The sequence below is a fragment of the Copadichromis virginalis genome, linkage group LG15, assembly GCF_057382275.1.
Source record: "Copadichromis virginalis isolate Kocher_CV1m ecotype Utaka linkage group LG15, C_Virginalis_male_GT1.1, whole genome shotgun sequence".
Classification (NCBI taxonomy): Eukaryota; Metazoa; Chordata; class Actinopteri; order Cichliformes; family Cichlidae; genus Copadichromis; species Copadichromis virginalis.
The window spans coordinates 37,765,569-38,028,295 of NC_140632.1; the positions used below are offsets into that span (position 1 = coordinate 37,765,569).

Consider the following 262,727-nt stretch of genomic DNA (forward strand, 5'->3'; position numbering starts at 1 on the left):
GTGTTCACAGGAACAAACCCCATCATTTTTTCAAATGCATCGGTAGTGAATGCAGGCATACATTTTAAAGCCCATTTCTATCGGGTTCACAATGTACCTGCACGCCCTATTGCTGGTAGCGCCATTTTTACAGACTTAAAATGTGCCACAACACTATGTGAGCGCCAATGTCACACAGTGAAAGAACTTATATCTCACTTAAAACAGCATAGAGTGGAGGGGTGACCTGTGGCATGTCCAGTAACTGGTTGTAAAAGTATGTTCTCTGTGAAATCGTCATTTACTGCTCATATGTCCAGAAAATATAGAGAATGCTCTGTTGAAAGCATAAACGACATGTATAGGGGGACACTTCCTCAGTCTTCTACTGTATTTGAAAAAAATAATAAAATAAAAATAATATGTACATTTGATGACAATATGTACTTCTCTCGGCACACAGACTCATTGAGGTGTGTAAGGTCGACACATATGCGTACATCTTCTGTCTTCTTCAGTACCACCACCACCAGAAATCAGTGTCAATTAAGCCCGAAGCTCCTCGGAAGGTGCGGATGCCGCTGGGTCCATGTTTGGTCGGCTCGTACTATCACGGCAGCCGAGGCAAGCCGCGTGGTGTTGGAGGAAAAGGACCCAAAATGCAGGCAGTTGACTGATAATGCAAGTGATGTTTATTTACAAGTAATGGGGTGACGGAACTGGCAGTGACAAATGACTAAAGAAACCTAAACTGGGAAAACCAAATAACAAACCTGAGAACATAAGAAACGGGGTGCGGGGCAGAGAGACGCAGAGAGGGGAACGAAACACCATGGAACACAGACAAGCCCACGACGAGCACAGACCGACACCCACCATCGAAGGCGTTTGGAAAGGGGGGGATGGGTGTGTGCATATCAGTGTATATGTATGTGTGTGCGTGTCCAGAGTTCAGCTGAGACAGTGTCCTTCGCCCTGCAAGGCTAAGTAAACAGTCTTCCAGCCAACCCAGGTGGCCTTGCATGGAATGGGAAGGAACAGTCTAAACACAGTTGTTATCAGGGTGTTTTTGTTCGGCTCCAGCCTTGGGACCGCAGCTGGCGCCGAAAGGGTATCCACATGAGGTGTTGGTGCTTTTTACTTTAGTGCGAACAGCTCATATGAATTTCAAAGCTGTTCTAACAGCCCAACACTGGTAGGTAGATATCTTCAGCACTCAGGCTCACCCAAGCCCAAACTTCTCGTTGAGAAAGGGGTGTCAATTGCATTTAGGGACCAGTTGATCAAATCCATAATTCCTCTTTTAGGTTTTAGAGAACAGACTGTGAGAGAGTGTTCCAGGGAAAAGTAATACAAAAAACATGAGACTAGACAAGGACATAAGAGGCAGGGAAGCTAAGGGAGAGGAGGAGAGGAGAAAAGTGCGACCGCCTTCGTCAAGAGCAAGAGGTGATGAATAGGTTGCTGAGCTGAGGGCGACTGAAGTAAAGGTTGAGATGATAACGGTGGTGAAGTTGGAGTAGGTGGTGGAGTAGATGACTGCACTAGCGGGGAAACAGGAGACTGAGCTAGTGAAAGAAACGATGACTGGGCTTGTGGCTGGGCAGCTATCTGAGCTTGTGGTTGGGCAGAAAACTGAGCTTGTGGCTGGGCAGCAAACTGAGCTTGTGGCTGGGCAGCAAACTGAGCTTCTGGCTGGGCAGCCAAGTGAGCTTCTGGCTGTGCAGCCAAGTGAGCTTCTGGCTGTGCAGCCAAGTGAGCTTCTGGCTGGGCAGCTGACTCAAAAAACACAGCCCCGGAATAAACAGTCACAAAGTCTGGCAAAACAGAAAAAGTGTCTTTTCCACTCACCACAGCCGGCAGTTCTGAAGTCCCAACATCCGGCTGTGGGGTGATGGGCCGACGGCGCGAACGTCGCTTCCTTCTCGGAGACGGCTCCGATGGGCCGGGTAATTCCATATCCGGCGGGCCGGGCCACAGATTCCCTGGCGGGCCGTGCAAAACATTCACCGCCGGGCTGGGTAGGGAAGCGGTAGCAGCTGGAGGGTGAAGGTGAAGCTCGTGGAGGATAAAATCCTGTGCGAGCAGGTGAAGAGAGTCCAGTAGCCTGGGGTGAGCAGAGATTAATTGCTGTAGCCTGTAGGGGTGGGGGGAAAAAATCGATACTGTGTAGTATCGTGATATTTAGTTTGCTAGTAATGTATCGATACAGGGACAGCAGAAATCGATATTTTGTTACAAAAAAGGTTTTTGTGCTCTGACTTCAGAGCATGTTGATCCTTTTTCTGAGCAAGAATCCTGACATTCCTTCACTGTCCAAATGTGTTTAACTTTTTTTTGGCAGCAATAAACATGACAGTTTACTTATTTTAATTTAAGACATGTTTTATTTTAATTAAGTTTAAAACTTTTTTATTTAATGTAAAATTATATTTTGTTTTAATTTACTTTCAAATTCTTCAGTTGCTGAAGGGGCTGCATAGTTTTCATAAATTGCATAGTTTAGAATAGCTATAATTGTACCAGATGGTTGCATTCAGTTAAGTTGGACTAGACTGTAATACAAACCGTTCAGTTTGTCAACAATAAAACTGACTGAAATGAGAGAAAGACTGAGTGTGAGACTTTGATATTAGATAAAGTGAATATTGATAAAGTTTACCTTTATGTACAGAATCTGAATATCGCAAAATATAAAAAAAAATTGCAATAATATCGTATCGTGCATTAAGTATTGTGATAATATCGTATCGTAGGATGTATGGTGATTCCCACCTCTAGTAGCCTGGCTTCCACAGTGCGGTGAAATCCTTCTCCCTCAGGTTCGAGCCACAGGTTAACCAACCTCGAAACAGAGTCAATTTAAGCCCGAAGCTCCTCGGAAGGTGCGGATGCCGCTGGGTCCATGTTTGGTCGGCTCGTACTGTCACAGCTGCCGAGGCAAGCCGCGTGGTGTTGGAGGAAAAGGACCCAAAATGCAGGCAGTTGACTGATAATGCAAGTGATGTTTATTTACAAGTAATGGGGTGACGGAACTGGCAGTGATAAATGACAAATGACTAAAGAAACCTAAACTGGGAAAACCAAATAACAAACCTGAGAACATAAGAAACGGGGTGCGGGGCAGAGAGAGGAACGAAACACCATGGAACACAGACAAGCCGACAATGAGCACAGGCCAACACCCACTATATATACACACAAACGAGGAGACCAGGAAATGACATACAGGTGGGAGCACAGACGACCTGAGGATACAAACTGAACACAGTGACAACAAACACAGACCTTCAAAATAAAACAGGAAATCCACAACACGAACAGGGCACAAGGGGAGGACACAGAATACCAACATCAGAATAAACTAGAACCGAAGACAATAATAATATGAAACACAAAACGCTGGGTCAACGACCCAGCACCATGACACACCTTAAGGGGTAGGACTGTCACATCAGCGCCCAATTTTAATTGACACGTTCTTGTTGTTTATGCTTAAGCCGACAGTCCACGGCTCACCCTCACACTTAACAAATGCCTAGGAACAAACCACGTTCATCCTCTTCAACCTCATGCACGGTTTTGGGTGCCCTGCATATGCTCCTGTAATGTCCTTTTTCCCCACATGCATGGCATTTCCCTTCATTCGCTGGACAATCCTGCTTTGAATGGGATGGAGCGCCACCACATTTCTGACAGGTTGGCCCTTTTTTGCCGTCTTCTCGGAATCCACGTGTTTTAGCTTGACGACTATCAGCCTGGAGAGGTTCGGTTCTAACAGGCTTACGACTGATTTTGTGCACTCTATCTACAGACTTAGCATCGCTAGCCACAGCTCTAGAGTCAGCTCGTAAGGAGGATTGTTGTCGCTTTACCTCTTCACTTTGCCTCGCCATGTTGATAGCCTTCTGCAAAGTCAAATCTGGGTCAAGCTGCATGCATTCTGACAGCCGTTTGTCCGTGAGACCAAAATGAGCCTGTCACATATCAGCTCATCATGTAGCACTCCATAGTTGCAATGTTCTGCTAGCATATACAGTGCAGTCACAAAAGCATCCACTGTCTCATTTACGCTCGTAGATCACATTCTTCTTCACAATGAAAAAAGCCTGGAAACCATCATGTACCCCCTCATATGTTGTCCTTTGCTCAGCTGTTAAACTCAGACCGCAAAGCACATCGTCCTCCTCGTCTCCCATGCAGTAAATCAACGTGTTGACTTGGTTCTCCTCCGAACTGACGTTCAAATTACTGGTGAGATGGAATCTCTCGAACCTCCGTATCTCTCGAACTACACTTACCGGCTGCATTAACATCTACTGTACAATGCAATTACACCACAATAACAGGCACCACACCCGCAGTAGATGTGCTCGGTGTGAGGTCTTTCAGCAAGCTATCAAACATGGTGCAAAGGGGCGATCGTGGCTCAAGAGTTGGGAGTTCGCCTTGTAATCGGAAGGTTGCCGGTTCGAGCCCCGGCTTGGACAGTCTTGGTCGTTGTGTCCTTGGGCAAGACACTTCACCCGTTGCCTACTGGTGGTGGTCAGAGGGCCCGGTGGCGCCAGTGTCCGGCAGCCTCCCCTCTGTCAGTGCGCCCCTGGGTGGCTGTGGCTACAATGTAGCTTGCCTTCACCAGTGTGTGAATGGGTGGATGACTGGTTGTTTAAAGTGCTTTGGGGTCCTTAGGGACTAGTAAAGCGCTATACAAATACAGGCCATTTACCATTTCTTGGCTTTTAAAAAAACACACCAGGTGTTTCATCAGATTCGAGGTGTTACATCCTTTGCATAGTATCACCTTAAAGCACTTCTTGCAGGCTGCTGAGTTTGCATCTTTTGTTGTGAAGTACAGCCACACTTTTGACCGCTTGGCCTTGGGCGTTTTTAATCTGTAGCTCTGCTCTAAAAGAACGTACGTACCTGGGCCCGCCTACTATCCTTGGAAAGGTAAAATGATTGGCTAGAATCCAAAGTGTATGACATCTCAAGAAAAAAATGCACAGAAATAAAGCACCGAAATGTGCGCTGCTTTTCAGTCTGGTTACTACCGTTTATGTCAGAACCGGTGCCACACCGGTATCCATCACTAATCATAATGAAGCAGTTTATTTCAAGTTGTAGATTCAAGCTGTTATTTATATTTTTGGCCACCAGATGTCAGCCAAGAGGACTGTGTTGAAAAATTTTGCATAATGAACCCTTTGTCAACATAAACTTCAGTAAAAGTATTGGCCACAAACAAGAATATCAAGAACAGGTGTGTGATTACACCAGGTGGGTGGAAACAGAAGACAGGAACCAGAGGAAGGCCCCACTTTTGCACCAAAACCAATTCATGGTTTAAAACTTTAAAAACAATTATGATGAGTAAACATTTATGGTATCTAGCAATGAGTTTTTCACATCACTGCAGAAGAATTGTGGGAGGTTTTGCCTGGAATATTTCATTTTTTCTGGACTGAGCTGTAATTGGAAATAAAAATTCATTAAATTCCAAATTATTTCTAAGAAGTACGAGATTGTTGAAATTGTTTTATTGTGAAACTCATATTGCAAACCAGATGCTGCAACATAGTTTGACTCAGTATTATTGTACTGTCTCATCAGCACTTTGCATTGCTTGCAAGGCGAACTGCTGTAAGCCAAACGAGCCCACCCTGGTTGGTTTGGCCACAAGTGCCAAAATGAATTCAATAAATACATCATTAGACCATTAATTACATTTGTGATTAATAAATTAAAATAGACAAAAATAAATATATAAATAGTTAACTAAAAATCAGGCAATTTCATTTAAAACATTTATGAAATGATTCATTTATTTCCCAATTTAATTAATTCATTAATGACACATTTAATTAGTTATTCAGTTATTTATTTAATTATTTATTTTCAGCTTACATAAACACTGACTGCCACCAGACACAATTCACTTATATCTGTTGGGTTAAGTTTATTTCGCTGTTTTATTTGTTCCTGAGCAAATTAATATTAAGAAGTATGCATGCATTGTTATTGTATATAACTTAAACCAAGTCTGAAAAAATAGTAGACAAAAAAACTTTTTCAATAAACATGTTATATAAAATGATAAATAGCTTGGCTAGTAGAAGGTTTTGAAACCAAACACCACCTGTTTCTCACAGGTTACTCTTATTTGCTTGTGATCAGCCGGTGTGATACTGACGTTGCTGTGGTCAGTCTTCACCATTTTTTGAGTCACACACTGAGGTACATTACATTACCTGTGGTTTATCTGCACTTTGTTTCAAAACACATACAGCCAAAGCAGTCGCTCTGCCTTTAGTTTACCCTGCTCCACATCATTTGCCCGTGGTTTGTCCTCATCGCGCTTTGTTTAATGAGAATATGTATATCTTGGCCATGAAGGCTGGAAATTTGGAGCTGGTTTCCCAGAAAAGCTGCAGACTCTGAAGTCATGAAAAGGAATCTTCTGGTCTTTATGTTATGAAGTGTAACTAATAGGTAATGTACATAATAACTAATAGCAATAGTGCATCTGTTACTTTAATGCAATGTTTTACTGCTAGCTATTATTAATAAAACATCTTGATTATACTTCCTTTTAATTATACGGGGTCCTTCCATCATCAAGCCAACCATGATCGTTATATATATATATAAATTTCTGTTTAACCAGTTGGTGAAAATTCAATTCAATACTTTATTTTCTCACAAGCTATTAAATTCCAAGACTTGGTGAAGCTTAAAACAGCGCAAATAATGTATAAAGTAAGAAATAAATTGCTTCCCAAAGAAATCTGTAAATTGTTCATAGAAAGAGAAGGTGGGTATAACTTAAGAGGGAAATGGAATTTAAAAATACAAAGTGCTAGAACAACTTTAAGAACTATGTCTATCTCAATTGCAGGAGTTAAATTATGGAACAGTCTAACAGAAGAAATAAAAGACAGTCAAAACATAAAACAGTTTAAAGTAAAATATAAAAACCTAATTTTAAATAAGTATAAGAATGAAGAAAACGGGGTTAACCCAGGACGGTAATGTTGCTGGTAATGGTGTTGCGGTTCTTTTTTGTTTTTTTGTTTTGTTTTGGTTTGTTGTTTTTCCATAACTTGTGTATCTGCAAATATACACATTCTGTATTTTTCATATGAAAGAAACTATACTGTGGTGGGGCTTGCTAATTTCTTGTTTTTGATTTATGTATGTTATGTTTTGTTTTACTTCATATGTTTCATATGTTGTTTGTTTAATTTAAGACAAAAAAAAATTAAATGAATGAGAGGTAAAACTTGAGGGGGTAGGGACAAATAAGTAAATACTTCAGCCTACTCCTTTTCAAACAAATAATGGAATGATATTTTGTAATGATTGTGAAGGCACATGTTTGAAATGTTTGAAATAAAAATGAACTGAACTGAACTGAACTGAACAAGGAGAAATTAGTTTAGCAGCATGGACAAAAAAAGACAACATGCATGGGAACATAATTAGACTCAATATTATTGTTCAACTGTTTCATCAGTTCTGTGCAGTCCTTACATGGTGAACTGTTCTGTGCCAAACCAACCTGCACTGCTGGACTGTCTGTCTCCAGTCTTTGAAGTAAGTGACATATGCCCCATGTCGGCCCTTTCCTCATGCTGTGTGGGATTCTAGGAGTGGTATGTTCACCTCTTTGAAGATGAGCTTGATATATAATTTAATGAGAGTATATACAGGCCGCAACATTTTCCAGAACTGCTTTCTAAAACTCTTCAAGTGTAGACAAATTACTGAGAGAAAAGCTTCATGATTTTATAAATAAATATTACATATGTTCGCAAACATGGCCAAAGCCTTGAATGTGAGTGTGAATGGTTTTCTGTCTTTATGTGTGAAATGTGTGTTCTTTGAATTTGAATGTTATGTTCTAAATAGACTTTAAAACACACATTGTTATTGTTTTCCTGGAGTTGATCTCAGGTGTGGTGCTTGCATTTCCATGGTCAAGAGAAACCCCTCCACAATAGCCAACTGTGAGATATCCAAGTCTACCTTAAGACTGCATGAAAGTACTGGAAGTATTGGACTTTGAACATTTTTTGAACATCTAAAAAAGGCCAGCAAGCTTCTGGGATAAAAATCTTTGGACAGATGAAACCAAGATCAACCTCTACCAGAATTATGGCAAGAAAAAAGTACGGAGAAGCCGTGGAACAGCTCATGATGCAAAGCACATCATCACCACATCATCTGTAAAATACAGCGGAGGCAGTGTGATGGCACTAGCGTGCATGGCTGCCAGTGGCGCTGGGACACTAGTGTTTACTGATGATGTGACACAGGACAGAAACTGCCAAATGAATTATGAGGTGTTCAGAGACATAATGTCTGCTCGATTTTGGCTTAATGCATTCAAACCGATTGGGCGGTGTTTCATAGTACAGATGGACAATGACCCAAAACATGCAGCCTAAGAAACCCAGAAGTTTATTAAAGCAAAGAAGTGGAATATTTTTGAATGTCCAAGTCAGTCACCTGATCTTAACCCAAGTGAGCATTTCACCTGTTAAAGACAGGCCCACAAAAAAAAAACAGTAACTGAAAGCCTAATGGCCTGACAGAGCATTAAAAAGGAGGAAGCCCTGGTGATATTCATGAGTTCAACACTTCAGACCGTCATTGCCAGCAACGGGTTTTCAACCAAGTATTGGAAATGAATGTTTTATGTTCAGTTATTTAATTTGTCCAATGACTTTTGAGGCCCTGAAATGAAGAGATTATGTTTAAAAATTCTTAGTTCAGTTCCACTGAATTAAAGCTGAAAAACTGCACTTCACATGCATCTGAGTTGTTTCATTTTAAATTCATTGTGGTAATGTCCAGAACCAAAATCTACCCAAATACTTATTTAGCTACGATATGTAAAGTAGTATGATAGTCCTATAAGTCCCATAAAGTGATTTAAGGGTTTAGATTTATATTTTGTAAATGTGATGACTACTCAGACCTGCTCTTTGTGCTGACACCAATTTTATTATTTTAGTCCTGGATGAAAGAGTTCATCAGTTGGGACAAAGTTCAGTTTGGTACTGACCTCCTGCATCTCCCCAGAACCAAATTCTGGCTTCCAGATATTGTAATCACTGAGTTGTAAGTATCATCATACAAAAGCTCATCAAACTGCACAAGTATTTTCCAAAGAACAGGAGAAATGTTGAGATAACCTCTAAATAAATAAATAGTTTGTTTAATTGTTTATTAATTCTTTGAATAGGGATATAATTTATTAAAACTACTGTACACTAGGTTTTGGTAAACAATTGTGCAGAATTATGCACGAGTATTTTGAGTCTTCAGAAAACTTTTCTTTAAAAGGAGAGATGTGGAGATAACCTGTGTTTTCCTTACTGTCAACTATTATCATAAAAATCTTTCCAGTATTTAGACCTGTTAAGTTTAGGTTAATAGGTAAATGAATAAATATAATTGTATACTTTAAATCTTTGGGTGCCATTCTCTCACTTCACACATTTGATCTGGTCTCGCAGTATGGAGGAAAACAAAACACCACCTACTCCCTACCTGCATAGCAACAGTAAAGTGGATGATGCTCAGCCTGTCAAAGTTGTCAGTTCCTGTAACCTTGATATCTACACCTTCCCCTGTGACATACAGACTCTACCATCGGTGAATGGGAGCTACTGGATATCACCTTGGATAAAAAAAACAGAGAATGATACTGGCAGTGATGGTTTGTGTGTTAATGAGCTTGAATTTTATGTAAGTTGATTGTAACTATAAACTACTATAAATAGTCAGAGTCAAAAGTAAGCAAATTTATATTGGAAATTTATTTTCATTTTTAAAAAGTTTTTCTTGTATAAATCAAACACACCTAAAAATATGAATTCAATTAAAACCAGAATTATACAGTTATATAGTGAAGATACATGTACAGGTAATGACAAGACAGCTTAAGGACGCCTCTCATCTCTTCTTTTCATTCCTTCCACAGCTCAGATTGAAGCGCCGGGCCATTATGTATATGGTAAACCTCTTGCACCCAAGGTTTCTCATCGCAGTTGACCTCTTTAGCTTCCTGCTGCCTCCACAGACCGTGAACAGGTATGCTTTCAAGATGACCCTCAGCCTCGGCTACACTGTCTTCCCGCTCATCATGAATGACCTGCTGCCAGTCACTGGAAACACCACACCCCTCATAAGTCAGTGACACTCAACAAAAAGTCTACAGTGATTTCTTAAAATTACATTCTTACAAGAGTGTCTAAAAAAATTGAGTGTAGATAAAAAATAGAAACCTTGCTTGTAACGTCTACACTTAATGCCTACAGCATGTATTGCTCTTCCTTCATGAGCATGTAGGACAATTAATGTGGCTCAAGGGCAAAATTACTAAAAGTGTTTATTGTAGTTTACATATATTTAGTCGATTAGACTGTGAAATTGTAAACCTTTGTTTCTGGGTCTCAACACAGACCGTTGTCTCTCTGTAGCCGTGTTCTTCTCCATCTGCCTGGCTCTGATGGTGGCCAGTCTGCTGGAAATAAACCTCATCGCCAACCTGCTGTGTGGGTCTGCTGACTTCTCTCTTGTCCCTCGCTGGAGCTGAGTCCTCGTTCTGCAGTTTCTGGGTTTTCTTGTCTGTACAGCTCGATTGAATAAGAGATCAGGAGCTTCAGGTATGTAGTTTATATTTTAACAAAAACAACTGAATTCACGGAGTAGTTGAAACTCATTTATTTTGTCATGAAAAGTTGTAAAAGAAGAGAATCACACTGAAAAACTAAAGCTAAAAAATATTTTTCCTGAATTAACTTAGAAGTAGACCTTAAGACCACAACTGCCATCTGAATAATGAAGCCTCAAGAAACAATGGGGCCAGCAGTGAAGGACAGGGCTGTGCGGGAACTAAAGAAAGTGGGCAAGGACCTCCAGGACATCCACCTGCAGGTCAAGCAGCAGCAGAAAGAGAACCAAGGCTCGGAGGAGTGGATCCAGCTGAATCCCGCAGAAAGTCAAGCCTTCGAAGCTTCTATTCATCTTCATCTCGCTGCTCATGCATGGTAACTAAAGTTCGTATAACATGCTAATACACATTTATTTATGTTTCTTATATTATTAATTCAAAATTGCAAAATCGATGTCAAAGAGCCAGATTATAACACCTATCAAAGGATAGTGTGACATTTTTGGATTTTGACAGTTAACTGGACTTAAGATAAGATAAAATACCTTTATTAGTCCCACAAGGGGAAATTTCATGTTAAGGCTGCCAACCTATTGCACGCAATGGCGGCGCCATCTTACCTTTCCTTTGCAGCTCAGTACAGCTCAACTACATCTTCAATGCTGGAGACACTTAAGCCATACTTTTACATACTGTACAAGATAAAGAGCATAAAATTAATCTTTTCTTTCAGGATAAGAAAGCCCAACTTCTAAAAACATTTCTCTGGCAAGATATTTTTAAGTACCTCATAGTAAATTCTGAATCAATAATGTTGATTTCTATCCATGCTATCCATAAAAATGTTTTTATAGATCAGAGTGTAAGTTTTGTCATTAAAAGAAATTCTGTACAGCAGAAGGTCAAACCCATTAGTTACTTTCAGTTAAATTCAATTCAATTCAGTTTTATATATATAGCCCCAAATCACAACAATTGTTGCCTCAAGTTGTAAGGTAAAGACCGTACAATAACACATTAAAATGATGAAAGACGGTGCCAGGCTCTTTAGTCTCTGGAGTTTCTTTTCATATGAAAACATCTGAGGTTTGAAATGGTAACTGTCTGGTTCATTTTATGAGACAGAAGACAAATATGCTCAAAGTATATTTTGTTAAATTTATTAAGGGTTAAAGGTTTAAGTTAAAAACAGTGCTATGTCTCTTACAGGAGACTGAAATGAACAAAGAGCACCACACCCAGGTTGCATACGCTTTTACTGTGTGTCATAAAAACACAATGTTAATGTGATTGGTTGAAACAGTTGAGGGTGTACCACGGTTTTAGACTTGGTCCTCCCTTTGGCTTGGGTCCATCCCTCAGGTCATCTTCCACCCTGTATGGAGCAAACATCTCTTGTCCTCTGGCTAGGCTAGCAGAGGTAGATTTAGACCATGATTTATACAGTTGTTTTCTTTTAGGTTTCACAACCCACACCCAAATCCTCAAGAGGGGTCTTCTGTCTTGTGTCTGTTAGCATCACAGTCCAACAGTCTAAATCCAAATCAGATTTGAATGTGTGATGTCAGATAAAGCATAAATGTGTGATCGAAATTATGAGCTAATTGTGAAATATAAAATAATGGGGTTAATAATGATTAAAGATAAAAAAATAAATAAATTCTAACATAACCAACAGGTTTCATGTTTTCTGCATAATTTCTGTTGTAGGAATGGGGAAACGAATTTACCAAGTGGGACCCAGAACAGTGCGGCTGTAGTCGGATTTAAGTTCCACGAACAAATCTCTGGGTACCAGACATTGTAATCAATGAATTGTAAGTCCCATCAGCAACTATTCAAAGATTACAATCCGTGTATATTTTATGTTTTTGTAAGATCTTGAGAACTAGAACTGAAGCATTATTAGCTCATAAAGACCTAAGTAGCAAAAAAAATTAAAAAATGTAAAAAATGCAAGTGAGAGTTTTTTCATGAGAGAAGACAAATATGCTCAGATTATACGTTTTCACAATTTATTATCAAACGGTTAGAATTTCAGATTAGTTTTACATGGCGCAATGGACCTCTGTCTCTCTGACTCAGAGACAACCAGCCACACACAGGCAGCAAACACTTGTATTGGTGGGCTCACAGAAACACAACGTGAACATGATTAGTAGAATCAGTTGAGGGTGGTCTGATATCGGCTCATGTTTCTTCTTCTGCACCTCTCTGGACATTTCCTTACATGGAGATGACCCTATTCCAGGCATCACTACCATTACCATGGCAACCCCTTCTTGTCCTCTGGTCAGGCATGTACAGTTAGAGAAGAGGAGAGAGTCAATTCCATTTCCTAACACCAGATATTACAGCCCTGTTTTGGTGTAGGAGAGTCAGCCAGTTTTGTACCTTCTGGTGCCATCAAGAGTCCAGGCAGACCATCCCCCACAAATTCCTCAGAGAAGAAGTCCTCTCTCTGTTTATATCTGTTATTAGTGTAACAATCTAAATCTCAAATATTCTACAATACATATCTGTGTGTAGTAAATGATAAAACAAATGTGTAATGCTAATTATGAGGTAATTGTGTAAGATACAGTAATGGGGGGACATAAGCCTTAAAAATAAAAAATAAATAAATTCCAACAGTACCTGAATGCTGTTGTCAGAAAATATTTGGGATGGGACTACAGCTACTTGCACTGAAAATAAAACAATGATAAAAGGGTGGATGGGATAATTTAGTGGCTTGTTGTTAATACTCCTATTAATATTTGAATGTTTTTGTCATCCAAAATGTATTTAGTCATGAAAATAAATTGAAAATAATTTGTGAATATTTTAGATACATCGAATAGGCAAATATTCCGCAAATAATTTGGAGTGAATCTCCATGAATCTGCGAATGCTGCACTGCAAATAGGCAGGGGTCGACTGTAGACGTAATTTTAATGATGTAGATTGGTTTTATTTAAAATCCATACTGCAATAAGGTCAAAACTGTGAAGCACTTCAGAATGTGTTTTAAAAGCAGCTGTACAAATAAAGTTATTATTACTATTAACAGGAAAACAATGTAAACTATCACACAGAGGATTTTATGTTCTCACAAAACTGGTGAATTTTAATTACCGTGTTATAAAAAATGACAACGCTTCACTGGTAGGAGGTTTTGAAACCACCACCTTTCTCAACGGTTACTCTCATTTGCTTGTGAGCAAAGCAGGTGTGGCACTGACGTCACACACTGACTTGAAAACCACATTAACCGTGGTTTATCTACACTTTGTCTCAAAACACATACAGCCAAAGCAGCTGCCCTGCCATGCCTAGTTTTTCCTGCTCCACATCATTTGCCCGTGGTTTCTCCAAATCCGCCAAATCAATCTTTGTTTAGTGACAATATGTATATCTTGGCCATGAAGGCTGACTTTGAGAGGGGCAAGAGTTAGTTTCCCAGGCAAGCTACAGACATACTTTTGCACTGTAGCTGCTCACTAATGCATCTGACAGCAAAATGTTTTGAATGTGACAATTCTTTAAAGAAGATAAATATTCTGTAGTAGTTTGAAGACAAACTTCTCAGAACGGAAAGAATACAATTTCACTTGGAACATCATGGTAAGAAATATTCTTGTCTTTATGTTACTAATAAGTAAAAACTGCCTTTTGTTTGGCCTCTGCGTTCTGTTTGTCTCAATCAGCTTCTTTGCTCGGTTACATACTGTTAGTAGCCGGCTGCTATGTTTTAGAGGTCCCAATTTATGCTAGTGACATGAATGTTTACTTAATTTTGAGTAATATCCTTAGAGCGTTTGAAAATGGGTACATAGATAAGAATTGATATTCAAATATTTTTAGCATTTTTGGGTGCATATACAATCATAAAGCATGCTCATCACTCAAAAATAGGAAAAGAAAAGGCTTTAGCAGAAGAGTGTTAACAAGCGTAAAATGACTTTTATGCAGTAAACGCTTGTTTGATGAATGCGGAAAAAAACAACATGAAGTATGGTTGCTGAATCTTATGGTAGTTCAAATTTCTTGAATAGTCAAGTTTTTTATGAGACTGAAAACATTTATAATGTTGTGATATCCTGAAAACCCCTAAGCATATTTCTGTATTTTCCTGATACTATCAGTAATATGTTTACAAAATGTTACCAGTTAACGAAGGTAATTTTGCAGTTTTCCTGCAACTTAAGAATATCATTGATATAATGTCATGTTACAGTGCAGCACTTAACCCAAGTAATCTAAAACATGAATATATAGTTGTAACAGCTCTTATACATATAAAAAACACTGAGTCAATGACCCAGGTACCCTAACATGAGTCAGCAAAGTAAAAGTAATCTCTGTGTCCCTTGAGCTCTCGCACTCTCTCCTGCCTCTGTTGCCTGGGTTTCATCTATCTCTGTCTCTGTGTGTTTCCCATACTTCCTGTTTTACTAAGTTAGTCTCCTGTCCTGTGTGCATCATGTTCAGATTTGCTTCTCCCTGTCTTGTTATTTGGATCACACTCAGCTGTGTTCCCTCCTGTGGTGTGTTCCCTCGTTTGCCCATGCCCTGGTTCAGTTTGAATGGTTTTTGAATTAATTGTGATGATTTTCTTAAAACAATAAAGGCAGTGTTACATTAAAAGTGAAAAACATTATTTTCTGTTTTGTCTTAAATAAAAATATTTATTTCATATCTTGAAATATCTGATTCTACTGTTGGGGATAAGTATCAGATTTTTGAAACAGACGAAGAAAAAGAAGAGATGTAATCATTAAAAAACACTTAAAATGCCACTAAGAATCTTTACAGGCATTCCTCACCACTTGCACACCACTGAAACTGACAACCTGTTTTGATGTAATTTTAATGTTTTTAGTGCTGCCTGCTGAAAGTAAGACCTTCTAAGCTTCTATTCATCTTCATATCTCTGCTTGTGAATGGTAAGTACAGCTGCTAAAATGTATAAAATGAATCAACTTGATTTGTCTTAAAAATGTATACACATCTTTTATGTGATTCCTTGATTTACATTTTTAATCAATTTTTGAGTGTTGATTTTCTTACAGTTTTCATTCAAGTCAGTTATCCAAAATACTAAAAAATATGCAAATGATTGTATGCATGGTAATGGTTCAGCATTAGAACTTTTTATTTTGTCTGTTAATCCAGGGTCATGACTTGTTTATTTTGTTAGCATAACTCACAATGACAGTTTAGCCAAAACATGTCCAAATCACACATTTAGTCAGAATGTGTGTTCGTGTCCACATTTTAAAGATTTTCTATGGCTGGATTAAAAACAAAATATTCAAAATCTTCGGAAATCTGACCACTGAATAAAATCACGTTTAGATTTAGACACATTTAGACTGATCATGCCTCGTTTGTGTTTTTAAAAATGAGGCATGATATTTAGATATTAAGAAAACTTGCAATAAATTGAGTGGGACTTTTACTGTAATGTTAATCAATGTTTACTCTGTACTCTGTTTTCACCTAAATGTAGGGTTGAAAAACATTTTGATGAAAAAATTCAAAATTGCACAAAACATTACCAGTCGTAATTGTTCATCCAAACCGAACCACTGTATGCATTGAGGTTCAGGGTTATGGTTCTTCATTTCACACAAATGTTTATGTGGGTTTCTGATGCTTTGCTAGGGCCATTTATTCATTTGGGGCAAAAAAACATATCTGCTCCTAGATAGTGAAGCAAATGTCAATGTATATAAATCATAAGGGCACATTTCTTCTATCCTTTGTAGCTCAGTACAGCTCCACCTTGCTGAACTGCTCTAACCCTGATTCACCTTCAATGCTGGAGGCCCTTAAGCCAGTCTTCAACCTGAACGCCATTCGACCTGTGGTGAACATAACAACCGTCACTAACATTGGCATTTCTATAACTGTGTTTGGCATTTTGGGAGTGGTAAATAACACCTTTATTAACTTAAAATCAATTCAGTAATGGTCGCATGTGCTTTTCTGCATACTGTACAAGATAAAGAGCATAAAATGGTCAAAAGAAACTTCTCATGAGAGGCTTTTTTAAAAATGTTGTCTCCCTCTCATTCCACATATTTTTAATTTGAGTTTTAAATCAAAATGAATAAGTATAATACATCTGAACATCAATAATTAAGACAAATGAATGATTCAGTTCAGTATGTGCTCTACAGACATTAAGGTTCAGTAAAACTATCCAGTTATGGATAAAAATCTTCTTTTTCAGAATGAGAAAGCTCAACTCCTCAAAACATTTCTCTGGCAAGATTTTGTAAGTAGTTTCTTCATAGTAAGTTTTCAAGCAATAATGCTGATTTCTATCCATGAAAACGTTTTTAGGGATCACAGTGTAAGTTTTGTCCCAAAATAGCAGTAGAAGGTCAAATCCACTAGTGACTTTCAGTTTAGTACAGTTTTATTTATATAGCCCCAAATCACAACAATAGTTGCCTCAGTTTCTTTACATTGTAAGGTAAAGACCGTAAAATAATACAGAGAGAAAGTTAAAAAGAAGAAGGACGGTGTCAGACTCTTGGGTTTCTTTGTTGCAGAAATGGCAAAATGAATTTACCAAATGGGACCCAGAAGAGTGCGGAACTAGTCAGATGTCTGTTCCAAGAACAAATCTCTGGCTACCAGATATAATAATCAATGAATTGTAAGTCCTATCTTCAACAATTCACAGATTACAATCAGTTTCTTTTTTATGTATTTTTATGATCTTGAGAACTAGCCCTGAAGCATCATTAGCCAATAAAGAGCTAACTCTGCTAAGTAGGAAAGAAAAAATGGAGAAAGTGCATACAAGTGAAACTACAAAGGTACAGTTTATGTGTAGAATTTTGTCAGAAAACATGGGGCTTGTGACTCCAGTTGGTTTCATTGTACAAAAAAAAAAATCATAATGGCATGCACAGGACAATAGCGCAGCTTGGTAATCAGAATCAGAATCAGAATCAGAATACTTTATTGATCCCTGGGGGAAATTATTTTTTGTTACAGTAACACTGCTATCCGCTATATAAAGGTATAATCCTTATCATCTGCCTCCTATAATATTTAGCAGACAGAAAGAAGCAGATAATTTAACATTAATAAGTCACTTATTATTAGGCTGCACGTTTCTCAAGTCTTTGATCTATTATCATACCTGGTTATCACTTCTGGTGAAAATCAATATAGGCTACAGTCCAGTTTAAGCTATTTCTCCATACATTTTCCATTTCTTCCATGTAGATATCTGACTTCAATTAATGTCTTTTATCTTCCTGCAGCATGGATGAAAACACAGCTCCAAAGGTGCCATATGCCTACCTGCTTTCTGATGGTACTGTAAGTGATTCACAGCCTATCAAAGCCATCACCTCCTGCAAGCTTGACATCTACTTGTTTCCATTTGACATTCAGAACTGCACTTTATCATTCAACTCATACACACTCAAGAGTAAGTATAACCACGAGGATGTATCACAAGCAATCCTGGTGAATTGAGTGGATTAGTCTTTAAAGCTGTTTTTTTATTTATATGTATATGGTTTTATCTGACTTTGACTGTTTTCCATGCAGGTAATGCTTTGCAGCTTTACCTGAAAGAGACTCCAGAGAGGATGACTGAATACTCTAAATCTAGGATGGCAACTATGGGTGAATGGGAATTAATTGGAATTGCAGCAAAGAAATACACACTACCATCTACAGCATCGGGCTCTTACGATGAAATTCGCTTCTATGTAAGAAACTGCATTGCACTGTAAAAATGTAATGTTATTGTATGATTTACTTATTCATACTATAAGAAAACAGAAGACAAGTTCTTTCAGGAAGTAGAAGAGTTTTCTCTTCATTACCATTTGACTCTATTGTTTGTATATTTGATAGGAACCTAGGATATATTGCTTCATGTATATAAAGAATTTGGGTGTATAGTTGCAGTTTCCCATATGGAAAAGATATATATAAATCTTATAAAGTTTGTATCTGTTTTGTGTGAAACTTGTATGAAAAGCATACAAGAGTGAAAACAGATATAAGGTCCCTTGAAAAATTATATAATGAAACTTGTATGTTTTGGATACTTACTAAAACAATATATGAAAGTAATGAGAAAGTGGCCACTTTCATGAGTAAATCATATAAGCCTTACATGATTCACTATATGAAGCAAGCCAAATCTGATGCATGTCTTTTATAAGTTTTTTCTATTTATTTTCCATATGGATTAATTGCAGTTCAATTGTTTAGTTACTAATGAAAAGAAACTTCATTACCTGCTGCCACAAGTATTCTGATCATAACTAGTTCTCTACCACAGTAAACAGATTGAAAGGCTTTGTTTTACACACTTAAGATGGGGAAACCATTTCACAATTAAGTTATATCTGCAAATTTATGGGCCTTGTCATTTAACTATTGTATATGTATGAGGTACTGTATAATCAAAGCACAAAGAGCTATGTGAGATTAGTTAAGTTCTCACTTTGCTGCAGATCTCATTGCGGCGCCAGGCCATGCTGTATGTAGCGAACCTCCTGCTCCCCAGCTGCTTCCTCATCACTGTGGACCTCTTCAGCTTCATCTTACCTCCCAATGATGCTGACCGGTCTTCATTCAAGATGACACTGATCCTAGGCTACACCGTCTTCCTGCTCATGATGAATGACCTGCTGCCTGCCACTGGAAATGCCATACCTCTCATAAGTAAGTTTAAATTGTCTTGATTGGTATACACTTATTCCCAATGTGACTCTTTGGCCCAAATACAAAAGGGTATACAAATACAAAGTGGATGGATGACTTGTTTGGAACGTTTGTGAGGATAAAGAGGATAAAGTTCTCTCCAAACAATAAATCATCCAGCCATTTTCTTTAACTTATCTAAAGTCAGGTCAAATGGAGAGCAGCCTAACCAAGGAAACCCCAAACTCCCTCTCACCAGCTGCCTTCTGCTTATTAGTGATGTGTGGATCGATCCTGAAATATCGATTCCTCCAATACCAATCATGTATGTTCTAGAATCGATTCTCACATTAAAATATCGATATTTTAGTAATTTAGGGTAAATATGTAGTTTATCATTAACAGGAACACAGTGGAAAGAAACTATATCATTCAGATCGTTTACATTCAAAGGAACTACTTCCTCTTCCGCCTTTCATAGTCATGTGCGAAATACGGCTGTATAAATGTCTCGCAGTCCCTTGGCGGGCGCACTCACAGCAATGGCTGAGCGTAATTGTGCGGACGTATTTTACCTCCACAAACAGCTGAGACGTGGTTTGCGATACATGTGGCAAAAAAGTGAGGTGTTGTGGCCATACTTGCCAACCTTGAGACCTCAGAATTAGGGAGACGTTCAAAAGGGCTGTTTTGGGGTGATAAATACATTTTACAGTGTTTATTTATCGGATAAAATACGTTAAATGTCACCGTTATTATTGGCTGGCCTGGAAACAGCGGGGGTGTCCAAATTCAGAGGCTGCTTCCACCTGAGGACCCGGCCTTCGTGGTCTAAAGAAAGCCAGGTAGTACATCACGAGTTCCCTTGGTGGAGTGAAACTCTGCCGTCTGCTCCTTGCTATCTAAAATATAACAGGGCGCTGACGTAAACTCTCGACCGTCTCACACTTTGTTTAATTAGTTTTCTGTTTAACGTTTATTCAGCTGTGTGAAAACCCCGGAGGAACCCTCCCGAGGGATTAATAAAGTAAAATTTAATTGAATCTAATCTAATAACTTTAATCTCAGCCAAACCGATTTACTCACGAACAAATAAAACACTGAAAAAGCCAAACAGTAACATTTTTAAGTTATCAAAGTGACTTATATATCATGTTTAACCCGAGTAGTGAAAGACCGCGGGGGTTTGAAAACGATGTGTCGATCGGCTCAGATATTTGAAGTTTACACAGCTACATTCTCACCTGAAAATATGTTTAAAAAAAATTTGCGACCCAGAAAGGGAAATAAGAGTAATATTAAAACTAAGTAGCTGCCATTATTGTTGGAAACTGGAATTGGCTATGGATTCTGCAATATGGTTTTCACTTTTGTTGCCTGGGTGGAAAATCGGGAGAAATTCGGGAGAATGGTGGCTCCGGGAGATTTTCGGGAGGGGCACTGAAATTCAGGAGGGTTGGCATGTATGGTTGTGGCAACATCACTAACCGTGTCAAACACCTCAGAGTAAATCATATCACAGAATATGACGAGCGTATGTTGAGACGAACTGAAGAGGAGGAGAGGGACAGGTGCTGCTAGGGCGAGACAGACGTCTCTCACGGAGTCCTTTAGTGCTGCAGGCAGGCAAGGTGTTCAAATAGCGCACAACTTCAGTTTTTTATTTCTATATGATGAACCCTGCATTATTAAGTGATAAGAACAAGTAATCTGATGTCCTGTAATCATTATGACGCTATAATTTGAGATACAATAAATAAAACAAGCTTTTGTACAAAGTATCGGATCAGTATCATCGATACCACCCTGAATATTACTTGGTATCAGATCGGAAAGGAAATCAGTGGTATCGCACATCACTACTGCTTATCCATGGAAAGATTGAGGTATTCCCAGGCCAGTCACGAGATTAAATCGCTCCAGTGTGTCCTGGGTATTCCGGGGGCTTTCTCCTGGTAGGAGATGCCCAGCTGGAACAGTTTACCCAGGAGGCAACTGCCTCAACTAGCAACCTTTCAATATGGAGGAGTAGCGGCTCTATTTTGAGCCCCTACCAATTGACTGAGTGAGAGGCCATCAACCCACTGAGAGCTAATTTCTGCCATTTGTATTCACAATCATTTGCTTTTAAAATATTTCACAATAATAGTGGTAACAAGATCAGGCCTAGATTAAAAACCTTGTTGACGTTTCTCAACAACAACATAACATTTTGGACACAACAATTTACCGACATTAGGCATCAATTAAAATGTTAATAATGAGATTAAACAACAAGTATGTCTGGTATCAATTAGTGATAATACTGAAAATGAATTGTCTAATCAAATAGTTGCACACATCCCTACAGTTAAACATTATTAGTTATGCAACACTCTTTACAGTGAACTGAAGGAATGTATCTCTCTCTGTCTTCCTCCATCTCCATGTCCTTTTTTTAGTTTTAAATGTTTTTGTCTGGATTTAACTTGTATTTGTCTGTAAAATATTGGCATTAATTATTTCTCTACTATTATTATTATTGTTATTAGATGTTTTCCTTTCTATGTGCCTGGCTATGATGGTGGCTAGTCTACTGGAAACTATCGTCATTACAAACTTCCTCTGCGGTTCCTCTAACTATTCTCGAGCTCCTCGCTGGATCAGAGTGCTTTTTCTTAAAATCCTGGGTCTACTAGTATGCCTTCCTCCAAAGCCCAGAGATCGGAACGACACAGTGATCCAAAATCCAGTCACACAGGGTAGGAAACAAGATCAGGATATGCAAATAATTAACAAATGTTAAAGCTGACATAATCTTCTGACTTGTCTCCGCTCAATAGAAATGCCAATCTATTAGATAGAATGTCGGGATGAGCAAGTTCTTAAAAAATGACAAAGCTGACATAATTTTCTCTGTTGTTTTCTCTGCAATACAAAATGCCAGTCTCCTCTCCAGTGACAGAGGAATCCAAGACTCTGGAGCAGAAGGGGCCACTGGGTGAGGACAAAACCCTGCAAGAGCTGAGGAGCCTGGGCAGAGGCCTCCAGGCCGTCCGCCTTCAGGTGGAGCAGCATCTGAGCAAAAGCCTGAGCACAGAGGAATGGATCCAGATAGGTTTAATCATAGACCGCCTGCTGTTCATCCTTTACATCATCTTCATAACAGTCAGCTTCATTACCATCATCATTATCTGGGTGGTTTCATACAATGCGGCCTAATTTAACTTTTTAGCTTGTCTGTTCTTTAAACTTTAAACTTTAAACTTTTTGCATTAACTTTTAGTTTTCAAATAATATTTAACATCACGCCCACAATGAGACAGGGAAAGCAAAACTGAACATAACACAGATGGGACAAGATGCTTTCAAAATAAATTAGGAAGTAACAAACACTGAGACCAGGACTAAGACAAATGAACTTGGAGGCTTGGGAGGCAGAAAGGTAGACAAACATGGATTCAAAACTGACTTCCAAAAGAAACGCTGAGGACCAGACACAGACGAGACTGGGAAGAGAACTAACATAATTTCATAAAGAACTAATTATTGGAAACACAGGAAATAACACCAGAAACAAAACACCATAAAAATAACACCATCTCTCAAAATCAAAAGTAACAAAAGGTCCAAAATGAAAAGCTGAAAATACTGGGTCAAAGATCCAGGTCCATGACATATGTCAGTTACAAAGGGTAGAAAGACCGAAGCTGGCATACATTAAGCTGCTAATATATACGGCGTGACTTACAAACAGCTAAATATCGTTTGACAAAAATTAATATTTTATGTGTTAAGTATCAATTACTTGTTGCCTTTACCTTTATTCTATTACTTACTATTAAGAATTTCTGATCTTGTGTAACTAGTATGATCTTTTGTTTTGTATCTGTGTGAAAATATTAAAGGTCTTTCTCACATTTTCTTTGCTGTTTGTTATTTTGTGTTTAATTCAAAAGTTAGTGGTAAATTTCTGTCTTGTTTAATCTTAGAATTAAAAAGACCTTGACTTTAAAAGTATGGCATTACTAGCATGTCATTATATTATTATGAATTATTATAATAAAAAAAGCTGTCACTCTTGGTCAGTTAGTTGTCAGTTTTGCAGTTTACAATTAATTTTAACAAGCAACTGAGATGGAAAAAGTGCAATACTTGCTCAGATTGTTGTTGTTTTCTTTTGTTTGGTTGAGTTATGGAAGTGCATGGAAGCCTGTCTTCTCATCTCTGTTTAAAATACATGAATGGATGGTGTAATTGATTAAACAGCATTTAAAATTCCACTACTGGTGTCCCACTGATTAATATCCTTTGGAATTATAAAGAAATTCAATTTAAATACAAAAAGTAAAAATACAATGCCATTTGGAAAAGTTAACTGCAGTTCACTCAGTACATTATATTTAGCAACATGAAGACAGACAGCTTCTCATTAACAGATCTGCAGAGTATGCGCATCTAGAGAAACCCTCACACCCATCCAACCACACCTGGGGGACAGCGTGTTGAAGGAACTGGGTTGGTCGTTGACCATCTATTAGTCATGAATCTTGTCTTCTGTCTGCTTTATAACCACTGTGTTTGGCTTCAGATGAAATCAACAGATCAGTCACCTACAGAGTTCATCTGGTTAAAAAAAAGGATTATAATATGCTGAATTTATTGATTTAGCAAGTGTTTACAATATTCAAAATGTTACTTTTCTGTGTTTCATTTCACACTTGCCTGACTAGTAGCTCCAAGTTTAATATATAATTTCATTATGAACCTGATTATCGGGGTAATTTGAGCCTTCCAAGAGTTCTACATCATACATCTTTAATGACTTTTAAAAACAACAAGTTAGAATTCCATCCATCCATCCATCTTCATCCGCTTATCCGAGGTCGGGTCGCGGGGGTAGCAGCCTAAGCAAAGAGGTCCAGACCTCCCTCTCCCCAGCCACCTCCTCCAGCTTGTCCGGGGGAATACCAAGGCGTTCCCAGGCCAGCCGAGAGATATAATCTCTCCAGCGTGTCCTGGGTCTGCCCCGGGGCCTCCTCCCGGTGGGACATGCCTGGAACACCTCGCCCAGGAGGCGCCCAGGGGGCATCCTTGCCAGATGCCCGAACCACCTCAGCTGGCTCCTTTCGATGTGGAGCAGCAGCTGCTCTACTCTAAGCCCCTCCCGGATGGCCGAACTTCTCACCCTATCTCTAAGGGAGAGGCCAGCCACCCTTCGGAGGAAGCTCATTTCCGCCGCTTGTATCCGCGATCTCGTTCTTTCGGTCACTACCCACAGCTCGTGGCCATAGGTGAGGGTAGGGACGTAGATCGACCGGTAAATTGAGAGCTTCGCTTTTACACTCAGCTCCCTCTTCACCACGACTGACCGGTGCAGCGTCCGCATTACTGCAGCCGCAGCCCCAATCCGTCTGTCGATCTCCAGCTCCCTTCTCCCATCACTCGCGAACAAGACCCCGAGATACTTGAACTCCTCCACTTGGGGCAGGAACTCATCCCCGACCCGGAGTGGGCACTCCACCCTTTTCCGGCTGAGAACCATGGCCTCAGATTTGGAGGTGCTGATCCTCATTCCCGCTGCGTTACACTCGGCTGCGAACCGCTCCAGTGCGAGCTGGAGGCCCTCACCCGATGAAGCCAACAGAACCACATCATCCGCAAAAATCAGAGATGAGATTCTGAGGCCACCAAAGCGAAAGCCCTCCGCCACTTGGCTGCGCCTAGAAATCCTGTCCATAAAAATTATGAACAGAACCGGAGACAAAGGGCAGCCCTGGCGGAGCCCATCACCCACCGGGAACGAGTCCGACTTATTGCCGGCAATGCGAACCAAGCTCTTGCAACGGTTGTATAGGGATTGAATGGCCCGTAGCAATGGGCCAGACACCCCATACTCGCGCAACACCTCCCACAGGACGCCCCGAGGGACACGGTCGAATGCCTTCTCCAGGTCCACAAAACACATGTAGACTGGTTGGGCAAACTCCCATGCACCCTCAAGTATCCTCGAGAGGACAAAGAGCTGGTCCAGTGTTCCGCGACCAGGACGAAAACCGCATTGTTCCTCCTGTATCCGAGGTTCGACTAGCGGACGAACCCTCCTCTCCAGCACCCTGGCATAGACTTTCCCGGGGAGGCTGAGGAGTGTGATCCCCCTGTAGTTGGAACACACCCTCCGGTCCCCCTTCTTGAAGATGGGGACCACCACCCCGGTCTGCCAGTCCACAGGTACTGCCCCTGATCTCCACGCAACATTGCAGAGACGTGTCAACCAAGACAGCCCTACAACGTCCAGAGCCTTCAGGAACTCGGGGCGGACCTCATCGACACCAGGGGCTCTGCCACCAAGGAGTTGTTTAACTGCCTCAGTGACCTCGCCCCCGGAAATTGGTGGGTCACACCCCTCATCCCCAGACTCTGCTTCCTCCCCGGAAGACGTGTCAGTGGGATTAAGGAGGTCCTCGAAGTATTCCTTCCACCGCCCGACAATTTTCTCAGTCGACGTCAACAGCGCTCCGCCAGCACTATACACAGTGCAGGTAGAGCACCGCTTTCCCCTCCTGAGACGCCTGACGGTTTGCCAGAATCTCTTCGAGGCAGTCCGAAAGTCTTTTTCCATGGCCTCTCCGAACTCCTCCCACACCCGAGTTTTTGCTTCAGCCACTGCCCGAGCCGCATTCCGCTTGGCCTGTCGATACCTGTCGGCTGCCTCCGGAGTCCCACAAGTTAGAATTATTTTGGATTTTCTCTAATCCACACAGGGTTAAGAGTATACACACACAGTCGAATATAAATAGCCACCCCCACTAATTTTTGGTTATATATCTTTTTGTGTGGTTTTGTGCAGCCATCAACAAGCCTTCCCATATGGAAAAGATATATATAAATCTTATAAAGTTTGTATCTGTCTTGTGTGAAACTTGTATGAAAAGCATACAAGAGTGAAAACAGATATAAGAACCCTAGAAAAATTATATAAATGAAACTTGTATGTTTTGGATACTTACTAAAACAATATATGAAAGTGGCCACTTTCATGAGTAAATCATATAAGTCTTATATGATTCACTATATGAAGTAGGCCACATCTGATGCAAGTCTTTTATAAGTTTTTTCTATTTCTTTTCCATATGGGTTGGGCATAATTCAAGATAATTGATTACTCTTTTTGGCAGATTTGATAGTGGTTAGTTTCCTGACTTGGATGGTGAAGCTTAATGTTAGTCTGCTTTATGCATTCCAAAACCAGTGTTGATGTGTGTTTGCTTTCATTATCCTTTGGGAACATTGAAATGTGTTGCAAACATCTAGCTGTTGATTTGTAGTAAAGTTAAATAATTTGAAGGTGGTCTTCCGTTTGAATATTCCGTCCATTTGTGTTATCTACAAGTACTACTGGTAGCATAACAGCACCAGAGTATTTTGCTACCACTATCATGGTTGACGGTTTAGTGTTCTTTGGTTTCAAAGTCTCACCTTTACTCCAAACACACCGCTTGTTATTGAGGCCAAATAGTTCAGTCTTTGTCTTGTCTGACCATAAAAATGTTCTCTAGAAAGCGTTTGGTTTGTCCACGTGGACAGATGCAAACTTCATTCAAGCTTGAAGGTGTGAGTTTTGAAGTAGGGGTGTCTTTCTTGATTGGCACCTTGGGTCCTTGTTCTTGTCTTTGTTTATGACAAAATGTACAATTTAAGAATCATACATTTTATTTTAAGCTATGTATCAGGGTCAGAGCCTGTCATAGGTTTTCAAAAAAGCATAAATCCAAAAATAATTGTGTGGATCATTAGCACAGTACACACCGAAAGGTATCGGAAAAGACTGCTGCTCCCACAGGTGGAGGTGCTGAAAAACAAAATGGGTGAACGGTTACTGTAGGTGTGAAAAACAAGTTCTGTGCTACCCTGTATGTGTTTGTGACGCATTGCATAGACCACAGTTTTCTATTTACTGCTATTTTTGTTGGTGATTTTTGGTTTGTGTGTTTGTTTTTTAATCTATTCACGAGGCCTCAGTGACCTCAAACAGACTGAAATAATCTGCCATTGTGACTGTTTGCATAATAAAACACGTTAAAGGTTTGGGACTGTAAAGTTATTCGCCAGTATTGGTCTCTAATCCATGATCATTTACAAAATGTTTTTTCATTTGTTTTTCCTTCAACTTTTGAGACCATATTTTTGTGCAATGCACCAGTGGATAAACTGAATTCCAATGACAGAAGACTCCTGTATATCCTTCTGGCCGCAAGTAAAAAGCCTCTTACGAGAAGATGGCTTAAGCCTGAACCACCAACGATAGAAGACTGGATACATTCTGTACAAGAGATCTATACGATGGAAAAAGTGTCATTTTCTCTTAAACTTCAGAGGGATACCTTCTATGGAATATGGTCTAAATGGACAGACTATGTTAAGCATATGAGGTGTGATTTTGTATATGATGTTACAACCCTGAGTACTACGTAAACCTACCTGCCCTGCTGCCTCCTAACCCTAGTTTTTTTTTTCTCTTCTTCTTTTCTTTTCTCTTCTTTTTCTGTCTTCTTTATTTTTCAATTACAAGTTAAAATGTGACAGCAAAGAAAGTGTAAAAAGGCAAACTACTGTTATGTTCAACAGCTGTCCCAATAAAAGAGATAATAACACAAAAAAACGTGTTAAAGGGTCCTGAAAGTTTGACAGGTATGCACAACAGAGTTCTAGCACATATATTGTTTTGTTTATTATTTTTGTTGTTCTTTTTTAGTGAAATCTGTTATTTGTGAGACTCTATTTATAAAATGTGTATAAAACATTGATGATTTAAACAATAGAGTGTTTATTAGTCTTAAGATTGCTGTTTTGTTCGGGGTAAGGCAGGTAGTGGCTGTGGTTAAGGAGGCACTAAATCTCCAGAGGTTCATCATTACAATATTTCTTTAAGAGACAAAAACAAGTATGTGTGTGTGTGTGTGTGTTATCAGGAGGAGCTTTTCACTGCACATTATTAAAAGGTGGTGGTGGAGAAAGTTTAGTCTATCAAAAGCTTTCAGCATGAGCCCGTCTCAGCAGAGAATCAACTTCATCACAGGATTACTCTTAATGTCAGGTAATGATAACACCTCTATTTCCTACTTAAGTGTTCATACTTTATTTTCTAAACCTAAGCAGGTTTTCATCTGCAACAAATGTTTTTAATAATAATGATAAGCATGACTGTTATAATTTTAATTATTACTAATGTAAAGGTTTTATCTGTCAGGTTCAGGTTAAAATCAGTCTTACTGTGCAAATATATTTGTTTCTTTTCCCTTTTGTACATTTAGTTTATGTCACTGTGGTATGCTAGAATCACACTTTCTAAGTATAAGTACTGCAAAGACGTTTGTTTTTTTTACTGCTATAAATATTTTTTGTTATTTCATCTTCTAGTTGGCAACTGTCGTTATTGTTTAATGGCTTTTAATGAATAACATTTGATTTGACATTTGATGAATAACATTTGATTACAGCAGATCTCTTTCTAAAAGTGCTATAAATAAGTTCAATCATCCCCCCCCCCCCCCCCCCCCTTTATCTTATGTGCAATACCACTGATTTCCTTTCTGATCTGATAATACAGTAAAATTCAGGCAGCAATACTGATCCAATACCGATACTTTGAGCAAAAACTTGATGTGTTTGGATTAAAAATGAGAGTATTTCAAACTATACGTTTATAATGAATACAGGACATTAGACTCTTGTTCTTATTGTTTAAATATGAAGAATTATCATACAGTGTTAGTACATACATTTTAAAATATTCAGTTAAGAATCAAAACAAATCTGGCTGATTGAAAATGATAGAACTAAGTAACATTTTGTACATACACATTATTATGTCTTATGTATGAAATACGCCTATAAAAATCCATCATAAAGTCTACAATCAGAAGTGCCTAGTGTAACTCATAAACACACACCTGAAAGCAGATAAGCTGTAAACTGGAGAGGAAAAGTCATCTCACTAATTTAGAAGACGCTTATTTAGTTTAAGAAAAAAGTTTGTTGCGCTTTAAAAACCAAAAATTAAAAACTCCTCGGTGAAGCTAGGGCACTTATTGTTCATTGCTGAAAAAAGAGAATAGAATCATAAGGTTTCTTTTCAACACTGTAACCAAGCTGACAAACAGTCAGAGCTGCTGAATCAAGTTTTTCTTTAATCGAAACAACTAATGACTAAATGAATATTTTCACAAAATACATTTAAACCATCAGAGAATAAATTAGTCATCGCCATCTCACAGCTAATATTATGTACAGCTACTTGCACTACTACTGATATTTGTTTAGTACAATTCTCTCCAATGACCTTTCTGAATCATATCTACTGTATTTTTCACACTATAAGCACACTTAAAATCCTTTAATTTTCTCAAAAAACGACAGTGCGCCGGTGTGCTTTATGTATGAATTCTGGTTGTGCTTACTGACCTGGAACCGATTTTATGTGGCACAGCGTTCAAAAAACTGTCAAAAATGTTTTAGTACGACTTTTGTAAGCTATGAAGCCGCACTGCTGATGGATTGTTGGAGCATTATGGCTACCGTAGTCAGGAGCCTCGCGGAGTAATCTGGGTCCAACAATCCATCCGCCTCGGGTCCCAAAGTCAAATCAACACTGCGGCATCAATGAGAGGTAAAAACTGTCTAAATTCTTTCATCTTTAATAAAATGATCAGCGTTGCTGCTTTACCAGATGTAACAATTACGTTTAACATCCAGGCATCCATGAAAATAGGATTTATTAAATTTAACAGAGATAGAAGTTAGCCGTAAGTTAGCTCGCTAGTTTCCACCTAAATATGATATAGCATGTTCTGACTGAGAGATTTCTGAAACAATTCAAACATACAGCTCTGCTATCACTTCCAACATAAATGAAGACAGAAAACTAAACAGCAGTGACGTTTGTAGGGTTACTGAAGTTGGGCTAGCTCATAGGTGTCAAACTCTGGCCCGCAGGCCAAATTTGGCCCGCAACCTAATTACATTTGGCCCGCGAAGCCATACCAAATTACTATTAGAGCTGGCCTACTGGTATTATACAGCTAATATATATATATTGTTTTGTGGAGGTAAACACAGACGACACGAGAGCTCTCGATAAACACTGCTCATTTATTACTCATCACCACAGAACTGAACACTTTCCCTCCAAAACACAGCAACAACACTTCCTGAGAACTGGGTGTGAGTGGAGCCCTCCAGTGGTCCACCACACATGCCCCCCCCCCCCCCCCCCCCCCCCGAACACCCAGTAGGGTCATCCCCTAGTCCAGAACCCTTGCTTTAATTAAACGTCCAGAACGGGGAGGTGGAGAGCTGGCGGAGGGGAAACGAGCCTGAGGGCCAGGCTGGCACGGACGGTCAGGAAAAACTGAAGATAGCTCGGGCCCCGCCAGGTGGGGGGCGCTCCCAGAGGAAGAAGCAGGGTTGTCCAGTCCAGTGGAAGGCGGGCGGCCACGGCGGGGGGCCTGAGCCGGCACCACTTGGTCATCCAGAAGCACATGTGCTGGTTTAAGTCTGTCAATAGAAACAGCCTCCTGCCGACCCCCAAAATCCAAAAGGAAATGCTTCCGGCCCGGTTGAATAACCCGAAAGGGGCCGTCATACAGTGGACGCAGCGGAGGCCTATGAGCGTCATGCCTGACAAAAACAAACTGCGAAGAGTCCAACGACCTCGGAACAAAGGTGTCAGGCACACAATGGTGCACTGGGCCAGGAAGAGAAAACGAGTCTCTTGGGGCACGGAGAGACAGCACAGAGGGAGCGAAGCACGGGGGTGGGCTCTCAGGCAAGAATTCCCCGGGGACCCGGAGGGGCTGACCAAGGACAAGTTCAGCCGGGGAAACCCCAAGGTCTTCTTTAACCGCGCAGCGCAACCCCAGTAAAACCCATGGAAGACGGTCAACCCAGTTGCCATCTGTGAGAGAAGCACGGAACGCGGCCTTAAGCGACCGGTGGAAACGTTCGCACATCCCGTTGGCCTGCGGGTGGTACTCAGTGGTGCGGTGGACCTTGACCCCCAGGCCGTCAGCCATGGCAGACCAAAGCTCGGAAACGAACTGGGGGCCCCTGTCTGAGGTAATGTCGGCGGGGGGACCGAAACGCGAAACCCACGTTGACAAAAATGCCCTGGCCACTGCTGCTGCTGTAGTGGAGGCCAGAGGCACTGCCTCAGGCCAGCGGGTTGTGCGGTCCACTACAGTCAAAAGGTGCGTGAAACCTTGTGACTGCGGCAGAGGACCAACCAGATCCACATGCACATGATCAAAACGCCTCCCTGGAACGCGGAAGGATTCGAGGGGCGCCTGTGTGTGCCTATGGATCTTAGTGCGTTGGCATGGGATACACGCGGCTGCCCAGTCTTTCACCGATTTACGAAGGCCCGGCCAAACGAACCTAGAGCTGACCAGCTTGACCGAGGCCCGGACGCCTGGATGAGAGAGGGCGTGTACGGAGTCGAAAACGCGACGACGCCACGAAAGGGGAACTACAGGGCGTGGACGGCTGGTGGAAACATCGCAAAGCAGGCTAGGCCCGCCGTTCCACACGGGTCTGTCCTCCAGTACAAGGCCCGTTTGCGCAGACCGAAGGGAAAGGACGTCCGGGTCGGCCTGTTGGTCAGCGGCCATAGCCTCAAAGTCTATGCCAACATAAACAGGAGAAACCAGCACGTGGGATAGACAGTCAGCCACGCAGTTGGACTTACCAGCCACGTGCTGAATGTCCGTTGTGAACTCGGAAATGGCTGCCAACTGGCGCTGCTGGCGCCCGCTCCATGGATCAGAGACCTTGGACATCGCGAATGTCAAAGGTTTATGATCGACGTACGCGGTGAAGCTCCGACCCTCGAGAAAAAAACGAAAATGCCGTGTGGCGAGGTGTAGGGCCAGCAACTCCCTGTCAAAAACGCTATATTTGCGCTCACTGTCTCTAAGCGTGCGACTAAAAAAAGCGAGCGGTTGCCAGACACCAGAGACCCGCTGTTCTAACACTGCGCCCACTGCCACGTCCGACGCGTCGGAGGTCAACGCAATCTCCACCGACGGAAACGGGTGGGCCAGCAGGGCGGCGTTTGCCAGTGCGGTCTTGGCCCCAGAAAATGCCTGGATGCGTTCAGGGAGCCAATCAATCGGGTCCTTAGCTGTTTTACCCTTCAAGGCAGCATAGAGAGGCTGCAGCAGGTGCGCAGCTCTGGGGAGAAAGCGGTTGTAGAAATTGACCATCCCCAAGAACTCCTGCAGCGCTTTAACTGACGCAGGACGCGGAAAAGCCGAAACGGCCCGGACCTTGTCTGGCAACGGAACCACACCGTCAGCGGAAATGCGGTGGCCCAAGAAATCCAGAACCGGCAAGCCGAACTGGCACTTGGAGGGGTTGACGATCAGGCCGTGTGCCGCCAAGCGCTGGAAAACCTGATGCAGATGGGACGCGTGCTGACTCTCAGAGCAGCTGGCCACCAATATATCGTCAAGGTACACGAAGACGAAAGGCAGCCCGCGCAAAACAGAGTCCATCAACCGCTGAAAAGTCTGGGCGGCGCCTTTCAGGCCGAACGGCATGCGCAAAAATTCAAACAGGCCGAAAGGGGTAATAACGGCAGTTCTGGGGACGTCTTCGGCGCGCACGGGAACCTGGTGATACCCCCGCACCAAGTCAATTTTAGAAAAAAATCGAGGTGCTGGCGAGGTGGGCGGAAAAATCCTGGATGTGGTGAATGGGGTAACGGTCATTCTCCGTGACATTATTCAAACGGCGAAAATCCCCACACGGCCGCCACCGACCGTCTGACTTGGGCACCATGTGTAGCGGAGAAGCCCAGGCACTATTCGAGCGCTGCACTATGCCGAGGCGCTCCATTGCGGCAAACTCTTCCCGAGCGACGGAGAGTTTCGCGGGGTCGAGGCGGCGCGCGCGTGCGAACACCGGGGAACCGACCGTCGGAATATAATGTTCAACCCCGTGCTTCGTTGCCGTGTTCGAGAAATTAGGAACAGTCAGTGAAGGGAACTCCAAGAGCAAACGCTGAAAAACATTCCCTGAAGTCACTAAATTAGCCCGATTCAGGGGCTCGATGGCGCGAGTGAAACAGGGTATTGAAGAAAAAGACAGTGCATCGATTAAGCGTCTGTTAGCGACATCGACCAGCAGTCCGTGGGCACAAAGAAAATCAGCGCCCAAAATAGGTACAGAGCTAGCGGCAACAACAAAGGTCCATTGGAAATCCCGACCATGAAAACAAACAGTCACGGACCTTTCCCCGAACGTTGCGATGGGAGAGCCATTAGCCGCAATAAGCTGCGGTCCGCAGCCTGCTGCTAAACTGTCGGCTCCGGACGGGGGAAGGAGGCTCTTCTGGGAGCCAGAGTCGACCAGGAAACGTCTCCCAGAGCGCGAGTCTTCTATGAAGAGCAGTTTTTCTTTGTCGCCAGCGGTCGCGGCCGCTACAGCGCGCTGGCGGGGTCCATGTCCCAGGGTCGGAAAAGCGCAAGGCGGCAGGCAGCGGCGCGCTCCGGCGCCAAAACGCTGATGGTAGAAACAGAGGTCCCGTCCGTGGTGTCGCTGTGCCGCGATCTTTGCCGTCAGCGAAGGATCGGGTACGTCGTGGCAGGTCAGCGGGGAAGTGGAAGGCGCCGCCGGCGAGGCTGGAACTAGGTCGTGATCGTGGAAAGTGCAGGTAGCCAGGAGAATACGATCCGCATCCTCAGCCAGGGAGCGATAATCCTTCGTGCCCAGAAGCGGAGAGTTGGCGAGGCCGGCTCTCACGGCCGCCGGCAGCTGTTGGAGGAAGATGTGGGCGAAGAGGAATCCCCCGTCGTCCGGTCCGAGAAAGGATAGCATGTGCTCCATCAGTTCGAGAGCCGTACCGCCACCTAGGCCTGAGAGGGAGAGGAGCTTCTCGGCTCGCTCTGCGTCGGTGAGGGCATAGCGCCGAAGAAGCAGCTCCTTAAGGGCAGCGTACTTCCCTCGGGTGGGTGGGTCCCGGAGGAGAGTCAACGCACGACGGGTGGCTAGCGGGTCGAGAGAAGCCACCACATGGTGATATTTCGTGTCGTCAGCCGAGATGCCACGAAGGGCAAACTGAGCCTCCACGTGCACGAACCACGACGGGGGATCGTGAAGCCAAAAGTCCGGCAGCTCGAGCGCCACAGCAAACGTAGCTGCAGCCGGAGGCAGAGAGCTGGCGGCTGCTGATGCATCCAGAGCGGAGTCGGCGCCACCATCGGACTGCAGCATGTTCGAGTCAGGGGTCACCAATGTGGAGGTAAACACAGACAACACGAGAGCTCTCGATAAACACTGCTCGTTTATTACTCATCACCACAGAACTGAACACTTTCCCTCCAAAACACAGCAACAACACTTCCTGAGAACTGGGTGTGAGTGGAGCCCTCCAGTGGTCCACCACAGTTTAGTATTAAGCTTTGCTTGTTCCATATTCAGTTTTTCAGCAAAACGTTTTTGAGTCCATAAGAAAAGATTCATTCTTATATCTGGAGGAATAAATATATTTCAATAAATATTAACGTTAGCCTGCGACTTTGTTCCAGTTTTGAATTTTGGCCCACTGTGTATTTGAGTTTGACACCCCTGGGCTAGCTGGTATATAATGATGTGCTCCGTGATCGCTAGCAGCACAGCTATATTAGCATAGCATAGCATAAACAGTGAAGCTGGAGGATGAATGCTAATGCTTGTTTTGCTTAACAAGCGCCTTATAATTCGGTGCGCCTTATGTATAAAAACACAGACCCGTTCATCGACAGTGCGCCTTATAATCCGTGTGCCTTATGGTCAGAAAAATACAGTAATTAATAGATTTCAATTTATTGTGCTTGCTCCAAGGGGGTCATTATTTTAGGGGTTTTATCTTACAATATAAAGTGCCTTGAGGTGACCCTCTTGGTCACCCCATCTAAACTGACACTATAGGTAAAAATCCATAAAGGCAAAAACTCAAAAGCAAAGTTTATTCTTTGTGTTTTGTTGTTTTTATGAAATACATTTTCTCTGTGGTCAGTGTCTGTATGTTACAGTATACTGTCTTGTAAAAATGGCCACAGTGGCCCAACACACGAGTCCTTGCAGGCTGTCTTTGACCTCCAACCCTTCAGGCCAGCCATGAACCTCAGCAATCCCACCATAGCCAACATCTCCTTCACTTTGTATGCTGTCCTCGGTGTGGTGAGTTTCCTTATTACCACTTTAAGAAATGCACCAAGACTTCTTAAGGAATTTCTCTAAAACCCCATATTATTATCATACCTATTCTTATTTAATGCTGTTTTAACTCGAATTGAGTGGTACCAGTCAACAACAGGTTTACTCATATTCACTGTATTTCAGAATGAGAAAACTCAGATGCTCACTACTTTCTTGTGGCTGAGACTGGTAAGTACTCAATAAATGTCAAACTTATAGTAAGTATAACCATGGACACTGTAAAAAGCTGCTCACATATTTAAATGTTACACTGGAGGTTTAAAATGAATGCATTACTTCTGTGGCAGTACTGGCACAATGAGTTCCTGGTCTGGGACCCCAAGGAGTGTGATGGTGTCACGAAGATTTCTCTACCTGTGAAGGAGCTCTGGTCTCCGGACATCATTGTTTATGAGTTGTAAGCACTTCAAATAAAACATTTTTTTAAATAATAACATTTATACATTTAATCAGCTCAGCAAAATGAACCTTTAAGCACAAAACCACACATGCATAGTTGCCATAAGTACAGAGTGATAAGCATGAAATGCTGATACAGATCTGAAAAAGATATTTTTGTGAACAGGCTTGGAATCAGCCAAAGATCCTGAAGTCCAGTTACAAAATACAAACCATGTCGATATTCTAAGATGTCATCTGCAGGTACATTATCGACCTTTTCATGCAGACATTTTAGCTTGTCACAGTGGAGGAACCACAGGTGTAATAAGGATGGATACAGACCTCTTATGGTCCTAGTATTGTGTGTACTTGATTACTGTAATTACTTACAGGGGCACTTATAAAACTATGGAGTTATAAATAATGACTGTACTTGTATTTAGTTCTATTTTTACTTTACACTGTCTCATACATATGTATCCACAGTGGGACTGATACAAATACGATCTCTCTTTTCTGTCATTGTTTTTGTTCAATATTATACTATTTCCTAATTTCCCCACCTCCCCCTGCCAGTGTGGATGACGACGTCTCCCAGGCATGTCCTTACGTCTACGTTAACCACACGGGTCACATCCGCTGGGACAGGATGCTGCGGCTCGTCTCATCCTGCAATCTGGAGATCTTCAGTTTTCCTTTTGATGTGCAGAACTGCACATTTACATTTGGCTCTTACATGCACACCAGTAAGAATGGGCTGCTTTCAGCTTTAATTCAGAGGGTTTAACAAAAAAATTGCATCAGCCGTTTTAGGAATTACAGCCAATTTTACACATAGTTCACATCTTCAGTGGCTAAATAATATTAATGGAACAAAGTAACATAATTTTAAACATAATAATTGTTTTTAATACTGGGATACAAATTCTCTGACTGCCTGAAGTGCAGAAGCCATCTAACCAAATACTGTTTCCTCCCTTTCCTCCCTGCTAGGGTTTTACTGAAGCCACCTTCAGTTGCTGTTTGTTTTTGGGTCTTTTTGGGTTGTAATAAATAAATAAAAAACATGTTTGTTTGGGTTGAGATTAGGTAACTGCTATGAGACTGACTCCAATTAATTTGAAGGACTATGTTTGAAAATGTCTGTATTTCCTAAAGGGTTAATTGAATACCTTTATTAAACCGCTTAAATGAAAGCCAAACATCTTCATTTCAATCACACAACTATCATACATTGTGTGCAAATTACAAAATTACTTTTGTATGTATACCTAACAGTGTATTGTGTTGCTGTGGTTGTCTTACATAGTACGGGATGTGAGGGTCAGTCCAGCTCTGCCTTTTAAGGAGATGTCTCTAAACTCAAAACGATACCTGGAAGCAAGTGGAGAGTGGGAGCTGGTGGACATACTGGGAAAGACCTCCATACTTAAATTTGGAATCGACGAATGGGACATCATCACCTTCTGGGTCAGAGAGCCACACTTTCACTGAATTTCCTACTTTTAAATAAAACAAATATAACAGACTGAAACTAATTTGGGCATCAGAGACTCCACAGCACAGCAACAATGGGACTGATGCTTACTTATTAATGCTATTTACCACTAGTGTCTGTATGGCAAATATACAATGTAAGCCAGCAGGTATAGTTTAGCTCAACACAGAGTGTGACATGTAGCTGAGTCTCTTATTATTAAGGTCAGAAGTTGTTTTTAAAACCATCCAAAAGGCTTTACTGCTTGACCACAGATTATCTGCAAGCCACTGCATCACTGTAGACCTTTAAAGTGATTTTTAGCTAACTGTTTCCTTTCTTACTTCTCCTATACAAACTTTTTGAACTGCAACAGGCAGATGGTTTTGTACATTCTCATCCCCAAACAGGAGTCGGTGAACAGATTTTAGAATTTAGCATTTACTAATTCAGTATCTATCAGTTTATAGAAACTAAAAAAGAACCAACAGAAAGTGAATGCAAAATTAAAAACTCACTTTTCTGAATACAGAAGTCACACCCTGTGAAGATGCATCTAAACTGCATGTGCTTTCTTGTTCACTAGGTGGTCGTAAAGCGGAGCCCAGTGCTCTACGTGGTCAACCTTCTGATCCCAAGCTCTTTCCTCATGCTCATTGACATCCTGTCCTTCTACCTGCCTCCCCATAGCGTCGACCGTGCCTCCTTCAAAATGACCCTCATCCTGGGCTACACAGTCTTCCTGCTCATCATGAACGACCTGCTGCCAAGTACAGCAAATGGCACTCCCATCATAGGTGCATACTGTTATAAACCACCTTATAGATAAGTAGAAGAAAATGGTTGGAAGGCTTATAGGCCCCAAATTTAGCTGCCTGTTAAAAGTGCTGATAAACAACTCGGCCAACATCTTAAAAGTTAAATGTATGACTACTTTAATGTTTGTCCTTTGATTCTTCAATCTAGGTATCTATTTCTCAGTGTGTCTTGCCCTCATGGTTATCAGTCTACTGGAAACAGTCATCATTACAAATGTCCTCCACCATAACTCCTTGAAATATCGGGAGGTTCCAAAGTGGGTTAGGATTGTTGTGCTCAAACATATAGCAAACCTCATCTGCTACCGCTGGCCAGAAGATATCCAGCCGCCTTCTACACCACAGAAGGATAAACCTGGAAACTCCAATGGCAGTTCTGGTCCTTGGATCATTCAACCAGCCAGCCGGGCACCTGACCAGCACCCAGTTAGTAACGGTAGCCAACCTACATAATACTCTGTCATTACTGCCATTGGCCAATTGGTGCTGAAAAATCTTGTGACCTTAAAAGTATTTGAGAAAACATACTGGCAGGCATCACTTGGTTCACTCAGATACAAAAAGGTTACATGGGCAAATGTTCTATTCTGTATTAAATTAAAAGATATCTGTGGTGTTAAATATATTATGGAGTGCTCTTTATTTGACTTTTTAATCTCCACTTTTCTGCCAGGTACATCTGCTCTGCCTGAACTGCAACAGATCTGTCAGTACCTTGCTGAACTTCATGCCCACCTCGTCTCTCTGCAGAAGGAAAGCCAGCTGTTGGACCAGTGGTGCCATGTAGGATATGTCCTTGACTTCCTGCTGTTTCGTATCTATCTACTGATCATCAGCTGCTATGCTATGGTTATTGTCACAATGTGGTGCATTTGGATCACTCAAACCTAAATGAATATTGATATGATCCAGGATGGGTGTCTTGTATAAACAATTAGAAAACGTGAATGCATGACAAGGACTGTATTTTTTTTCTCTAACATAAAGTATAATTTACTTGTAATTTTGAAACAGGCCAACTGATAAATACAGTGCAGTGGTTTTAGGACAGGGGCTGGTCATCATCACCATCATCTGCCACAGTAATAAATGAGTTAATCTTCCCTCAGAGCAACAAGGTCCTTTCTCTCACAGTCCAAACACATGCATGTTAGGTTAACGGGTGATTGTAAACTGGCTGTGCATTTGGGGATAGATCATATTGCTTAAAGTGGATGAATGTATGATTCGATGTGGTTTGAGCTTTGCATGATCAGTAAGATTTTCAAAGTGCTAATATATATATAGTATGCCTTTAGATTTATTGCTTGCTTTTTACCATTAATCATGTACAACAGTAGCTTCTTTTATTAACCCTACCAGTTACAAATTTTTTAAAATTAACCCAAGATCTGATGACAGAAAACAGTAACATAATAACTGAAGTGAACTATAACAATGCAGTTTTCTTGTCTCTATGTGTGAAATCAGCTGAAGAAGAGTCGTGTGGTAATAAATTCTCAGACGCATTACATTTTTAATCCATTTTAAACACACACACATATTTATTATTATTTTTATTTTGTCAAAGAAAGAAATTTTAATGAAAATAAAATCTTAATTAGTAATTCTGAAAATAAAAACAGTGATGCTTACCATTATTTTTTAAATCAAAGACACAAGTCACAGAGGAAAATCTACTTTAGAAAAAGTATGAACAATAAAGTAGGAAATGAAAATTTGTTGTTGTTACCTGATATTAACAATAAGCCAGCAATAAAGTTGATCCTGGGCTGAGATGGACTGACCCACAAAGCTTTTGATGGACTATTTATTCGCCATCACCACCTTTTAATAATATGCAGGATTTAAAAAAACGCCAAGGGGCTGCGAGACATTTATACAGCCGTATTTCGCACATGACTATGAAAGGCGGAAGAGGAAGTAGTTCCTTTGAATGTAAACGATCCGAATGATATAGTTTCTTTCCACTGTTCCTGTTAATGATGAACTACATATTTACCCTAAATTACTAAAATATTGATATTTTATATGAGAATCAATTCTAGAACATAAATGACTGGTATCGGAGGAATCGATATTTCAGGATCGATCCGCACATCACCACTCACAACAATGGCTGAGTGTAATTGGAGTCATGTGCGGACTTATTTTACCTCCACAAACAGCTGAGACGTGGTTTGCGATAAAAGTGGCAAAAAAGTGCTCCAAGAGTGAGGTGTTGTGGCCATACTAGGGAGACATTCAAAAGGGCTGTTGAGGGGGGATGAATGCATTTTACAGGGTTTATTTATCGGATAAAATACGTTAAATGTCACCGTTATTATTGGCCGGCCCGGAAACAGCGGGGGTGTCCAAATTCAGAGGCTGCTTCCACCTGAGGACCCGGCCTTCGTGGTCTAAAGAAAGCCGGGTAGTACATCACGAGCTCCCTCGGTGGAGTGAAACTCTGCCGTCTGCTCCTTGCTATCTAAAATATAACCGGGCACTGACGTAAACTCTCGACCGTCTCACACTTTGTTTAATTAGTTTTTTGTTTAACGTTTATTCAGCTGTGTGAAAACCCCGGAGGAACCCTCCCGAGGGATTAATAAAGTTAAATTTAATTTAATCTAATCTAATAACTTTAATCTCAGCCAAACCGATTTACTCACGAACAAATAAAACACTGAAAAAGCCAAACAATAACATTTTTAAGTTATCAAAGTGACTTATATATCATGTTTAACCCGAGTAGTGAAAGGCCGCGGGGGTTTGAAGACGATGTGTCGGTCGGCTCAGATATTTGAAGTTTACACAGCTACATGCTCACCTGAAAATATGTTAAAAGTTTTTTTGCGACCCAGAAAGAGAAAAAAGAGTAATATTAAAACTAAGTAGCTGCCGTCATTGTTGGAAACTGGAATTGGCTGGGCCGCGCTATGAATTCTGCGATATGGTTTTTCAATTCTGTTGCCCGGGTGGAAAATCGGGAGAAATTCGGGAGAATGGTGGCTCCGGGAGATTTTCGGGAGGGGGACTGAAATTCGGGATTCTCCTGGAAAAATCGGGAGGGTTGGCATGTATGGTTGTGGCAACATCACTAACCGTGTCAAACACCTCAGAGTAAATCATATCACAGAATATGACGAGCGTATGTTGAGGCGAACTGAAGAGTGGGAGAGGGACAGGTGCTGCTAGGGCGAGACAGACGTCTCTCACGGAGTCCTTTAGTGCTGCAGGCAGGCAAGGTGTTCAAATAGCGCACAACTTCAGTTTTTTATTTCTATATGATGAACCCTGCATTATTAAGTGATAAGAACAAGTAATCTGATGTCCTGTAATCATTATGACGCTATTATTATTATACAATAAATAAAATAAGTTTTATACAAAGTATCGGATCAGTATCGTCGATACCACCCTGAATATTACTTGTTATCGGATCGGAAAGGAAATCAGTGGTATCGCACATCACTACCGGAAAGGGTTACAAAGGCATTTCTTTGTGACTTTGGGACTTGAACTGACCGACCTACTAAAATTACTCCAAGGCTACGTCCACACGTACACGGGTATTTTTGAAAACGGAATTGTTTTAAAAAGAAAATCCTGTTGAGCCGTGCAGTTTTGAAAAAATATCTCCGTCCACATGTAAACGCTATAAACTAAATGGTGAGCAATCACAAGTCTAGAAAGACCCAAACGCATAGAAAAATATGCATTTGGGTGCAAAATACCCGTGCACGTGTGGACGTAGCCCATCGACGTTTCATCCAGGGGGTCACAAAAGAACTGGAAATAAAAACCTAAAGGCTTCACTTGTCTCAATTAATGCTCCCTGAAGCCTTTAGGTTTACCAGGGCAATTGTTCCACAGACGATGCCATCTCTCATCTCCTCCACACATCACTCACTCACTTGGACACTAGAAGGGGGAATTATGTTAAAATGCTCTTCATAGACTACAGCTCTGCATTTAACACCATAATTCCCTCCACACTCACCACCAAGCTGGAGCATCTGGGACTCAGCTCATCTATGTGTCAGTGGATCTCCAACTTCCTAACTGGCAGACCACAGGCAGTAAGGATGGGCGGACATGTCTCAGCCTCCACCACTCTCAGCACTGGAGCCCCCCAGGGGTGTGTTCTGAGCCCCCTGCTGTACTCTTTGTACACATATGACTGTGTGGCCACTACCAGCTCCACCACCATCATCAAGTTTGCTGACGACACCGTCGTGGTGGGCCTGATCTCTGATAACAACGAGACGGCCTACCTGAAGGAGATTAGGAATCTGGAGAACTGGTGCCAGAGGAACAACCTCCTTCTAAACGTCAGTAAGACAAAGGAGCTCATAGTGGACTTCAGCACTAAGCAGGAGAGGAACTACCAGACCCCCGTCATCAACGAGTGCCCAGTGGAGAGAGTGGACAGCTTCAAATACCTCGGAGTTCACATCACGCAGGACCTGTCATGGTCCTGTCACATCAACACCGTGGTGAAAAAGGCCCGTCAGCGTCTCTACCACCTCAGACGCTTGAGAGACTTCCAACTGCCCTCCAAGGTGCTCAGGAACTTTTACTCGTGCACCATAGAGAGCATCCTGGCGGGAAACATCTTAACCTGGTTCAGGAACAGCACCATGCAGGACAGACGAGCTCTACAGAGGGTTGTGCGGTCAGCTGAGCGCACCATCCGCTCCGAGCTCCCTGACCTGCACTCAATCTACAGCAGGCGGTGCTGGACCAAGGCCAGGAAGATCGTGAAGGACCTCAGCCATCCCAACAACAGACTGTTCTCTCTGTTGAGGTCAGGAAAGCGATTCCGCTCCCTGAAGACCAACACAGAGAGACTGAGGAGGAGCTTCTTCCCGCAGGTGATACGGTCTCTCAATCACACCACCACACAGTACTGACCCACACATATGGTTCTTACACACACTGGACATTCTGGACATTGTTTTCACTTCATCACTTAAATCACTTTAAGCATATTTGCACTGCACAAGACATAATGTGGATTGCACAACACTGGTCACTATATTCTTCATTTCCGGTTAATACTTGTACAGCTGCTGTTATTGTGTATATATTTATTTATATTTATATTTCTTCATACATTCTTATATAGTTCTATATTGTGTATTTTGTTGTACAGTTATTTTATTTTCAACTTTAATTTATATATTTTATCTTATTCTTTCCCAGTTAAATTTACCATCCATCCATCCATCCATCCATCATCCGCTTTGTCCGGGGCCGGGTCGCGGGGGCAGCAGCCTAAGCAAAGAGGCCCAGACCTCCCTCTCCCCAGCCACCTCCTCCAGCTTATCCGGGGGAATACCAAGGCGTTCCCAGGCCAGCCGAGAGATATAATCTCTCCAGCGTGTCCTGGGTCTGCCCCGGGGCCTCCTCCCGGTGGGACATGCCTGGAACACCTCACCCAGGAGGCGCCCAGGGGGCATCCTTGTCAGATGCCCGAACCACCTCAGCTGGCTCCTTTCGATGTGGAGCTGCAGCGGCTCTACTCTGAGCCCCTCCCGGATGGCCGAACTTCTCACCCTATCTCTAAGGGAGAGGCCAGCCACCCTTCGGAGGAAGCTCATTTCTGCCGCTTGTATCCGCGATCTCGTTCTTTCGGTCACTACCCACAGCTCGTGGCCATAGGTGAGGGTAGGGACGTAGATCGACCGGTAAATTGAGAGCTTCGCTTTTACACTCAGCTCCCTCTTCACCACGACGGACCGGTGCAGCGTCCGCATTACTGCAGCTGCAGCCCCAATCCGTCTGTCGATCTCCGGCTCCCTTCTCCCATCACTCGCGAACAAGACCCCGAGATACTTGAACTCCTCCACTTGGGGCAGGAACTCATCCCCGACCCGGAGTGGGCACTCCACCCTTTTCCGGCTGAGAACCATGGCCTCAGATTTGGAGGTGCTGATCCTCATTCCCGCTGCTTCACACTCGGCTGCGAACCGTTCCAGTGCGAGCTGGAGGCCCTCACCCGATGAAGCCAACAGAACCACATCATCTGCAAAAATCAGAGATGAGATTCTGAGGCCACCAAAGCGAAAGCCCTCCGCCACTTGGCTGCGCCTAGAAATCCTGTCCATAAAAATTATGAACAGAACCGGAGACAAAGGGCAGCCCTGGCGGAGCCCATCACCCACCAGGAATGAGTCCGACTTATTGCCGGCAATGCGAATCAAGCTCTTGCAACGGTTGTATAGGGATCGAATGGCCCGTAGCAATGGGCCAGACACCCCATATTCCCGCAACACCTCCCACAGGACACCCCGAGGGACACGGTCGAATGCCTTCTCCAAGTCCACAAAACACATGTAGACTGGTTGGGCAAACTCCCATGCACCCTCAAGTATCCTGGAGAGGATAAAGAGCTCGTCCAGTGTTCCGCGACCAGGACGAAAACCGCATTGTTCCTCCTGTATCCGAGGTTCGACTAACGGACGAACTCTCCTTTCCAGCACCCTGGCATAGACTTTCCCAGGGAGGCTGAGGAGTGTGATCCCCCTGTAGTTGGAACACACCCTCCGGTCCCCTTTCTTAAAGATGGGGACCACCACCCCGGTCTGCCAGTCCACAGGTACTGCCCCTGATCTCCACGCAACATTGCAGAGGCGTGTCAACCAGGACAGCCCTACAACGTCCAGAGCCTTCAGGAACTCGGGGCGGACCTCATCAACACCAGGGGCTCTGCCACCAAGGAGTTGTTTAACTGCCTCAGTGACCTCGTCCCCGGAAATTGGCGGGTCATTCCCCTCATCCCCAAACTCTGCTTCCTCCTTGGAAGACGTGTCAGTGGGATTAAGGAGGTCCTCGAAGTATTCCTTCCACCGCCTGACAATTTTCTCAGTCGACGTCAGCAGCGCTCCGCCAGCACTATTCACAGTGCAGGTAGAGCACCGCTTTCCCCTCCTGAGACGTCTGACGGTTTGCCAGAATCTCTTCGAGGCAGTCCGAAAGTCTTTTTCCATGGCCTCTCCGAACTCCTCCCACACCCGAGTTTTTGCTTCAGCCACTGCCCGAGCCGCATTCCGCTTGGCCTGTCGATACCTGTCGGCTGCCTCCGGAGTCCCACAGGCTAACCAAGCCCGATAGTTCTCCTTCTTCAGCCTGGTGGCTCCCTTCACCTCTGGTGTCCACCATTTGGTTCGGGGATTACCACCACGGCAGGCACCAACCACCTTGCGGCCGCAGCTCAGTGCAGCAGCTTCGGCAATGGAGACGCTGAACATGGTCCATTCGGACTCAATGTCTCCAGTCTCCCTCGGAATGCTGTTGAAGCTCTGCCGGAGGTGTGTGTTGAAGATCTCGCGGACTGGGGCCTCTGCTAGACGTTCCCAGCACACCCTCACTACGCGTTTAGGTGCACCAGGTCTGTCCAGCGTCCTCCCCCGCCACCTGATCCAACTCACCACCAGGTGGTGATCAGTTGACAGCTCAGCCCCTCTCTTTACCCGAGTGTCCAGAACATATGGTCGCAGGTCTGCTGATACGATTACAAAATCAATCATCGACCTACGGCCTAGAGTGTCCTGGTGCCACGTGCACTTATGGACACTCTTATGTTCGAACAGGGTGTTCGTTATGGCCAAACTGTGATTAGCACAGAAGTCCAATAACAGAGCACCGCTCGGGTTCAGATCAGGGAGGCCGTTCCTCCCAATCACGCCCCTCCAGGTCTCGCTGTCGTTACCCACGTGAGCATTGAAGTCTCCCAGCAGGACAACAGAGTCTCCAGGTGGAGCACCCTCCAGCACCCCCCCCAGGGACTCTAAGAAGGCGGGGTACTCTGAACTGCCACTCGGCGCATAAGCGCAGATGACAGTCAGGACCCGTTCCCCGACCCTAAGGCGCAGGGAGCAAACCCTCTCGTCCACCGGGAAAAACCCCAACGCACCGGCAGCAAGCCGAGGGGATATTAGGATACCCACCCCAGCCCGCCGCCTCTCACCAGGGGCAACTCCAGACTGAGACAGAGTCCAGCCCCTCTCCAGGAGACTGGTTCCAGAGCCCAAGCCATGTGTAGAGGTGAGCCCGACTATATCTAGCCGGTACCTCTCAACCTCACGCACTAACTCAGGCTCCTTCCCCACCAGAGAGGTGACATTCCATGTCCCTATTGCCAGTCTTGGCAGCCGGGGGTCAGTCCGCCAGGGCCTCCGCTCCTGGCCGCCACCCGGCACACAATGCACCCGACCCCTATGGCGCCTCCTGCGGGTGGTGGGCCTGCGGGAGGATGGGCCCATGTCTCCTCTTCGGGATGTGCCCGGCCGGGCCCCATGGACTAAGGCCCGGCCACCAGACGCTCGCCCTCGGGCACCCTCCCCGGGCCTGCCTCCTATCCCGGGCAGGGTAAACTGTTCCCTCGGTTTCCTTTTCATAAGGGTCTTATGAATCGCTCTTTGTCTGGTCCCTCACCCAGGGCCAATTTGCCATGGGAGACCCTACCAGGGGGCAAAAGCCCCCAGACAACATAGCCCCTGGGATCCCTGTGACACACAAACCCCTCCACCACGATAAGGTAGCGATTCAAGGAGGGGAGTTAAATTTACCCTTCATTCTAATTTGTGTTGTACAGTTATTTCATTTTTAACCTTAATTTATATTTTATTCCCTCCTAGTTAAATTTACCCTTTTTAATTTTTCATATTTATTTCCTATCTTATTCATAGCCTTTTCTTTTTTTTTGTTTTCTTTAGGTCACGAGCAGTTGTCCAAGCATTTCACTACATATCGTATTGTGTATGACTGTGTACGTGACAAATAAGATTTGAATTTGAATTTGAATAATCCAAAACACGAAATCATCATTTTTAAAAAAACGAAACTTAATAAAACTTAAGAAGTCAGGAAGGGGCAAAAAAAGCTTTGTGCTCAAAAAAAGATTGGGAGCATAATATTTTTGCACTGCATTGTAAAATAAAGCAATAATGGATTTATTCACAGTTACAGAGTGGAAAGTGTGGTACTGTTTTACATAACACTTGTCATGGGCCAGGGTGGGGGTAGAGAAGATCATGAAAAAGGTTTGGGGTGAGAGAAAGGGGGAAGGAAGAAGAAACTATTGGTCCTCCTTTGTGGATCCATCATTCCCCTTAAACTCGATGTTGCTGGGACAGTTTTTCTTCTGCACTCTCCTGTCCTCGGCTTTCTTTTCTTTTGCCTTCAGCTCTTGTAAGGTTTTCTTTAGGTGCTGCTTGGCATCTTTAACTTTTTCTTTTTGCTGTTTGGCCAGTTTTACTGTTTCAGGAGCTCTTTAGCTTCTTTTTTGCGCATTTGTAGGTCTTTCAGTGCATTTTTACAGTCTTTCTTGGTCACTTCAGCGTCTGTCATCGCTTTGAGGAATCCCATCAACTCCATTTTCTCCTCTTCAACTTCATCTTGCACTTTCATCAGTTCCTTCTTGAGATTTTTACTTTCCTGCCTTGCGGGGTTCATACACCTTCTTCAGGGTTAAATTCAAGCCCTTTCTAAGCACTTTCAAGTCCATTTTCAAGCTTTTCCAGCACATTACCCCCCCCCCCCCCCCCCCCAAAAAAAATGCATGTTTCACTTCGCATAACCTGAGTAAGTATGTGAAAATAATAACATCATTTTTGGTTGACCTTTGTTCCCCTTTTATTAAAACACAGAAAAATGCACTACACAAAAATACTGCAAAAGGAAAACGTTGCCTTATATGCATAAAGTACATAAACTCAAAACGCATATTTCACTTAAAAATTAAGATGTGCAAATGTGAAAAAAACTTGTTAGAGATATTCACCTCCCATTGGGAAAAAAAAAACAATCCTACAAAACAAGAAAACTGCACCAAACACCACAAAATAACACACAGTAAGGCCAATATCCGATGAGTCTTCTCATCGGATATTGATGCTTCTTTTCCTATATGACACAAAAAAATAGGAGACTAGATTTTTTTTTAATTCATTCCTAATAAAACTGAATGTAAGATGTTTAACTACATTAGTAGTAATACGATGGCACCTGTCCAATATGGCGGCCGGTTTCGTGCGTGTGCGCATGCGCGTTCAGTAATTCGATGGCACTAGTCCAAGATGGCGGCCAACCAAACCGGTTTGAGAACCGGTTTGACCGGTTTCGTGCGTGTGCGCATGCGCGTTCAGTAATTCGATGGCACTAGTCCAAGATGGCGGCCAGCCAAACCGATTTGACCAGTTTCGTGTGTGTGTGTGCGCATGCGTGTTCAGGTGTGGAAATACCACAGGGTATCAGAGGGGTTATATGAGTTTATGTGTTTTTAACGGGGTTTTAATTTAATCAAACCATAGGGTTTTTAATTAAACTATTTTTTCACTTAGGTGTATCGCAACATTCAGTTATGCATGTGTTCTTAAAAGCAATTCTTTGTTTCTTGTTTCATTCTTGGTGGAGTGGAAGCTGTTTTGGTTCACAGTGCGCCTTAACAAAGAGGGTGTGCTCTAGTCAAAAGTGTTGGTAATAGTGTTTTAATCACACTAATTTTCTAAATCTGACAATGTCTCAGCTTGCAGTGAGGCATGCATTTTATTTTATAAATGGCACAAATGGGAATTTCTTCTGAATGGGTGATGTCAGCATGTTCACAAGCGTTTCATTTAATCAAACCCGTAGTTTTAATTTAACTAGTTTTTACACATCTACTGGGGTTTCTTTCCAGGGTTGATGCGATCATTTTATTTAAAAATCGGGATTTCGGAATGTTGAACTAAGAGTGAGACAAAGCCAGCCAGCTAGTTTTTAACACAGTAAATGTTACAAATAGCATTCAGTCCTTTAGAAAATAAATGCTATAAGCAGCCAGTATCGCTCTTTTCATCACCCCTTTAGAAAATAAACGCTACAGTGATACTTCTAAAACCAGTCGCCCAGACCCGCTCCAACTTTTCAACAGCTGGCTAATTGTTTGAATTTGTTCAGGATTGTAAAAGCCCACCGCGGGTATCACTTAGTTGTTGAGAGTACCATGCGAACAAGGGCCCAACCTATTGTTTAAAGTGGCCAGTATTGGCTCTTTTTGTAATTCCTCGACAAGGTAAATGGGGCAGTTGGTACCAGTCGGGTGGCGACCCCGCCTATTGTCTGAAGTATCGGCTCCTTTGTAATTCCTTGAGAAGACAAAAGCCCTGTAGGGTCTCATTTAAATTGATTGGAGACATACCTTTCTTTTTGGAAACCCCCACCCTATATAAAAAACACGCACAGAGCCCGATACCCTGAGCCATTTACGCCTCAAGATTCGCTGCAGAGCACACCATTTTCTTTGCGATCATCAACACTAACATCGTTCTTTATAACATGGACATCGTAAACGGTAAGTAAAACAAAACCTATTATTGGATTTTTAAAAAGTGTTATGTTAACATATTATAGGATATTCAAACTATCTTTTTTTCCTAAAACAAAAGCTTAATTTTTAGGAGTTCGGGAGAACGGCCCAGGACCCTTTTCTTCAGAAACGGGCGCTTTTACAGCTGGAACTAGTTCTCTAACAGGCACAAGGTGTGTACAGCATTACTGGATTTTTAAACGTATGTATGTTTTAAACTAGCGATTGTTTTAAATTATGTAATAACGTTTTTGTTTGTTCCAGGGTTAACAAACTGAGCAGGAAAACATTCAGACACCGCTACCACAGAGCCCTACCTTACATCAGGTGTGTATACAACGGGATGTATAGTTGTGTATTTTTTTTTAAAGGGGTTTAAACAATTACAAATGTTCTAAACTGACCGTTTTACACCTACAGAGCCACGCCAGAGAACCGGGTGTGTGGAGAAGCAGGACCATCCCGAATAACGCACACTACAAGGTAAGCATAGGCATATATAAATTAGATAAAAAGAGATAGAGAGGGAGACACGCTTATTCAGTTTGAAATGGGTACATGTATAATATGTTTTAACACATGTCTATCTATCTTCACAGACTGCAGAACAGCACCCCTCCTCATAATGATCAGGACACCATACGATTCCAGACGTTTTTGGAATGTTTAAGCAGTATCGACCTCCCAGAACAACAAAAACCTGGAGCTTTGTGCAACAGTGGAGAGTCAGAACCGATCTTCATCAGCGAACCTGCAACACCCCCGAGTGAGTGGCTACCTCGCGATTTCTCTGATGTTTTTGAGTACAGCATGTCAGATTTTGATCTAGTTCATATACCCACCACCCCAGAATGTGTCAGAAATAGCGTTGATTCACACATAGATTTCGAAGAAGACGGCATAACAGACTCTCAAATATCAGCGGCGTATGATGCTTACATAAAGCTTCCAGACGCTCAGCCTGCTGAACAAAGTCATATAGCTTCAATAGCTGATAAATTATGTTTGATTGAAGCTAGACTCAATCAATACCACCAAGAAGCACAGGTACAAAGGCAACAGTTTACCAAACTCATAAACAAAGTGTGTAGTACATTAGACAACATCTGCAGCAAAATTTCAAGTCCCTGACTTTTAAAATCCAGACCATGGACCCTCCAAATAAATTATTTAAACATAATAACGGAACCTCCACTCCTGTTAGATGTTTTGACTTAGAGACTTTTATGCAGTGGGCTGAAGAAACAGATAAAAAATTAGACGATATTATAGCTAGACTTAATAGGGTGCCTGCATCAGCCTCATCCGATACACATCCTTGTCAGACTGTTCCTACGTCTGCTATTGCTGATGGGGCTATTGTTGCTAATAATAGTGATAGTACAGCTGGTGTTGCTCGGGCCGTTGCTGTTACTGATGCTAACCATATAGCTTGTGCTGCTGGTGATTTTGCGTCTGATGCACAATCTAGCCGGGTCACCTCTGCTGCAGCTACTGCAGTTGTTATTGAGCCCGTTGTGCAGTCTGGGTCCGGCAGCCGCTCTCAGTCACACATTAGAGAGATACCTAATTTTAATGCTCGCGAATTGCGTGAACGCCTTGATTTTAGGGGTATAAGTCTCGATCATCCAGAACAAGTGCCGGCGCGAGTGCGCGAGTGCTTAGCCAATGTGATAGACAGAGCTGTGGCGGGATCCCAACAGGGCAGTGTTCTAAACGTGGTCCTGCGTGGCCCCTCGCTGGCTTCAGATGTTCAGGCTGTTTTAAACGCTGATGATCGGTATGATCCGGAGCTGTTTCTCGATCAAATTGCACAAGTTATGCAGAGTAATGATGAATCTATCGGTGATGATGAATTAGAGTTTATTGTCACGGTAGCTCAGAACAGTAGTGGCGGGTCTCGCTTAAGACTGGCGCACATACCTTATGATGAGATTCTCTCAAAGAAAGGCAGACATTTATACACACCAAACAACACAAACAACAATTTGTGCTTCTCCCTATGCATAGCACATTCATTAAACTCATCATCCTCTGAGCATGAAAAACTTGCTACAGCTAAACAGATGCATGCTGAAGTAGGTCTATGCGACACACAGCAAGTATCATTCTCTGATGTCGGTAAATTTGAGAAGCACTTCAACATTAAGATTGTAATCTATTACCACACAGAAGGGCGTAAACGCCTGGAATGTTTTTACACACATGAAGAGCCAAACCCTAACACGTTGATGATGTATCTCCATAATCAACATTACCACCTGATTTTAAACCCGACCGCTTTTTTGGGGGGATCCTATGTGTGTAATTTCTGTTACAGTATATATAATACACCATTACAGCACAGCTGTAAACATAGATGTAACACATGTTACACACTCTGTCAACATCACAGGGGACCCACAGTGAAATGCAGCGACTGTAACCGCATCTGCAAATCACAACACTGTTACCAACAACACAAATTACCTGAATTAAAACACAACATGATCCCCTGTGATAATATGAAACATTGCATGCACTGTGGCACCACATATAGAGAATCCAAGAAATTGCCACACAAATGTGCGCAGCCTAGATGCGAGCACTGCCGCGAACCTAAATTAGCAGGAGACTCCGACCATCAGTGTTTCATACAGCCTGTTGAAAAACAGAAGCCTAACGATAAATACATTTTATATGATTTTGAGACGCGGTACCACAACGGTAAACACGAGGCTAACTTTGTGTGTGCGTCTGATCTGAAGGGCAATAAGTTCACATTTAATACATTAAAGTGTGTGGAGGCGTTTGTGCAGCATTACAGACGCCCAAGGTTTCGTGGGTACACTTTCATAGCACATAATGCATCTGGTTTTGATAACTACATACTCCTCGAGTACTTTGTCAGACAGAGCATAACACCTAGTGTCATAATGAGCGGCAGCCGTGTGATTTTAATGCATGACAGGGACTATGACCAGCGGTGGATTGATTCGTTCAGCTTTTTGCCCATGGGCCTTGCCAAAATACCCTCTGCTTTAGGTTTTCAAGACCTGCAGAAGGGCCATTTCCCACACAGGTTTAATACGAGGGATAATGAGCGTTATGTGGGCCCGTACCCAGACCCCTCCTTCTACGGCTATGAGCACATGTCTGAAAGCGATAAGGTGCGATTCATGGAATGGTACCAGGTTGCCTCACAGAATCCCTTTGATTTTCAGGCTGAACTCAGGCGTTACTGTGTTAACGATGTTGATGTCCTGCGTAAAGCATGCATCATTTATCGTGACACGCTACTGGGTTGTACTCAAGTTGATCCATTCATGTATACCACCCTGGCTGCATTTAGTATGGGTGTGTATAAAACGCTGTTTCTGCCTAGAGACGCGCTCGCTCTCACGTATGAAGGGGCATACGTTGAGCAGAACAAGACGTTTTCTAACGTCTCTATTGAATGGCTTCAATATGTGTCCCACACCACCAACAAAGTGGTAAAACATGCTCTCAGAGGAGGCGAACAGAGGGTTGGACCGTATTTTGTGGACGGTTTTGACCCCACAAGTAATACAGCTTATGAATTTGCAGGATGTTTTCACCACGGTTGTGTTAAATGCTACCCCGAGAGTGAAGTTAATCCTGTCAGCAAAGCATCCTATGGACTGCTGCATCGCATGTTTTGTGACAAAGTTGATGCACTGAGATCACAACACAGTGTGAGCGTAATAGTGATGTGGGAGTGTGAATGGGCTGCCTTGAAGCAGACAGACCCTGCAGTTGTGGCTTTCATGCATACGTACAGAAAGCCAGAACGCCTGAATCCCCGAGACGCCCTTTTTGGCGGTCGCACAAATGCTCTAAAGCTGTACCACAAGACTGCTTGTGATGAAAAAATATTTTACTACGACTTCACCAGTCTCTATCCCACAGTGCAGTCTAAAAAAGACTATCCTGTAGGACACCCTCAAGTCATTTACACCAACTTTGACAAGCTAGAAAATTATTTCGGCTTTGTTAAATGCACAGTGCTCCCACCTAAGGGTCTTTTTCACCCCGTCCTACCCTACAGATGCCATGGAAAACTGATGTTTCCACTCTGCAGCATGTGTGCTGAAGACCAGAACCAGCATACTGCATGCGGGCACAGTGACAGTGAGCGGGTGTTGAAAGGCACATGGGTCTCATTTGAGCTTGAAAAAGCTGTTGAGAAGGGATACAGGGTTCTTGCTGTTGATGAGGTGTGGCATTTCCCCAATAAGACCGACACATTGTTTAAAGACTATGTGAAAGCCTTCCTAAAACTCAAACAGGAGGCCTCGGGGTATCCTGAACATGTGAACACACCTGACGAACAGCAGAAGTACATAGACGAGTATTATGAGAAGGAGGGAATAATGCTAGACCCATCCAAGATTTGTGTAAATAAAGCTGTTCGTAACTGTAACAAGCTGTTGTTAAACTCGTTATGGGGTCGTTTCAGCATGAGGTCAAACATGGCATCATCTGAGCTCATTACAGACCCTTCCAGATTTAGCCAGCTAATGTTTAGCGACCAGTACGACGTGCGTCAGTTTTGTTTCATCTCTGACGACGTCGCAATGGTGCAGTGGCGCCACGCTGATGGTAGAGCTTCCCGTGTGAAGGACGTTAATGTCTTTGTCGGGGCCATGACCACTGCACACGCCAGACTCATGCTGTATGATTTGCTAGACAACTTGCAGCAGCGCGTGCTGTATTGTGACACGGACAGTGTCATTTTCACGGCACGCCCTGGCGAGCGGATGCCTCCTCTAGGTCCGTTTCTGGGGGATCTCACAAGTGAATTAGATTGTGGAGAGGATGGTGTGGAGGATTACATAGCGGAATTTGTTTCCGGTGGGCCAAAATGTTATGCGTATCACACATCGCTGGGCAAGACCCAGGTCAAATGTAAAGGCGTCACACTGAATGCATTAAACTCGAAAGTTGTCACCCACGACTCCTTGAAAGGTTTAGTCCGCAAGTTTGTAGCCAATCAGACATCAGACGCACACCTAGTTGCCGTGTCTGATAGCATCAGACGCGATAAAAAGAAGCTTCATTTGAAGAATGAAACCATTGTGAAAAAAGTTAAAGTTGTTTACAATAAGCGCCGTGTGCTCCCAGACTTCACAACCCTTCCTTATGGATTTTAAATTAGAACAGGGGTTTGACGCCCGGTTGCAGCATCCGTTCAGCATGGTGGTCAGCGGTCCCAGTAACTGTGGCAAGACTTTTTTTGTTAAAAACATAATTGAAAACTCTTCCAGGATTATATCATGCAGCATTGATAACATTGTGTATATATACTCATGCTGGCAGACACTATATGACCAGCTTCTTAAGATAAGAAACATAAACTTTGTTAACGGTATACCCGAATCTCTTGCTGATGACACCCTTCTGCCTGCAGAAAAGAACAATTTGTTAATTATAGACGATGTGATGAACGATGCAGCTAACAATTTAGAAGTACAAAATGTGTTCACAAAGTATGTGCATCATAGGAATTTGAGTTGTATATATCTAGTTCAGAATTTGTTTATTCAGGGAAAATCCAGTAGAACCATTTCCTTGAACACTAATTACCTAATATTGTTTAAAAATCCGAGAGATAAATATCAGGTTATGCTTTTAGCCAGGCAAATGTTTCCGGGTAATACTAAATATTTTATAGAAGCGTTTAATGATGCCACATCGACAACATACGGGTATCTTTTAATAGACTATAAAGCTAAGACCCCGGACTATTTAAGACTCAGAACAAATTTACTGTCAGACCGTCCGGTTGTTTACATTCCAAAACAAAAATCAGCAAAGAGGTGAGAGGATGTCATCACGCATGCGGAGGAATCTGTCTCTGTTGGAGATGATATACAGGGCTCCTCCTACTCTACGCAGAGTTATTATTAGTAATTCAAACTTAGATTTTATCAATGCATTGTGTGAGATAGCCTTTAATGTATTGCATGGTAACATTCCACTGACCAATCAGCAGTACAAACAGCTAAAAAAGAAAAAAACAATAATCAGACTGATTGCAGACAAAAAAATAAAATCTTTGAAAAAGAGAAAGACAATCAACCAATCTGGAGGGTTTTTACTGCCGTTATTAGGGGCTGCAATCCCTTTCATAACCAGTCTGATAGCAAACAGGTGAAAATGGAACATGTGCAAAAGATGTTTTTGGTACCCCAACACCAGTTGGACTTAATAAAGCAACAGCAGCAGCAGCAGCAAACAGGCACCATCAGACAACAGTCTCAGAACGAGTTGGACAAGGAGATGTTACAAGTGTTACAAGATTCTGACATAGATGTGTATGAGAAGGCTAAAAAATACAGCGATATTCTCCAAAGATACCTCACCCTTGTGAGACAAGGTGCCCGTGAAAAGAATGTACTGTCTTTATCATTACCTGAACAATTTAACAGGGATGTGCAACCCCAGTCGGCGGACACATTGCCTGTTCATGGTGATGCCGGGGTGCGGGATCTTGTTGCGGAGAATGTTTTAACACACATACCTAAAAGGAGTAGGAGGAATGCAGAACTTATTCTATCAGCGGTGAACCGTTCGCCACACTTGATCTCTTACAATGACAAAGGCGAAATTGTTGTTGATAAACAAACCATCCCTGGTTCACACATTTATGATCTAATTAAACCCGTCACAACCACACACACACCTTCTGAGGGTTTGAGACCTATCGGTTGGACAGAGTTTTTAAAAGCTTTCTCAGATTTAAACATACCGTTATCAGCCATATCTAACACAGGCATACGTAAGACCGTCGCCTTGTATAAAACCGATCACACACTGTCTGAAGACCGTGGTTTTTTAAAACACACACCAAAAAAGAACACCCCCGGTGGACCGCTGCGACATAGTACACTAAAAAAAATAAAGAATAAAAAAAACAAAATAAAGGGGGGTCCTGTAGAGTGGTTGGATTTTTGAATTCAGGTTTTTTTTCTTATTGCAGAAATTGTTTTTCTGCTAAAAATATTTGCTGTTTGGTGTTTTTCTACTGTTGTGTTTTTTTTTCACTTATTGCTGCTAAATTGTTTTGTTTTATTTTCTTTTATTACTGTTAAATATTTTATGTCTTTTATTACTGGTTAATGTTTGATTTCTTTTATGTTTAAACAAAGTATGTTATGAATCTATATATATATATATATATATACGAGATTTGATAATAAATACCATTGACTCGATTAAATCATGCTCTCATGTTGTTTTTATTATTATTCTCATTAGTACATATCAGTATCCACATTGCACACACACATAATCACTGCATACAGCAACAGGTTGTATGTTGTTGACAAATCGACACACCATAGCATCATTACAAATTAAATCAGACCCATACATGTTAAGCAGGCGGGCATAAGATACACCATTTTGCATATGATATAAAAAAAATACACAATGTTGACCGCATGTGATGGAGAAGTCGTTCTGCACTTGTTTTCCTGAATATAAAACAGTGGAGCCGTTTTTTAGAAGAAACATCTTTATTGCTGGGGGAAAACTGTCTAACGAGTGACCAAAACTATCAAAAAAATAACCGCGTCTGTCTCTCGAAATATAAACAGCAAGCCAATGTTCCCCTGGCATCGTAGAAGGGTGGGTGTTTACAATACACATAGCAGGGAGTCTTTGAAGCCGTTCAGTGGTTAGTTGATCATAGGCTAACACGCCTAGGAAATGTGTGTTTTTATTGATAATGCCGCCGACCACGGCTGATAGTTCTATAGTGTTCATGACCGTTTTTGTCTCAATAGTAGTCCAAGAGCACCTGTCTCATGTTAGATATTTCAATGACTGAATCAAATACAGAATAACACAAGAGGTTCACTGTACGGGGTAGTGGATTTCTGAAACGGGTTTCCAATCTCACGTTCCCAGTTTTAATTAACGACACATTCCCTGAATGTCCTTCGTCAGCTTCCAGATTGAAACAGAATAAAGTGTAGCCGTTACCAAAGTCGTCACGTGTTATGGCCAACGATCTGTCCTTTAAATGTCTTCCTGTGGTTTGTATCAGCTGGTAAAATTCTCTGATATAGTGTTTTCTCTGGAAATTTGGCTGGAATGGTTTAGCAGGATAAGCCTGACTATCAGCATATAAAGACATAAATTCTATATCGCAGTTTTCAAAATGAAATGGATTACGCTGGTAGGAGCCTGTGTATGCTTCATTGTCTATGAATGCAATGATGACAAATTTAGGTATCCTACCCATAAATAAATTGTCATTTGTTGATATTCTAGCCCCTGCAGGTATGGAGAAGGTCTTTAAAGATACTCTGTCTACCGTGTATTTTGCGTTTGCATGGTGCAATGCCTTGCTGTGTGCAAGTCTGACGCTAGGTGATACACTAACTTTCTTGACAAAGAGACTGGCTGAGACAATTTTAACTCTGTATGCATTGGCATCCGCTGTCATGAGAGCAAATTCGTCTTTAGAGCGCACAAATTTCAGCGACAGGTCGATTCCATTAAGTAACAGTTTTTCTTGAAAAAACAGGTCTGCATGTACTGGTGCAATCAATTCAACAATACTACTATTTGCTGTGTAGCCACCTCTGGTCATCAGACCCTGGTTCTCTCCTTCTATAGATGTGTCATTCATGTGTGATGCTGTATCCTTACAGAATAACCCGGTGCTGAACTGTGTGTCTAAAGTGTCCTTATTATAATTGATAAGACATTCTATCACACCTCTGTATGGATATGTATTGGATGATTGACTAATGAGCCGGTCTCCCAAATTAATATCGACTTGACTAAATATGCTGCATCCAGGATAATTAATAAATCCTACATTAGCGTCCCTAGCCAGGTTTGAGCCATCAGCGTTTGTGATTCTCACCCGTGTGTAGATATATGAGTCATTTAGATCCAGGTAATCTTCACCCGACGATGAGATGTAAAACTCGATCGGCCCTCCATCAGTGATTGCAGATACAGGTGGGATTTCAATAAATGTACTTTTCTCAATGCTAGTCTGTGTGTATGGGACAGTAAAAAGATCGAGCTCTGTTTTTACACATTCTCCAGAATGACTGTGTAACAGTGCCATTTAGAATATGTCAAGCGCTGCAGTTTTTGAACGAGTGGTTCTGGGTCTCTTCACTCTGCGTGACGGTGTCCGTTTGGTGGCTCTCCTGCTAGGTTTTGTGGTTTTACGCTTTTTAGACAACGGCTGCCCTGGGGGTGGGGTCTTAGATGGTTTGGGCGTATACACATACAAGCCGTTACCGTCCTGCTTAGTGGTTGAGGGTCTGGTTATGTTGGTTATGACATCAGACACTATGCCCGATGCGGCTGTTTTTAGGTGTGGTTTGACTATGCTGACTCCTTTTTTAAACAGCGGTACTGCAAATCTAAACAAGCTACGGAACAACCCACCCAGACCTGTCCCATATTGTGTACTGGTCCCAACATACCCTCCGAGCTCTCCACCAGCCTGTGATAAGTAGTATTTTACATATTTTGAGTCATCAGAGTTGTAGACGGCCATCCTTTTTTTTTCAAAAATGCTGTGTTATCGGTCGGAAGTGTAACTTGACAAACACTTTGCCGTATAAAAAGGGTATGTGTTGATTTCGATCGTCTTTCAAATCAATTTCTATGTCGTCGATTAATGTCTTTGACACAGGTGTGTAGTGTGGGCTGTCAAATTGTAGAATAGGCAACCGGCGGTCATCGTCTGTAATATTTATAGCTCTTAATAGCCTCGCGTGGGCGTCACCCACAAGCTGGTAATCAACGATATCTGCATAAATAAAGATGTTATATTTTCCCCCGTATATGTCTGCGGGGTGCGGGGCATATGTGTTTTTATAATGAAGTGCAAACGGTTCTCCTGTTTTGAATCCTAGGATTTCCGCCAGTCTCCCTCTAAATGTGAGAATAGTCCCCCTAGGCCCCATAACACAGGCATGGTTACTAACGGCGTTGTACTGCATTTTAATGTCTCCAGTGGCTTGGTGCTGTTGACATTTAAAATTAAATTCTTTTATTATCTGTTCCACAGATGCATAATGGCCCACAGACAGTTCGATCATGGTTATGGCTATGGTTCCGTCTTTGACGGGGTCATGAATTTCCACTTCCGAATCTGATTGTGGAAAAGTCCGCCATATGCGTGGGTACTGTATCTCTATAACAGCGACCTCATATGGCTGATCCAAAACAATAGGTTTTGCTAGCTTTGTTCTAAAATTAGATATCTTATTACCCGGGTAAACATGTGATGAAGCATTCGAGAAGAGGCTTACATAGAAGCCTGCATTGTTGTTCTTTTTATTCATGCTTTCTCAGTCTATGCTCAGTGTTGAATGAATGTGTGTAGAGCTGCGTCATCTGAGTTAATTACGCCTCAACGATGTCTTTTTCTGGAATCCACGAATTAAAGCTGTTGGGCCATCCTAGCCATTTCACTAGCACCTGCTTTTTCCGACCCACTTTTTTTCTAGCCAATATGTTTTCAATTTTAAATGTTTTGTTTTCATCAACAACCACACGTTGTATCTCAGGCTCATAAAATGACCCTTTCAATACCTCTCCTGCTAGATCCACTAGTCTGTACACTGGGGGCTGTCTCCCTATACGTTCCTTGACTGTGAAAATCTCATCGGTGTAGGTCTGCTCGTATCCTTTTCGAAACTTTCCTCTCAGTTTTGATATTCGTACAGTGTCACCGATATTAAATTTAAAGCGCAGTTCCCTCTGAGGCCTCGTTTTGTACAGCGCGTTGAAGACCGACTTCTCATTATCCTTATTCACCTCTGCCGGAGCCATTTGGATAGATCTGTGATAAGCATTGTTATATGCTTGTGTGAGATCTGGTATGATATCTACATATCTCCGGGAGTTGGCTGATGTTAAGTACTTCCACATTCTACCCTTGAAGCTACGATTGAATCTCTCGACAATACTGCATTTAACCTCGCTAGCTGTTGAGAAATGCTTGATATTATATCGCTTCATTAGCTGTTTAAAGGTTGCATTATAAAACTCTTTGCCTTCATCTGTTTGTAGTTTCACAGGGATCCTACCCTCACTAAGTATATCCTCAAAAGCAGCTGATACAACAGACCCTGTCTTGTTTGTTAGGCATCTAACCCATGCGTATTTTGAGAATACATCTATACATGTTAGCAGATATCTCACATTATCATTATCTGTCACATATTCACACATGTCAACCAGATCGGCTTGAAACTGTTTGTCGACCCCTGTCACCAATACTCTATTTCTGGGGAAATGGATCCTCGCAGGTTTATGGAGTGTGTAGGTGTCGTCTTGTTCTAAATAATGTTTGACCTGAGATAGTGGAGGTGTTACACCTGATGCCTCCCCTGCTGCTATACGTAGCTTATTTAAACTGGCTAACCCCGCAGGATGGGCTGGATCATGATATATTTTATGCAATGTGCTTTCCATGATTTACAAACCACAAATGACTATGATGTTGATGTTAACAAGTCTTTTTATTTAATTTTCACAAAGACACAATCACAGACAATGGATACTTGGACACCCCACATTAAACCAGATGTAACCCAGCCCAGTAGTTTCCAATCATGCGGAGCATGGCTGGTTTAACACGGCGGGCGCAAGTACTTGCATCTAGCAGGTGCCCAATGTTGTCATTAATGGCGCATACTATATATCGCTCTGATCTCAGTTCACACATGATGTGTTCTGCAACTCTGCGGATTTGTGTTCCAGACCCATCTGCAGTGGATGAGCGTACAAACAGCCGGATGGCAGGGATGAATCGCTCAGTCTGGAGCCTTATCATCACATCATCATAGTAGGTGTCGAAGAAATACTCAGACAATTCCTGCAAGCAGCTGTGTTGCACCTGACTGGGGTGGCCTGTTTGGCATCCGTAACATGTCTCTTGTATAAACTCATTCAAAGCCAACATTAACAGGTGGAGAGTTGCGAGTTTGATGTCGATTACAGTTTCATCCCACAGGTCTGATATGAGGGGGTCCTGCGAGCATTGTGGTGAGGGTGGTGGAGTCTGGGGGGTCGGGATTAGCAGCTCTGTTGATGGTGACTCCAACAGGTCCCACGAGGGCGTGTCATTCTCTGTAAAATGAAAACCACAAGCTCTTAATTTGTCACATAGATACACACTCAACCCCACACACCCGCACATTAAACCTACCAGTTTATTGTTTAGCTGTCGGAAGGTCTTATGATTTTAGGTTTACACAGGGTACCAGGCAAACCAGTCTTCGGACAACTCGCCAGATCGTCAAAAACAAGGCGCTTTCTAATACTCTCGTACGCAGTGTTGAGTCTGTCCTTCTTGATCGCGTCATCAATCTGGCTAAACAGACGCGACAAACCTCTCCAGTCGCACCACTGTATAAAAAACAAGTCCTTAAACCATCTTGTGCGCTCTTCGAGGTTTAGAGGGTATGGATTTAACCTCCAGTTTTCAAGCCCTCTGGAAGCAATAAGACTATCCCTGTCATCACATACACTGAGAAAAATAAAGTCGTCGGGGTTGCGATTGAAACGATCAGCCTCAACCCTGTAAAGCTCAGGGCCTGATGCACTGTTCCACTGGGAAACATACAGCAGCTCTGGGAAACCCACATTGTCCAGGTCCGCACACACTACGGTGCGGAAGAGCTTCCAGTTTTTAGTAGACATGACTTGGGCTTCCCCCCAAAACAATCCCTCACCACAATCTACACTAAGCACAACTGTCCCTTCGGTATATTTAATGGCATACACATACCCTTCGACGCCTCGATATTCTAACTTGAATACAGTTCCATCTGCGTCATTTCCACAGCGTTGCTTTTTACGTTGAGGACCCCGACTGCATACTCCTGAAGACATACCTAGAGTGCCTATGGCATGGGTGATGTCCTGGCTGGGTGTCATTCCGAGCTCCATAGGTCGATGCGTCGGGGATCCTTAGCGAGCGCGATGTGTCGGTGCTCTAGGTCGATGCGTCGGGTATCCTTAGCGCAATGTGTCGGTGCTCTAGGTCGATGCGTCGGGGATCCTTAGCGCAATGTGTCGGTGCTCTAGGTCGATGCGTCGGGGATCCTTAGCGCAATGTGTCGGTGCTCTAGGTCGATGCGTCGGGGATCCTTAGCGCGATGTGTCGGTGCTCCTCAGACCGTGGCGGTGATGCTCTTAGAATGTGAAAGGATCGCTTTTATACCCATACAACCTAGCACATCCCACTAGGAGGAGTCGTTCCCGCCCAGAGGGTAAGAACACCTGAACACGCATGCGCACACACACACGAAACTGGTCAAATCGGTTTGGCTGGCCGCCATCTTGGACTAGTGCCATCGAATTACTGAACGCGCATGCGCACACGCACGAAACCGGTCAAACCGGTTCTCAAACCGGTTTGGTTGGCCGCCATCTTGGACTAGTGCCATCGAATTACTGAACGCGCATGCGCACACGCACGAAACCGGCCGCCATATTGGACAGGTGCCATCGTATTACTACTTACATTGCTGTCTGTATTATTGTTTAAGTCCTAAATGATCACCTTTAAAGTGTTTGTGTAACAACATCATGTACAGTAAGACAGGCATGGAGAACAGCACTGACTGGGAGGGTCTTTGAACAGATGACATCATACTTGCCAACCTTGAGACCTCAGAATTAGGGAGACATTTGTACATATACATATATATACAAAAAACTTGAATTTTACAGTGTTTATCGGATAAAATAAGTTAAATGTTATTATTGTACAGATATTCGGGAGGGGGACTGAAATTCGGGATTCTCCCGGAAAAATCGAGAGGGTTGGCATGTATGGATGACATACTTCAATAAGACTTTAAGAATGCACAAGCATCTACCTAAAATATATTTATTTAATCATCTGTGATATTACTAGCTACAATTATAATGTATTTTTCATCTCCCTTGAATGAACAGGCAGCCTTAAAGTACTTAAGCAAACTTGGTGCAGCAGTAAAAAAAAAAAAAAAGCATTTGAAACACCAATAAAATTAAAAGAACTGAGCCTGTGTCAAGGAGGGTGCAGTGGCAGGATGAAGGATCCAAAATGCAGGACTCGTACACAGACTGACAACTTAGAGCAGCCGCTTTTAATTTTGGGAAGACTTTCTATAGAAAAAAACTCAGAAAACTAGAGACGAAACTGGAAACACAAACTAGAAAACAAACCAGGAACTGAGAGCTAAAGCTTAGCCAAGAAACCGAAGGAAGAAACACAGCAAGGTGAGGGTGGAACAACGTGATACCATGTGAGTGAAGTTGGCCCCCCCACCTTCTTCAAATCCAACAAAAGTGGTATCAAACGTTTGTGCTACGTTTGTGCTGGTTTGTGCTGCTAAAATTGTCGTTTGTGCTGCCTCTGTTTTAAAGATATTAATGAAAATGCAAACGTCAAAAGGTCAACCAGCCCCCCACATCACCCAAATCAAACAGAAGTTGATGTCACAGGTTTGTGCTGCAAAAATTTTTGTTTGTGGTGCTATTATTTTAAAGATATTAATAAAATTCCATCCATCCATCCATTTGCTTATCCTTTTAAGGGTCGCAGGGGGTGCTGGAATCTATTCCAGCTGTCATAGGGCAAGAGGCAGGGTACATCCTGGACAGGTTGCCAGTCTGTCACAGGGCCAACACACAGGGACAGACAACCATTCACACTCACATTCACACCTATGGGCAATTCGGATTAACCAATTAACCTATCACCACAAGCTGCATGTCTTTGGAGAGAGCCCGGAGAGAACCCACGCAAACACGGGGAGAGAACATGCAAACTCCACACAGAAAGACCCTGGCTTGATGGTGGAATTGAACTCAGGACCTTCTTGCTGTGCGGCAACAGTGCTAACCACCGTGCTGCCGTAATAATAACATTAAATAACATTTATGAAGAAATTTAAAGGGGCATGCCAGTAGGTGCGTATCAGTTTATAATTAGATAAGGTGTTTTGAGCCAATAAGCTGGTTGTGGATCACTGGCTACCATGTTTCTTAACATTACCTTACTCCATCTAGTGTGCTACCAGCAGGGTATATGCTAAAATGCTAATGGTTGTTAAAACATTAACCTAATAATATGTGAACTGTAGCTTTTAAGTCAAATGCTAATATTAACAAAAGTGCTGTCATTTGTATGTGGGCTGTCATGAGCAAGTTGTATAAAATTAACATACACAGGAGTGCACTTCAGTGATTCAGCAAATCTGGACTCAAAGGCTCCAAACAGCCTGCAGAACTGTGAACCTTAGGTAACTGTCAATGTTACATGAAAGGGCCGACCTATATTTTTTGCAAGAGTCAAACTTCTGTAGCCATGGTCACAAAGGGCTATTAAATGAGTGGGCTATTAAACACGTGTGGGATTGACACAGACACAGATTTATCTCAACAGAGTCTGGATTTATCTACAAGTATTTTAATGATGAGCTTTGAACATTGACTAAATTCATTTTTATACTGATCAAATGAATTTTGAACTAGATCGTGGTAAGGATCAGTGTTGGGACTAACGCATTATTAAGTAACGCGTTAGAGTAACTACGTTATTATTGTGGTAACGAGCACGGTAACTAGTTATTATGTCAAAACCGGGAACGCGTTACTCGTTACTGGGATTTAAATAGGCTCGTTATTCGTTACTTCGTGTGGCGGCATCGCAGAGCTTCCACAGATTCAGTAACATTAGCAAGTGGTGGAGGCCAGCAGGTGGATGAAGGAAAAGGGAGGCAGGAGCAGAGACCCGAAGCAGCCGCTGGTCCGAGAGAGTCAGGTGAACTGAACTTCAGGTAAGAAGTTATGACCTGCAGTCCATCTGGGTCAGATATGAACCAAGTTTAGGTGGAGTTTATTTTCGTTGTGCTGACTTTTTCGTACTGCGTGCTAGCTAGCATGACGGAGTTTCTATACAGCTGGGTGGGTGCTATGTTACTGATGTTGAACTTTATTTTGTTCATAAGGTTAATTATTAGAGTTGCCAACCGTCCCATAAAAAACATAATCGTCTAGTATTCAGAGAAAATATTGCGCGTTTCTTATTGAGGTGAAAAGGAACATTTTGTCCTGGACTTCAGCTACAATGAGAAAGACACAAAGCTGGAGTTATTCTGTGTTTACGCTGCACAGCTGCCTCTTCTTCTCTCATTCTCCCCCTCCCTCACCCGTTTCTACTTCAATCATGAAACTGATCAATGATCAGCTGATCGGCTTTTCTCTCTTGTTTATTTATTGCTCACTTTGCGCCAGAAAGAGGAAACCAGCGGATGTCGCGGTAAACAACAGCAGCACGTTTGATCAGCTGTTGTTAGAATTTATTTAATATTACTTTCTACTATCAGCTGATGTTTGCTGGAGCCTCAGCTGTAAATGGTAAATGGCCTGCATTTGTATAGCGCTTTTTTAGTCCATAGGACCCCAAAGCGCTTTACACTACATTCAGTCATTCACCCATTCACACACTGGTGATAGCAAGCTACATTGTAGCCACAGCTGCCCTGGGGCGCACTGACAGAGGCGAGGCTGCCGGACACAGGCGCCACCGGACCCTCTGACCACCACCAGTAGGCAAACACGGGGTTAGTATCTTGCCCAAGGATATTTGGCATGCAGCCAGGATGCAGCCTGGGATCAAACCACTGACCTTCTGATTAGGGGCTGACCTGCTCTGCCACCTGAGCTACAGCTGCTGGTCATGATATGGTTTGGTTATCTGGTGAGAGGGAAACATGAAGATGAAACCAGGAGATGTCCTTACTGGATCATCAGAGCTGTGATGGAGAAACAGGTTTACCTTTTAGCTGACATGAATGAGTTGAAGGGAAGTTATGAACTGTTTCTGAGAGACAAATAACCCCAGGATCCTTTTCTAAGCAGCTGACAGCTGGTAACTGTGCAGGGGCAGGTCTAGCAAAGTGTTGCCAGGGGACAAGGTTGGGCATTAAAAGGGAGAGGGGGGCACAAAGAAACACTTTCTTATTCTCATTTAAAATGTCTCACTTTTAAAAAAATAATTATCTGAGTCTTGCAACAAACAATTGATAGATTGATGCATATATACCATCAGAACAGTGTACATCACTGCCACAACAGTGTTTATTTTCATTCAAAGGCTTTATGATTTTTCCTATAATGGCGGCCGGTCTCTAGTCAAAATGCCCGGGACGATTTTTTTGTCCCAGTCCAGCCCTGTAAGCAGCTCATCTGCAGTCTGGTGTTACCTGCATCTTCCTATTCAGAAGGCAGAATTTCCGAGTTCTGAGTACAATCGAAAGCACCACGACTGCAGTTTTTGTGTTGGATGTAAAAAGCAGGCTAGGATAGAATCAGGCGTGGGATTTCTCTCGTGGAAATGTGCACATTATTTTTTCCTTTCTATTGGTAGGTGGCACAGTGCACTTGTGGCAAGTAAGCAAGCTAGAAGACTGGCAAAGTTATGGAAGAAACACATTAACAAGAGAATTCTGAGTAAAACCAAAGTTATTTTCCCTAGTAACTAGTTACTTTGAAAGTAACGAGTAACTTGAAGTAACTGAGTTACTTTTGATAGAAGTAACTAGTAATGTAACTAAGTTACTAATTTAAAGTAACTTACCCAACACTGGTAAGGATAAACTGATAAACTCTGCCAAAAAAAACAAACATAGCGACCTGTGTTTGGTTTGTGATCACCAGGGGGTGCTATCATACACATTCTTCTGAGAGAAAAAAACAAGAGTTGAAGAAAACATGTGCTAGCTATCTTATTTGCATTTTTAAGCTAGATCCCATGAGCAACAGCAATCATCAACACTTCAATTTACTACGTCAAAACAGTGTATCAAAGTAAGTAATTTAAGATAAGATAAGATAAGATAAGATAAGATAGAACTTTATTAATCCCTCAGGTGGGTTCCTCTGGGAAATTCGATTTCCAAAAAAAGCACAGCACCGACAGAAGTTACAGTTACAGAATGTTATATATATATATATATATATATATATATATATATATATATATATATATATATATAACATAAATACAGAGACAAATATAAATAAAATATACAAAGGGGATAAATAGAATAAATAGGAATTAAAAATAAAAATACAAGTGAATTGCACATTTCAAGTATTGAGTCTATTTCACTGTTGACTATTTACAAAAAGTATTGCACAAGGTATTGCACAGTGAGGTGAAGAGGCACTACAGCTTAGTTGTTCACTTTTAATGTCCACTTAAAGATGTAGAATTAAAGTTATAACCAAATTATAGCACTAATATATCACATTTTTAATTTTTGCTTGACAGATGCCAAAGAAATCAGTGGTGGACAAAATTGCAGTATTTGAAGTCCTTCGTGCTTCTAAAGAAGCAGTCATAAAAAATGGAAAAGTTTCAACTCCAAGTGATGACATATGGCAAAATCTATGCAAACAACTTGGTGAAAAGATGACACCAAAAGCTCTTTACACTTTTGTTAAATTAAACAGACACAATGTATGGGCTGCTCTGGATTACAGTGATGAAGAGAGACTGACTGACACAGACAGCAGTGACAATGATAATGATTTTGAACAAAGCAGCTCTCCTTTTCAAAACAAAGACTGCAAGACTTTCAATGTGGAGCTCCCATTTGAACAGTGGATACATATGATTCCACATAAAGTCACATACAAAAAGAGTACTTTCAAGAAAAGGGAATACACAATTTTGAAGCCAGGTACATGGACTCATGTTGTAAACCAGGGAATCTGGAAAGAGGTTAAAAGTACATGCACCATTACTTTTAAACGAGCCAAGGTGTACCTCAGAACTGTATCTTGTTTTATTAAAATCAGAGGCTTTTGCAAAGAGTGTAGTGGCCAGCTGTACATTACATGTGAAAAGGAACCTGAAAATCACTGCCCAATGGTGCTGAAGTGTGTAATGGCAAACACGGATGAATCCATGCACACTGGCTTTTCTTTTTTTTCTTTTTTTTTTTTAAACTGCTTTTGGTTAATTTATTGCCTGTTTTATTTAGTCGTTTTTTGTTTTTGTTTTTTTCTTTGCCTGTCCCGTTTGGCTCTTTTGCCATCAGAATTATTGTCTAAAGGCAAAGAAAGATGCCCAACGGATTTACTTTACCAAACTGACCATCCCAGCCTTGCCGTAATGGTCCATTTGATTCACCTTTTATTGTTTATTTTATTTTCACTTGCTGAATACGGGACAGACTTGACTGGGGGAAAGAAAGAGGGAAAGAGAAACAGCTGAGAAGAGGGACGGGGGAGAAGGGCAAAAAACAAAAACCAACAGAACGGGCAGAGAAAAAAAGAAAAAGAAATGCATCTATCGATCACCTGGATCACCTGTTGAGAAAGAAAAAAGAAAACAAGCAGAAGAGAACAAGAGTAATAGAATAAACAACATCACAATGATATATGGGAATATGACAGTAAATACTAAATATTAAACATTATTGTGCAGCACATAAGATCAACAGAACACAGTGTGCTTTGAGGTAGGAGCCAAAAAGGGTGTAGTTTGTGGGTGTGATCACCCGTGTGTACACCTGTGAGCATGGACGCGCTTGTTTTTTTTAAAAGGTTCCTTCATGTAATGATCTGCTAGAGGGTGTGGGGGGGCCACAGCCCCGTCCTCCAGGGCATGAAGCAGGTATGGAGGAGATCAAAACTCCAGACATCCAGAGGCCCCCAGAACACAAGAGACCAAGGAAGACCAACAGAGGGGCAGCCGCGCCACTGTCCCAGAAAGAGCTGAGGAGAGTCCCAGATGAGGGCTCACCCAGCAGCCGCGGAGCAGAAGCCAGGGGGGGTTGCAGTGACGCACCTGTGAGCTCCGCCGGCAGCCAGCTGTGCCTGAGTGACCGAGCCCCAGGCCGAGAGGCCGGGGGCAACCCACCTCCGAAGTGGCCCGAGCAAGCCCCAGGCTCCAGGCCCCGATAAGCGGCCGCCAAGGAGTGAGCCGGTGTTTACCCGGACGCCCATCCCCGGACACAAAGAACCACCAACGCACCGATGTCTGAGGGAGTCCGCCACTGGCAGGGGAAGTGGTGGTCGGGGGAGATAGGCCTCCAAACCTTGGAGGGCCTGAGATGTCCCCAGAGAGGTGGCGCCTGACACCCAACCTGACATATAGACACAGACATACAGGCACACACAGATACAAACATCCATTCCCACCCTCATGCTCTCATATGCACTTACTCCACACTCAACCAACGTGGAGACAGACATAAAGAGACGCTGTACACACGATCACACTCCCCAAGCGTACTCTACGAACCGGGTCTAGGTACCCTTGCCCCTGGAGGGGGAAACTGAACCCAGACCCAGGTGGTGTTTCCCTTTTCCCTGCGGTGGGGAGAGGCAGACCGCCCCGACTCGGCAGCAGCAGGGAGGCCCCACACTCCAGACCGCAGTCGGACAGCCAACTCCTCCTCCCAGACCCCCCGCTCCAGCAGGCCGCAGAGAACGGGGGTGAGAGAAGACTCCAAACCTCCCTCCACCCGCTCATTGTAGTGTTGATGCATGTGTGTTCTAAGGTGCATTTAAAACCCAGGAGGGCATGGAGCTACCTGCCAGAGAGCAGCAGGTAAGCGCATAGTCCCTCCTGATAGCCCTCAATGTCTACGTGTATTTAAAATTGAGAGGTGGGCAACGACGCCAGGGGTGAGGTGTACACCCTGATGGTACTTTGGATACCGTGTAGCGTGCCCACCCCCAAGATCCTATATGTATGTGTAATGAGAGTGTGAGTAATGTGAATGTCTAAGTTGTGGGATAAAATTGAAGTACAGGCAGCCAGAAGGGGACAGAGGGGGAGATGCCTCCCCCGCACCCTGGTGACATACCTTTACCCCAAGGCCCTGCATGTGTGGGTGATTGTGGTGGAGTGGGAAGAGGGAGGCAGCTGGAGATGGGGAGGGAAGGAAGGGCGGGGCAAGTGACCCCTCCCTGGGGCCAGCCGCTGACCCCAGTAGGCACCCGCACACTCTGCAACCCACCAGCAAAAGGGGGCCCAGGCCCATCCGGACCGGGGCCCAGTTCAGCAGCGCCGCCTGGCCCTACAGAGCCCGGGACAGCCTACCCGACCCCACCACAGAGAAAACTGCACCCACCCCGTCATCCACTCATCTTCCAGACTACACAAGACAATAGACGCCCAGGCTGAGATCTTCCTCCACCTCTCCTAACTCCTAACTCTCCTAACACAAAGCCTAACTGAAACCAACATAATAAACTCCAATTCCCCCCCATGGTCCCGAGTTATGGAATGAACCAATTTGCAGTCTTCCTTTAAAGCTCGCTCCGCCCCTTTTCCACCTCTTGGCTCCTCAAACAAGAGACTGGAGCAGCTGCAACTAAGGTAACCCGGAAAACAAAAGATTAGTCATACATAACAGTGTAAACTAAAATGTGCGCACTTATTTTAGAATGCAGTGTTATGTGGAAATGTGAATTAATTCTGAACCAAATCAGTTATTTGTCCTGTAAATTAATTCTTATACTTAAAGACAAGTGTGAATGCAATGTTATGTAAAAGCCTCTACACTAATATGGTGATATTACCACTGTGTGGCTGTAAGGGCAGCCATCACATCAGCACATTTACTTTTCTTTAAGCAGGCGTGGTGGGGTCCTCCTAAGTAAGTTTGAACTTTTTACCAAATTATTTCATCAAAGCTTCTCCATCACTGAGATCATAACAGGGATTGTTTGGGTCTTTACAGTCATCTCCACGAAACCTGACAAAATGAGTCTCACTTTGCTCATATAATGCCAGGAGTGTCTCCATATTCCACAGAAGTCTATGCAAACATGTATCAGTATTCCATATTTATATATATTATTGATACTATAACAAAAGCTGTCACCAACACAATTGTCCTAAGGACTTTTTAACAGGATTTCCAACATAGAGGCAGGAATCAAGAGAGTTCAAAGACTCTGGAAAGAAAACTAGTGAGAGAGAGAATGTGTGTTTAAAGACTCCATAACAAATGCTAAGAGATGAGTGAATGATTTAGTCAAGTCAGGAACTGTGGTCTCAAAGAAGACAATCACTAGAACCCTGCACAGGAATGGACTGCAAGATTGCAAACCAAGAAAAACTCAACTTCTGCAAAAGAGACACCTTCACAGCAGACTGAAGTATACTAAGGACAACCTGAAGAAAGATTATGCACACTAGAAGTGCGTCCTTTAGTCAGACGAGACAAAACTAGAGCTCTCTGGCAATGGAGAGGCTGCTTGCTGCCCATTTATCTCCATCAAACCAGCTCAAATTGGTCTGTAAAAACTATTTGCCAGTTAAAATCTTCACTGACCTCCTAATATCACACCACAAATTATAATTGCGTACCTATGTCACATTATTGGAAATTGAAAGCAGCAGAGCCTGTTGCCAAAAAAAAGCTGTCACAACAGTCATCATGTGATTGACTCATACGGAACAAATCCAAGTGAAGATGATAAGTGATAAAAACCTGCTTTGAATCCAAACACTTGCAACAATGTGTGGATGGACGCGTGCATCAGGTACGTGTGTCACACTGCAAAGTCAATATTAGTTTCTGAAGGTGGTTACTGGTTTCACCTGCGCATCCTCACAGCTTTATCTGTATGTGACGGCACCCAAGCTGTTGTAATTTAGAGTATCAGCCACTTGTCATGTTAATAAGGGCTAAATAAAGCTGAGACAGAAAATGGCCGGTGTGAAAGCTGCTGAGCTGATCGTCATCTGTTTCATGTTGCTACAAGGTAAGGCAAGAAAACATTTTATCAACACATTTCACAACAAAGAAAGCGACAGCAATGTGTTGATTTACTTCCTGCACAGTCGTAACACCTTACACATATTTACTAATGTATGAAGGATTTATTAAAATTTAGCATTAAAACTTCCTGTAAGAAAAACAAACCTAACTTAGAGACTAAAGTTAAAGTATTGCCTTCATTTCTTTATACGTGATATACATGCAGATTAATACATAACAGAGAAGCTAAATGGTTAAATGTTTAAAAACTTTCCCATCACTATTATTTTTGTCATTAATTTTCAAACGAAGGAGGTCATTCAGTTACATCTATCTCAATAAAGGGCAGCACTGGATCTGCTTTTATTTTTCAGTGTTTTCAGTACAATTACATTTTCATTACAAACAAAAGAAACGAGTAAACACACTCGGCTCTCACGTGTTTACCCGCTGTAATAAAATAAGCATCTGCTGCACTAAAAAAAAAAATACAAATGGAAGAACTGAGCCTGCGTGTTTTCATGTTCAAGCATTTAACATAATGGTACGTTTAATTTGCTTGTTCTCTTCTTGATCTCAGGCTTTGTGGCGGCTTTGAACTGCACCAGCCCAACTCCTGCTGCCCTGTTTGATGAACTCACAAATCATTTGTTCCCTAACAAACTGCTGCGTCCTGTCGAAACCTTTGCAAAGCCAATAAACATATCCATCAGCATAACAGTGGCAGGAATTTTAGGAGTGGTGAGTCTACACAGCTTATACACAAAATATTAACATCATGTCATCTATGTGGAACTAATAATCCTTATGACTCTAATATACTTTCTAATGTTACTCATCTTTAGAATGAAAAATCCCAAACACTGTCTTCAGTCATATGGCAGGTCCTGGTATGTTTTGAACAGCTCTCAGAACTAATACAATAATGTCACATTTCTTATATGATTATACTGACATTTTGTAAATTATTTCTGTTGCAGCTATTTGTATTTTCAGCACAATGAACCAATCCAGAGCGATCATAAGAATGAATCAAAATGTTTGGCCACTGAATTAATACATAAAGAATACATTACTTGTTATTTTAGATTTCCTTAAGTCTGTAACAGTAATTTCAAATATTTATTATCACTTGGGAACTTTTTCTTACAGTCTAACATGACTTAATGCCAGATGTTGTGTTTCCCTGTTTCAGCAGTTAGCATGATAGCTGTAGTGCTGTGGAACAGTTTTGCTGTTGTTCTGTTTAATGTAGGAGTGGGATATCGAAGGACTGAACTGGGATGAGAAGGAATGTGCAGCTAAAAGAGTTTCGGTTCCTCGGGACAACCTTTGGGTCCCAGACATTCACTTAAAACAGCTGTAAGTTTAATGAATTTTCTAAATCAAGTCGAAGAAACTAACTTTTAATTAAAACACTAAAAATGTCAGAAATGACAAAGCAGTCATGAGAGACATCGCCGTCCACAACTGAGCTGGGAGACCAACACTTGCTCTGTAAACAGAAAGTGGAAGAGCAGGTTTTCTTTGCTAAGGAAGCTTACGTCCTGATGAGTGCAGTGTACTTTGCTGTGGTCTGCTGGGGGAGCAGGAGATAAATAAACTAATCAGGAACCCCGACCACCCTCTGCACCACCTACTGGACAGGCTGCGACATTTATTTTCAGTGTTGTTCAATTCAAATTTTATTTATACAGCGCCAAATCACACTTTATATTGTAAGGTAGACCCTACAATAATACATACAGAGAAAAACCCAACAATCATATGACCCCCTATGAGCAAGCACTTTGGCGACAGTGGGAAGGAAAAACTCCCTTTTAACTCATTCACTGCCAGCCATTTTCAACTCGGGTAACTCCCCACTGCCAGGGTTTTTGAGCATTTTTACTCATTTTTGAAGAGCCACAGAAAACTGTGTGTTATGATCATATAAACGCTGAACCTACCAAAATGAAGAACAGACTCTCTTCTTTCATCAAAAAAAAAAGCTTGTTTCTACCATTTTCCATTCTTTAGTAATCAGCTGTAGAAGAGAGGTGGGTTCCACCAAAAATGCCTGTTTTGACCAAAAAAAGGGAGAAAATGAGCTTTTTGTGAAAAATACATTTCAAGCAGAAAAGTGCCTTTGACACTAATATTTCTTGCTTTGTGACACCTCTAACATATAAAATAGTTTTTCACTTCTATAAAACAGAAATAACACTGAGAAAGGTTATGTTTTATCAAAACAATTTATTTACAAATATATGAAAAAATAAAATTCACTGACAAGCTGCCCGAGGTTGTATTCTGGCCCCTCCCATTGAAAAACGTAATTGACGTCTATAGACGTCAATGGCAGTGAATGAGTTAACAGGAAGAAACCTCCAGCAGAACCAGGCTCAGGGAGGGGCGGGGCCATCTGCTGTGACCTGTTGGGGTGAGAGAAGGAAGACAGGATAAAGACATGCTGTAGAAGAGAGACAGAGATTAATAACAGATATGATTCAATGCAGAGAGGTCTGTTAATACATAGTGAGTGAGAAAGGTGACTGAAAAGGAAAAACTCAATGCATCATGGGAATCCCCCGGCAGCCTACGTCTATTGCAGCATAACTAAGGGAGGATTCAGGGTCACCTGGTCCAGCCCTAACTATATGCTTTAGCAAAAAGGAAAGTTTTAAGCCTAATCTTGAAAGTAGAGATAGTGTCTGTCTCCTGAATCCAAACTGGAAGCTGGTTCCACAGAAGAGGGGCCTGAAAACTGAAGGCTCTGCCTCCCATTCTACTTTTAAATACTCTAGGAACAACAAGTAGGCCTGCAGAGCGAGAGCGAAGTGCTCTAATAGGGTGATATGGCACTACAAGGTCATTAAGATAAGATGGGGCCTGATTATTTAAGACCTTGTATGTGAGGAGCAGGATTTTGAATTCAATTCTGGATTTAACAGGAAGCCAATGAAGGGGGGGGGGGGCAGCACGGTGGCACGGTGGTTAGCACTGTTGCTGCACAGCAAGAAGGTCCTGAGTTCAATTCCACCATCAGGTCTTTCTGTGTGGAGTTTGCATGTTCTCCCCGTGTTTGCGTGGGTTCCCTCCGGGTACTCCGGCTTCCTCCCACCGTCCAAAGACATGCAGCTTGTGGGGATAGGTTAATTGGATAATCCAAATTGCCACTAGGTGTGAATGTGAGTGTGAATGGTTGTCTGTACCTATGTGTTAGCCCTGCGACAGACTGGCGACCTGTCCAGGGTGTACCCCGCCTTTCGCCCTATGACAGCTGGGATAGGCTCCAGCGCCCCCCGCGACCCTGAAAAGGATAAGCGGAAGCAAATGGATGGATGGATGGATGGCCAATGAAGGGAAGTCAAAACAGGAGAAATCTGCTCTCTCTTTCTAGTCCCTGTCAGGACTCTTGCTGCAGCATTTTGGATTAGCTGAAGACTTTTCATTTAGTTTTTAGGACATCCTGATAATAATGAATTATTGTTCTCTTACACTCATCACCTGATTTGAATATATTGTTTTTATATTTTTTCAGTGTTTTATTATTGTATTCTGTTCTATTCCAGCCTGGACGAAGCCAGCTCTACCAAAACTCCCTATGTCTACTTATATAATACAGGTCATGTATATGATGATAAGCCCATCACAGTGGTCACTTCTTGCCAATTGGGAATCTACACCTTTCCCTTTGATATCCAAAACTGCTCGTTGACCTTCGGATCATATATACACTTTGGTAAGGCTGCCTGAAAATTTAAAAAAATAATAATCTCAAAGAGTCTTAAAAATTATTTTTTAAACTCTAAAACATCCCTATAGAGCATCCATATTCTGATTTTAACACAAAACTATGTGCTAATATGCAAATAAGCAAAAGTCTTGAATGTCACTCTAGCTACGGATATTCAGATGATTCAAGGCGCCACAGCTGAAAAGGTCCTGAAAGAGTCCCAAGATGTGATAGTAACCAGTGGGGAGTGGGAGCTGACAGATATAAATATTGCCGATTCCAGCCTGCATTTAGACAGTGGAAGCTACTCTGAGATCACATACTATGTAAGCGTGTTTTTACTGACTTTTTCATCCTTCTGATAATTTATTTTGTACTGTTATAGCTGATCACACTTTGTTTAATAGTTCCTAATTATGGGAAGCCTTTATAAACCAGTCGCTATCATATTGAACATGTTTGTCGTGAGAATGAAAGTAAAGTAAAATCAGGTGCAGATGATGCATGAGTGAAACATAAAGAAACTGAACTGTGCTGTGGTGGCACAAGACAGCAGGGATTACGTCCAGCATTTTGGAAGTAGTTTCCGTTTTAAAAGCTTCATTTCTAATATTTGATGTAATGAGACATCTCATTTATTGACCAAAATTCTGAAGCAGTTGGTAAAAACTAAGTACATCCTATGATTCAGTGACTTTAGCAGCAACAACTTGATGTAATCATTTTCTGTCAGTCACATCGCTGTAAAGGAAAAAGATTGATTGATGCATACAATCTAACAAAATTCTTACAGGTTTAATACTTTTGTCTCTTCCCAAGATCGTGCTAAGACGGAGACCAATCGCCTATGTGGTCAACCTCCTGGTCCCCAGCTGTTTCCTAATCACAGTGGACCTCTTCAGTTTTGTGCTGCCCCCACAGAGCGTGGACAGATCCTCCTTCAAGATGACACTCATCCTGGGCTACACCGTCTTCCTGCTCATAATGAATGACCTGCTGCCTGTTACCGGGGAGAAAACACCGCTCATCAGTGAGTGTACATAAATGTAGTATCGGCTGCATAGTTCTTCTTTTGAAGAAATACACTGTGCTGTATTTATACACTTAAGGAGGTTAGAGACAGTGTTTCTGAAAGACAATACAGTGTCCTTTGGATTATGAAGGGTTGAATTCAAACATCTGTGGAACAGACGTCTCGAAATCAAATTTTCACCAAAACTGTCAGTTCCTAAAAAAACAAGTTTTCTAAACTGTGAAACTCTTCACCGAAGTACATTTTGCAAAACTGGATGATCCCGATCAGTGTCAACTTGCCAAAAGGCTCCACCTACTAAAGACACATTTATTCTTGGGGTGTGGGGGGTTTTTTTTAGCTCTAGTTGTCATGTCAATGACACACAGCAAGATAAGGCATCTATGGCTGTAATCCAGACATTTCTTAAACACGACGGTAACTAAGACTGAGAAAGAGAATATGAGCTCACATGTGAAAATGATTTAATGAAAACTGTTCTGAGTTCTTCCTGTCTTTGGTGCTGTTTCCTGCAGATGTTTTCTTCTCCATCAGTCTGGCGCTGATGGTTGCCAGCCTGTTGGAGACGCTGTTCATCACAAACATTCAGTACAAGCCCAGAGAGTACAGCGCAGTGCCTCACTGGCTCAGTGTCCTCGTGTTACGTTATCTAGCTGTTCTTGTTTGTATCCCTCCAAAGCAAAAGAGCAACCGAGTCACAGTCTCCCTCAATCCATCTCACAAAGGTACGTTATTATTTTTATAGTCCCGTTATTACTAGAAGATTTTGTTAAGAGCCCAAGCTGAAGAAACAGCTGTGGCCTGTATTGACTGTAGTGGACTATGTGTTAGGTTAAACAACATAATGCTGGCATTATGGCTGAGGATTGTGTGTTCCAGCTATAGGGAGATCACATTCCTGAGCCCCCCTGGGAAAGTCTATGCCAGGGTGCCGGAAAAGAGAGTCCGTTCGTTAGTCGAACCTCGGCTGCAGGAGGAACAATTTGGTTTATGTTTTGGTTGGACCAGCTGTTTACCCTCTCGAGGATACTCGAGGTGTATGGGAGTTTGCACAACCAGTCTACATGTGTTTTGTGGACTTGGAGAAGGCATTCACCCATGTCCCTGGTGAGATGTTCCGCAGAAGTATGGGGTGTCTAGCCCCGTTGATACAGGCCATTCAATCCTTATAAAAATGTTGCAGGAGCTTGGTCCGCATAGCCAGCAATAAGTCAAACATGTTTCTGGTGCGTTGGACGCCAACAGTGCTGCCCTTTGTCACTGAATCTGTTCATAATCTTTATGGACATAATATTTAGGCATAGCCAAGTGGCAGAAGGCTTCCACTTGGGTGGCCTCAGAATTTCATCTCTGCCTTTTGCAGATGATGTGGTTCTGTTGGCTTCATAAGGTGACGGCCTCCAGCTGGCACTGGAGTGGTTTGCAGCTGAGTGTGAAGAGGCAGGATTCAGAATCAGCACTTCCAAATCTGAGGCCATGGTCCTCAGCCAGAAAAAGGAGTGCCCACTGAGGGTCAGGGACGAGTTCCTGCACCAAATAAAGGAGTTTAAGTACACTCTAAAATGAAAGCATAGTACAAATAAGCAATTGGAGTTTTAAAAAACAGGATGGAATCAATTTCTTTTATGCGACGCGATGATGGCTGCATGTGTTTCTTTGCAGGTAACCAATGATTTCAAAAATGACCCTCCTTTTAACAAATCCAGTCCGCTATTTTAACTCAATAAATGAGTAATAATAATGATCTCCAGCCTTGTGCTCATCAACATTCTCATCTGAGTTAACAAGAAGATTGTGGAAATGATGTCAGCAGATCCTTTTATGGCAGCGATGAAATGCAGTGGAAATGCAGGTTTTTGGAATGACGTTTATTTTCATGTCAAAAAGGACTTTGCAATTCATCTGATCACTCTTCATAACCTTCTGAAGTATTCGCAAATTGCTATGATAAAAACTGAAGAAGCAAACTTTGTAAAAAATATTATTTGTGTCATTTTCAAAACTTTTGGCCACGACTGTATCTCGTGGTCTTGTTCACGAGTGAGAGGAGAGGGAAGCTGGAGATCTACAGACAGATTGGTACTGCGACTGTAGTGATGCGGAGGCTGTACATCATGTTGAAGAAAGAGCTGAGCGTAAAAGCGAAGCTTTCAGTTTATCCATCGGTGTACGTTCCCACCGAAAGAGCAAGATACAAGTGGCAGAAATGAGCTTTCTCCAAAGGGTGGCTGGCGTCTCCCTTAGGGATAGGGTGAGGAGTTCGGCCATCCGGGAGGGGCTCAGTGTAGAAACACTTCTCTTCCTCTTTGAAAGGAGCCAGTTGAGGTGGTTTGGGCATCTGACAAGGATGCCTCCTGGGTGAGGTGTTCCGGGCATGTCCGACTGGGAGGAGGCCCTGGGGCAGATCCAGGACACGCTGGAGAGATTATATCTGTCAACTGGCCTGGGAACGCTTTGCTGTTTCTCTGGACAACCTGGAGGAGGGGGCCGGGCAGAAGGAGGTCTGGGCTTCTCCGCTTAGGCTGCTGCCACCGTGACCCGGCCCCGGATGAGTTGAAAACCATGGATGGAGGGATGCAAGAAGAATAAACGAGTTGAAAGTTTCTCCTTCACTGAATTATATTAACTTGTACCAGAGAGCCAAACCACTGAGAGCTTCAAGAACCAATAGAAGGATTTTTAAGGCAAATCTGTGTGTGTGTCCTGGGAGCCAGTCAAGTGACATAAACGCTTGGGTAATGGTTATATTTGCCTATATGCAAGAACTCTGATGATGGTGTAGTCCTACAAACAGAGCGTTACAACAGTCTGACCCGTTCGATATGAACGCATGAATCATTTTCTCGCAGTCAGTTCGAGGTACCAATTTTTTTTAAAACTTGTAAACAATTTGATCCTGATGAATCTGGACACGTAAACTTTAGGTCACAACTCTCCACAGTCATGCCACGTATCTCCCAGCTGAAAAGTACGTTATGCTTATCCTTATTTAAGCCGGTAGTAATATAGTCAAGTCGATTTTAATCACCATCTACGACTTAAGAAAAAGTAACCACTTTTTGTGGTCTCAGGGTGTTTTGTTTGTGTTTCACAGCACCATCAGCGAACACCAGCGCCACAAACCTCTCCGACCATCAGAGCATCTCAGATGTTACACTTTCAGCTTCTCTGGACTCTCCGGACCCAGTTCTGGAACAACTGAGGATGTTAGGCAGAGAGCTCACAGCCATCCGAGTTCAGATGGACAAATACTGTCAAGAGACCAAAGCCACGCAGGAGTGGGAAATGATCGGGACAGTGATCGATCGTCTGCTGTTTGGCTTGTACATCATCTTCATTTTTGTGAGCTTTATCACAATAATAAGCATCTGGATATGGAATAATTCATTTGCTACATGATTAGATCAAAAACTGCATCACATGGATTAGTGCCATGGCAATCTTCACTTCACGCATGCACTTGACCCCGTGCTGATTCCTTATTTGTTTGCATATTTGTCACACGTACATGTTTCAGATCAAAGGAATTGATGACCTGAAACATTTTAGTGTGACAAATACACAAACCAAGAGCAAAGAGGGCATGAGTTAGATTTGCTGAGATCAGGAATTGCAGCATTATTTAGTATAATGAAAATAGCCCTGCTTCTGTTATCTGCATTTCATTCCTGTAATCAAAATAGCATCAGTTAATGAGCTGTAAGGTAGCTGGCCTTGGCAAACTCTGCATTTTACAGTCACAAACTGTGGTTTACTGTATCCTGACACTATTTACTGGAGCTTCCCCCCCCAAACATATCAGTAGCCAGAGAAAAATAATGAAAGAGGGACACATTCATAAACTTACAGGCCTCGGCTTACATCCAGTAACCACCATTTTCCTTGCAGACCAGAACCTTGAACACATTTAGACTCTAATGCCATTAATAGAAGTTGTACTTGTCTTTAAGATTCATTAGCAATTAAAACTATTACAACTATTATTGTATTGTTTTTCAATTTCATGGGTTGTGGTTTACCTGCATAATCATAAACAGCAATTTGTGACAAAGAAAATAAATACATGAGACATCAGCTTCTGTGACAATGAAATGTAAGCGATGGTTTCAGCTCTGCTACTTGAACAGCTTGGCATCGAAACTGAGTAACTAAAAATTACATTTTATGACAATTAAAGCTGCTTCAGTTTGAGGTTATACCGCCACCTCGAGCACTCCACATGTTGGGTTGGGCCAAGCCTGATTAGTACCTGTACGGAGACGACTGGGAGCAGGCTGTCCACCGATCAGGTTTGATTTGCAAACCACTTCAGTATTGAACCCCAAATTTGCTCCAAATGCATTCATCAGTGTGACCGGATATCACCTAAGGCAATCATTTCCAATCACCACACCAGCAGAAAATGAAGACTTTCAGCTGGGTTTTTATTTATTTTGATTTTCTGATGACTTGATTCTTCATTAACAGCTTCACTTTTGCAAATTAGGATTTTTTTTATTTTTTAAATTTATTTTAAATAGATCAAAAATGAAAGTAGCCCCCCCCCCAAAAAAAACAAACAAACAAAACAGCGATTAATTTTTACGGATTTATTCATTTTTAAAATAACTTGGCTTTATTTTATTAGTTCAGTTTCTTTTTCATGGAAGGACTCCAAAATTATCATAATCAGAGTTTTTAAACAGAAAAATCTATGAGATTTTGGAGCCACTTCCAATGAAGTTTTCCTATAGACTCTTATAGAAATCAAACCAAAATGATAATCGTTTGATTCACCGTATAAATAGGATTATGGCTTATTAAAGGTTCAGAAGTGCAACATTAAAAATTATACATTCTCTTTTATTTAAACTGCATACAAATTACATGTATGAAGGAAATGTTCAAAATGGGTTATTGTTAATGATCTCCTATAGTCGATCTGAAGTACCTTCATGGCCCACCAGGGGGCGCCAGCCTATTGTTTTGCAATCACACAAAAACAAAACAGGCAAAGAAAAACCTCCACCTCTGGGTCTTGGCAGCTGTGACTCTGATGTATTAAATACTAATTATGAACATACATAGCAGATGAACTTCCAAGACTTCAGTTTTATTTACCAAGAAAAGTTCAAGTGAAGAATGACACTTATTAACAGTCTAGCCAGTCATTTATTATTAACATGATTACAGAACCAAAGCAAATGAACACACAATATTAATCATAATAATTAACTTTTTTAATAGCATACATTTGGATCTGTAGTGCACTGTAAGGCTCCTTCGCTCGTCCATGTTAAAGGCAACAAAACCAATAGTAATAATCATCTAAATGGAGGTTTGTCAGTAGAGCTCAGCAGTCACTTTGTTCAGTGTTTCTTCTAAAAAGCATCTCAAAATTCAAAAATCAGTCTCTGGCAGTTTTAAATAAAGATATTTTATCCTTATGTGCCCAAAACCTCAACAACTCAAATCTACAGATGGGATACATACACTGGAGTTTTATCCAGTCTATCAAAGGACTTCAGGACTACAAATGTGATCAATTCAGCTCACAACAGAGCCAATAATCAGACATTTCTATTCCTCTGTGCAATACTGGGTTTGCAAAAAAAGTCATCAAAATAAAACGATCAGAGTTGTAAAGATATTTTTTGGTTCAACTACTGAAATTAATCATCTGCTACAGGTGATAACAGCACGCTCATACGTGGTCAGAACCTTACGGTCAGTTTAAACAGTTAAAGGAGACTCCAAGCTAGCAGTCCCATTGGAAAAATTGCTTTCGCACACAACTCCGTGTTCAAACAGTGACCCGTCGTGTTTACACTTTCAAACTGCTGGAAGAAAAAACTAAATTTAGCCCAAGAAGTGATAATGGTCTCTTCTACCTTGTGCATCTTCACAATGTTGAGAAACTCAACCGGCAGGAACTTTTAAGACCGTTCAAGATCAGGGTTCATGTTCCTGACACATCTAAAAACTCAAAGAGTGATGTCCCACCATCGGCCCCTCCAACAAAAACATGGGATCAGTGCAATTAACCAAACCTTCTCCAATATTCCAAAACCTACAACGAGCAGCCGTGTGCCAGTTGGGCTACACGCACAGCAGGTAGACGTGTGCGCAAATAAACACAAGCACCCACACTCACAACACACCTCTCTCCAGTAACCAAATGCACACAAAGCAGCAGCACAATTCTTTAAAAAAAAACAAAACAAAAAAAAAAACTCAATGCTGATTTGAAACACCTCCTCTAATGTCCAGTGTTTTTGAATGCAGCTTTGTCCAAGAGCCACACAAATGTGTGTAAAATAGCTAAAAACAGGACAGTAAGGAGCGAGGAAGAGAGCACTCCTGGGTTATTTAAATACACCGTCTTAACTGGGAAACTGATCAGCTCTTCAAATCTAACGTTTTGAAATCCCAATTTGAAGATTTAAAAGTGAAAAATGGGGACTTTCTGACAGGTCGAGAATCTTTGGCTGTTTTCACACATGAAACTACAACATAAGAGCATCAAACATCTGTGTAAGGCAGCACGTTTTCTCATTCACACACACGGAGCGATTTTATTAATTCAGGAATGATTCAGCACAGCTGAAGCAAGAAAGGTGCCCTGTTGTAAAACTCCCTTTGGAGCAACAGAAGCACTACCATACGGAGATGCTGGCAAGAATATTCAGTTCATATTTACAAGGAAATTTAAATAAAGTCATCAGCAAAGGACAGACAAATCTAATCCAATTGCCAAATCAGGGAGCTGATTTCTAAAAATCACTACCATTCTAGCAGGACGCATTCTTAGAGTAAAGTGCATGTCTAAAAGAGATTCATAGGAAAAAATCAACACCAGCCTTGGTGCTCTTTCTGAGTGATGCGGCTGCCCTGATGTAGTAAAACCTGCATGTGAGGCAATCAGCTGTTTGCAAAGGCCGTCTCGCCGGGTTACAAAGGCTGGAACAGAACGGGAGATGGTCAGCCACTACAATCATCGTCGTGTTGTGCTTCTCCTCCTCCTCTTTCTCTGAGGTTCCCCTGTTGCCAGCTTTAAGGCCCGCCTCCCTCATCTTCTTGCTCCTCCATGTTTTTGCGTGCCATCCTCTCTCTCCGGTCTGCCAGCCGCTGGCAGCGAGGACAGTCTTTACCTGTGCGGAAGCAGGTGCGGTGGTAACACGCGTGGCAGTCTGAAAAAAAGCGGAGAGAAAACATTTTTTTAAAAAGAAAGCCAGTTTAACTGAGCTTGTGTGTCATCTTAACAAGAAAGCAACACCTGCGCAGTGTAAACCAGTTTAACTAGTTTCATGTTTGGACTGCACAAACAGCAGCCAATCACAATTAGAGCTGAGGGACGATGGGTGGAGCGGGGAAGGTATAAAAGCCGCAGAAGAAAAAGGCAGAAAGCCACAAGGAGCAGGTATGTCAGGCAAGTCATATCCCGGGATAAGCTCAGCACAAGGAAACTTGTCCAGACATGTCCCGTTTCATTACTCAGCCTCATTCCCATACGATGCTCTAACGGGGATCTCTTTTTTTTCTGTTGATGATGGACTCATGAAAAAACAGGCAACTCAAATTCAAAAACAATGTTTATTTTATGAGGACATAAAATAAAAACCAGCTTAAATAATAGCAATCAGAAGCAGAAGCTACTAAAAAGCATAAATTACACATTCACATCCATGTCGTCACCTCCGCACGTTAAAGTAGTTCCTTCGACAAAAGCCTAAATACTAAAAGAAAAGGGTTTAAAAACACAGACAGGCGAGGCAGCGTAGCAACAACAACAGCAGAGTCCAGATTTACTTGACTCTTCTTCAGCCGACATCACACACGAACAAAGGGAATGAAATCACCAGCTCAGGTGGAACACGTGCGAGAAAACGACTCAGACAAACACAAACACCCACCGAAACGAAGCATGCAGAGATGTAAACGTTTCAGAGCGACGCACCACTGTAGTACAGTTGCCACCCGTTCCCAGAAAAGCTCTTAAGAAGAATAAAAGCAGCAACTACAAGGAGCAGCGTCTCTTTCACAGTGACACACACCAACAACACGGAAGCAGCTCAGAGCTCAGAGAGAACGATGGGAACGTAGAGCGCCAGCACCTCCACAACCTCAGCCGAAAGAGATCCACCGCAAAAAAACCCCGCCCAAAAACATCGCCCCTCCACCAGCACCGTAACTACAGAAACACACCAGACCTCAGTGACAAAAAACAACTGTAAAGGGAAAAAGATGGCTGAAATATGAAGGTACGACTACAACATCTAATAATAATTTAACACACAAGACATATTACAACACCTAAAGGGACAGTTCAGCATGTCCTGTGCAGTTAGAGAACACCACTCTTATGTCTGCAAAGTAAAGTTAAAACTACATATTTAACACTGGATGTAAACACGTGAGGCCCAACTCGTGCATCTGCAAAGTTTAGAGACGTTTATAGGCCGTTGTTTTACCTTTAACAGGCAAATATAAGAGTGGTATCAATATAATCATCATCATCATACTCTTGGCAATAAGGATTGTCCAACTTGGTTTCTGTAAGACTTTCTGGTTTTGGTAAACATTAATGCACAGCTACACAAGTGTTAACTGCCAAAAATGTGCGTTTGGGGTAGTAACATTTTAAATATCAAGACTGAACACTGTAAAAAAACATGTACCTCAAGGGTAGACAAAATTAAATCACTGTACAATAACTGCTCGATAGTCTTATTCAAAGGATAAATAACCGTGAGGCCTTTGGTTAACTGCAACCAGAAATCCATCGCTTGTTCTGGACAAACAGGAGCTAGTTTTAATCCAGCAAATGTATGAAATTAAACTGTTTGCTGTGAGCTGATTCCAGGTTTACTCAGGTTTCCTAATCCTTTGTGATCCCAGGACACAGCCCTCCTTACTCGTGTCCTCCACCTCCCCCTGCATCATGATCTATGTCGCGTCTCTTTGTGTTCTCCCCTCTTGTCTTATTTTTCCTCCATGCCTTCCCTCATCTTCCTGCCTCTGGTTATTTTCCTGCCTTTGCGAGTTTTATGATTTCTCCAGTTACTCCGCGTCACAATTCCTGATTCTTCTTGGCCTTCCTCCCCAGGGTTTCTTCCTCTTCCTCCATCACTTTCCCCACTTCCACTACTCTCCTCCTTCTCCTTGCTTCTCCCTCTGGAGACAACAGTTGTCAGCTGATGAGATTCTAGCCTCATAACGGGATGTTTGTCAGCCACAGATTCAGTTTTCCCCGTTCTCCCAGCTTGGGCCCCATCTTTCTTTTCGTCTGCCGTTCCCCGTGCTTCCTCTGAGGATCTTTTTTTAAACTCTTCATTTCTGTCTTCCTCTTTCACTTCTGGTTTCCGCTCATCCTCCACGTCTGTTTTTGAAGAACCTTTGACTCGACTTCCTAGCACTGATGCCTTGCCACCTCCCTTCCCCTCTTTTCCAATTTCATTTAAACTTTCCACGCTGCTGCCTATTTCTCTGTCGCTGTCCCTTTTGTCTGCTTTTAAGATGCTTTTCTTTAATCTGTCCATCTGAAAAACCTTCAAGAAGTTCATTTTTTCCTTTCTTGTATGTCTGTCCTCCTTTTCCTTGCTCTGTTCGCCCTCACTGCTCTCCACCCCACCGTGCTGACCAACGCTTCCGTTGTCATCATGCGCCATCTGTTCCTTCCTCCCCAAATCCCCCCCTCTTGTCATTACCTGCTCCTCCTCATTAAGCTTATTTCGGGAAAAAGCTTTAACCAGTTTTCCAGCAGTAAAACCTTGAAATAGTCCCCCTTTCTCATGTCTCACTTGTGCTGTGTCTCTTGATGCTTGTCGCACCTTTTGCTCTCCACTCCTCACCTCCTCATCTACTCCCATCCCTAAATCCTCCTCCCCACCCACCCCCTCTTTCATGCCCATCGCGAGGGCCTTTGCCAGGCTACGAGGCTTGGGGATCTTCCAATCTGGCCAGGTAAACTGAACGAAGAGGCGGGAGGAGGGCCTTGCACCACCCAGGCCTGCCACCAGCAGAGAGGGCTCACCTTCGCAACGCTGGCACTTGCTCAGGTGGAAAGGGAAGATGATGTCTTTGTCGTTCCCGCAGAACTCGCAAATAAAGCCTTTTGCTTGGCACAGCTGAGGATAAGATGAGGGGAAAGGAAATAAGGAAATTTTAGATTAACACGAAAAAAAACAAAAAGCATTGTATTTGTTGATGTTATTGTCCAAAAGCCCATTTTAATCTATAGAGGAACCTGACTCTCATCTTACCACACAGCCGGCTACGTGCATGGTACCAAGTTTCAGCAGCTCTTTCATTCGGGAACCCAGTTCCCCGTTGCGCACAGCAGTGAGGTCGTTGAGGGAGAAGAGGTGAAAGTCCTCTGTCAGGTGACCCGGCAGGCTGTCGAACTTGTCCAACAAGCTGAGGAGAGAGACACACACAACCTCGAATTAAGTTTGTTACCAAGCTTTGTGAAATGATCGTGGACTACGAGAAAGCAGAGATCTCTTACTCTTTAGCGAGGCGACACGTCTTGAAGAGATTTTTCATGTGAAAAAGCTGCATCCTCAAAACCTGAATACCACATTAGAAAATTATGTTTACTTCACTGTGCATGAGAAAAATAAACATGACTTGTAAGGCTGTGTTACTGTATGATGCAAAAGTCTCAAGTCAACCATCATCTCTTTATATTTTCCAGGAAAATCAGAAGTATGTGCAGTAATTCATTGAAGCACTTGCAAAAATAAATTCAAATACAGGATATAAGATAAAGACAGAGTGTGAATTATTTTCCAACACTCTTTCTTAATGATATTGCATGTTGGTGATGTTAGTCTGAACATGATAATGTCACTGCTGCCTCTGAACTCACTCGAACAGTCTCCAGAGATTTGTTTTTCTTGTACAGCTCGCTGTTGATATCGTTGAGGTTGAAAAGCGGATCTCCAGAAATCTTGCTCAGCAGGTCCCGGGCAAAGTTGCTGACATAGTATTTGCTGAAGTCCCACTTCCTCAGCACCCGGCCGGGAACCACAGCCTGAGAGTTTTCATGACAGCACTGGCAGAAGTACCGGCCGATGTATTCACAGTAACGTAGCCGCTTAATGTAGTCTGAGGCAGGGACAGGCAACAAAAACACAGGGAGGTAAGGTAAGGATGTGCACGCAGAACAATTCCTTTAGCTTTTATGTTGTTGCTGGTAGGGCTGGGCCATATTATACCGTTCACGGTAATACCGGTATAATGTTAGGCAACGATAGGAAAATGAAATATCGCGATAGAATATGAGTAAAACGCGCATGCGCAGTGCCTTTGTTTTCATACGCACATGGCCGATTGTTGAGTGAAACAGATGAACCAGAATTGGTTTGTAAAAATGGTGCAACTTCAGTGATGTGGAACTGGTTTGGTGTTTGTCCGTCAGATACACAACAAAGCACATTTTTTTGCAGAACATGCAAGCGGCCGTCGTTATTGTCGTATTTGTCGGACTAAGATGCTCTTAAATCTGGGAGTAATCTGGGTCCTAAACTCAGTACACTTCAGGTCAAACAAACACTGCAGCATCACTGAGAGTTAACTGTCTAAATTCTTTCATCTTTAATAAAACGATCAGCATTGCTGCTTTACCAGGTGTAACAATTCAGTTTAACTTCCAGGCATCCATGAAAACAAAATTTATTACATTTAACGGAGTTAGAAGTTAGCAGGAAGCTAGCGGAAGTTAGCTCGCTAGTTTCGCTAGTTACCTAAGCATGATATAGCATGTTCTGACTGAGAGATTTCTGAAAAAAAATCAAACGTACAGCTCTGCTATCACTTCCAACATAAATGAAGGCAGGAAACTAAACAGCAGTGACGTTTGTAGGGTTACTGAAGTTGGGCTAGCTGGTATATAATGATGTGCTACGTGATCGCTAGCGACACAGCTATGTTAGCATAACATAAACAGTGAAGCTGGAGGATGAACACTAAGGTTCCTCATGGTTAGAGACAAATGCAATCGCATGGCAGGATGCTGTAAACGGACCAAACGTCAGTCAGGAGAACAACTGAGATAATCCATCCACAATACAAGGCTAGTCATTAATATACTGCAACAACATGGGAATAGAGCAGCTGCCAGAGAATTCAACATCAATGAATCAATGGTACAGAAGTGGAGGAAGCAAGAAGAATGAGTTTAATAAAGTTTGATTTATCTAACTGCTTTGTTTAGCTCAATGTGCCTTATGGTCCAAAAAATACGTACTGCACACTACAGTTTAATGTTGCAAAGCACCTCTTTTTAACTTCAGTGGATATTATATATGGTTATGCTCAGGATATGTCAGCCCATTTCTACTGGAAATGCCTTTTGGTTAAACTTTCAGCAAGGAATTTGCATTTGCACTGTTACATTTTTATAAAGCTTTAATGTACATAAAAACCAGCTTCTTGTTTAAGTGAAAATTAATGGAAGGTTGTCTTTTTGCGCTAGTAATGTTGTGGAGTATTTTGTCTCGCATCAATTATATCGTCAGTTATATCGTTATCGCAAATTTTCAAATGTATATCGTGATAAATATTTTTGGCCATATCGCCCTGCTCTAGTTGCTGGTTATACCTGGGTCAATGCGGGTGCCACAGCCAGCACAGCGGTAGTTCTGTTTAGCCACAATTATCTTCCTCCTGAAAGACAACAATAAGTTAAAAAAAAAATGCAAACTGCAAACAGTTGTGTCTCTTACTTGATTACTGCATGTCTGAAATGATTAATAAATATAAGCATATCTTTAAATTTTCTGTGAAAGAGCCCACAGTCATCACTATTATTCCTGAAAAATATAAATTAAGTTCATTGGTGCTAACAGAACCCTAATTTAGACTCCTCTTCTCCACCTACTGTATCCACTTTAATCCCTGTAGTATGCTTTTATTTATTTTTCATACATACATTTATTTATTTTTTTTTAATTTATTTTCACAAAGATGAAGATGCATATGATGTGGACTCACTTGGGTGCAGGATGAATGTTGAAGATGATCTGTGGTCGCGGCGGCGCCCACTCGAGGTTACCTCTGACCCGAATCCTTAACTTGTAGATGTCTGCGTGCTCGCCGTCATCAGGAGAGATCGGCAGAGAGTCTGGGATAGGCAACAACTGGGAGACAGCATGATCAGTTGAGTACAATGTTCAGTGCCATGTTTGGAAAACTGCAAGCGGCAGGGATATGTACCTTCTGAGGGGCATCCTGTTCTGGGACCAGCCAGTCGAGCTCAGAAGCTGCAGGAAGCTGCATGCCCTCAAACTGCCTGAGTAAACCCATGGCTACTGACTCAGCTGAGTTAGACTGGAGGAAGGAGGGGGTGCTACACACAGGAAAGCAAGACATTTTTAAAAAAGGGACAGTAAAATCCACAACTTGATTCATTTTAATGTTCAAATTTGGAATTCAACTGATTGATTAAACTAACTAAATGAAGTCAATGGAGTGTAGGAAACCTAAAGCACGCTTTGTTTTGTTTTGTTTAAGTGACTTCAACTCTGGTCTTCAACTCCAAATAGGTCTTTGTGTATTATCAGTAAGTTATTAGTATGACAATAACAGTAAGAGCAATGGGGCATGGGCACGTAGAGGAAATACTTTTGGCCTATTTCACCTAGCACCTACTTGGCTCAACTTGACTTAGTTGTAATGAAAAAGTGACCTGAGTACCATCCAATGTACACGAGCTTGATACAGCAATCCAGCTGAAAGTCCAGTGACGTCATTTGCATGCGACATGAACACCACAACATTGAGGTGACGGTATACCTGCTACTCAGTGTACGGCACTTTGTCAGCCACGGGAACCATAGAGTTTTGTGGGTAGTCATTTCCCTCGTTGCCAGGTTTCTGTGGAGACGCTCATGACTCATCAAGTGACGCCACTGAGTGTCAAATTGGTGGCATGCAGTCTGTTGATGTCAAATTTTCCAATTGCTTTAGATTGTTTGGAACCCTGGCTCAGTAGGTAATAAAAAAGGTACCTGGTATCAGGTACTGCCACCTAACAGAAAACCTGAAAAACCGAGTCGAGTCGAGCTGAGCTGCCCCCAGTAAGTACTAGAGGAAAAGGGCTATTTGAAAATGCCTGTGGTTGGGCCAGTGGCTATTATAAAGGGGGTCAGGAGACCCTCTGTCCTTGCAGTGATTGGTCTGTCTAGAACGACGATGTGGTAGTGGAGCTTCCATGATTTGTCGAGCCAGAGGGCTGTTCCTTAGTGAGGTACTGAGCCAGTTTTTAAAGTAAAACTGACAAAATTATGATGTAAAGAGAAATGAGAAAAATTTACTTACAATGAATCTGAGCTGAGAAAAGATCTGCCGCTGGAGCTTACACTGTGCTTTATGTCTGCATCTAGAAGACACAGCAAAACGTTAAAGGAGATTTGGCCGAGTGAAAACAAACAGTAACAGGACTCATTTTTAAGAGAGGGCTTCCAAAGGCTTGCAAGCAACTGGCGAGTGGATGGTGTTTCTTTGGTTTGTTGCCACTATTTGCTACAGCAAAGCAGAGTTAAAAACAAATAGTAATAAAATTAATCAAAAGAGGTTGAAGATTAAAAAGTGAAACAAATCGAGAAAGATAAATTTGACAAAAAAAAAAAAAAAAAAAAAAACCCCACACCATCTCTTCTCTTCTAATTCAAGCTAATTTTAAATTCACTTAAGCAGAAAACATGCAGTGAAAGCTAAACAGTCTCAATATCATCACTAAAACGTGTTCTTAAAAAAAAGAAAGAAAAGAAACTAGCGAGCAAAGACAAAAGCAGCACAGGTTTGGCAGAACAGGAGACCGCCTGCATGGATTTACCAGTTTCTTTCAGGATCAACATTCCTGTTTGCTCATATGAGTGCAGGTTACAGCCAAAATTTCAGGATTGCAGGCAATTAAAGTTGGTGCAGAACAGATAAGATGGATTTTAAAAATCTTTTGATTATGTGTGTTATGAATAGCTTCTACTAAGCAAACTCAAGACCTACAGATACAAAGGTCTGAACGGTTGCATTTGTTCTGATTGCTCGAGATGATTAAAAATCATCGTGTGAATGTGCAATTTTCAATTAGTGGCACAACGTAAATCATGTGTGCATAGAAGCTCTGACAATTGATCTTTTTGATCAGTCTGTGTTCAGAGGAGTGAGTTGCAATTACAGCACAGTTAGAAAGCTGTTAGATTTGTTGGGATATTGTAGTCAGTGGTGTTAGCCAATTTCTTTGCCTTCCCTTTAAACGGTGCATTTTCAGGAAAATGCTACGAGAAAATTAAAGCTGTGATGTCTAAATGAAATCCCCTAAGAGATAACCGCTTCTTTGTTATTCCTCCTGAAGTGTACCTTATCAGGAATAATCCTAGCACCATTCTGGTTACTGAGCTAACTTCTTTAAATATGAACACGTGGCGGAAGGACGCATGTGTGACAACACCAGATGGTCATTGGACACATGTTGGAAGTAATGAATAATGACTGGGATGAATGAATGAATGGATGGATGGATGAATACGTGATAACCTCAAATGTACAACAGCCACATGATGCAACTGGTTAACTCCCTCGTCTCCTCCCGAGAGCCTCTTTAAACCCCGACAGGTACAGGCACATTCGTCTTCCTGCACCACCAAAACCCCGGAGCATTGAGCAACAAGCACTAACACAAAAAGGCAAGAGCACAGTTTCACTGAGGTGAGGAGGCAGGTGGCTCATCTCCAAACTGACAAGTTCTTGTAAAGAGATTAGATACTGGACACAAGGGAAATAAAATAACTGAGTGAGTATGAGACTGAGCCGATAGCATCTTAACTGTGTTTGGTTTTTAGTTATGGAAGGAAACTACATGTTGCCACTGCTAAGAGTGGTTATTCAGCACGCTATCATTTGCAATGCAAATTTCATAAACTCACATTTTATTCTTAATAGAACAAAACACACCAAGTGCTTAAACTGAGACATATTATACACATAAATATTAACTTGTTTTGATTTGATGGCAGCAACATCTCAAAAAAAGTTTGGACACAAGAAACAAAAGGCTGAAGCCTAAGTGTTTCTAACCTATTTTGTCCACATGAACAAACACAAGATGGAGACCATCCAGCGTGTTATCAGCACTCACTTCAAACAATGGTATGCGAGTACATTATTGCCTATGGAATTAGCAGCTTGTACATCAGCCATCAGACCTGAAAGGTATATACAGGTTTTAGAGCAGCACATGCTCCTATCAGGATGACATGTTTGTCAGAGAACACCTTGAATGTTGCAGACTCCATGTTCTGAACTGGCCTGTCTGCAGTCCAGATCTTGGAGCACAATGAAACAAATGAAAAACTAAATAAAAAGTACAACAAAGACAACTGAGGACTGGAGAGCAGCTATTGTGAAATAATGAAGGGATGCTATGCTCCAGTAAAATTTTAAATGAGCTTAAAATGTTACATAATGTCAGTTTAAACATTTGACATGTTGGCAAAGTTCTTTTGTAAATAAGACAAATCTGTACGTTCTCTTTAATATACATTTTACACAGATTCCAACTTTTTTGTAATTCGGTTGTAAATTAAACCCAGAAATGTATCATCAATTTTTAATGCCTTTGGTGCACAGCTTGCATAGCTCTCAATTAAATACTTAAAAACTATAAAAGCAGGTAAAGATAAGATATTGCAAAACCTTATATGCACAATAGTATAAAAATTAGTGGTGAGAGCTGAGTGAAATGGAAGTTGTTTTTTTTAAAAAAAAAAAAAAAAAAAAAAAAAAAGTATTACTATGAAACCAAAACACTAACTAGCACGGCAATTATGCAGGACCCACATCCAGCACAGTTAGAGCGATTAATGAAAGAAGGTTTTTCAGTTTGGAGTAGAACCACCAGCTTCCTCTCAGAGGAGCACAGCCACAGTAAACTGCCTGTAAGTAGCTGTGGAGCCACGCCCACCACTCCAGCCCGCAGATACCTGAGAAGAGGGAGGCGAGTGACAGGGAGAGGCCGTTCTGAGACATCGCCAACAGGGACTGACCCTCACAGCCATCTGAGAGACACAAACTGTCACCACATGCATACATTTTTACACTCCACAGAGTGTGTCAGTGCCACCCTGCGCTGCCGCATCCAGAGGAGCATGTATATGTGGAAGTCATGCAGGTACAAGGGTGAAAACACATGAAATGATTTTACTCCAATCTTCTCCTCTGACCTCTCGTATCAACAAGGCTTCTTAACCTGGAGAATAGCCACGCACTGGATATTTTCTCCTTTTTAGACCAGTTTCAGTAAACCCCACACATGGTTATGTGTAAAGATAACAAGTTAGCAGTTTCTCCTAAACACCTTTCTTCCCTTCTGATGCTTGGTTTGAACTTGAACACAGTATTACAACCAGCTTAATGTTTTAATTAATAAGTACTTTAACAGGTATATTGAATTAAATGGCTGTTGAGTTCATATACTGAGGAAACAGTAAAATATTTTAGTTCTAGGTAAGAATGTTACCAGTAACACCACACAATAAAAAACAACAACAAATAAAACTGCTGCTTCATTATTGCAAAAGCAGGAATACATCTGAATGTATTGCAACAACCAGTAAAGAGAGTCTGTAACAAGCACCAGTGCTAAAGGACTGAAGTAAAGACGAGTTGTAAATGATATCAGGTCGACAGATGAATGACTAAATATCAGCTTCACAGCATCTGTCCATGATTGTAACTTCCTGAGAACTTTTGGGTCAAAGTTTCTTTTTCCCCCTAACAACCAACCAAACCAATTATCCTCTGTTAACATTTAGTTAAATGTTACAGGACAGCCCTACTGTTAGCAGAAATCCCAAAGATGTTCATTTCCAAGTACAGTTAAATACATGTATATACATTCATACATAAAACCCACCAAGACACGAGAAAAACCACAACCCTTATTAGCAGAATCAAAGCAATTCATAGACTACGGTTGTTTGTAGCATGAGAAATATGACAGACCTCCTAGAATAGCTACGCCTTTCAAAATGAGTATGACTATACAAATACTTAGCGTGTGTGATCACATGACTTTAACAGCTATATATAAAAATGGCAACAGCAGAAATAGCTAGTATTATGTGAACTCTGCACTCAGACATTCATATTTAGGGTCTTCGGTGAAATGTGACATGCTTGGTGAGCAGACAGGCTGATGAAGAGGTTATGAATTATGACCAGAAAGTGAATTAATCGAATCAATGATGAATTATAAAATCTAGGAATAAAACTAATAATTATTCCAAAATATATATATTTGATTATTTAGCCCCCCACCCCACCCCAGTGTTCCCTCATTCCCTCTCTACCTCGCAGTTCACACTCCTCCACCTCCTCCGCTGAGCCCGAGTCAGACAGGCCCTGGTAGGAGTCCTGAGAGCTCCTCCTGGAGCCTCCACTGTCAGTGGAGTGAAAAGCTGCACAGAAGAAAGGACACAGAAATAAACAACACGTGCAATAAAAAAAATTTAAAAAAAAATCATAAATGGTTTCTCCAGTATTTCTGTGGTCCATCTGTATGTGTAAGTAAGTAAGTAAAGTTTATTTATATAGCACCTTTCACAGACATGTGTCACAAAGTGCTTTACAAAAACACAATACAGTCATAAATACATCATAAAAACCCTGGTCTAATTAAAAGCTTTTTGAAATAAAAATGTCTTTAGCTGCTTTTTGAAGGTCTCCACTGAGTCCAAACACCGTAGAAATAGGGGAAGTGCATTCCAGTCTGGGTGCAACAGCTTGGAAAGATCGGTCCCCTCGGGTTTTAAAACGAGTGTGGGAGACCACTAAAAGGTTTTGGTTTGATGACCTCAGGTTACGAGTGGAAGTATGCGTATGAATCTAATCAGCAATATGGGGGGGGGGGGGGTCCCTGTAATGCTCTTTAAAACAGGGGTCATATGAGCTCCCTTGTTCGAGCTGGTCAGTAGCCTCGCTGCAGAGTTTTGAACAACCTGTAGACGAGCTAGCCCTTTCTTGTTTAGACAAGTAAGTCAAGTCTAGTAGAGACAAGAGCATGTATGATCATCTCGAGTTCACTTGTTGACACGATGGATCTAAGTTTAGAAATGTTCCTCAAGTGAAAAAAGCAGGTTCTTACTGTCTGATTTAAATGTGAGGATCTATTAAAAGCTGATACTTGTTTTAAAGATCTGTGCATCAGTGAAAGCTACTTTAATTAAACAGACACATTGTTTTTGAAGATTGACAACTAAAAAGCTCTCTCTCTACTGAGAGACCTAGAATCACATGAAGGAAGTACTGTGTCTGTGTACAGATGACAAAAGGATTTCATGTAACTGATGTTTGCACACCGTGTTGGGAGTTTGCTGATGGCGGCAGACGGCTGCGTCTGATCTGCTGCCTTCGCAGGCGAATCTTCTGCTTCAGCTGCTGAATCTCGTTGTCACTGTCTCCTTCCTCCTCGCCCTCCTCTTGGCGCCGCATGTTGTACTTCATCAGCTCGATGGCAGCAATAAGCGACTCGGAGATGCTGAAATGGGCATTTTCCTGCAGCACACAGAGGTAATTAAAAAGGAGAATATAATAGAATAGAATAATAATTTAATTGTCCCACAAGGGGAAATTTGGTTGTAACTATCATCATATCTTCACCCATAATTTCTACATTTTTCTCCATTTCAATTATGTTTGCACTGAGATTCAATTTACATTTGCAATGAATTAAGCCCTGACCTTCTCAAGGTCTGCACAGCTGCCAAAGTCCTGCTCTGACAGGTAGCTGATGAGGCTCTGCCCCTCTGACGGCCTCCTGAACATCCCTTCTGAGGTACTGCTGGACTGGGACCCATCTGAAGTAAACAAAGCATACACAGAAACACAAAGCCATAAAAACAGACATTTACACACTGCACTGGAATTTTAGTGCCATAATGTTGCCTACAAATCAAAAGGTTCTGATTTTTGGCTGCCAGAAGAAACACTTTAATTGGGTGTTGGTCAAGACAGATTTACTTTTATCCATTTTACATAATATTGGACAATAGAGATCGAAAATGTGACGTCATTTCCGGGGTAAAACCGCAAAGGATTGTAGGTACAAGAGGCAGCACGCGCGAGCTATTACAAGACAACAGTCACACAGAGATAAACTGAGACACAAAGAATGGCAAGAAGCTGTTGTATTATTAACTGCCATAGGCGGTCACATGACAGTCACGGGAAGCCGACAGGTAAAGAGATCGTTTTTTATCGGATTCCTTCGCGGAAGAAAAATTGTTCAAGTCATGTTTCCGAAGTCACGAAGAGGCGACGGATGGCCTGGATTACAGCTATTCCAAGACCAAATCTAACGTTCCAGCTCACATGTTAGTCTGCTCCAAGCATTTCCACAAAGGTAAATCTTTTGTTGTAGTTAACACGTAATTTATCATAACATAATTGTTGATGTGGGTTACAAATAAGTCTTATATGGATTTGAACTGAATTCGTTGCGCTTTGCTGCTTTGTTCACTGTGGCTTTGCCTGCTAATGTTTGTTGTGTTTTGCAGGAAAACCAGCCTACAAAATGCTGCGGTCCAGACTGGGCACCCTCTATCGACCTGGGTCATACTGAGTTTAAAGCTGCTACCACAGCGAGATTTGATCGGTTAAGAGGGAGAGCGAGATCAAAACAGCCACGAAAAGTCCGACATATATGTGCCCAAGGGTTGTATTGAAGCAATCAAGTGATGAATAACTTTTCCAGTATGTTGTTTTGAAATGTTTTGTGGTTCTTTTGTTTTGTTTTTTTGCATTGTTGATTTGTTTTTCACCGAAGCAGCTAATAAAGCATAATGGATTTGCCTCTTTCTTGTAAGAATCTATAATAGAATGAAACAATAATGCCAGTTATAAATAAAGACAATAAATTGAATGAATTATGAAAAACTTATTTTATTTCTATTGGATCTGAAAATGTTGTGTAAAACTACAACCTGAAAAGACAAATAAATTGCGTTGGCCTGCACAGGAGAAAATGGAAAAATTTTAACGACAGCTGTAAAATGAAATAGTCCAAATCAGAAAATAGACACACCAAAATAAACTGGACCTGGGCTTGTTGCAGGGATCTGAAGTTACTAAACATTTCGTGAGTGTATGCACTCACACTTAGGACCATATAATTCTAAATATGAGTGTGATGAAAGTTGGGCAGCACGCCAACGTCTTTAGCGCACTCTGTATGCTTGTATGGTCTGACCCTTTCACTCCTTTGATTTTTTCCTCGTACTTTTTTTTTTTGCCTTTTCATCAAGTCTGTCTTTGTACGGACCTGCTGTGTTCGCCTTCGTTTTGTACGCAACTGTTTTGGGGGCAAATAAAATGCAAGCAGGGATTAAAACCGCAGAATGAACGATTACCGGTGCTGGAAATGCTAGCGCCTGATGCAGTGTTTTGATTTTGCTGCCATTCGTACCTACAATGCAATACGCGAAAGTCGCGTGGTCTGTCGATCTCTATTTAATGACCTAATTGCATTTTGAATAAACAAAACTCATCAAGACGTCAGCTGACATATGCGTGTCAGTATTCACACAGAAAACTCACAAGACTCCATGTAAAGAGAACTGGATGTGCTGGTATCACTGTGCTGAGGTGAGAACGGGCTGTAGTCTTTCATGCAGCAGTCCTCGCCTGCTGATTCTGAGAGACACACACACAAAAAAAGGATGTGTGTTAATACATCCTTCACCTCATTACAGTATTCTTTTAAGAGAAATGGATGCAAACATGCTTGAGTGCAGGAAAAGCAGCTGGTTAAATGCTTTGTGTTGGACAATGACGTCTAAGGCTATTGTGTAGTGTATGGCTACACTGAAACAAATGTGGCTTTGAGTGCCAACCAGCCTAACTGCAGAGTGAAACAGAGGTAGTCTATATCACTCAGTGACCCACTTTTACTTAAAGACCACAAACTTACAGTATTGTTTACATTGTCATTGCTTTGCAAATGTAAACAATACTGCATTAAAGTTATGTTTTGCATTGGGAATCTTCCTCTCTGTGAGCTCCAGAATTTATATTAAAACTTCAAAACATCAGAAGAAAAGACAAGACTACATGATTCTTTGAATACAATACTGACACGTAGTCTTAGGGAACCTTTATGGTCGCCGGTCACCCCCATCACACTTCAGTTAAAGGCAATGTTGCTTTTTGGGTTCTCAAATAGACGGGACACTCCCAGGTATTTAACCTCTAATGGGGCTGTAACACTGACAATTTTGAGAGTCATTGAGCCACCTCATTGTCATGCGAGTCGTAAGGGTCACATGAGCCAAGGTGTGAATTGTAATAGAGTCCCAGAACAAAAGAAAGCAAAGTGATAAAGTGACTTCTTCACACCAATCTGATTTGGTTTAAATAAACAAATAAGAAGAAAAATCCAAAACACAAATGATGGGCTGAAGACAAGAGTGGAAAATAAGAGGGATGGAGTTCTTCACCATGCACACAAAGAACTTTTTTTTTTTTTTTTTAAAAAGCGGAGGGGAGATGAGAAGTCATGTGATGGAGTACAGTGAAACTGCACCGCCAACCTGCTACCGGGTCCTCTATTATTATGGTGATTTTTCTGTGGCCCCCTCCTTTGTGCAAACAGTAGAAGGGAGAGATAAGACAAGGACAGAGCAGAAGAAGAGATGATTAATTCAAGCCAAGAAAGGGGAAACAGTCTGAGCAAACGGAGCCGATATTAACTGGGTGAAAGCTTTAAAACCTCAGACAGGAAGCGTGCGAGAACACGGCTTAACCGCATATCAGAGAGCTGTGAAAAAACACACATACTACGCAGGTAGAACTACAGCTTAACCTCACCCTTAACTGCATTAGTCAGGTACATTTCTGCTACTTACAGTAAAATTAGGGTTAGTTTAATTCTGAAAATGACCTAAACTCATGAGAAATTTACAAACTCGCTCCAGAGAAACACGCCAGACAATTACAAATAAATACCACAAGTACTACAGGCCACGTTGTGATCTATGAACATGCAACACAAAGTAACTAAGCAAGAAGTGAACTGGCTACCAGCTGAAGCTGAAGTTCACCGCTTTAGGAAGTATTACAATCAATTTTGAAGTACAAGTTTATCTTTAAATGTTTCTCATAGGAAAGAGAGGCTCCTTAATTAAACAGAAAATTGCTATACACTGTAATTTAAATAAATAAAACAATCCCTTCCAAACGGAAACTCTTGAAATCTCCTACTCACCATTCCTGAGTTTCTGATTGACCCCCGTGTCAGAGAATGATCGAGTGTGTCCTTTGAGCCCCCTCCCCGGCCCCTTCTGGCCCTCTGAAAAAGATGAACGCCTCTGCGGGGCCTGTGTAGTAGAACGCTGCAGGGATTGGTCCGTGTTCCCCCCCCGCTCGCTGCTGTGGGTGGAGCTTTGGGAATTGCGTCGATCGTTGCGTTGCCCGAGGTTACCGATGGCCAAATACTCTGGACCATCGTCAGAGTCACCGCCGCCACCGTACTCGTCAGCCTCGGGCTGAAGGAAGGAGTTTGTGTCCGTTAATGAGATTGAAGGGATGGACGCTGAGCCAGGTGGGGGTGTCGCACCTCGTGCGTTCTCCCCCGGACTGGTGACAACCACCCATTCAGATTCCAGGCTGCTGGTTTGAGAGGTAGTGTCTGCAAGACAAATGGGACAGATTAAGATTTGTACTCAGATTTTGCTTATGGGTTTTTGGTTTTTCACATATTCAAATTTTACTCCCAGAATTTTCTGCCCCACAAGGGCTTGCGTATGTAAGTATTTACATACATATAAGTATCGCGCATGTCTGTTTTTGTTTATACAAACCGACTGTCTAAAAATGGTGACACGCTGCAGAGATTTTAAATCCACTTAAGCTATTTTTTAACCACCCTTGTCCATTTCAGTGAGCACATTCAGCTCAGGACACTGACTTCGCCAACTGCATTAACACATTCTTCACCAATTGGCTTTGCCAACAAACAATCAGGCCTCTGTACGGTTAACTCAGCCTGCCTATTCACATACAAACTGTAGTGTATTCATAGCGCCTTGCCACAAATCCACCCGAGAGGGGACATTCCCCAACTCTCTGTGAATGATACTCATGGCCATTGATCAACGGTTCTTGATCAATGGTCATGAGAATTTGCATAATTATGATGAAGGAACTGACCTCCCAGCCCATTGTTCCTTCACTGGGCTGGTTTCAGTCATTATGCAAATGTACTGTTTATAAGATTGAAACCTGCAGTCAGCTGAGACTGAAGAAGTCACTTGGATGAGTGACGAAACGTTTCTCCCAATGAGAACGCGACGTCCAGATGAACAGAATCAACTTTTGGAGATTTACTTACCTGGATGATTGAGCATGCATCAAGACACTTTAAGTATAAGAAAAAATAAATCCACAACCCAGCCTCTTTTCTCACTTGTGCTGTTGCTGTTTGAGGATCCAGCTGCTGTAGTGCTTGCAGAGTTTTGGCTGGTGGCGACTGCTTCTCGCAGAGAGCAGTTGGAGGTGGTGAGTCTGCGGCTTAGAGATTCTCTACTGGGAGCCTTGTCGGCGTTTCTCCAAGCCCCACCAGATCCGGGCAAGACACACAGACTCTGGCTCTTCAGTAGTCCCAGGCAAGGTGGGCCCTTCAGAGGGGACAGCTGGGCAGCGGAAAGAAAGATTTTTAATAAAAGTAAAAGGAGTTTCTTTTCTTTGAAAAATTAAATCACTTTAACACCACTCATCAAAGATGGGTGATGGTTAAAAACTGAATGATGTGTTTACAGTCTGGTCAAACTTGAGTGAAACAGCGATGAAAAACATTTGCACAAGTGACCTTTTCATGAATAAACAGGTGATATGTGCAAAGATGTCAGAAAACCCACCCCAACAGTGTCTACTTGGGCGAGCAGTTTGGGATTATTCTGCTCCACAGCTTCCAGGCACTGGAACATGGCGGTCACATGAGGCTCGCTCAGCAGAAAAGCATCATCTGAAAGACGAGAGAGGGGGGAAAACAAAGTTAACACAACTTATACACCACAGCAATCTCTAATACAAGTATATCAACCTGGGCTGTTATTAACGTGGCTCACCATTGTAGTATTTACGCATGTGTCCCAGATGCTTGAGCAAAGGTCGGAGCTGCGATGACAGCATGTGAACCTGTAAGCTGTGAAGCAGCCAACGCTCAGCCTTGTAGCTTTCACCAGCACTCTTCATCCCAGTGCTTAGCACCGGCTCCAGGTGCCTGAACTGAGGATGGACAGAGAACAGCAGATGGGAAAGTGTTGACACAGGCTAAAACTTTTATATGTCTGTAAAAGCACATTTCCATCTCTAATTATGTGATCAAACTTGTAAACCAAAAAAATTCGGCTGATGAGGCCATAAACATTTCCTTAACTGGATTTTGTTTTTGTGACCATTCAGCAGGTGGTGCTGGCTTTGGCTTTGGAGTTCATCCTTGGCAGTTAATTGTTTCTAACACCTACCCAGATCTTCTTCTATATATTTCAAACTAGTTTCTATTGTTAAAAGAAACATTAAGCCAACACTGAGTCAACCTAACTGCTCCTCTTTTGAGTTTTCCTGCAAACATTCCCCATAAGTGTTTCCCACCAGTTGGTCTAAAGCTACGAAGAGGGTTTAGGAAGAAGAGACAGAAATAGACACCAGGCTTGAAAAGAGAGAAAAACAAGTGGAATGTCAGATGATAAAAAGCAGCACAAAACTAGAGGACGGCGGCTCAGATATGAACAACAATCATCACATGGTGATTGCATTATGCCCGAGTGAGCCCTGCTGGTCTGTAACACCAGGGGAATAATGAGGATAACTAGATTACTCCAAGTCCATTTGCTGTTATACAACTCCATTACCTCCTGACAGACAGGACTGGGGTTAAAGGCAGACCGTTTTCCACAACAAACTAGGAAGCAAAAAGTCAGCAATCTAAGCAAGTGTAGTGGCTCTACCCAGGCCATCAGATCATGTGAGTTTGGGGGGGATTTTTCAAGAAATTTATTATAAGGCCCGTGTTATTTTTCTCAAACACATTCTAACATCACTTTATGGGGATTTTCCACAAAAGGGAGGCAGTTCCAGCAAATCTAGCGCTTCAGGCTTGATGGGACAAGAGCACATTACAGGTTAAAAAAAAAAAAAAAAAAAAAAAGTAAACTATCATTTTTCCTCCAGAAAAGATAAATCCTCCAAATCCAACAGTGTCATTTTCTTAAATGCAACCTTCACACTAAAGATGTGTTTGGTTTGTAGTAAACAAATGCTTCTTCTGAGCCTAAATTATGTAATTGCTTACTCTTTGCTTTTGCAGCTCTCTCAGGAAACTTGCTATACTTTCAAAACTAAAACACACAGCAACAGCAACAACATAAAAGATATAAACATGCATGTGTGCATCCCTGGTAGCTGTGAACAAGGATTGGAGAACTGAAACATTAGCTCTTTTTACAGGTTTCACATTTACAGTAAACTAATAATAAAAAAATAAAAAAAACAACAACAACAACAACAACACCAGACAGTGTTTAAAGCTTTGAACAAGATGACTCAGAAGTAGGAAACGAAGCGAGAGAAACGAAGAAAGAAACTGATTTAGAAATGAAAACCGCATTAGCAACCAATGTAGCGTAAATAAACCACACTTAGCATTAAATCACAGTAGCATATTTTTCTCAAACACTGCTAAACAGCAACTATTAATTATTTAGTTAAGGAGAACCAGAGCCAAAAGAGTGTATACTGTATTTTGCCACATTATTTAGGGGGGAAAAAATGTAAATCACAATATAAAAACAAAAAACTTGCAGTGTTTGATTAAATAAAGATGCTTTTTAATTTTTTTTATTTTTGAACTGCTGTTCCAAATCTCTGTAAAGGCCAGCCAATCAGAAGAAAGCCGGCTTAAAGTGGGTGAGCGCTAAAGCAGCTTGTTTCAGCCAGAGGATGTATTAAGAGTCTGTATCACAGTTTCGAATAAGAAAGAAATTGAATCATGCACAGAAAGTCTAGTAGAAATATTTATGTGTCAGGAAAGATTAAGAAAAAAAAAGTTACATCCCAGCTTTAACATGGCTGGGCATACCTGTTCAACGTGGGAGGCGAGTTGTGGGCTGATGTAGCGAACACACCAAACAAACGGCCAATAGTTTCTCTGCTTGTAGTACACCTGCAACACAAGGCCAAAGGCGTGTATGACCCAGTTTCAAAAGTATCAGCTTCAACCAATACAGCAAGTCATTATGAAGAACGAGAGTTGTGTTTCATATCATATTTTCCTTAAATTTTAGAAGGGCAACTGAAAAAATATATATATTCATCCAGTTAGTTAAAAAGAAAGTTTTGGTGAATTGGTAGTTTACAGAATCGCCCTTAGTAACAATAAGTTATGATTTTCTGTTAAATTTATTAGTCTCTCACATTGCTGTGGAGCAGCTTCTCTACAACACCACTTCAGTTCATTTGCGGGCATTTGTTTATACACAGCTCTCACGGCTCCACCACAGCATTTCAATCAGGCTGAGATCTGGACTTTGACTGGGCGGCTGCACTACTGTGATTCTTTTTGTTTTCAGCCATTCTGTTGTGCTTGGGATTATTTTCATGCTGCATTATATAATTTTGACCAGGCTTTAACTGTCGGACCAACGGCTTCACATTTGACTCAAAAATACTTTGATATGCAGAAGAGTTTAACAACTGCAAGATGTCCCAATTTATGTGGCTGCAAAATAAGCCCAAATCATCACTTCTCAACTACAGTTCTTGACAGCTGGTATGAGGTGTTTGCACTGGTATACTGTGTTTGATTTTCACCAGACATGAGGCTGTGCACTATGGACAAAACTCTCCAAAGTGCTCTCATCTGTCCAAAGGACATTGTTCCAGAAGTCTTATGATTTGTTCAGATGTGGTTTTGCAAGCCTAAGCGCTGTTGCCATGTTCATTTTAGAGAGAAGAGTCTTCCCCTGGTAACGCTGTCAAACAAGCCAAACCTGTTCTGTTGTTTTTTTCCCCCCATTATACCATCATTTAGCACTTAACATGCTAACTGACGATCAAACCACCAAAACATTTGCTTCTACAGGAGGTCCTCACCCTTCCTGATGATCTGTTAATAAAATACATTTGCACTTTCCTGCGTCTTATCCTCCTAATTCACGGACGTAAGGGTGTATTTAGATTTCACAAGACTGCACAGTCCTGTGAAAACTTTTTTCCCCCACATGACTGTAAACCACCTGATAAAAATCACACGCTTCCATCCCGGCCAGATTTATTATGGTTTTATTTTTTTCCCGGTTTAGTTCACATTTGTGTTTCACTTTTGTTTTTAATTTAATATGAGGGCAGGTTGTTTCCAAAGCAGGTACTCCCATTACCATGATATGGAGAGTATCTGTCAGATCAGAACAGGTTTTTCAATACAAACACAGCACTTCTGTCAATATCACTCACATAAACATCCCAAGTCTCAATACATGCATGCACCAAAACCTCATCAGGCATGCTGTGTTGATACAGTTGATCAGGGTAAATGCACCTTCAGTGCAACACAAAGTGTTTTTGTCTTCATACCAGAATCAGATGGTACAGACACAGCACGGGAAATAAGATACAAAACACACAGGACGTATCTAGCAAAATCAGCATTCTTTATTTTCCCCCAAGCATGCGAATATGCTGGTGTTATTTTAGTAAATGCCATCCTTGTTCTGTTAAAACAAAAACAAAAAAAAAGGTTTGTTGTTGAGATCGATATGGGCTTCGTGTGCTGACCTGCTCATTCCTCAGTCCATGGCTGAGGATGTTGTTCATGTCCTTGTGCAGCCGCTGCAAGCCACCATACCGCGACCACACGTTAGGGTTGTTGGTGGACAAGAGGCCCTCCACTGTGGTCTTCAGGCTGGACAGCAGCTTCCAGTGCTCCTTTCTGGAAGGTAACAGGGAAGCAGGAAGACATTTAACAAAGAGGGAGGAGGTACAGAGGTTCTGGTGTTGGCAATGCAGCTGATTAATCCATTAATCATCTAGACCAAAATTCTTTTCTCAGAAACAATCAGAAATTCAATGACTTATTGGAAATGCTGAGGATTACTGAATGTGTGAGCAGTGTGATTACATCCCAACATGAACATGTTGACTTTTCCCGATAGCCAAGAGTCTGCCTATCAGGAAAGGTCAGTACGTTTGAACCCATTATTGATGTTCATGACGTTCTATCATGAACATCAATATTTTGTGTACAAATGTAAATAAAAGGCAGGTCTTGAACCTAGTGAGAGCCCACTTGAATTCTACAAGTACCTTCATGAAGTATACTGCAAAACAAATTCAGTCATTGACATGTACCCACTGAGTACTGAGTCAACCCTTATCTTTAGGATACAGTCAGCAGTGGAAGAAAGAAAAAAAAAAGTCAGATACTAGATATTAGACACTCCCCAAGAGCCATAAATTGCTGGCTCACAGGACTTCCTGATTCCCCCTCAGCTCAGCAAGTCAGACTTCACCAGCAGCACACAAATGAAAAAAATTAAACAAAGAAACCTTCACGTTAACAACTGAGGGTGAACTCCTTGATTATAGGAGAACTTAACTGGACATGTGCTCAATAAATCCAGTAGATAATATAAAAACACAACTGCAACAAAATAGAGAAGATTATGTGTTGTAAGGCTGTGAAACCAGACTAAAGAGTTCTTTGATCTAGGCTGACATGGCCAAAGACAAACACAACAATTTATTTTCCTAATAGATCAAAAACAGTATCTCAGGCAGAGACGGTGTGTGAAAGTAGAACGGCCAGCTAGAAAAGTCAATAAAACCTGGAAGAAGCACAACAGTGAGCACAAGGTCTTTTCTTAGGCATCAGCAGAATTTCTGAGCAGCAGCAGCATCACGAGTTAAGACACAGAGCCAACTAATCAAATCACATAATATGTGTAACACAGGAGTGTAAGGGGGACGAGGCCGGAGGTTAGCGAGCATTCTGCACATACTGCGGAGCGTGGTGCATCTGTGAGAGGGGTAAAGTTATGTAATTAGCCCCTCCACATCCAGGGGTAAAATTCCTCTAGACTCGGAGAGATTGAGGTTTTAAGGATTACCTTCCACTCTTATCTGTGCGTGTTCATGTACGAGAAACCCCGGGCTGTGCAAACTAAGAGGATCGGCAAACATGTATCCTTCTAATCTGCTAGGGAAAACACTTGGAAATCCTTGAACTTCCCAAAAGTCTTCCAGTACTTGCACTGTCAGTAATTCTGCTGATCTTCAGTAAACCTTCATAAAAATAACCACCTGCTTAGTTTGCTGATATAACCCATATTTTAATCTTATTAGACAACAGGTACTTTATGTGGTCAGTTTAGCTGTTAGCACCATCTCACTGTATGACAGCTAACAGCTCTAATAACGCTAACGAATACAAGCCTTTCCGTCATCTTCCAAATGTGCAGTCTAACAACGCCATATTTTTTTTACAACACAGTAAATAATAAACCAGGAGACCTTTGGGATAGAGCCATTAGCTCCAGCCTGTCAAACCTTGGCATGTCAGGTTAGCCTAGCCTAGCTTAACGGGTAATACTGGTATTAGTTCTTCACTAGTGTTCAAACCTACTTAGGCTCGCATTTTTTTACAGTTGACTCAGCTTAAATGCGTTCACTGCTGGTCATCTTTTTAAACAAAGATCACAGGTAACCAGTGACATAACTCTTTAGTTGCCTTGTTTATGAAACCATGGGTGTTAGCCGTATACCAACGCTGCCTAACCTGTCACTCACCTGCGCTCCTCAGATTCTCCCTCTGCCCTGATCTCCATGTCCTCAGGGAGGAACCGAGTGCCGTACAAAGCCGCCAGCTTCTCGGAGAATATCCCGTCCTGTTAGGTACAATAGAGATGTATCGCAGTAGCAGAGTTGCTTGAAAGAGTCACCCGGACTTAAAGTCTTCCGCCATCTCTACCCTGTCTGTCAAAGCCGCGGATCAAAACAGAGGAGGCCGCATGACCTGCTACAATCATCAGTGGGCGGTGGTGTTCTGCGTAGCTCTGCCCACTATTTAACGTAACAGTGCTTACTTTAAAATAACACCAGATAATACCGCCCTCAGTAACTTGCAAATAATTTGAAAATAAAAGGCTCAGTTGTGTTTTATAAATAAGTTTATAAAGAGTTATGGCTTTTAGGCGGCGGGTGAGGAAAGAGCTTTCTAGAAGACTAGATAGAAACCCGGTCCATGTCGCCACCTGTTGTTACAGAGTAGTACTGCAGGTCTGTATTTTCAAGCTGAAACTTTAAAATATTAGCAAAGATTAAACCCATAACCACAGCAAGGGAATTACCACTGACCGTTATAATTTTACACTGCAGTAGACTGAAACATTTACTCAAAAAAGAAATTATTATGATTACAAAGGACAGCCTGATATAATAAATGAGGGAATTAATCTGAAAATCTACTTGTAACTACAGTGGACTCTCTCTCTCTCTTTATACAAATAATAATAATTATTATTATTTGTATTTTTTCACGCTGTTTAAAGAGTCGTATCTATGCCTTCAATACATCTATCTATATCTATAGATAGATATATAGCGTGAAAAAATACAAATAATATTAATTATTATTATTACTTATCCCTGTGGCAGTGGTCCCACTTGACCAGTATGCACAATAATAAGAATAGAAGAATCTCTTCCGGTTTCAATTCTGTCCCATAGAAAGATCTTTTTACTTTAGTTAAAAATGTGTTCACAACGAGGCAAGAATAGAATAGAAAGAATAAATAGCAACCAGAAGAGTCAGTCGAAAGGATTATAGTGCAGAAATGACATTTTTTCACTTTCAGACCACTTTATTGGGTACTACCGGCTTGAACCCCCCATTTTCCCTTCAGAAATGGCACAGACCTTGGTTACAGCCAGCTGTTAACGGAGTTAAATATGAGTGTCGATGAGCGGTTGTGCAGGTGTACCTAATAAAGTGGCCGGCGAAGCTACTTTTCTGCCCTCCCCACATGATGGCGCCACAGTCTTACACTGTGTGTCTGCACGAGGCCGTAGGACTCTGCTGTGACGCCTGATGGCAGTGGAGAGTCAGCGGAGTACAGTGTTTCCCTGTAACAGCAAACTTTCATCCTCAGTAACTGCCAGGCGTGGTTACAAATGACTGAATGGTGAGTAATTGCCCTTGCATAACGCACATGGACATGTATAACGTGGACAGTCCCTCGCCATGTACAAATCACCCCTGTGATTAAATAAGACTTCCTTCCTCTGTGCTATTTGACAGTGCGTGTCTGTGTTATACAACGTTAGACATTCTTAGCTGAGTCAGACGTAAGGAACACTTTGACCGTAACAGAGACATCCGACCTTATTTCCGTACTCTCTGGAAATATCAACAATGTTCAGTTTCAAAGTAGAATGTACCTCCAGAAAAAAGTACCACTGTCAACATATTTATTGGATTTACTTTAACCAACTCGAAATAACAGTTTAATTTTGGTATTAGACGGGGTAAATGCTTTCATGTGATATTTTTGTGTAATCAAATGTTCTTTAAAGAATAAGGTGTCCTGCTTGGCTCATCAGAGCTAATCTGATTTATATGAAGCAGGAGAATGGAGTGATGTAACTTTGTACCAGCAGCTTTCCAACAGGGTTTAATAAACCATTAAGTTGCGCTCAACATATTTAATATGACCCATCTTGACCTTTGACACACATTTTACCTGTCACCTGACATGTTCATGAGTCAGAACATGTCAGGTGACAAGATCGAAGTCAAATCAAGGAGCGGAAATGTTGATTTTAGGGTTCTTCCTTCATTCATAGTGTTGCATTTGCTGAACTGTATTTGCTCACAGTGACGTTTGAAACACTCCCAGTTTTGAGCAAATACGGGGTGAACATGCTGCCGCATGACCGCATGTTATAATGTGTGGAAAGTATGTGGTTGGGAAGACCTGTCACGCTGACACAAAAACCTGGTCCATCCAGTTCTTTAGTTTTGTAGCAACGTGCAGTTTGCATCCTTTGTGTTGTAGCGTAGCCACAAATACATGCCCTTTAAATTTCAGCAGATAGAAGAAAAACTGAGAAAACTAAAGTATGAATTTTGCCATTTTGTGCAAAATGCAGATCATCTTTCATTATTCCTGGCAGAGCAATGAAAAAATTATGAATGCAATGACATAAAAACCAAAAACTTCAAATAAAGCTGTCTAAAAGTTAAGGGGTAAATAAAACAGGGCGAAATCTTCATTCTCTTTTTAATCTGACTTGAATTAACCTTGATGAGATTAGATGCAACTCTGTAAAGCTCAGACAAGGAAACTGGATCCACATGACGCCACCTGTAAACACAGAGAACGGCGTTCCAAGGAAGTCGCTGTTTTCTGCAGAAAAGTGCAAGTAAGGGCTGATCAATCAACCTGCTGTTTGACTCAGACAAGGCCAACTCCTGATACATGTTATTCCAGATTTTAGGTATAAATGTTGAAAGCATTCACAGTTTTCAAGAGAAAGAGGTTTGAAAGAAAGGGAAGCTTAAGAAAGACTCTTACAGCCCAGTGCAAACAGCATTAGCTGTATGTGTCGACTGATGTTTTGCAGTTCAAAGAGGCAAAAGGTGGCTGTGAAGAAGCTCACATGGGTTTAGAAAATTTCCCACTTTTTATAAGTAAATGTTAACTGAAGTGCAAACATGATTTCATGCTTATTCAGTTTCGTACAGAGCAGTTTCCTTAATTTATCCTCACATAATCACACCGACAGATATTTGCATGTAGCATATATTTCCAGAGAAGTCATAAATCACATATTTTGCTGATGGGGAAGGGCATTCGGTTTATTGCCTGTTCGGTCGTTGCCAAAAATCAAATTGAGCCAGTACCGAAGAGGTTATGACAGCCGAGGGTCCGTTTTAATAAATGAAAAGGATTTATTACATAAGAGTGTCCCAGAAAAACAACTTAGAGTTAAATTGGTTTACATGTGACCACAAACTCAGCTAACTGAGAGACTCAGGCCAGAGGGATACTTGGAAAAGAAAAGCACGGTATTCCGAATAAGCTGAATAAAGACCTTTCAGTTTCAGGTGTTGTAGCTGTGTTGGTTTGAAAATAACTACCTTTGTTCAAATTTATGCCTGAGATGTCAGGCAGGCGATGAGTGATGCCTTCATATGAGCTGGTGTCAGTTTCCGTCCTCCTTCAGGAGACGTTGAGGCAAGCAGGCAGAGTTACTTCCTCCTTGGAAAAACGAATTACTCAGAATGAGATATGTTTTTCCTCAGAGCTCTATCAGTCTGTGAGGAATTTTGGAAGAGGACAGATGATTGTTACGGTGATATAATGAGGTCATAGTGGGCTGCATGCTTCGTTACACATGTAAACAGCTATTTTTGGTCAGAGCTTTGTTTTCATTGTGAATTATTTTAATTACAATCATTCATCAGTCACTTTGCTAGTTAAGTCTTGCTAGACTCCCTTTTTCCTTCGAGATGGACTTAATTCTTCGTGGGTTAGATTCAAAGGTGGTGGAAGCAAAATATGTCAAGCACATATCCATTACACCAGCCTGAGCTAGTGGTATAAGGTGGGATGGATCCATGCTTTCATTGTGGCTGATGCCAAATTCTGGCCATACCATCCAAATGTTGCTGCAGAAATCATGACTTGTCACTTGCCAACTATTTTCAATCCACCATTGGAGGAGTCCATGCAAACTGTAGTCTGGCTTTCCTGTTCAAAGCTGACTGGAAGGCCACCCGGTGTGGTCTTCTGCTGCTGTGGCTCATCTGCTTCAAAGATGTGTGTTCTAAGCTGCTCCTCTGCATACCTTTGTTCCTACAAGTGGTTATCTCAGTTGCCGCTGCCTTCCTATCAGCTTGAAGCAGTCTGGTCATTTTCCCCTGACCTCAGGTAACAAGTCATTCTTACCCAGAGAGCTGCTGCTTACTTATTTTCAGTCTGTTTGTTTTTTTAATTCTGGTTGTGTGGGAAAACCCAGATTAGTTTCTGATGCATTCAAACTAACCTGTCAGTTCCCAACAACCATGCCACATCCAAAGTCATTTAAATCACCTTTCTTCCTCATTCTGTTACTCAGTTAGAGCTAAAGCAAGTCCTCTCAACCATGTCCTCATGATTAGACACCAACATGATAAGACACTGCTGACGAATTTGGCAGCGATGCTAAGTGGTGAGCGTGAGGCTCCTCATATCAGTCTGGGGAAAAGGGAGGGGAAGATAAAATAAGAATATTTGTAATAACAATATTGAATTAGGAAGAAAAAGAATAGTAAAATTAAGAAAGATATTGGTGAAGAATATATGGAATAACTAACAGTCCCCAAGTCAGCAGCACTGGAATGATGGAGAGCCGACTCACAGACTATACACAGAGGGTAGCTTTGCTGGAAGAGGTTACCCAGGTCAACAGCAATTCTGTTTTATGATTCATGGAGTGAAAATTCTCCTCTGTCTTACTGTCTTTCAATGGGACACGTCAATTTGGAGACAAGTTCGCTGATACAGAGCTGAGTCAACCCTAGACCTGACCCTCTTTAACAGTCCCGAAGACCCAGATGAGCCCATAAGCAGGCTGTCGATAATATTAAACTGAATTCTGTGTTGCTCACAGGAATGATGATGAAAGTGAGCTGGAGCCCCTCCAAAGCAGCCCGCTCTTCAAATTGACCAAGTCCTTGAACTCAAGCTCCAGCTACTGTGAACAGGGTGGAGAGTAAATAAGGTATTCAATTAATCAGTATCATTATAATACAGTATTATTAATTCATTACTAACACATAGATATAGATAATCCAGTAATGACAGGTTTTATACATACACAAGACCTTGGCAATAGTAGTGCAGAGAATTCTAGCAGTAGAGGTTTGTAATTGTATTGTTGATAAGTCTCCTAGGAGGCAAACCTCGGGGGGATGAAGGGATGTGGCATTCCAGTGTGCGTGGTGTTATATAACTGCAGCGTGGTGCCAGGTTAGCATGCAAGTACTTGTCAGTAGTAGTGCTTTGTGTGTATATCTGATTCTCCAGATCCCTTTTTCTTTTTGTGTTACTTTTCACCCATATAAAGTTTATTGTGAACAGGTGTACCTAATGAAGTGGCCAGTGAATGTAGTTTCTCATGTTTGTTATATTCATTTCACAGGAAAATTGAAGTCACGAATGTTTTCTGTGCCTCTTCAGACAAAACCACCTCACACACAATTACTAAACGTTAATGAGCCAACTCTCAGGTTGACCCCGTTTTTCTGCCATCATCGACTTCACTTCTGTATTTGTTCCCATGCAGGACCCCTGTAACCTACAGCAACTTTTTTATTTTACAGTATTGTTTATTTGCCTGTTTGACACTCTGGGAGACAAAAAGCCAGATTTAGGCAAAAGAAAAAAAAACAAAAAAAACAGTAAGTATATGATTTAAAGGTGAAATCACAGGATGTGACAAATTTTATTTTGTAATTTTGCTGCTTACAAGAAAATAAATCTTGGTAATGCTGGCAGGATGACACTTTACATATCCCCCGTGTGTTGCGAAAGGAAGAATAAAGACACATGAAGACATTCTCATAATAAAACAGTAATTTATTATCTTTTTTTTGTTGTTGTCATTGACTGAAAACTAGAATTGTCTGAACAGCACATTACAAGGGCATCGTTAAGATATTTTCTCCAAGGCTCAGTGATCACTTTCATACAGTACATTTGGCATGTACACGGTATCTCCTTCAAATGAAAGAACAGAAAAAAAGAGAAGCCCATTTGCCAAAAAAGAAAAGATGACTGATTGTACAATTACCAAGCAATTTGGTTCTAAGCCACAGAGAGAGATGCCGATGGCCTGCTGACAGCAAGCGTCGGCAGAGGAGGCACAAAAGATGCAATTGCAGACAGGACATCCCATAATATGCTCATACGCAGCTGACTGAGTTCCAGCTTGAAAGTGAGAAATGTTTAATAGTTTGGATTGTTTTGTTTTGAGTATTGCTGTTTAGTTTGTTTTTTCCACTGTAAGCAAACTGTTATTCATTACAATTAAATGGTGCATTCATCAAAATCTGCAATGTAACAAACCCTTCTCTATGCATATGAAATTTAACAGCATTTAGATGAAAACAAAGACTGCTCCTTTTCTCGCCTCATGCACAAGACTTTTCCTTCCATTCTTCTTCTTCTAACTCACACCATCAGCTACTTACTCCAACCTCCTATCAATTTTCTCTCTCGGAAACTTTCAGATTTTCATTCAACAGAAAAACAAGAGTTCTGGATAAAAACCATGAGGTACCGAAGTGGTTTGATAACAGATCACGCAGAATATGCAAAATGGCGACAAAGAAGCACAAGGAAGGAAAGAGTAGAAAAAATATATATAAGTGCGCGGTTTAAAATAAAAAAGGAAAAGAAAGACTTACACAGCTTTGTGTCTTTGGTTATAAAGTAGGTCAAACAATTTTCACAGCTTTTCATCACCCCAAAGCCAAACCCAGCAAATTCATTTCCGTTTTGACAAAGAAAGTCTAGAAAAAGTTAATCAACAGTTTTCTTTATCAAAACATCCCATCACATATATTTATCTTAAACAACAGGTGTTCTCCCGTACAAACTGCCCATGCTCTTAATACTTTACACTTTACAAAATATACATTCAACCTGGATTTCATCTAATGTAAGCGCAGCTTTAGTGTTAGCACTATTTCATGAAGAGGCCAAAAAAAAGTTTCTTTTTTGGAAACTTATTGCCTACCTGTTGAGAACTACGAGTTGCAAGAATCTATCACATTTAATACCCGACAGATTCTAAAATACCAAAAAGAAAAAAAAGAAGTTTCTTTTTTGTTTTTTAATAAGCATCTCCATGACATTGTTCATTTACATTATGAAAATAGCAGCCCTGAAATAAATAAACGCAAATACTAAAACTGAACTAATGAAAATTTATTATGATTCATGTCAAACGTATGGTGGCTCTGAGAACAACACAAGATTTTTCGATGCAGCATATAACAAGCCGAGGCTGTCGGCTCGATCCGCTCGAGCTGAGCCGCCTGCCGGCGGCGTCCTCTTGCGCTCAGGAAGGACGTATCCTCCAAACCACCTCTCCATCACCCTCTCTGCACTCTTGGCCTCTTCCAGCCCTGCAATGACGTTGGGTGCAGACACTGGGAGGTCAGCCCCTGCTGGATGTTTCCAAGGATCCACGTCACCCCTCCGGTCCCTCGCAGGTACACGCTGCTGTCTTCCCCCCATTTGTTGCCCCACAAATCCAGCTCTCTGTGCCCTCTGACCCCCGCCATCCCCTACACAACATCAACATGCAGTTGCTGGTTTTTGTTTTTTTTTTTTTTTTTTTTAAATGCACACTGGCTGCCCTGCTCCCCCTCACCCCCCACCCATTTGCCCCCCCATCTTCTCCTTTTTCAGCTCTGTTGCAGCCAAACATAAGGCCCGAATAAGACTTTGCACAGGATGGTAAATGTCTTAAACAATGTGAAGGCCTGATGACATCAGCACACGCTGACACAGCTCTTAGTGACAAACACAGATGTTGCTTTGTTGATTTGTCCTCAAGTGGAGCACTTTGAACACAGAGCCGAGTCCATTTGCTGTTTGGGGTTAAGGGGACGGTAGTAGTTAGTTGTTGCCTTTGCCAACAGACTCCTGTCCATGGGACGTGTGTTTCTGACAGTTTATAAAGAGGGAATCACGCTGAGGTGATGTCGGGCTGATGAGGGACGCTCTGGCTTCCCTCGTGGTGAACCAGAGAGGGGGTGCTGTTTGTGACGAGCGGGTGTTGCTGCTGCAGCGGCGGCGATCTGCTGCCATGGGTGAGCTGATTGGTCAGATGGCTGAGCTGCTCCGAGTTGGCCAGTGACTTCAGCACGGCGTTCTCGCGCTCCAGCATAGAGTTTCTCTCGTACAGCTCCTTGATGTGCTCCTTCAGCACCTCCACCTCCTCACGAACAGCGTACATCAGGTGACTCTTAACCAGATCCTGACAGGGAGGACAAACTAAAATTAGCACAGAAAAATAAATGTGGTCTTTGTACCGAGGCGTCACTGCTGCAGTTGCTTTTTAACAAATCCCCGGTCAATCAAAAGGGACCAGCAGCACAGAAACCAAATGTTTGGGCAGATTTGAGGCTAATTTTTCCTCTTTCCTTCTACAAGACGTTTCACGTTCATCCTCTTTCAAGCACTTATCTTAACATCAGCAAGGTAAAAGTTATTGTGAAATGTGTAATTGTACAGACTGGCAAGGAATCCATATCACAGGATTCATTCTGATATGACTTAAATATGCGGAAAAACTCACCATTGCCTGCTCAATCTTGTTATCGATGGCAACGACGCTGGCTCCCGAGGCACTGTGGACGGAAGAGGAGGAAGTTTAGATATCAATCTTGCTTATGCCCATCAGAGACCAGAAGCACGGGAAAGATTGAGGTGGAAGGTGAAGACATGTCTTGTTATACACACCAAACTCTGTTTCAGCAACAGCTTTATAACCCGGACTTGAAGCCTTTGCTCTACACGCCTGCATTAAGTGAAGTTGGCTTTCATCGCTCACACTATCTGTTCAGTATAAACAGCTGTCAGACTCTACTTTCAAATGTGCCACCAGTGAATCAGAGCATAGCAGCAACCCACAGAAACCAAGACAAAGTTCCACTTGTTATAACAGCTAAATCAAAATTCAACTATCTGCACATATATCCAGGTCAGACTGCATCTATGCATGGCAGACAGGGAGTCTGGTCAGTCTTGCAAAACGTGTTCGGTAATCAGATTACATCATCAGTGCACGCTCTCTTTTCTAAATTGTATCTGCATAAAATACCAAGCACCCACTTAGCTCCTCTCTGCCTCTTACATCGTTATAAAAACATCTTGATGTGGCCTCAGAGGAGCTCAACCCTGTAGTTTACATCTCACCATTTCTTCACCAGAAAGCGACGATTAAGCGTTTAATTAAAACACGACGATTAACTTACGAGTCCGTGCTACAAATCCTCATGAAACCAAACGACGCCGACTTTTCACCGTTTGCCCTTTAACCTCCTCCACAAAAAGCGCCTTTGTTTTCGAACGATCACCGCCCTGCTCCGCTGTGGAGCGAAAACAAAGGCAATCGATGTGTTCTGGAGCCGCTGGACGGCGCTCTGACTGGGAACTGGAGCAGCAGACGGAACACAATGTGCAGACTGCCTCTAATTATTGTTTTTAGAGCGTCCACGATGTTAAAAATTGGTTAACGTTATAAGAATGTGATAAAAGTAGATGTGAAACAGTTTCCTTTGAATTAAATACAGACGCAATTATTGTGTACCGAGGTTGGGGGTTGTAAGGAGCTTAAGTTAACGTAACAAATGTTTTTTTCTTATGTTTACATCTTTTTTAAACGTAATTAGATAGAAATTAAAATTAAAAAAAGAACGTGGAAATCGCACATTGCGCTAACATCAGCCTGGTACCAGTCTATCCATCATTTACACTCCGCGTGCTAGAGCGCACGTAGTGTACGGCTCCGTGGACATCTCGTGGGGGGACACGTGGTATAAACACAGATCAAACTGATGCCATATGTTCGGGAAGAGAGTGGTCAACACTCGGAACAGCTGCTGGCAAAACACCTCAAACTATGCGGGGGACAAAACGAGCGCAAATGGCCACCGAGCAACACTCAAAGCACGTGTAAAAACATTGACAAGGAGCCAAATGTCTGCAGTTCGTAAATAAGAGTTTATAAAAAAGGATGCAGGTATGTAAATGTTTTCAGTTAGTAACGCAAAGATGCCGTAAAAACTCCAAACGCGGTCTCCATATGCACGCGTAAAATAAGCCCACACGCGCGGACACAGAAACAGCTTTTAAAGGTGTTTACCTGACGCATCGCGCTCTGTAGGCCACCAAACGCCCTGAATGTGGCGGGGATGTTCCCGGCGAGCAGGGCAGGCTGTAGCTCATTTTGCAGCGCATGGTTCCTGAAGTTTTCTCGCGGCTACACGTTTCTTACTGAGTAACAAACACAAACAACTGTCCTGTTTGAGTGGAGGCTCACGGTTTCTTAAAACCACTGCTTGGTCACATGGTGAGGCGGAGTTCAGCCTTCGCCGCCTCCTCCCTCCCCTCACCATTCATTTACTCCGAGAAGCTTCTTTCACAAGTTACATTATTCAGAGCCGAAACGTACGTGCGGAACAGCCACTCCAGAGGCACACGGGAACATATTTAAAGGCTCAGCTTTAATTCAAGGAGAGGCACAGCTCTGTATGTACCCTATATCTTGAGTTAGTGCCTTAAACTCCATCTGCACCATTACAAGGCTTCTGCAGGCCTGTTTCTCCACGTTTATTGTCTTTCCTTGAAATTTTGAGTCAAACTTTGCGGAGTTTGGCATATAAATTGTGCATAAAACACAACAAGGAGCGGTAAACAACAGTTGTTTTAAAAAGAATTTGGTGGTTTTATTGATCACATTAAGACTGCATTAAAACATCACAGGAATAAATTCATGTCCTTTTCGGCTAATTATATTAGCAAAGCAGTCCCTTCCTCCTCTGTCATTTCCAGTAAAAACACCAAGATTAAAACATGAGATGACTTCAAACTGCCCGCTTATTTTTCCACTCACTCAGTGGTTTACCAAGCACCTAAAATGGTTTAACTAAACGTCTGAGATTAGTCTGCGATAAGAATGGCAGTCAGGGTGTACCCCCACATTCCGGCTCGTTTGACTGCTGGGAGAGGCTCAAGCGTCTCCACTGCCCGTAATCCTGAATTGGACAAGCGGAAGCAAAGGGATGGACGGACGTCAGAGATGTGTAATGACGGTGAGGTAAATGAGTTGCATTCCAGCACAAATCTCATTCAGATATGTGATTTTAAAAAGTCGATAGATGACGGCAGCAGCAACAGAACACATTCCACCCTTTGAACTGAGCACTTCCACATCTGGGACAGTGAAAGAGATATGTCCACGAGCTTTGGCTGGAATGTGTTGTTATCAATAGCAAAAGACAAGAGGCATGCAGGTTGAATTAAAAATACAAAAAAAAAAAAAAAAAGAGAAAAGTTTGGCTTTGCAATCTGTACTTGAAGAGTTAAAGAAAAAGCTAGAAAGGAAGAAACATGTTGTTGTCATTCCATGTTCAAGGAAAACAAAGCAAACTGTATATTTTATTCAAGGAAGAAGACATGTGGTGGTTTATGTAAGGACCACTGGCTGTGTTAACCTCAACACGGGCCTTCCCCGCAGACTGCAGCAGAGTACAAATGTACTCACCACCCCCCACCACCCCCAAACAAAGTCTCCGGGACCATAGGCAGCACATTCCAGTTCTGGCCACCTCCGGCCCCGAGGCCAATGCATTCAAACCCAGACATCTGTGTCACAGCCACCAGGGCTGGCTGCAGAGTTTCTACCACGCGTGCCTCCCTTTTGACACCGAGCCCATCTCCTCTTACACTGCACGGTGTACCCATCCTCCACCTGGATCCGTGTACATCACAGCAGACACGTGCAGGAGCCAAACAAACTCCCTAAATCATCACACACTGTTTTACAGCACCAGAACGCCAATGTGTTCTCCATTAGGGTCACAAATGCACCGGCACTCGTCCCCGTCCCAAAGCACATAAACACTCTCTGTGGGGGAAGGCAGCTGAATAAATGAAACCTTTGTCTTACAGTAATAACCCCCCTCAACGATCATATTTCAAAACAATAGCTGGAGGGTGGGGGCTGCAACAACAGATGAGTGTGCTCGCTGACAACTCACTGTGGCTCTTGTACCGATGCAAACGCTGGCTGCAGCCGGCCGCTTGTTTGAAAAGACAGGAGGGTGTAGTTCTGCCGCTGCGCCAGTTGGCGTCAGCAGATGCCCCCGATTAGCTGCGATTCAAAAGTTCAGCAGCTTCAGGAAGACAGCAGTTTAGCTATGACTTCATTATTATGGCACAAATCAGCTTGAAGTTTACGTTTAATCATGACGCAGCTGTAAAATTAATTTTAAAATAAAAAACAAAGAATGTTTTTGCTCCATCGGAGCTACAGGGGACCAATTCTCTTTTTATCTGTCTGAAAGGGGTCAAAAGTGCTGCGTGACCCAGCAAACAACCAAGCAGGCTCCACAACACTCTGCTCAACTAAACGATCACTCACTCTGAAAACAAAGAAACCAGTATTTTTGCAACAGGGCGTTCTCGGCAGCAGACCTGTGAGCCCCTCATGTTTACCCATCTGCTTAAATCAATTAGATCATATCCAGTTTTTCCACAGAAACAAGTACTAAAAACAGAAAAACAAAAAGAAGAGGAAACTTGGATTTCAGTCAATGCAATGTCTGCCGACATGAACAGATTTTTTTAGAAATATGTTATATTTAGATTTTCAGTTTCTGATCACATCAGCCTAATAAATCAATCAAATCCTCACATGTGAAGCTGAAGAAACAGTTTCAGATTATTTCCTGCCACACAAATAAAACTTTTTATTCACTAGCAAAACCGCAATTAGAAACTCGTTAGTCAAAATGTTCTATATTGAAATCAGTTATCAGGAAGGGCACAATTTACCTTCTAATGTGTGTGAAACATGTGAGTCAACACAGCCTCAATGCTTTTCATGAAAATAACCTGAAACTGGAATATTAAAAAGGGGAGAAACAGGTTACACATCCCACAGGGAATTCTTGTGGTTTACTGCAGTTTATGTTTCCTGCAAGCACATATATTTGCATACTGAACTAAAATAATCCCCCAAAGACAACAATCTCGACAAACTACTTCTGTCCTCCATGGGCAGCAAAGCTTCAAACAACTGTGACAATTGCAGGATGCGACAAGTATGTTAATACGAGTCTGTGAACGTGGCACATATTTGGATGCTGTATTGTTGGGAGCATGTCTATATAAGGGGTGGTCCATATTGACACAATGGAGTCTAAACAAAATAAGAGAGACCACGGGGAAGTTTTATTTCTCCAGCACTAAATCCAAGTCACAAGTGGGCGTGTCTGCTGCCACCGAGCTTCCTCGTAAACAGGCCGGAGGAGTTGCCCCACTGCAACCTCATCTGTTGCGCAATATCGCTACACTGCTGCACAAGCAGCTCCTCGTCTAACATACGCGATGTGACTGGAAGGGAACCGGCCCGTCCTTCCACCACATGGACAGCTCCAGCAGACATCTTGGTAAACAAAACCGGATGACCGGGGAGCATGAGAAGCAGTCAAGTCCCTCGGGGCTTATAAAGCGAGGATAAAATCTGAATTCTTCAGACGGCAGATGAACTTCGTCCATCACTGTTAATTTAAGCAGTCCACAGAAGGCCTTTTTTTTTTTTTTCATAGCACAGTCTTAGACGTGATGTCCATACCTACCAACAAGCATGAAAACATATCAAGAGACCAGTCGCGTACATGTAGGCCACAATTCAACTAGACAAAAGCTGCTGGTTTAGGGGACAAGCTCACCAAAGCAACATCTGCAATCTGTTCCCCATCTACAACTAACTACTGCTAGTGAAGCTGACGTTTTGTGTTGCTGCAGGAGAAGGGGCAGGCGGTAAGAAGCAAACGGACCAGCAGAAAAAAAAAAAAAGAAAAAAAAAATGTAACCAGCAACCCCGCTGGTTACATTTTTATTTTTTTTTTGTTAATGGCGACTGTACTCGACCTCGACAGCTCCTACAGAAATCCATCAAAACCCATATGCAAACAGTGAGAATGCAGCTCAAGGGTCCTCTGACCATAATTACCTAAACACAATGTGCTGCAAGATCAAATTACACTTTTTCAACGCCTGAGAGACTTGAGCTTCGCCACTTGTTTGTCTCAATCTGGATTAAGACCCCCGCTGGAATGTGCATACGTAATAGTTTTGTTCCTGAGGCTTTAATGGAAAAATCCCGGCACCTCAGCGTTAACGGGCCTCTGCATTCAGGGGAGCATTTATCACAGGATCAATGACTCAGCCTCATTTGGGTTTACTCTCTGAAGCAAAGGGTGTGGGTCAGACTAATGTCGTTAGGTAGTACAGTCTAATTACCCCTAATACACATGTCAGTGTCTTTATCAGTGGCACTTCAAGGGGACTTTTGGGAAACGCTGATGTTTAATGTTCTAAACATTGCATTTTAAAAGCAACCACAAGACAATCTGACTACTTAACACCAACTAAATTGCTGTGCTTTAAATAAATGATTAACACCAGCAAAGACAAAAATTAATCTCCTCCTCAAAAAACAGGATACTGGCTTTTAATTTGGTGACTTTGCAGATTTGGTCAGACAAAATAAAACAGCCATTTTTAGTGTTTTCTGACCAATAACTGCCAATGTCCATCGTCTACTGTAAATCATATATCAGTCTGACCTCATGGTGGTTCAGCTGGTAATTTAATGGTCAGTCAGTGGCTATAGGAGATACCCTGATATATAACTAAGTGTGAATGTCTTTAACTGTTCGAGCTCTAGGAGACACGATGTTGGAAAGGCCTGTGTGTGCTCAGCAAACCCTTTCTGGATAAAAACAGATCAAATGTCAGCAGCTTCCAAAGATAAAGTAGCCAGAATGAAAATGCTGCCACTAAAACAGTACAATCTTTGTGACAAGTGGTGTGTTATGCAAGCTTTAAGATCTTTCATGGATATGACTGCCATCCATCAAATTCTCCATGAATCTAAAAAAAAAAAAAAGGTGTCCCATATGAGATCAGTGCTCTGTGCACGTCCAGTCCTGTCCTGGCTCCCACACAGCTGTTGGGTAAACTTTAAATTTTTTAAAAATAACTGTACTTCCTTAACAGATAAGACACTGCAAATGTATTGGGATGGATCTGATGAGGATAAAACCCGCCCCCAGGCTTTCGGCAATTACAATCTGAAGTAAGTCCAAGAAATACAGCCCTACAGTAAAGTACACTTTTTTTTCCTTTCTAAATAACAAAGGTGCAATAAATGGTGACAGTTTATAAAAGTTATATTTCTCAGTTCTATTTTGAAGACAACTGCAGCTAAGTTGATGAAGAAGTTTACCATGACAGTGTTGTCCAATCAGCACATCAGAAGTGAAACGTCAGCATTCAAGAGTTAAACTTTAATCCTCTCCCCAACAATGACTGCTCGTTTCTGAGTCATAAACAGTGCTAACATATCTGATCTGGTTTAAATAAGTCCCCGCTGGCTGAGCCTTGGCTGGGCCTGAGGCCACCAATCAGGTGTTCTCTGACCAAATATAAATCTGTCTATTCTTTATTATCCATAATCATCGAGTTGATCTTTGTGGACAGAGGACTGTAAAAGGGTTGCTGCCTGTGGGTTACGTGGAACTAATCACAGCCTTATAATAAATCCATTCAACACAGACAACAGATTGCTTTCCTGCTATGTTTACAAAAGCAGAGTTCAAGTTGTAATCTTGTTAGGTTAAAAAAAATAAATGTGCAGAGTTTTTTTACAAGGGAAGACTAAAGCAGAGCTGTGGGGGATCAACTACAGACCAGTGAGACTTTGAGTTTGTGAAATGATGTCCAGAAACAACTCTGCATCCTGTGGTTATACTTCTTATTAGCAGTTAGAAAACTGAAAAAAATAACTAAATCACTGCATGGGAAACCTAAGACTGAATGTCTTAGATGACATGTATTAATAGACCTCTCTGCTGAATCACTTGTTATTAATCTCTGTCTCTCTTCCACAGCATGTCTTTATCCCGTCTTTCTTCTCTCACCCCAACTGCAGCAAATGGCCCCGCCCCTCCCTGAGCCTGGTTCTGCTGGAGGTTTCTTCCTGTTAAAAGGGAGTTTTTCCTTCCCACTGTCGCCAGAGTGCTTGCTCATAGGGTGGTAATATGATTGTTGGGTGTTTTTCTTTGTATGTATTATTGTAGGGTCTACATTAAAATATAAAGTCTGTGAGGCAACGTTGTGATATGGCGCTATACAAATAAAATTGAACTGAATTGAATGTCAAAGAGAAAAAAGTTACACATGAATGCACATTTTTAGTACAATTATACAAATATGAAGTACAAACTCACTGCCACTGTTTTTATGGGTGAATATTAAAAATTATGTTCAGTTTACCAAACAGTCCAAATTTAAATCTGTATCCTGATGTAAAAAAAAAAAGAAAAAAAAGAAAAAAAGAAAAAAGCTATAATGCGTGCCTTCGAGTGTTTTTTGAGTTTTGTGTTTTCAAAATTAAAATAACATTTGCGTGTTTTATTTTAGTCACAAGCAAAAATTTCTAATGCAGCATTTTTCCACACGTGTCCAAAAAGGCTTTCAGCAACCTGTGGTTTTAAAACTAATTTGGGTTGTAAAGCTACAAGCTCTGCATTGCTGATAGAGCAGCAGAAGATTTGGCACCAATATGTTTTGATCCCAAAAGCCAATCAGAAACTTGTCTAAAAATGAGAAGATGAGCGGGCACTGTGCTCAACTGAGGTTTTACATTTTTCCATAAACCCACTCATTTTGAGGAATGCTTTAAAGGGCCCTCAAAACTGTTTGTGTGCAATTCCCCTCTTCATTTCCAACAAGTCCGACCTTGCAGGAGAGCTGGCTCGGGACAAAGGGAGGTGGAATGAGGCGTCTCCTTCAGGTTTACCTGGGGTTAGTTGAAAAGTTCTGAATAAAGCTGCTCTGTTACTCTCAGAGCCCACAGGCAAAGCCAAGCTGGATGAGGAACAAACAGAAGCACAGAGTCTTTTGCCAGCTGTGACGACGCACTGTTGCTCAACTGCTACTGTTGTCAAGTAAACAAGGACCCTTATTTAGGTCATATGGACGATCTCGTGCTTAATGCAGTATTACGGGGCGATCGTGGCTCAAAGAGTTGGCAGTTCGGCTTGTAACCGGAAGGTTGCCAGTTCGAGCCCCGGCTCGGATAGTCTCGGTCGTTGTGTCCTTGGGCAAGACACTTCACCTGCCGCATACTGGTGATGGCCAGAAGGGCCGATGGCGCGATATGGCAGCCTCGCTTCTGTCAGTCTGCCCCAGGGCAGCTGTGGCTACAACTGTAGCTGCCTCCACCAGTGTGTGAATGTGAGAGTGACTGAATAGTGGAATTGTAAAGCGCTTTGAGGGCCCCGAAAAGCAATCCATTATTATTATTATTATTATTATTATTATTATTATATCACACACAATGTCTGATTGGTTGCTAATCCCTCCACCACTTACTGTCACTTGGCAACAGAGGTTTAAAGTCACAAGCATTGATAAACTACTCCAAAAGTCCACCAACCCTTGATGATATGTGCAATTTTAGTCAATATCCCCAAGAATGACATTTTGAAACAAGAATCGTTTAAAGCTCAATAATTGTAAACTCTACTTCTTATTTCATTCTGTCACATATATATCACAGGATAAATGTTAATATATGGCATTATTAAGTCATATTTATTTTCTTGCTTCTTCCCAAGACTCCCCAGAATTTTCTGCACGTCACTTCATGACATAACAAGTCAACCGCATGTTTAAGGACTTAAACGATAAATACACCTCAACTTCAAAGTTTGTTTGCCGGTATCTGTTGGCAGTTTCCATGAGAGCACATGGGAACAGAAACTGTTTATGGTAAATGCAAACCACGGATTCCCAAGTCAAAACAAGTGCCATTCATTTGTCTGCGTTATTGACAGGTACCTATGCAACGAAACAAATAGCTTATAAAAAAATAAATCATTAAGCACAGAAAATGAAGCCTAAACTCTAAATAAAGCAAGATTGTCAAATGCATTATACATACTAGCAAACACCAGGCTCGTGGCACTTTTTCAAATTCTTCATCCCGTATTTAGCCCCGAGTGAAACGGATTAAGTTAGCATCACATTAACAGGGAGGCGATGAAATGAACGTAATAGACATCCTGAAATCCAAGGATTGTTTTTTTAAAAACATAGATATTAATAATCGCTGTGTGTGTGACAGTGTTCGTGCAAAGTAAGCATACAGATATATACGTACAATATGATGATTACAGCATTTGTTGATTGATTTATTTCATTAGCAACTCAAAGCAAATCCATAGTTATGCAATTTCATAAAATTCAGCTTGGGAGTTTTACTGTAATCTTTGAGAAAGAGCACATACCTGTGCTTCAGCTCTTGTCTTGGTGGTGGAACAATGGGAATAATGAAGAAAAAAAATAAATGAATTAAATTATCACCGGTAGTATGCAAGTAAAAGCATTTAGAGGACTTAAACATTTAATAAAAGAATAAAATAAATGGATCTGGCCACACGCAAGAAATGTATACACAAATGTCTAACATAACTTTTAAGATATTAAAATAATTTAATGTTACAATTTTTTTGTTTGAGTCAATCTGGACAGCTACCTTTGTGTAGCCGTTTTTGAATGAAAGATATCGCCTCTTCTTTTATTAGACCTGTCAAAGTAATTTTTGACTACTGTCATCTTGTAGTCTATGAAAGGTAACAAGAAAAATCGAGCTCTCCCTGAAGAGACATTTGTTGGAGCTGGAACAGGGGATTTAATACTTTTTTTTTTTTTAATTTAAAAACTAAAAAACAGTTCTCAAATTTACACATAATCCCATCCATTATGGGTTAATATAAATCAGCTGAAAGCCAAGGCATGTTAGTAACAAGCACAATGCCACAGCTCTGACATGGACTCTTTTTTTTTTAAGGATGAGCTTTTAAAGGTTGAGAATTAAGCTTAAGCTTAAAAACACTTTTAAAAATCACCAACTTCTCATCTGATCATACCAATGACAGGCTTACAAAAACATTGGTCATGTTATTACATTTGGATCTGCAATACTCAGTACTAAACCTCTTCAGCACTTAGCTCCACACATCGCAGGGACAAGGGAAACCTGAGCCCCAGATCCTCGTGACTGGCAGACCACAGATACGCTGAGTGTCACAGAGATGTGAAACGCTGCCAGATCAGCTCTAGTGCTTCTTCCACTGCCATGCTTTCTGCGTGCTGTACACACTCACACCTGCTGAAATGTCCAGTTTGACCAGCCGTTTAAGTAATGAGTCCCAAAGTGATGTTTCTTTATTTCAATAAAGGAGAAAAGTCTAGACTTCTTTAATAATCTGGTAATCATTCGATACATTCAGTCTTTTCCTCTCAACGATAAAATCTGTACGACACATAAGGAGCCAATTATTCTTTGGTTTAATTCTGGCTGAAAAATTGCTGTTTAAATAATATAAGTATATATGGAAATAAATCCATAGATACATCTATCAGAAAAGGAAATAAAATCTTATCCAGAACAGGTCATCGTTTTCTACAATAAATTTAAAGTACAGCTGTAGTCACTTGTAAACTATATAAATCAGGGGTGGGGAACTCCAGGCCTCGAGGGCCGGTGTCCTGCAGGTTTTAGATCTCACCCTGGGTCAACACACCAGAATAAAATGATTAGTTCATTACCAGGCCTCTGGAGAAAGTCAAGCCATTTAAATCAGCTGTGTTGGATCAAGGACACATCTAGAACCAGCAGGACACCGGCCCTTGAGGCCTGGTGTTCCTCCACCCCTGACATAACAATCATCCTCCAATTGTTTCTGGAAATTTGTGACAGATGCTCACACTGAAATTAGTAAAATCAATTAATTACTTCAGGACTCCATAAATAGATTACAGGCTGCTGAAGATGGACATTTTCCTTTAGGGTGCACAAGGTGAAAGCGGTACAGGGTCCGGTTAAGCCAGCCAGCCAAGTCAAGGCCACACACAAGTTAAAACACCCGAGCTCAGCTCATACCTATCGTTGATGGGCTTTGACCCTCGTAATCGGCTAGGCCGGAAAGCCTGGTAGAAAGCAGTGGACGGGTTCCTGCATTTTAATTAGGAAGGGAAAAAAGAAAGTAGAAGCATGAGTGAAAAAACAGAAATGTGCATAGTGAGGAAGTAGAGCAAGAACTTGAACCACAATGAGGTAAAACTGAGGAGAGAAACATTTTGTCAGTCATCCAAGTGACTTCTTCAGTCTCAGCTGACTGCAGTTTCCAACTTAAAAACAGTAAATTTTCATAATGACCGAAACTAGAACCACTGATTAACAAAGGGCTGTGAGATCAGTTTCATGATCATTAATTTGCGAATTGCCATGACCATTGATTACCACGAGTACAATTCACAGAGAGTTGGGGAATGGCTGCAATCACATGATTGTAAGATGGTGAGAGATTAGGTTCCCTCCTCGATTCAGAGATGGTCTTTCCCTTTTTGGGTTTGAGCAGTGAGTCAAGGAGGCTAAAGGTAAGTCTGCAGGGTACTGAGGTGGAAAACAAGAATCATGTCATTTGTATGAACAGCCAACTTAAAGCTTTGACATGTCCACTCCAAACTTTGTGGCTCATTTCCCCAGACATGGATTAAGCATAGTCTTAGACTGAAACTTGTTTCCATTGGAGATCATTGAATGTTTTTGTAGTTGAGGACTTGCTTTAATCCATGTCTGAGAAACTGTCTTACTATAATCAGCACTATTTCTAAAAAAAAAAATTTTTTAAAAATATCCTGGACAGACGAGACTACAAATTGGGAGAAAAATAATTATTATAAGGTTCGTGCTGGTTAATATGCCACGTCTGCATCTTCAATATAAAACTTTCTATGGAGCCTCCTCCTACAGTGTCTGCAGGGGTGGTCGACCAAAATCACAAACTACGCAGGTTAAATATATACAACACCCTGGAGGACCTAAAAACAAAATCCGGCGTGGCTTAGGAATTCAGTTCCAAAACTAGAAGAGTGGGGTTAACCATCCACTACTGTATACTGTACTAGTGACTGTCGAGCCTGATCTACCACTGAGTTTTCATATGCGAACCCTTGATAGATTTATATGTGCCACTCCCAGCCAACAGCAGCTCAGTAAACCCAAGTTTTCTGCATCTCTGCTTCGGTATTTAGACACTGTCAGTTTATAGAGCTCCCAAACAACAGACTTCATGACAGCAGCTGTCACATCAACTCTGACAGAGCCAAAATACCTGGTTTTATTGGGATGGGGAAAATTTTGCATGCAAAATGAGGTCATTGTATGAAAGAAGAGGGCCGCCAGGTATGAAGAGAAGATGAGTGAAGGGGAGTCATTCAAAAATCAAGGAAGTAGAGAAAGAGGGGAAAAATAAGGGGGGGGGGAAAGCAGTTATAAGGAAATATGGAACCACCGTGTCACCACACACCTCTCAGCATTACCCTGAGCAAAAGGTTGGTTTTTCATACCACACACTATATTACAGTGCACAGGACTATAGAGACTTTGTTTGCCTTTGCACTCACTCTGTTTTAGATCTCATTTCAAGGAAATAAACAGACTTTGTTTTCTTTTAAAGTGGGCAGAAGGCTAGCAAGCTCCTTTAGGTCCTCTCTCAATAAAGCAGGTCTACTTTAGACTACTTGGCACTCGCCTTTGTGGGAGGAAGAGCAAGTAAAAGTGAAAGAAAATGTACACCAGTTACAAGGCTCCGCACTGTCAGCAACTGGTAAGAGATGGTGTGTGAACATAGCACTTCTGTTCCCCCCTAAAAAAGGAACAATAGTAAAGAAGCGCAGGTGAGGTAGATATGGTAGTCAGGAGCCTCACCCACAGGGAGAAGGTAATCCAGCTCAGAGATGAGACACCAAAGCAACAGGTTGTCATAATTTAAGTTTGTGACAGTTTAAAAGGAGCCTTTATCACAAAATAGAGGAAGCACCAAGCCTGAACACCACCAATGGCAACATGTGTATATACTGGTATATGAATCCACTCTGTCAAACATTTTATTTGTTTCTCTGGGATTTCTCCCTGATGCCGAAAACTAAAATAACAATTATTGTTCTCCTCCTTTTATTAAACTCAATTTAATTTCACATTTCAGGTTTAGTTAGATGTTGTGACAGCCACGTTACACCCTTCACTGACGCCTCACAGTGAAGCAGAGCATATTAAGAGCTTAAGAAACTGAAATATTGTAATTATTGGATAAGAATATAAAGCTGTCCATTTTTAAATTTGCCACAGTGCCTCCAGTAAAGTGTAAAATGTTTTTTTTTATTGTTTTACAAAAAGAATTTGCCATTTTATTTATTAGACATGCAGGTTTAGGTAGGGGTGGGCCGTATAAATGGTATACGGTAGAAACGATATGAATTTGGCCAGCGGTAGAGGTTTTGACTATACCGGGATAGCGCATAATGATGGTGTCATCAAGCTGCACCGGTTTTGGTCAAAAGCATTGCAGAGACTGCAAAAGGAGAAGTTTTGGACCCAGATTACTCTGCGAGGCTCCTGACTACGGCAGCCGTAATGCTCCAACAATCCAAAACCGCTTCAAGGTCAGTAAGCACAACCAGGATACATACATAAGGCGCACCGGATTATAAGGTTCACTCTCAATTTTTGAGAAAATTAAAGGATTTCAAGTGTGCCGTATTAGTGTGGAAAATACGTTATACAGAAGAAAAATTATATATTGCGATATATATCGTTACCGCACATGCTTCAAATTTTACCGCATTATGGATTTTAGGCTATATTGCCCAGCCCCAGTTGGAGGGATCGAATCATTACCTAGTTTTATATTTGTTGTTTCCTCTTAGTTTTGGTTTGCCGTTGTCGCCATCATGAATGGTTCAGTTTTCTTTCAGTCAGTTGTGCACCTCAATTTTTGCAGCCCGCTGACTAATACGGAGTATGGTGTTGGTTCGGGGCAGAGGTGACATCACAGTTTGTGTGTGACAATCAAAAAACAACCAAAGCGGTGATGCAGTCCACTGTTAACATCACAGCACTGCTGCAGAAGAAACGAAGACTGCTCGCAGCTTCATTCTCTTAACCTTAAAGAATCTTCTTGTGCTTGAAGTCACAGTCACACATGCAGAATGGATACATGTTGCTGTTGCTGAGCTGCATTTGACAAGTAAACTGAAAGTTAATGTGAGGAACTGAAGCCGTTATTAGTCATGTAAATGACCAAGGTAACAGTGAATCGTTCTGGTGTATCAAAAAAGAGTTCTCTATGAATAAGTCACTTTCGGCTTTACGAAACATAGTTCACAATTCAATTTATCTTTTGGCAATTTGCAGAATAATCAAAAATTAATGACGTTTTTGTACTTGACTTCAGCGGTCCCAACCCCCGGGCCTCGGACCGGTACGTGAGTCGTTTGGTACCGGGCCGCGAGAGTTGAGGCTCAGGTGTGAAATGTATAGTTTTCAGGAGTTTTATCGGTTTTCAGCATTATTTTGTTATCGTTTTTATCGTTAACTTGGTTTTCCTGGGTCTTTTCACGTGTATTATGAATAAATCTTCTTTTTTTTGGTACCGGTACTAGTTTTATTTTGTTGTATTTATCCGCGAAACCTTAAAGGCCGGTCCGTGAAAATATTGTCGGGCATAAAGCGGTCCGTGGTGCAAAAAAGGTTGGGGACCGCTGCTTTACTTCACCTGCTGCCACTTGCATTGCTGCTGAAGGTGAATATTAAAGAGCACTGAAAACAGCTTCTTGCCCATTTGCCCTTCAGCTGCTGGGGACTTTGGTTAGAAAACGCGAAAAGACTCTTGCGCAGCCTTAAGGCATCAATTTGGAAGTCACTTATCACAAGTGCACATGACTACACTTGATCTTATTCTGACTCTCTGTCAATCAGAGTTACAGTTTACTCATTGTTCCTGCATTAGCTGTTGTGAAAAGCCATAGAGTGCCTCCAGCTCGAGCAACTGCTTGCGTGACTCCTCAAAGAGTATCACAGGCCCTGAGATTTAAGGAGAGGTAATTTATGATCCATGCTGTCAAAGAACAGGTTGTCCTGGATTTATTTACCTGACTCAAAACAGTGAACAAAAATGACAAACTTAATCAGGTCACAGAAACACCAACTGACTGCTGCCAGTCGGGGAAAAAAAAACAAAAAAAAAAAACAAACAAAAAACATACACTTCACCTTTCCTTATTAACTTGTACATTTTACATAAACCTAGGCAAGCAGAAAAGAAAGAATGATGTATCCATTTTATAATACAATAAAAATGTAATTACTTTAGGTTTTTCTCACAACTTTTTGGAGCAGATACACCTTATGTCCCATTGTACACTCAGGTACACTGAACAAAAGCACCATCAACTGTCTACTGCAATAAAGAAAATAGAAAATACTCTACAAAAAGATTACCAAAAAAAAAAAAAAGATGCCTCCTGTTGGCTGTGCAGTCTGACATAAAGTCGCCATACTGTCACATCTGAGAGGCTGTTCCCTGGTCTCATGATGTATGCTTGACGAGGGATTTAACAGCCGGTGCTTTTGTCAATAAAGGAGGGTCGCTGTCACAGCCATTTATCACATGTGGAAAAAAGGACCTGCCAAATCAAACACGCAAGAACCATTTGGAGCAGTAACCACCATTTATGACTTTAGATACTTTGGTAATGATAACATTCTGAGAACAGTTTACATTACGTGTTCTGTTAACTTCAGTGACATAATCTCTGGTGTGACAGGAAAACATGAATGCCTCGCAATTTTTTATTTTAATAATGCATTTTTTTCTTAAATAACTTTAAAAAAAAAAAAAAATACAAATTTAGGGACAAAACCAGACTCTATAAACCTAACTTGGGATTGCAACCCGGTTTTGAAATGCTACTTATTTTTCTTTGAGCCCACCTCTGGAGCGCCATCTCCCCATTTATGGTCACCAAAAACTACATTTGTGTGGGTGTGACCTGATGGTGGGCCAAATATACTGGAAAGTGGACGGCGGACCGAGCAGTTGTATGAATTTTTCCTCATAACACGGTGAGCGCAAACGGCTCATCGGCCAACGGGGATGTAACCCTTTTCATGGGGTCGAGCCCGCGTCCGTAGCTGACAAAATCCCAGCAGTGACGGCACGACCCCGCCCACTCTCTTATGGGAGGCTACAGAAAGCAGGAAATAAAAGAGGTTTGTTGGGGCATCTGTGGCTCAACTTAGAAAAACCTCAATGAACAACATCACAGTTCAGGTTTTAGCAATGTTAAAACAGGCAGCAAAACACTTCAGCAAAGCAAACATGTAAAAGTCAGAGAAAACCTAGTGAAAATATGTCACGCTGATATGAGCATTCTCGTAAGCACTGGGTGTTAATTTCTGCTCGAGTTACACATAATTGTTACCATGAGCACCGATGAGTCAGTCTAATTCACAATCTGCGGTGGCTTATTCAGTTGGGTGGCAACCGATAGCTTCAGCCTGGAGCTACAAAGCCACCATTTCTGCTCAATTTCACTTTGCTGCGTTCGTGTTCACTGACTTTGCCGGTTAAATAAAGTGTAGAATCGGTTCCTGAAGCATGACACTGGCCTACTGAACTCTGCCACACTGGCCGTCAGCTCTGTTTCTGTCTTGACTCGTCAGCTGTTCTGTACCAACAGTGGCCTGTCACTCACACGTAACTCTGAGGTCAAGCAGGAAAGCAGGGCGACTCAGGGAGCACCGTTATCTGACAAGTGCTCCCTGAGTTTAGTTTAGTGACTATAAAAGCTGGGTTGGGAGCAGTTGATTCCCTTTATTGTTTCCGAAAATAAATAAAATAACTCACACGTAGCAACTTCCAATGCAAGTGCAGCTGCTTTGATTTAAGGCCTGTTCTTCAAGACCCTCCCAGCTGTCTATGCATTCATACCCTCATGCAGATGAAGCAGTAGCAGATTCCTGTGACAAATCACAGCCAACTCCTTTAAAATACCACACACTGGGTGTGTCTCGTGGGCATTTCACTTACTGCCCTGAGGTAAACTCAACCTGATATAGATCTTTATCTCCTACAGGGAGGGTACAATGCAAAGGTTCATTTTACTTCTTTGCAATGATGTCAAATATAGTGCAAAGTTATCATGTTTGTTAGTGAAAAGTCAGTTACATTAAAATGCACTTTTGCAATTCACAATGCCTGGAAAGCTGGATGAAAAAAAAAAAAAAAAAGACTTAATTGTTGCAGACTGCACTGCAACACAGAGAGCTTTCAGATCACCCCTGCCACTGTGCCAATGCTCATTATAAGCTACTTTTTCAGACTGCATACAGCAGGATCTATCAAACAACTACCCTTCAGTGCTTCTCGTGGTCTCTCGCAGCAACTAGTTCAGCGATAAAATCCCAACGCACTACCCTTCTTGGCCTTAACTGCTGCCTTGCTTCATGTGGTACACTCCACTGACAACACGGGAAGTGGTAGCTGAATATTTTCCATTGTTTGGTACTGAGTTTTTTTGGCTAACCTCGCTCTGAGCTAGAGCAAGGGGGGTGGCAAAGTGATGAATTGGATGAGTGGTGCACAGAAAACAACAGTGCTTTTTTAAGGATGATTAGCCCTTAAGTGCAGAAACTATAAATATGGATTCTTGAAGCGCAGCGCTGTGTCAGCTGTGTTCATGTTTCACAGCTCTGCAGCAGCTGATAAGAATGTGGGTGAAATATTTTAACATGTTAAACATAGAGGCTGACTCAGACGTAAAGTAGAAAGGCACGACGGTGTGAAAGCTCAGAAGGAACCAGTCATCCCATCTCACCACGGTGATGTCCGAGAGGTCAACTTGTCTCACACTGATTAATGTTTTTCAAAAAAAGAAAGAAAAACAACAAAGTATTAGTGCTCGCAATTAAAGAGTATAAAAGGGGGGGGGGGGGGGAAACAACATGGGCGTGATTAGTGCTTCTACAAATTTCTGCATTTTCCCCCCTGAAGAAATCAAGTCTGATTCATAAGGGGATGACACAACAGGTTCAACAAAGCGTTATGAAAAGAATAAATATTTCATTGAGCTACACCCGCAGATACTTGAAGATAATTAGAGGAAGTTATTTGTTAGAAGCTGGGATATAAATCTGCAAAGGCTCCCTAAGTAAAGACAACAAGTTTAGGCACTTATGACAAATCCATCCTGATGCAGTGATAAGCCAAGGTGCCATCTGTTCAGATGTTGGTTTGAATGAGCGACTGTATGGTTATCAGACTACCCAGCCACAATGACTCACGTCCGTTTCCTTGCAGAAGTCTGCTCATTGTAAGACATCAGAGAAGGTGTTTCGGTGTTGGGGGCAAACTTAAACTGCGGCATAGTGCAGACAAGAGGAGACACTCGAGACAAACTCAACTTCAGAAAAGGAAAAGGGGGAAGACGGCAGAGGAAGCGGGCCACTGAATATGAAAGTGTACATCAAAGTATGAAAGGAAACGGAAGTTCTTACAGAATTTGCACATTTCTCAGTTGATGACAGAAATGGATGCAAGATTCATCTTGCAAAAGAAATATGATCTCGGCTGACCTTTCGAGCAGGTTGTGCTCGTCTTCCTTACTTGTAGAGAACTTGTGACTAAATCATTCAAAACTGACTGCAGTGCTGCACCCACATAACCAGATTAAACTGTGTTTTTGAGGGGGAAAAAATGCAAAAAAAATAAAGGAAGCCACTGTAACGCGTTTTATTTTCTTTGCCAAAATTGTCCAGGTCAAATGAGGTGCAGATTTTAAACTGATTTGTCTAACTGCATAGCTACACACTCGAAATACCTCAATGGGAAGAAGACAGACTTAAGGAGAGGGAAAAAAAACTGGCAGTGATTGGTTACTGAAAAGGACAATCACAGAGGCAGCCAAACATGAGCACCGTCCTAAAGTCTCAACTTCACTCTTTCAGTCAGTCCCACGCTGCCATACTGCAACATACACAGAGGAGGACCAGAAAGCAGTGAAGAGTCACAGGCACCAGTGAGCCAGACTAAACCCACTGAAAGCAGGAGAGAGCTCTGAGAGGATGGATGACTCAAATGCAGCTGCCTGCCATGCTTTCCACACATCCTCATTACTCACTATGTAGACATCTTGGGCTCTGCGGGGCCCGAGGCTCTAAAACCTCGTTGTTCAGCCATTGCTTCTCTCTCTAAGAAGACTGAATGGCTCGACACACAGCTCCGCATTTTCTAAAGCAACTGGTTGTTGCTGAGCAGAAGACTTTTATATCCCACAGACTTGCAGCCGACTGGCTTCTATTCGTGAACAGCTCTGATCTGCGGTCAGCCTTGAAAGCCTTGAACCACAAAAAGACATTATCCCAGAACTGCTGAATCACCTCTCCACTGCATTAACCCCAAATTATTTGAATGTTCTCGTTCTTCCTGCCCTTCCCCATTACAAGCTCCTTCTCCTTCTGCCCTCTTTTGATTTCTCATTTTAAGCATTTTTTTTTTTTTAGAATTAATCAAAAGGAGAATAAGAAAGTGAAACTTGGTTGTGTGACCAGTTCTGCCCAGTTGCCCTAAAATCGTAGCATATGACACTTGCAAAGAAACAGTCCACGAATAAACTTTGACAAGCTTTTCTCTCTTTCACTTCCTCTATTTTGTATCAGAATATCTTATTTTACCGTAACCCAACAGATGGAGATAACAAAGTCGGACATAAGTGAGGTGACTTCTGAGGAAGAAGACACTGAAGCGCCACAGTCGTCAAAAAGAGTACCGTTTTAAACATGCAAAAGTGCCCTAATGGTCACCGAGTTGCATGCAATTTTGGTCTGAACCGGCCAGTGAAAGTGGAAAAAGGATTTTCTTGGCCCTTAGCCTAAACTCACTTCCTAAAACTGAAAGCACTAGCAGTCGCAAAGAGAAAAAACAAAACTACATTTAGACTTTAAATAAAGAAACCTCAAGAAAACAAACCATGATACAGTTTCCTGGTAATCACAGATACCGCTGGTAAGCATTTTATCATCTGCTACATAACAATTGTACACGTGACAAGCTTTTCACTGACGGAGTTTGATCGGCACATCAAATGCTGTTGCACTAATAAGTTGACTGGTGAAAAGTCCACATGGTATCCACCTGCACCGATGTGCAAATAGCACGTGTAATATCAGGTAAATTCACAGCCAGCAACAGGTCAGCCAACCTTCTGCACGCATTACTAAGCAGAGATGCAACGATCCAGCATTTTCCAATCCAATCGAATACCTTGGGTGTGGGCATCTACAGCTACCAATCCGATACCAGTTTTAAATTAATAAGCTGTAATCCTAACTGTGAGGATTGTGTGAATTAAATGAAAATTGTTTTAAAATGAAAAGGCGCTATTAATCGAATTTATTTACTTTTCCTTCTCATAGGCTTTTTGCATGGGGAGCTGCCAAACAGCTGGAGTAAAGTGTCATATAATCGAATTGGGGAGAATTCATTATGTTACTAAAAACTTCTCAACAACTGTTAAACCAAATATAATATATAAACCAAATAACAAGCGTCGAGAGAAAGCATCGCTGTGGTGAAGTCTTTCTGATCATGTCGATTCATGTTCAGCGTTTGTAGCTAAGAAAACACTTTTGCAAACACACAAACAGAATGTGTGAGTGTTGCAGCTGTGAAATATCTCCAACCTGCAGCCACATCGCTAAGCTTAGTTTTGCTGCTAGCAGCTAAGCTATCGCACAGTCAACACACGACACTACAGGACTGAATGGATCAAACCATGGATCAGTTCATTGTTGCCAACATTCAATCCAGCTTTTTTGCTTTTTCAGTATCAGGCTGCACCAGTGTACGTCTTCCACATGTAGTTTTTCCTTCGTTTGTGGGTTTGCTTCTTCTTACAGCATGATAAGGCTAGACTTTAAAACGTGTAGCCATATGCTGTCCCTCACTGCCTCTGTACATCCGCTGTCAACAGTTTCCAAATAAAAAACAAATAACACTGCGTTTTCAGAATTTAGGTATCGATTGGTACAGCAGAAGTATTGCTTCTGGTGACATCGCTAACATGGACTGGAACATTACACATCAGTCACATGTAGGAAGTACAAACTGGCAACGAGGACCTGTCAACAGCTAGTCCCTCACCTGGGAGGCCACCCTTTGAAAAGAGCTGAAGCATAACTATCATACTGTAACCACTCAGTCGAACCTGTTTTATACTCAGATTTGAAAAAACACCATCGGTTTACAGACATTGTCCTCATTCCTGGAACGTACTCAGGTTGATTTAATTGCTTTGCTTCCAGCACAAACTGAGTTAGCTACAGTGGCCCGCCAGGCTCTTGGCTGTTTACTTGCCTTGGCAGACCCGTCCTATTTGGAAGTGATCCCCTGACCACATCTTGCTGCGATAACAGGGTGGGTCCTGCTATGCTAACTTTTTCCGCCACTTTACCTCACACCACTGACCTCTGTGAGTCTTTATTTATAAAAATAAAATAAAATAAAAAAACCTAAGAAAAAAATCTTAAAATCAATTTACTGTGCCATCACATGAAGAGGGCCATTTTTGGCCAAGTTAGTGAAACCAGTAATCAGCACTGTAAGGGTAGTTTGAGGAGGCACGATTAAAAGCCAGATTTGGTCGGTTATTAAGCATGTAAAAAATGCTGGTGATTGCTCAACCCCTAAACTTCCAGCACAAATTTAAAGCAGAGGGAAGCCCAAGTATGACCTGAGGCTTCTGATGAAAGAACAGCACTGTTATTTAATTAAACCAGAAAAGACAGTTATGGCAAACAAAAAAACTGCATCAGCAGTTTAGAAACAGACAGAGTGTGTTACCAGCTCCGTTTCAAGAAACAGAGCCAGCACGCTAGACGGAGACAGACAGGAGGGCAAGCTGAGAGGTCTCGCCCAAAAACGGAGCTGTTGCAGACCCGCTTGCTCAGTCTCCAGCCCGGGGCATCCCACAATCACAGCCATTCAGCAGTCCTGGAATATGTCCCCTGGAAGTTCAGGCAGGTCAGCTATCTGTGGAAAATAGCTGCTGCCTTGTCTCCAGGCACTATAGAAACCAAACCAACCAACACACACACACACAGACACCATCCCCAAACCTGCCTGTTCATCCCACACTGTTCTCAATCTTTTCCAACTACAAGTCAAAGGGGGTAAGACACTACAACACATGCACATTCAGACTATCAAAACTGAAAGTAGACATGCTTTCTTAAGGAAAAATATTACCAAAAGTTACCAATAGGGCTGCCACGATTAGTCGACTAGTCACGATTACGTCGACTATCAAAATCGTCCACGACTGATTTAATAGTCGACGCGTCGTTTGAAGCTTTGTAAGATCACAAAAGACGCAGGAATAAGTTGTAGGATTTAGGAGTGTAATAACGGACTGAAACAGAAGATGGCAGCACTGCATGTACAAGGATGCCAGCTGCCGTTAAACCCCGAAGAAGAAGAAGCTGTGTCCCAGAATTCATAGCGCAGCCCAGCTCAGTTTCCAACAATGGCGGCAGCTAGTTAGTTTTAATATCACTCTTATTATTCTTTCTGGATCACAAAATAAATGTTTAACATATTTTCAGGCGAGAATGTAGCTGTGGAAACCTCAAATATCTGCTCAGTTTATCAAGACACCACATATTTTCAAAAGCGCTCCGACGTTTTCGGAGAAGTCTGTTACCCACTAGCTCGATAGCTAGCCGGGGGCAAGGCTTACCGGCAAATCGTTTTCAAACCCACTGCCGTCTTTCGCTACTCAGGTTAATATATATAAGTCACTTAGATAACTTCAAAATGTTATTGTTTGGCTTTTTTAGTATTTTATTTGTTCCTGAGAAAATCCTGAGATTAAAGTTATAGTTTTTACACAGCTGAATAAACAACTGATTATCAGAAGTGTGAGATGCTCAAGAATATACTCCAGTGTCCTGTTATATTTTAGATAGCAAGGAGTTTATTAAAATTCACCGAAACAATCTGCAAATTTCATTAAAATTTAATAAACGATCATCTTGTCTTTATTTTTAGTTAGCACATACCGTAAACACTTAAAGCTGTCAGCTAATGATAGTTATATAAGAGCAGATGCATGCTGGTGCAATAAGCTGTAGTTTTACGTCCAGTGGATGATGATCTGATTAGTCGACTAATCGCAAAAATAATCGGTGACTAGTCGACTATCAAAATAATCGTTTGTGGCAGCCCTAGTTACCAATATATATTATAGGCATGGAAGAGAGAAACTGTGGAAAAGGTGGCTTAAGTATTCTTCTTTAGATGAGATCCAAAACAACTCATTTGTGACAAAATAGTCAGCTGAGAACCATTACAGGCTAACCGTTGAGCTACTCGCTAAACTCTTACTCAGCTTTAAGTCAATCCACTGTTAACACATTCTTGCTGGCAGCTGCTTTAAAGAATGCCATCTGCATTAAATGTTGCCCCCCTTACAGTAAAATGACTCTCCACTAACTGAGTATCACTCTTCCCCTAAAATGCTGCAGGAGTGTAACTCCTCTGGAGGCAGATCAATCACAGTTTCCCCTAAAACTGAACTCACTGTGCGTCTGACCTTTCACAAAGCTTTGTGTGACATTCAATGTGAATGAGGAGAAATTCACAGCGTAATATTTGAGTTTCCGCAACTTTACTGTGCTGACATTAGTGGACTGTCAGGGAAGTTGAGAAAGTCTGGCAGCTGTCTTGCCCTCTTTTGGTTGGCACATGTAGATCAGCTTGCTTTGCAGATAAGAGCAGCAGTCTTTTAATCTGGTGGAAACCTAAAGTTTATAAACCAAAGCGTGTGATTATATGGTAGCTGTTTCAAACATGCAGAATGACCGGAAATTTCCCTTCACTTGGGTTACTGCCATTCATATTCTTCGCATACAACTCAGTGTGGAGCTCTCAAATATGAAGGTGCTTATATGCACAAAGGTGAGGAAAGGTAAACAAGCCATTTCCACATGTAAACCTCTGACAACGTCATGACAATCAGTTTACGGCACTGCCCTCTCTGTCACCACATGATGGCAGATTCTGCAGATCGGATGGGTCCTCACTACAGAAACGCTCTTTCATGTTGTTGGTGAGAGTAGGTGTCTGAGCAAAACATGTCAGACACATGACACTGCTTCTCTTCCCTTTTAAAAACAAAACAAAAAAAACATGGACTTTGTACTGTTGGTCTGTTGAGGTAAAGACTGATTCGGACGTGGGCTTTCTCACCACCAATCTGCTTCTGTAAAGGTCTCAAAGCCATATAATCTACATGATCACCACCCATACAAGATAATCACTTGCAACAATATACAGAAGCTGTAATTAATCTTTCATTTTCACCATTTTGGAAGCTTCATCTCAGCCAAACCTACACTTTAGCACAGAAAATGAGTCAAAACAGTATTTCAAAAAGACAAACAGAAAACAAACAGGACCTGCCTGAACTTCCTCAAGAAAAATGGCAACGGTATCGGGCAGGGAAAGGTGGACGCTGTGCGGGAGCAGCTGAGAAAAGTCAGATGTAAGGAAAAAGGCTCTAGTAAGAAGTGGAGGGCATGGGGCAAAGTACCGGGATATAAATAAACCAGGAGTAGTATTTTTTAGTAATAACACGTGAAAACAGAAGGCATTTTTAAAGCATAATCACATGACCTACAGGTACATAATCAATCTGATTTATGTTCAGTTCCTGAAAATGAAACAACAAAATGGCAAACAGTCTCAGAATTAGCTGCAGACTGCATTTTATCCTGTTGCATAATTAAGCCTCCACTGCTGGGCCGCTTGAAACAATGTCATCAATTACACATTATTAATTAACATTCCTAACTGAGGCGTTACAACAGTTAGGAATGGGAGAGTTGAGAGCCAACTACTCCAACTGATGGAAATCGATTTGTCCCGGGGCAGCTTCATCACTTTATTTGGCGAAGACCGCCGAGCATAGACACTAACCATTCCAAGCTGGAGGAAAATCATTGTCATCTCACAACTCCACCCCCACAATGCTTTGTTCCACTTTTTGTGATGCACTCTAATTCAAAACAGAACAATGAAACTTGGAACAGATTCCTAAGCGAGACAGCGGTCGTTCACCCAACGGGAAGAGGACAAGCTGGGTGTGTTTCATTAAAAACTTTTCCTTTTTTACAATCCGTTTCTATCTGAGACTTACAAGAGTTATGAGTTACAAGTTAACATGACACTATAAGAGATGTGCATAAAAATGATGCCACCGGCAGCCCAACTCGTTTTTCCCCACAACCTCTCCTCACAAAGGTTTTGAGGTCTGTGAAAAATGAGCACGTGAAACAGATAAAATGTTATATTTGTTTCATAAATAGCAACATGCACTTGCAGCCACGAGCAGCAACAAAGGAGGAAAAGTGAAAAACTGAAGTACTGACATATGAACTTTAACCAAAAGGTCAACATCTACTCTGTATGCTTGTAACAGGGCACAGCATCTCTTACAGTTTCAGGTCAGACCTCGGGGCAGGGGGAAAAAAAAATAAAACATTTTTTAAATTTAAAAAAAAAAAAAAAAAAAAAAAAAAAAAAAAAAGGCTTTTAAACAACATTTCTAAGCATCAGAAAGCGTCACCCCATGTAGCCGAATGAGCTCAACTAGTTTTTCATCAGTTGAATATGCCCCATGTCATGTGCAGGACCAAGAATCTTTGAACTGGAATTTTAACTAAACCTATTGAGCCTGGGTTTAGAGGGGCGGCATTTGATATTAGATCAATGTAACACTATCCATGTTGCTGTAATGCTAATTGTGATGGACCTATGTCAGCACACAGTACTGCTACAATGTTAGAGCAGAGCGAGTGCACACAAAGACAATATATCAGAATATCATGAGTCAACACTGAATGAAGTTGATGTTTCAACATTGACGACTCAGAACAGACCTTAAAGTAGACAGAGCAGAAGGTAGCTATCGTTCAGCTGACTTGGTCAGCTGTGTCATTGCTGACACACAAACAGCTTACGTGCCTACTATCATTTCCACAGGTGTTTGTCATGTAGGTGTGTGTCTCCCGTCTGTCCACACCACCTTCTTGACACGTCCTGTCCTGTTGCCACAATCTACACAATCACTGATGTCACCTTCGTTCACTCAGTCTCACGCACGTGCACAGCAAGAAATCGGCACTTTATGATGACGCACACTGCGATCCGCTCATTATATTCAGCCTTGTTTAATGCTGCTAAGACAAAAAATCTCCAGCAAATATGACTTGCTTCATCAGTATCTGGACTAAAGGCAATAAAAATCAGGACTCTTCTCCTCAAACACACACACCCTACTGCTCTAACTATGTCATGCACAATAAGCACATTAATAAACAGAGACCAACACACGTGTGTGTGTGTGTGTGTGTGTGTGTGTGTGTGTGTGTGTACGCCATCCAGGTTATTCTTGGCTCAGACATCACCTCTCCAGCAGTACTGTCTGCGTCGAAAAGACCAGCAACATTTCAGCTCAAGGTCTGCAAAGGCCATTCGACAGACCCTAAAGTAGACCACGTGTACATTAGAAGCCCACTGTGTAAGCAAGTGAGGCGTCTGCATTAACAAGGTTGGGAAGACTGGGAAAACTGCTCATGGTGAGTATGCTAACCATCTCTCGACAGAAAGGAGAATTTTTTTTTTTTTTTTTAAAGCCACATTTGGGGAGGTGGCTGCATAACACCTACTGTCTGTGTTGCAACTTATTCGAGAGCCCGTTATCGTCCAGTCAAAAGCAGAGACACATTCTGTGGCTGAACAGGAGTTTAAGGGATGGTGAAAAGACAACTATTCAGTATGGACTTGATCCAGTGTGAGTGCCCCATTACTGACAAAGACAGAAATTAGCTCCCATCTACACCCGTTTTTATTTGCCCTCTACTCCTCGAATCCAAACTTCCTCAAAAACATAACTCGGAAAAAAAAAATTAAATACTGCTTTGTGTTTGTACTACTGAATACTTAGTCACAACATGCTTTATTTGGGCAGTGATGACGAAAGAGGTGTTCTACACAGTGTTGAGTATGACCACACTGCTCCAGAATGAAACAACAATGCTTAGTGTGAGGGCACACTTCCAGATACAAAGTCGCTAGCTGTAGAAGTCTATTAGTGCTAGATTTTAAGTACAAATAAATAAATGAAAATTTCTTGTAGGCATTTGTTTACTCTCTTACCTGTCCCCGTCCATATCCATGGTAATATGGATGCCAAAGAGGCTGTTGACAGCAGGAGAGGGTGGGTTGGGGCCCTCGCTGAGAGGATTCACACCATCTTTTTCTGGCACCACACCGGCAGTGTGCTGAGGTAGGGCATCAGTATTCGGTCCGCTATCATCTGGCTGGTTACTGAAGACGGGGGGAAGGCCTACTGTGGCTCCTCCGTGAGCCCCCTGGAGCTGGATATGTCCTCCTGGGTGTCCGGGACTTGGCACACCCGGAGAAGTGTTGGTTATACTGGGCACTGTGGAAGGCACATTATGGCCACCGCTGTGAGAGGTAGTGGTGGTGGAAGGTGCAGGAGCAATGCCTAACCCTCCTGAAGGCTGAGTCTGACCAGCGGCCTGACAGGGGGCTACCATAGATGGTGCGCCACCAGCTTGCAGCGATAGGCCCTGGGCTGAAGCTGCTTCTCCACCTGGCACCACTGATCCAGGACCAGTAGGGGTCATTACAGGTGGGGACACTTGTCTAGTTGGGGGTCCTACAGCAATGGAAGTCACAGGAAGGTTCTGAGCGCTCGAGCCAAAGTGGGGCTGATGAGTTGAGTAAGGAAACTGCTGGGCCTGTGGGGTAGCAGGCATGGAAGTATTCTGCTGCATTGTAGATTGGTGCACACCATTGAAGCTGTTAGAGGGGAAGGTCTGAGCAGCTACAGGCAACATATTAACCTGAGCCTGATATGATTGCTGTGATGATGAAGTTGTGTACCCCGTGGGTTGGAAGGCACTTGCTCCGCTTCCTATCTGAGAAGCCAAGCTGTAGCCTTGCTGCCAAGACTCTGAAGGGTGTGGGTGGGCGGGGTTTCCAACAGAGGCAGAGTAGCCGCTCTCCGTGGTGGTGTCCAAAGTCTGAGAACTGCTAGTGAAGACAGAATTACCAGTGGCTCCTAATCCACTGTCCCGGTCTAAACTGAGGTCATGAGTCAAAGTGGACTTTATACTGTCACTCCGATTAATATTTGAATCTGAATCTCTCTCATAGTACTCAGTACATGTCCACCTGCCCCGTCTGAAGGGCTCTCCAGTACCATGGTCAAGTTTGATAACTCTGAAACGGGAAGTAAAGTTGGTGCTCACGGGAGCTGTCTGAGCAGCAGTGCTAGATACAGTGGAACCAGGGACCGCAGTGGTGGCTGAGCCTGAAACAAAGGGCTGAGCTGTAGCTGACATGCCCACACTTCCTCCAACACTATGTGGGGTAGCACGCCCAGAGACCATACTGATATTATGAGAGAGCCCCCCGTTGACAGGCCCCGTGTTAGGCAGCTGGCCCTCCTGAGACTCTCCGGCATTGCTTAAGGTTTCCTCGGATGAGCTCCTGTCACACACCCCCAGTTCACCCCGAGAGCCGTCAAATATTTCCGACGACACATCCTCCGTCCGGGATTCGTCCGGATCGTCCAAGCTCTCGGCGTCGTCAGGGATGGTGTTCGCCGCCACCTGAGCCTGCGTTACACTCGTGATCTGGAAACAACTTTTCTTCTTCGCCTGCATTTTCGACATGTTGACTAACTGCGTCAAGTTCTGTCAGCTCCCAGATGAAACCAAGAGCTGTGCTTACTGCTCTTGCTAAGTGTTCACAGATAAAGGATTTGACACAGGCATGTACCGTCACAGTACATTTCCATACCGTTCCTCTTTCTTCTCCCTCCTGTCCGAGGAAAAAAAACGTGTCACAACCGAGGCCAGACCGCGACAGGAGTCCCGCAACGTTTCCGCGGTGTCCGGTCGCAGCAGACGGGCCGAAGCTCTTCTCCTCCTCCCGGCCTCTCTCTCCCTCTCACACACTGTCCCTCACACACATACACACACGGTCGGCCTTCCTTGTGTCCCGGCAGCGGAGTTGTAAACAGGCCCTTGTCAAAGTTCTTGCTGAGCAGCTGCCACCGGTACTTTAGTCTGAGGCGGGCCCGGTGTCTCAGACCACTCTCCTCTCTCAGCTATATATGTACTTCTGAGCAGTTAGCCAAGTTATCTGATGTTAGCTACTTTTCCCTACCTCGGCACCAGCATGTGCGACATCATGATGTAAACAACTCCTCGGCTTGTCAAAAAATAATATAGAATCCAGCAGTGTGGGAAGAAAACGTCCCAAAGTCGGCGAAGTTTGGCTCTCGCCGTGGGGACAGCTCACTTTTGGCAGCAGCTACTAGCAACTAGCTGACAGATAACCACTTTACTACGGCGGCTGTGAGCTAACGGGCAGCTAACTCCTGCCCGCCGCTCTCCTTACGCGACAAGATGGCAAGCCGAAGTGCATCCTGGGTATGGAGGTCAAACTACTTTTCGGATATCTTAAAAGTGAATTTCACAAATTAAAGGCACATTTTTAAATATATCAAATCTTTCAATTTAAACCTGCCAAAAATAAAAAAAACTATAGTTTATTTTACGTTAAAACCTTTTACATTAAAAACGACTCCGTTCATTGCCGTCGTCAGTTCCGGTTGACGTCACACACGCAGTGGAAGCGGAACGATTCCGCCAGTGTTTCGTTTATAGATTGAACTGTTTTGAGTTTTTTTGTGTTTTCAAACTGATTTTAAATCCACCTTTTGTGTATTGCCATGTATTACAGCGTTTCATATTCGACAGCGCCCCCATAAATCTTCTTAGTTAAAAAAGCAACAGTTTATTTTTAGCTGTACGCCTTTAAACTGACCTCTTTTACAAGAATCGGTTTCTATACGGGAATAATGCGTGACACATGTACTTTTGATCCATACCTAATATTTTATAGAGTCGTGGCAGTGAGTCATGACGGGTAATTGTTTATGGATGAATCATTTAATTAATCTTAGAGCGCCTATCATAATCATTCAAAGCTTGCTTAAGTAACTCAGCTTAGTGCTGTGTATTAATATCTGTGACTAAAAGTTACTACAACTTAAAAGTGAAAAACAGATCATACACATGAGAAGATCTCACATTAGGCTGTTGCTGCTGGAAAACGTTGACATGAAGCTTTTATCACACAGTCCCAATTCTAAAGAAAGTAAGGGTGCTATGTAAATAGAAACTCAATGTAATCATTTTCTAATCTCAAAAACCATATAATGTAATATTTAATATAACTATTTCATAGAAAATATGAGCAAATTGTGAATTCAAGGGGAGCAAAACATCTCAAAAAATTTTGGATGGTGCAACAAAAAGCTGGAAAAGAAAGTGATATTTGAGAGACACAACTGGAGGACCATGCTGCAGGTTAGGGTATCTGGCAACATAATATAAAAAGAGCAACTTACAGATGCAGACTTCACAAATCTGCAAACATCCTCCTCCACAAATTTGGACACAATTTCAGAAACACTGTGAACACTGTGTTTGTTATGCTATCCACAAACGAGGTTAAAGCTCTATCATGCAAAAAAGAAGGAAAACTGTTGAATCAAAAATTTTAATTCATTTTAGTAAACATGGACGTTCCATCCTCCTGACTAAAGAGAAGAGGGACCATCAAGCTCATTATTTTATCATTAGTCCTTTAAAAAGCCTGTGTCTCTGATGGTATAGGAGTGCGTTAGTGCCTACGGCATTGACAACTCGCACATCTGGAAAGGCCCCATCAATCCTGAAAGGCTTATACAGGTTCTACAGCAACATATGCTCCGATCCAAGTCCATCAGCTGGTCTCCTTGGGCTTATGGACTGCTGTTAAAAGGTGATAACGGTGATAAACATGGCCCTGTCAAACCTTTTTGACACGTATTGCTGCCATCAAATTCAAAATGACCTTATTGTTTCCTTAAAGTTTTGGAAGTTTCAACATTGGATGTGTCTTTTTCATTGGATTTATGAGAATTGAAAATCACTGTGTTCTGTTTTACATTTTACACACTGTCCTAATTTTGGGGGGATTGTGGTTGTAATTTTTTTAAAATATTAATTTACCACCATTAACGTCTAGCTGATAATTACACTCAGTCTTAAAGTTTTATCCCTCACTGAAATCTGTGAGCTCACACATCCTAACAGAAAATACGGGTCCAGATCAGTTGTGTCATTTGTCAAAACAATTAATTCCAATACATCACAGTTGTTGGAAGACTGCCAATTGTCATTCCCAGTTGTGTCCATGAGACAGGAAATGATTCACTTGGCTCATGGGCAGGTTGACCAGAGGTCAAATTATATGACAGAGTGTTTGTGAGAAACAAATAATTAGTGTTTTTGTTTTTTTGTCTGTATGTGTTTTTGTTTTTTGTTTTTTTGTTGGGGGTGGAGCGGGGGGGGTTGAGGGGGGTTGCAATAGTCAACATGTGGAAGAATGTACACATGGCCAAGCAGCGTGGCAGGGACCAGGAAACCGGTGATCCCTGTTTCAATCCAGCGGTTCAGTGTGGACAATGGAGGACTATAAATACCTCGGAGTACATATAGACAATAAACTGGGCTCTGTTAAAAACACCTCTGCACTTGGGGCGGCTGAGGTCTTTCAACATTTGTCGGTCAATGCTGTCAGAGTCTATTGTGGCCAGTGCCATCCTCTATGCTGCTGCATGCTGGGGCAGCAGGTTGAGGGTCTCAGATGCCAACAGACTCAATAAACTGATCCTCGAGGCCAGTAATGTTTGGGGATGGAGCTGGACTCCCTTAAGGTGGTGTTGTAGAGGCGGATGTTGTCCAAGATAAGGGCAATACCTTATAATACCTGCTAGACAATACCTCCCACCCACTCCACGACATGCTGGCCAGTCACAGGAGCGCGTTCAGTGAGAGACTGAGATTACCCAAATGCACCACTGAACAACACAGGAAATCATTCCTGCCTGTGTCTCTCTCTCTCCATACAATTCCTTCATCTTGTTGTACAGTACACAAGTACATTAGTTACACCCTTTTGCACATCCTCTATAGTGAAAATAACAAATAACAAGTTTTATAGTTTAGAGTGAAATGTCAATCATATCATATATTTAATCGCTGTAATATTGTGGATATTTATAATTACATTCATTTAAATATATTATATCATTTAACTTTGCAATAAATTGTATTATTTAATTTAGTTCAGACTGTTACTGTTCTTATTGTCTTGGAGTTTCCTTAAGGATTAATAAGGTATTTTTCTTCTGATTCTTGCACACAGGATGAAGCGGCTTTTGCACAGTTTCAAACTAATTTATTTATTTATTAACCTTTATTTAACCAGGAAGATCCCATTGAGATTAAAAACCTCTTTTTCAAGGGAGACCTGGCCAAGATAGGCAGCAGATCATAACTAACGATTCGTTTTCATACAATATCTGCAAAAATGGTGCTCACTCTGTGCCCCAGGGCAGCTGTGGCTACAGCTGTAGCTGCCTCCACCAGTGTGTGAATGTGAGAGTGAATGAATAGTGGAATTGTAAAGCGCTTTGATGGCCCCGAAAAGTGCTATATAAATGCAATCCATTATTATTATTATTATTATTATTATTATGAATATGTTCACACAGTATTTGTTTTTTGTTAATTCAGTGCACACAGGGTTAAGCTGTTTGTCTTTTGAGTTAGAGATAATTCTGTAAATTGTATATGTGAGTATATCTGTGGGAAACTTGTTTCACAAGCTTTCAACTGCTTAATTTGGACTATAATTCAAACAAATGTAAAATGAAACAAAATCCACATTTATATCTTTTTATTTGTTGAAACTGCCCACACGATGAAGCCTTTTAATCCTGGTACAAACTCAGACTGTCTGGGTTATCATCCGGCATGACCGGACACGAAGAGCTGCTGTCAGTGCTTTCCAAACATGGCCTTTGTGTCATTCCCATTAGTTTGTCATTCTTGCTGTGTAATTTCCATTATTATCTCAGATTATCATTTTGTTTCTCTAAGTTTGTTAAAATAAACTGGCCCTCTGACCACTGGTGGTGGTCAGAGGGCCCGGTGGCGCCAGTGTCCAGCAGCCTCGCCTCTGTCAGTGCGCCCCAGGGTGGCTGTGGCTACAATGTAGCCGCCATCACCAGTGTGTGAATGTGTGTGTGAATGGGTGGATGACAGATTGTGTAAAGCGCTTTGGGGTCCTTAGGGACTAGAAAATAAACAAATACAGGCCATTTACCATTTAAAAAAACATATTCTTAAAAAGTAGCTTTTGTTATAGTAACGTAAAGGCCCATAAACTGGAGGGCATTAACACATGTGGCCTTGAGCGCTCACTCCTCTGGGGACAGAAATATTTTCATTATGGACAGAAGTAAAACCTGTTTAAAAATAGAAGGGGAGGAGGAGCGGGAGGGTGGAGCCCGGTTGTGACACATCTCATATCTGAGTAATGTGTTTGCTGGCCAGGTGATTTCACAATGCAAACTTGAATTCATGCGGCCGCAGTGACTCAGACAGCATGAGTGGCTCTATTGCTACTCACAAGATACGAATCCCAAGATGTGGGCTCATAAAACCTTTGGCAAAATGGGGGGCGTGTAGTCTTGTGTATTATCTCAGAGTGTACATATTGTATATGCATGTGTTCATATATTGCTTGCACTTTGGATTAGATGGCAAACTGCTCTTTATTGTTTGAGTTCTATACTTTTTCAGTGACATTAAACTAAGTCTAATCTAGTCTAGTTTTCAACACCATAACCTATTTTTCCAGATTTTATCCACACTAGTAACTGATATTGACTTATTTCCAATGACCTGATGGCTAGAGGTTATTGCGTCAGAAAAAAGCAAAGGCTTGTGCTCAACTGCTGGGTAGTTTGTCACAAGGTCAGTGCATGACACAAAGAAAAATAAATGTGTCATAGCTGATTATTTCAGAGGCTTCAGTTGCTTTACAGTAAAGAAGGATTGTTTTTCATGACTTGTCACAAAGCTTACATTTCTCTGTTATTTTTGCTTGTAGCGGTAAGTTGTGAAAGCTTGCAAGGGATCTGAAAAATTGAAATGTGATGATAGGTTACAACACAATTAAATTTATATAGCGCCACATCACATTAGCAGTCACTTTAAGGCGCTTGTTATTGTAAGGTAGACCCTACAATAATGCAGAGAAAATCCCAAACAACCCTGTATGAGTAAGCACTTGGCAAAAGTAGGAAGGAAAAACTCCCTTATAACAGGAAGACATCAGCTCAGGATGGGGCAGCCGTCTGTTGCGACAGGCTGGGGGGAGTCATCATGGTGGTTTGAACAAAGCTGCAGTTAAATTTCCTTCAAGGGTCCTTTGTTGCATCTCTTTCCTCTCATTTCCTGTCACTTCTCATCTGTGATTGTTTGCAAAGGTTAAAATGTAGGAAAATAAATTGATTTATTTACTTTCTTCTTTGCTGTAGCTAAATGTGCACAGTGACATCCACGTCCAAGTGAAAAATTCCATGTTTCTATCATCAGAATAAATATGTTTAAAGACTTGCACAGTGTAGTTAGAAGTATTGCTTCATTTCTCTGTTTATTATTTGTATTTATTATTTCATGAGGGAAATAAAGATGTTAATCTGCCTTCACAAAGGAAGAAGGTTTCTTGGGTTTTTTCCCCACATAAAACAAACAAACAAAATTATGTTTTTAAGGTCAGCACCCTTCATGCTCTTTTAATTTAGTCAAATATAGTACAGATGTTCCAAGTAAATGTATTTAACTCTTTTGTAGAGTTCATTTTTTTGTTACTCATCCAGCATTTGTGGGTCTTTAAAGTCAATACAGCCATGATTATTTAAGTAAAAATACTTAACAGATATTTACTTTATTCCAGTTCCAAACAATGCAGACCACATAATTAATATTCAGAATTGACCTTAGTTAAAAAGGTGCCATTCGTTTTTTGTATTTTTGTCACAAACAGAAAATTATGGGTGAAAAAAAAAACATGTTTATCTTAAGCAGAGTTCAGCCCAGTTGAATAGTCTGTTTGTGCCAGCCTATAAAAATATCTGTGTTGTGTAAGTGCTTCTTGTACTTGATGATGTGTCGTCCTGCCAATCTTTCACACACACAATGCAGCTGTTCTTTTTGAATCTAACAGAATTTAGATTAAATCAGGGAGCATCTCCTGTTTTGAATTTCTGAAAAGTTGGCTCATCTCAGAGTTCACTGATGCTTCTTCAAACTCACTTTCACTACACTCTGAATTGATTTTGTTGCTACAGCACCTGGTTGAGCCGGTGGGCTGTCTACTGAAGGTTGGAGTCCTTGTTGTAAGGTTCTGGGTTGGAGTCCGTTTCCTGCGTGTTGACATGGAGGAAACAAGCAGCAATGACTGAGCAGGCAACGAAGGACCAGGGTAGGACATTTATACACATGATAATGAGGTGAGGGATAAACAGCTGGGAGATAGATCAGGAATACCGAGGAGAGGGAAGTTAAACTAGACAGTGCAGACAAAGGACCGACAAAACAGCAAGTAACTAAACATGAAATCAAAGACAAAATCAAGACAAAGCAATGCAAAACAGAACACAGAGACATGAACAGACATAAGAACATTAGAGAGGAAAGAGATGTAAACTAAAACCAAGATAGGAGCCAGGGGCTTAAAACCAAAGAAACATCATTGAATACTGCAACAAGGCCCAAAACTCAACACTCTGTCCTGGACTCAGGAACCCTAACACTATCCAGTAAAGTCAAAAGGACTCCCTTCTTCCTCTTCATCATCTTCCAAATCTTCTCTCTCGTCTAAAATCCCTGAGCAGAGAATCTTCTTCAAGTGTCTTCATCAAATAAACAGCTCAACACAGGAGAAGCTGTTTATTCCCAACCCCAATTTACAGCTGGTTACCTCTACACTTTCATGACCCACGGGTCCAGTGGACCCAAACAACACATTTTTCATTTCAGATCAATTTTACTTATAGCACCAAATTACTACTGTCGCCTCAACACATTTTCTATTATACAGTAAAGACCCAACAATCAGATGACTTACAGCTGTCTTAAAGCTCCTGGTGAGAGTGGGAAAGAAAAACTCTGCTTCAACAGGAAGAAACTTCTGACATAATTGGACATAGTAGAGAGCTGGAGTTTAAAATTAATTACTGTATAAATAAATGTGTGATGCCAGTGTGAAGTCCCACAATGCCACACAAAGGTTAAGGAAGCTGCTGTCAGTGTTTCATTTTAAAAGAAACACTCAAGCAAAGTATGAGAAGGACAAGGTTGCACTTTATTGCTTCGGTCACTTCCTGCAAGTGTTCAGAACAAAATTGGAAATATTTTGTTTGATGTAAAACTAAAAAGCCGAATGAATTCTGTTTGAATGCAACACAAGGACACTTCACTCAGCTCAGAGACTCCAGATTTCAACCCTACGACCTCTACCTCCACTCTGATCTTCTTTGCATTTTCATTAAAGCTTTTTTTTCAAGGATGATGAATAGCGCAGGTTGAAAATAGCATTGCTATGTTATTCCCCTAACACAACTCGCTCTCATTAAATTACACAGTTACATAATGTCCAGATGGCAACTCACAAGGTCTGCTTGACAAAAACAATTTCATTTGGTTCTTAGATAAGACAGAAAAGATGGAAAACAGCCCACAACATGAGAATTCATGACTAAATGTCAAAGCAATAGACCTCATTTTATTTAAAATCTAATGAAAGCAGAAGCAAGAATGCAAGTGTTGAAAACTATATAAAGAATCTTTTTAATCGTTGGGTAGCACAGCAGGGAAAAGCCACACTGTTGAAGTAAAAACATGTAATTTTTCTGTTGCACACAGCTCTGGTATGTTGTTTCACGGTTAGATATGTTTTTATTAGCTGAACATCGCTTTGTGTTTCTCTCTAAATGGACCTGGAAACAACTCCTTGTAAAAACAATATTGCAACATCAGTTGCAACAAGCCCTCTATACTTAGATGCTCTCCTTTAGTAGCAGGCTGTGCGTGGGCTTTCCCAGCCCCAGCCAAAGTGTTTGTGTAGCTGGTTGTGTTTATTTACTCTGGTCTGAGGGCGAAGACTACCAGGCTGTGCTGCGAAGCGTGTCCCAGTCCAGCACGCTGGGTCCACTTTCAGTTTGCCACCACAGGAACAAGACAGGCCTTGTGCCGCCTGTATTTTGGGGCCCGGGGTCCAGGCCAGCGGTCACTTTCAGCAGCCCAACCTGAGGAACTTCTGGCCTTTAGCAAAGCATTGTGGCCCTTGAGAGTACATGATTAACAAACAGCCTGACCAAACATCAATCAGGACTCGCTAAAAAAAGAGATTCCCAAGAGAGAAGTGTACAAGGGGTTGGTTCAGGGCAACTTGACCAGCCTGAAAGTGAAAAAAAGTCACATCCAAGTGAACCTTGTGCACGGTTTCAGGTTTACTGGGCTCCGTTTCCACAGAAAACACACCTTGACTTGTTAGTCCTGACCGGGAGCATTTACTTCTCCATGTCTGACTGCTAATAAAAGTAAGTGTTAAATAAAGTCAAACTGCCATGATGAGTATGCTTTTCAAGGTGCAGCTCTGTTCCCCCCACATGAGGCCGGCTGTGAGTTCCAGCAATGCACAGAAACAGCTCAGAGTTAAAGTCTGCTATATTTTTGGAGGCTACTGCTCATAGTTTTCTCTCATTCCATAGTTTTACCTCATAAATCCTCTCAGGGGAAGCCTATTGGAAGCCCAGATGAGTTGTTGCACAATATTCTGACATTATATAACACAGTATGTGATGTAATCCATAAAATGCAAAGATTTCCCCTATATGGACATGGCATTGAACCGAGCTTTCAAGTAATGTTGCAATACATAAATAACGTGATGTTCGGTGGCTTGTTTTGACACTGAGTGTACTGCATATGTCACCTAACTCGTCGAAACTCACCGGAATAATCGTTTTTTTCCTTTTGGAGCTTTTTCCACTAACTGTGAAAACTCTGACTAATAGAGTTGACTTCCTTGTGTGTTGAACATCAACACACAAGGAAGGCAACATCGGCGTTGCATGTGAAATCATTTCTGCTGAACCTGCTTGTGTAACATGTGTTTTTGTTCCTTCTAATTTCCTTCAAAACCAAAGGCAGGTTGCATACAATGTCATGCTTCAGGAGACTACCAGGGAATTTGGACAAGATTTTCCCTTCAAACTCTGAATCAGAGGCGTTGAGTCCCTACGCAGCTGCATTCATCATCTTCAGTGCAATCCCTTCAGAATTTTAAGCTGGGACAAAGAAGTGAGAAGGCCCTGCTTTTGTCTTCTTCCCCGAGAAGAGGGCTTCATGTCGTTACAGAGCAACAGAGCGGTTTGTCAGTATTACTTAGATGAGTGCACATACACTATAATGATACATGTAATGCAATTTATCAAAATCTAATTATAGCTGGAGGACTAAGACTTCAATGTCATCTTAGAACATGTAGGCTAATTTAATGTTGGATCTGGGAGCCAAATCACAAGTTCAGGGAACTGCTTTCTAGTTGTGCTGAGATTTACAGTGATGTCTGCATTTGTTTTTCATTTATTGAAACCAACAGAAACTACAGTAAAAATTAATTAGCAGTCACTGCTGGGAGCACCAGTCATATGTGCTTTGACTCACCTTTTTGTTGCACCACCTTAATTTCTCCAGAAAAACCACAAAATTACAGTGCAGGAAAGATGCAGAGCAAGCATGGTTTCTATGAGCCATAGCAGCATCTCTCTCTTTTATTTTACCCAAGGATATTTCCCCATGCAGACTGGAGGAGCCCACTTTACCTCCTGAGCTACAGCCGCCCCAACTGGTGATGATGGTGCAGTGTGATCTTTTGCACACTGGTCTAAAATCTCATACAAGTGCTACTCAGCGTTGCACTAGAGACAAAGGACAAGCCTTTTTGGGGGTGTTTTACTCCTACACTGTGTTGCAAACTCCCACTCCTGAACAAGACATAAACAATAAGAGCGCAGACATGCATATAATATGTAAGGAGTTTTCCAACCGTACTCCCACTATAAAGCACTGCATGAATTCATGTGTGATGGGGTGAATGAAGCTTGTGATTAAAAAAAAGTACTTTGAGTGCTCAGTCAGAGTAGTGACGTGCTATTTAAAGCCTGAATGTGTCTTTGCTTGAAATAGAAATGCATATGTTCCTATGTTCCGGTAATTTTCTAATAACAGTTCAAGACGGAAGTGCTTAATTTGCCTAATTATGAAAATACCAAGCCACCAATAATTAGAAGCACACAGTTAAAGGTCTTGGAGGTTTAAAACCCTTGCAACACGTTGAATAACGCTGTTAGGGGAAGTGAGAGAACATTCCTTGGGAGGGCAGATTTTTGAGCTCTAATCCTGAACGAGACGGCTTCATGGCTTCATTGTGCAAAAAAAACGCAGCAGCGACCAAATAAAACAGTAGAAATCTCTTTTATCCAACCACTAGGCCTAAAGGACTATCTCTCAAGTGTCTGAGAGAGAGAAACTCGATGATTCATGAATCCAGCTACAGGTTGCTGAGCATGCAAACAATAGTGTGCACGCCCACTTAGAGCCGACCTTGTATGTTTTTCATGCTTATGTGGAAAGTTTAGAACTGCAGCAAAACAATAACAGAGCAAATCTCCAATCCCCTCGAACAGTTTCCCCTTTTTTTGGGATTTTGGGTTATTTCGTCGAAGCTACTGTATGATGTAATGCAGGGGCGCATGTTGCCTAAGCAGAGCGAGCATAAACAGGCATTTGTGAGGGAAAGGAGAACTGTCTTTGGTGGAAAATTTGCAGTTATTATATTCTGTTCTACCTTCAGATGTTTATCTCGATCATTCAGCTGAATCATTTTGACAAAAACATCTCGTTCCCAGAAAATGATTTATCTGATGAAACAGAGTCTTTATTCCTAAACAAACCTCCTACATAGTCGGAGGATTGCAAGCGTCTTTGTGTCTCCAGCACACACATAACTAGCACACAAATATCAAAATGTAGTTTTTGTTTTTGTTTTTAAAAAGGTGCCTGTTTGAGCGCAATATTTCATGTTTATAGATTTTTGTAGTTACATTTGTGGTTGTGTTAGAGGTGAAAAGTCAAACTTGTTCTTTGATCCCAGCCTTTTATTTCAAGCTACAGATGGCTCTCGTGCATGTCAGCATGATGAGATGTGGGTTATTTCAAGTAAAATCAAAAGAAGCGATGTTTAAAACATCCAGCCGCCTCCTTCTGCAGTCGTTAAAGCTAAAATCTATGAAGTATTCATCATTGATGCAGAAGAACTTCTCAGGGCTGCAGCTTGCATCCTTGCATGCTCTGAGGCCTCCAGGGCCGGTGTTCTGCAGGTTTGAGATGTGTCCTTGATCCAACACAGCTGATTTAAATGGCTAAACGACCTCCTCAACATGTCTAGAGGTTCTCCAGAGGCTGGTAATGAACTAATCGTTTGATTCAGGTGCGTTGATCCAGGGTGAGATCTAAAACCTGCAGGACACCGGCCCTTGAGACCAGGAGCTGAGGAAAATATTTACGCCAGAATGACCAACTCTAAATAATTTCATTACATCCGTGTTATTTAGCTACATTTTAAAACATTAAATTTCATAGAATCTGGTCAAAATAAAATTTACTAGATTAGTATACATTCAGTTTATACCAAGCATATTTTCCTTAATCGTTAATTATTTAAATACATAAACCTCGGCTTTTGCAAAATGATTGCTTCATGTTTATGAGGGCAAGCATGCTGACACCTATCTCTGCTGTGCCCAAGACTTTTATAGGTTAATAAAAGTGGCCTATTTTAATGTGATTATCAGCACTGATAAGCAGTGATGAGTATCTGATAGCCAGGAGATTTGGGACGGTGAGGTCACAGACAAACAGACTCAGGGACAGCTTTTATAGCCCTGATCAGTGCTAATACCTGATGTTGCACACATACTTTTTTAACTCTGCACATGTTGTCTATATTTTATTCTATACATATGGTAATTATTTATTGTGATTTGATTGCCTTTCATGTAGCGGTGATGTGGGAAGGTTCTCCAGTTTGACACTGTGACTGTGCAATGAAAATAAAGAGTTATATATATATAAAGAGGACTATAATTTGTTAGGCAAAGATACAAAGTTTGTAGTTCTACCTCTGTACACCACTACAGATGTTGTTAAATCAAAGAACCAGCATGTGATTGAAGTGCAGACATCAGCTTTAATTCAGTTTAGTTTAAGTCACAGTCCCCTTCTTCAGAGACTCCTAATTAATTGGACAACTGACTGATGACTGGTGAGGCCTGTTCCCTTGGTACTTCAAAAGAAAGTGACAAAGTTTTGAATTTGTGTTTTATAGCTTTTCACTTTAATTTCAAATATGAGGCCCCAAGAGAAGTCAGTTCAAGTGACGGAGGCCATCACTGAGCAGAAAAACAAACAAACTTCTCAGAGAGATAGCAGAAACTTTAAGAGTTGCCTAATCAGCTGTCTGGTCCAACAGGCCTGAAAGACTACAGAAAGCAACTTAAGTCTATAATAAGACAAGAAAAACAACTTCACAATATCTAACCAGGCCAAGAATGCTCTCGAGGAGACAGGTGAGTCGCTGTCAAGGTCTAAAATCAGAGGATGTACAACAATGTGCAAACAGGAAGCCAGCGTCGTCTAAAGCATCCCACATTACTGTCGAAGATGGAGGCGGCAGTGTTACGGTGTGGGCACGTGTGGCTGCCGGGGGAACGGGGTAACTGGTGTTTCTCGAGGACATGAGTGTTGATAGAATATTTAAAATGAGGTTAGTTTGTCCAGACTCCAAAATTGCTGTAATTACTAAAGAGCTTCTGTGAACCTTTGAAAAAACAACAACAAAAAAACACTTCAATTAAAGCTAAAAGCCTGCACTTGGGTCACACGTGACTGTTGTGCTGTACAGAGGCAAAAAAGAAAAAGTCCAACAAATTATGGAGCTAACCGTACGTCAGACATCGAGTTAAATGGGACAGGGAAAGAAGGAAAGTGCACTGTACTGTATATATGTGCCTACACTTGATAGAGTATTTGGGTCATCACCTGCCCCCTATGACTCAACGAGTTTTGCTCTGAGCAAATTACATATATGGTTTCTTTATAGGATAGATTTCAAAATAAGACGTACTTTCTGGGCGGTGTTGACTATTGCTACGCTGCAGCGTTAAAGGAAAATTGGGCAATTTTGATAAAGTTGCCCAAGTCAAAAATCTGCATGACGATTTATTGCATTACACTAAATGATTACCGACGGACGATCTGATTTCCTCGTGTCAGCATTGTTCCCACATCATCATAATTAATGTTGTTCCAGGTTCAACATTGCAAGTGACCAATCACCTTCTTGTGACGTCATTCCTTTGCGACTTCGAAATACCCGCCTTCGAGTATTTCGAAATACAAGTGAAGAAGCGAAAAACCGCCGCCTGTCCGCCGAATTTGAAGTCAATTTAGGATACTTTCCTTTAATAAACGGTAAGCATTATACATATGTTCCTCACTTGGCTTGCTGTTTGTTTGCTAGCGATAGGCTACTTGACGACAGCATTAGCTAACCAGTGTTCTCTAGACCAGCGTTCCCCAACTTTTTGGGTGTTTCGTGGCCCGGGGGTTGGGTCAGGCAAAATTGCAGTAGCTTCCCTGATCATTTTACAAACATAAGTGAAGAGAATCTGGACTAAAAGGCCTAGACTTATGGTTGTGTGCTGAATCTATGAATCAAACTATCACCTGGAAACATAATTAACTGGTCCATAGCTGTGAAACTGGACATGAGTTCTTGATTCTATGGAGATTAACAGTAATCCAGAAATTTACAAATTTGTCCTGGTACATCGCGTAAATGTTGTCCCTGGGACATCATGTAGAAGTTGCCCTGGGACATCGTGTAGATGTTGTCCCTGGGACATTGTGTAAATGTTGTCCCTGGGAAATCGTGTAATTGTTGTCCCTGGGACATCGTGTAAATGTTGTCCCTGGGACATCGTGTAAATGTTGTCCCAGGGACATCGTGTAAATGTTGTCCCAGGGACATCGTGTGATAGCTTGTAAATAATGGAATGAAAATTATTGATTGTTATTAACTTGTGAAAAAGAAGTGTAACAAATCCACATGTTATGTTCTTACACCCTTACAGAAACTGTGACTCCTTCACAATGTCAGGTAAATGTCAACTCATGTTGAATAATCAACCAATCAAGCCTTTTATTATCACATGCAATGTTACACGTACAACTGCAATGAAAATTTCACCCCCTTCTGACCATACATATATTGCTTAAACATCACATTGGGAAGACAGGTCGGAAACAGTTAGGAAGGTCAGAAAACAATTTAATTAATAGATGAGGGGAGAGGAGGAGAAAAAAGAACTACAACCAGACAAAGCTCCTAGAAGACTGAAATGGATGATGGTTGCAGCATGCAAAAAGAAAATGATATCTGTTGACTACAGCATATGCTTTCTCACAGATTACCTTGTGGGAGTAGCTGGACCAAACTCTATTGGTATTTCAAGTTTGAAATCCCTGTTTGACCAGACTAACATTTCAGATGAGGTACCTCTTGACATAAAAATCCTTTTATGTTGTCATAAAACTAATGTTAAATTCTGCTTTAAATACACTTTATTGTACAATTTACTTAATGAATCGTGTTCCTTAGTTCTGTTTTTATTTATATGTATTTATTTATTTGTTTTATAAGGTAATAGATGGCCTAATCTATTTGCAGTGTGAGGTATGTTGAAAAGCTTGTTTGATCATAATGACATAGCATGTTTACGTTTTTTGTAATGTACTTGAAAACATAGGTGTATTTATGTTATTTTTATAGAATTTCCCTCACATTTATCCAATACCAAGCCAAATCACTGGAAAAATTTTGGATGGGTCCACAAGAGCACAAAGTGCATACTTTTTGAAGGTATGACTTGGACTGTGGTAACTATGTTCTTATTACAAAGGGTTTATAAGTTGCCACTATAAACAAACAGCATTTTCCAAAATTGAAGCCTTGTCAGAAGAACCTGAAAAATACCTTTCTGAAACCTTTTCTGTGTAAAGACTTGTTCAAAAGCAATGCACACAGATTAAAACATTTCTGTCTTGGCCAACTGATAAAGAACACCAAAAATTGAGTGGTGCGTGTTGAGTCTGTGGTCTTGATTTGTTTTGTACACACTATAGAAATTAATTAATGTAAACCAAAAATGACACTTTCTATATGTTTGTGTATCTGCAGAATTAATTACAAGTCTCACCTGACAAGCTTTTGCAGTTTTGCAGTGTCATTCTTGACAGAAAAACATACTTGTCACATTATTTTTATTTCCAGAAAAACATCTTTCAGATGTATGAGAAATTGATTGGAGCCTGTCTGGAAAACGGCAGCCACTGGACCTTGTTTGTAAGTTGCACAGATTTTGCACTCTCTAGTGCATGATACTTTTCAGTGTCCCTCATTAGGAAAGCTCAAGGCCCAAGCCTACCATATCCATCTTTTTACAAAACAGTTTTGTGACATACCCAAGAGGACCATAGTCTATATGAATTCATTTGGCGAGTCGGAGGTCAGAAAAAGTGCGGTGTTGAAAAACTGGAGGTAATTAATTAACATATTTAACATAACATATTTAATTTAATTGAAATCATTACCGAACGTGGTTATTGATTTCTCTATATGCTTTTTATTTGTAATAACTGCGATCTCTCAGCTCATTTGCTTCAGCAAGAGGCTGCGCTGGAGAGTGGACCTTGTCACATGTGAGCCACCCACATCAACAGGATGGGAACTCATGTGGAGTGCATGTCATAATGGTACTGAAAACTATAGCTTTAACCTATATAAGTAATGTTTACATTTTTGCCTATTCAGTTTTTAAAGCCTTAGAGGCAGGATGGTAAAATCTCAATTTTTTTTGTAGATTGAACCATTTCAGCAGTAATGCTTTGCTTTGGTTGCTCTGTTTTGTTTTGTTTTTCTCGGGGGGGGGGGGGTTAAAAACAAACAAACATTTCTTTGTTAATCTAATTCTTTTTGTTCTTTTTTTTTTTTTTTTTTTTCTTCGTCAATTATTAGTTTGCCCAATCTCTCATTGACGGTAAAACACAAGTGGAGGAGTACAACACTGAAATCACAAAGCTCAGGTCCCGACTTTGCCACTACTTATTTTCCTCAATAGGTAAAGATAAAATTAGCTGCCTTCTTTTTCTCTAACATTGGAAAATGTAACTTGTACTTAAACAAATTATATTTTGCAGATCGAACTAGGAAGTGCAGTCAGTGCTGGTGTGTGATTGCAGCCAAAGACCGGGTACACTATGACATGTCCTTAGCCATATAGATTGTTTATTTAATGGACTTTGTTCATTTGTTTTTTGTTTGTTTATTTCTTCTTCTTCTTTTTTTTTTTTTTAATTCACAGGTGCAGTGCCAGAAATGTGGTGCATACAAGCACATGCGTTGTTCAAAGTCTGTTTGTGGCATCTGTATCTTCTGTGAGAGTAAGTCACAATATAACTAAACAATGTCCAAAAATGTTTAAAGTGAATTTTTTTTTCGTAATTTTGCCTTTGCACACCAGGACTGTGTAATTAAAGTGGACGTTTCAAGATCCAGTTTTTACACAAAACTATTTTAGACATAACTGTGTCGTATTGTGGGGATTTCTCTTCACAATTAAATTGATATAGTGCTGTTTATATCATTCTTCTTTATGTAACAGCACAGTGCAGCACAGCAGAGGGAAAGGAGTTGTGCAGCATAGTGGGTGGCTATACAGGAGGAGCAATAGAAGTAGCCAGTGAAGAATGTCATCAGGGAAAGCATCAGGCAGCGAATGACAAAGGAAAAGTTCCTAAGGGAGAGAACATCTGCAGCAAATCGACAAGTAACAGTGAGATAGGAAGACTGACAGTCAGAGATGAAGGTACACAGACTGAAAGAGATGAAGGTACACAGACTGAAGACAACGAAAAAGAAGCAGAAGTATACGGCACAAGTCTGAGTACAGATAATGCTGCTGCTGATGATGTTGACAGGATCGATGCAGATACAGAATTCCAAACTGATTCAGAAGGAACTAGTACAGTTTACAGAGTGCATGGTCGCTTATCTGTACCAAGCTCAAAAAAGAAAACCTACACAATAACAGAAGACGAGATCAAGCGCAGAATCAATGCAGAGAACATGTCAGTTCATGTTTTCAGAGGTTTGATTGGGGTAGGTATACATTTCGTGATTTTGATGTCACCTGAAATAAATCCGGGTTACTCGTATCAATGAAGTGACAATGTGGCTGGAAATTGTGCATTTGCTGCAACATATACACAATTACACCATGTAAACAAAAGCATTTATCTTTGTGCGCGTGTGTGTGTCTCTCTCTGCTCTTTTGGTGTTTGCACTTTTTCTTTTTTAGGGCCGTAAAGCCAAACTGCCCGCAATGATTCTTGACAGGCCTAAGAAGGCCAAAACTAAAGTAACAGTGTTTAGTGTTCTGAGTGAAGAGGAGGCTGGGGAGCTAGCCCTCGGGTTTGCCGGAAGATTGGCCTGCGATGTCACAACAGACATGGTCTGTAAAGGCATCGACCATTCAAGTGCTGATATGACAAAGTAAGTTAGTAAAACAATATGAAAGTTGTATCTTTTTTGGTATTATTTGTCATTTCCCCGTATTTGGGTTATTGTTGTAACATTGTTAATCTTACTTTCTAATAACAGACAGACTCTTCTCAAAATCCAACACAATCTTAAACATGAGCTGACTGATTCCTCAACCTTCAGTTTGCTGACACACACCTTTGGCCCCGCTGCACTGGATTCTGTCATTTCATTCCTGTGTGAAAAACTTGATCTTGTCTCTTAAATAATGAAACCTTTTGTGACTTTTGTTTGTTCTGTAAATCAGAATCTTGAAAATTGTTCATTGTTGTTCTAAGTTTGTGTTAACTATTTGGCAAAAATGATTGGTTCCTAATCCAAACAGCATAATGACTGTTCTAACACATATCTTAAAAATGCTACAAAGAAAGAAAATTATCACATATGTTTCAATATGAATGTAATTGTGTCACACTCGGTTTGTAGTAGCTTTCCTGTTTTATTTTGAGTTTTGGTATGTTTACACTGTTATTTTTATTTCCCGTGTGTTCGTCTTCCCTTATTAGTTTTACTGTATTTAATTAGTCTGATTTAATAACTTATAATTATTTACTTTCCAGTGTGTATATATGCTCCTCGTTTGGATTATTGTTTGTTTGAGTTCTGCCTGTCTTTTCTATTAAAGATTTGGACTTTTGGACTATTAGTGGACCTCGTAGGTTTTTATTCTGTTCAATTGGTAATTGACTGGGTTTAATTTAGTGGCCTGGAAAACAGGCCGGAGGGGTCTGGTCATTTTAACCCCCTAAGACCCGAAATCTTCCATGGCATGCATTTTTAATTTCTCTTTGATATTTGGGCCGATTGGAACCCGATGAATGTAAAAAGAAAGAATTACCAGGTTTTGTTTTTTTTTTTACCTAATTTTTGTTTCTGAGAAAAATGAGAGCCACATATGAGGACATTAATTTGAAATTTCGATAGAACAGTTGCAGTATAATGTCCTCATAACTGTATATCAGGCACTTGTTGATCAAGATTTAGTATTTTGGTCTAAATAACCCAAAATGTGATGTCCACATGTGTGGACGCCAGGCTGGAGTAAAGTGTTAGAGCTATTTATACCTATGTAAACTTTTATACACTGGTTTTTACCTGTCTTGTTTCAGAAAGGTTTAAAAGGGTAATGTCCACAGTTTGTTTATTTATTTGTTTGAATTCAACATATTTTATTAAAGTAATTGAGCTTGAACACAGAAAAAACTGAATCAAATAATCATAAAATCAAATCACTTGCACTATACTGAAGTCTAATCTACTCTGAGCTAATGCCGGTTTCCAACACTAATGATCGGGTGAAGGAGAGAGATGAGGGTGTGCACGGCCACTGGTGCTCTTATCCCTGTTCTTTGTGATACAATCCAACAGGAAAGCAGTCAAACCCTTGGACATTAGCCAAGTTAACGTTCACAAATATATACACACAGAGGAACTCTGAGCCCCAATGTCAGCATTAGCACAAACATGCCACTTCATACCAAATCTCAGTGTGAGGTCAGGTGTTAGTCTCATTCCATTATTCTGGCTATATTTTCTTACTCATTACTATTAAACTTATACTTAAGACTAACTATTAACAAAATCACACCCCAATAACTCTGTTATTACACTTTGTATTTAATCATAAAAAGGCTGGATGTTGAAACCTTTTACTTCTATTTTGTATGAGCCAGGATTCTCAACAGCTGATACTCTGTCCAAAAAGTGACAGGTATCGTTTTATGGAGCAAAAAACTTAAGAGCGCATATTTTATAAATAATACCAACAATTACAAATGCAGACCTTTAATAGTAATAAGTAATCCTTTATTTATAATGCATAGCAATATAAAAATAGTAACATATGAAAATATTACAATGGGCACAGATGAATTTGTATCAAAAACAGCAACCAAGCCAAAGTAATGAATAACACACATAAATAACAACTGCTTGAGAGACCAAACAATTTCTTTTCATCTGTTCCTTGGCAGAAAGTTAAGACAGCTATTCAGCTTTAGGTTTCAATAAACAGAAGTAATGGATGCAGTCCCTTTGAAATGTCACACAAAAGTCTACTTGTGCATATACTTAGCTTTAACTCTTCTCTTTTTTGTTTTGTATTCCAAAAGGTTTTCATTTTCTCCAGAGGATGTCTCTCTTTCAGTGGTTATCGACTGTTCACATTCATTTTCACAGACTGTTGGAATGTCGATGCTGGCCGAACGTTTCTTGCTAGAATACAATGGCCTAATTTTGCGTGCATTATCTGTCGTCTTTATTTCGTACTGGCATATACTTTTGCCTACTTGTTTTGTTTTTAAGACATTTGTATGCAGTTCATCTATCATTGGAGTAATACCCTCTGGAATGAATGCCCACTGTTTAACTGTGTCTAAAACAGCATTTCGTTTTCCAACTGCATCTTCTGTGCATTTTTTGTCTGTGCTTTCAACTACAGGAGTGTCATTCAAAGTTGATAGAGGACTTTTCAGAGAGTTTTTCATTTGTTTAAAATGGCTACAAGCCACCTTCAGGCAAGCACATGTGTTATAGTGAGAGAACGTACAACAAGTGCACTGAAGTGTTTCAGCCGATGCAAAAAAACACAGATTTCCAAACAAACTTGGCATTTTTATCACTTTCAAGTCCTCACAGTGTACAAAGTAATGCCTTTCTTTCACTGCAATTCTTGCCAAGGTAGAAATGTCTGTTTCCATGTTTGGATAGATGTCATTGTCAGCCTCTGCTAATTTTGCAAGTAACACTAGATGCTTGCAAAGAAGTCCTCGTAAGCCATATGTACAGTTGCAGTAGGACTCAACAGGGCAGACATCCATACACCATGTCTTCTCTTGACTCAGATGGGACTTGATATGCATTAACTCCATGGCTGTTCTTGACTGTAATTTTAAGAGCCCAACCACTTTCCATCAGTCTTGAAGCAGAGTCTGAAACTTGAGACAAGGTGTCAGCAAACCTGTTTTTCATGCGGCCCACATCTTGCAGGGTTTTTATGACTGAGAAGTAGTCGTCGGCCTTCCCTAGGAGCACTTCAATCAGATCATCCAGACGCCTATTCTTGTAGCCAGATAAAAACTGGTATTTCAGGCGGTGGAAAAATCTGAAAAACAGTTATTTGAAATGATTAGTAACTGTAATTGAAGGAATTTAAAGTTTTAATCAAGACTGTATTATTTTTTTAAAAATTGGAATACCTATTGCACACGTCTTTTATAAAGGAATGCTCTGTGCCGGTTTAGCTGATTTAGGCAAATCCACCTACTCTGTTTTTTGTTGTGATAACATAAAAAACGCTGCTAGAATTTAAAGGATTTGCCTAAAACCTGTTCTGGCAATGACATGACGAACCTACTCAGTTTAGCCTCTTGGATTAAAGCATAATATCTTTTTTTCAGCAATACAATTGAATGAGGTCAAAATAATAAATCATACCTTTCAATCACATTGTTTGTTTCAGAACGAGCGTGACTGAAGCGACGGCCGTAGTCACACCACATGTGGCCAATGCCTTCCCAGTGCTTCTGAAAATACTGGCACACCAAAGGGTATTGCTTAAATGTCTGGCAGAACTCTGCTGATGTGGCTTTAAAGTCGTCCTCCTAAGAGAATTGGATGCAACAGAATATATTTCAATCCATTTAACAGACCTATTGAAATCTTTAATATTATGTATTGAAGCCCTTTTCCTTTTATTGAATAACATTAAGAATTTTAAGTTATTAATAATATGTCGTGTTTTTGTATTAAGAAGCAATTATTTCTTCCCTTACAATGGCTAAGAAGGAACACTAAACCTATAAGCATATTTGGTTTCAGCATCTGTCTGTGAAAGAATCCCACTCACAAGTTCTACTGCACAGTGGGTGACACAATGATGGTCTGCACAGCTTAAGTACTTGTTTTGATAAGCAAGATAAGAAGCCAGTTTTAGAAATTGTTTCAAAAATCTATTTTGTATCTCTCTGTAACTTTTTTTAGCAACTGAAAGTTATTATGCTCTTAGTGTAATCAAGAAATCAAAATGTGAAATAGACAAATTACACTTACAGATGTGCAAGCTTTCAGCTTACAAAAGAAAGAAATGATTTCATTTCTCTTTTGGGTGTTAGAAAGCCCATGGACCCCGGACTCTGATTTTGAAAGCCATCGATTAACAGCCTGTGAATGTAAGAGAAAAAAAGTTAATCTGGAGAGAGAGACAGAGGAGCAGCTGTACAAAAAGCATAAAAGAAAGCTGACGTCCAAAAATAACTTTGTCACTCACTGGACAAGAGGACCTGTGCATTACAGAAATCAACCAGGCAAACATATTTTTAAATGTCAAAAAGAGCTTTGGGAAGCAGCCACCAGAAGATGAGTGCACTGTGGTCTTAAATGGATGGACATAGTCACTCAACATTTTATCCCTTTATATTCATTAACCTGAGTAGGTGAATATCACAATAAGGCAAATCATGACAACAGGACCCTGTTGTAAAAATGTGTTTCAGGTGCATCTTAGACAACGTGAAAAGAAAACAATGTGGTTTACCTGCAAGACATGGTACCAGCATAGAAGGATAGCTGACTCTGGAAAAACCTTCTGCAAAGCATTTATTTCCGCAAAGTCTTTGTCAACCATAAATGCTCTACAGAAAAAAAGAAAACACTAAATGAGATTAAACAGTATGAAAATGTTTTTGCTATCTCAAAGCACCACTTCAATGCCAAATTAAACATTTCAACACACAAGTAGATATATAAAATACTGCATACAGCCTATAGGAATAACTTTAACAACTGGAAAGGAAAGTTTTTTGCAGCCCATGCTGCAGCTATAGCATTAGATTCTGGCATGTTATAACTTTTTTGAAAAGGAATTATTTCAAAATCAATAGCTGTCAATGTATTATTTCCCTCGGGGAAGTTGGGAAATGCTCACAAACTATTCCAAGAACAGTTTCCAGGGTTTTCTGACTTTCGTTGCTGACAATAGCATAGGCCACAGGGACTCCATGCCCATGATCATCTCTTACAACAAGTGTGAATAAGGGAAATGAATACTGGTTAACGCAGTGCGTGGTGTCAACAAATACTAACTGTTTTGCATAGTTCTCCATGTTTGATTTCATTACAGGTGTCTGCAAAACAATCATTAGTTCTTGGTCAGATGTGTATGGTTGATAGAAGAGAACATGTTCTTGATGTTTTCCATTAAGTAAGGTATGTACACATTGACTGTCTCCACAGTTAAAGTGCTTCTTCCTCATCATGCAGGTTCTAACACTGTCAATGTCACGTGGTGTGACAAAATGCTCTCTGTTGTGAAGATCTCTGTGTCCATGTTCTTTGGCCCATTTATGACATTCGGTTAGTACGATGGCTGGCTTAGTTCCAAGGGAAAGCAGTTCCTCAATCTTCCTCCTTAAATCACTGGAAATATTGTTGAAATGTGCGTCTTTTGGGTCCGAAGGATCATGCCCATCATGCTTATCATATGTACGCTGCACGATGACTGTGTGGTCTTTCCAACATTTGAGTACTTTAAATGAAACATAGGCCTTACAGCCCACTGCTCTGTAGCTGTTTCGACTTTTTCCCCCAGCTCTGATGCAGTTGAATTTGTAATAGTCTCTTTTCCTGTCTTTACCTGAGGCAACATTTAAACATTTATAATGTCCATGAAGGGTTAATGAGTTCAATTTTTCTAACACAACACTGAATGGGTCCTCCTGGCATTGTGACACATGCACACAAAGTTGTGTGTCTTTTCCAGTTCTTTTTTTTTCGTCATTCAGAACACTTCTTCTAATTATGTCGTCCATTTCTGGTGGAAAAATAACGAAGGTTTAATTAGTCAATATTCATTAATTCATTTTAACTTGTTGTGGGGTTTTTTGCAATACAATGTAAATATTAAATATAATATTAAAAAAAATATATATATAAAATAATATAAAACAAACAGGGGCTAAAAGAAGCTAAACTTTTATATGGTATGTCCCAGGGACAACATTTACGCGATGTCCCAGGGACAACATTTACGCGATGTCCCAGGGACAACATCTACGCGATGTCCCAGGGACAACATCTACGCGATGTCCCAGGGACAACATCTACACGATGTCCCAGGGCAACTTCTACATGATGTCCCAGGGACAACATTTACGCGATGTACCAGGACAAATTTGTAAATTTCTGGATTACTGTTAATCTCCATAGAATCAAGAACTCATGTCCAGTTTCACAGCTATGGACCAGTTAATTATGTTTCCAGGTGATAGTTTGATTCATAGATTCAGCACACAACCATAAGTCTAGGCCTTTTAGTCCAGATTCTCTTCACTTATGTTTGTAAAATGATCAGGGAAGCTACTGCAATTTTGCCTGACCCAACCCCCGGGCCACGAAACACCCAAAAAGTTGGGGAACGCTGGTCTAGAGAACACTGGTTAGCTAATGCTGTCGTCAAGTAGCCTATCGCTAGCAAACAAACAGCAAGCCAAGTGAGGAACATATGTATAATGCTTACCGTTTATTAAAGGAAAGTATCCTAAATTGACTTCAAATTCGGCGGACAGGCGGCGGTTTTTCGCTTCTTCACTTGTATTTCGAAATACTCGAAGGCGGGTATTTCGAAGTCGCAAAGGAATGACGTCACAAGAAGGTGATTGGTCACTTGCAATGTTGAACCTGGAACAACATTAATTATGATGATGTGGGAACAATGCTGACACGAGGAAATCAGATCGTCCGATTACCGACAGCCTACTTAACCTCTCACTCTTCAAACAGCACATCTGCAAACATTCATTGTGTTATCCTTCCTACTCTCTTCCTCCCACCAACCTTACAGGACTCACTGTCTTGCGACCTTTGGCCTGACGGGCCATAATGTTCCCCTACTGTTTTTCCAGCAGGTGTACTTCCATCTCTTAATCTCCTCATTGTGTTCCAAGTCCTGAACAACCTATTTTCTTAATTGCCAGACTTGATCTAGATTACAGTGAGGGCCATCAGGAGGGTTTAGGTTGGGTTGAGAGGTGCGCATGGGTGTCCCAATCTCCAGCGATCTATCCAGCTAGCACTGGAGATTAGGACACCCACGCGCACCTCTCAACCCAACCTAAACCCATAAACAAAATGAATATGGTCAGGCCCACGCAGGTTCTGATCCTGTGCTCAAAGGGGGTGACATTGGTTGGTTTTGTGAATCTGGCTTTTAAAAGCTGAGGATGTTAGCATGTAGGAGGCAAAGAGGGTCTTGCAGGAAGACTCAGTTCAATACTGTGCCACCAAGAACTGGGGCACATTTAATCTGAAAATCTGCTGCGGTTTCCAGGATGAATGACATGTTTCCTTGAATGAGTGTGCACCCTGCTGTGCAGGAGCATCGCAAAAGCAATTTCTATGTACATTTTCTATCAGAATGTGACTGCGTTGAAGCCTACTTAATGAATCAGCTATGACAGCTGCACCAGAGTGTGCTACTGGGGCATAGCGGACTTTTAACGTTCGACTACCTTTGGAGCATTAACAGCATTCATTTTGTTACAGATGTTTTAATATTGTCTGATTAAAAATTAGATTGTTGGTGTTAACTGTGCAGGTCATTTGATTTCACTGTGAATACATGTGCTGGAATGACGATAAAAACCTTGAGTCGTGAATCTGGGACTCTCCACCAATTGCTCTTAGAACTGAAGAAGCTTCTTGGATGAGAGGTGAAACCAATGACTGTAGAAAACAGCAGAAAAAATCTTTTATACAGTCATTGGGTGAAAGGTCTTGAAGAAACTTAAAGAAGTCCAGACGCTTTTCTTTCCAAGCTCTCCTCTCCTCCTTTGGCTTAACTTATTCAACAACTTTTCCCACCGTACTTACTTGCCAGCTTTCATCGATTTGGAAGAGTGCTATGATGTAATTCTACATAAACTTCCCTGTTCGGACTCGTCTTCTCTCTTGCCCGAGGACCTCTCGCGGTGACAATGCCAAGTCTTTTATTTCCCCTCATCCAGCAGCTCTCCAGCACCATCTGTGTCAGACTGCCATCATGACGCCCCTGGGCTGCTGCAATAAACACTTACAACCACAAGGTGTCGTCATTGGGCAGTAAAAGCACTCTCTCGCTTTCTCTGTGTGCATTTAAATATCTATTCATATATAAACTGGGATGGTTTAAAAAAGCTATTAAGAGATTATAATAAAATAAAAAAATACATCAATAAAACAAAGGATAAATCAGATTTAAAAAGAGAAAAATAACTAAATGGATTAAGAAAAATTAAATTAAAAAAACAAAGAAGAATGCTGCTCACACATATAGCCCACAACCCACAGATGATGAAGGGAAATGGAGGTCTTGTTAAATCCTATTACTTGGTCCGAGTGTGCAACATTATGGCTCCATAAATCAAAAAGCAATTAAAAGATCCAGCAGAGTAAAATCAAAGATCACTGGTGTCAAATGAACTCACTCACACGCACAGACATACACACAAAGCGATATATGCTGCAGTGGCGCACCCCATTTACTATTCTTTTGACTTGCAAATGACAGCTGCTCTTTTAAGAAGACTTGCATTGTGGCTGTGAGTTGTGTGGGTGAGTGGGTGGCTAGTGGTTTGCGGGTGGGTACCGTGCAGATATGTGTAACTGTATTCATATACGACAGTGGGTGGGGTTTTCAAAGGGTTAACCAGGTGTCGCAAATGTGTCCTCAGAGCTTTATAGTTAATTGAATAAATAAAGGTCAGTCCAGCAGCTCACCAGGAGCCAAGCTGTCATAAATGGACACCTTCAGGAGTGTGTCCACCTGACCGAAGGCATTTGTGCATAAATGAAAATAACGCAAACAAAACATCCACAAGTGGTGACTCAGTTTTGCTCTCTAGGATTTTACCTTGTGGTTTCGGTCTTCTAAAAAAGCCACTCAGGAGCTGCTCTGAAGTGCATCAACTGGAGTTTTTTTTAGCTCAACTTGAGTTTCGCAGTGTTTTGAACCTGCTTCTTCTCCACCAACAACACCAACAACAACACAATGACAGTCAATGAGCTCCCATCTTCAAAATAGACCTCTTCTGCTCATCTCAGGATGATGCTTATTTGCCTTAAACTGGGTTTTTATGAAGCCAAGTTTCTTCTAATTATCTGCTCCTTACACACAGATGTTGTGCCTGAGCTGACCACATGGCCTTACAACCACACTACATCCCACCTGCACACACACTGAGCTCATTATTCAAAATCCACCACCGTAACATTGTTCATCTGACAGAAAATAAAGAAATTATAACAACTCCAATTTAAACCGGCTGGTGTTGTTCTGTTTTTTGACAGAAAGAAACATATGTCTTTGTGATTGTTTCAAAGATGCTGTAAAAACTGCACATTTATCGGCTTTGAAGATCATTTCCTTTCCCATTGCTCTTTTACAATGGCAGTAGCATGTTTCGATGTGCAGCGCACACCGCTGTGGGTAATGATATCTGTGTGTTTCCCCCATGAAGTCATAATGTTTCACAGTTACCTCACATTAAGATCTATTCTGTCTTCAACAACACTAGTGTGCCACTGGTGAATAAAACCCTCAAGAATCTCACTATTTTCAATCTGAGCAAGTAGGAAGGTAAAACAGAGAGATAACAGCACCACCTACAGAATCTCAGAGAGAAAATTCATAGAGACGGCCACAAAGTTTGGATAAGGAACAGGTGACTTTTTCATAGTGCAGGGCAGAAAGAGCCAAGAGGTTTGACTTGAAGGAAACAGAGCGAGGAGCATCATGCATGCCTTTGTACATCCCAAGACCTACAGCATGTCTAAGTCGCCATATATGAAATGATATTTCTTACTTATGTTACACTTTCGAAAATTCAGTTTCTATAACATCAGTTTATTTTCACATAAACCTGCCACAGGTATGTTTATCTATCTGACTGCTCATGAGTGCGCTTCACTCTGTGCGACCTGCGTACGACTGAAGATGTCTTCAAAACAATACTAAAATGAACAAGGAGCTACAATCGTCATAAGAAGCTAACACAGAACAAAAAATGATCCGAGGATGAAAATAACCCTCCACAATGAGATTCAGATTCTCTTCATCCTTCACTATGAATCATGACTATTCATCTGAGCAGAACACTGGTGCTTTATATCCAGTCCGTACATCATACCACAGAAGCACCAGTGAATGCAGAGCTGCGTTTACAGTAGCGTGCTGCTGAAAGGCTGCTTCACTCAAAAATGATGGATTATAAATACAAATAAAATCAGATTCATTCCTTTGTCTTTTTATTACCTTTTTATTTCAAGAAGACTAAAATATGGGTGCTGGAATATGAAGAAGAGTCTATCGAATCTTTATCGTCATTCCTAAGAACAAATAGGAAATCAAAGAAGTTCATCTCTACTTTCTCCAGGTTTTTCTTTTCCTCTAACCTCTGCAGGCCAGTCCTTCTGGCCACATCATCGTCCTGGGGGTGGGTTTACACAAGGTAGCTATCGCGTGTGTCGTGGACTACGGGTCACGCGTATTTGCATGCCCACATTTTACAAGTGTCTTCACATGAGAAAACGTTTGTGTGCTGAGAATCCATTTGCATGTGTGCGTGCCGTCCACACTTACTGTCACGATCAGTGTACGTCCACTCAAGCTGGGTGGGTACCTGTGTGGAGATGTTACTGTTGCCATGAAATTTTGTATTTCAATTAACCAATAAATATGTTTAAACTTTAATTCTCCAGCTCTGCCCTGACCTTATTGGATAAAAATACTTTATATTTAAACATTTCTTGAAGGGAAATTCATCACATGCATCTATTAAAGAACCAATGAAAATGCTTCTGATGGCTCATCTGTCAAAGCTGTCCATGGGCTTTCTCAAATGGAGAGCATGTGTGCATCCACTGGTGAGTATCCATCGCCTCCTCAGTCTTGGCTGCTATTGATTTTCTATTGTCTGTGACAGCCGGGACGTGGTGAGCAGAGAGGAGACATTTTCTAGGAAAGGAGCTGCTCCAGCACTCCATCTTCTCTACCTGCTGCTGCTCAATATTTAATGCACTGCACCCAAGCTGCCCCAGGAAGGAATTCAAGTTAAAAAACAAACAAACAAAGAAGCACAGTTTCCTTTTTAAACCATGTCTGTTACGTTGTTACGTTGGGGTTTGTTTCATGAAACAAGCAGTCGCATTGCTGAGCGTGTGGAAAAATGCAAAAGAGAGCACGCTTTAGCATTAAATCACCCAGCATAACTCTTTACAGCTTAACAACCCAGTGACAAACATACTGTATTTTTAAAAATGTGTGAATTGCGCACAAAAAGTTTGGGAAATAATTTTGTCCAAAACACTGATTTATTCAGTGATTCTGAAACATCTTAACTAGTGCTATCAGCGTTAATATTGTTAAAATGACATTAACGCCATAACCGTGTTAACGCAGCAAATCTCCATTAGTGAGTTAACGCAAATCACGGCGCTAATGCGTTAACGAGCTAACCGCGCTAACGCGTTGACGCCGTGCAGCCCCATCGCTATCGGAGATTTGCCACGTTAATGCAGTTATGGAGTTAATGTCACTTTAACAAGATTAACGCTGACAGCACTAATCTTAACCTTTGAGAAATTTCATGTCCCATCCATCCATCTTCTGCTGTAATGGGGGGAGCAGCCTAAGCAGAGAAGCCCAGATCTCCTTCTCCCCGGCCACCTCCTCCAGCTTCCTCTGGGGGAACACCAAAGCATTCCAAGGCGAGCTGAGAGATATAATCTCTCCAGCAAGTCCTGTCCTGGGTCTGCCCTGGGGCCTCCTCCCAGTGGGACATGCTCAGAACAGGTCATCTAAGAGACGCCCAGGAACCATCCTTGTCAGATGCCCGAACTAGCTCAACAGGCTCCTTTCAATATGTAGGAGCAGCGGCCCTACACTGAGCCCCTCCCGCATGCCCAAACGCCTCACCCTACCTCTAAGGGAGAGGCCAGCCACGCTTCAAAAGAAATCTAATTTCCACCACTTGTATCCACAATCTCGTTTTTTCGGTCACTACTCACAGCTCGTGACCATAAGTGAGGTTACGTAGATCGATCAGTAAATTGAGAGCTTCGCTTTTACATTTAGCTCTCTCTTCACCATGACAGACAGGTACAACATCTACATCACTGCAGCCACAACACCAAACTGTCTGTCCCACTCTTCTCCCGTCACTCATGAACAAGACCCTGAGATACTTAAACTCCTCCACTTGGGGAAGGAACTCGTTCCTGACCCGGAGTGGGCACTCCACCCTTTTTCCAGCTGAGGACCATGACCTCAGATTTGGAGGTGCTGATTCTCATTCCCACTGCTTCACACTTGACTGCGAACGAATCTAGTGCAAGTTGGAGTCCTTCACCCGATGAAGCCAACAGAACCACATCATCTGCGATTCTAAGACCACCCAAGTGGAAGCCTTCTGCCACTTGGCCATACCTAGAAATTCTGTCCATAAAAATTATGAACAGAATCTGTAACAAACAGCAACCCTGGCGGAGTCCATCACCCACTGGAAACAAGTCCAACTTATTGCCGGCTATGCAGACCGTAGCTCCTGCAGCAGTTATATAAGGATCGAATGGCCTGTATCAACGGGCCAGACACCCCATACTTGAAGCACCTCCCATAGGATACTCAGGGGGACACGTTTGAATGCCTTCTCCAAGTCCACAAAACACATGTAGACTGGTTGGGCAAACTCTGATGCATCCTCAGGTATCCTCAAGGGAATAAGGAGCTGGTCCAGTGTTCCACAACCAGGATGAAAACCACACTGTTCCTCCTGCATCCGAGGTTCGACTAACAGATGGACTCTACTACTTTCATATGTATGAGTCAAAAATAGGTCCTTTTTTTCCTGCTGCTACACAAGACAAAGACTGAACTGGGGGTCATGAATAAATAATTTTGTTAAATTGTGGTGAAAAAAGGTCCTGAAATGAGTGCAGTTCAGGCTTCTCAAGACAAAGCAGAGCTACCTGCCGATTCTGCCGTGCAGGACTAAAGGTTGGTAACTTCTAACCCTCCTGCTCTAGTATTTATAATGTTACATTAAAAATAACTCGGCTCTTTGCATCGTAAACATGCTGGTGGTCACTGTTCATACATTTCTTCTTCTTTTGGCTGCTCCCTTTAAAGGGCGACACAGCAGATCGTCTGCCTCCATCTCACCCTATCCCTAGTATCCTCCTCTGCCACACCAACCCTCTGCATGTTCTCCTTCACTACATCCATGAATCTTCTCTCAGGCCTTACACTTTTCTTCCTGCCTGGTATCTCCATAGTCAACACCATTTGTACAATATATCTACTATCCCTCCTCTAAAAATATCCAAACTATCTTAGCCTTGCCTCTCTAACTTTGTCTTCAGCATTGCTTATGAAGCCTTGTTATCATTTATCTTTCAGTGCCATAGAGCTGCCTTGAAAACATGCAGTGGAGCAATTCATGGATATTTTCTTCAATAAAAATACAGAGAGAACAGCATTTTTTTCTTTTACAATATCTTCAGGCTGTTTGAGTACAGTGAGCTCATTGTTGTGTTCAAGAAACCACATTGAGATGATCTGAGCTTTGTGACATGGTGCATCATCCGTCAGAAGATGAGTGCACTGTACTAATAAAGGGATGAACACGATAGGAATATTCAGGTAGATTGTGGTGTTGAAAAGATACTCAGCTGGTACTTAAGGGCCCACAGTGTGCCCAGAACATATCTCAACACCTTGACACAACGCCGCTTGATAAAAGGCAGGATAGAGCCACGTTTTCATGTCCTTTACGCCAAATTCTGACCCTGCCATCTGAATGTTGGAGCAGACCAGGTGAAGTTTTTCCAATCATCTGGTGTCTAATTCAGGAGAGCCTTTGAGAAGTGTAAGCTCAGTTTCCTGTTCTTAGCTGACAGGAACGGCACCTGGTGTGGTCTTCTGCTGCATGTCTACATGCCTAAATGCACTGAGTTCTGCCTTGTGATTGGCCGATAAGATATTTGCATTAAGGGGCAGTTGAACAGGTGTGCAAAACATCTGATAAAACCCTACATTGTCTGAAAGCATAATTGCCTTTTTTTATAAAGCAGGAGTGAACATGTTTGACCTGTTTTTTTTTAAACCAAAAAGGTTGTTTTTTTTGTCTTGTCCCATTAGTTTATCAAGAAATACTCCACAAATATAAAAACGTATTTCTTTAAAGGCTTCTTCCTCAACCTGCATTTGCAGCCCATGACAGGGGTTATTGACGATGAACTTCCTTGTGATGCAAAGTCCAGGTAATAAATAAATAAATGCAAAAAGGCTGTGCAGTGCAATTTGGTGCACATATAATCATATCAATGTTTGCTTCCTTGTACTCTGAACATGTCCTGCTTTTTTCAAAATGCCTCGACACAGCCTGTTTAACAGGATACCACAACACATTTGTTGAAATCGGGGCGTGCGCTACACTACAAGAAAACACTGAAAACTTTTTTTTCTCCAATCCAGTCTATTCATTTCAGTGAGAAAGTGAGACAAAAAACAAACTGCAGCAACTTTATCCTGCTTTTATTCACTTCATCAGAGCATATGAAAAACTTTCATACCATTACAAACACTGATCCTTGAGAACTTTAAGTTCTGTCATGCTTGAAAAATAAGGAATGCATACATTTGCAAAAAGGAAAAGGAGTGGGGTGGCTGAGGTGGGCGGCGATATCAAGCTATGATGACAATGCTCTTGTCCAAAAAAGCAAACCTTTTCTAAGGCAAACAAGTAAGCTCTTTTCTGTATCTCCATGACTCATGTGGAAGCTGAGTGGTGTGGTTGTGAGTGGTACTATTTTGCCCAAGCAGAAGTGCAAAACAGAGGTGGCCATGGAAACTGTCGGCATCCAATGGGAGATGAGGATATGGGTGTGGCCTGACTGACAAGTCATTCTGCCCTGCTCAAGTCCTGTACCTTGGTCAATTAATAACTTTCTTCGCGCCCATTCTTCTGCAGGAAGAAAGAGAGAACAAGGATTAAGTAGATGTTTCTAGAAAGAGATAAGACTGTCATGTGCTGAAAAGACTCAGAATGAGGAACCTGTGTATATGGCACACTTAAAAAATGCCCACAATGTAAAGAAAAGCCATTTACCTACAGTTGTTTAATCTTTTTTCACATTAGTTTGAGTCTAAACAATTTATCTCCAGTTAGTGTTTTCAATTTGATATCCAAATCCTGCAATGGTTCCAAGTTCCCAGTTCATTTCACTTGAATCCCTCTGGGAAGTTTTTGGCACGCCAGCTTCCTAACACATGTCATTTCACTGAGAGTCACGTTAATCTGGGCGGCAAATGCCACTTTCTCCTTTCACTCTTTGTCACTGAACACGCTGGCTGACCTCTGTTTGTTTTTGTACACCTGCCAAATAGAGGTGGCCACCCAAGGTGCCTGAGCACATACGTTTAAGCTAGTTTGCGTAGAGCTGGAAGAGAAGAAGAAACCCCAGAGTAGGAGGAGCAGAGCAGTCTTCTAATTTAAGAACACTGATCACAAGAGTGGCCTGATTATTAATGGTTTCCATGGAGCAAACACAAACAGATAGAAATACAAAACACAGCAGCCTCTGACGCACGGCTGACATCATCCGTAGGTGTGTGACTGGCTGGTGCGCGTCCTTAACCAAACTGCTGCACCTGTAGAAGCTCAGCGTCCTCATCACCCTTATATTTGTGGTCATCAGAGCATGCTGGACAGATGCACACATGTGCACTCTGAACTCTTAAAAAAACACAGCTGTGTTTATTCCTTTTATTCCAACTGCCTCCCAAAGAACGAGCTTGTTTTATGTTTATTATTTATTTATGGTTTTTTTCCCCTTTGTTTTCAGTGGGTGCGGTTATTGTGTGAGATGCTGTGAGGCTTTTCTTTTCTTTTCTTTGAGCTAAACTTGCAAAGCAACACCAAATAAACAGTGAAATTGCAACAAAGAAATAGTTTTGGAAAAGGTTAAAGGACAGTTTAGGCCTGCCACCATAAAAATCCTAAATTTACATACTTTGTGACAACTGTCATACTGCCACACTGTAAGAGCACTTCTAGAGAAGTAACACAGAATAAAATTATGAGCAACTCCCATAAAAAAGTAAACAAACATGATTGCTCCGTATTCACTGGAATGCATTCTCGAGCATAAACCATGCTTAACATGTAAACATTAGGCACATATATGGAAAAAAACTTTTCCCTTTGACACAGTGCTAATGATGGCTGCCTCACATTATATTACATTCATATTTTTCTCTTGGGATTATAAGATACAGGTTTGACACATGCACTACCCAACAGGTACAACAGGTTTTCTCTCATGATCCTGAGAGCTTAAACAATGAAATAATTTTCAGTTACCTCTCTCTGTTTTCACCTGTGATCTTTTGAGAGTGCTTCTTCTGGCAGGTGTCATTCTGTATATGACACAGTAACTCAAATGACCATTGTAGTTAACAGAGTCCAGGAAGAATTTTCTCAGATGCTTAACTGGACTGCGTAGCCATCACTGGAATGTTAAATCAAGAACTATAAAACTTTTAATGTAATTTTTAATATTAACAAAAAACTCTAATTCAGTGTTTAAATAAAGAGATGGGTGCCAGCGTGTCTTAAATGATCAATATAAAGTGAAAAAAATAAACTGTGTAAAAACAAAATGCCTTTTTAAACTTTAACTTACTGAAGTCTAAGCTTTACATGAGCCTTAAACCATTAAAATTCTCCTTTGCAAATGTAAACTTGTTTTTTAATCAAGTTTAAGGCCTTAAAAAATCTGGAAGATTGGCTAAATCTTTAATGCACTTGAGAAAAATACCGTTTTCCTTATTGCTGTCGCGATAAAGCATGATATTCCTCCGCCGCTTCCTATATTATACAATGGGAGGAGAGACGAACAACGACTCGGGCGGAGTGATTTAGTCAGGACTACACCCAAGCGCCTGTCCGGTTGCAGCGGCTCCTCTTCGTTGCCTAGACCAGAAGAAAGCCGGGACGTAACGGTGCCGGGGGGGTTTTTGCTTGCTGGAGGCCCGTGTAACCACCGATAAATACAGCTTTCTCACAGTTTCTTCGTCGTTCAAGAGGCGATCGTGACTTAGCTTACTTTTTTCACCTTAAAACTAATTTCACAAACATGTCCTGGCAAAGCTACGTGGACAACCTGATGGCCGATGGCAGCTGCCAGGACGCGGCCATTGTTGGGTATGCGGACGCCAAATATGTCTGGGCATCTTTTGTCGGCGGTACCTTTGCCAACATAACGGTACGTATGTGCTGTACGTCGGTATTCCTAGTTGTGTATGAGCATAATGCACATTTTTGCATGTCGCTTATACGTTTGTCTGCATGCCAGGCCTTGTTGAATGGGGGATAAGCGAAGCAGTGTGGGTACACATGGTATCCGGTGGTCACACATAGGATCCACTGGCATGTGTGCGCCGTTGCTTTTCAACCTGTCGCCTGCAATTCCCACCTTTCTTTTCCCGCTTTTATTGTACGTCTACTATCTTAACGCTTAAGCCATTTTCCCTTTTAAAATAACTGTGCAGCACCGAAGCGCTCAAGCTAGAGATCATCGTTGCCGCGAACTCGAGCTAAAGCGGCTAACTTGGCTGCTAACAGTAACTAGCCGCATTGGAAAAGCTACAGTAATATAAGAAAATTAAACGGCAGTCCTATAAAACTATTGTATCCTGAATTAGTCATTCGCATGTTTAAAAACTGCTTAGTAGTTTCGGCTACCATAAGCTTTTCCATGCAGACTAAGTCAGTGTTACCAGTGATTAGCGAACTACACGGTTAGCTCAAATCGGGCCGGTCATCTCCCTCCCCACCACCATCATCCTCAGTCATTACTAGCTAACGCTAACGGCGCAGGGTTGGCGGCGCTCGCACGCATTCCTTACGTGCTGGCGTTCCGTTGGTCCTTTTCAATTTTCCTATTCGGCTTCTGTGAATCTCTCCACCGCTACCGCCCATCATTTTTCCAAGATGGCGGACACGCTCCCAGTTTCTTATTCATTTTTGTCCATGGGAGCTAACCGAGACGTCTGGGCTCGGATCTCGGTTTTTTTCTCATTAGCATGCCACCCCGTGTTATGGACAGCATGCGTCGGATGCTCCTATTTTACAACAAATAAAACTCAGTCGACTGAAAGTAAAGCTAACTTGTTTAACAGACACATTCGGGGTTTTCCTTCATCCTCCATTTTGTCCGTTAAATTTATTTTGCCAGTCATCTACGTTTTTAATCGGGACTCCTCCGGTTCCAACGTGAATATAACGAAGATTTAGCAGTTCTAGCTGGCTATTATAAAATAAAAAACCCCGCTCATGTGGCGGGGACTGTGGTTTCGTTATCTGAGGTTAACTGGGAGTGCCCACTCGGAGCTATGGAACGGCAGCGTTTTCCTTTTGAAATACAGCAGTTTCCTTAATGGACTTTTTAGCGTGTAAAAGAAGCTTGCTTTTACCGGCTGTCAACCAGCATGCCCGGTGGTTGCATTTGGTAAAAGGAATCCCCTTTAATGAATACAGAAGGTTTTCAGGGGATCTGAAGTCGTTTTCATGTGGGGATGGCGGCTTTTCATTCCCGGTTGAAGTGACCAAATTAGCAACCCTGGCCTGGGCTTGTAGGTAGCCGCCATGCTATCGTTATCTTACGACGTGCTTTGAGTTTGCCGTTTTCCCTTCCTGACTGTGTGCCATGACTCTGCACTTCTGGACTCAAGGGGCAACGCCTTTTGTTCTGCAGTTCGCTCCAAATAAAGTAGTTTGAGCAAGAAAATGTGTATATGTGTGTGTATATATATATTTTTTATTTTTTTTACTGTACTGAGTTTCAAAGAAAACAAATAAGTTGTCCCCAAAAGTGAAATATTAGCAGCTTAACGTTTTCGTCATTGCGGTATGGTCGAGATTTCAGGACTTCTCCACCGGTAGCATAAAGGAGACTCCTTGAAACAGACCACGTGCTTTCATCTGCCCTGGGCTGGATGGTCCTCTGTATCAGTCTAAATACTGCCCTCTGTGCTAAGATGACTAATAAAAACCATTACACACTTAAAAAAAAAAGGGGGGGGGGGGCACTTTTCAACAAGACTTAATCTTTTAAAGAGAAACATCAATAATACAGTGTGGTTTGAAATTTGTTGACTGGGGTTGAGGGGGGAAAGGGCAATCTGTCAAAGATGGAAACTTTGACCTCATACATTTTAATGACTGAATTGTAAACCATATTAATTAAAATATCCCATAGGTATATTTTGGGCCTCTTGCAGAGTAATCCGTCAAACCAAATACTTCATGATAATGCAAATTTAGCCTGGAGGTCTTCTGTAAAATACATTTTTATGTTGGTGCCTTAAATGGGTCCTGGTGCAGAACAAACTCGTAAGATGTACAGATTAGTTTAGGATATACTTCCTGTTAGATGTTGAAACCCCCATTAACTATATATAGATTAAGGGAAATCATTACACGACAGTCCAGCCAGCTCTGGACATCTTGTGCATAAATTCAGTCATAGTTGAATGTTGTGCAGTAGTGGCAATAAATACTAATTCTACCCTCTTGTAATTTAAAAGCTGCAGGTTAAACATGAATGCAAGCTCTGGGCACAAGGCTTTCACAGACTAGAGTTGGGCATTTATCATTAGAACTATTTTACTACAATAAATTCCAAATTATTTCAGTGTGTTTCTCAATTTATATATTAAGCAATGATGTTTTTGTTGTGGAGGGACAGCAGATTCTGAGCTGAGAGGAGGCTGGGCAATTAAACTTGAGGATGGAGCAGTTGTGAAATCTGGGCTGGTGCTGATGTGTAAAAGAAGTTTGGCTGATCTTCTTGTGCCAGGGAAACACAGGAAATGAGTAACTTCCCTGTAATGAGCGTCTTTCAGCTCTTGATCAGCATCATCTTGCACCAATTTTTAAAACTGCCAAAATTTGATCGAAGACAACAGATTAACACTGGACAATGCAGCCAAATAATTTGGTGTGTGTGTGTGTGTGTGGCTCTTGCTCAATCTCGAGGCTTCACAGCACCCACATTATGGAGCAATACTTGTGTTTGTGGAGAAACCCTCAAGTGTCTCCACATAAGCAATATTCTGCATTGATCTTAACGACGATGTACCTGACCTCCTGATCTCTGTGCTTCCTCCTAGCCTGAAGAAATTGATGTGTTAGTAGGAAAGGACCGAGAGGGATTCTTCACCAGTGGGCTGACCCTGGGCAATAAAAAGTGCTCCGTAATCAGAGACAGCCTCCAAATTGACAACGACTGGACAATGGACATCCGAACAAAGAGTCAAGGAGGAGAGCCCACATACAATGTTTCTGTAGGCAGAGCAGCCAAAGGTAAGCATCAGGTATACTGCTGTTAGCAGCATAAATCTTGAGTAGTTACACAGTAACCTGCTTTGAGTTTTACCATTTTAGTTTAGCTGTTTATTTTTGCTTTTAAAACGATATTATTGTCTTGTGCAAGCATGTGGGGTAGATGTTGACTGCACCTTTCCTCAATATATGACAGATGGGTGTAAAATGTCTGGATATTACTTTCAGTGACGGTCGATAACAGGCCGCAGTTGCTTCCATGTAGAAATGCATATTCAGGTTGTTTGAGCTCAGGAAGTTCATATTCAGAGATTATTGCTATGACTATTATCCAAGAGTGAGTTTATTTCCCCGCTAGAGTTATATTGCAGTTTAATTGGTATGGTTTACCTTTAACACTTTAAGACTAAGCAGCTTACAAATGAGAAAATCATAATCAGTTATGGTTTAGTAAAGTGTCTGTATGTTTACCTTTTTTTTTTTGATATGTGAATTTAATAATTTTGCCTCCAGTTTATTCAGAACTTCTTACAGCTGCCAAGAATCGGAACAATTAAAGGGTATCATTTCTTTGTGGAAATGGTTATAAAGTAGATAAATTGTTAAGCTTCAGTCTTAAATGTGACCATCAGTAGGTTAAATTAAAGGCTTTTTAAAATGTATTTCTTGTCATGGGTCACAACCTTGATAATATTTCAGTAAGCTGAAGTTGAGTCTTTAAGGACTTGCCTGAGAGTTGTCAGTTTTCATGTTGCCTGTGTGGGCCCCGATGTCCTGTCCTGCCCAGTTCATGCCACAAGGTACTCTAGCTAACAGACTGCATCATCAGTTTCTGGGCTCACTTTTGGGATCAGGATTTCTGGGAAATCCTTTCTGGAATGCATGCATCTTCCTCCTTTCTGGTTTAACACCCCCCCCCCCCCTTTCAAATTCACCACCTGTTTTTCCCACTCGCTTCCACTCTGTCCTAGTACTTGAGGCACATGAGGGTGTTTTGTTTTTTTTAAACACATGTATTGAGGAGAGGTATGCCAAGCATGCTGCTGCATTAGTGATGGTTAATAGTTCCTAACTTCACTTTCTTGTTCTTTGCTGCTGTCATGGCGCATAATGACACATTAAACAGACTGATAGGAGCAGAAACAGCCATGAAATGCTAGGCTTTGTGCCCCACCCTCTTGGCCAAACAGCAGGTATTATTTGGATATTTTACTCATGTAACTAAAATGGACATAGAAGCTACTCTTGCAGCCATTTGACCTGGTAAACAAAGACTGACTCCCATCAGTGGCTAAAACACTGACTAGATAAACTTCAGCCTCTCTGCATTGAATTTGTTCATCACTGTAAAGGGACTTTGGACTAGTTTCAGAGTTCTGTGGTCTACGTTTAGCAGTTTAAAGTGTAGTAAAGCCTTGATCTGGCTTTTAGCTCATGTTAAACCACAGCATGCTGGGAGAGCAGTGTCCTCTTAATAGTTTATAAAATAATAAACGATACATTGAGTCTTTGTGGCAGTTTGCTATTGCACTGGACTCTGTGCTAACTCCAGCTCTGTGTCTCTGCTTGTTTGGGCATCACAGATCTGACGACAAGGCTTTGCATGCATCCTTCACGTTTATTTTCCTGTTGCACTTACTGTCTTCCTAACTGTAACGTGACCTGTCGCCACCAGCAGCACCGATAAGAAAATGAATGTTGGAGCTCTGCACAGCCTTCAGAGTTGAAGGCACCGCTCTGCTTTCTGTGCCATTGTCTTCCTTTTGTAGCCGTCTCGTCTGCCTTTGCCGCTTTAGCTCTGTGCTCTTCTTCTTTTCATTGTGTGATCTCCGCACCTTCTCTAAATGTCCCTTCTCTGTCTCTTTTCTTTCAGTCTTGGTCTTGGTAATGGGCAAAGAAGGGGTCCATGGAGGCGGATTGAATAAGAAGGCATACTCGATGGCAAAATACTTGAGGGATTCAGGGTTTTAGTTTAGTTTTGATGTAGCTTATGCGGTGTAGGGTTAAAAAAAACAAATAAAAAAAACAAAACAAAGGAAAATTAAAAAAAAAAAAAAGCATAAAATTTTGGGGGGGAAAAACAAAGCAAAAAAAAATCTGTTCCATCTAATGTTGAGCCCATGTTTTCCCCCGCGTCCCCGAACGGTCCCGTTTAAACAACCCCAGGAGCATTTCTAAACGGCACAGGGTTCGAGCTCTGTCCCCATATTTGGCCGAGATGGCATTGAGTGTTATTCTTTTTCCAGCCCTGCAATCAACATGCCTGTTCATTTTATTTTGTTTCTTTTCCTTTGTGTACTCCAGCATTGGTTATTGTCATGGGGAAGGAAGGTGTCCATGGAGGGCAGCTCAACAAGAAAGCATTTCAGATGTCTGAGTACCTGAGGAAGTCCGGATACTAAAGCAGCCTGTACCCAGCTACCTAGCAGCTCACCCTTACCACCCTGTTGCATTTCACACTACTTCCAGTCCTAGTTTGTAGTTTTTGTTTTTCTCCCTTCTCTTCTCCCCATTTGTTATCTGTCTTTGCTGTGTGGGGTTTTTTTTTTTTTTTTGTCATTACCCCAACCCACTCATCCACCCCCCCCCCCCCCCCCCCCCTCAAAGCACTTGCTCTGTGTACTCTTTAATACCCCTCTAAGCACTCTTCAGTTGATCCATAGCAAAGATGAGCATGTTGCTAACAGGATGTCATGACAAATTTGTACTTAAAGACCAGCAAAAAAAAAAATTCTCGCTGAACACTCACAGTTAAGGCTTTAGTGGTTAATTTGAAGCTTATTCTTTTATTATTTTTCGTCCACATTAGTGCCCATCACTTAATCACACACACACTCCCTCCCCGAGCAGCCGATGCCTTTGGAGCACTAAAGCTCGTCACGTCTTCCTCTGTCGTTGCCCCCACCCACCCCTCCACGTCCTGGTGGGGAGACTGCGTGCATCTTGGACCACCGTCGCTCCCCTCTCTGATCCACCACTACACATCCACCCCAATCTTTGAAAGTCCCTCTTGCCAAATTTTCACTTCCTCCCTCCCTGCTCCTCCCCTTCCTTTTCAAATCAAGTAAACACTAAACCTCACTGGGCAGTCTTCAAACACTACTCGCCACTCCGGCTCCCATCCCGTCAGATATCACCCGTTAGTCTGTTTTGTTTTGTTTTTTAAAACGAACAAAAAAATGCAAGGATGCTCTGGGGCATCACTATTTGATCCTGGCGAGATCAGCCCCTCTCCACTCCCTGTAGATCATCTCGAGCCCACAGTAGATTGTAAGAAGGGATCCAACTGAGGACTTTTGTGATCACCTCTGTCCTTCCAAATGTGGTGGTGGTGTGGGACTCTCCTCCTGGCATAGCAGCCCTCCCCTATTACACGAAAAATGACAACCCACGGACATTCCACAATAACAACGGCTCAGGCACTTAATACTTTTGTTTGCCAGCTCCTGTAATGTATATTCTTTAATTTCTTTTTGTTTTCTTTTTAAAGGCTGCCTTTTTCTTTCTTTCTTTTTTTTGGACAGTAGACATCCCAGCATATAACCTTCTGGAGTGTGTCCAGTTTGAATTTCTTTTTCTTTATATAGGACCAAGTATAGTTGAAGGTCGGGTATTTGTACACTCGCTCTAAATCATGTGAAGGATGGCTGCTTTTTATTCTTTCTGATGAAGGAAACACTAACCAGACAGTAATACTAAAGTTTAAAAAAAAAAAAAAAGTGAAGTATCAGTGGAGGTAAGGGTGGGAGTTTATGAAGAAAATGATCATTAGGTTTTGTTTTTCCTCTTAGAAGAAACACAACTGCATTTCAGCAGCCCCATGCTGTGTTGACAACTATAATACTGTGGAATAAATTGCCTTTTCTCTAGTCAGTTGAGCTCTGGGGAATCAGCCTGTCCACGCTCAGCACTGCTAACAACGTCCAAGTGGGGGGAATAAAAAATAACAGTAGAAATGACTCTTAATGGGAGATGGGATTAGTTGGAACAAAGACGCTCATGGCTGTTTTGTCGAAACTTTAACTGCAGAACCTGTGTATCCTGTGCCATAACGTAGAGAGATCTGTTGCTGTTGTAAAACGGATTGTTACCCACTGTCCATGAAGGGGTCATTTCATTGGCACTTTTTTTTTTCTTTATTTTTCTAGCTTCAGCTCCACTGTTTAGGCCTTGTGGGATATGTGTACTCATTAAAAAAAAAAAAGGAAAAAAAATTGTTTAAAGTCCTGTTTGCCGGTCTATTCATTTTCTTTCCTCACCACTTTTTTTTTATTTTTTTTTCTTCTTACATCTGGGATACAGTCTCTTTAATGCATTTGATTTCATATGCATAAAACCAAGAAATGCCATAAATTGATTTATCACCTTGTTTACAGACAGATCAAATAAATTTATTCCAACCAGATTGTGAGTTTACTGTCTTCTCTGTTGATCTGAACACTTTACTCTCAGTGAATCTGTGGTAATGTTTGGACTGAGCTAACTGCAGGTGTTACCGTCAGGTTAGGCCTCATCTAAGGTGCCTGAGCTCCCAGACACGGGTTAAGGCTAGTCCCAGAACATAAGTGTTTCTTCAGATCTGAGTGTAAGATTGTGAAGTCCTTCTCAAATGAGTTTTCCTCTACAGAAAAGTTTAATTTATTTTCTTATGTCACACCAGGCATGAGACATTACTGCTTTCATTACAGCTGTTCAGGAACTTAAGGTGGCTTTTAATTACTTTAAAAGACATTCAAGGTCCATCAAAACGCATCTCATCTTTACTCTCAGATGTTTAAGGTCCATAAAGTGCTAAGAAAAGACCATAATGTGACATTTCCTTACCACAAGTCCACAGTTCCTGTTAATGGAGATGATTAGAAGGTTGCTGTTGTGATTGGTGTGGGGGTACGGACAGGCTTGGGGGCGTCAGGATTCCCCAGGAGCACCTTCCTTGGAGGGCTCAACCCGGGATTGCGGTCATGGCCTATTAAGGGCTCTGTTGGCTCTTAGGTGACGGTTTCCTCGTGGCTGCGTGCGGTAGGGGAGGGTCTGTGCTGATGGACGTGGGTTACTGACCTGGTAGCCTGGGTGGGTCCGGGACAGGCGTGGGGTTCTGGGGGTGCTCGGTCTCTGGGCTGGGGCCCTGGTTGGTGTGTTGCCGGGGTTGTGGGTGTAAGGGGGGCCCAGCCCTGGCGCAGGGTGCCGCCAGTGCATCGAGCCACCTGGGGGGCTCTTCAACAGGTGGGGGAGGCTGTTACATCTTGCAGGAGGTCTCCTCTCTTCAGGAACTCCCTCTGCAGGAGGGGGAGATACAGGAGAGGTGGAGGAAGATCTCAGCCTGGGCGTCTATTGTCTTGTGTAGTCTGGAAGATGAGTGGATGACGGGGTGGGTGCAGTTTTCTCTGTGGTGGGGTCGGGTGGACTGTCCCGGGCTCTGTGGGGCCGGGCGGCGCTGCTGAACTGGACCCCGGTCTGGATGGGCCTGGGCCCCCTTTCCCTGGTGGGTTGCAGAGTATGGGGGTGCCTACTGGGGTCAGCGGGGGGAGCTGGCCCCAGGGTGGGGGTCACTTGCCCCGCCCTTCCTTCTCTCCCCATCTCCAGCTGCCTCCCTCTTCCCGCTCCACCACAACCACCCACACATGCAGGGCCTTGGGGTAAAGGTGTGTCACCAGGGTGCAGGGGAGGCTACCCCCCCCTCTGTCCCCTTCTGGCTGCCTCTGCCTCAATTTTATCCCACAACTTAGACATTCACGTTACTCACACTTTCATAACACATACATATAGGACCTTGGGGGTGGGCACGCTACACGGAATCCACAAGACCATCAGGGTGTATACCTCACCCCTGACGTCGTTGCCCACCTCTCAATTTTAAATACACGTAGACATTGAGGGCTAGCAGGAGGGACCATGCGCTTACCTGCTGCTCTCTGGCAGGTAGCTCCATGCCCTCCTGGGTTTTAAATGCACCTTAGAACACACATGCATCAACACTACAATGAGCGGGTGGAGGGAGGTTTGGAGTCCTCACACCCCCGTTCTCTGCGGCCTGTTGGAGCGGGGGGTCTGGGAGGAGGAGTTGGCTGTCCGATTGGGGTCTGGAGTGTGGGGCCTCCCTGCTGCTGCGGAGTCGGGGCGGTCTGCCTCTCCCCACCGCAGGGAAAAGGGTAACACTACCTGGGTCTGGGTGCAGTTTCCCCCTCCAGGGGCGGGGGCACCTAGACCCGGTTCGTAGAGTACGCTTGGGGAGTGTGATTGTGTGTACAGCGTCTCTTTATGTCTGTCTCCACGTTGGTTGAGTGTGGAGTAAGTGCATATGAGAGCATGAGGGTGGGAATGGATGTTTGTATCTGTGTGTGCCTGTATGTCTGTGTCTATATGTCAGGTTGGGTATCAGACGCCACCTCTCTGGGGACATCTCAGGCCCTCTAAGGTATGGAGGTCTATCTCCCCCCTCCACTTCCCCTGCCAGTGGCAGATGCCCTCAGACATCAGTGCGTTGGTGGTTCTTTGTGTCCGGAGATGGGCGTCCAGGTACACACCGGCTCACTCCTTGATGGCTGCTTGTCGGGGCCTGGAGCCTGGGCCTGCCGGCGGAGCTCACGGGCGCGTCACTGCAACTCCCCCTGGCTTCTGCTCCGCGGCTGCTGGGTGACCCCTCATCTGGGACTCTCCTCAGCTCTTTCTGGGATAGTGGCGCGGCTTTTTCTTCCTTGGTCTCTTGTGTTCTGGGGGCCTCTGGATGTCTGGAGTCTTGATCTCCTCCATACCTGCTTCATGCCCTGGAGGACGGGGCTGTGGCCCCCCACACCCTCTAGCAGATCATTACAAGCGCGTTCATGCTCACAGGTGTACACACGGGTGCTCACACACTCAAACTACACCCTTTTTGGCTCCTACCTCAAAGCACACTGTGCGTCATCGATCTTAGTGCTGCATAATGTTTAATATTTACTGTTATATTCCCATAGATCATGATGTTATTATGTTGCTCTTCTGCTTGTTTTCTCTCTCTTTCTTTCTCAACAGATGATTGATATGTATTTTGTCTGCTTTTTTGTTTTTTTTCTCCTTTATCCTCGTCCCTCTTCCCCGCTGTTTTTCTTTTCCCTCTTTCTTAAAAAAAAAATAAAGTTTTGGGAAGTATTTTCTTTTCTTCGAAAAAAAAAAAAATATTGTGGCATTGCTTGATACCAAACAAAGCATTTTATTTCTTTGTAAATGTTGTAAATTTACTGTCTATACAAGCACATTAAACTTCAATATGAATTAAAAAAGAAAAGATGATTAGAAGGCTACAGAACAGCTGAGATTAGACTATTTTTGAAGAAAAAACCAAGCTCTTTTCCCCCTTCCACTGGAAACGAAGCGTTGAAGAACCAAGACCAGATCTGCCACGTTTTAGGCCGTTTTGGACGACTATTGAATGTTACCAAGAAACCTATAATTGCAGGATGTTTTTCAGCTCAAGTAATGAAGCTCAGTCAAGTTTCTTCGTCAGGCGTTTTATTGAAGTTTTACAGAGATGTTTGAGCAGGAAAACAAAAAATACATGAAATGAGAAGGCAACAGGATTCACGAACGAAAAAAATCAAGCTGTGTTATGAAAAAAAAAAGATTATTTACTACAAACAGTCTTAAAAATACATCAGGTCAGTTGAGCGTGCACCATGAGGCCTACCGAACAGCAACTGCTCGAGTTTAACGAAATGAAGTTCACCACAGGCGACGGACAGTTCTCACAATCTGAACTGGTGTAACCCACAGCTTCATGTGACACCACACGGAGAGCACACCCTCTTCTTCCAGTGTGTCACTCAGACCAGTTTAACTAGAGCTTCTCTTGGTGTGAATCACTGTAACAAACTGTGGCACAAAACACAAGAGCTCCTTAAACAAAACAAAGGTTAATGATAGAAATAAATTGGCAAACCACATCACTGTGGCTCAAAGTGTTAATTTTATAAAACCAATGGTGCATAGTGGTCCAACCTGTGTCACTGTAGCATGAACATGTATATACAATAAATGCAAGATGTCCTTTATTGTGATCTATATTTATATACACAGTACATTTACTGATCGTGTGTCCGGGACCTTTGGACTCGTCTGCTTGTGTGTCATCTTTTTACGACTAAATAAAGAGTACAGTATGGCAGTGTACTGTACGCATCAGTCTGGCCAAAGCGATGCCAAAGGTATGCAGACTGGAGCTTCGTCCATAATCATGATAAAAAACAAAAACTTAAGATTTGTATTTTGTGAGAAGGAAATTACAATGGATTTGTAAGCAGTGAGAGAAGAACTGGGATGACTCTGCATTGTGCCCACAACAAAAGTCTCTGCAGCTGTGAGGTCGGGCAGGCCGAGGAGCTTCTAAGCGACACGTCGGTCAAGCTCGGGGCAGGTCGTGCTCGTGGCCTTCGGAGCACGGCTGCTGCATCTGCACCACCACGGTCTCCACGGTGACCTCCTCCTCGGTGTCGCTGCTGTCCAGCTCGTCGTCCTCGTACTCCGAGGATTCCTGGTCGTGCTCGGAGCGCGACGCCCCGGACATGGTGCCGAAGGAGTGGGCGCTGGTGGAGGCCAGGGAGCGCAGCAGCGGGGTGCTCTCAGACACCTCCTCGTTCTCGGGGCCGCTCTCCCCCTCCTCAGAGTCAGAGTCCGAGTCGCCCTGCGAGGGCACCACCTTCTGCTTGCACACCGGACACGTCTTCTTAGTCTTGGTCAGCCACGGGTCCACGCACTTGCTGTGGTAGGCTGAGAACACAAAGGGCATCCTGTTTATGCAACCCAGCCTTTGATGGCTGTCACAGCAAAGGTTAAAGTACGAGAATAAGATCACGATGGAGCCTCGTTATCTACTTAATAAAATGATAACGATCCAAACGGAATAAATCAGAGTAACTGGCTTCTGTCAGTGTAACTGTGGGTATTTTGTAGTCACTCACCATGAGAGCACGGCAGGACTCTGAGTTTATCTCCCTCTTCATATTCATCCAGGCAGATGGCACACACATCGTAGTTATCACCTGGGGGGGGAGAAAGAAACCATATTCTCCCTTTAACTGAACACATTTGAAAGAAAGTGGCTTTCTGAGCACCTGAGAGTCATAATTTCTAATAGGGATGGGACTCATTGATAAAGATGCCGCATGCTTAATAGTAGAGAATGAATGCACTGTGATCTCTGACAGTGCTAATGTTTCTGAAGGTCACTGAGGTCGAGCAGGCTCACAAAGTCCGGCTGCCTCGCGAGTCCGATTTCCTTCGATTCTTTGTCCCTGCACCACCCATCCCATCCTCAGCCTGCAGGGCAGAGCAGCATCTCATTCCCTGTGCGCACTGAAAGCTCAGGAATTCATCAGCGCACTCCCTCTCAAATTCCACAGCGTTCTTCTCCTTTTCCTTCCCTTCCTCTTTCCTTGCCTGAGCTGGAGGGAGGCCGGGAGAGCAGGGGGCTGTGGGTCGGTGTGTTTATGTAAGCTCTAAATGAGCATGTTTTCCCTGACTGAGCTCTCTGTGTCCGCGCCAGAGCCGCATGTGACCGTATAAGGACGGGGAGTCACATCAACCGCCCCTCCTTCCTTTCCCTCCATCATCGACTTCCAACTCGAGGCAGCGTGTCCGACTGCGGCTCCGCCTCGGCCGTTTCACTTTCAGCTTTGTTTTTAACTCAAAACACCAACACACAACCACAATCATCGCGAATTTTCTTTTCGCCCAACACTCCTCTGACACGACTCCAGGGCGGCCTCCATCCTTTCCTCTCCTCGCTGCCAGTGCTGAACAGTCGCAGGGTGAGGGAGAGTTTGTGCAGGCACAGATCCAGGATCCAGTATCCACTCAGGAAATGCTGAACTGTGGCAATAACTGAGCTATTCTGAGGAGCAGAGAAAACGTTCAGTGGCTTTCTGAACTCTGTTCTGTGAACTCTGAGGCCTCGCACTGGGGAGATAACATTTAAAAATAAATAAATAAAAATGCCATCGAGGATCGCTTTCTGCTACACTTCAAAAGCTGTTAGCACTTTATTAAGGCTGCTCAGAACGGCCAAATATGGCCTGTTCACTCGAAAACTCGAAGAGATTCCTCCAGGAAGGCCCAGGGCTCTGCACAGCACTGCAGCAGAACACAGTCTAACCGAGTCGACACCCGTCACAGAACAAATTACCCCCATGAGCTGATCAAAGAAACTGCTGGGGACGTTTCTCGAATATTCCACCACAATAACGCAATTTCTGTGAGCTGAGATTCAGGCTACGTGGGGTACATAACATATCTAGAGTAGCGTGGTTTTCATCAGGATGGTGGTTTCTCCTCATCCTAGTTTAAAAGTTGGGCTGTTGGACCCTGGAAAAACATCTAGGCCACATCTGGCAACTTTTCAGATGCTGGGAATCCCTCGCAATTACGTTTCGGGGCTAGTAGCACACGTTAAAAAGCTCTGAGAGCTGGTGCAGCTCCTCTCCCCTCCATTTTTCCCCATTAATCGGCCAGCCTGCCAGCATTCCTGGCTCTCAAGGGAATCACGCTGTCCTACTGAACTTCAGACAAGCAGCAGAGCTGGAGCGGGCAGGCGAATGAAAGAGAGGCTGACAGAAACTGGGTAAAAGGACGAGGGGGGGGGGGAAGCATCTACAGTTTGTCACCGCCGACCAGACAAGGACAGCTGGCAAGGAGGCCACTGAGCTCAGAGACAGAGAGGGCTCCTCTATACTGACATCAACATGCTTCACACACCGACGGCTGAGACACTGCAGCTGCTCAGTCCAGTCAGTGTGTGTGTGTGTGTGTGTGCATGCGTGCTCGCCTTGGTTTGAATGTGCAAAGCTGCAGGGAGGGGTGGGGTGACTCATCATACACAGGGAGGAACAGACTGCAGGTCAAAGATCACAGGAGGAGTAAAACCAAGGGTCAAAATCAATCCCTTCATTTATTGTTTTTTCCAGTCAGTTTGCTGCACGTGTGCATTCACACTTTCTGACTCATACAACTGTCAGACGCCGGCTCCTGACAAAAACTGGCGTCAAAGCTCGCTTTCAAATGTCAGGCTGTCAGTGGAGCTGATGCAAGGTTCTGTAAGCAAACTGGAGCATATGTCATGTTAATGGCAGTGTGGTGCTTAGCCGGCAGTCGCACAGCTGCAATTACATAATGCTGTATGCCGGCACAGGTCTTATGTTACATACTGGCATTGTGCGCTGATTGCACGGGTATTGTGGCTTTCATTAAGGCATTGTGCAGACACTCCTTGTCTCGCTTACTATTCATTTCAGTCTGAGGAATCCCATTTCCATGCACACAAGTGACGTTATCCACCATCACCCCCTCTGACCCATATCTTTACGAGCACTGTCTGCTGGCCAACTGCAACAGTCGAACTTATCTAACCGAACGACCTGCATGACAGCAGACTACAAAAAGAAAACATCATGTGTCTCAATAAGGTGCCGGGCCCACAGACTGTATGTGCAAGATGGACAAACAGCGTGACATCACACACCAGTGAGGCCCCGCCCGTCTTAAAGCCTTGAGCTGTAGATTTTAGGTTGTACCGTGTCAGTGCCTTGAAGTTATGAATAAGCAGTGGATGTGACTGAGCAAGCGAACGACGCTGCACGCTCACGTGGTAACACCACATGACCTGCCCTCACTCTTTACCCCTTAAAGCTCTTTTCTGAACTGAGCGGTTTCGGTCATATATTTCAGACCTGCCTATAGAATAAAATGACTGGGTTTGTATTAGAAGTTAGTGAGGGTGGTCCCTGCCTATGCACACACCAACCATTCTAATGGTCATCAAACTACGTCTTTATTGATATATATATATACACTGAAGGGTACACAGGAAATCATCAAATGTTGTCTTTATGGAGGAAGGAGCTACATAGTAACCAGCTTCAATGAGACCATAAACTCATCAGGAAAGTGTTTGGCGCTTGCTCGGGTCACTTCCTCAGACTTTTTTTGCAACTAGAGAAGTCGTCCTCTGCTGGGTATGAGAAAAAAAAATGCTATTTAGGTTACCGTGTTATCATTTTATCTCTCGGCACGACAACCACCTGCTGCTATCACAGCTTCAATGTGCCATGGCATCAGTTCACCGACTGTCTGGAACTCTAATGGAGTTCTGTCTTCGTAAATTTGATGTTTTGGTAAATTGGCATTTTGTGTGTTGGTCCAAAATGTTCCACTGAGTGACTGTGAAGCCACAGAGTGACATTCACATCATTTTCATGCTTGAACCATCAAGCGAGACCATTGTGCCTTCTTAATGGGCATCCTAGAAGAAATCACTGTCACAGTCACTCAGACAAACTCTGTAATATTCAATTTTGTCTAAATACATTCGACAGCCACTTTATTAAGAGTAACTGTTCAACTGTTTCTTAATGCAAGTATCTAATCAACCAATTATATGCCAGTTATATGAAGTTCAAACTGAGCATGGGAATGGGAAAGAAAGGTGATTTAAGTGACTCTAAATGTGGTTGTTAGTGCCAGACGGGCTGGTCCGAGTACTTCAGAAACTGCTGACCTACTGGGATTTTCCCCACACAACGGATGCTGGAAAAAAATGGGAGAAAATTCCTTCTTGATGTCAGAAGAGAATGGCCTCTTCAAGCTGGTAGGAAGGCAACAGTAACTCAAATAACCACTCGTTACTACCAAGCTATGCAGAAGATCACCTACATATCAAGCCTTAAAGCATAAGACCGCACCAGGGTCCGCTCCTGTTAGCAGTTTGCACAGGCTCAACAAAACTGGACAATAGAAAACTGGAAAAATGTTGCCTTGTCTGATGACATTCGGATGGCCGGGTCAGAATTTGAAGCATTGATCCAATCCTGCATCAACACTTCAGGCTGGCTGTGGTGGTGTAACGGTGGGGAGGATATTTTCTTGGCACACTCTGGCCCCCTTAGTAGCCATCAAAGGTGTAAAGAAAATAAATTACAACCTGCAAATCAATTTCTACTAAAGTATTTGCTGAAGTGATGGACAGATATCTGCCGATGCGAGCTCCTCTGTCAGATGGGGAGCAGATACTCTCATCAGCAGAAAGACATCCTGCCAGCACAGCAGCAGCTCAGGCTGCGGTGACGATTATTAGCTGGCAAGCATCTTTCCACTTCCCAAAGTGACTCCACACCATGCTACATTTCTTAGCTCCCCTGACCTATGACTCACAGTAACACACAGCAAAGCCATTACAGATTTAGATGTATACCAAGACTGCCACTAACAAGCCTCCTGAAGTAAATGGTAAGCTATCGATTTGGGCTTGCTGGCTGCTTCCACATTGGTGTGATTATTGTAGCCAAGCTGAGACAGGGAAGCACTAAATGATACATCAGCCAAGAGACGAAAACCTTAATAGCTTTGAAATGATCGAGGTAACTGCACTTTAAACAAAGTACAAAAAGGTATCAGTGAATTAAATGTTTTACGAGACCTTTAACATGAGAACATGCCCACTGAACCTTTGCAGAAAAACGTTCTGCACTGCAACTTCCACTGCATTTCAAAATAAGCACCTGAACATGTAATATTCTGCAAAACCGTTCAGGGTTTCAGATTTGCAGCTTCAAGATCAACAGCCACACAGCATCAGAGTACTCCCACTCACTAAAGCTGCATCTGATCAAAGCACCCCGGAGTCCGAGCTCAGCATTATCCGCTGCAACTTGGGCCAAGAAGGGCAACATTAGACATTTTTCCCAGTCTGAAGCTGCACCGTTGCAGCGATGAAGTTCAGGCACGGTGCCAAAAACTTCAGCAACGGTGCAGGATGCAAGTTTTCTTAGCATCACATTGAATTGTGTGGAGTCGAGTTGTCCCAAAGCAAGGCTACAGCTAAAAATAATACAAGTCACAATGTGGCGCTTAAACCCCTCCCACACACACATACAACCAGCTGCTGTAAACAATGATCAATAAATGACAAGCTTTTGCATTCTAGATGAGGGTTTGTGTGGAAACCATATAGCCATAGAGGTTCACTGGTGTATGTACTTAGTATATCACTAACTCACAACACTTACAAAAACAGCCCATTTCCCTTTACGTGACACAAACATCAGAAATAGTGCTGCAGTCATTCCAAATCCAGAGGCCAAATCCTGCTTGAGGCCTTCCTCTTACCTGAGGTAAGCACCGCCTAACAACACAAAATCAGACAACAGGGGTGCTGTCCCACTGCGACAGCCCTCCCATCCTCAAACCTGACACTTTGTTTCTTGCCAGGTTAGCATTGCTCCAAAGAGCAGAGCTCAAAAGGTGATTAGGTGGAGATTTGGTGTCCCCTTCCCATGTTGTTAAACGCTCTGACTCAGCTGACAGGCGTGCAGACGCCGCCCCGGAGGCTGTTTCCTGAACGTCCGAACTCGCCTGAGCAGTAAAGGGTGACTGCAGCGGTGCTTGGTGGAAACCCTGAGTCAGAGTGGGCACTGCTCGCAGACGCATCCGTGACAGCGCACAAACCACAGAGCCTAACGTGACAGAAACAGTGACCAGAGCAGCACATGCTGCTTTTAGCTGGTCTGCTGCACGTGCTTCCATTACTGCCAGGCAGGGAGGAGCAGCTCTGCAGCTCAACCCCCCCTCAATTAGCAGCTTTGCAAGGGGGATACTTATTATGCACCACCCATTCTCTACAAAAGCTCCCCGATGTTTCCCTGCACAGACGACTGCAGTCCGGGGCTTTCCAGCCCGCAAAATACATCTGCTGGAGGTAACACAGCCGGCAAACATCTAAATACACAGACAAACTTATTTACCCAACACACAACGAGGATTTGCCTTTCAAAACAATGCTATAGTCAGCCTGACACCTATACTTAGAAAGAAGGAGAAGCCACAGAGTTTTACTTAAAAAGCTTTCAGAGGTTTTTGATGAAACACTCAAATATTTACACAAAAATAAAAGCAGAGATCTATTTTTACTTCATCACATTTTCTCTCCTATTACAAACAAGCGGTACATGCTCTACTGTACATCTGCCTGACAGGTAAAATCCAAATTACACTTAGCTTTCGACCCAGCCGGCCCCCAGCATGACTGAGATTACATTCCAAACCATCAGTCATGTGTCCAGTTTCAACAGAGAGGAGCTCTAATCTGCCTTTGTGGAAAAAAATCAAGTCCATATTAATCCGATTAGGTGCAGAGCTCCAGGGAGCGGTGGTGTGTCGCAATGCATCGATGACATCTCTGTTCTTGGCCGAATCATGTGAGAGAAAGGAGCGAAAGAGCAAAGATAGCATCTCTACAGATCGCGAAGGTCAGAGGTCAGACTAAAAGATGTGTAAACGCCTGGTTGCTTCAGGGAGTCAACACAATGCTGGAATATTTTTTGCTAAAGGAAAACAAACTTAATGAAACCTTGCTAACAGACATGTAGCACTGTTCCACATAATGGGCATAATGATAATGTTGTGCTACACAGTAGCTTTAGCAAAAAACTGAGCCACCTAGAACTCTTAAATTAACCTTTATTGAGCCAGGAAGTGAAATTATTGAGATTTTCCTGTGAAGCCTCGATGCTAACCACTGATCTTTTCCTACCTTTCTTGTACTTGTGGATGGGAAGCTTCTTCAGCTGATCTTTGCGCAGGCGGCTCCTCCGAGCTCTGTGTCGATCCTGGACAAACTTGGTGATCTAGTCGAAGCACAAATAGAGCAAAACTGTCAAAATGAGCGCAAACCACACACAGATCTTGTGCAAGTAAAGTCAAAGAAGCTTAAATTTACAGTGCATAAGAAATTTATTAGACCACCTGTCATAAAGACAAGAAACTGCTCAAAAACACGTTTAAAACTTTTTAATGTTATTGCTATTTATTAAGCAAATAAACTGAATTATTATTTTCGTACCAAAATTTGAGCTAACACGCTGGACATTTTTGAGAAGCCAAAAAAATGAATCAAGCATAACATTCAACCATGAAAACAATGTCTTTCTGTTCAGGGATGGAAGTAAATTAATGTGATTTGGCATTTTAATTAAAATTAATAATGCACTTTACTATTTTTTCTGCTTTTCTGTAAAACTGTCAATTCAAAAATTCATGATTAACAACAATATTTACAATTCAGCATTAAAACTAACATTTCAATGAAACAGCTTGCAAATACTGGTGGATTAATTATTACAGGAACATAAAAAATGAAACGACTTCAACCTGGGCTGAAGTCTGGTGCCTGATGAAGAACAACGTTTTGGGATTAAAACTTGGTTTTCCTAAAATAATTTAGAATTATTTTTACAGCAAGTAAGAGTCCTTACGAGGAAAAAAGCCCTTTCAGTATCAGACCAGTGTGGATTTGACTGTTTTTACTTCTTAATCATCAAATCGATGGCAGTAAAACAACAAATTACTATCCATCTTTACACAAGTTTAGTTGTTCCTTTGTAAAATGCTTTAACCCTGAGTTAAAATGAAGACATCTTAAATTTACCAACCATAAAGACCACAATGAGGATGAGGCAGATTCCCACGATGATGAGGAAGGGGATCAGGTAGTATTCCAGAGGCAGACTGAAGTCTGGCAGGAGGACCACGTGGCCGCTAAAAGAAAAGCAGAGCGCTGTCAGGTGCAGGACAGGTAAACATTAACCTTTCCTTTTCACAGACACGCATTATGCTGCTGACTGTGACCTACACCAACAGCACTCTGTTATAGCTCATTGCTGTGAGCTGCCACATTAAGGAGATTCCCTTTAGTGCTTTTCAGCTGTGTGACAGTCACATAAAGGTCCCCTTATCAACATAATGACATTTTATTTCAGTCAGAAGTCTCTCTGCAGCAGACTATCTGTGCTTCAGGCAAATATGTAACAACCAAACTGGCCCACGCTGATGCAAATATGCCAATACCATGTTTGGTGTTCGTTCCCTGGCTGCGCAGCATGTGGGAATAACCCTCACGTATTAGGGTGTATCTGACACAAACACCAACCGAGTTAAGGTGGAGAAATGAAACGTTAATGTTGTGACCTCTGAGCTCATGTGATCGGCAGCAACAAGTCCTCCCCTTGATATATTACAGTTCACGCTGCGCATTTTGTTTTACAGTAACAACAAATTAAACTCCTGGCTGGAAAGCAAAGAATGGCCGGTGAGTGATCCAGCTTTATAAAGCAGCCAGCTCTCCTCTACGTGTTGAAAGTAAGAATTGTTCATAGTGGAGTGTGAGAGGAGCCGAGCAGGAAGCTGCTTCTATTTATACTGATGGGCAGGAAAAGAAAAAAACAAGAAGAAGAAAATGGAGAGATTTGGGTTTGAGCTTACCCCTTGTCATACATGTAGTCCTCTTTCAGAGTGTTGGCAGTCTCCTCGCCCACAAACACAGACGGGATAACCAACTGCTTCATGATATCCACTAAAAAAACCCAAAACAAACAAAATGGATAAGTTACATACATCTAGAATTACTCAGTTACTTTCAGTTGCAGCGTTTAAAGCTCCTTTCTGAGCACTCAAAGTGCGTTTTTACTTCAAGTCTCATTCACCCATTCACACACATGTCACATGTTCACACACGCTGATAGATGCATCTAAGGCACGTGTGGTGATCGGCATTTTGCACAAAGATACTGAGACAAGCAGGTTGGCGGAGCCAGGGTTTGAACCACTGTCCTTCTGATTAGAAAACAACTTCCCCAATAAGTCAAATACTTTACACCTGAGCGTTTGCAAACATCGATGCATCCTTTTGAAAGATTTTTTTTTTTTCTGCCTGTCCCATTTGGATCTTTAGCCGTCAGAATTGTTGTCTGAAGGCCAAAAAAAGATGCCCAGTGGATTTACTTTACCAAGTGGATCATCATGGCCCTGCCATATTGGTCCATTTGATTGACCATTATTATACTTATGTATTTATTTTATTTTCAGTTGTTGCAAACGGGACAGACATGACTGGACGATAGGACAGGGAGAAAGAAAGAATGAAAGAAAGAGAGGGAGAGAAATACAAATTAGGGGGGAGAAGAGATGGTGAGAAAGGAGGGAAGAAAAAAAAGAAAGAAAAGCAAACAAACAAAAAAGAAAAAAAAACACCTGGATCACCTGTCAAGAGAAGAAGAAAAAACAGGAGAAAACAAACAACAAAGAGCAACATAATAAATACAACACCATCATAATAAACTAGCTGACAGTAGATACTAAATTTTAAATGTTATTGTGCAGCACGCAAGATCGACAGCGCACAATGTGCTTTGAGGTAGCAGCCAAGAAAGGTGTAGTTTGTGTCTGTGAACACCTGTGTGTACACCTGTGTGCATCAGCACGCTTGTATTCAAAAGGTTTCTCCATGTAATGATCTGCTAGGGAGTGTGGGGAGCCATAGCCCCGTCCCCGAGGGCATGAAGTAGGTATGGAGGAGATCCAGGCCCCAGAAATCCAGAGGCCCCAGAGTACGAGGACCCAAGGAGGACCACCAGGGGGGCAACTGTGCCACCCTCCTGGGAAGAACTGAGGAGAGCCCCAAACGAGAGGTCACCCAGCAGCCACGGAGCCGAGGCCAGAGGGGGTTGCAGTGATGTGCCCGCGGGCTCTGCCGGCAGCCAGCTGTGCCAGAGAGGACCGGGCCCCAGGCCCAGAGGGCGCCCCACGCCCCTGGTGGCCGCTTGGCGGGGCCCAGCTGGGCCACAGGCGCCAGGCCCCGCCAAACGGCCACCAGGAGTGAGCCGGTACATACATGAGCGCCCAGCCCCAGACACCAAGAACCACCAACGCACCGACGTCTGAGGGCATCAGCCACCGGCAGGGAGTGTGGTGAGGAAAGATTTTAAAGGTTCACCAGCTGCTGAGTTATGCTGCTGAACAAAGACCAGAGAAGTGTTTGTGCAGAGTGAAGCTGATCTTCTTGCTATGAAAATTCACCCATTCATTATTTCTGTCCTATCACACATTTGTGTAACATGTTATGATATTGTAATACAAAAGCGATCTGCGTGACCTTGATCTTCGACACTTAATCCCAAATTTTAGCATTACTGAGCTGTTAGCTTCACAGGACAGACATCCAAAAAGGAAAGGAGGTTCAGACTGTTTGGCCACCCAACAAGCACCCATTAAAGCACTGAACTAGATAACAGGAGCATCTTACCATCGTTGGATCCCATGCCGATTAAGTCATCCGACTCCACATTGTGAACAATGGCTGCCTTGTAGCCGGCTTTTTGGGCATTGAGGACCTGAAACAAACAAACAAACAAACAAACAAACAAACAAACAAAAGGCAAAACCGTTTTCATCCGATTGTCAATCTGAAAAAATTTGTGGTGGGGGTCAGGTGGATAAAAGTGACAGCAGTATATGTGATAACAGCAGTTTCTGTCATATACTGTGACCAAATTAGATTTTCATTATTTAACAGAGCAGCATGAAGCATGTGGTACCGCTCAACATTTTTGTGGCTCACTCTCTAGAAAGACAAGCAGCATAAACACTGAATGAGCTTTAACTGAAGATACAAAATAGGAAGCTTCCAAGGAAACGATGGGAAACGGGGCACAGAGAAAGCCACAAAGTATTTGTAATGGCTACAGGTTAAAGACCATATGAGAGTCCAATGATGTGAAGATACCCATAATAGTAATTACAAAAACATATTACATATATTAGTAGAGATTGCATCTCTCAGTTGGCTTGGGAAAGTCTTGGTAGGAATTGATGAGAAGGAGTAAGTGGACAGGGAGAGAGAGGAGTCTGGGCTTCAATGCTCTGCCTGCGGCCCTCTCAACCAAGGCTCAGATGAACAGCACGAATAAAAAAAGAAAAGAAAAGATATTTAGACTGGAATGGCTTTGTGTCCTGATGCCTGGTCTGCTTCAAATGTGCTACAATTTCTTATTTTATTTATAACAAACAGCCAACATGGTTCAATCTGATACCCTACAGGTGCTTTTCTGTGCTCTACAACAAAAACAAGCCATGACTATCAGGCATCAAGAATAAGTAAGAACACAACATGTAGTAACAAACACAAGCTTTGCATTTCAATTCTAATTGGACAATTATTAATACTTTGCAATGTAAATCTTTAAAAACTATTTGCATTAGGCATGTACTATGACCAGAGGCAGCAGCAGCAAAAACATCGGACAGCAGCAGCCCAAGCCTCATAGTGCAGGAATATGAGGTGAGGCGCACACTGAGGGCAGTGAACCCCAGGAAGGCCACCGGACCAGATGGGGTAACCGCAAAGGTCCTAAAAGAGTGTGCAGACCAGCTGGCTGGGGTCTTCACTAAGATCTTCAACACTTCACTGTCCCAGTCCTGCATCCCGCCGTGCCTAAAGTGAGCCACAATTGTCCCACTGCCAAAGCGTACTAACATTAGCAGCCTCAACGACTACCGACCAGTTGCTCTAACACCTGTTATAATGAAGTGCTTTGAGAAACTGGTCCGACGTCACATCATGTCCTGCCTGCCACCCACACTCGACCCGCTCCAGTTTGCATACAGAGCTAACAGATCAACTGAAGATGCCATTGCTACAACGCTCCACACCACCATCTCTCACCTGGAAGTGCAGGGCCGTTACGCCAGGCTGCTCTTTGTTGACTTTAGCTCTGCTTTCAATACGATACTCCCGGACAGACTAATAGATAAACTGCTGGAAATTGGACTTCCTTCCACCACCTGCCGCTGGATCAGAGACTTCCTCTCAGACCGTGTACAGAGAGTTAGAGTGGGGCCTCATCTTTCCTCAGCCCTCAGCCTCAACACCGGCTCTCCACAAGGCTGTGTACTGAGTCCCCTACTGTACACTCTGTACACACATGACTGTGTTAGTTCCCACCCAGACAACACAGTCATCAAGTTTGCAGATGATACCACTGTGGTGGGGCTCATCTCAGGGGGAGATGAGACTGCATACAGAGCTGAAGTTCAGAGGCTGTCAGATTGGTGTGCAGACAACAACCTGGACCTCAATACCACCAAAACAAAAGAACTGGTAGTTGACTTCAGAAGGAGGAAGTCCGAGCTGCAGCCTGTCAGCATCAACGGGGAGTGCGTGGAAAGGGTCTCCAGTTTCAAGTTTCTGGGTGTGCACATAGACACAGACCTCCAATGGAGCTCTAACACCTCTGCGGTCTTAAAGAAGGCCCAACAGCGTCTCCACTTTCTGAGAATCCTCAGAAAAATGGACCTGAAGAAGGAGCTGCTGACCGTCTTCTACCGCTGCTCCATTGAAAGTGTGCTGACATATTGCATCGGTGTGTGGTTCTCCAGCTGCACCACAGCACACAGAAAGGCACTCCAGAGGGTCATCAACATGGCCCAAAAAATCATTGGACATCCTCTTCCCTCCCTGAAGGACCTATACAGCACTCGCTGTCTCAAGAGGGCACGCAGCATCCTACGGGACTGCACACACCCAGGACACCGGGTGTTTAAGCTGCTGCCGTCTGGCAGGAGGTTCAGGCTGCTGAGGTCCCGAACAAATAGACTCAAGGACAGCTTTTACAACAGGGCAATAGCCCTGATCAATGCAAATAGCTGACCTGACTGGATACCTCCCTGGACTTTTTAGGGGGAGGTAACAATGTTTAAAACGATAACAATAATATTTATATTTATAACAAGGTGCAATAATAATTAATGTGCAATAATAACAGTGTGCAATACACATACACTTATTCTTCTTTTTTATACTAAGTTAATATACTGTGTTGTGTTGTTTGTTACGTTGTGATGTGTCATATCGTGTCGTGTTGTGTTATATGTAGTGCCGACGTAGGACAGTTTTTCCAATTTCATTGTACTACTGTACTATGTATGACTGTGCAATGACAATAAAGAGTTATCTTATCTTATCTTATCTATATCGTCTAATCCGCGTTAATACCAATATAAACTTACATGATGCAAAACTGTCATGTCGCGATATTGTGTGAGCAACGACGAGTCAAACCCGGGCATGTCTGACAGTAAGAGCTGCGTTTCAGCGTCAAATGATGATTATTTTTCCCCCTACAAGGGAAGCGACTTCAACAGTCTCCATCAAAACACAGGACTTGAAAGGTTTTCCTGCTGAAGGTGGAAACCATGAGGCAAAAAACACAGTTGAGTACAATCAGCCTATGCAGGCGGGCAGCTAGCAGCTGCTGATGTGCGATGCAAACGTACACAAATGACTCAACCAAGCATGACTGCATCACTCAGAAGTTAGAATCCATATGACGGGAAAAGCAAACAGTGCATGGAAATCACTGATGCAGTAATATGGAGGAAACGCAGGGCTTTAACCAGCTGGTTAGAAAGTGCCACCCACGGGTGGCTTTTTTTTTTCCCAAGTTTTATTTTGTTCAAATAAAACAGGTGTTTTATACTTTTACTTAAAGTTTCCAGGGAAAACACTAGCTATTACCTACTACACTATAATCCTGCTGCTGGCACCTTTTTTTTTAAATTAAAAACAAAAAAAAAGAAGAAAAAAAAAAAAAAAAAAAGCTCTGCAAACTGCAATAAAAGGTCACTCAGATTTTTCCTGCATCGTCACAAATATCCTGAAAATATTGTGAGTTTGAAAACAGATATTCGTTATCATGCAATTCTTTAATTTAAGCCAGGCTGAGACAGTACTGGCCATTTCCTTTAGCCAAAGACTATTATCATGCGTTTGTATGTTTTTTAAAGTGTTGCATAAACATCCCACCCTCATCACACTCTTATTAATCATAGATGTGTACCCGCCCACCTCTTCTACAAAACAGACGCCTGCACTAGTGTGTAACGTGTTTTCTGCGTAGGTCAGTGCAGCAGCTATGCTCTGAAACCTTTTTTTCCCCTCTTCATAATCTAGAAATGTCCCAGGCCAGGGTTTTTCCAAAAACTTGCCAGCTTTGCGCAGTTACTTTGGACAAAGATTTTTAGCATTTAGTCAAACACACAGAATAGATAGTCTCCATCGTTTAGGCCGACCCCAAAAACTCTGGGTTGTCTCCCGTCTGACAATCCAGAACTCTAAAGGGTTACTTATTTAGATGGTTTAACAATTATAAATGAGACATCAGCTTAAAACAAGAAAAAAAGAGAAAGTAAACTAGACTTTAATTGTCTGGTGAAATCAGAAATACAAACCACATGAGAACCTCCTGTAGATTATCACTATGATGTCTGTCCAGACTCTTATATTATTTGGTCAAGACTTTGAATTTAATTAAAAGGTCAAAAGGTAAAAAGACAGACTTGCGTTGGGCCAAACAAGCCGATTCTGATAAAACAAACTTGTGAGTCTACACAGCAGACAACATTTCAAACACGGACAAATAATTTTCTGAAAACCGCACGCTTTCAATACAGCAGAACATCTTAACAATCAGCACAGCTTCATGGTTGGAAAGAGCAGGCATAATGCCTCTGGTTGCTAGATGCAACAGGTGTGAGGCGCACACACACACACACACACACACACACACACACACACAAAACATGAATAGACAGAGTAAAATAGGGAACCTTCCTGCAGCAGTCATGTGTGCTGCATTAGGGGATGTGGGGAAAACTGATGTAATGCGATCTTTCGTCTGTGAGGCAGCTTTTATGGGCTACAGTATCCTGTACGGCCATTGTTGTGGCTGATGTGGTGAAGGAAACGGGATGTGACGATATAATCTTAGAGTGAATCATTAGGTATTCTGACACGGTCAGAGATAGTGGGACAGTAGATGCTTCCTCTGAAAGTTAGAGGGGAAAAAACATGCGTCAGATGACGTAACATCCTGAGGGAGTCATGGAAGCTAAAGCAGCCACAGCGCTGCCGCTCCTCAAGAAATACATTTATAATCTCATTTAGCAGAGTGGAACAAAACTAAATCTATCTGCAATTCTTGGTTGTGCTGTCCTGCTGGGGGCAGTCACAACTACCATGGTGGTGTGGGGAGGGTGGGGTTTGGTTTGCAATATTTAGGTGGGTGAGAGGATGACTGGCAAGACAGAAAGTTTCTCTGTGGGACAAAGTAATAGTCCCTGCTATCCAGCTCACCCCTCAGTATTCTTAAGGATTTGGCAGATGATGGAGCCTAAGCAGAGACAATATATTTGGCAAAGCAAAGAACGCAGGTTTATTTTTCTTAAATACGATTCGCAACCTGAAGCCACTGAAGAACTGCTGATGTGAATAATGAGTCAGAGCATGTGACCTGAAACATGAAGGAGAACAGAAAGAGAGGACTTTGGGCCACAGTGTAAAATATCTGAAAGTCGTCTGGAGTGGGGTAAGGGGTGGGGTGGGCCGCTCATACTAATCTGAGCGATGATTGGTCGTGAGTATTTGTGCCAGCTGCGCTGTTCAAGTAGGGCTCTTTAGACAAGCATTGTACTCCGCTATGATGCAAGCAAATCCATTAAGACCTGTGTGTGTGTGTGTGTGTGTGTGTGTGTGTGTGTGTGTGTGTGTTATTGTGGCCTGCATGGACACCAACACTGAGCAGCTCTGTCTTTTGTGTGTTCCTTGTCATAGTAATTTTATGCACAAGCATACGTAAAAGCTGCGTGTATGGCAGCCGCCGCATTGTGATTCCATGTGTTTGCCTCTGAGGCTGCATTGTGTGGAGGTATCAATGGCTCCTGTGTGCGAGCGTCTGGAGGAAAGCTGTCTGGAGAAGCGGAATACAAGACACTGCATCTAGGTGTGTGTGTGACTTTGGTTCATATCACAAAGCTGTGATTTTCAGTCTTATGTGATGGATTAACTTCTTCTGGACACGTTTAAGACCAATTTATCAACAGGAAACATCACTGAAAGCCACCATTACACTCAAAGTGCTCATAAAAATATGTTTAGCCTGAAAGAAGTGATTTCTGTAGCTTGTTCGTCATCTTCACTTGAGGCCAGCAGCTCTAATGCCACATTAGCAGTTAGCAGCATAACACTTCTGAATCTCCCAACCAAACTGTGTGGGGCCAAAGATGCATCATGTATAATGAAAGCGCTGGGTTTTAACAGGGCAGACTAATGTGCAGGATAGAAATTATGAGGATGTCTCTGGTTCAGTTGTTAAGTTAAGGTTGCTGGAAATGAAGTTGCATAAATGGGAAAGTGCAACAGCTGCCAGACGCCAAAAATATGGCCAAAAGATAAACAAGTAGGTCATGCTTTACGTCTCGTCTTTACGGAGCATTCTTCAGTGCGTGTAGGGAGTCATTTAACTTGTAGGCTGTCTAGATGCCAGTTTGTGGTGCAGCCAGTCGGCCTGGGATCTGCAGAGGAATTCAACCTCTGCTGCTGGCTCACCCTTGTGTTTGCATGGGCAAAGATAAGGACATTCAGTGCATTCCAGAGAGGAAGGAGAGAAACAGGGAGAGGTGTGTGTGTGTGTGTGTGTGTGTGTGTGTGTGTGAGACGAGGTGACGACAGGAGGCAGAAAATAAGAAGCCTCTAGGAATAATAGAAAAACAGAAATTCGTAGTAAAAGTCAATGTGATGAGAAACAGAGATAAATGATGATTTCTGTTCTTTTTCAAACGTCTGTGGAGGATGATCATAACAGCAGGTATCCTCGTGCGATGATACTTAAGCATCAAATCACTCCAAAAAACATCCAATTTGGTTAGAATGTAGGAAAAGTTGCAAACTTAAACAGAGAGAGGGCAAGTGTAGATTCTGAAGGGTATCGCTTCATTTTTTTGTCGTCATGTGACGGCATGACTTGGCTCTAGAAACTTCTAGCTCTGGTCATTTTTTCCCCCGGTTCTGCTTTCCAAAACCTTCACATCATTTTCTTTTCTTGTACCAGCACACTTTGGATTCCAAACAAAGCGCAGCGCGGCATGTTTTCTCTTCTCGGCACCCCGTGGTGCACATCGAACCAATTCTAAACTGGGCAGCAGTGCAGACGGTGAAGGTTTATTTGTAAAACTGACTAATTATGGCTTTTTAAAAAAAAGGCTGATTAAACTCGACTTAAGAGGCTGCTGTTTTTGGAGCGCTGCGAGTGAACTTAACAAGATCCAGGAGGTTAAAATACAATGTGGCATACGAGCGCACAGTGAAGGCAGAAATTTGTATTAAAATGAATACAGATGTGAAACATGCACATGAACTGATGATGGATTCTAATATAATTAGATCAAAGACAAAGCAATATATTGAGCATTAGGGAATTAAGAACCGATTCTTCTAGTAGTTTAATTCCTTGGAATCTTTAGTCTTGTCTTTATAAATGAAATTTATAAAGGACAGGAGCACAATGGTAACGTGGAAACTGCATCCACGACAGAAACAGCTGCATTTTGTTGCTAACACAACTTTGAGTCTTTGCAAGTACCTGGACAAACAGCATGCTAACGCTAAACTAGCCAAGAACCCAGAGTGACGTTAGCTGACTGACTGCTAACCCCAGCCCAGCAGCCAGACGCTCCAGATACCTCCAACATGCACAAACATTTGACCCACAGCGTGTAATGAATTTGTACAAATGTAATGTCTTTTATATGATTCTTAGCGATGGTAGTGTTTCTGCGAGCAGAGCCGATGAGAACCCACTGAGAATCGATAAGGAATCGAATCAATAAGAGATATTCACAATGGAACCACCAAATTCTAATGAATTCCCATCTTTATTTCTCATCATTACTGAAGTTTTTATATTGGCCTTCATTATTTCTTTAATCTTTTCTAAAAGTAGATCTAATAAGATTCTGACCATAAGAAGATTCGACTGGTCCTTTTGTCCAACCAACTACCGTCCAAAGATGTCACTGAAAAATATCTCCAAGAGAGAAAAGCAACAAATCCTCGAAGCTGAGGACCTGAAACCAGCAAATGACTGGTATTTTCCTCTCATCAACACTGCTGAATAAATTAATAGATCGCCTAATTGTTTGAGTGTTTATCCAATCAATGATTGCAATCAAAACAAATGACGCAGATGAATGCAAATAAAGCTGAACAATTTAAATTTCCCTGCAAATGTCTTCTTTCTTCCGGACTCATCAGCTTTAAGAGTTTATTTGACCTTCAAGCAGGAAGGCTGAAGCCACCTGGAGGCCAACAGCAGCCGAATTCTGCTCTCGTATCGAGCTGCTTCCTGTGAATGAATCCGACTGTGTGAATGTGAGGGAAGGAAAAGAAACGTGTTTCCAGTCAACCGTAAAATGGTGGAAAAGGTATTTCAAAGTAGCTTGCTACTACAGGTCACTGCACCTTCGATTACTGCGGAAGAGAGAGAGTGTGTGTAAAAGCACACACTCTCTCTCTCTTCTAGCTCTCAGCTGACTGAAGGTGCACAAACACTGGCCAGAGCTGGACTTGACTTGTTTGGACACTAAGAGAGACACAGTACACCAAACTGTGCTGCCTTACAAAGCTATCAGGAATGTGTTCTGTTACATGCATGTCACAGAATACACAAAAAAATGAATTTAAAAAAATTATTCATATTTTTTGCAGGATTCAAGAAAAGAAAATACAGCCAAGTATATACCGCTGTGCTGCAGTTACACCGGCCTTCTTTCTGCTCACATACTGGGATCTCTAACACAAAAGAGACTGCTGATAGCATCACTAACTACTGCTGCATCACCACTGCGTGTGCGTGTGAAGAATTACTGCATCTTCACTCTTATCTATCTGCTGCCAGCACTGCATGCGGTCCTGCAGCAACAACACTGACTTGTCTTTCCTCTTATACTGAAGACATGCTTTTTGCCTCTTTATCTATTTGACTTCCACTCTCGTGTCTCGTGCAGTCAACGACAGCGTGGAGCTTGTTCGGAGCCGCTAAATTTGCATGGAGCAGTCTTGACCTCAGCTCTGTGTAAATGAGTTTGAGCAGCACAGGACATCTTGTTCACATTTCTTGCCTTAAATGATTTTAAAAGCTGGACAATGCAAGTTTTTTGCAAATGTGAGCTTCCCATTACTGCAGCTCCAAATCAGGTCTTAACTGCCTTCTTCCTCTCTGCTCTTAACTGCCTCTCTCCCATTTTCTCCCCTCCTGCTCCTTGTTTTCTCCTCCCACCCATCCCTTTCCTACAAAACACCACATTTTTCATTTCCATCACTTTCTCTTCTCTAAATTTAACCTCCTCCTCTCCCCCCTCATTACCCTTGTTATATCACCCCGATGGCCAGCTTCTTCAGAAATGCCCAGCCCCTTTGCTGATATTTCCACTCTCATGCCTTTATTATACCTCCCTGCCCTCATCTCATTCAACTCCTCAGGTTTCCTTCATCTCACTCTCCCTCCCTCCCCTCGGGTTTTCAGAGGAATGCTGGGCAGAGCTGGGTTTTAGTTTCAAGGTCCAGACTAGCGATTAGATAAAGAGTTCAATAAATCTGCAAACTGCAGGGTGGGGCCATGTTTTCGCTGATAACACATTACAGCTTTAATTTGTGCAATCCAAGCCTGGGTTTGAAAGAGACTATGTTTGAACTGAAGGTATTGAAGTGTGTTTGTCTGTAACTACACGTATGTTTGGATGTTGTTGTTGTTGTTTTTTTAAATAGCTGCTTGTATTAATACAGATATGTATAAATGTGTGTAGAGTTTTACCTGTAACTAGAAAGGTGGAAAAGGAGAACAAAGGTCAATGACTGAAACATGGAGCCAAATCAGCTCTCTAAATTAGTCCATTTGTGTGCAATTAAGTGCATTACAGTTCCTTTATATGTGAATATAAATGGATCTGCAGCTTAAGCAGCTTCCTGCCGCAACAAACTGCAATGGATATAAAACAAGCTCCAAAAAACAAAAAAAACCAGGACCCTCTCACACACACACACGAGCTAGTCATACATCCAGTCAGCCATAGTCATGCCCTGTCATAAGACTGAGTGAGTGTGTGCAGGAAGCTAGATCATTGTTTAAATAAAGACTGAAGACTCTGTGTGTGTGTGTGTGTGTTGGGGGGGGGGGGGGGGGGGGGGGGGGGGGCTTGGGGGCTGTGAGGTCACTGCAACACAAACAGGCTGTGCACTGAAAAGTATTTACTGTAAGGCAGATGTGGGAAGCAAGGTTAGGAGGGGAATTACTAGCCACCAGAACCAGTGCTAACCAACTTTGACTGTGGCGTTGAAGGAAAAGTCAGGAACTGTGACTTTTCAATGTATTTATATTTGTACTCATATCCAGGAATACATGGACTGTGTTATTCCACACACAGCCACACAGGGCTAAAGATCAGTCAGCAATCCCCTGGTAACCAAGTGGGAGGGTCTTTAAGGAGAGACTTCACCTGCTGGCAGATGGGTTGCTGTTACAAGGTGAGATTTGTCACATGGAGACTGGCACATGGATACAGTGTTGCATTAAAACCCTCCCTGTGACTGATGTAGTTTGTACAGAAGAGGCGGTATGGAAGTTGTGCCTATTGAAGGCAAACATTCTCCATTTATGTTTCCAAGTCATTGCAGCTCGATGGTTAGCTAGCAAGTGTTTTCAGAAAAGTTTGCCTCTTTAATATCTGTAATCAAACTACGGGCAGCCATGGCAACAATCAACCAAAGAAATCGCAAGGAGGTTCCCCAGTCCATCTTTACGACTGACTTTCACCTAATAACAGACAGCAACCTTCAGCAAGTGTAAGAGCCATTTAATTGTTTGTTTCTATTGTTGTGCATTTGGACAGGAGGAAGCCGTTATCTTTCGAGTTACTGCAGTTATACAGGAAGAGGTTCATGCATTCAGTGAAGCGCAACAGTTTTTGACCGCGTTTTCTGCAGCAGGTATGCCGGCAGTGACAATCTGGAGTTGGGGTGCATAAGTCGAATGAGAGCTGTGTTATGACTGTTATAGAATTTAAAAAAAGACTAGCAGACACAAAGATGTTTGGACTTGCGTACAGATGTGGGGCACGCACCAGAAACTGCTTAGGTGATGTGACACCAATGTGCCAGCTTATTGGAAAGTCGTTACAGAAACCACTCACCAAACTGTTGGGGAATACACATTTTTCCCTAGAAACCAATCGTGGTACCGGGGGTCGCCCGTCAGCATCTTTAGGATGATCTGACTGTGCCTAAAGCGATGAAGTTTAACCGGTCACCCGTTTATCGCGCTTTTCCTTCACTGGATTTCTGCAGCAACATTTTGACTTGGTGAATAAGCACTTTGTAACTTCTCATCGACACAGATCACATAAAAACATCTGCCGAATTTACTCTGTACAACCCATTTCCACTCAAAATCAGTGTAAGCTTTTAATGTGACAGTGAACAGGAAGACAAATCCATTACAAATGTTTTTATTATAGGGATTAATAGCGTAAACATGCCCGAATTCAAGACAGTACTTCACTGTTGAGAGTTACAAGATTGTTAGACTCAACTTTGGCTTTGATTTTGAGTTTTCTATTCAGACTAGTAAGAAAAAAAACTTTGCATTAGTTAAAAAAGTAACCATGTAAGAAATTGAAAAGTAGAATTACATGGATATGGGTTAAAACAAAAACATGCTCTGGGAACTCATCCTGATTCAGGAAGATGTAATATGTTCAGAGGAAACCTTTAGTGCCAATTTCCTTTATTTCTTAAAAATACTCTTTAATGACTTTTGAGTTCATGAACAACAAACCAAAGTTACAATTAGTAAAGTAACAATGTGAGCCCTAATTATATGCCAGTTTTCTCCAACCATGCTCTTGAATCACATCAGTACAGGGTTACAGGCTATGTTTAACTAAACTCTGGTAGCAAGAGGCTTTTTAATGTTTGATGTGTAATCTTATCGCCTGGATTTAGCAGCTTCCTGACAGAACAAAGAGCTTTTGCACCAGACTGAATGGTTGACTTTGAGCGGTAAGTTTTCGAATGAATCATAGCACGACTTAGGTCAATGATTGGGAATTTTCCACCAGACAGAAAGCTGTCAGCTCTACCTGCCATAGTTGTTGCACAAACATTACCCAAAACCAGATAAGAGCGAAAACATTCACAGACTGGATCAGTAGGAACCGTTTAAACCAGAAAACAATCACACAGAGGGCAGCAGAGGGACTGACTGTTCAAAAGGACAGCTTATAGGAGTAAAAGAAGAGTCTGTATTACATAACTAGAATATTATATCGCAACATATACAGACTTGTTGTGTGTGTGTGTTACTGAAGGGGAAATGGGGGGGGATGGATGGTCATTCAGCAAAGGATGAAATGGGGGGAAAAAAGGAGGGGATGCTCATGGATGAGAGGGGGAGGAAAAGGGTATAGAGTTTCCTGTCCCGTTCTCTCTCCTCCTCCCAGAAAGGTCACCAATGAGGGGCTCCACACCACCTCAAAGAATCCCAGTCCACAGGAAGTGCAAACCCTCGCTCTCTGGAGATTTATTTACAAAAAAGAAAGAGAAAAAAAAAGGCCATGGAGGAATGCTTTGCTCTTACACACACACGATGAGCAAGCATGCCTGTTAACATCCCTTCACCCCTCCCTATCTCCGATCCTGCTTCAATACAGACTCCTACGACCTTCCCTTTCTCTCTCTCTCACACACACACACACACACGAGGTGCTAACGCTTGACGAAGGGTTAAGTGTTCGAGTGTCTGTTTTATTGGCATTACTGCCACAGGATCCATTACAACTCTGCGCTGTTGATCACTGGATGCTAATGGCTAGGTGTAATAGCTGCAGGAGGCTGCAGAAGGACAAAGAAATAGAGGGCAATAGGACGAAACTGCAGGCATGCAGGGGTGACACCCCTGCACCCCACACATGCAGACACACACCCCCACAGATGAGCGCCTGGTTTCAGTCAAGATGGAATCTATTATTCCTTTGTTTCCCTGCAGCTTCTGGAGGGAACTGAGCCCGGCTAAGAGGGAGGAAGGGTGGAAGGTTGTGTGTGTGTGTGTGTGTGTGTGTGTGTGTGTGTGTGTGTGTGTGTGTGAGAGATAGGGAGGGAGGGATGCAAGAAAGAGAAACAACTGGGAGGGTGATTGAGAGAGTGCTAAGGGGAGGGGGCAAGCCACATGTCTGTGTGTGTCTCCAAGTGATGATGGTGTAGATGACCAATCATTAAGGTCGAATTGAGACCTCACAGAAAGAGGGAGAGCGAGACTGAGGGGGGGAAAGGAGATTGGAGAGGTGATAAAGAAAGAGTAGGAGACATAAAGACGACCTCCCCCGACACCCACACCCAGAGATTACTGACAAATGTCTGTTTACTCTCATAATTATCAAATTGGGCTTTATTAGTTTTCACTAGTTTTAGCCTTTATCTTTATGGTGTTGCTGTAAAGTTTAAAACTATTATAAATAGTAAGTATGTGGTTATAGCAACAAGAATCAGAACTCCTTTCCTCCATCCATCCACAGCTTTCCTTATGAATATTTTTCATATATGTATATTTTTGTCCTTTTTATGGAACAGATGTCAACAAACATGATTACAACATGTGCATGAGTCAAATCATACGTGTTTTGGTGGCATACTCATTATTATTATGTTATCAGGGACACCAAGTACAGCAGCTTTAGTATTTGTACTCATCACTGGGTTTTTTTTTTTTTGTTTGTGATGCTGTTTGACATTTAAAATCTTATTGCTGGCTTTTAAGGTTTTAAATGGCACTGCACCTTCTTACCTGTCAGAACTCCTTAGTACTTATCGCCCCAGGAGATCTTTGAGGTCAGCCGACCTGATGCTTTTAGATGTTCCCAGGTATAAATTAAAGACAAAGGGAGAGAGGGCGTTTGCTGTGGCTGCACCCAGACTGTGGAACAGTTTACCTCCTCACGTCAGACTCTCCAAAAGCCTAGAAACTTTTAAAACCGCTCTTAAAACTCACCTCTTTTCATTGGCTTTTAGAAAGGTTTAATTTATTTGTTTTATATATTTTTATTTTATTTTTATCAGCGAGGTGTTATTACGAAATTGTGTTCTATTGTATTTTTATCTGTATTTACTGTACAGCACTTTGGTCAGCCTTGGTTGTTTTTAAATGTGCTCTATAAATAAACTTGACTTGACTTGACTTGACAAGCGTGGTGGGATGCACAGTTGGCAGCTAGGAAGGACAAGGGAAATTCTGGCTTAAAGGAAGATGGCAAGAATTAGTGAAGCTTTAACACAATAATAATTTCACTTTAATCAGAAGAAGCTGTGAAATATCAGCAGCTCCAAAAAAATTAAAAAAAAATTAATTATGACTAATGGCTGATGATTCAGTCTCTCAAGAAACACACACGGTTAAAAAAAAAAAAACATAATTAATTTAAAAATCTCAGCTGCTCCATAGGAGGGTCACAGAGGGTTAAATGGCAGCTTATGATGGAGCAGAATATGTGCATTGTGTATATATCGTGTGTGTGTGTGTGTGTCTGACACACAACTATGTGGAGTCTGGTTACAATCCAGCTCAGGAAACACCTCACTGCCCTGTCTGTCAACATGTTTCTATGTGTGTGTGTGTGTGTGTGTGTGTGTGTGTGTGTGTGTGTGTGTGTGTGTGTAGCAGTAAGACCTTATAAGGCTACATGGCTGATGGCTGCTCAACAGTTTCAATAGCAGGCGAGAAAAAGTGAGAGAGATGGCAAATGAAAATAAAACGAGTTTAAAAAGGGGGGGGGAGGGGGGAGAAAACAGGAAATGTGAGACTGAATGAATAAAAAGGCACAACCCAGACGGTATAAGGCAGAGCGGGGAGGGTGAGGAGGGGGGAATGGAAAAGGTAACAGTACAAGAAAAAAAGAAAATGAGACAGATAAATGGAACAAGAGGCCAAGAGGCTGCATGCCTTCCTCTCCTTTAGCCCATTACTCATCTTAATGCTGCATCTCTTTTCTCTCCTCTCTGCTACTCCAAATCTGTGAGCAACAGGCAGTGTGAGGCATATCAGAGTTAACACTTAAAAACTTAATTTGGGCACAGATCATCCAAAATAGTCAGGTCAGGGTACCCCATCAATAGTAAAATGCCAAATTATTCTAATGACTACTCTTGGCTATTCTAATGTCAAGGTTGATGTTTTTTTTTATTCAGAGAGGAACCGTAAAGTTTTTGGCAGAGATTCAGGATAGATGCTGTTCCTGACGAACGTCTTTATGGAAACTCATATAGCAAAAATGTGTCCTCAAGACCTCTGGGGGAAAAAAGGGCACATAATGTTTGTGATTTGTATTTGGCTCTCATCTTACAGATGGATATTATGTGGGAGGGAATAAAGTCTGGTGAATAGTTTTCCACATCTGCGCAAATCAATAAAATGTGTTCGAAACCTGAGCCATTTAAAAGCAGCTTAAACCCAGAGTCACTGTAGGCCACTCTTCCCCCTGACAGTCACCCAAACAGTCAATGAGGACAGAGGGACTTTTGATTGGTCGGTTGGTCACAGGACGAACAGTGACCTCACTGATGGACACTCAAGCCAGTCAGTCGCAGAGCGACGTTATCAGCAGCTCCTAGTTACACATGACAGGAAACCCCAAATGTGGGTTTTTAAAAAGCTAAAAGATGACATAGAGCCCCCTCAAGCCAATTTGAGCTTAAAAACAATAAATTATCCCAAAGCTGGCCACATGAAGTAGCCAGTTGGATGCTCGGTGCAGCGACATGAAGCTTAATCACATTCTCTTTAACCCCAGAAATGTATTTAATCGACTCGTAGTCTAATCCATTGAATTAGCAGCTACTAGTCAACTAGAAAACTCCAGGGGGGCAGCTTTATTACATAGATTAGTCTGGATTTATCCGAGTTTAGAAGCTCCCTCTCCTCTTTAAACTGACAGGTCAGGATTACAACATGATTGACATTACTCTAACTCTGCTTTACCATTCGAGGGAAACAACTATGCTCCCAACACACTTGACTGATGAGGATCGGCTCTCAGGCCTCTTTTGGGAAACTCATTTGGGAACCAACATTTTTCAACTCCACACATCAGGTATCACAAAGCTGCAGGAGGAAAAGAAAGAGGCAGGAAACTGTGTTTAGGGAAATGGCCTCTTCCTGTTTTTCTGCCCCGATGAGCTGATCTAGGAGTTTTGGTAAGAATCCACTCAGAAACACCACCTGCTGACACGAATGCGCTGTGAAGCACACAGTGGCAGGGCCCTGACCAGTCTACAGCTGCTGAAATAGCGTGCGTTTTCTGTTGCTCTCAGTGCTTTAAATGAGCATTCACACAGGAAGCAGTCAAAATCATTCAGTGCAATTAGAATATCACAGGATCTGCTCGGGTATGCACCTTAACAACAGGACTAGAGATGTTCAGACAAGGACTCAAACACAATAACTGGGGTAATATACTGTGTGTGATCGTTGGTGTGAATATGGTACCTTGATGTCAAAGTTGCATTCAAACCGCTTGATGAGGACGATGAAGTTGCCCGTCAAGTTTTCCTTCGGCGGGGGTTCGATGGGCTCGCAGGCATTTTCTGGTCGAGCGCCAATCAGGAAGCCCTGTGGGGATATTATGAAGGGGTAATGTGACTTCCATCCAAATTTATCTTTATTTGGTTCACTTATATCACAAGTTAAACAAGAATTAGATCACGTTTTCAAACTTCAAACATATCTGAGGTGCCTTTTTTCAGTTCTTTCCAAGATTTACATTGTAGGCGAGATTTCTGGGATCTGCGTGTGCCTGCGTGTGGTTAACATGCGTCAACAACAGAGTTTCGTTCCTTAATCTAAAGCTTTAAACCTTTGTCCTCCTAGATAAGCAGCATCCATCAAGAAAGCTGGAGAAAATAAATTGCTGGTTTGCAACATTGGTTCGCAACCCCTACATGCACCATATTCATGTGACATTGTGATGCATGTATAATGAATGCAGAACTTTCCACTGGAATGAAGACACATACATATTACAGTCAGCTACATATCAAGGATGCTGTTGTTCTCAGACTGTCTCAAAAATCTGATCCTCTTTCTTCTTCTCTGCTGCTGCTTCCTGCCTTAGTAACATAGCCAACAACAGCTTTGAAGTGACGGACGAGAAGAAGATAGTGAGAAGAAAGAGAAAGCCTGGGAGTGATAAAAGATGTACAAAAGCACAGACAGCAAAAGACACAAAAGATAGCTGCGGACAAAATAGGAAAACCAGAAAAAAAATTTGAATGGAGACAAAAATAGAAGTGACTAAGCAAAGAACCAGATGAGATGCACGGAGAAGAAATCAACACGAGGAGAGCTATTTCAAAAACCTCTGCCGCTTTAATGGAAGTGTAACTAACACCAGTGTGTGTGTGTGTGTGTGTGTGTGTGTGTGTGTGTGTGTGTGTCTAAGGCAGGGTGGTAGACAGGAAGTGTGAGCTGCTGTGGGACTTTGGGACTCTGCCTTCACTTCCATCGCTCTGTGTTTCTCTCTCTCACATATACAAAGCCAGCCCAGTATATCAAAGAGAGTCAGCACTTTCTACCACACACATAAGGCCAGTTTCAACCAGCAGGAAACTGATATTCTTTGTGCACATCTTGCCAGCTGCCACACCTCTGTGCCTCCAGAACACCGGCTGAACTCAACACGGGAAATGCCAACAAATCAGCTGGAAGTTAACGACAGCACGGAAGAGAAAGATGCTGACTAAAGGCAGTGTCTGGTTTTAGTTTAACATTAATGGGAAGATCAAATTCAAAGACCAGGGAGCTCTCTGATATATCACAGACCGGAGGAACGTGAGGAATCACCCGCTTCCCACATTGTCGTCACCTCTGGGTGCCTCCAGCGCAGCCCAGCCTTGCTGTTAAATGACATCACTGTGCTACTGCCTCACATTCCTCCTGACTCCTGAAACCAGTGGCAAGAGCGCCCTCTGTTGTACATAAAAAGCAATTTAAAAAAGACCCCCAAAACATCTGCAAGTACTGCAGAATGCAGAGACAGGAGCCGGGGAGGAAACAGGAAATACCTGGGGGTGGATCCTGAAAATACAAACCGAGATGACACAAATGTTCAGCTTGTGCAACAAGACCGCACTTAACCAGTAGACGATATCACCTTAAAGTCTAACTAAATCAACATCTAGGCATTTTTTTTAAATAATAATAATAAAGACAGTGCACCTCAGCTGTGATGCTTCCAGAGATGTGAAAAAAGGGTAAACACATTATAGATAAAAGAAATTTTAAAAGTAACTCTTAAAAAGCACTAATTTATTCCGTAACAGTTTTTTTAGCTCATCATAGCAAGAAAACCACATGTGGAAGAAGCACCATCTGAGGACAACTCATTTAACATGATTATGATGGAAAGAATGCAGTGGTTCAAATATTCTTACAAGCACTTTTGCACAACTAACCAGCTGCGAATGTCACAAAGAACACAAAGAAGAGGTGGGACTGCAGAGCTGCTGCGGTAGTAGCAATTAACCCAGCAAAGCATTTTCTTTAAATCTCGCTTCAAATAAAGGCTAATAATTAATAAAACCTGTTAGTGGAGTAGCGCTCTCCAAAATAAAACTGATAATTACATTTAAAGAGAGTCAGCGTTAAATAGGATCAGAAAACGATTTAATTTCTTCTCCTACTGACTAGAGTACAAACAACTGCAGAGAGTGCTAACAGAGTGCCTAAGGGCCAACAAACTGTGGGACTTTGTGTTGTTGCAGAATTCAAGAGCCAAGCCAACTCTTTCAAATGATTGCACAGTGATTACACTTAATCCCGTCAGTGTAAATCTCACCACAGGGCTTGTTTGCAGCTTTGCTCGGGGTTGAGAGAGATAGAAACAAAGCAATTAATAACTCGCTCGACCGAGGCTTTCTGTAAGCAGATTAAAACCTGTGTGATTCCACTCTCAGATATGATGATTATTATTAGTTCACCTGCATAAAGCACTTCAAAACCCGACCTCATGCATGGCCAGCGAGCTTGTCATGCTGTCTGAGTGAGAGCTTGCTTTTATTCAGACAGACACTGACTTCACCCTGTTTAGTGTTACATTTTGGTTTTGGGACAATCTTACTGAAACTTATTGCACTCATCCTGTACAGAAATAACGCTGACGCAGTGCAGCTGCAGTGTACATATGTTTAAAAAAAAAAAAGTGGTATGTTTCTGGGTCACATTTTACTGAGGAAATGTGTATGTCCCAGAATTAGACAGAACAGAAGAGATTCTGGGTTCATTAACTTCTTGAGATCACATCTGAGGAGGCAGAGAAATCAACCCAGAGCAGCTTCTAGCTGCGACTGAGGTAAAATAGTAAAATAACCCTTTTTCCATATCATTGTATATTCAGTACCAGGCTGTATTTTGAGCTATGAGCGCACTCGTTGTCAAACGCAGTGGTCTGACTGGTCAGATCCATTTATGGCCTGGTTAGGCAATAGGCACAAAGTTACTCATCACACACAGAAAGAGTATAAAACTTGATTAAGTCATCCAGACACAAACAATAATTAGAACTATCTGGTGCAACCCATGTGCTGTAAGGCTCAGGTCTGAATCTGACCTGAGATCATTCCCTGGTCGTCCTCTCGGCTTTCCTGCCTTCTCTCTACTGTGGTTTAACAAGCAAACTGAGCTATAGTACAGTAATCACTATGTGCTACATGTACTACAGTAATGATATATTGCGCTGTATTTGTAGTTTAAAAAAAGAAATCTAAACAAATACCGATAAGTTTTTTTTAGGTTTTTGACTATTTTTTTTTCCAATTAGTCTTTGAATGCAGCATTAGACCCATTTAAATAATAGAAAGCTGTTTATTTTTAAACGGGTGCCTGAGGATCATTTAGCAACAACAACGCCAGGCGTAGTTGTAGTCGGTCACCATCTGCTGCTGCATGAGCCAAACCGCGGACTTTCCAGAGTAAACTTTAGCGAGGTGAAACTGTGACTACTGACCAGGCTCGGATTGGGGAAATGAAAGTGGGTGAAAAAAAATAAAATAAAATGAAAAAAGGAATGAAAACAAAACATCTGAAACTGCGGTGGTATGCAAATAACTCAACTGCATAAAGGAAAAAGGGGGGAGGAGGGGGGGCAGTTATTTCAAGTTGGATTTATTGTTGTCTTAAAAAATAAATAAATAAATAAATAGGAGGTCGCAGTACCCAGATGATTCCTTCCAGAATCACCTGCAGAGCTGATAAAGACTAAAACTTTCCATGATGGTGAACTTTGTATAATACTTCACTTCACATCACATGAAGTTGCCAAATGGTATTGTAATTGCTCGTGTCGGCAATAATATCACAACTAATCGTAAGCTGCTGCCAACCAGTCACCTTGCACTTCTAATCCAGGTCTGACCAGACGTGAACGTTGATCTCTCAGATATAAAATGTCATCACCAAAGACCGGACAGAATCAAATCTCAACATCCAGCTGCAATTTCCAAACGCCTTCGGGCACTTTCTGTTGTCACGGGACATTAAAAAAGAGGAAATATAGAATCTTCAATCAAATGTGTCAAAACCCGATGAGAAAAAAAAAAAGAAGAAGTTTGTCGAGCTTCCTGTTCCTCGAAGTAATTCTTTCATTTCCATTTCTGCTGTTGCAAAGTTCTCCCAAAGATTTAAAACTAAAATTGTTTCAGTGGGTGTTCTTCTATACAATGTCTGCCATCATTTTAACCAATCAGACAGTGGAGTGTTTACACATTCCAGGAGGAGACATAAAGCTCTTGGCGGTTGCATCAGCAAGGTACCCGGTGTAAAATTCTTTAATCTGTGAAAACTTTGTCAAATTCACTTAAAAATTTGAGTTTTGCTAACAAAACAAAACATGTTTCATTGTGTCAGAATGAACTTAAACTTGAAATCTAACCAGTGTAATCAATATAACCAAATTTCAAAAAATTCCCTCAGAGTGATCCCGATGTATAATATTCACTGGTATGGGACGGATGGAGAATCAGACAACATAAACCTCTGCCGACGACTGTCTACAGCAGAAAAGGCATAAAAACAACTTAAAATCACCAAGTAAAAAAGTATTTGTGCAAAACATGTATACATTTACCTTTGAATGTATACACGTGCTCTGCTCTTGCTCTTGACGAAGGCGGTTGCACTTTTCTCCTCTCCTCCTCCTCTCCCTTAGCTTCCCTGCTTAGCCTCTTATGTCCTTGTCTAGTCTCGTGTTTTTTGTATTACTGTTCCCTGGAACACTCTCTCACAGTCTGTTCTCTAAAACCTAAAAGACAATTATGGATTTGATCAACTGGTCTCTGAATGCAATTGACACCCCTTCTCAACGAGAAGTCTGGGCTCGGGTGAGCCTGAGTGCTGAAGATATCTACCTATTCAGAACCATGATAACAGGTTCTTGCTGATCGAGCTGGCTTGGCCCTGGCTTATCGAAGAATTAAGGAAGCGGAACCGGCTGTTCAAACCCCTCAATAAAGTTTTATTGAATTGAATTATTGAATGAAATGTTTTGACTCCACTAGCATTAAAAGGAAAAATCAAACCTTCACCAGTTTCTGCATCCTCAAATCTCACAGAACTTTTCTGTCGTGCTGCACATTAACCCCACCTCTATGTCACCCTGCACGGTGGGTACAGCTATGTTTGCAGTAGCTTTGCATCGAGACTGTAAACAGCCCACGCTGTGCAAGTGGAAACAGCGAAGGCTCTGTTTGAAGCCTCGTCCAGCCCCAAGGGGGAATCCTCTGGAAACAAGCTTCTGTTGCCTTGTGATGCCAAAGGTTTTTATTGGCATTGCAGAGGAGCAAGAGTCTTACGGTCTAACAAGTTCTTAACAAACACTGCAAGTAACGGCAGTATGCATTCAGAAGGAACTTTGGAGGTGACACTGCAGTCTACGACCCCATTGCAAGAATTTTAATAAGTAATAATTTCCAGTTGCTTAATACAGGTCAGGCTTGTATATAAATGGCTCTAACAGTTTTACACCAAACACCAAGTGCAAAGGTGCACTGTATGCGTGTTAAAAGGAAGGATGTGGTGGTAAAAGAAAGCCAAATTACAAACACGTGGCTGTATGCCTCGCCCAACTAGCCAAGTTCATATTCAAGTTGTTGCAATCCTACAAGAATCATTTCATGTTATGGTGCTCTTAAATTCAGATAAGTGTGATCAATACATACGACTGAGTAGAGATCATTTAACTCGGGCATTAAACAGAAAATACGAAACAAGGCACAAAGCATGTCAATATCAGCTTGGTCTGGTGTGAAAAGCCTTTGTACGATAACAACAAGCGAGCTCTTCACTGTGGGAAGCACCACAATAACCCGCTTAGGCAGCAGACATGAATCACCCCTTCTGTTTGTGAGCTTGGTAGGAGAGCCACTGAGAGGACTGCTGGTTGCACAGTGTCATACAGAAGCCTCACAACAACACTAAGCAACAATGGTTAACAGCACCTTCACCACATATAATTAAATCTTAACAGCTCTTCATTTGAGCCCATCTGGGGTGTGATCTGTACGTCTCTGTAGCAGAGTTGCACGTTTTATAAAAATCAGCCTTTTCATGTTGGCAACTATTTTGTTTTCTATTGATATTTCCACTGTTTTCATAAACTTAGTCATGTTAATGCAATTTTAGAAGCATTAAAGATTACACGCATTTAAAAGGTTTTTTCTGTCACATGCATCAACACGTTTTGTACAACCAGGTTTTGTTCTGACTGTACATGTAACAATCTTTACTTTGCTCAGATTTCGGGACATGTAAAATAGTTTTCCTCGAGTTTGGGAACTTTGCATCTAAGCTGTTTAAACTTTAATCCAATGGAGCTGTAAAGTGAAAAATTCCCAGCAAACATCTAAGCCAGAAGTCATAAAAACAAACCTGGTGCCTTTTTGCACTCACCTTAAGTCCATCGCTGGGGAGCCGGTAGCCAAACCTTGCGGGCAAATCATCAAAGGTGTCCGTTTTGTTGTCAAATGAGAACTGAAAGAAAGGAAAACTAATTCACCAGCAGTTCAAGACACTTATGAAAACATAAAGAGGCAGGTTTAGTTTCTTAATCTAACGTTTTCCTTTAAGAAGCATAACTGGTCTTCTAAATGCATTTGTGTAAAGGATTACTTACAGCAGTGATGTCGGCTTCCACGGGCAGCAGGTTGAGGAAGGCGAAGAGCTGAACGGTGAAGATGGTGTAAATCTGTGTGGCCGACAGCATCAGCATTCCCAGGGACAGCAGCATCTTGGCATCACTTTGCAACCCCCAGCTGCTAAGCCACTCACTTATAACAACACGAAGCAGGCACACAAATGACCACGCACGCTGGCCTGTAGCTGGACCCCGAAACGCCAACTGTTGTGGTCACACCTGGAAACGACATTGGTGTACACTTAGACCCATTTTAAAAGCCTAAACACCAACAGCTTCATAGCAAATTTCAGAAAAATGGCAAATTTGCCAGGAATAACTCGGAAAATGGCATTTTTTTGTCAAGGAAACTCAGCGCTTCACACATAAGGTTTACTGTCCACCATGCCAATATTAGATGACCTAATTAAATTATACTTTTTAAATGGACTTAGCAAAAAATATTTGTGATTTTAGCTCAGTATCACCACATTATCATAAGCACCCAGTCTTTAAAGAAACTTTGTGAATCGGGTCTACTCAGAAGTAAACAACACACTGATTTGAATGAGGTGATAGCCTTTGTATGAACTACAGCACAGTGGACTGATGTAAGAATATTGCTGGTTGATTATTATATCTCTCTGAATTTTACACCCTTCCCCCAATACGATGAAATCTTCTATTAGGTCAACAGGAAGCTTTATAAAAGGCCTCTAGGTCTATAGAGGCCTATAGAACAAAAATATGGATCTGAAAATGCTTACAGCCAGAAGACAAAATAAATAAAGCAGGGAATAAAGTTTATTCCAGGGTTTAGACAGTTCGTAGAAACTAGACCCTCTTAATGTCCAAAGACCTTCTAGGAATCAGGTTGTTCTCTTAGAAGAGAACTGACAGATCAGCAGACAAGTCTTTGATATATGTTCACAAGTCAATCCTTTAATAACACTGAAAGCCAACAACTAAACCAGACGCTGCTTTCTTAACTTCAAAATGCTTTTTTCCCCCCCATAATTTAGTCCACAGCAGAGTTCAAAGTGGCCAAGTATCAGGTTTGTCAAACACATGAGCTACAGTGCCTGTCAGGTTTCATCCATCGACATATTAGACTGTTTGATGACGCTTTCTAATGCTTCGAGATTGCTGCAGCAATGCATAAGCATAATGTATAAGCCTCTGCCTGAGTGTAGCCTTACTCCATTTCTAGTACATCCGGTAAACAACAAAGCATTCATTTTGAATCTGAGTGTAATTTTGTGTAATATCTGTTAATTTTGAAGAATCATACACTTAATGTTTTTGTCAAGGAAAAAAAGACAACTTATCAACTGTAGCACCTCCCCTGTGTCTCCTTTCATTGCTCTTATTAATAAACTTTACAGACAAGTGTGAGCAGGGTATAAATCCCAGGTTTAGTATCAGAAAATCTTTTTTTTTTCCTTTTGGATGCTGGGAGGGACCCTTATTGGGGGGCAAACAAAGACAAAAAGCATGACTTTCAGGTTGCTGCTGGAGCAAATTTTCATTAGATTATCGCTGCAAGTCAATATTAGAATATCATGTTGTTTTCTTTTAGTGAGCTTCATCCCAAACATCAGAGCTAAAAGGGATCAAGGTCGCAAAGTGGAGGGGAGCATGTGATTTGGTCAGGAGAAACTAAGAGCTGAAGGCCTTCCAAGCTTAGGTATTATTGCCAAATTGGAAGAGCAGTTCATGAGGAGTTTCGAGTTTACTGTGAGCCTTTCAGAGAAAATGTTTTCTAATCAGATTAATACAGGAAGAGCGTGTGAGTCAGAAGGATGTGTATGCGATGTGAACTTTTGATCTTACGTGTATGCTTAAGATGTAATGCACTGACAGACTAATGCCACATGTCTAGTTTATCTAGATTACTGTAGTAGCGATGCTGGGTACAGATGGGCACTAACAGCTTTAGCAACACCAGTTCTCACTTATTATTAAGGTACTATATGTAAACTTGAGACTTGTAGCATTTTTGCCTCGAAGTAAACTTCTTTTAATCATTATAATCTGGAAATACAAAGTGACTTTAATAATAATAACAACGTTCTCTTTTTCGTTTCCTAAAATTAGTGATTTAAATGTACATAAAAATATCTGCTTGTACAAATAACAGGCGAATCTTCTTTCAATCTGAGCTACAAACAAACTATTGTGGATTTAATCATGAATCACGCCCATCTTAGCCGTCCAATCTGCACAGTCACTTTAAATTGTTTACTTCTGAGCTCTGATCACATTTGTGTGAAACAAAAGTGCTGTTATGTAACTTTCCCTACTGTCCTGCTAATGCTGCTGCCGTTTCCCACAAAACAAGGTTTTACTGAGCACCTCAAGTACAGCATGTTGCTTTGTGAGGGCAGAGCCTGATGCCCTCAGCCAAGTCAAACAATCTCAAAACAAAAGTACTTTTAATCAGAGAGATCTGAAACTTTAGGTACTTTCTCTATGGCTTCGCCTTTACTTAAGTAACTGTTTCCAGCCAATCAGGACTCATTACGAGTTTGTCTTGTTCTCTTTTAGAGAGCTAGATAGACAGATATAATATGAGATGTTTTCTTTAAAGACTATTTCAAATAATGAGGTTAGCATAAGTAAAGTAATCCCCGTGAGGCGCAAGCTCTGAATACTCAAAGCCTGCATGAAAACCTAGTTTACGATGACTTGCAGAGCTCCTCTAGTGGAGTCCATGAAATGTGTATATAGAGCTAGAAAGAGGCATAATAAATCCCCTTTACTATGCAAGTCTTGAAAAGAATAGATTCTTTTGTTCACACAAAAAAAGCAAAAAACTATTTAAAATTTTACATTAATTAAAAATTCAGTTTCTTCTATCCACTTAATATTAAATCAGGAATGTACCTGTACTTACATAGCATCTTTCTACCCAGCTGAGGACCTAAAGAGGTTTCTACTACAATTGTCATTCACCCAATCACACACACATTCATACACCACTTACATCTATGCCTAAGAGCTTTCTAACATTCACATACGCTCCAGTGGATGCAACATGAGATTCAGCATCTCGCCCAAGGTTACTTCAGCATGTGGACTGAAGAAGTCAGGGATCGATCCACTGACTTTCATTCGGTAGATATTCTGCTCTGCCACCCAGGACCAGTGTGTCCACCAGTGAGCCCACTTTACAAGTAGGGCTGTGCGATATGACCAAAATCTCATATCCCGATATAAGAATTCTATCGTCCGATAACGATATAAATCACAAAAATGTAACATTTTCTGTAAATTCTGTGAATCTCGGGCAGCTCGACTTGCGGGAAGTGTTTCCAGCTGTGCGTCATGTAGCTGGAGTCGAGTTTTTTAACCGATGCATGAAACGATACATTTTTAGACATAAGTTTTAACGGCTGCCGTTTTCTTTCTCAAACGTTAGAAAGCCTATTCTAACGTTTGAGTCTAAGGTTTATTTTTTAGCACCTGGTGGCTCTTTTTTACTTCTCATCCGTAAATAATCTGCTCTTTCAAGTGATTCAGTTTATTTTGAAAAGTCTCAACAGGATCTTGAGCTTTATTGTGAAAGGTTTACGTGAAACATAAACAAGCGGACACGCGATGGTGTTACCGTTGTTGTTGCTAAACACATAGAAACAAGCGCTTGTCTGTCTGTAGTGTGGTATATTATTAAATATAAGAGAAAGAGAGAACTTTAAGAAATTAATATAGCCACTACAGTGACCATCAACGTTGTGTCACGGTAGCACAAAGCATTCACATGGTACTGCTGTCTACACACAGAAAAATCAGCTCTGCAGCAGTTTACCGTGTGTACTTCACAAATTCAAATTCAAATTCAAATTTTATTTGTCACGTACACAGTCATACACAGTACGATATGTAGTGAAATGCTTGGACAACTGCTCGTGACCTAAAGAAAACAAAAAAGGAAAGGCTATGAATAAGATAGGAAATAAATATGAAAAATTAAAAAGGGTAAATTTAACTAGGAAGGAATAAAATATAAATTAAGGTTAAAAATGAAATAACTGTACAACACAAATTAGAATGAAGGGTAAATTTAACTGGGAAGAATAAGATAAAATATATAAATTAAAGTTGAAAATAAAATAACTGTACAACAAAATACACAATACACAATATAGAACTATATAAGAATGTATGAAGAAATCTAAATATAAATATCACTATCATAACCCCTCAACCACATTGGGCTAGAGAGGAAATTCAAATGGTTCCTGAATGATGATAATTACTTTTTCATTTTACAGCCAAACTTACAAAATAACTCCAGGCAGCATGTGTGATACTTGGGTGTTAAAGGATTAACAAGGAATGCAACTAAAGACTGAGCTAAGAGCTGGGGTTACAAGAGCTGCCAGAATCCGCTTCCATCATTCTGTCTGACTGACAACCATCCCATGAGAAACCTCCACAAACTGAGCTCTCACACAAACCTAACACAGGTGACAAAGGTGAAGCCATGGAGTTGAGAGTTGGGAATCCGCACCAACATGCCAACGGTGAGGAGATGGCAATCAAGGTTGAATGTGTGAAGACCAAACACACCCACAGCTGCACACTGAAGTCAAATCCTACTTCCGTCACCTGTATTAGGTATAACTGAGAGCATGGTTTGTGGAGGATATTCTATCAATAAAGTGGTGTGATGCAGAGAGATACTAAGCCTCATAACTTTGTGGCCAGCTTTCGCTGGCCAGAAGAAAAGTCGCTTAAATCCACTCCAAGAATTTCATCCATCAAGATGAAATAAAAATATGACATGATATTTTTGCTGTCATCACACTGTGCCCTGGTCCTGGGTCTAGTCCTGGATCTCTGAGGACTCCACCCAACACGATGTGTTTTAAAATTAGCCATTACACCTAATGAATTCACAAGGTAAATAATTTTATGCATTATTATTTAATGATCCATGCCATACAGACTTAAAGCCGCCTATCTCAGTGATGCATAGAAAAGATGAGCTATGGCGGTACATACAGTACAACATAAACTTGTAACCCAACACTAAGGTTTATTTGCACAACGTGATAGAGCTATCGATTAATCCAAAGAAAAAAATGTTCAAACATGCTTTCTTACCAGTCTGCATTCTCAACGACAACAGCTGCTTACAACTATTAGATCCAAATCCAACAAATTATTAGCAAGTAAGGTGAAAACTGTGGCAGCATAGCCAGAAAAAAAAAAGACTAAACCGGAGTAAAATAGTAGTTTTCTTTCTTAATAACTAAAAAAAGCTCAAAGGGGAAGTGAAAGCAACATCGCGGGGACCTGCACATGATGACTAAACATCAAATGACAGCAGCATTTTACGGAAAAACCTCGTGCAATGACGGCAAGGTGGACATATTTAATTATTAGTGTGCCTGACATGAGTGACATGAGGAAACACACTCCCCAATTTTTTCAGCGACACATCAGAAAACAGTTTAACCAACCCCCAGGGAATAATTATACCCTTTACACACAAGACAGTTCCTCCCACGATAATGACAGCGGTAATGTCAAGCACTTTAAAATAGAAACGCTTTTTGCGGATGTAGCTGTGTACATAAATAAATCAGGGAGGACACCCTAAAAGGTGTGCAGCTAGCTACAAAAACAGAGCGTCCCTCTACAATGCTTAGCATTAGGTTAGCATGGGTGGCTAGTCCGCTTCTCCCGGGTGTTTACCTTTATTTCTGCTTGCGCGTTTATCTCGTCCAGGAACTGAGCTGCTGACAGCGACATAGCTTTCCTCTACTGTAAGCTGTGTAAAGATACATATGCAAGTTCAAGGTTTTGATATACTACATTCCGTTAGAGCGGAGGGTTAAAAAACCCGACCGTAAACAGTTTAATCCCTCAGCTAGCTTCTTCTTTCAAGCGATAGCGCACACTTCCGCTACTCTACTTCCAGCTTCTGATTGGATAAAGCACCTGTCAATCGTCAGTTTTTCCGGAAGTGACTCAAGACGTAAACAGATCCACGTGACGGTACAATCATTTGCCGTTAACAGCCTTGTTCGGATGAGGGGGGCTTGCCAGGCTACATTTAGAGTTGCACTGCAGTGGCTTCAGAGATTTTAGAAGATTTCCTGCTAACAGAAGTCAAAATTGGAAGAAACCATATATTTTAAACCGGGGAAACAAACGGTTCTTCTTATCGCCACAGAAGTTAGCATCCGCCCCTCAGAATACAATGGACTCACTTTTAAAACTCTAGCACCCTCTAAAGAAAAAGGGGTGCATCTTTTCTTTTTTCAAAGGATCATTGGTTGTAGTTTTTATCTATTTGTACGTTTTTATACACATGCCAGAAAATAGTTGTGAAATAGAAAATAGTTGTCACTAAAAGTAAAGTACTGTATACATCACTGACTAAAACAATAAACGATTTATAATGAGAAATGCCACTTTAAGTAATATTTTCTATTTACCTTATCTCGCTTCTGATAAACCACAGCTACAACACATGACATATTAATTACACCATCTCATTAGACTGATCGTCAACGAGGGCAAGCACCTCTAGTAAAGCAGATGTTTTGGCTGTTTTCTCATCCAGATAACACAATGCCAAAGAAGAACAGTGATCTGAAAGAAACAATTGCTGCTGCCCATCAGCTTAGAAAGGATTTATAAAGGTATTTCCAAACAATTTGAAGGCAATCATTCCTGACTGAGAAGCTCATTAATTGGGCTAATTGGGCTTTAGGATGGTTACAGAGATCAAAAAAATATTAGACACAGATGTCAAAACAGAGGCACAGAAATATGCTTTTACCTTAACCTAATATTGGGGGTAAAGCGTTTACTACATGTTCACAACTTTGTTTTATGTGGCCAAACTTCGTCACTCTTCATACCATGATGGAAGATTGCTGGGGACGCAATGACAGGACACAGGTGAATGATTCAACAGGTTTAAATGATCAGTTTCAAGAGAATAATCAAAGGTGGTTTTCCAAAGACCAGGACTTCACTCAGGTAAGTATTCTGCATCTTTTCTGGAGTGTTGTGGTTCCAGAGTGAACAGGTGAGTCTCCAATTGAGACTGAGAGAGAGTGGGTCACGCAGATATTCAGGAAAGTTTCTAAACAGGCAGGAAGGAGGAAGAAAACAAGCAAGTAAGTCCCAAGATCAAGGTCAGCAAGTTGACAGGTAAGTGTTTTAAAGTAGAACGTGGCCCTGAGGTATACTGCCACATGGAGCAGAACAACAGTCTTCCAATAAGTGCAGAGGGCAGTAAGTGGAGATGGGACCACACCCTAGTCCTGGAAAAGTCACAACACACACACACACACACACACACAGAGAAAGAGAGAGAGAGAGAGGTAGAGACGAGTAGAATATAAAGAGTTGTAAAAAAGAAAGACAGTGGTTCTGCACCTAGAGGGAGGAGGGCACCATGACTCCAAATTGTAATTACCTAGATCTTAAACTGCTCTTTCATTTTCTACACCTATTTGCCTTTCCAAACCTACAGTTATGTTATTGTTTCCTTTCTGCCTCAAGCTAAGCCCAACCATAAAGGACAGGTTAGAGTCATGTGTTGATAGATGCACTGAAGGAGGCATGCCTGTTTCAGTTTTTTATCTTAGTGAATCTTCAGGGTAAGTGATGGGGCACATTACTCAAAGAAGTTCTGCTACCAGCATCTTTACAGGTGGCATATTCTTCCATAAAATCCATTGTGCAATTAATTGTTAAATAGAGGTTAATCTGTTTATTGACAGGAATAGAATCACATGAAGTCAGTATATTAGTAAATGGCTCCATAATGTAGTGGTTCACACAGTTGGCTAACAAGCAAAAGATCTCCAGTTAGTGCACAAATACCTTTGGGGATGCAAAATGAATGGCATCCAGTGTGTAGTTCTGCTAAATCAAAAATGGAGCTCCCTGCTGACCCTTTGAAAATGTTAATGACTAAATAACAAAGCCTGTTTCAAGTTTGTGTTACGCGTTTTAATTTTGTTTTATAACCAGGATAATAAAAAATGATGCCCTCTTCCATGTGCCAATTATGTGCCTTTGTCTAAAGCAACAATAGGACAGGCAAAGTGTGTGCATCATTTAGTAATAGCTTGTATGTGTCATGCATCATAAACATTAGGAAAAGAATTCCATCTGAGGTGCATACAAGAATTGCTCACAGCAATACGCAGAAATCCATCCACACAAACACCAGCATGTAGAAAAATTTCCCCCCAAGCCACGAACAAGCTGAAACTTCAGCCTGTCATCTCAAATACCACCTCCAAAATTACTACCCAGGCCTAAAGTATCACACCAGTAAAGGGTATACTTTTCCTAATGAACACTTTTCATTTCTTTTTTTTCGTCTACTTAACGTCACAATTTAATCGGCAAGTAAAAAGTATTTATTACAAAACAGTTAAAACAGCTTTTACATATTTTTTAAGATCTAAGTTATTCCTCAGTAAAATAGGGGAACTACAGTGCTCCCTTCTCATTTTATCAACCAGCACGGAAGGATTAATATATAATTAAAATATTTTGGGGGATATCTTAGAAATATAAGAGTATTTATTAAATAAGTAATTTTTAAAAACGCATAAGAAAAAACTGAAACCTGCAATGGTTGAAGTTTTCATGGTTTAATTAAAAAGAAATACAAATGGACTTTTAAAAAAAATTTAAGAGGAGCATGTGTGGTCCATAAAAGCATCCACCTTTACAATCCTGTGGCTTTCTTTGTTTGATATATGTATGTCTCCACATTCAGACAGTATGTGTGTGTCCTGATTTGTGTCTATAAACAGGAATATTTATAAAATGTAGGTCGAGAATCTCGTTAAACTGTTTCATTTGGGTCAGCAGTGAACAAAAGGAAAACCAGGATCTCCTTTAGACTTTGAAAGGTCAAATGTAAATGGGCGGCCTCTTGTTAAACCTCACAGAACTATAAAATCCAGAAAACGTTTCACATTACTCCAACCTTGAACACACTTGGGCTGTTCTTTAGTTTCTCAATAAATAGCAGAGCAAAGAGCTGACATCAGAGTGCTGGGGGTCGGGGACGTGTTTCCAAACGAGCCCACGCAACCTTTTGTCTCGCGGCCGTCCCCTTCTTGGTTCGCTTGTGCACTTTAGCTGAAAACAAAAGAATGGCTGAGTGATGAAGTCAGGCTTACTGCTGACCTAAAGTTAAAGAAAATCAAGAATTAGAACAGCAACATGCTGATGTAGACCACACTGTGCTCATACTGCAGTGTCAGACAACAAATATTTAACTCCATCTGAACTTTGTGACCAAGAGTCACATGTGGTGACATCACTGTGAAAACAGAAGCAGGTCAGCTGTGTAGGTGACATCAATCAAATTCCAGTTTGGACTGTCACGTGCAGCCCAGATTTCTACTGCACCAGACTTTATAATGTACACAATGTAATCTTAACATTGTAATCTCAATGTAACCAGTCTAGAATGTTATATATTCTTAGTATTTCCATATTCTTTATAGGTAACAATTCAAGGATTTAATGTAACATAAAATAGAATTTCAAGTGATGAACTATCCCTTTACACTGTGTGGTAATTGGTTAATTAAAAGGTAGGGTGGTGCTATAGACTGCTGGGTGTGTCCAACAGATTGCAGATGATAAGGTATGACGTATGCTGGTGTGGAGAAGATGGAAAGGATTTAAAACTTGTTAATGGTCTAATGCTTTCTACCACAGAAGCTTTATTGAAGGATCCTGCACTGCACACTATCATTAATCATCTCACTTAAATGCAGGTGCTGAAATTAGTAGATCTTATGTCCGACTGCTACGCTAATACAGAAAAATCAAGATGTTACAATGTGAGTGAAAAATCAGTTACAGCTGTGTAAAATCTCTAGTTTGTCCTCATTATTTTTAGTAGGTGACACACACACACACACACACACCTGTGTGCATCTTATAGTGTCGGCCTCTGTCCGGCTCACTTTGTCGTGTTGTTTTACATCTAACAACTCATTTAGTATATGAAAAAAACAAACAAACATCCACATTAGAGCTCTGTTTATAATGTAAGTAAATAAAAAGCATTCATTTTAAGTAAAGCAGTTCTTTACCCTTTCAGGTACATTCAGTATAATCCAGTCCATTTAGTCAAAAAAAGGTGGCGCTTTTCTCCATGTTACTGTATAATTACAACCACTGTGTGGCACCAAACTCTTGAATCATTTTATAATGATACTTTGTGTCCTCCCTGTGTTCAGTTTTTACATAACCTTTAAAAAAAAACAAACAAAAAAACATGCCACTTTAAGGCGTTGACTACAATCTGTGCTAGTTTAGTCGACATTTCTATTACAGATTGCAACGTTTCCACTAATAGAAGGACGAGGATTATGACTGCTGTTGTGCTTTTGCCTCAACTTCCACATCTTTGTGCCATTGTTTCCGAGTGAACAAAGGCCTATGATGTGCCTTTTCAATACTGTGACAGGAGGATTGTTACCAGTCGCAGGACTTTGTACGTCTGTGACCAAACTGCAAACAATGGTATCTGTGCAGACTCTGCACACCTGCTGGTGTCCAACTGTACCCATGCAACTGGCTGGACTATGGCACTGAAACAGGTATGTCAGGCTTTTCTTCTGTGCTTCTCTGTAAAGTGTGTGGTTTTATGGTGAGTGCTGTAGAGGTAATTAGTTTTAGTTTTAGCTGTGGGTGGCACTGTATGTTGCCACCACTTCCAGCCACCTGAATCTGCTGGGTTGGTTGCTTGAGAAGGGGACACATCCTGGGAAACCAGTGGGACTTCGTCCCTACTGACTGTGGTGCCAATCAACAGCACACCAAGACACCGGAAAGTGTCTCATCCAAGCAGCTGCAGAGAGCAGCCAAACCCTCAGCCTTGAACTCTTTATCACCAAAAGCATTTTGAGCTTGGCTTCTCGGGACCCTGGAGGCTGTAAACCTTTGAAAATTGCAGTTCAGCATGGTCACAAGGACTGTGCGCTCTTTGCAGCTGACAAGCTGGGCTCACTTGTATTTCTTAGAAATATGTGCCTTCCCATCGCATCCAAACACTTGCTGCAGTTGGGGCAAAACAAAGCAGCCTGCAATCGATCCCAGCACACTGCTGCTGCCTGCAGAGCCATGCTAGGGAGTAAATTATTGGTAGATGGCTTCAACCACCCAGGGAGCCTAAGAACAAACTAAGAACTGAAACAGAGACTTTACCCCCAGGCTTAGTGAGGCTGCCACCCTGTGTCTCTGCCTTTTATTAAAAAGAAGGACAGAAAGATTGAAGTCACGGATATAAAGTTATCCTGTAGAGCTGAAAATGTGTTTGTGAATGCAACATATTATGAGACAAAAGTCCAAGTCAGGACTGGCCTTGAATCAGGGATGACACAACTCAACATGTCACCATTGCACAGTTTTGTAACACACTTACAGTAACGGTTAAAGACAGTAGTTGCCATTTTTTTTAAAAGGAAGCAGCTGTAAAATAGTTTTAGGCAACAAGGCTGTGTAACTGAAGGTGCTGTATATAACTGCAGTTGGACAACCCATCAGTACTTTACTTTAAGGCTGGAGACTGCATTGATATGGCTGTCACAGGGTTTCTATTAAGAGCAAATTTAGCATATCGCTGTTCACATAAATCAACTAAGAAAAACAACTACTGGGTGTCTTCTGAGTCACAATGAAATTTAAGAATGTAGTCTGTTTGATTTCATTTCTTTTAATGAAAGTGAAACACACTCAAAGACAAAAAAAAACCACACTTTTTGATCAAGGATACAGAACTGAAATCATATTTTCAAAGGTTATAGCTAAAGTGTAGTTCTGGTCATTAAAAAAAAGAGGATTTTAAATGGGAATATAAAAACACCTTGATTTTGGGGGAAAAAAGTAAATGTTTTGTAAAACTGAGCAGCTGAAGATGGGTGCTTCACAAACCACCACAGGCTCAGCTGCAGGAGCTCCGTGTTGTCATTGATGAGCTGAGTACCACTTACCCACAAAAGAGGGGCACACAGGTAGAGTGCAAATACGTAGATCATTCTGCTAAAGTGGTGTGACATTTATACCTCTGGCTGCATGTCTCTTGTGAAACACGCACTGTTAGAATTAAAAAGTATCCACTATGAGGTCATTCAATGGAAATGTCTGTTTTTCTGTCCCTTAAAGAAATATTACACTTAAAAAAATGGTAAATGGTAAATGGCCTGTATTTATATAGCGCTTTACTAGTCCCTAAGGACCCCAAAGCGCTTTACATATCCAGTCATCCACCCATTCACACACACATTCACAAATGCTTCAAAGTTACAAATTATTTATTTCCTAAAATGAAACAATGTTATTTGAACAAGTACACCTTCCATCACTTTGACAGTATTGGTTATTAAATCAGTTATACATCAATTCAAGCACAATATGAGTGCTTGTGGCCACAGCTTTGCTTTTATGTTAAAAATATTTTTTTTACCATTTAAAATGCAATATTTTTTTTAAATAAATATGACTGACACCATGTGGTTTGATGCCCTGTAGCAGCCATTTTGTAAAAGGCATTTTTCATGAAAATTGTCACTGGCATGTTCCCTTACATAACACTAGAGCCCTTACTTAATAACTGGATCTTGGTAACACCAGTGACTTTATTTGACTGTGCAAATAAACTTGATCAAAAGCTGTTCATGCAGTTCTTTCAAGCATCAATGGTTCTTAAAGTACTGTGTACCATATGTGTCCCCAGATGTGTGTCACTGGTGTTACTGTGTGTTTTCCCCCCGGCACATTAAACACAATAAATTGATAATTTTACATCTATCAATTTTTTTTAGACTTCAGGGTTAAGATCAAAAGGAGTCCATCATTACTCATTTTTAACTCTTATTCTAATAATTTCATTGTTGTAGCAAATAAATGTCACACTTTTAACAAAGCTGATTGAAAATGGTAATCTCATCCGGATTTGTTGCGTTCCTCTTCTTCTGTGACTAAATGTGCTGAGAGATTGAAGAAGTAATATTTCCTGAGGTTTTAAATGCCTTTCATCGTACTCCTGTTGAAGCATGTAAATTATGTAGAAAGTGTTGTTGGTGAAAGTGAAGTGTCATTTTTTCTTATTTAACTGTTTTCAAGACACTTTTGTTGCTTTTTGCTTTCTTTATTTCTTTCTCTTTTTTAAATAAAGCAAGCAATTGATCAGAGTTGCCGAAGGAGTAAGGTAAATGTACAAAAATTATTTAAAAAATCATTAAATCATTAAAATCATTAAGCTGTCATTTTTGAGAATATGTGAAGTCAAAAAGTTATATTGTAATATTGTTGTAGTGTTTAAAAATGTGAAAAATAAATACATTTTAGAACGTTTATGTAGAATTGACCCTATCAATTAAAGGTGACAGCCTACGTTATTTTTAGATAATTATAATCTTGTTATTGTTATGGGGTTTTGTCTTTTGTAAGTTTTTTTTTAAATGGCTTGTCTTTGTAAAAATCTGTCCTTTCCGAGCGCAAAAACGCAGCACCAGATGAAAAAAATGAAATCTCGTTTAGAAATCCCGCGATATGTCGCGTCGACCAGACCCGCTAGTAGCGCTGTTACCCCGCCGCCCAACCAGTCAGTGTACAACCGGGGAGAGAGTAGACATGCAGGATCCTGACTAGATTTCTCCGGAGTTTGAGGACGAGCACTGAGTTATGACGGAGTGCACCATTAAACCAGGGTCTGTGTTTTGTAACTGAATCGTATAAATCACAGAATAAGAAAACCAGCGCAGGAGAAATAGTTGAAAGCCAGCACCGGTCTGACAGTCAGCGTGTGGGAATGGCAGCTCCCCGGCCGATAAAAGGCATCCTGAAAAACAAGAACAGCGCTACAAACAAGTCGCTGCCCGACGATGAGCCAAAAGAGATTACAGAACAAGTCCCGGGGCTCTCGGAGGATGACCAACAGTAAGTTTTGCCTGAGCTGTGCTGAGGCTGGTAGCCGAGTAACGTTAGCTAACGATGGCTAAACACTTGTTAGCCTTTCTAACGTTACCCCGCTCTCACCCCATTGGCTGTTAATGTTTGCCGGCAATGTGTGGTGCCGAATTGAGAACTTTCTGGGTGTTTCTGTAACTATCAGACAGTGATGTCTTGTCTCTGATTTAAACCTTGATGGGAGGTATGACCGAGCGCTAACGTTTACACGGTGTAAATTAGTGTAAATTACACCCCCTTCGAAGCAGGTTAGCCTGTAATAAACAATCACCACATGCAGTGTGACTGTAACGCCTGCTAACAAACGGTTATTCTGTTAGAGGTTTCAGTGCCCATCACTGTGTAGTAGCATGAATCAGCACTAGTAAAAGAAGGTGTGGAGCTGTTACCGCGATAGTGACAGCTCTCAGATGACCATTATCATAATAGGCATAATAACGTGAAGTTGGGCAAAAAGTGGCGCGTTTACGCATGGATGTGTAGACTAATGTATTGCGAGAGGATCGAGGATTTTCATGACCTAATCTAAGGCCATTAATTTCATCAACCTTCTCTGCCAGTGATTTTAAGCAGCAAGTGGTTTGTTTTATGGTTATGGATCAAGATTTGGATAAGGAAAAAAACCTCTGCATGTTAAAGAAATACACTGCATGCGATGCATGTCTAATGCAAGCACCGTGTAACACTTTGCCTGTTAAAGGATGTATTAGAGTGATCGATATCTACGACATTTACAGCACAGCTACAATCAACACCCTGTTACTAGACCACACTGTCCCTACGGCTTAAACTTTATACTAAATACTACGTGTTGCCAAAGATTTGATTAGTCTGCCAGACTTCAGATTTGTGTCCTCTTTCATTTTCCTCTGATATTTATGTCTGACACTGACATTATCACTGAAACAACTGTCTGTGGTAAACATGGTCGTCCTCATGCATGTTTCGAAAAGCAAAAGAAATATGTTGTATCACTTAAGAAAAACAAACCTTAAAAAACAAACTAGAAACAATCATATTTTCTGAAGCAGTTCATCGGCATATAGAATTGCTCAGCAAAGCATGAAAGGATCTTACTCAAAGTAACATGATGTTTGTGACTGCTAATGTCACAAACATTAGCAGTCACAAACATCATGTTACTTTGAGTAAGATCCTGAATGCATCACTTTATGCTACCTCAAGCTTTTGCATTTTTGATACACTGCCAGAGCACCACAAATCTGCTGTGGGGGGAAAATCAAGGATTCTGATTCACTTTAGTCAAGGTGATTATTATTCTGCTCTTTCAAGGGTTGAATTCAGTACCATACTGTAAACCATACCTTCAACAGACCTGAAACAGCTGCTGCAAGCCAGCACCATAAGGAGACAGGACATCCAAATCATCAGCATATATCAAATGGTTAATAAGGCTCTCCCTGATTTAGTGTTTTAGAAAGACTATCCTTATATAAGTTGAAGAGAACAGGTGACAGTATCCCACCTAGTCAAATAAAAAGGGTGTAGATGCGCTCCTGCCTCACTGAACTCAGATTGATATGAACAGCAATAATGTGGGATTCTTATCAGATATGAGGGGGGACACACTCACATCTCATAACACTGCTGTTGAATATTCATGAGGCTCGGTATAACCTCTGCTTTCTGAACACATCTAATTTGACCTTTATTTCCAGCTGCCTATCAGATTTTATGGGCACCTCACGTTATTTGGCTTAACATCCAACTTCATGTTGGCCAGCGCGACTGCTCACATAACCACTAGTAGTAAAGGATATCAAGGATGGGGGTGGGGTTGCTTCAGATTCGGGACCATTGCAGGGCAAATAAATCAGGGCCAATAGTCTCACAGGGACGTGACTAGGGTACCTAATGAAATGCTGATATGCAGAAACCGGTGCAGAGAACTGCTTAATCAGCCATCCTGTTGCCTGTTAGGTACTTGTGCTGAGGATTGAGTTGACAAGAGCTGCAGGTTATCTTCTCTCTGTCTGGAGCCTCACCTTCTCATATGCATTTGACTGTGGCAGGGAACATGAACCAAATGACCGAATCCAGTTAGGTCATTTCCACAGCCAACTTTCTGTTTTCTCTCTGGCCTCAGGCAGCTGTGCGTAAGCAAACTTTTGAAGCTGTTGAATTAGGTTGTATTAGTGCCAACAAGGTCAAATTTTAACAAAGGGACCATATATAAGTAAGCAAGGTGGTTCCATTTGGCTCTGCTGTTTTTTGATTATCCCGGTAATGTGTGACATTAGGAGACGTGGCATAGTGTGATCGAGGAGTGGACACAAATCCTAATAAGATCAAAAATGGTGACTTAGTCGGGTATTTGTGACAGGAGGAATACCTGAAGCAAAAAAGAATAACGTTTGCACAGGAAGTTATCAAGGTTAATGCAGAGAGGTTCAGATCCCTCATTAGTGAACCCTTGAGCAAGTTTGAGTCACTGCAAAGCACATTTGCTGTATGGGCTAAACTTTTAAAAAATGAACCCTGCTTACAGGATACAGCTTTACATATGTTGATGTGATGAAGTCAATAAAATGAATGTACACAACATATGAGGGCTTTTGAGGCACTACATGAAATGAGTTCTGTGTGCTTTATAGTCATGGACATTTATTAACACCACCCACCTGCCAAATGCTGCTACATTTTTGGGAGCTCACTGGACTCTATCAATAACAGCATTTATCATGTTCATGAATAAACCCTCCACATGTCTTACTGGTTACTTTCAAAGGGTAACCATCCAGTTCTTTTTACTTGGCAGAGGCTAACTGTGATTTACCATCCACTGTGCCTGCTGTTTATCCTGTGCCATCACGTCTAGACAGGAGGAGCTCTCTCTGAGCTGCAGCATGAGAAATTAGGCCATACCAGGATGGCAGTTAATAGTGAATTCCTAATTCAACAGTGAATCAAGCTTTTTCTGTACTGTTCTAAAAATAGCCTCTCTTTGACTGACGAGGAAGTGGAGGAAAAAGAGTTTTCTGGATGGATCCCGTGTGCAGCCAAGCACCAAATCCATGGAGAACTCGAGCTGGACCGTGTCAACACTGTCTGCATGCAGAGCATCCATGCTCTCATATTGTACCAATATAGATGTTAATGTTTTGTCTTCAAACATTTTTCATAATTTTCAAAACCTTGGGTAAATGCTCGTCATCCCCTCCCCCCAAAACAAATAAACAACAAAATAAATCAAAACAAAAAAGCCACAAGATATAATAATCAAGTTGTTTATTTAGTCTGATAGATATTGTTGAGAATCAAATGGTTAAGCAACACAGGAAGATGTAATGCACAATAAAGCTGATTTCAGAATCATCTAGAGTTTTAAAGCCTTATCAGTCCAGGGTTTCTATCTCTAAATGGGACTTTTTTTTGGGGGGGGGGCGGTTACACATGTACATCACTGGTTTGCGTATAGTTAAAGCAATGACTCTGTATTACCTTACTCAACAGAGATGGTCTTGTTATTTTTGGCCATTTGTTAAATATCAGTGTTTTTAAGATAAGATAAGATAAGATAACCTTTATTAGTCCCACACGTGGGAAATTTGTTTTGTCACAGCAGGAAGTGGACAGTGCAAAAGTTATGAGGCAAAAATTAGAATACAATAAGAATAAATACAGTACACAACTGTACAGAATAGAATAAAATAAAATACTATATACAGTAGAATAAAATAAAATAAATATACAATAAGATAAAAATAGAATACAAATACAAATACAAATACTATATACAACTGAGTAAAAATACAACGATGACAGAAAGGATTATTGCACTTAGTATTATTGCATATGTGTGGATGTGTGTGCTTGATCAGTTAAAGTCTTTATTATGGAGTCTGACAGCAGTGGGGAGGAAAGACCTGCGAAATCTCTCCGTCCCACACCGTGGGTGCCGCAGTCTCCCACTGAAGGAGCTGCTCAGTGCTGTCACAGTCTGCTGCATGGGGTGGGAGATGTTGTCCATCAGGGATGACAGCTTAGCCGCCGTTCTCCTGTCACTCACCACCTCCACTGGGTCCAGAGGGCATCCTAGAACAGAGCTGGCCCTTCGGATCACCCTGTTCAGTCTCTTCCTGTCCCCAGCAGAGATGCTGCCGCCCCAGCAGACCACACCATAAAAGATAGCAGAAGCCACAACAGAGTCATAGAATTTCTTCAGGAGTGGGCCCTCCACTCCAAACGACCTGAGTCTCCGCAGCAGGTACAGCCTGCTCTGCCCTTTCCTGTAGAGGGCGTCTGAGTTATGAGTCCAGTCCAGTCTATTGTTCAGATGAACACCAAGGTACCTGTAGCTGTCCACAGCCTCAATGTCCATACCTTGGATGTTCAGTGGTTGCAGTGGAGAATGCTTGTGCCTGCGGAAGTCTACCACCAGCTCCTTGGTTTTACTGGCGTTGATCTGGAGGTAGTTCAGCTGGCACCAGTCCACAAAGTCTTGGGTCAGACCTCTGTACTCCTTGTCGTCCCCATCAGCGATGAGGCCGACTATTGCAGAGTCATCAGAGAACTTCTGCAGGAAGCACTGGGTGGAATTGTGGGAGAAGTCTGCAGTGTAGATGGTGAAGAGGAACGGAGCCAGAACCGTTCCCTGTGGGGCCCCCGTACTGCAGACGACCCTGTCCGACACACAGCCCTGAGTCCTCACATACTGTGGTCGGTCGGTGAGGTAGTCCAGGATCCAGGATTTGTTTTGTTTTTTAAATGCTTGTATTTTTATCTCTGTCCTAATGAGTGTCCTGTATTTGGAGGTCAAAATCTCCTTCATAGGTACCAGCACAGCGTTACAAAGCAGGTTTTTTTTTTTTTTTTTTAAAAACATCCCAATAGTCAGTGTGTGCATGAATGTATTTAAAGGCTTATTATCTGAAGGTTTTATTGTAGAATACAGGCAGTTTATATACCGAATGATTTGCCCTGTTGAATGTCATTCACAAAAGAGTTGGTAAGGCTAATTTCTGCCATGATTTTAAGTTGGCAGCACTAACAAAGAGCAACAGCACAAACATGTTCTCCTTCTTATCATCTTCAATTGTATAAAACATCCCATTCCCTCCACCAGCTCGCTCTGCCAGCAGGATATCCTGAAGTAGCTTTACAAAAACCCACCATTCATTTATGTGACCACCTGTCCGTGTTTACGCGCTTCATGCACTCTCAGTCTGACTCTGTGGTTTACAGTCAGTGCGATGCACCTTTTAGAATTTTTTTTTCTTTATCATCTCTTAGATGAAACAAACAGGATCCGCTATTCCAGCAATTTGTGTTCATGGACATGAATTGGGGCCTTTTTATCATGACCTTTGGCACAAATACAAAGTTTTGTGTTTCAGTAGAAAGATTGGCATGTCTGAATGAGCTGTTGTTCACAAGAATCTTGGACACGTTACCATGGTGACCATGAAAACAGTTCTAAAATAACTAGCAGCCATTGCATTTTTAGCCCAAGCTGTGATTTTCTTTTTCCAAACCTAACCAAGTTATGTATTTTGAATTAATCACATATTATGTGTTAATAAATAATGCAAAAGTGTGAATGGTATGTGACTCCTATATGGCTCTGATGTGAGCGGAAAAAGGAGTCGCTCCGTCAACAACCCCCAGCCACTAGGGCTGCTCGATTATGGCAAAAATGATAATCACGATTATTTTCACTGAAATTGAGATCACGATTATTTGACGATATTTATTTAACCCTTTAAGACCTACTATAGAACCAAGTCCACCAGAGCTTATATTATTTTTATTTCTTTTTTTTACATGCTGTAGTGCCATTTGTGGGAGCATTTCAAGTTGCTATACATCAATACAACTGTTATAGCCCATATTTTAATAATATGTATGCATTAAGTGCATAGTAATTACATAAATTGCAAAAAAGTGCAATAAACTACAAAAAAAATTGAAAATCGTTTTTGTTTTGTTTACATATATTTCTACTTGGAGAAATTTAAGAGGTTTATCCCTCAAAACTTTAAATACAATAAAGTTGCAAAAAATAGTTTCCCACCACAGGAAATTTATTTTGAGTGTCTTCATAGTTTTATTTTGGAGATACAGCAATTTTTATATACTGTAGGAAAAACAAAAAACAATCCTATGATGCAAATTTGCAAAGAAAACAGCATGTGCATCATTTCACTGTGGGAAGTGTTACGAACAGCTGATAGGATCGGCAAAACGTGTTTCTGGAATATTATGCTTTTGTTCCTGCAAGCGCTTTATATGCAATTTTTGCAAAGCTTTATGTGGAACGAAACCGTGACCGAGGACAAGCTGATGGCATCAGATGTAAGTACAACTCCTCCGGTTTCATATGCAAAACAAATTATTGCGCTAGCTTACACGGTTCAGGTTCTACAGGGATTTAAAAATAGTTACGCAAAACGGAGCGTGCTGCTCTGACCGGCTTTAAAGGGTTAACAATGACTTTAAAAAAATAATATAAAATGGTGTGCAACACCACTGAAGTTTTTTTTTTTTAACTCTTTTCAACCAACGGCAGTCACTCTCCAAATAACTTCTGCTTAGCTTTCCGAGCTTCCCTCGGGTCCTCTTAATCAGCGGTCTCCAACCTTTTTTGCGCCACGGACGGTTTATGCCCGACAATATTTTCACGGACCGGCCTTTAAGGTGTCGCGGATAAATGAGGGAGGGGCTAATAATCGGCTCAGTCATTTTTAATGATCGTTGAAAGCCCAGATCGTAATCGTGATTAAAATTCGATTAATTGAGCAGCCCTACCAGCCACCCCTAAATGTAGGTGAAGTTGTCTTTTTTTGTTTTGCTTTTTTTTAAAAGCAGAAAATGTTGATCTTGTGTTGTACGTGGACCAAGATCATTACAAACACGACAGAGCAGATTCAATTCAAGAAAACAAAACACATGTCCACAGACATGAGTTTGCAGAGCAGCAGGTGTGACAGCTTTACAAACTGCCACGAGATTGCTTTGGATTTGAAAAAGCAAAGATAAATCTTAGAAGAAAATAAAGTAATAGGGTTCATTAGAAGCGGGGATTATATTCCTTCTGCATTCAAGGCTAAAAAACAAGCACTGTTCCTTGTCCCTTTAATCACCCACTGCTATTTAGTTAACAGTAATGTCTGAGTCTCACACCCAGTCATATATAATTCATTGATGCCTCCATGAAATCCAACCTTTCCCTAACTGTCTCGCAGGCCTCATCATGGCTGTATGATGTAGTGTCAGACTGGTAGGCAGTGAATCTCTGATTTTCCATAACATGGATAGTAGACAAAACTTTGTTAACCTCTGGCTGTCATTTTACACTCCTCTGTACAGGTCAGATGGGGTCAACTGTGTTTCCAGTTGAAACTGGAAACACAGTTGACCAGCCAGCTTTTTTATCGAGGAAAGATCAACAGGTGTCTAACAGCCTCTTGTCTACCAGGTTAAAGTGTGACCACAGCTTTTTTTAAGAAGCAGTAAAATATCTTACTCTTTTGTGGCACATGGCCCAGGAGTGGGTCGTAATTTAGTGTTATACCACCTGCGGGTGTAGTTTTGTTCAGATAAAATGAAACATTTGACCTTTGAAGTTTAGGATTCGTGACGTCATCGTGATTGCCAGTGCATTTAATTTGTGTTCCACCCTGCTCCGCTTCTCCCCTGAACATTTTCCTCTACAGTCTGAGCAGATCAGAGGAGCTTAAGGAATAGTTTTCGTCCTAATTCTAGCTGGCCGTCTCTCAAACTTTGTGTAATCTTTTTCTGTGCTGTACCCAAGGGTGCGCACACTTGTTAAGTATATATCTTAATAATTCTCACTGTATTATCACTGACCTGCCAAATGAGTAATCAAAAAGTTGCTGTGTTGTCTAATAATTGTGAGACTATTTGGCTGTGACCATCTGTAAATGCAAGCAGATATAGGCCACTTTTACCAGTGTGGTTTACAGTAGATCAGTTGGAGGGGACAAAGGGAAAATGATAACGACTACATAAATGTTCAAATGGTTGTCTACGTTATCTTTTCTATTGCTTGCTCAACAGTTTGCAGTCAGCAGATGGATTTAATAGGAGGTTATCTTAACCATGAGTTATCCTTATTTGCTCACACAAACCTGGTATTGGCTTGCTTTGTTTTTTCTCCTCTCACACCACCACAGTCTGCACAGCAGTAACTGAGGAGGTGGCTCATGGCCTTCTTTTCAGGCCGTCTGCCTGTTGTGTGGTCTTGATCAGAGCTGATATTTGGTGAAATTCAAAGTTAAACTGGGACACCTGTAAAAACTGATTAGCTCTTCCCTGTGGCTGGTATTCATTTCCTTCCCTGGCTGCTACTGCTTTAATGCTAATTTTCCACGCTCCCTGTTGTAAATATTTAATTTGGCACTTTCATTTGGTTTAATTAAGCGTTCCCTTTGGCACGCTTCCTTTTTATGTTGTTTCCCCGTGAGCCAGGTCATGGCACTCGCTTAGAGTACTCAGGAAGCAGTATATTTTGTGAATTTATACTGACCTCTGTTTATAAACTGTGCCCGCTGCTGTTACTGCTGGCGGGCTGATGCTGCGGTAGAGGGCACAGGGGCTGGACCTTTCCTCACCGCCCTCTGCCTATGCCACCTGATAGCACGGCTCAGCTCGCAGTGATGACTCACTCTATTTAATGAGTTTTCCTGAAGCGTTATGTCGCCAGCTGTTGACCACCTTCGAGAGGAAGTCATCATCACATAAGAGATAGAGCTCTATATTTAGTGTGTACTAGTAGTTGGTTGTGTCCTGTTTTTTCTTCGCGTGCAGAGGCAGGTGCTTCATCTTTGCACTACAATTTTCACGATGCTCTTAATGACTTAGTGAAGATGTTTGGTGGGAATGAAACAGAGGGGTCTGCTTCTGTTTTTTCTTTTTTTTATAAATATAAATGAAACACTAGAGTGAAGTAAACAAAACACTATTGTGCAAAATCCTGTTTATTTCCAAGACCCTAGTCTGCTGTTATGTTGCTGAAGCTCTGCTTGTCTTTAGTCTTGTCTGATTTGACTCTTGCAGCTGAAATTTTCCCCAACTTGTCAAGTAGGAAGAAAGGAGCCACAGCAATCTCAGGTCATGAATACTTTGATGCAGATGAAAGCTTTGTGGTTGATATATTTGTAAAAAGTGCACATTGATTCTGTGCATTCATTCCAAAAGCAGCTTATTTAGAGTATTTTCTTCCACTGCTAGGCCACTTTGTGAGCCACAGTTCAGGCTAGCAGCATTGTCCCATTTGGTGCTCAAGTTTTAGCCAAACTTGGCGATTGGAAGGTTTATATCAGTATTGAGATCTACTAATCCTCTGTTCCAATCCTCTGTTTTGATGTGTCATTGTGACAAGCCAGGAGATCTACCTGTTCTTCCAGTGGAGTTCCTTTTTGAATTTGTCTTGTAAGTCTGAGATTAGCCGTAATCCATGTATGGGAAAGCTACATCAGCCTGGCCCAGCCCGGACATCGCAGGGCCTTTGCTTTGGTTTGGGAACAGCAGTGGGTGAAGTCCTCCAACAGTTGATTCTTTTGTCATAATGCACAAAAATTAAAGTTGCCTTGGAACATCCTGACAGTAAAAATAAGCTGTTACGTTGGAGGGTTGGGCGGTGGCACTTCTGTGAGGTTGGTGAGCACCAAGCATTTTGGCAGCTGATGAGAATCTTTTCTCCACCGCCCAGCTGTGTACCACTGTTAGCATGGTGACATAATAGGGACAATGTTGCACATGTATCTGATCTGTTTACATTAAAAAAACACTGACTATGCCCTCTTTCCTAATGTCGTCAGGAAAGGCAGCGCGCCGGATTGACCAGGGAGATGCGTGCTGTCTGTCATGCCTCTCACGCATGAAAAGGAGAGAGTTTGTCATCCTATAATCACTTAATCTGAGGCAGTCCCCATCATGACAGGCAAACATCTCGTGTAGTCTGAGTTCAGCATGAGTCCAACTGTTTAGAAATTGACATAAACGCAGCTCTTGTGTTTGAAGCTTTCATGTAAACAGTTTAATGAACCAGTTCATTCACATCAAGCAGTTGTAGCGCTCAAGTCTGTGGAGCTTTTTTGGCTTGTCGCAGGAGGCGGTGGATTAAGCATCTCCTGCCTCCCACTCCTTCCTGTCTCCCGTGATACTTGACCTTTTGTTCCATGAACAAAGTCAAGATGTGGTACCTTAGCAGAAGAAAGCAGAGCTGGGTTAACCAGACCCTGATAACCTTGAATTGAGGCTGTTTGGCTGACCATGTCTGGAATTAGAAGTTTTAAATGTGTGAAAAGTAGAAAGTTTCCTTGGCTTGGAATAAACTGAAAGGAGAAAGAAATGTGAATATAAAATGGAAATTATTACAAGTAAGTCTACAGAAATCTGCCAAACTCTTGGCAGTGCAAAAACATCTTCTTCTGTGAGTTAAAAGAAACAGTTCCAGCATCACTCCTCTTGGCAGGTGGCAGGTGTTCTCTTTATCCTCCTGAGCAAAAATTCAAATTCAGCACTGATTTGCTGTCTTTGTCTCAGTTCATTTCCTCTAAGGATTTGAAAGGGTAGCACGGATTAGTGTAATTTTTGAACAAAACAAAGCCGAGGTGAAAACCTTATTCCCCAGATGAGAATAAAACCATTTGAGGGATTAGAAGCAGACGTGCTAAAGAGAGATGGAACCAGAATCAACTCTTGATGCGATTGTTTCAAATGAGTCAGTTGTTGGACTTTTGGCCTCATTCACTCACAGCTGATAAGCCTCACCACCCACTTAAACCCACACCCTCATCTGCAAAGGCCGTGGCACTTCCTGGTAGTTGCTGGGACAAACTGGTGCGGAGGACATTTCTGGGCCGTGTGTGTGTGTTTGTGTGTGTGTGTTCCCAAAATAATGCGGTCTGAGTGAAAACTGGGGCACATTCAGTCCTAGATTAAATCTGTTCACTCGTCTCCCTGGAGGAAACTGGGATGGGATGGTAGCTGGGTGCGCAGTGGTCCACATTGAGTGACTGTCTGTTTAACCCTTCTTCTTCCATCCATTTTACAGGAAGAAGTCCCAGAAATGGGATGAGATGAACATCCTGGCCACATACCATCCACCTGACAAAGATTACGGCCTGATGAAGATCGATGAACCCAGCACACCTTACAACAGGTTCAAAATATCATTTTAAATATTACTAAAACAGCACTCTACAGGGCAGTTTATCATTCGTTTTCTTTTTCTATAGAGGTGCCTGACTGTTCAGGACTTTTTCTTGCCCTGCTTTCATTATCCACTTTATAAACTTCTCTTTCAGGATGATTGGGGATGACGAAGATGAAGGGGCACTGAGTGACTCAGACGGCCAAAGTGGACTTGCAGTCGATGACCTGGCATCAAAGTAAGAATTGAACTTGAGCGCTGGGAGACAAATGCAAATGAAAAGCGAGGGTGCAGCTGATTGTAGACGCTATCATTGTTGTCCTTCAACGGGAACGTGCATAAAAATGACTCCGATGGCTTTCAGACACTGAGCGCCATGTTACTGCACAATTAGTCCCAGTGACAGAACTTGTAGTAATATTCTGATCCACAAACATATGAAGCAGTCTGTGTGTTTTTCTTAACAGCTGTTCCATTCAGTTAAAGTATGACTTCAAATATACTCCGATGAATAAGTGTTTTTACTTAAATGTATGCTGGAAGTTGGAAGGACTATAATGCCAGCATATAGTCACATCCTGCTGATTCGTTTTTAAATATGTGACCTATTGCAAGTAGTTTCGGTGACCACTTTGAATTGCAAGGGAATCAATCGCACATCAGGTGGGAAGCAACCTGTCTCCAACCAAGGTTGGCAAATAATTGCCATCTGATCGTCAATCAGAGCCACCGAGTGCAACTTGTCTACGATGCTTTGCAATGAGAGTTGACTCAACTTGTTGCCACCTGGGTATATTCATGTATAAAAGCAAGGCTATTGAGTGCCTGTGTCACCTTGCAGTTATCTGCCATGCTGCAGCAACAGTGTCACTATTTGTAAAGGAATTAGCTTCAGATTTGTGAGGTTATCACGGATGATGAAGTCAAATAAGAGTAGGAACGGAAATAAGCTTCTTTTTTTCAGGGTTGTATTGGGCTTATAAGTATTTGGTGATGACAACAGATGTAAACACGATTTGCTTATCAATGAGTTTGAGGTGCTTTCTTTCATGGACATCTTATTACTGCTTATGCTAACAAACCCCCAGCTAACATTGCAGGTTCTTCTGCTGTCCTCAGGCTGGGGCTAAACCCTGTTTTTGGTCTGCCAACAAATTTCTTCTATACTGTAACACGCTTGCTAAAGCCACTATGGCACTGTCTGTATTTGAAATCTGAGAATTTTACAGTATGTGTGTTATCGAATCCAGTTTGAATGCACTCCACATGTAATCTCTTGGAGTGAAAATACTGAATTAGGAGCTGAAGCTTGAGGGCATACTGAAGATAGGTGCTTTTACAAAACAAGTGATTTGTGTCATAATTCATGGACACAAATGGAAAGCAGGAGGGCGGATAACATCTTATTGTCTCCTGCTATTGCGATCCAAAAGGTCTGTGTTCAGAAGCCACTCCGAGCCGTGATGCGGACGCTAACGGGAAGCTCGAGAAGCGTGTCCGCTGCGAGTTACTGTGCTTACATAAGCGTATCGGCGCAGTTGGGGATGAGCTCGTTCGAGTGTGTGTGCTCCAGAGTGTAGCGATTAGCTTCAGGCTTGGAAGTCAATTAGCCTCCTTTGTTTGCTTGTGCAATGAGTGCCAGCCATTGTTTTACACTAAACCCTCCAGATAGTGCAGCAGCTGCTCTCTTCCTCTGCGCTCTTCCTCGTTTAGATCCTCAGCATCCACTCTCTCTCTCGCTCCCGTCATCCAGCAGTTATCCAACTGTGCTTTTCCTGTGCTACCTTTGCTTCTTAACTGTATCTCACGTGCCATCTCTCTTCCTCTTGTCTTCACAATGCTTCGCCAGCATTGTTTCAGCACATAGAAACAGCTCTCGAGCTGGTTGGTTGGAGAGCAGTTGCACAGTAAATGGGAGCTTCCCCGTGGGCACTTTCACATTTTCACTACCATCCACTCAGCCATGACTCGTTATTCATTTTGTCCACCTCTGTTAAAGCTCTTTGTTATTTTTATCTCATGCTTGAGTACTCGCACACTCTCATCCCTGCACTTTTCACTCTGCCTACTCGTTTTTCCACCTCCCCTAATGCCTCTCCTGCTTTGTTTCTCTCCAGTTTATTTGTTTGTTTTAACCACTCACAGTGACTTTGAGGCTCTATCAGTCATTGCCTGTTTGCGTTTGGTTTCACACTTGTGTAATGGAGTGAAACCGAAATTAAGACAAGTAAAATTGGATTGTGAATCTCCTAATGTATGCCCTTTCTGTTTCTCTCTTAAGGCTGGTGGCAGCAGAGGGCTCAGAGCCTCGCTTCATGAAAGAAGAGGAGGAGAGCAGCGAGGAGGAGGAAGAGGAGCTCACTCCCGAAGAACAAGGTAGACATCCACTCAGATTTCAGTGGAATACTGCAATTTTTTTCTCTGAAGCCGTCATGGGCTTGCAGCCTATTTTGGCGTGTGCGTCCTGCAGTTCACCTGTTTATGTATTCCTTCCACCTCAACACAAAGTGTCCTACACAGCTGTGAGGGTGACTAAATGCAGAGTGACACTCCACAGCCAAGTGCTGGCAGAGAGGGGACAGACTGAGAAAGAGCTCAAGTGTTCGGTGTGCTCTTGACCTTCTGCTGACTTCCTCCACACACACACACACACACACACACACACACACACACACACACACACACACACAGTGACTCTCTCTGTCAGCATGCGTTTAACTGTTCTCCCACCTTGCCCTTCTGTGCACACTCTCGGCACACTCCGCTCTCAGATGCAGAGCTGTATTAGGGGAGACACACACACACACACACACACACACACACACACACACACACAGAGAATGTATTACTGTCGCTGGCTTTTATATTTATATCTGGCCCGTGCAGGCAACAGCGAGAGAACAGTCTGGAAAGTCACAAATCCGGTCAATATCCTCCCAACTGCAAGAGCATCATCAGCAGTTTTTGGACGTGCAGTTTAATCATGTGACACAACAGGATGATAAGATTTGTTAAAAGCAATAACAACAGATGTGTGTTAGTGCATGTTAATAGGATTGTCATTAAAGTACTCTAACACTGAATTTTCTACCACAGATTATCTGTTGTTAATTAAGTTAATTTATTTATGTAATGGACAAGCCCAAAGATGGGATTGGATGGGTTTTTTTGCAGTATAATAATCTGAAAATCTAATTAAATTAGAAGTAAACTATCCCGGGGTTTCATCTCAGTGGGACATGCCAGCGTGCAAAAGTAGCAGCGTTCATCCTCGACAATATTCATACAGTTTTATTATGCAGCCACAAAGTTATTTATTTTTTTAAATTATTAAATAGTCTTACATCAACAAGTACTGACACTAAATGTTTTTATTTGCTCTGTATTTCTGCGTACATGCAGTGTCTGAAATGGTTTAATTAGCCCACTGTTTCACACATTAGAAACTCTGCTTCTGCTTGGCCAAACCTCGTTGTAACCTTTACTGTCTCAGATGTGTGCATTAAATGCTGAGTTGGCCAGTGCCGCATCACTGACACTGTGAGGCGTAAACACAGGCCAGCAGCGCCTCTGTTAGGTCTCAAACAGGCTCCACACAAAACTGCTTACATTACACAAAGGCCAGCTGGATCAAACAGCAGAAATGCAGGAGTCGCGTAAACATTCACAACATCCACTCTGACTCACCGGTGAAGGTTATCAGTGTCCTCGAGGATGCGGTGTGGGCTAATCAAAGTCAATCGGAGCGTTTCCATGACCACAGGAGTACATGGCATTAGGGAAGGAATGAAAATTTCTGTGTTTAGTTGTTGATGGAGGAAGGATAGTGTTTGAGTCTGGAAGTGTAACTGGAACATTTCTCTTGGATGTCAGTGAAACCGATCCATATGATTGCTGAGGTTTTTGTGTGAAGATGTTGGCTTTCTTCTTTTAGTTGCTATAGCGACCCTCGCTGCAATGTCCAGACTGCAGGTCATGCCATGCTTGAGATTTTTTTTTTTTTTTAAACAGGCACGTGTGTTTCCCTCTTATTCATTATTTTAGACCAAATAAAAAACTGCAGACACTTAAATTGTTGTCTATAGTTACTATATTGTCTATTGCAGATTGTTTACTGATGCCAGATGCAGATGTATTGTTGCATGCTTTTACAGTGCATCAACCTTTCCATGAGTCACAAGTAAAGCTCTGTTTTATCATTATAGTTATAACATGCCAGCATTGAACTCGCTGCTTTTGGCAAATTAAAGTGATTTCAAATGTCTCTGTCCCCTGTAGCCAAAAAGAAACAGTTTCAGATGATGAGGAAGATGCACTACAATGAGGGCCTAAACATCAAGCTAGCCCGCCAGCTCATCGCCAGCGAGCTAGAAGCTGACGAAGACGAGGAGATGAGAGATGACACGGAGGAGACGGAGGAGATCAGTGTTGACCCGCCACAGGAAGGTGAGGGGAGGGAGACTGCGGCCTGTTGGGTATTTGTTAGAGCAGTGATTCCCAAAGTGTGAGCTGGGGCCCCCTGGTGGGCACTTTGAATTCACTTTTTATTTGTATAAAAAGTGAATTCAAATTGGTAGTAGGAAGTGGTTAGTTTGTGATATTATTCATTATTCTTATTGTTTATGCCTCAACTCTTTGCATATGCCCAGGTAGCAATTTATAGCCAACAGCCTGTGTTTATGTTTTTTGAATAAAGTTTTCAAGGGAATACATTACTTGATTAGAGGATGAAAAAGCTGAATAAAATCAAAATATATCCACTCCTGTCTTTTCTCATGTCTTTGTTTCTTTCTTTCTCCAGCTGATTCTCTGGACTCATAGATGCCGTCTCCGACCTTCAGCCCTGCGTGTGTTTGTGTGTGCGTGTATTTGTCGACTCAAGAATCAGGAAGACAACGCTGCTGATGTTTTTAACACTGAGCAACACAGCAAAACACCGCTTCAACACCCATATAACAACTCTCAGCAGCCATTAAACTCCCGGTCACACGTCTGGCTCTACTTTTCCTTCCAACTGTGCAATATGACACACTGGTTTTTTCAGCCTCCACAGTCTGTACAACACACAAAAGAAGACTGTTGCTCCCTCCTCTTCCCTCTCCTGTTGCCAAGAATTTCTTCCTCCCGCCTCTTCTGAACTGGCATCGCAGTGAAGGGTGTGATTCTGACCCTGAATGGAGGATCAAGGCCTTTAAAAAAAAAAAGTACCAGGACTCCCGTCTGGGCGCTCCACACGGCTCCTCTGTCGGCCACAGAGCCAGCACATCAGCCCTGGAGGAAGCCAGGGGAAACCCCACGACCTCTTCAAAGGCGTATCCGAGACATGACGACGGCTCCTTCACCGATGGCTGTGAATATTTTCTTTTTTTTGGGTATGTTTTTGTTTTGCTTTATAACCCGCTGCTCTGTTGTGTTGTCCTTCCCCCTTCAGTACTGTCTGTGATAAAAGTTGGTCCAAATGATGACCAGTTTGTTTGTTTGCTTTCATCCACACTCACGTTTCTTAACAGTTATGCTGAAGACTTCTCATTAGTGTAATGGTATTAAAGTAAGTTGGGGATTCTGTATGTAGCCCACAAAGTTTAAATTTTGCCACCAAAATAATAATAATAATCAAAATTTGATGCCTTACATTGATTAAACTCCTGACATTTGTAATATGTAGAGCAGTGCATCTCAGATTGAGGGCTGTGCTGAGACGGCGTCTTGACCGTGGGGCTGTTGGGCTTTTTGGTTTATAAGCCACTACTTGCAGTGCCTCACCTCGATACTCTCCCATATGGCTACACATTAACTGTATTTACATCAGCACATTGATTTGTTTTTCCCCTGGTATTTCTCAGTTTCATCATTTCGGTTTTACAAACGTGCGTGCCTCATCAGCACCTGATCGAATCCACTGAGAAATTCGGCCTGTGTGACGTCTACTGAGGCACTTTTTTTCTTTTTTTAAATCAGACTAAACTAAAATCGGTTTGTTTTGCTGGTGCATGTTGGGATATGAGGGAAGATCAACGGTATGAGTGTTCTCTTATTTTCCTCGGCAGAGCAGTGACGGTAATTTAAACAGTGTTTTGGGGGCTGTATTGAAGTCTTGCTGCTGAGGTAAAACATCCACTGGAGCGCTGGCTCTGCTCTTGCATAATTTGCCTACTGCATTAGAGCTTTGACAGAATCTGTGACTATGTTATTTAGTTTGTGTTTTAAGCTTCATCACACACCAGTTGTCGGACTTGTCGAGTATCTTGGTGTGATGCAGTTTGGGATCTCTGTAGAAGGAGATGCTGATGCTACTGACCTTAATGGAGACGTCGGAAGTGGCTTTCGATGGTTTTTTGTAATGTTTGGTGTTCCTGCAAGCGCCGAGGAAGTTGCAACGTAGTCTGACTCGAGTAACAGAGGAAAGAAAGCAAAGGTCCCGATCCCGACTACACACTGTACGACTTGAGTCTAGTAAACAAAGAGGAGGTGTTTGAAATGAAAAGCGTGCAGGAGCCTTGACCGTCTCGTGTTTGGAGCTTTCATTTCCCTCTGACCCTTTAATTCCTCACTGTGATTGAAAGTATTGAGCTTTATATTGTGGGAATGCGGAAAATCATTGAAACATTTGGACTTCTGGATTTATTTTAAAGTCTTATATAAAAACACCTAAGAGAAACTCTGTAAAGTGAGCAGCTAATTATCAAAGGGTTCTCATCAGGAAACAGGAAGTCGATGTTCTCTAGAAGCTCTTCTTCTTCGATGACTGAATCCATAGACTGATAGAAGAGTTCAGAGGACTTCATCTTCTCACTTAGATAAAAAGGACAAGATTAAAATCTGACACGATGACCCCGTAGGTGGTTATTACCCATCAAAAGAAAACGTGCCTCTCATGTATCTTTGTACATGTGTGTAAAATGAACATGATATGCCCCGTTGCTTGTTTCCCGTGTCTCGCACAACTTGTTTCCCCCCCGGTTTGCTTTCTAAGGATGATAGACTGTTAAGCAGCCCCACGACTTTGCACTGTCTCAGAGTGACATGGATGTTGAATCTGTGTTTGTACTTTGTTTTGTTTTTTTTAAACTACCAGACTGCATGTTCTTTGCATCATCAGATTGTCTATATATTTTTTTCCTTTCTTTTTTTTGTCTCTGACCATTAAACACACGTTGTTAGGAATTCCTGTCGTGTGGTTTGTTTTGGAGCAAGAAAATCTGAACTAAACGTGTGTCTGTCTGATTAAAGCCACAAATTACACAGCTTTTCTTAACTGCAGCTCACACAACTGTTTGGTCCTCTAGTTTTTGGGTGTTTAAACTTTTTCTCTTGACATGAGTGTGAAGAGAGAGAGAGAAGCCATTTTAGGTCATCATTCAATTTTTTTTAAAGATTTTTTTCTAGTTTTTTTTTGTTTTTTTTGTTTTTTTTAAAGAAAAAGCTGTAGAAAAATCCATATTTTAAGAAATAAATGTGTCCATTCCATTAACATACTTTCCCCCAAGTAGTCCTCATATAAGTTGGCAGAAATAAAAGTACCCATTTAAAAAAAAAAAAAGTCTCTTGAACTCAGTTATAATACTTAACAATGACTTCGCAGATATTTGAAGCTTCTAACCTAACTGGACTTTTTATTAGTAACACACAGTTGCTTTTTCCCCCTCGTACATTCAATCAGGTGCTGGAAACATTGGAGATTTTGGTCCACATGGACACGATCACGTCACACAGATACTGAAGATTTGTTGGCTGCACATCCGTGGTGTGAATCCTTTTCACCACATCACCAAGATGCTAGATTGGATTGAAATCTGGTGACTGTGGAAGCTGTTTGAGTGGAGGGAACTTATTGTTATTAGTTTAACGCACCTGTTTGGGATGATTTGAGCTATTTTGACCTGCTGCATTATCCTGCTGGAAGAAGCCATTTATGATGCCACTACTACCTGTAGTGATACGCGGCAGAATGAATCCATGCTTTCATGAAATTTTGGCACCACCATTTGAATGTGTCAGCAATGACCAGACTCATCAGACCAGGCAAAGTTTTTTCCAGTCTTTTATTGAGCAATTCATCTCTGTTAACCATAGAGATGGTTGTATGGGGAAATTCCCAGTTTCTTAAGCATTCAGACCAGCTTCTGGAGTACCAACAACGACGTTGCACTTAACATTGCCTTTTTCCCCAAATGTGATCCTCAGACGTGGACTAAGCTGCTACTAAGCGATTAGCACATTAGACATTAGATAACAAGCAGCCAAACAGGTGTACCTAACACTAGTGCGTATATGCAATATTCAAAAAATCTTCAGGTCTGCTTTTTAACGTTAAGGTACTTTATTGCTGCCCAACAACCCCAGATTTATTTCAGAAGTCTGCACTGCATTATAGCACAGATAAAAATCTGTTTTTCCATTAAGCTGAAGCAGATATTCTGCCTGATTCCAGGTGATCTACTTTACATTAACCATGTTACAGTCCCATCACAGTTGACTTTCACTATATAATGACTGAGCTAATGGTGCGTAAACAAATTAAAAGTAAAAAAGCACATAAAATATATCAACAATGAAATTATTTCAAGCATATTTAAAGTTAGTGCCATACAGATTTTCTTTAAATAAGCAAAAAACAACAACAAAAAACAACAAAAAACAAACCCTCTTAACAGTAGGCTGCCACCAGATGGCGCTGTCGCACAAAACATCTCATCTTCCCGGAGGATTTCTAGTCATTCTCAGAGGATAAAGCTTGACATTCTCCGTGCAAAGGATTATTCTGCGTGTTTCGTCTGGTGTGTGTGTTTCCGGCAAGGAAAAAAGAAAAGAAATGCATCATCTGAGGTCCTATTCAGCCTCAAAGTGTCGCTGTACTGTAATCGAGGCAGGCGAACTTGTTTTCATTCCCGGGGAAAAGTGCTCATTATTCCACTCACTGTTTCTCGTGGAGGAGTGCTCGTGTACTTGAAGTGTAAAGCACAGTGGGGAACATCCCGTCCACCTCAGAGATCGTGTCGGCGATGAAAGAGCCATCACTCCTGCCTGTTTTCGAGGTTATGGACCAGCAAGATTATAATTGCTTTATAATTATAATAATAAAGATTCATATTTTATGCCAAACTAGAAAAAACAGGGAGTCTGTTTTGAGCAGAGCATATTTTCTTTACATATAAATTCATTTATATAAAAATATTTTCTATTAAAACAGTCTGAAAGCTTCAACGTCAATTTTAATATAACTTTATCATTCACACGCCTGGTTTCCAACATAAAACACGATACTGGCAAGAGTTAGTCAGCTGTATCAGTCACACCTGTAGGGAAATCATGGACACATTTAATGCAACACCTGTGCACATTGCAGGTGCGGGAAATGTGAACCAGTGGCGATTCTAAGTTTAAACGTTTAGGGGAGCTCAGCTCTCATTCATGATGCCAGCAGTGCCTTGTAAATAAAATTAATGGAATATGCTGTTTGCAAATATAATCAGCCCTTTTTGCATTTGCACAACTCAGTTCAGTTGGATATACATTACAGTGTCACCTTCAAAAGCAATCTAAGCAGTTGGATGACCTATTGTAATGTCTGAGAATAATTCAGAGTGAATAATCAGACCTAATCCACCTGGTTTAACCTATTTTGGGTTTGAGCTTTTTTTTTTTTTTTTTAAGCTTAGGTTTAGATATCAAACCCGAGGCTAACCCTAGAAGAGCAGGTTGCAAAGCCAAAACCGATTACAGTACAGCACAGTGCTTAGTGAAATCATCGTCAATGAATCTGGGTAAAACAAAAGCTACAGCTTTATAATTTTTGGTGAATTTGACTACATGTCCACACTTCCGGTTTATTTTGCTCTTTCTCTGTCTTTATGCCGTCACCCAAAAGTTAAATGTTACAGTGAATAAAAGATATAAACGGATCCATATCAGTTCATAGCATAATTCAAAGTGAGTAAAGCCTGCAGCTGGACATTGATCTGGAGCTGTACTGTAAACAACCACTGAAGCCCAGTTTGCCTATAAAAGGATTTTTTTTCTGTTTTACAAACTAAAAAAATAAAGTATATGTGAGCAGACTAGAGAATCATAATGATTTATGCTACATTAGCCAAATTTGTTTATGTTATTTTGTCAAATAAAAACATGCAGATGCTTTATAAGTCACAGTGATTTCCACGTGTTATCAGAACAGTTTGTACTTCTGTTATATTCCAGTTAAAGTGTGTTTTAAATCCACATCACTGATTTGTGTCATTACATTACCTCTTCATTAGGGGTGCACTGATAAATGGGTCTAGACTTATTGAAAAAACCTTCAATTATGTTTAATTTTGCTGACATAAAAGCAGTTAAATTAAAAGTTACTAAAGATACTAAAGTCAGCTTATCATTTGTGGGCTGATGGCTACGTCTTGTGGTGGTTTCCTAAAAGAAAATCAAAAGGAAAAGCTCTTTGGGACCATTGCACGTGACAGTATGAAGCAGGGCAATATCAGAGACTTTAAATGAGAAGGACTTTGGTAATAATCAGGGGAAAATATCTCTTCATTTCCAAATGTCCTGCACAGAATGTTTTGAGTGCAGAGTACAAGAAAACTGAAGGAAAGGAAAGTGAGAAAGATTTATTTTCACTTTCTCACAGGATGAAATATAAAGCACATGTATGTGTTAAAAAGATTAATAATAAATTTTGAAATATATTTAAGCTTTTATCCTTGGAAATGTTGTATTTAAATTAAAATATATTTGCTATTCACATCCTAAATACCAAGCCTGCCATCTGCACAGTTTATTGTTTTTTTTTATTTATAAGTTACTGTTTATTTATAAGTTACTGACCACCTCCCAGCATCACTAATGTGTCCCACATTGTTTCTCTCGAACTGTGTCTTTATATGTTTTATAGAGTAATGTATATATAATGCAGTGAAAAGTATTTTCCCTCTTCTTCTTATTTTGCATATTTCCCACTTTTTTCTCATGTTTCAGATAATCTGATTTTTTTATATTAAACAAACCTGAGTAATTGTCTTTAAATAATCATTTTATTTATCAAGAGGAATAAAGTTATCCAAACCTACCTCTCCCTGTTACCTAATAACTATTTGTGCCACCCCGGGCAGCAAGAACTGCAAACAAGCATTTACAACAACTCACGATGAGGATTTTTTAGTCCACACTTTAAGGTCATGCTAAAGCATCTCAATTGCATTTAAGTCCTGACTGCGGTTAAGAAAACTGACAGAGTTTTCTTAATTTGTGGATAATGACTCTCACCATGGTTTGCTAAAGCCCCAAAGCCTTAGGAACGACTTTATAACCATTTCCAGACTGATAAATGCCAGTTTCTCATTTGTTCTGGAGTTTCTTTGGATTTTGGCACGATGTGCTGCTTTTTGAGATCTCTTATTTTGTTTTACTTTGTCAGACAAGGCCAGGTAGTTTTTTTTAACCCCATTAACAAATGACATAATCATTTGAAAACTGCATTTTTTTTGTTTTCCTGGGTTATCTTTGTCTAATATTAAAACGTGTTTGACGATCTGAAACACGAAAGTCTGACAAATATGCAAAATAAATAATAATAAATAAATTAAATAAATTAACATAAGAAAGTAAAAAGGAGATAAATACTTTTTCCACAGCAGTGAATATTATAGATACTTTGAAGGAT

General features: G+C 41.8%; 13 protein-coding genes and 2 long non-coding RNA genes across 21 annotated transcripts; 8 read left to right on the forward strand and 7 right to left on the reverse strand.

Annotated features, from left to right (window-relative positions):
* The first annotated feature begins 9,501 nt into the window (after positions 1-9,501).
* On the forward strand, positions 9,502-10,582 carry LOC146692943 (5-hydroxytryptamine receptor 3C-like). Its single transcript, XM_085433519.1, has 3 exons — positions 9,502-9,639; positions 9,968-10,175; positions 10,467-10,582. The coding sequence occupies exons 1-3, from the start codon at positions 9,502-9,504 to the stop codon at positions 10,580-10,582; spliced, it is 462 nt and encodes a 153-aa protein (XP_085289645.1).
* A 4,952-nt stretch (positions 10,583-15,534) lies between these two features.
* Positions 15,535-23,436, forward strand: LOC146692944 (5-hydroxytryptamine receptor 3E-like). The gene is made up of 9 exons (XM_085433232.1): positions 15,535-15,588; positions 16,414-16,577; positions 16,881-16,925; positions 17,206-17,312; positions 17,929-18,098; positions 18,221-18,384; positions 19,141-19,351; positions 21,862-22,071; positions 22,257-23,436. The coding sequence occupies exons 2-9, from the start codon at positions 16,464-16,466 to the stop codon at positions 22,529-22,531; spliced, it is 1,296 nt and encodes a 431-aa protein (XP_085289358.1). The 5' UTR covers positions 15,535-15,588; positions 16,414-16,463; the 3' UTR covers positions 22,532-23,436.
* A 4,915-nt stretch (positions 23,437-28,351) lies between these two features.
* On the forward strand, positions 28,352-39,253 carry LOC146692945 (5-hydroxytryptamine receptor 3A). Its single transcript, XM_085433520.1, has 9 exons — positions 28,352-28,406; positions 35,367-35,530; positions 35,693-35,737; positions 35,857-35,966; positions 36,527-36,696; positions 37,260-37,420; positions 38,014-38,224; positions 38,394-38,681; positions 38,919-39,253. The coding sequence occupies exons 1-9, from the start codon at positions 28,352-28,354 to the stop codon at positions 39,134-39,136; spliced, it is 1,422 nt and encodes a 473-aa protein (XP_085289646.1). The 3' UTR covers positions 39,137-39,253.
* A 10,299-nt stretch (positions 39,254-49,552) lies between these two features.
* On the forward strand, positions 49,553-50,980 carry LOC146692946 (uncharacterized). The gene is made up of 5 exons (XM_085433521.1): positions 49,553-49,568; positions 49,675-49,756; positions 49,848-49,910; positions 50,004-50,066; positions 50,183-50,980. Exons 1-5 carry the CDS (start codon positions 49,553-49,555, stop codon positions 50,712-50,714), a joined length of 756 nt encoding a protein of 251 aa, XP_085289647.1. The 3' UTR covers positions 50,715-50,980.
* Positions 50,981-56,805: 5,825 nt separating this feature from the next.
* LOC146692947 (uncharacterized) lies at positions 56,806-63,057 on the reverse strand. The gene is made up of 2 exons (XM_085433233.1): positions 61,780-63,057; positions 56,806-61,700 (listed from the first exon to the last, which is right to left on the reverse strand). Exon 1 carries the CDS (start codon positions 62,520-62,522, stop codon positions 61,791-61,793), a length of 732 nt encoding a protein of 243 aa, XP_085289359.1. The 5' UTR covers positions 62,523-63,057; the 3' UTR covers positions 56,806-61,700; positions 61,780-61,790.
* Positions 63,058-72,228: 9,171 nt separating this feature from the next.
* Positions 72,229-81,181, forward strand: LOC146692948 (5-hydroxytryptamine receptor 3A-like). 2 transcript variants are annotated; one of them, XM_085433230.1, is made up of 9 exons: positions 72,229-72,359; positions 72,936-73,096; positions 73,201-73,245; positions 73,611-73,717; positions 75,910-76,079; positions 76,239-76,399; positions 76,893-77,103; positions 77,622-77,831; positions 80,201-81,181. In XM_085433230.1, the coding sequence occupies exons 1-9, from the start codon at positions 72,305-72,307 to the stop codon at positions 80,503-80,505; spliced, it is 1,425 nt and encodes a 474-aa protein (XP_085289356.1). In that variant the 5' UTR covers positions 72,229-72,304; the 3' UTR covers positions 80,506-81,181. The 2 variants fall into 2 exon arrangements, with proteins under 2 accessions (XP_085289356.1, XP_085289357.1); XM_085433231.1 differs by lacking the exon at positions 77,622-77,831.
* A 996-nt stretch (positions 81,182-82,177) lies between these two features.
* rubcn (rubicon autophagy regulator) lies at positions 82,178-108,364 on the reverse strand. 3 transcript variants are annotated; one of them, XM_085433235.1, is made up of 22 exons: positions 107,926-108,364; positions 105,916-106,069; positions 104,222-104,305; positions 102,210-102,369; positions 102,000-102,106; positions 101,549-101,774; positions 100,349-100,771; positions 99,675-99,722; positions 98,683-98,778; positions 96,829-96,944; positions 96,447-96,642; positions 95,439-95,546; positions 94,071-94,145; positions 91,408-91,468; positions 90,304-90,436; positions 90,082-90,227; positions 89,690-89,754; positions 87,956-88,194; positions 87,593-87,654; positions 87,348-87,501; positions 87,119-87,212; positions 82,178-84,275 (listed from the first exon to the last, which is right to left on the reverse strand). In XM_085433235.1, exons 1-22 carry the CDS (start codon positions 107,961-107,963, stop codon positions 84,139-84,141), a joined length of 2,922 nt encoding a protein of 973 aa, XP_085289361.1. In that variant the 5' UTR covers positions 107,964-108,364; the 3' UTR covers positions 82,178-84,138. The 3 variants fall into 3 exon arrangements, with proteins under 3 accessions (XP_085289361.1, XP_085289362.1, XP_085289363.1); XM_085433236.1 differs by lacking the exon at positions 99,675-99,722; XM_085433237.1 differs by lacking the exon at positions 94,071-94,145.
* A 7,216-nt stretch (positions 108,365-115,580) lies between these two features.
* tsc22d2 (TSC22 domain family 2) lies at positions 115,581-146,152 on the reverse strand. Of its 3 annotated transcripts, XM_085433238.1 has the most exons (5): positions 144,116-146,152; positions 127,939-128,010; positions 126,281-126,298; positions 116,491-116,542; positions 115,581-116,169 (listed from the first exon to the last, which is right to left on the reverse strand). In XM_085433238.1, exons 1-5 carry the CDS (start codon positions 145,660-145,662, stop codon positions 115,879-115,881), a joined length of 1,980 nt encoding a protein of 659 aa, XP_085289364.1. In that variant the 5' UTR covers positions 145,663-146,152; the 3' UTR covers positions 115,581-115,878. The 3 variants fall into 3 exon arrangements, with proteins under 3 accessions (XP_085289364.1, XP_085289365.1, XP_085289366.1); XM_085433239.1 differs by lacking the exon at positions 126,281-126,298; XM_085433240.1 differs by lacking the exons at positions 126,281-126,298; positions 127,939-128,010.
* Positions 146,153-160,026: 13,874 nt separating this feature from the next.
* On the forward strand, positions 160,027-164,330 carry LOC146692951 (uncharacterized). Its single transcript, XM_085433242.1, has 12 exons — positions 160,027-160,183; positions 160,727-160,759; positions 160,856-160,945; positions 161,357-161,428; positions 161,535-161,623; positions 161,736-161,838; positions 162,101-162,203; positions 162,283-162,335; positions 162,447-162,525; positions 162,747-163,243; positions 163,443-163,636; positions 163,745-164,330. Exons 1-12 carry the CDS (start codon positions 160,133-160,135, stop codon positions 163,887-163,889), a joined length of 1,509 nt encoding a protein of 502 aa, XP_085289368.1. The 5' UTR covers positions 160,027-160,132; the 3' UTR covers positions 163,890-164,330.
* Positions 164,331-165,464: 1,134 nt separating this feature from the next.
* LOC146692952 (uncharacterized) lies at positions 165,465-168,565 on the reverse strand. Its single transcript, XM_085433241.1, has 4 exons — positions 168,219-168,565; positions 167,735-167,845; positions 167,120-167,286; positions 165,465-166,787 (listed from the first exon to the last, which is right to left on the reverse strand). Exons 1-4 carry the CDS (start codon positions 168,306-168,308, stop codon positions 166,484-166,486), a joined length of 672 nt encoding a protein of 223 aa, XP_085289367.1. The 5' UTR covers positions 168,309-168,565; the 3' UTR covers positions 165,465-166,483.
* A 712-nt stretch (positions 168,566-169,277) lies between these two features.
* Positions 169,278-170,416, reverse strand: LOC146692953 (uncharacterized). Its single transcript, XR_014915319.1, has 2 exons — positions 170,199-170,416; positions 169,278-169,493 (listed from the first exon to the last, which is right to left on the reverse strand). It is a non-coding gene; the product is annotated as an uncharacterized LOC146692953 (long non-coding RNA).
* A 7,817-nt stretch (positions 170,417-178,233) lies between these two features.
* LOC146692954 (uncharacterized) lies at positions 178,234-182,009 on the reverse strand. The gene is made up of 2 exons (XR_014915320.1): positions 181,626-182,009; positions 178,234-178,680 (listed from the first exon to the last, which is right to left on the reverse strand). It is a non-coding gene; the product is annotated as an uncharacterized LOC146692954 (long non-coding RNA).
* On the forward strand, positions 180,642-186,611 carry LOC146692955 (profilin-2-like). Of its 2 annotated transcripts, none has more exons than XM_085433247.1 (3): positions 180,642-180,982; positions 183,891-184,083; positions 185,936-186,434. In XM_085433247.1, the coding sequence occupies exons 1-3, from the start codon at positions 180,854-180,856 to the stop codon at positions 186,031-186,033; spliced, it is 420 nt and encodes a 139-aa protein (XP_085289373.1). In that variant the 5' UTR covers positions 180,642-180,853; the 3' UTR covers positions 186,034-186,434. The 2 variants fall into 2 exon arrangements, with proteins under 2 accessions (XP_085289373.1, XP_085289371.1); XM_085433245.1 differs by having other exon boundaries at positions 180,646-180,982; positions 186,367-186,611.
* Positions 186,612-191,528: 4,917 nt separating this feature from the next.
* On the reverse strand, positions 191,529-231,886 carry rnf13 (ring finger protein 13). Its single transcript, XM_085433244.1, has 10 exons — positions 231,658-231,886; positions 225,955-226,194; positions 225,732-225,812; positions 219,279-219,401; positions 203,162-203,249; positions 201,343-201,433; positions 200,514-200,619; positions 199,616-199,709; positions 192,996-193,076; positions 191,529-192,804 (listed from the first exon to the last, which is right to left on the reverse strand). Exons 2-10 carry the CDS (start codon positions 226,066-226,068, stop codon positions 192,437-192,439), a joined length of 1,146 nt encoding a protein of 381 aa, XP_085289370.1. The 5' UTR covers positions 226,069-226,194; positions 231,658-231,886; the 3' UTR covers positions 191,529-192,436.
* Positions 231,887-239,509: 7,623 nt separating this feature from the next.
* Positions 239,510-258,235, forward strand: ppp1r2 (protein phosphatase 1, regulatory (inhibitor) subunit 2). Its single transcript, XM_085433250.1, has 6 exons — positions 239,510-239,901; positions 250,973-251,080; positions 251,226-251,309; positions 253,353-253,447; positions 255,350-255,517; positions 255,873-258,235. The coding sequence occupies exons 1-6, from the start codon at positions 239,774-239,776 to the stop codon at positions 255,890-255,892; spliced, it is 603 nt and encodes a 200-aa protein (XP_085289376.1). The 5' UTR covers positions 239,510-239,773; the 3' UTR covers positions 255,893-258,235.
* The last annotated feature ends 4,492 nt before the right edge of the window (positions 258,236-262,727 follow it).

Coding starts and splice junctions, on each gene's coding strand:
- LOC146692943 (XM_085433519.1), top strand. CDS start 9,502: ATGGAGGAAAACAAAACACCACCTACTCCCTACCTGCATAGCAACAGT. Junction 9,640..9,967: donor ACATACAGACTCTACCATCG/GTGAATGGGAGC, acceptor TTCCTTCCACAG/CTCAGATTGAAGCGCCGGGC. Junction 10,176..10,466: donor AAACACCACACCCCTCATAA/GTCAGTGACACT, acceptor GTCTCTCTGTAG/CCGTGTTCTTCTCCATCTGC.
- LOC146692944 (XM_085433232.1), top strand. CDS start 16,464: ATGCTGGAGGCCCTTAAGCCAGTCTTCAACCTGAACGCCATTCGACCT. Junction 16,578..16,880: donor TGTTTGGCATTTTGGGAGTG/GTAAATAACACC, acceptor CTTCTTTTTCAG/AATGAGAAAGCTCAACTCCT. Junction 18,385..19,140: donor ACGATGAAATTCGCTTCTAT/GTAAGAAACTGC, acceptor ACTTTGCTGCAG/ATCTCATTGCGGCGCCAGGC.
- LOC146692945 (XM_085433520.1), top strand. CDS start 28,352: ATGAGCCCGTCTCAGCAGAGAATCAACTTCATCACAGGATTACTCTTA. Junction 36,697..37,259: donor TGGCTCTTACATGCACACCA/GTAAGAATGGGC, acceptor TGTCTTACATAG/TACGGGATGTGAGGGTCAGT. Junction 38,682..38,918: donor CCAGCACCCAGTTAGTAACG/GTAGCCAACCTA, acceptor CTTTTCTGCCAG/GTACATCTGCTCTGCCTGAA.
- LOC146692946 (XM_085433521.1), top strand. Junction 49,911..50,003: donor AGAGCCCTACCTTACATCAG/GTGTGTATACAA, acceptor TTACACCTACAG/AGCCACGCCAGAGAACCGGG. Junction 50,067..50,182: donor CGAATAACGCACACTACAAG/GTAAGCATAGGC, acceptor CTATCTTCACAG/ACTGCAGAACAGCACCCCTC.
- LOC146692947 (XM_085433233.1), bottom strand. CDS start 62,522: ATGGAGCTCGGAATGACACCCAGCCAGGACATCACCCATGCCATAGGC.
- LOC146692948 (XM_085433230.1), top strand. CDS start 72,305: ATGGCCGGTGTGAAAGCTGCTGAGCTGATCGTCATCTGTTTCATGTTG. Junction 73,246..73,610: donor CAGTCATATGGCAGGTCCTG/GTATGTTTTGAA, acceptor TGTTTAATGTAG/GAGTGGGATATCGAAGGACT. Junction 77,104..77,621: donor GGAGAAAACACCGCTCATCA/GTGAGTGTACAT, acceptor TGTTTCCTGCAG/ATGTTTTCTTCTCCATCAGT.
- rubcn (XM_085433235.1), bottom strand. CDS start 107,963: ATGGAGATCAGGGCAGAGGGAGAATCTGAGGAGCGCAG. Junction 95,547..96,446: donor ATCAGCAAACTCCCAACACG/GTGTGCAAACAT, acceptor TCTTCTGTGCAG/CTTTTCACTCCACTGACAGT. Junction 91,469..94,070: donor ACTCGCCTCCCTCTTCTCAG/GTATCTGCGGGC, acceptor TGTGTCTTCTAG/ATGCAGACATAAAGCACAGT.
- tsc22d2 (XM_085433238.1), bottom strand. CDS start 145,662: ATGTCGAAAATGCAGGCGAAGAAGAAAAGTTGTTTCCAGATCACGAGT. Junction 128,011..144,115: donor ATGGATATGGACGGGGACAG/GTAAGAGAGTAA, acceptor ATTAAAATGCAG/GAACCCGTCCACTGCTTTCT. Junction 116,170..116,490: donor ACAAGATTGAGCAGGCAATG/GTGAGTTTTTCC, acceptor CCTCCCTGTCAG/GATCTGGTTAAGAGTCACCT.
- LOC146692951 (XM_085433242.1), top strand. CDS start 160,133: ATGTTATGTTCTTACACCCTTACAGAAACTGTGACTCCTTCACAATGT. Junction 160,946..161,356: donor AAAGTGCATACTTTTTGAAG/GTATGACTTGGA, acceptor TTTTATTTCCAG/AAAAACATCTTTCAGATGTA. Junction 163,637..163,744: donor TCAAGTGCTGATATGACAAA/GTAAGTTAGTAA, acceptor TTCTAATAACAG/ACAGACTCTTCTCAAAATCC.
- LOC146692952 (XM_085433241.1), bottom strand. CDS start 168,308: ATGGTTGACAAAGACTTTGCGGAAATAAATGCTTTGCAGAAGGTTTTT. Junction 167,287..167,734: donor AGCTGAAAGCTTGCACATCT/GTAAGTGTAATT, acceptor CAATTCTCTTAG/GAGGACGACTTTAAAGCCAC. Junction 166,788..167,119: donor ACAAACAATGTGATTGAAAG/GTATGATTTATT, acceptor ACTGTTTTTCAG/ATTTTTCCACCGCCTGAAAT.
- LOC146692955 (XM_085433247.1), top strand. CDS start 180,854: ATGTCCTGGCAAAGCTACGTGGACAACCTGATGGCCGATGGCAGCTGC. Junction 180,983..183,890: donor GTACCTTTGCCAACATAACG/GTACGTATGTGC, acceptor GCTTCCTCCTAG/CCTGAAGAAATTGATGTGTT. Junction 184,084..185,935: donor TGTAGGCAGAGCAGCCAAAG/GTAAGCATCAGG, acceptor CTTTTCTTTCAG/TCTTGGTCTTGGTAATGGGC.
- rnf13 (XM_085433244.1), bottom strand. CDS start 226,068: ATGCTGCTGTCCCTGGGAATGCTGATGCTGTCGGCCACACAGATTTAC. Junction 203,250..219,278: donor AATGCAACTTTGACATCAAG/GTACCATATTCA, acceptor TGTTTGTTTCAG/GTCCTCAATGCCCAAAAAGC. Junction 192,805..192,995: donor AGTCCTGCCGTGCTCTCATG/GTGAGTGACTAC, acceptor TTGTGTTCTCAG/CCTACCACAGCAAGTGCGTG.
- ppp1r2 (XM_085433250.1), top strand. CDS start 239,774: ATGGCAGCTCCCCGGCCGATAAAAGGCATCCTGAAAAACAAGAACAGC. Junction 251,310..253,352: donor GTCGATGACCTGGCATCAAA/GTAAGAATTGAA, acceptor TTCTCTCTTAAG/GCTGGTGGCAGCAGAGGGCT. Junction 253,448..255,349: donor GCTCACTCCCGAAGAACAAG/GTAGACATCCAC, acceptor TGTCCCCTGTAG/CCAAAAAGAAACAGTTTCAG.